Genomic DNA, 209,722 nt, shown 5'->3' with positions numbered 1-209,722 from the left:
TGGGAGAGAGGAGACAGCTGAGTGTGAAATGAAGGAGGAGGGTGTGGCTGAGCGCGGTCGGCCTCGGGAGTTGGCCTCTACAGCAAAAATGCGAGCGACCGCCTCACGGCCCCATATCCCAACCAGGCCACCTGGCCGCTTGCCGTGCCCTTCCTTCTCCTCCTTCATCATCCCCCTCCGTCCTCCCACTCCCTCACGTCCCCATCATGCCTACCTGCAGGCGCAAACGCGTGCTGCTCACAGAGCCCTCTCCGGAGCTCCTCTCCGCTCTCAAGACTGATCCAATCAAGGAGGTCTACTACCTAGCCCAGACTGGAGAAATATTCGAGACATACGAGTACATCCACTCTCCCTCTTCCCTGTGACCCTTGCCAAGGTCGACTGACCATCCCCCCTTAGGACATATGCTGCGCGGATGTCGTTCTATCGCCTCAAACAGTTCCAATGTGAAGTCACCGGCAAGAGCGGTTTGGACTACTTCCAGGCCCTTGAGAGTGAAAGACAAGAAGCTCGCACCATGCACTCGAGGTTCCCCGACCCTCTCAAAGCTGCCGTCCTGAAAGCCGTGCAGTGGCGTAAGTCGCGTTCATGTATCCGCCCTCTTCATTCACCGGATGATTGACATATCGTCATTGTGGTATGTGGCAACAGAGGTCATGGGCCGTTTAGACCATCTAGTAGAAGCTGTGTATGAGCGGTTCAAAGACCGCTACTTCCCACATGAGAGTGCGTTTAGTATCCTCCACGAGTGACTTGCACCTGTATTGACGATGTTCTGACAATGTCTAATTAGATGTGCTCATCGACATCAATGGTGAAAAGTATGTGCTGTTCCTCTGTGCCAAGTTGCTTCCGCATGTCTTCACGAATGTCCAGATTCTCCGCTCGCGTTCTCCAAGCTATCCCTCCCCCTGGTTCAGCATCCCGACCAAGGGCCAGCCCAGGCCCCTCTAGCTCTACTTCATCCTCACCGTTGTCTGATGATGAAGTGCCTATACATAAAGTTGCCGAGGATCTCAAAGTCTCGGTCAAGGATTCCATCGCGAAGGATGATCCAACCAAGTACGATTACACGGTCCAGATTCTGGATGAGGATCAGCAGCCTGGCTCGGGGAGAAGCCACGAGAGGAGCAAAGGGAAGGACGCAGCGAAGTGGAGCGGAACGTGCTTGCGGGTAGGATGTTCCATGATGAGGTACTTCTCACCTTTGTCAAACACTGTTCGCGACTGACTGCCCTGTCCTTGTCAAGTCGCGACCGTCTAACATTCTCGAAATCAATCCTACGGCGCTTCATTCGTGACTGCGTTGACCGGGCCCCAGCTGTGGCTTCGCCATGGACCGTTAAGCCAGCGATTGCCGAGCGGTACGGTGTCGACACGGTGATGCCAGAAGAAACGAGACGGGGAGTTGAAAGCATCAAGAAGGGTGAGATCGACAAACGGAAGAAGGTCTGGGAGGACAAGGAAGGTCCTGCGACGAAGAAACAAAAGAAGATGACCGCAGCTGCCGAGGAGAAGGGTATGTTTGACGTCTGCAATCGTCAGCGGTACAAGCTGAAAATATGTCACAGTGAAAGCCCTCGCTGCCGTTGCTGAGAAAAGGGAGCGCGACGCACGCGAGAAAGCGGAGAAACTACAGAAAGCTAAGGAAGAGAATGAACGACTCGCCGCTGAGAAAAAGAAAAAGAAGCCTATACGATACCCAACAGAGGACCTGGATGTTGTCATTGGGGATAGAGAAAAGAAGGCTGGCATGAAACTGAAACGACCTGTGCCAAGCTATGTCTCAATGCCCTTCGGTAACGATACAACCTCGAACGAGGCCTTCCTCATGACTTGGAACTTCCTTGTTGTATATGGGTGTGTATCACAAACCTCGTTATGTTATGTCATATTGACAATTCAACGTACGACAGGCAGCCTCTACATTTATCGCCGTTTACGATGGATGAGTTTGAGCAGGCTCTGCGGCACTCAATACCCGACGTGCCGTGTACTCTGCTGGCGGAGATACACGCGACGCTAATTTACAACTTGCGCACTGTTCCCTTCAATCGGCATAGCGCAGCGGTGTCCCTTATACGTGAGAGGGATGAAGGAGGTGAGAATGACGGAGTTCTTGGTGTGCCTATGGGCACGCTTGTCAGTGCAATGGCCGATGTGGGCAATAACTGGGAGCGAGCCCCGCTACGACATTCGGAAGGCCGCGAAGGTTGGGAAGAATCTCTCGTTGGATGTCTCAAAGATGTAAGCCTCATGTAGTTCTAAGCAGCATCGCATGGAGCTGACAGTCCTTGACAGCACGCGAACTTTGGAAACTTCCCGCGGATACGCGAGATCCTCACCCAACTTTTGTTCAGCCCAGAGTCCACGAACGAGCCGTCGACATCTTCTGTAGCCTCTCAACCATCTAGCCCTGTTCCCATGCCCTTGAAGACCCCGGCGGATCCCAGTCTGCGGTATTACGCGCTTCCACCAGCTGACCGAGTGGCCATACTGGCCTTCATGATTGACCTAGCAATCTCGAGCAAGGCCATTCATGCCCACATGGAGTGGTGCGAAGAGCAACTTACCGCCCTGCGAAAAGAGAAGATCGAGGTGAACAGAAGCAAGAAGCAATAGTGAGTGAGTCATAATTGATGGACGCATCCTCTTGCTCAATATAATGCAGCCTAGAGGAGATAGCTACTCTTAGCGGAGAGACCAAGGGCATCGAGAAGGCCATGGATGGTGATGTCGCCATGCGAGACTCTAGCGAACTCTCTGAGGTACCTGGGTCGGATGGAGAAGACGCTACTCCTGCCACACGTCCAAAGGAGACCCGCCGAACAGCGGCAAAGGAGCGGGAGCTCGCTCGTGCAAAATCTGCGTCCGCCAAGCAGGCCCTTGCAGAGCAGCGCCGCTTAGACGAAGAAGTGAACAAACTGGAGCGACGACTCGAGGGCATCGAGCGCGAATTCAGGAAGCTCCTTGGCTCCGTGCGAGTCAAACCCTTGGGTAAAGATCGGTTCTACAACCGTGTCTGGTGGTTTGACGGCATGGGCGCCGCATCGCTCGTCGGGAGTGGAGGAACGGTCCAGTATGGATCTGGACGCATTTTCGTGCAGGGTCCCAGCGAGTTTGATGTCGAGATCTTGCAAAGAAGGGATGAAGACGTTGGTATACGCCGGAGAGCGGAAGAAGGCGAGGAAGGCATGCTTGGTGTAGGCGAATGGGCGGTGTACAACGATCTGGAAGAGGTATGTCTTGACCTGACTGTTCGCAGAACTGTGGCTGACGATAGAGCAGGTCGACGCATTCATAGCTTGGTTAAATCCCAAAGGAGTTCGTGAGCTGGCCCTCAAGAACGCCTTTGCCAAATGGTGGCCGCACATAGCACCAGGCATCCGGCGACGTGCTGCAGTGGGTTTACAGCTCCTTTCAAGCGTTCTGTTCAGTAGCTAACTGATTCTCCACCAGGATCTGGCCGCCAGTGCCAGAATTGTCGAGGCCAGACGGAGTACACGCACGAAGAGTGCGACAACTGATATCTCTAGAGAACCATATATGCAGTGGACGAACCGCAAGGCGGTCAACTCCTCTTGAACGATTTGCTTGTATTACACTGTCTTAATTACCCCTGTCCTCTCCGTACCGTTTGCATTATGGTTTACATTGCATAGCATTATTCTACTGTTCATATTGTCTCTAATAGATGCGCTCGTCATGGTGGCTGTTGTCGTCGTGGCTCCCGCACTCAAACTGGCGCGATGATGTCCTACAGCTGGGGATTGCGTACATGTAACGCTCGGCTGCATGATCCTCTAGGACTCGGCCTAGTATTGCCTACCGGCTGTCAATGATACGGACGTCACAGTCTATTCACGAGCCTGCTACAACCCAAAGCGATGGTCTTCTTCCCGGATCTTCGACAATTTTCTGGGTTTAAAGGCGACGCTGCCAAGGAAATTTATGTGCTGTGCTATTCCCCCTGAGCCTCCAGCTACACCTGGCTAGCAGCCTCCATTGGCAGGTCTTGGTCGCCTTATACCCATTGTTCATACTGAGCAGGCGTATCTGGTCACTCCTGTATCACGCCGGGTTTCCTTTCGGACGAAATAAACGACAACGACCTTTCACGAGTTTTCATTGAGGAGTGTCATGTCCTCTCTCCCTCAAGACTTGAGCTTTCGTCCCCGTTCTTTGTCTGGAGTGAGAGATGTCATAGAATCTTGTGAGTGTCAGGCTCGTTCTCGATGCCATTGGAGGAACTGAAACTTTGCCCACAGACCGACGTGCGCAAGAGTACCTAACAGATTCTATCTCTGCGTCCGCTTCTAGCACGTCAGACGACGAGGCTTTTCAGGAGCCTGAGGAGCCAGTGTTTGAGGAGAACGAGCCCGAGATCACTTTCACTCGCGAAGACCAGCCTTATGATGGCGTAGTGAGCAACCTCCAGTGGGACGAAGACTTAACATCAGGTCCCTCGCAAGTAGGCCGCGTGCAAAGCCAACGGTTTCTCGTGCCAGGACCGCGTCGTCAACTCACTCGTGCTTCTACGACCTCGATCGCAATTCCTACTACACCTACTCCAACAGCGGAGGAACGCACGCCTTTGCTGAGCGCATCCCCTGTCGAGTCTTATGTTGTCAACGCAGTCGATCCCCCGGCTGCAGTGCAAACGACCTTAAATGTTCAAAGTGCTGTTTCTAGTCTAGTAGCGCGCAAGCCCTCCCAGCGGAGCATGCGAGCAGGGAACACGAAAGCACCCACGGGACACAGCACATTCGGTCAAACAGTAAATCAGTTACTTCATGACGCGTTTGCGCGAATTTCTCATGTGACAATCTACAGCTATTCAATGCCATTGCCATCTTGTTAGGCATAGGCATGCTATCCGAGCCATTGGCATTCGCCTTCGCCGGTTGGATTGGTGGTACAGCGATCATCATCTCCTACGGCTTGATCACCTGCTATACGTAAGGCTACTCTTTTGCATTAGTTTGCTGGATATTTATGTTCGGACATCGCAGTGCCAAGATCCTCGCCCGTATCATCTTGAGTGATCCCCGTTTGAAGTCTTACTCGGATATCGGTCGAAAAGCTTTCGGTCCTCAGTCTGGCCCGTGGATCAGCGCCATATTCTGTCTGGAACTGTTTACCGTCAGGTCAGCACAGGTCTTATGTGCTTGCGCTGAGACTGATCCCCTATTCTACAGTGTTGCTCTAGTCACATTATACGCAGACTCACTGCACGCTGTGATGCCTGCATACTCATCGAATACCTACAAGTTACTCGGTTTGGTGATGTGCGTCTCCATTTACCCGTCAAACAGCGTCGTCGATTTCTAACACTTCCGTGCAGTTTGATTCCGACGATGATCCTTCCCTTGTCTGTTCTATCATATACCTCCATCATTGGTATCATCTCGACACTACTTATCATTGCAGTCATCCTCATCGACGGGTTCTCCAAACCTGATAGCCCTGGTAGTCTATGGAGCCCTGCCGAAACAAGCCTTGGCATTCGTGGCGTAGGGGAATTAGGCCTGTCGTTCGGACTCTTCATGGCTGGTGTGAGTCGGTTATCATCCAATTTGACGTATACCTTGCTCATTTATTGGAGTGCAGTTCTCTGGACACGCCGTCATCCCGTCTCTGGTCCGAGACATGGTTGATCCTACTCAGTTTGATGATATGATCACACAAGCCTTCGCTGTTGCTACTGCCATCTATGCAGTCATTGGGATGGCTGGCTATATCATGTTTGGCAATGCTGTGAGCGAGGAGGTGTGCGCGTCCCCTCTACAATATGTGGTCAGTAATCTTACCGTGAACAGTTCAGCCAAGATCTCGCGAAGTACAGTGTATACCCTGGTCTTAATGCGATCGCTTTATGGGGCCTTGTGTTGGCTCCTCTGTGAGTCTCCTTTTGCGTCAAAGCTATGACTGCGTTCGCTGACGTGCTTCTAACTAGCTCGAAATTTGCTCTTTCTACGCGGCCTGTGAGTATTTTGGTAGCTTGCTGATTTGGAGGTATGACCAAAGGTTTTTTGTTTAGCTCAATCTCACGATTGAGATGATGCTCGGCATTGAGACCGGCCCCATTTTCGCCGATGACCATGGGGCGAAACCCACCTCTCAGGACATGGAATCAGCTGTCACCAACACCAAGGGCGGTCGAACATTGAACCACATCTTGACTGCCGTTGAACGTGCCTTATTCACGCTGTGCTCCGTCGTGGTGTCGATTTTTGTGCCGGAATTTTCTTCCATGATGGCTTTCCTCGGTGCATTCTCCTCATTCTTGCTGTGTGTCATTGGACCCATCTCCGCGAAGATTGCCCTTGCCCGACGTTGCGGTTTCTGGGACGGGTTCCTACTCGTGACTGGGGTCATCATGGCCGCATGGGGTACGATTGCGGCATTCTGGTCGATGCAGTAACTCTTCCTAGACTTACGATGCCCATTCACGATCTCATGATACATATAATGAGAAGCTGAAGACACATGTATACAGATGGCGCGGTGTTGTGACGATGTCGCTGTGTGTACAACATGACACGAACAATGGCATTTTGGTTTGTAGATTATACTGTTTGTGCAGCATGAGCAACAACCTTTGTGAGCTCTGCATAAGCCGTCAGCAGTAAACAAATGAAGTGAACCACGAGAAGGCATACGGGATAACTGAATGTTCTCTTGGACCACCGTAGACTCGATGTGGTTATCAGGATTGCGTGGGACGCTAACAATCCCAGTGGAAGGATCAATGCTCCAGCTGATTTTCTGGACATATGCGGCCAAATCGTCCTCTGCATCGCGGCCGTCAGAGCCCTGATATTCCTGGTACAGTTAGGGTAGACTGACCTGCAAGGTCAAGATATGTCCCCAGCCGTTCGCTGCTTATCCGGGTAAATGCAGCCTTCACTGCGCGGATGACTACGTCTCGCACGGAATTCTCGAAACCCACACACTCGACAGTGTAGTTGTCCCGCAACGACTCGACTTCGTCAGAACGGTACATCGCCCAGAAGGCCGGGAAGCGACATTGTTGTAGGAGGTTGTGAAGCGTTGTAAGGGTGGGAAGGAGGGAAGGAAGGGGATCGGGCTCGTCTGGGTTTGTGTTGACGGGGCGTTCGTCGAGGAGGGAGATGCAGAGGTTGAAGTCGGGGAAAGGCGCGGAGGTGAGGGCTTTGATGAGGATGTTGATCACAACATCGGCATTGTACAAGTCTGGGTTGAACTGATATCTGAAGTAGGTGCCCATGTCAATTGTCCGTAGTATGAAGTCAGTGCGATCACGCACAATTTCAGAATGGCAAGGTTGGCGAGACAGTCATATTCTTCGCTCCGGATCTGGTGGTAGAGATAGTCCTCTAGAATGCCTACATTGTTGGGGTTGTATCTGTCTGTACGTCGCAAGATAAGTATTGTATCAGAATCGGTAAAGAAGGCAAGATGCGCACCGACTCCCGATACCAAATTCTCGATTAGCGGCGTGCGTGTGGGCGGCGAGGCCCAGGTGGAGGCGACAGAAGGCATATTTTCGAGTTCTACTGCAGCTTTGCGGGCCGTCGGATTGAAATGGATGTCTTGTGAGATGCAGTCGCCAAAGGGAGAGTATGTAGAAGGTATTGGCAAGGTGGATGCAACTTTTTGCGGCAGTAGACGCGCATGAACGGGAGATCGAGTGATCGACGCGTCTGCCGGTGGCACACCCACCTTTTCCTTCCACTTCGTCCATGGAGGACACCAATGGTCTCGACGTCTTTATCTCTTCCGACGCACATCTACAGGTGCAGAACGCTGGACAGGCCGAGGTCGACTCAAACGTCAAGACGAACGGCAGCCCAGTAATCTCTCCCGCGTCCCCGGAGCCTTGCAAGCCATCCCCTCAAAGGGAAACAGCTTACAAACTTCGGCTCATAATGAGCGGGCATTCCAGATCAATCTCCTCTCTCAAATTTAGTCCCGACGGGTCTATGCTAGCTTCGTCTGGTGAGCACAATATCCCACCCAAACGCCTAGTCTCTCATTCGCGTCGTTCGGAAGCAAGCTGCCGATAAATTAATCAAGATATGGGACATTGAAGGAGGTGCTATCCTGCACACGCTCGACGGGCACACAGAGGGTATCTCTGACATTGCGTGGTCGCCCGATGGTGAATTCATTGCATCGGCCTCTGACGACAAGACCATCCGTCTTTGGAGTCTTGAGACAGTAAGGAATGATGCATCTGTATGCTGTTCGTCTCGTTGAAATTCAATTGGATATGTCTGGATAGATATCTACAGTCAAGGTACTGAAGGGGCATACAAACTTCGTGTTCTGCGTGAACTTCAATCAGAAGTCGAACCTGTTGGTGTCGGGAGGGTTTGACGAAACAGTGCGTGTATGGGACGTTGGGAGAGGTATGTCTCTCTGTGCAACTTGCTACATTACCTCATGTTCCATAAGGGAGGACATTGAAGACACTACCGGCCCATTCTGATCCTGTCACCGCTGTCGTATTCAATCATGACGGAACACTTATTGCGTCGTGTGCAATGGATGGCCTGATGTGAGCGAATTTCCTGCGCAGACAGATCGTATTACTGATTGTGGAGACAGTCGTATCTGGGATGCGGAGTCAGGACAATGTTTGAAGACCCTAGCCGACGATGATAATCCCATATGGTACAGTCAGATACGTAGAAGTCTTGTGGATGCCGCTAACCCGTTCGTCGTAGTTCTCATATCAAGTTCACTCCAAATTCACAATTCATCCTTGCTTCCACACAAGACTCAACCATACGCCTCTGGAACACGCAAACATCGCGATGTGTCAAGACATACACAGGTCATACCAACAGGACTTACTGTCTATCAGCAGATTTTGCTCCAGGAGCGAAACACATCTGCAGTGGAAGCGAAGATATGAAGGTGTACATTTGGAATCTGCAAACAAGGGAAGTGATTCAGGTCTTAGAAGGTCACAGAGGTACGTGTCTTGATTCGGACATGTTGAGAAATCTCACCAACTCCTATCTCATGCTATTAGATGTTGTAATCGCTGTTGCGGTATGTTAGGTTGTCGCTGTCCTAAGCTTTACGCTTGTGCTAACGATGTCCAGGTACATCCGAGAAAACCTATGATTGCTTCGGCATCCATGGAGAAGGATCTAACGATCCGGGTATGGATAGACGATTCGTTGTAGGCCTGAGAATTGTAGTCATCTATGTATCACTATATCCACAGACAGAACTCCACTGGATTCACTGCGCATTCTTAAGCCATTGTGGCAAGTATTGAGCAAGGCGGTACCGCGCACGTAACTTGAAGGCAATACATTAGTATCACGTGACCGTGTATCCATATAAACGCGACTCCGGATCGCGATCTTAGTAGCAGGCACCTCGCCCATGTTTCTTTTACATTCCATCTCTCTCGTTCATAATTAGTGTGTCAATGAGAGAAAAAGTCATCGAAGTCATCGACGTCGATGCGTACGGCTCTGACGTCGAATTTCGGGGCATGTATCGAAATAGGAAGCAGGCTCGAGATTTTGTAAGCAAGTCCTGTGAACATATTTCGGATGCAAAGCTCTACTTACATGGTAAAGGATGATATGAGGACCAGGCTCCAGTCTGGCCCTAAGGTCATTAGTCTAGTCTCAGACTCAGACGACTCAGACGAAAACCCGGAAACCACGGCATCTAGTTCTGCTACGCTCGAAGTGCGCGATCGACATGGGAAGCCTCAGGTGCCCTCAGCAGTACAGAATGTAAGAACGCTAGCACTCATATTGTTCCGGGTGTGCCTACCTATTCCCAGCGGCCAGCTCCTGCAAGAATGAGCATGCAACCAGGTTCATCACGGATTGCAGAGGTCAGTATGGTCATGAAGTGATGCCATAGCTATACTCGAACACGACTCTCTCTTCCATAAGATGCGTCCTCACAAACGGCCCGGGCCAGATCCTCCTGCTAATGCGATAACGCCACCTCCCAAACGTCTTCGACCGGATACCATCATGCGAGCTACACGAGAGACTCGCATTGCAGAAAAGCGGTCTCATGTTTCCACTGATCAGACGACGTCAAGCGGTGACTCGGTACTGGAACGCACCCGAAAGGTCTGTTAGATTACTCCAGAACCTGTGTTCACGCTCACATAGTGCATTGAGAGAGTCAAACAATCTCCGATAGCAGAAGACTACTACGAGATGAATCTCAGATCTCCATCACAAGCTCTGGAACAACAAATAATGGATAGAGATATGGATGATAAACTCAACTCCATAGCGCCCTCCCAGGACGACGGTGAACAAATTACTGATGATTACCAGTCATACCATAGTGCTCTTGACATAGATACGAACGCCAACGTAAGTCGTATCACAGAAGGGTTCCCTCCATTTTGCTAAGGCACTATCTCCAGTGGAAGTCGTTGCCCAAACGCAAGCCATTGCTTACGTTCGCGAACGGAGGCGAGGACTTAGAGCTTGCCTTGAGATTAGCAACGCTATCTGTCGCACCTTCATCCGCGCCCTACTCAGAAGCTAAGAAGAGGGTAAAGGGGCATGTCGCTATCAAAGACTTCGGCACCCCTTCGTATGCCTCCTCGGGACTTCGGGCAAAATCTCAACGAGAGCTTATGTGGGCGCGCGTAAGTTGCGTCTTCTCATTCCTAGCCGTCCTTATCGCAATGTCGCGACTCAGCTGCGCAGAGGATTTATTCATGCCGACAACCGTACACATCACCAGTTCTCCCTCTACCACGGTCTGAAAAGCAGTCGTACGCTAAGGGTTGCCCCCGATAGTGCGTCCGCAAACAACGTATCTCGATGTGATGAACACATAGGTATATAGCGATCAACAAGATTCATCAACACCACGGCCTTATTGCGATTGCGAGTTGCGTGGCAGGTGGCCGAGTCAACGACATTCTCGGTAGAGTGATTCCTCTGGATCACGGATATCCAATTGAACATCCGTAGACCATAGAACTGCTCCGTACAACCGCAAAGGAAACCTGGTATTGTGGCACGAAGGCACAGGCAAGTGTTATGACTTCGGTCAAGAATTCTGCAAAGCTCATGTGTTGTCAAGGCCATGTTTTAAAAGCTCATAGACGTAGTAATAGTGAGCTCTTTTATCAATCTCATTCGCATGTGTAACCACCATATCTGACTGATATGTACAGATACTCAGACGCACTATTACAATGTAAATGATATCCAGTGGCAGCCCGTGGCGTGAGTTGAAGCTGCTCTTTCGTTCTGCAAATCCCTGTCAATGGTTTCACAGCCCCTATCGACTGGTGTCTTCAGGGGCCGACGGCACCGTCCAAATTTGGGACTGCGAACAGCTGAAAGAACGACGTAAACCAAAATTAGTGCGGTCAAGTGAGTCGTTGTGCTTCTCTAAGATGCATGTCATTCACCATTTGAGCGAGTCAGCCAAGCTTGATTGTGAGCCATCTGGACTGTCCTTTAAGTCTCAGGACCCGGTTTTCGCTGTTGAAGGGTCGGATGGGTACGTCGCTACACCCTGAACTTACGAACACTTCATCACGGAAGCGGATCGTATAGGTATATCTACATTTTTAGGGACACTCCAGGTTCTTCTAATGCTCCGACGGGGTTACCTCTGGCACCCGATATTGGACATCAGACCATTAATTCGATATGGGGACAAGATGTCTCATCACACATCATTTTCGCTTCGTCAGCTGCTCATGATGGAGATGATTATACGGGCTACCATAAAGCATTTGATGTGAAGAGTGGTAAACAAGTATGTGAGTTTGATGCCAATGAAGCCGCACAGAAGTTGGCAGTTGACAAGACTGGTACGTGGCGTGACAAAGTACTGCATTTTCATATTGACTAAAGCTATACCCTTTTGATCAGGACATAGTCTAGTAATTGCCACAGAAGCATCGAAAAGTGACCATTTCCTCAGGCAATACGACGCACGGCGGCGTCTTAAGCGGACACAAACAAAAGTCGAGTTGCAACCGTTTGCAGGTGCAGGTCGTGCAGAGGTCAACCAGCTGTCATTTAGCCCAGACAGCGTCTACATTGCTGTCGCACGGTCAGACAATATGACGCACATATACGACAGTCGTTTTCTCAGTCACGGACCTTTACATGTCTTTGTACATGATGGAGAGCAGCAGACCGCTGAGGATTCGTACGGTATTGTTGAGGCACAGTGGGTTGAGGGAAAAACATGCGGATTAGGGCTAGTGACCGGTGGCAACGATGGTGAGATAACAGTATTGTTATTCATCTTTGTGCTTATGTGATTCTTAGGTATGGTGAGACTGTGGGATATTGGCCGAGCATCAGATGATCCATTGAACGGTACACCGCTAGTTTCGCTTCAGAACAGCATTGCACATTTCACCCTTGGTAATTTAGATGAAGATGAGGTGCCGTTGGTAGTGTGAGCTTTTGATGCATACTTCTTCGGATAAGCACATGCTGACGGACATGCACGACGCAGGGGCGACTCATCGGGATGTGTCACAATCCTAGATCGTCCGGGAGGGATATTGCCTGAATAGCCGTGATAAACCCTACGCTTCACCTACGCGATGCCACGTCGCTGTACCTATAATATGTTTGACAACAATTAGTAACTTAGAGCCAGTACTCAAGTACTCAAGGTCCATTCTTTCCGCGAGGTACCAAGCGAGTTGTCGGAGACATTTGTTATGCCATGGGCCGCGATAAATCAATATCATACAAGTAGCTGGTCATACAGTCAATGCTAGTATGCCTATTCGGACATACGACTGTCGCAGGGAAAGTTAGAGGCGATACTGCAAGCTTCGCGAACAATCTCAAGCGCGCCACCACCGCTGCTGCTTCCAAATGCGGTGTAACATAGGACCGCTACGCTGCGGCATCGCTGAGTCAACATTTCAAACTCCGCGTAGTCAGCCTATATAACCAGCCACGCGGTCGTATCATGTAACTACATCCTCTCTCTTCCTATCGCCACCTGCTCAACAACCACTCCCATCATGCAGATCTTCGTTAAGACCCTCACTGGCAAGACCATCACTCTTGAGGTTGAGTCGTCCGATACTATCGACAACGTCAAGGCCAAGATCCAAGATAAGGAGGGGTCAGTACCATTTCATTCCCTCTTGGTCCGTACAGGACTAACAATAGTTGTAGCATCCCCCCTGACCAACAGCGCTTGATCTTCGCTGGCAAGCAGCTCGAGGATGGGCGCACCTTGTCAGACTACAACATCCAGAAGGAGTCCACCCTTCATCTTGTCCTTCGCCTTCGTGGTGGTATGCAGATCTTCGTGAAGACATTGACTGGCAAGACGATCACCCTTGAGGTTGAGTCATCCGATACCATTGACAACGTCAAGGCGAAGATCCAGGACAAGGAGGGTATTCCTCCGGACCAGCAGCGATTGATCTTCGCCGGGAAGCAGCTTGAGGACGGCCGTACGTTGTCTGATTACAACATCCAGAAGGAGTCCACTCTTCATCTTGGTATGTTCATAGCGTCGCAGATGATTGGCGTGTTGCTAACATTTTACAGTTCTCCGCCTTCGAGGAGGAATGCAGATCTTCGTTAAGACCCTCACCGGCAAGACGATCACGTTGGAAGTCGAGTCATCAGACACAATTGATAACGTTAAAGCGAAGATCCAAGACAAGGAGGGCATTCCTCCTGATCAGCAGCGTTTGATCTTCGCCGGAAAGCAGCTTGAGGACGGCCGCACCCTCTCGGATTACAACATCCAGAAGGAGTCCACACTCCACCTCGTCTTGCGTCTGCGTGGAGGAATGCAGATATTTGTCAAGACCCTCACGGGCAAGACGATTACGTTGGAAGTCGAGTCGTCAGACACGATTGACAATGTGAAGGCGAAGATTCAGGATAAGGAAGGTATTCCTCCAGACCAGCAGCGCCTGATCTTTGCGGGCAAGCAGTTGGAGGATGGGCGTACTCTGTCCGACTACAACATCCAGAAGGAGTCTACTCTTCACCTTGGTATGTCGCATTCACTTACGTGGGTGTACAATGATGCTCACAGCTTGTCCTTGTAGTCCTTCGTCTTCGTGGCGGCCATTGATCTGTTTCGTTGTCATACATTCTATCGACTATATGTCCCGGACGGCCTCTTATCTTCTGCACATGGTATCTGTGTTGTACATTACCTCAATGAGTCGTATATGACTTTCATGACTGGAATCTGACGAGGGTTGAGCGATCCTGGATGAAACATTTCCAAATAGTAATGGTACAGGTGAGATCGTTAACCCTATGTAGAATGGTCTCCCGCATCGTCAGCGCCGCCACTACTTGCGTGAGCTTTTCGCCGCCGCTTTCTTTTGTGACCACTACTCTCTTCAGGCGAACGAGACTGCTCTGCGAGATCACCATCTGTTCGTTTGCGCTTTTCTCCTATTTGATTTTTATGTTGTTCGGACTTGCTCTCCTTCGGCGCAGACGGAGGCTTAGCCTTCTTTTTCTTAACGCTAAGTGGATTGGGACCCTTCGGGCCCTTCTTCTTTAGCGGCTCATCAGGGACCGTCGATGGCAGACTTGCTATCTCTGGTGCAGATGGATGTAACGCTTTCTCCTCGACCTGCATCGAAGTGAGAGACCTGTTTAACAGCAGAACGATAAAAGACGTACAGATTCCTTGGCTTCGAGAGTCGCTTTACTTGGCGGCTCAAGTATCATAACTGAACGGTTGATGTGAACGATAGGGACGGCCGGTATTGCGCGCAACTTAGTTCGCAGCTCCTGAGATTGCGTCGCAATCACGTAACGGTGCTTGTTGGTCTCCCCTACTCCTGCTGTTAATCGGGAGATAATGGCGGTGATCCATGAGTGCTTGCGTACCGACGACACTCGCGAGGCAGTCGTCCCCTGGAATGGCTTCACGATGGTTACATTTTCGCCTCTCGAACGTCTTTGCTAGGTCGACTGCAGGCTGTTGGTCTTTCCCCTGCAAGTAAAGCTCATGTATGCAACATTGCGTGACCACTGAGCAGCGGCTTCGCCGGGCAATCAACCACTGCTCGGTTGGCACTGTGCGGAAGCGCACTCACTGGGTTTCACGGAGCCCTGGAGGACGATACCCAGCTGCTTGTTCAGCTCTAGCTTCTGTGCTATGGAGGCCTTGCACATCTCTGAGTCGACTGGGTTGGTAGTGATATTCAATGAGAGCTCTATCGGCGGAGGATGATCTATTGTGCTCACCAAGGACTTGGTAAGGCTGCCTGAAGCCGAAGGACATAGAGTACAGAGACATGAGCTTGCGGTATGCTTTGGCGCGCTTCTGCCGCATCTTGGATTGATTCAGACAAGGAGTTGAGCAGTAGTAGTATTAGCAAGGTGGTTATGAGAATGAGATGAGCCCGAGAAAATGGAAGCGCCGAAGTGAAATCGATCGCCTGTGTGGTCGTGTTGTGCGAGAGCCTGTAACGCGGCACCGATCAACCACGTCTCACTTATTCCTTCTCCGCACACTGCAATGCGAATCCCTCTCGGTCTGCTGGCTCTGGCCAGGTAGGATTCTCGCAACGCTAGAGAGCTTGTTTGTGCTAAGTTTACTGCTCAGCTGCTGCTACCCTGTTCTCGCACTGGACCTCAAGGGCCGAATACGCTGGAATGAGGTGTGTCCGGGTACGTCACTCGGCGTCGCTCTCGGAGCTGACGCTAATGCATGGAGAGTGCAGGAATTGGCGATCTGGGGCAGGCCAAGGTCGTCCTTGACAACGGCAAGCTTCGCGGAGGCGTGACGAGAGATGGGAGCTTTGTGATGTACGTCACCTCCCTTCCCTTATTATGCCCGACGTTGCGCACTGAACGCCATCCTAGCCCTGATGTCCCTGCAGGGACCTATGTCCTTTCAGTTGCTGCGCACGATCATGTTTTTGATCAGGCACGTAGTTGCCGGATGATAATGCGCACTTTGCTGAATGTCTACTCCGTATACAGCTACGAGTCGATGTTTTCGAGACCGAGACATTGCCAGAAGTCCGGCCGTACATTCCAGGGACGCCTCTCTCCCCGGCCGCTGTGGTTACTCTACCATACCCCATCGTACTCGCGCCGCGACAAAGGAACGATTACTTCGTTCCTCGCCAATCATTCAATCTCCTAGCCATGTTTCAGAACCCCATGATGCTGCTCATGCTTGGCATGGGCGGACTGGTTGTCGCAATGCCATACCTTATGGTACGTTGGGGTACAGCCAATGTCACCGTTGAATTATTTCTAACAATCCGCCATCGACAGAAAAACATGGACCCAGCCATGCTACAGGACTTTCAGAAGCGACAAGCACGCATCGGGTCTCTCCAGAGCTCCCTTCAAAGCGGTGATCTTAGTGGAGGGTGAGTGATCATTACATGGGATCGCGCAACACTGACGAAATATCTGTATAGACTGTCCGCGCTCATGGACACTGGTGAGGAGGAAAAGCCAGCGCCCAAGCAGACGACGCCGGCGGGCATAAAGCATCGAAGCGGGAAGGGCAAGAAGCGCTAATGCTCGTTTTGCCTGTAACCTATCAACTGTCTCCTGTATCATACCCCTGATCTTCTTGAACCTGTGTGGACCTGACGATATATAGAGCTCTCGACGGTGGCGACCTCGTGATTCTTGTCCCGCATTCATAGCAGAGGGCCCGGAAGCGTCCCCGCATCTTGAGATGCTATACGCCTCGTACCGTGCCCGATGAGCTCGTATGCTAGTCCTCCGGTACAGACTATGGCTGTCCCTGTGGTCCTGGTGCCGTGAGCTTCTGTTGTATCGTATCATCCATGGCGGCCGTATCGCCATACTCCAATGCCAGTCTGAGGACAGCGTTCCTAGGGTAAAGTGAGTGGAACGATAGTGCACGGACGGTGGTACATGACATACCGCTGTCTGAACCGAGTGAGAACTGCGCTGGGCGACATGTATTCATCTTCATCCATGCTATTCACGCAATTGAGTAGCGATTCGTATGAGGGGGGTAGGGCCGCACTTCTCCTCGGGTAGCACAGTGGTCTCTAGGATGTACATCTTCTCGTTTCTCCCCATGTCATCCTCCGCGGCTCTCGCCCCAGGGGGGCTGGTGACTCTGAGGCCTGTCACTGCGAGGTCAGACGACAGACTCTTGACTGCTGGAGCTGCGCTGCTGTTTGGATCATAGTCTATGATTAGGATCTGTTCGCCAGGATACTGAGGCAACAGGGCGTCTGCAGGGTCGTCAGCGTAGTGGTATTGGATCACAGGATGGCTTAGAGTTGTCGACGGGACGCCCGGTGCGTTTGTTGGTGCAGCACTGTGTGAGACGAGGATGTAATACGGTGGGTCTTCAGCATGTATACTTCTCTGTGTAGATTCGGGCATGCTGAGCATGGGGTCTTGAACAAACCAAGCGGGAGTGCGACACTGAAGAGTACACGCGCGCACGTGACAAACGCGTATGTGATCGAGACGAGTCGAGAAGGCCATCTGGGCTGCAGTACTACTCGTTGTCCATCTCCACCATCGTTGAAGTGCCTCAGCCACATATGCCCGACATCTCTCTGCAGCGCGTAGGTCGACGCTCGCCCCCACGTCGGTTCGCTGCTAGGCTGCCAATGGCACGATCAATCGATCCCCCTGGCGACAACCAGCTTCTCGCCCGACCCGCCTGCATATTTAACGCATATGGCAGCAGACCGCGCCGGCAGCAAGCTTTCTTCCTCTATCCAACTTTATTCTCCTCTGAGTCCGGGCGGCCTTTCCTTGCTTTCTTTCCTTCACCAGCCTTTCTTTTCACTTACACTCCTTCCCGCTTTGCGCCCGTCCGTCCGTCATGAACCGACTGTTGGTGTTGCTTGCTTTCGCAGCCGTGATCCTCAGCACCATTCCTGGTGGGGAAGCTGGGCTTGCGTATGCTCATCGCTATTACAAGAAGCATCCCCGCTCTCTGAGCATTAAGCTCGAGGAAAACATCCTCAAACCTAGAGGGAAGATTACTCGCAGATCCTGCCGTGCTAGGCCTAGGTGCGTATAATACGCTGCAACGTCCTGAATAAAACGCTGACTTGTGTCGCTGGCATGGCTGGTAGCTCCTCAATCATCGCGTCGTCCACGCAAGAGCCATCCTCTGCCATAGTGACGCCATCAGTGAATCCGCTAGCGATTTCATTTTCGCCAGACACACCATCTGTCACCCCTGCGGCGCTCTCCACAACAACTTCGACAACCAACACACCCCTTAACACCAGTAGTTCTACCACTGTATTCGTGCAAACGCAAGCCCAGGCTGCCACTACCAGCATCGTTCCGACCACTACCCAGGCCGAGACCCCCTCGACCACTGCTGCAGCACCCACACAGAGCCAGGCCTCCTCCTCTAGTTCTTCCTCTTCCGGCACATCACAAAGTGACATTGATCAATATCTTAACGATCAAAATACGGTCCGCGCGCAGCATGGCGCCTCAGCCTTCACATGGAACAATACTCTCGCGGATGCGGCGCAGAAGTGGGCCAACGGCTGTGTCTTCCAACATTCCGGTGGCACTCTTGGTCCCTACGGAGGTAATTTCACCGTGTATGCCCGTTGAGCTTCCATGACACCGCTCGTAGAGAATCTTGCTGCCGGCACGGGCAGCAGTTATGGCATTTCTGCGGCCATTACTTCGTGGACAAGCGAAGTTTGTGCGTATATAATGATTGCACCTAGTGTTATATCTCACGGTGATATTCATCAGCTCAATATAATGCGAATGACCCCGTCGCGTCGCATTTCACTCAAGTGGGTTTATCTCTCACCGCTCTCACCGCCCACAGTCACACATGTGCGTACAGGTCGTGTGGAAGGCTAGCACAGAGGTCGGCTGTGCTGTTCAAGATTGCAGTGGCATCTTCCCGGCCAGTTTCGGCGTGAGTGCTCCATTCTGCATGGGCTTCCAAGACGTTGGTGTAATAACCTTCGAACGCAGCTGGCGCAATACTACGTATGCGAGTATTTCCCCCAGGGCAACGTCATCGGGGAGTTCGCGTGAGTAGCAATTTGGTTAGTACACATGCCTGAAGTGACTGAATGCGCTGTTGCAGACAAAACGTGCAAGTGTAGTTCTGTGTGGATTTTGGCGGCGATGGTCGACAAACTTCTAACTTCTCTTTTTGACGCATCTGGAATGTCCAAACCTTGCTTTTGTACATTACTACTGTGCTGCGTAGGAATTCGAATACATGAAGGAAAAGCAAAACGACCACACGAACCTGTGAGAGCTGGCTCGTGTTGGTGGGGGTGTCTGCATGTGATTGTGTACCCCGCGTAATGTGGAGGCGCCAAGAGGTAGCTGGCTTCGCCCACGACACAGCGGATGTTCTCCAGGCCGCAAGGGATCCGGACAATCTGCTGGTTCCTCTACATCTCACTCGTCCTCGTAACGACATTCTTCGCTGCAGTCTCCTGTGCATTCCTCCTTTCTCAGGCCGTCAGGACCGCTCCCCACCACACGTGGGAGAAGAACTTCAATGCAGTAGTTATCGGTGCCGCGTATGCCATTGTGGTCAGTCGGCTATTTACCACTACAGGTCTGGAACACATAGGATAACAACGCTGTCTCTTATCAAAGTGTGTCGTCTCGCTGGCCGTTTGCCTCAACCGAAGGATTGCGGTACACCGGCGGCTGCAGAGGATCTCGAAGACCTATCGCATACTTGGAAGGGCTGATCTCCCTGACGTTAGTCCCGACAGCATTTAAGCACTTCCCTTCTGCTTCTGACTGGAATGTGCAGTCTGTCCACCGCTACATCCAGCAGGAGTACACGCGAGCGTGTCTGATAACCTACGAGTCGCAACCTCGGGACGGCTCTCGGGAGGGCTGGGGCAAGCCCGGTACGTCATTCTAGTCTGTGCAAGTCCCCATGCATTCAACGCAATGCAGGCACGAGCTACGCGGGCGTACGATTTCGCCCAGCGTTGCTGGACACCGTCCGTACAATCGGTGCGTTTACGTCCTACGTCCTGCGCTGCCCGCGACTCATACTGACAGCGGCTGGCTGCATCTCAGATGGCCTTGCCCACCTGATCATTCCCCACCATCCCGTCTTGCGCCCGCACGTCCGTATGCTGCACCACTTCCGCTTCATCCTGCCCCTCTTGCCCAAGGACGTGGACGGTCTCACACCCCTCCATACGTATGACGCTGCGATCCAGCTCGTGCGCTGTGCCTCCCGCGAACCGACTGAGGCCGAATTCGAAGCGGGCATGACTGCTTACGTGGAGATAAAGCGGATGTAAGTGGATGCGCAGCTCGACGTAAAGGGCGTCACTGATCACCCTTATGGGCACAGGCTGGAGGAGTGCCGGATGGAGATGCTCGAGGGCTCTAGCTCGGACCTAGGAAGCACCATATCGGCGGAGTTCTGATACGAGGTACGTGTTTGTTTGACGGCGCATACATATACCCTGGGAGTCAGACCCGTGTTCAGAGTATGATACCCTTATTTCCGGCCTCCGTGGAAGATTTGTGCCTCATGCTGCAGCAATACATTGCCCGGTCCCGCGAATGTTGTTCACCAAGCGCTGAATGTTAGAAGACTACCTTCAGGGATTCTAGAGCAAGTCGCGGTCTGAACCTTGTTAGTGAATGCGGACATCAAGACGCTCAGCTGTGGAAAGGAATATACTACATCGCAAGGGAGAAACTAATAGGACACGGAAGGCTATGGAACATGTAGTGTACAAGAAGAGCATTCCACGACGAGGCTAGTACAATACCCAGACTAATACCGACTCAGAGAAATCAGTGCAGACCCTCGGCGTACACCTTCTGCCAGCTGGGCCTCTCGTTCCATGAAGCCCAATACGCGACAACCTTCTCAGGGATCGGCTGCTTTGTCTCCTTCTCAAGTGCATTGATGCCGTCTTTGCCAATCTTCCCGCCCGCGATGTGCACAAGACGTGCGAGCCAACCGCCGAGATGGAAATCGTCCTCTCCGGGGATAGCACCTCCAAGGAACGTGCTTTCGGGCAGCAGAGACGGGAGGTCGTTGACAATGAACGCGGAGATGGTTTCCCAGTGCTCCGTGGACTGTTTGAAGAACGCGGCCTTGGCGTCTTCGGGCGCCTCGCCCTTGTAGATGGCGAGGACACTGCCGTTTGACGCGATCTTCTCTTCGTAGAACTGCTTGAAGGCAGCTGCCTCCGGTGTCTTAGAGTACTTCTCCAGAGCGTCCTGACCTGATTGATATACATGTGCTCAGTCTTTCTCATTCCTCCTATTCGAGATTGTTGTGTACACTCACGATTCTGAACAAAAGTCAAGGGGAAGCCAGATGAGGCAGCCTTCAGCTCATCCTCATTGCGCTGAATATGCAGAACGTCACCAAACACGACAGATATCTGTAGTTGCATACCACATACCACCAGAAGTAGGGGGAAGTTCGGGTCATATTTGTCCTCGTGCAGCTTGGCAATGAATTGGGTGCCGGGGATCACCTTCTTCTGGCCATGCTTCACAATCCAGGCCGTCACCGTCGCGGTATCTGTCAAGACCTTGCCATCAACCTGCAGAGTAGGGAGGGTCGCCTTCGGGTTCTGCAGCAGAATTTGTTAGTACAGGCATACATGCGGCCCATATTGAGACACACGAGGTGCAGGAATTCGGGCGTGAAGTTGGCACCCTCGACGAGATTGACAACCTTCTTCTCGATGGCGCCGCTAGGGTATCCAACCTCCTCACTGTGATAGTCAGCAGGATCCAGGGGGTTGTGCTCGAATAAACTGACACGGCTAGTTCTGGAACCGCGGACCAGACAGACAGACCGAAGACATAGAGGACAGCGGGCTGCCGCTTGGTGAACAACCGGCGGACTGGGGAGCTGACTTTGGACAACACCTTGGACATCGTGGCTGGAGATAGCCTGTTGGGATTGAGTCGCGGTCTTTATATATGCGCGGGGCTCGGCAGCGGAGAGTGTGGGTGGTGGGATAGAAGCGTCCACTTCACCTCTAACGCGTGCTCTCCATATAAGAAAGACATCAGATAATCACATTAACGATGGCGTGCCCGCAAGTAACCGCCGATCATGGGCTCGTCAACTTCGCCATGCTTGAGGCGAACAAGTAAGCCTCAGCTGCCTGCACGCGACGTTCAGGGACCCTACACTGCACCCCTAGTCAGCGAGCACGGGACAAATAGTGCTGCGGAGTTCACCATTTATGGCCAGCCCCTTTTGGTCGCAATGATGACAGTGGACATTCGGTGGTTGGATGTAACGAGCCTCGGCCAGAGCGCGTAGATTGCAAGACAACAGCATGCCTGCTGAGTACAGCCCCGGTCCCGCTCGGATAGTCGACATCTTTCTGATGCACAGGCGGACAATGCAGGCGGACACGGCAGGGGGCTTTGGGGCGAACGCAATAGTATGTATTTTCACAGCTTGAGCACAGCAACCAACCAACCAAGCACTACTACAGCACCACTCTAAGCGCGTGTATTGAACAACTCTATGCCGAGATGTCCCCAGAGCCCAAATAGACCGCTCAGAAGAGGAATACCTGCATTGGGGTTAGTGGCGCACACGCTATATGAATTTACACGGTACGTGCCTGATCGTCCAACTTGCTCACTGTCCGCGGAGCCGGGTACTGCAGCTCCTGGAGATGTTTTCTGCAGAGGATCAGTCAGGGAGCCGTGTGAACTAAACTCATGGCTTACTTCATTGCCGTCATCATAGACGGAGGGCCTGCAAGATAAGATAAGCGGTTGTGCAGACACGCGATTTAGACGTCGCAACATACCACACAACAAAATCTTGATGTCATTATGCGGGTTGGCTGCGGGCATATAGTTCTCGACCTGCGCCTTCGACACGAAACCCACTCCGCCAGTCCAACCCTCGGGTGGGTTGTTGAGGACGTAGTAAACGCGGAAGCGCTCCTTGTGCTTCTCAGCGAGCTCGTCCAGTTCTTTCTTAAGCAAGATGTCCTCATAGTTGACGTTAGCATAGATGAGGTTGATGTTCGTGTGGTCGTTGGGATTTTTCAGCGCGGCACGGACGACCTGGAGCATAGGCGTGATGCCGGTACCGCCAGCAATCATACCAAGGACGCGCCATGTCGACGGCTTGTACGTGAACTGACCCTTGGGGCCTTTCACGCGGACCTTGTCGCCAATCTTGAGCAGCGAGACATACCGAGAGATGTTGCCCTTCTCATAGGACTGAAGATCGAAGTGTGAGATGTGAACAATTAGCTACTAACTGAACACGACACACCTTGATAAGGAGGTCAAAGTGGCCTCTGTCGTCGTCGCTACTCGTAGGAGTGTAACTCCTCATGATGTCCTTCCCATTAATCTCAGCAGACACCGAAATGTGCTGGCCGATCGGCAGGCCCAAGACGTCATCCTCATGGGGAAGCGCAAACCGGTAGCTGTACATGAGTTAGGACATAACGACCTCGACGTCCAGCCCAAGGTACACTCACATTGCCGTGTTGGGCGAGATAGAAATCTTCTCCTTCAGCGGGAACTCCTGCCATACCTGCGGGTCCAAGACCGGCTTGCGCTCTAGCACAGTATTTTTAGTTGACGCTCGTGACGTGAAACCGATTCCGGACAACTCACTGGGAGCTTTGCCAAACTTCAAGTAAATGAATGCGCTGGTGGCGACCGCGAGCGCGAATGCAATGAGCTGGCCTGAGCTGTTACCCAAGAAGCTCGCGGGGCTGGGCGACGTGGAGTTGGAGGAGTCCATGTAGTCTTTCCGCGGGAGACCGATCAAGATCAAGTCGGATACGTAGTACCCCGCCGCGTTGAGCTTCGAGTTCACAAAACGCGTGAACGCGAGGAGGGAGGAGAAGGTGACGACGAAGGAGGCTATATAAGCTACCTGGTACCGGTTGGGCATCCGTGACCACGAAATCGAACGATTGGGATGTTGGGCGGATCAAAGTGGCTAGGCGCTCTGGCCAGACCTCTCTACTCACTGCTCATCACTGTGTTTCTCAGGTCTTATTGTGTAACGAATATCTCGTGCGCAGAGGCCAGAAAGAGCTTGGCAATCCGTCGACATCACCACCCGTAAGTAGCTCGTGAATCGCCATGCCACTCCTGTACTTCAGTGGGTCTTACTCGAAGTGGCGATTTTCAATCATTTGCATAATTCAGGGTCTGTCCATACTCTATCGAACGCGGCAAAATGTCAAGTGACCACACCATGAAGAACACTGTGCTGCGGCCCAGTTCGTGACTGTCATGATTCGGAAGAGCTTGAGATTGAGGCGAAGCAAGATGATGTTTACTCGAGTCCACGCGAGCTGGTCATCCTTGACCTATGAATGTATGCTGTATATATTGTGCGGGTTCATTTAGCTCTGTTTCTGCAGACTGGAGCGGGCCGGAGTGAGAGGCATGACAAGTGCAGTCCGTCATTGCCCTGAGCGTCAAGGCAACCCATATGGAGTCGGATCACTCATGAGGGATGATGGTCGTTACATCCTGCCGCGGATGCTAGCGGTGACAGCGGATAGATGCACCGAGCGCAGTGTAAAAGCTGCAGATCCTTTAGTCGCACCTATGCCATCCTGGGAGCACAGCAAGTCCGCGCTAGTCATGCATCAGCGATGTGTCCCGCACCGTATGCGATGTCATAATGCGGAACGCTGCGGCGACGCGGACTCAGGTGCATGTATTGATCGCTGCAAATTGTCATTAGCGCGATACATCCTTATTTCGTTGGATCGTCTCGCCACGTCGGCGTCCAGAGCCGTTCCGAAAGCCGCGGACAGCTCAGTTGCGCGCGCATAGTAGTAGCGCGGGGCCATGTCACGCTGTACTGTACAGGATTAGCGAGACATTGCACGCAGGTGTGGTGCAGAGCAGCGATTCTTGCAGTTTGGAGTTAGACGAGCCATTGATATGAACAAATGCACAGGGCTGACGAGTGAGAGAGAGGACAAGGGCATGCCGAGGTCGAGGACGTTGTCTGCATTTGCACGCGGGGAGCAATTATGATTAATAGACACACGCGGAGCGAGTCCGATGTTTGTGCGTTGCGACAGCACGTGACCGGGGACAAATAGAAGGATCGCAGATTGGTTCATATTGCCCGTTGCGCCTGCCCATGCCGTGTACGACCGCCTCTCTCTTCCCCCCTCCGTCCGACTGACACAACTGCCGGGGGTCATTTCGCTTTCTTCCCCCTCCTTTCTTTTTATTTGCTTTTCGTATACCTCGGAGGTTTCGATCCTCCTCTTTTGGCTCTTCATTTGCATCCTTCCAGCGCTCTCGCACACGCCGGCGTGTCGACTCAACCCAAAAGCATGGACGCAGCAACCCCTCGTCCACACTCTGCCCTCCAGGCGGCCACGCACCGTCGGAGAGGCCCCCCTACTTCTCTTCGCATCGACACCCCTTCCCAGAACCACGACATAGCGCTTGTGCAAGGCGAAGGCTCTGGCCCGATTTCAGCCCGTTCCTCTGCCACTTCTGACACCGAATCATTTATTCTTCCTTCCCCCAGCAAGTCACGGTCATCCAAGAACATGAAGAAGCTGTCCCTAACACTCCCGTCCGCCCAATCCTCCACAAACTCCCTCGGGCTCCCAACCGAGCTACCAGAGCCAAGACGACGACTTTCTGTCGTCTCTCTCCCCGCTCCTACCACTTCTACACTTCTCCGCAGAAGGGGTGAAGAGGACCAAGGGGCGGATAGCGCATCGTACGCAGATGGCCCAGTGCAGGTCATTCCAGGCATTTGGCTTGGTTCAGAGGACAATGTCCGCGACTGGCGAGGACACATTCATCGTGGCATCAGGTCAATTCTCAATGTTGCCAAAGAGGTTTCTACTGTATTTGATCTGGCTCGGCCACTGCGTCCAGCCATGTCGACTTCAGATCTGAAGGCTGGAGCGAATGGTATGGACCCCACATATTACCCTGCCAATGTTTCTAGTGGGCGGCCAGCCATGCATTATCTCAAGCTGCCCTGGTCGCATGGCCAAGCGGATCTCGTACATGAGGGCTTTCCCGCTGCCATGGCGTTTGTGGACCAAGCCCTTGAGCGTGGAGATGGCGTGCTCATTCAGTCAGTTCTACATACTTGTTCCGTGAGAAGCTGATTCGATCTCACGGTCATTATAGCTGTCAATGTGGAGTTTCGCGCTCAGCGACACTAGTAATTGCCTTAGTCATGCGGGCTGCAGCCCAACGTTCGCCCAACGTGCCTTCAGAAGTGTGGAGTCTGAAGGGCATGCAAGGCGCTTATTCCTTCGTTAAGGAAAAAAGCAATGCAATCGGACCTAATATGTCGTGAGTCGCAGCACTATTACCCAATCGGGCATGAATTCACGTAGTATCGCAGCCTTATTTATCAGCTGTTAGACTATGAGAGGGCTCTCAAGCCTGATGACAGCTCCCCCAACTCGTCGGATCAATCACCGTCCGAGGAAGAATGGGGGAGACGGCGTATGGTCATGGAAGAGACGTCCCCTAACAATGATAGGGAAAGCGTGGAGATCATGCGTGAGGCCAGAGCACTTGATCAGGCCATGGAAGACCGTCTGGTCGCACGGATGTCTTCTGCGTCGTCCCTAAGCTCTTTCAGTGGAGCCTCTCGAAGATCTCGGTTGGGACGGAAACGGACCGGATCCATAGCCAGCGTCATGACGGGGACGAGTCTATTGAGCGAAGAGCTCGTCGAAGAGGACGAGGAGCAAGAGTTGCTTGGGGTGGGTGGCGGCTTCGACGGCACGAGCGTTGAAGCCAGCTGCTCAAGCGCAGAGCCAACAGAAGACGAGGCAAGCAGCACGTCACGCATCTCGCCGGATCCATCTTTCCGTGGGCAGCTGCCGTCTACTGCACGACAACGTCTGGACGTCCGCATGCCTCCTTCTGCCCCCCACGACAGGTCATCGTTCCCTCTACCTCCGCCGCCGGCGACGGCATTCAAGGCCTCGTTCGACATTCCCTCTCGGCTATCCAGATTGCGTCGCCGACCCCCACCCATTGGTATCCTCCCTCCTGTTCCGTCCTCACCTGTCGTCCCTATCAACGTTTCCGAGCCTGTCGACCCGGCGCCCGAGCCTGTATTTCAGCGTCGTCCCCGCACGGCCGCACGGAAGCCTGATCCTCCCTCTGCCAGCCTTCGCACACCAAGGAGGTCGCAGCCTAAGACGAGGCCTGTCTCCATGGTTTCAACGCCGTCGCAGACGCTCTTCGTGTTCCCACCTTCGCCAACGCTGACCGCTCGCACGCCATCTACGATGACTCTGACGTCCAATGCCTCAGTGCCTTTCCCATCGCTGGCTACTCCGCGCGTCTCGACGTTCAAAGCGGAGGGTCGACGGCGCTCCTTCATTGGCGTTCCGCCGCCCACAACGCCGACTGTCGCTTCTTCCCGTGTCGACGCTCGAGGCTGGTTCGGCACGGCACGTTGACATAGGTGACAGGCCCTATGTTGTATGTTCTCGCATGCTCGGTCCCGCACGGATCATCTCGTTCCTCGCACTTTATCGCCGCATTCTCGATCACGCTTCGGACTTGTCCACTGTTTATGTAGCCGCACACATGAATCCCGGAGTTTGGCGTTCATGCTTTGCAGTATCTTATTGCGCATCGCATAATTCTTCACGTACTTATGAAGCCTGGACTTCGCATTGCATCTTTCGCGCTGTATTATATCCGCACGTTTCCTCGTCTGGCTCGCTTGCATTCTCGCATCTTCGACTTTCGGTCCCCCGTGTCGTTAGTGTACGTACCGCATTTTGGCCGCTCCGCAGAGCGGACGATGAGCAAAACAAGTAAATAGAACAGATATGTCCAAAAGAGAACCTCCAACGTTCAGGGATGGGGAAATGCGTGACGATTATGAATACAGAAGCATAACGTATGATCACTTGAACACTCGACCAACACTGTTCTTCACTACGCCTGTCAATATGGAGCCGCCGATGCCACCCATGCCCATACCCCATCTTGACGAGATGGTATCGGCCGCCCACTTTTGCTTCGCATCGCGATCGCTGTGGAGTAGAATGCCTTTAATCAAGTGTGCAGTTATCAGCTGGCAAGGACACTCACGCGAATGTGAATGCAACAGCATTGGACACATTGAAGCCCAGTGCAACCAGCACAATTGGGATGAATCTGACAGCCATGTATTCTTGAGCTGATATATGAACGAGATCACCAATCACTTACGAGACGTTGAACTTCAGTATCGAGACGATGAAGAGCGCTAGCCATAATAGGGGGAATGCGTACAATGCAATCTGTATTGGAGATTGGCAATTACGCATCTACAATCAAGTGGTTTTGCCTACCCAAAACATTCTGCGGGAGTGCGATTAGCAGTGACAATGAACATGTGTGAAACAGCACTTACTTGGAATCGATAGGGTTCGCAGGTCGCGACGGCTGAAATAGAAGAAATGTCAAAACGCATCGGCCATACGGAAGACTAGGCACTTACATCTCGGCTCTCAAAGACCCAATGGCTTTCGCCGTCTTCATCGACCTATGGAGCTGTGCGTGAGGAGGGTGATGGACGTCGGATACTGATATTGGCGAACCTGGTTCCAGTATCTCAACCCAGCCAGAATCCGCCCGGCTACATTCTGGGTGTAGGTGGTATCGTCAGACCGCATATAAGCCTATCCACGCGTTGTAACCCACTCTGCAGTTCCAGAAGTCCATCGCGAGCAACACGACTACAAGCACTGTCTATGAACGTGTACAGGTCGGTCAGATTGTACCACACATGGGTTGTAGACTCACCGACAGGACAAAATTGCTTGTGAAGAATCCGCAGAACAAATACACAGCAATGGCAGCTATGCGGAAGAAGTATAGGCAGAAGAGTGCCAGCGGATGAGCTGACTATCGGCACATCGTAAGAACGCAGCCACTCGAGGAATCTCGCAGCATACTTGTCGGAATATACCCGCTATGCCTAAGACGCGACAGAGTATGAGATACGCTATGTACTGAGATATGGTACACAAGACGACGCACCAGACTCTGCATCGTTTTCGTTTGTTGCCAGTGGCTGCGACGCGGTCGGGCGAGCACCTGGGGTAAGGACGACTGCCGGGGACTTCGATGCAGCCTGAGCATTGATGTTGCCGGAAGGGGCCTCCTCGATGAGCTCATCAGGTTCTATAGTTTGCAGGAGCGGTGTCGACACGCTCATTGTCGTGGTCGAATACCCAGAGAACGAAGACAGGCAGGTATATAGGGGACTGCGTACACGGTACAGCCTGGTCGAACGCCGTGATCGGGTGGCACGTTCACGCCCTCTCTAGGCGCTCATTTCGCCGCGGTGACCATGGATGTCCCCAACATCATACCCGACGGCCAGCAGCCCACAGAGACGACCGCCTTGCTGCAGAATAGGAGAGAAAGTCGCAGCATTACTCGCACGATCCGCCCGTCGCCTCCGCTCCCGCTCGTACAACCTGTCCTCGTCCAGATCGAAACCAAAGGCATCACCTCTTGTCTCAGCAGCGATTTTTGTCCGTATGCTCTCCCTAGTCGTGCAGCAGAGACTGCCTTCGCTCTCACCACTGTATTCTATCTGCGCCAGCGCTTGTCTCATCTATTTACTTCGCGTTCTGATGTCTGGGAACAATGGTCGCGGGAGCAGCAGAGGGCCGAAACACTTGACTACCTAGATGTAAACATCTGTCGGCTTTGGTCTGACTTCCTCGTTGAAGACCGGTCTGCGGAGGATATTGAGGATGTGCTGTGGCAGTCATTTCCCTTCAACAACGACGGAAAGCAGTCGGATCGAGGTAGGAATGACAATGCTGTGACATTACCGTCGTCCTAATTGATAGATATTGATAGTGGTCGACTTCCTGCGCAAGGACGATGCGCCGCATGAGCTGCTCGCTCATCGACTCGTTCATTTGAGTCTGCTGAGGACGTGGACGCACGGCCGCGCCTCAAGGTGGGACGATGTATCACTTACTGCGCGGCTTCTCCGCAGAGTTGACGCAGCATGCACTCCAAGGTTGGTGCTCATTTATGGTCGATGTTTCCCATGTGCTGAATAGCATGTTTCAGAGTTCTCCACGCCATGGACTTGTCGTTCCTGCTCGCATATCTTGCTATCCTGGCGCATTATCTGATACTCCCGCCCTCAACAGTGTTTGCTCCGCCTCAGCTCCCGTCTCCAGATGTACGGGAGATTTTCATGCTCGTCTACTCGTTGACCAAACTCCTACGATCATCCTCGTTATCCGCCACCCCATACGCCTTGGTCGTGGCTGCATTCTTTACACACTTACCGTCCGTTCCCCTTCCGGACGACTTTGCATACGCCATATTACTCTTCGCGTTCTCATGGGTCATCGTTGAGTTGCACGTCCCTCATTATCCCACGCCGCTCTACTTCCTTCCATTCGACAAGGTCCTACCACTCATGATCCTCATCTGGCACGGGGTATCTCGCATATTTGTCCCCGTGCTCGTGTTCTTCCTCCCTGCGATAATCTTGTCGCTGTTTCTTCTGTCTACATCGCTATGGGATATGTTTCCACAAGGGCTCGCCTCGATTCAAGCAGTACCTGCACCCTTGGAGGCGAGGATGGGCTTCTTGTTGCTATGCTCCCTGCTGCTTTTGCTGTTACTCTTATCGCTTGGCATACTGGTCCTCACGTACCCGAGTCTCTCGTCCAAATCGTCCTCAAGCACTTGGGACCGGTACTCGGGTCATATTGGTATGGAGGCGCGACGAGCCTTCATCAATGTCGTCGTCGAATATTCGGCGCCATTTTACTTCCCACCTCCGCTCAACATCCTTCAATCACTCGTGCAGCTTCCCGCCAAGCTTGGAGCCCGTTCAAGGCACAAGGAGCGGATTGAGAAGGCAAAGATGGTTGAAAGAGGGGTTTGGCGGGTGAGCGTCTTGCCGTTGGCGTGGGCCGTAGGTGGACTATGGCTCTGGGGCCTAAGGCTCTCGTGACTCGGCGACATGCTGAAGTGTCTAGGTAGTTAGCACAGCCTTTCGAAAGACTTGTAGCCATGTCTAAGTAACGAAATCCAGTCGGGATAAAATATTAATCTAAAGGCCTGTTTGATTCAGTTGCTCTTTCGGGAATAGCTGGGCTAGCTATACCATCATATGGTTAGTGCATGACGGCGGACAACGTACGTATATCTACACGCATTGCAAACGTTACATAGAAGCTGTGGGTGGGTGCGAATCTGTAGATCGGTTCATGATGTCACCGATCATGTTGAGAATCACAGTTGGGTTTTGCCGAGTTGCTTACCATCAGGTACCTGACTGCGTACCCCTGGCTACCATCTCGCTTTTCAGTCTGAGCACTAGCATCGACAGACACAAATGTTCCCGTGTACAGCACATTGACGGTAGTTCTTGTCCCCAATATCAGCAACGGCCGTAATTTGTTCATTCGACCATGAGCTCCAAAAGCCGCGCCTCCACCAGTCGTCCCACGAAGCGGAGAAGAATCGAGTTCGGCGCTGCTCGCGAGGATGATATACCCACACCTCAAGCGCAGGCGAGCGCGCCGTCGGCTACCGCGCTGTCCACGAGAGCGCTGCCCATTGTTCAGATTACCAACCTCGCAACGTTATGCGTTCGAGTGTTTGCAGACAACTTACGGAACCTGTCGGCAGATGAACGCATATGGGAGTCCGTTCGCTCATACCTCAAAGCACTGCCGGACTCCCTCGCCTCGAGAGTGTTCAACGCACTCAAGTCAACGTGTCCGACGATCCTGAGCAATGGGTTCATACTTGCAGTAAGCTCTTCCCATGAGAACACTCACGGCGCAGGCTGATCTCGAGCACTCACAGTATTTCATCAGGGGCACCTCTATTGCCTTAGACAAGAGCTTGCTAGCAGGCGTCAACAAGCAGTCTATAGCGGCCGTCCGCGAATCTACATCGAGCAGAACTCTGCGGGAACTGCGTCTAAACGACTTCGAGAAGGAACCAGATAGCTTGTTTGCATCCGTGGTGTTAAATCTCCCGGCACTGCAGGTTCTCGTTTTGCGGTACTTCTTGTCTTCGGTCAGGAAGGAATATTCTTGTTTAACTGGTTCATAGCGGATGCACCAAAGTAGGCAACAAGACAACACAGGCGGTCGCCAAGACTTGTGAACGGCTGACGGCTCTCAACCTGAACTACACATCCGTGCTGCCCGCATACCTGGAAGAGGTGCTCCTTGCTTGTAAAGATCTTGAGGTCTTGAAGCTGGCAGGCATCCTCAAATGGGTCCGTCATATCGTGATGTGTACTACCGCGGAGAGTAACTTGTCCGCTCTAGTCCGATGCTGCGCTCGTCAAGCTATGCTCGACCCTGAGTAGTCAGAAAGACTTTGAACTTTCCTCACTACGCTCAATCAAACTGCGTCAATTACCTCTCAGCGACACCGCTTTGACGCCCTTGTTCGCATTGTGTCCAAACCTACGACGCGTCGACCTGTCATTCACGCTCGTCCGACATCCGTCCCAGTTATTAGCCGGCCGAAGTCTCGAAAAACTGTCACTAACCTCTACAAACATCACTGGCACAGAACTTCTTGCCACGGTTTCTGACAAACACGAACTGGCGACCTTGAACATCGCCGCCCTGGGAGGAGGACAGGGATCCTCTGCGGCCATCTCGAATTCGTCAGCCATGAGCATGACCGACCAGGTGCTCCGCGACCTAACCGATATCCTGGACGACTATCCTCGTCTAGAGCGCATCAATCTAGTCGGCAACACGAAATTAGGGATGGTTGGGAAGCGTGACGGTCCTCTCGAAGACTTCATATTTAGAGTGGGGAGGAGGTGTAAGGTCTGTTGTTCTGCCATTCCGCGTATGCAATCTGTGTAATTATTGTTGCTGACGAGGAGCGTAGATACTGAACCTAGCAAGACTTCCGTCCTTGAAATCAACAGACCTTGAGGGTCTGGTGTGGAACGGTCCGCCCGAGGAACCCTCGCAGCTTCGCGTCTTGATTTTGAACCAGACGGCCGTTGACGATCTAGCAGCAGCATGTATATCAGGTTGTCCGTCACTGGAAATGCTGGCGGTTGGCGGCACGCGATTTACCAGTAAGCACCCCATACGAGCTACATTGTCTCTTAGGGTGCAGACTGATGTATCCTGTTATCTCGGATGTACGCAGGTACAGGGCTGTTCCAGATTATCAATGCCTGTCCGAAGCTACAGGAACTCGATTTGACAAGTTGTCGCGGCGTGAGGGTCGGCGATCGCCGCAGATTTTTTGAGGTCAGAACGCACGGCTGGGTCAAACAAGTATGTAGCTGAAAAGACACCTTCATAGGTCTGGGAAGAAGAAGAGGAAAATAAGTGACGTAAATATTGCTCACCGATGTCACTCTGAAGAATGTGAAGAAGCGATATGGCACTGAACTGTCGCGTCTGTTGCTTTGCTATATGGGGTTCAAAGCCCGACTTCCCTTGAGTCCAAAGCTGCTGATAAGAAGGAATCTCGTAGCTGGATATGAGCGTCGACACGCCAGGAGACCTACGCTGCGATTACCGGTCAGCAAAAGTCTAGTATTGGCGGTTGAGCTGACACGGAACGTCAATAGGGCAAAGTGCAACAGAGGAATCATCCACCACACGGCAACAATTTATACGCATGCAGTTGCCACTGATGTTGCCTCTCCTTCGATTGTGTGCATACTCTCAGCGCACAATGATGAAGGCGCTAGTCAGGAGTGGCATCCGCCACAAACGCGTCAGTCACGTGGTAACATAGATATGCCTAAAAAGGCAAGTGTTATTCTCTTGTTGTCACCTCGGCCAAGTGAAGCCTCGCGCTTGTATTCCCGATGGATCCAAGTGATGGACAACGACGCGCCCGCACAAATAGTTCCATCCTTTTTCTTCACTCTCACCTTCACCACCACTATCCACCGCATCCTCTCCCGACACGATGGAAGACACAACTATGTCATCTATCCCTTTCCCTCAGCAACCCGCCGAGGACGACGCCACATCCAATGCTGTTGATGCGCCACCCAGGCTGCACCGAATGTGGACGATAGGATACTTGTATGGGAACTGGGGAGACGAGCCACATCGCCCGACAGTGTTCTACGAAACACTCACTGCGCCGTACGTCCCAGTTTCTCCAGAGCCCGAGCGTCCACGGGAGCGCAATACTGCGCGTGCGTCGCCACCTCCAGGCTACTACCCAGCAACTCCGCCGTCTGTGCAAATGGTCCAGTGGGACCACCTAGATCCTGCACAACTTCCAGACGACGAGTCTGACTCCGACAATGAGGCAACTGTGGAGGACTTGCGGGATGAAGACCTTGACTTCCGTAAGCTATATAGGCAAAGCAATCCATTTGAATGGGCCACTGGTCATGCGATGGTGAACTCGCAACTTCTATACCCAATCCGCCGTGAGTACTAATGTAATTCTATTTGTCCTGGCCTTGTACTCATATCCCTCTTTGCAGGCTGCGTTTCGTATACCCTTTCTGCCAATGTAGGCGTGCTCGGCGTCGCACCTATACCATACATCAAGAAATCGTATGTCATCTCCACTCCCTATCTCTAACTATTTACTGAACTTAACAATGTAGCTGGTCCTTAAAGCAGTCGTCTGCATACGACGACTTCTTGAGAGAGGTCTGTCCTTGCATTGTAGTTTTCTTCACATGGCTGACATTGTGGCTGTAGCTCGCTCTCTTCAAATCTTCAGAACACCTGAAGCCTCTACAAACTAATGTCGCGCCCGGTATGATCGGTGCGTACATGGACACACGGTCAATCTCTTTCGCCATGGAGGTCCCGCACGGCTCGTTCTGGATCGAGGCGTGCCCGGATATGCCATTAGCCCTTAAGCAGCAAGTCATGTCTGCTCTTGCCAAGCTTCACGAGCGCGGTGTTCTTCACGGCAATCTACAACTCTATAACATTTGGATCGGCGCAGACGCACGAGTACAATTCATCGACTTTTCATGCAGTCGCTCCTTGCGTCCTATTCCGGAATGTGACATCAGGCGGGCTACGAAAGCGGAGCTCGAGCAAGAGAGGATCGTGCTTGCTACCAAACTTGACATTAGATCCACCCGCCCGCCAAACCAGCACGAAATCCCACACCGTTTCATGATGCCCGGACAGTCACCGCAGCAGGTGCAGGACGCCATCGACCAATTCCGGATGACTGTGGAAGCGATGGAGGCTCTACGCGTCCGTAATCTCACTCCGCTCGACGATTACGATCCATACAAGCAAAATACACGCAAACACCGACATTCTGACGATCCGGAACAGCGCCACGTCAAGCGGCGTTACAGGGACGTGCCGCCAGAGGTCATGCCCCTCAATCCATACCCCACTTCTTCGTGGCATGTCTTCGAACTGTCATCCAGCGTCGGCGATCTACCTCCTGCGTGCCGGTCACGTAAGCGACAGAGAGATCCTATCGTCCGCGACTACGCCTTCAAGCCTTCTCCTTCTTCCAGCGTATTGAAGTCTTACGAACGCAACACGAAGTCCTTTTCAGAGGTTTCGTCTGCGCACGATGATCTTCTTCCCGCGGCTACCTCGTCGGTGGCTTCGACTCCTATCAAAATACATGATTACGCTCACCAGCGTTACCCAGGGATACGAGGATGGTATGTCCCGCACCCACCGACCGAGAACAGGATGTCCATAGACCGTGTCATCTACATTCGCGGAACGAATTCTGCCGAGTGCCTGCGGGCAGGTTTGCCGTACTTCGAAGGCGATATGGACAACTGTGTAGCCCCGTTCTTCAAGAGGAGTGGCATGGGCAGATCAGGGCGGTCCATCTCCTATGGCACACTGAAGCGACGGAGAGATGCAGAGGAAAACCCCGAGGGAGGCGTCGCGCCCCTCTTGAAGAAGAGACGTTTCAAGTTGTCTGAGGAAGACTACGATCTCGATTTGCTACAGTCAAACGAATACTTGGACATCAGAGATGGCCCTGTAGCACTGACACAAGAGCAGACTCGCTACCGGCCCGCAAATAAACGAGATCGGACATGGCGGCCTAAGCCTCGCGATCAATCTAGTCCACGCGGCATTCTGCGCAATAAAGTGCAGCCGAGGCCAATACTTGGGCATCGCGCACAATGGAGTGACCAAGCCGACTTGTGCTATTCGCCCAAGTTAGGTCCTATACCTCTTCCATTGCCTTATCAAACGGCCACGCCGATACTTGGCGCCTTTCTTGAAAACGATGAAGAGGATGGACCTGCGCAGCTTCCACCATCGGACGACGAACTCAGTGACGACGAATCCTCTGACACTCTCGATGGAACGAGTCCTACCCCGTCGGTCATCGAGCCGAAGGACGACGTCGCTTATGCTTTGGCTGCCGCTACTCTGGGGCTGCCCAAGCCGGTGCAAGAAGATCCAGCTCCCATTCGTCTTTTCCCTGAGCCTAGAGTGTTCCATGTGCCGGGCTCATTCCCGACCTCTTACGAGGAGTCAAACCCTCAACGAGGTCCCCTGTACGGATCTGAATTCAGTCTCGCGAGTGTGCTTCCGCCGAGGAGGAAAGTACCGGCGAAGCGACACTCGCGCCGGGATACTCATCTGCACGGGCGGGGTGCTGTCAATCGAGCGCAGATGTTGCTTGGCGTGAGGTCTTCGGAATCCGTCTTCAGCAGAGCATCCAAGACCTTGCAAACGCTATTCAGCTGGTGGCGGTGAAGTTCCGGCGCAGCGATTCGGTCTGGAAGGTGGTGTAATGAACGTCTTATCAAAAACCTGTCTAATATACTCAGGTTAGTTTCGTCATGCGACACCGGTTCCTGAAATTATTTGTTATTGGGATCTTTTGTGGACCCTTTTATTAGTCACGTTGTGATCTCCTGTGTGCTCTTCGCTCGTCGTGTTTTGACATATCGTGTGTAGCTTGATTTGCATTTGTACAATGACATTGCTCGCTCTGGCGCCAGGTCGCCCAGTTTCTGTTATCTGGCGCGTGACAAATGGGCCACTACTCAGCTTGGTCTGCGGGAAGCAGCCACCAAACCCGATCGATCGAAATGTTTTGGAGAGTATTTACCAGGAGAGGCCCACAGCCGTCTGTCTCCGCGAACAGTAAAATTTCTGGAGAGCACCTGCATGGAGTGGACGCCGTGATGTTCAGAATCCACACCACGCGTCTCGAGACCGCTTCGCTGTTGTTCGAGGCGCCCAAGCCGAGTACGGCTGTCACGGAGCTTCGAGCTTGTTCAGGCAATTTCAACATACTACATCACCATTCATATAGAGAAGTCTTGCTGGTGCGCCCCCATATCCCACCTCGCCAAGCTACGCGTTGACAGCCTTGGCCAGCCTTGGCTCGGAGTGCTGCGCAGATAAGGCAGGCACCGACACACATACGCTTCAGAAAAGCGAAGATACCACCGGCGCATCATTGATCAATCTCCCGAAGCAGAGCGAGCACCCCGATTCTGGCTAGTGCACTATCAGCAGATATAACTCACCCGCGCGCACTTCCCCGTCTTTCCCCTCCCCCGCTCCAACACTCTGTCCTAGCCATGTCTGATGAGTTCGACGAAAAGACGGGCGGTCTGGAAAAGGGCTCAGATGGCAGCGCCGTCGTCCAGGCTGTAGGCCAGGAAGACGCAAATAACATGGACAACCTTGTCCCCGCCGACGCGAGGTTGAAACGCCAGCTCAAGAATAGGCACATTGCTATGATTAGGTGGGTCATATAAGCTCGTGTGACGACTTCCAACCATGCTGATAGCCCCATTCAACCAGTATTGGCGGTACGAATGCTCACACGACACTGTATTCTTTCAGGTGTTCAACTTATCATATACAGGTGTGATTGGTACCGGCCTTTTCCTCGGAACGGCAAACTCGCTTGTCGCCGGTGGTCCTGTCGGGCTGCTTCTTGGCTATATAGTTGTGGGTACAATATGCTATAGCGTCATGGTATGTTTCTCGGATAGCTGCATTTGTCACGACTGTATCTGAGAAATATCTGCAGATCTCTCTTGGCGAAATGATTGCCTTCCTGCCTCTACCTGGAGGCCATATCAGACTTGCTGAACGTTTTGTTGATCCAGCGCTCTCGTTCACTATGGTTAGTCAATCCCTCTGTACGAATTTGAAATTTTGGGAGCTCAAGTCTCTTTCCTTAGGGTTGGAATTACTGTCGGTCGACATCCCGTTAACATATCTTCTCAACACTGACGGTCACTTGTAGGGTACAACTGGACAATTGTCCTGCCCGCAGAACTCAGCGCGGCCGCAGTCCTAATCAATTACTGGAACGAGACAGTCAACAATGCAGCTTGGATCAGCATTTTCCTCGTCGTCGTCATTGTAATCAACCTGTTTGGTGCTGGTAAGCCTCATTTCGCCGGAAGCCTGTTACCGATGCCGACTAAAGGCTTGCAGGGGCTTATGGCGAGGCTGAATTCATCTTCGCGTATGTCATGACATCACAATGCGTACTGTGCTTGACGTTTTCGTAGCTCCATCAAAGTTATCACAATCACCGGTCTCATCATCCTTGGCATTGTTCTGGACCTCGGCGGGGGCCCCAACCACGACCGTATTGGTTTCCGGTACTGGAAACACCCTGGGCCATTTACTCAGTACTATGGCATCGAGGGCAACACGGGTCGTTTCCTTGCGTGGTGGGCCGTCATGTCCCAGGCCGCCTTTTCGTTCATTGGCACTGAGATCGTAGCGGTGAGTAAACCCAAACCCAAACCCAAACTGCATGGATTGTGCCAGCGACTGATTCTCGTCACAGATCGCGGCTGGGGAAGCTAAGAACCCCCGGCGTAATCTACCCAAAGCTATTCGCCGGGTGTACATTCGTATTCTCCGGTTTTACATTGGGGGGGTCACCATCATTGGACTTCTCGTGCCCTCCAATAACCCCGATCTCAATCTCAAATCCTCCACTGCCGCAAAGTCTCCCTTCGTGATCGCAATCAAAACCGCAGGAATCAAAGGGCTTCCATCGGTGAGCAACGGCTTGTAAGGGGTGAATTGAGAATACCTAACACGGTTTTAAGGTGATTAATGCCGCGTTGTTGACTTCGGCGTGTTCTGCCGCATCTAGTGACCTCTATACCAGCTCCCGCGCTCTCTGTATGTTCATGGTTTTGTCAATGTAGAATACCGACTAACACTGTAGTCCAGACGGCCTTGCTATGGTGGGCAGTGCACCAAGCGTCTTCAGGCGGACGGCTCGCAATGGTCTTCCTTATGTGTCCCTCCTGACTTGTGCAGCATTCTCTACGCTTGCGTATATGGGTATTAATTCAGGTTCCGGGAACGTTTTCAATTGGTTCGCGAATAGTGAGTAACCTTGGCGAATCAGTTTTTCCCCCATTTAGCTGACGAATGGTTCGTTCTCCAGTGACGTGTAAGTAGTCTCCCTTTTCAACAGAACAGAACCGTTGTTTAGTCTTCGTACAGCGGTCGCGGGCTTGATGACATGGTTTGGCATCTGCGTAACGTACACCCGCTTCTACAGCGGATTCAAGCTCCAAGGCCTTGACCGCAGTCAACTCCCATACGCTTCCAAACTACAACCTTATGCAGCGTGGTACGGCCTCGTCTCATGCCTGGTAATCTGCTTCGTGCGTGTATTTCCGATCGTGTGTGCTGCGCCGGAAATTAAAAAGTCCGTACAGTTCAGCGGATTCGCCGTCTTCCTGAAGGGTAACTGGACGTCCGCCGACTTTGTTACATCTTATCTTCCTTTGGCGCTCTTCCCGATCCTGTACGTCGGCGCCAGACTGTGGTTCAAAACTCCTCCTGTCCCTCTGCACCAGATGGACTTCGTGAGCGGGCTGAAGGAGATCGAGGCAGACACGTACGTCCGGGTCCTGCCGCGCATGCTTGGCGGCTCACTAATACGCCTTTACCGTTTGATAGGTACGATGACCCTCCGCCGAGAAACAAGGTGGAAGCGTTCTGGGCGTGGCTGGTGAGTCGCCCACGTTGCCATCCGACCGGATCATGTCACTCACATGCTACTTTTCGTGTCAATGTCAAGATGTGAGCTTATTACAATTTTATACGGACATGATCGTAGTTACGTGTAATGTACATGGTGTAGTCGCATAATTTTGCGAAGGGCCTCAAGATTCCCTTATATCATGAGGATTTTTATGTACTGCTTGCCTATTTATGTACCTACGGCTTGCTCGGCTGGCGTCGTGTCCCCACTAATGTATTGTAGCTCAGCTACTACTTTGCATTCCTGTCAAATGCCCATCACGATCCTGTCGAGCTGTCAAGTAGATTGCACCTCTGGTGGGTTTGTGCGCAGGACACTGCGGCCGAGGAGCAATGCATCTGATCGTGTAAGCGCGGATAGCGAGGGCTGTCTGGGGTTCTAACTAGTTTTACCTTCCCGAAGGACAGGTCCACAGATGGTGGTTGTGTGATGATCAGTCTGCATTTGCGGGGCGCCAACACGGCCTTTCATTTCGGAGAGCCGACGAGCAACATCGGGGGTGTGGAATAGGGCGGCGGAATGGAACATCGTGGACATTGCATGTCATCAGGGGTGTGTTGCGCGTCGCTACGCCACAACGCAGAGAGTGCGGAAGAAAGATTCGCGAGGAGACTGCCAGGGACTGCCTGAGAGGGTGCCGACACACGTGAGGACTGATACGCGCTATGAATGCAACAGTCGGCGAAAATTACTTAGGCGCCGGTCTGGAGCTCACGACTCAATTTAACAACGGCCTTGGTGACCCCTGCGCCGGTAGACCGACTTGAGACCTACGATTCGTCCATCTTACTCGAAGCAAGATAACTTTAAGCCTCTGGTCACGCCGGCGGCACGAACACTGTCAAATGCAGGCACCGGCCGAGAATGGCGTCCTCATTAGTCCTGCTGCGGAGGACAGAAGCGACAGTCCGACCCTTGGCTTTTGGGGAGGAGGCTTGCGTTCTGGAGAGACAGAGTCCATGCACGGTGAGTAGACTGCCCTCTTGCAGGCCCCTGCGGTCCCGAGGAGTGATAGCGTGCAGCGTCGAAGCCGACGCTAGCCACGTTGTAGCAGCCTGTTTGTTTGTCTGCGTTGATGCGGTCCCATAGCACACCGTTTCGTTGATCCTCAGCCTGATCCTTGTGCTCCTGCCTCCCGCCTCTCGCTCCCTACACTCTCCTTCCTTCCTTTCGCTGTCGACCGCTGCTTGCGTTTATGCTGATTCTCCCCCTTGCTTCTCAGACCGGGATTCTTTCGACGCGCACCTCATGCCCTCCCCCTACTCGACTAGCGGGTTCGGCATGGCCGACAAGCCTCGCTCCATCATTCCTTCTACAACGGTCATAACTGCTGTTCACGACGACTGGTCGTCCGAAAATGATATCTTACATTCCCCTGGCGTGTCCCCCTCTAGTGCTTACATCGTTGACTCGCCATCGTCCATGCCGCATTCTTCGCCTCTTATGCCTCCCAACAGGCAAACTTTCTTGGAGCGCTCAGCATCTGAGGATGATTCTGTCCACTCCGACTCTGGCCTCTCACCGTCGCACACCCGCTCGCCTGGCGTGCCGTCATCTTTGCCAGATCCATCCCAGTTCCCTGATCCATACCCTAACCGTCCTCCGCGTTACGGCTCAGCTACGCCCGCACTCTCCACTGCAGACTCGGGCTCCGTGTCGACACGATCTTCTGCATATACCAATTCTGCACGTTCAGGGGACTACGGACACGTTCATGTCGTCTTAGGCGACGGAGACGTCAGGAACAGCGTGGGCATCTCGTCAGATGATGTAGCCCAACTGCTCGCTCGCGCAGCGAGCACTTCTTTCTCCCTGACATCTCAAGGCAGGACGTTGCAAGACCAGGGCCGCTGGTCGGACCTGTATGCGCAGAGTGTTCGCTCCCGTTCCTCTTCGGTTGGCAATGGCAGAGGCGACTCTACGTCAGAAACCGGTTTTCGTGCTCTGCGCGCAACGCCGAGTTTTGACATCAGCTGGCAGGCTGTTGATGAACGCGACGAAGCTGGATTGAGTGAGGATGAGACTACGGATGATGATGTCCTGGATATCGATGAGGAAGGCGATGAGGAAGTCGATGATGAGGAACAGCCTGCCAGTGCAGTAGTCATTGCTGAGGAGGGTCGCGGTGTCATCGTAACTGGAGATGACGTTCCCATCGTCCGGTTGCAGGTGAAGCCTGGTGAGTACATGTCTTTTTATAATATTAAGCACCGCTCATGTGTTCGCCCTAGGCACGACACATCTATTGATCGGGTCATCCCCTACGCCGAACGCGGTTCCATCGTTCCTAACTGGCACACTTCCCCAGATTGCTGATACCCTCCTCGCTCTTGATATCTCAGCGAATTTTCTTGTTGCGCTCCCGCCAGCTCTTGCTGCGTGTACCAACCTCGAGGAGTTGAACATCGCGTCGAATCCAGTCCGCGCACTCCCCGAATTCCTTGCTGGATTGACGGCATTGCGTCTCCTCATCGTGGACTCGACAGGTATCAACACACTCCCTGAATCACTGTGTGCTCTCGAGAAGTTGCACACGCTCAGCATCAGGCGAAACAAATTCAACTCCCTTCCTAGCTGGCTTTGCCTCTTGCCCTCACTTGAGACGCTACTCATTGACGGTAATCCGTTCCAGGGGCCGTGGAAGGCCCTAATGGAGCCACTGCTGGCAAAGACCCCGATGAGCCCTCTGTATCCTCCGTCGACGCCCATTTTCCCTTTGCCTTCTGCCAGCCTGGCAAGCACACACACCGAAACTGATACTGAAGACTTCGCTGACCCTTCATCGCAAGATGAGGAAGCTCAGCGACAGGCAGCGGCGGAGGAGGAAGACACCATTACTCCTGCGCGTGCTCCGCATATGGCGCGTTCCGTAACCGCTCCCATTCCTGTCCCGTCTGTAGAACCCATGTCACCCAAGCTTGCACGGACTCGCACGACGCCCAATCGAGCGCATTACGAGAGGAATAGAGCAGCCAGCCGCGCCGGTCAGGGTTCAGGTGGATCATCGCGGCCACCATCATCCAAAGGATCGCTAGTGGAGTCGCCCAGTGAGAAGGAGGTTAGGCGGATGAAGAGTGCGGGTGAACTGCGGAGGAACCACGCGAATGCATCGAACATCGCCTCGAAGTCAGCTGCCTCGTCGCCGCAGCGAGCTGCACTGTCGGAATACGTGACTTCCTCTTCGAGCTCGAACCTCCTGGAAGCAGTATCTGTGCGTGACAGCCAGGCCTTGCCAAAACGTTTTGCGAGTCTCGGTGTGTCGTCCGTCTCCGCGGTGTCGGGCCCTAGCAGACCGCGGTTGGCGACGATGGAAAGCAGCTTCTGGGACCATACGCCTGTTGAGGAAGATGGTGATGTCGAAGACGAGGGTAAAACTATACCTCGAAGAGCGACACTGTCCCGAGGTCATCCACAGGCTCCGCATGCGATGGTAGACACTCAAGCCCTTGCCCAGTTACCCTCTCCGCCTCCGAAGGATGAGACTCAGAAGAATAGCCGATGGGGCTTCCTCAAGAAAATGTCGATGGGAAAGATGCGGTCGGATTCCTCTCCTAGAGTGTCGATCGTTCAGAGCAGGGGTCATGGGCCACCATATGCTCGTCAACCACTCTCCAGAGCTCCTTCCACTCACCTCGCGTCCGGCATACCCCAGATCAATGTTCGCATATCAACCACTGGCACACTGCTGAACAACGCCAATCATGCACTTCCTCCTCCGCCTCCACCTCCATCAGAGAGAGTGCCCTCAATTGTGATGGCAGACTATGCGGATGTGCCTCCCCCGCTACCTCAGAAGCCGACTATCGACGCACTCAAAATTCCCGCAACCTTGCCGTCATCGAGTTTACTTGTGCCCTCGCCTACACCGCGAGCTACGAAACGCCGAAGTTTCCTACCCATCGACATGTCGCCCATCCCGATACCTGCTGCTTCCAGCTTCATACCTGGTATTACTGCATCGGGTAGCGCTGAAGACTTGCACGATGCCGGGGGAGAACCGTCGCCGCCGGCTCCAGTTCCGAAGGACACGATGGAGGAAATCCAGCGTCGCGAGGAAGAACGAGCACGAGATGCCCGCATGCGTGCTCTGCGCTCTGTAATGGCGTACCTTAAGGACATGCACGACCTGGGGCTGTCGCAGACCCTCCCGGTCACAGATTCCCCGGGTGGCCTTCGTTCCCGCAGACCGACAATGGTGGACAATCGATTACCATCCGACGCTTCTGTCAATTCCTTGGCATCCGTTCCACCTCTGCCATCTCGGCCGGAATCGTCTGTGAACCTGCGATCCACCGAGTCGCGAGTTGGTCTGCGCAGCGGCAGTGCTATCCAGACAAACAGCGTCGCCACCACGGATAGCTCGGGCTCGGGTGAAGAGCGGAAGTACAAGGACGACCGTACGAAGCGTGCCAGGATCATCCGGGAAATCGTAGAGTGCGTACAGTCGTACCTAGCAATCGACTCTGTATTGACGGCTGACGTCTATGCAGAACTGAACGGACGTATGTCAAGGGCCTTCAGGAACTCGTGGATATCTACATCACTCCGGCAGCCGCTTCTGTCAACGTTCTCAGTGGTGTCGGTCAACGACAAGAGACCGTCGTCCCTGCAGCAGAGCGCAAGGTTGTCTTCAACGGCGTCGAGGCTTTGTTTGTGCTTCACAAGGATAGTTTCTTGCCAGCACTGGAACGTGCCGCAGCACCGCTGTTGATACCTTCCGAGGATTTGGCCCTGCAGGACGCCGACGGCTATCTCTCGTTAGATGTCGCGATGAAAGTAGCCCAGATATTCCTCTCGCAAGCAGCGTTCCTGAAGATGTATTCGACGTACATCAAGTGAGTCTACCCATGATGTATGACATACGCGCGTTGTCTTATATTCTTGATGCAGCAACTTCGACAACTCTGTGCTGAGGATCAAGGCGTGGACGGCTGACAGGCCCCCGACATCATCAGGGCAGACGTTGTCGCCCTCATCAAGTAGTTCCCAGCTTGCTAGTATGAGCCTCTCGATGGCTATTAGCGCCCCTGGGGTGATGGCCGACAACAACACGGGGACTGTGACCGCTACGTTATCCTCGGGCCAGCGCAAGAGGATCAAGAATTACTTGAAGCGATGCCGCATGAACCCGAGACATTCACAGCTCAACTTGGAAGGTTACCTTCTGCTTCCAGTACAACGTATACCGCGATATCGTTTGCTGGTAAGGTTAATCCTTACTCAGTTTGGTGATGAGACACTAACTACTTTATGTAGCTGGAAGATCTGGTGAAGAGTAGTCCCCCCGTGTATGACTACATGGATGATCCCTTGGAGCGAGCGTTGACAGAGATCTCATCACTGGCAAACAACATGAACGAGGGCAAACGCGAATCGGAATCACGAAGGAGATTGGTGCAATGGCAAGCACGAATTCGTGGAAAGTTTCCCAGCCCTCTGGTGCAGCCTCATCGGTACGTTATCTTAACGTATGGATGCGAGGTCGCGCTAATTGGTCGACGCAGGCGTCTTATTATGGATGGACGTTTGAACCTAACGCGAGTCGTTCGGAAAGCTACTGTCCCTTACCAAGTCATTAATGCGCAAGGAGATGCGTCCGAGGTCCAAGTAGAGTGCTTGTCTCCCGAATCGAATCCGCGTGCTTTGATTGGTATTCTATGCAATGACCTATTGGTTCTATGCCGAGATCCGTCAGACGGCACGGATCCAACTGCCCAAGTTGACCTATGGGCTGTTTTGCGAATGCAGACGCTGCCGCAGCCAGCCAGCATTGTACATGGCAATGGTGCGGCTCGATCTCCTGTGAGAAGTGGAGGTTATCTGACCATTTGTTATAGCTTTGCGGCTAGTGGACAACAAGGCGATATTATATTTTGACGCGCCGTCGACAGCTGACGCACTGACGTGGTTCAGAGGTAATGTCTTCGAGTCCATTGGTCTTCAATGGCGCTGACTGGACGGTCTGTGACTAGCCATCAATCTACACATCCCGGCATCAAAAGCATAGCTGTCTTCTGTACTTCGGCCTCTTTGACCATGCTGACCGCCATTCGTTCATCTAACCGCGCTGCGCTGTCGTTTGACACATTTGTTGTCACATATCGTTTGTTATTCTCGCTCGTTGCATCCATCGCTCCTTCACTGTATTTCAGACAGCACTCCCGACTGTGTTTATACGCTACATAGATATACACCACATACTGCATTGACCTCTGGCATTATTACATTAGAACCCCGGGTGTATGAAGGGTAGGCCGTATACGTAATAAAGTTGTTATCTATCATTTACGAGGGGCGATCTGGTGTGAGTGAGTCAAAGTGCCTGACACACGTGATCATGTAGATGCGGTTTTTGAGTTATCAGATAAACGGCGACGGGTGACGCTGCCTGTACGGCACTCGCTCCTTGCGGCCGAACCATAAAGTCAAACTCCTCACCTCCGACCCGTCGCTAGCCTGGTCTTTCCCCTCCTCGACGGTCCATTTTCTTGCAGGTGCTCTCACTAAAGGGTCTACCTTTTCGCACCCATGAAGCAATTCAACGCCAAGTTGGCCGCGGCAGCGAGCGGCTCTACGCTCACTGCTCTGACAAGTATGTTCGTCCAGCTCGCGCGCCATGCCACTCCTCATTCCGTTTGTGCTCAGTGACGCCGTTCGATGTGGTGAAGACCAGGCTGCAGACACAACCCCCAATGCCACCACAGCCATTGTTTCCCAACCCTCCGTCAAACGTATGTTGTCAGCCATCAACGTCCATCCCATGTGTCCGCCGAATGTCCTCGCTCGCGCCATCACTCGAGGGCGACATCGTCTGCATATGGGACCATGGGGTGATGCGGACGGAACGAGTGAACGGCTTCTTCGATGCATTCCGACATGTTGTGAGGGCAGAGGGCATACCAGGCCTATGGAAGGGCGCAGGGACGACTCTGTGAGCACGTTGTCAGTCGTAGTCCAATTGGGAGTCTCTAATTACTCCCTCTGCAGTCTCATAGGTGTACCGTCCTCAACATGCTACATGCTGACATATGACCACCTCCTCAAGGTCACACTACCTCCTCTCCTCCCCGCACCTGTTGTCCCTCTCTTCTCCGGTATGCTCGCGCGTACCATGATGTCCTCCATCATGTCACCACTCGAGCTTGTCCGCACAAATCTCCAGTCGACACCACTATCACCGGATAACCCACATACCCTCCGCTCTGTTCTTGCTTCTGTGCGTGGTCTCACACGTGCTCATGGCCCGCGGTATCTATGGAGAGGGCTTGGGCCGACGCTCTGGCGTGATGTCCCGTTCAGCGGGCTCTACTGGCTAGGCTACGAGACCATCAAGGCCGCATTCGCGCGACAAGGTGCCGCAGGTCCACAGGTTGCGTTCGCGAGTGGAGCGATCAGCGGGACCACGGCGGCACTTCTGACGTCGCCGTTCGACGTCATGAAAACGCGGCGGCAAGCAGTATCAATGCAGGGAAGCACGGCGAAAAATGCGACGTTCCCGCTGATGATGCAAATCATCCAAAATGAGGGCGTTTCTGCACTGTACGCTGGTATCCTTCCCCGAATTGTGAAGATTGCTCCAGCGTGTGGGATCATGATTGCATGTTTCGAGGTGCGTTATCCAGCTTTTCGAGGCCTGGAATCCTTGATTGACATCAAACGCAGGGTGTCGGCAAGATGCTCACCACGGAAGAGTCATGACACCTGGGTCATTTAGGAGACATAGTCGTATTGTCCCATTAATATGACATTACTATCCCGCATGCATGAGTACCCCAGCTAGATTACAACATTTGTAAGAACAGCAACCTCTAGACAGCTCCACAGGGTATATGGTATCATCCTAATCTGTTTAGCTGCTTCTTCGCCGAAGTGAGTTTGTTCCCCACTCGATCGACGTCAGATGTCAGATCGTCAAGTAACTCATTCTGCTCCGCGATCTCGCTGCCTATTGCCAGTCCCAAGTGTTTCTGCCGCTGCAATATTGTTGAGAGCTGTGCTAGTTGCTGGTCCTGCTGCTCCATCTGTGTCTGCCCCAGCTGCATCAGACCATGATCGTCTAATGGACGGGTTTGCTCCGTCTCCTGCGGGCGTGCCGCCGCTCCGAAAACTCGTGTCGCAGGCTTGTTGAAGCCTGAAGACGATGTTGTCTCCAATAGTGCTGCACGATCCGATGGCGCTGCAGGATTTCGCTCTGCAGCAGAGCCAATCCCGCGCGAAGTCATCCGTGCAACCGTCACCATCTTCGCGAGCTTCTCACAGTCGTCTCGTAGCCGTGCAACCATGTCTGTCCGCCGCTGCAGCTCGCCCTCGCTCATCCCACTCAAGCCCAGCGACCGCAGCCCGTCCTCGAGTACGCCGACCCTCGTCAAAACCCCCGCGAGCTTCTTCTTCGCCTGCACGTTCGACTGATGCGAGGCGGAGATGTCGCCCCGATCTGAGAGCGCGTCGCGCTTGTTGATGTCCGCGCGGACGTCGCGCACGCGGGCGAGCAGGTCCTGGTGCTCGTCCAGCCACGACGAGGACGTGAACTGCGAGGGTGCGGCACCGTCTGCACCGTTCTGGCGGCCGACGGGCACGCCGAGGAAGTCGCGGAAGGCAAAGCTCTCGCGCCAGCGGTCGTCCCTCGCGCTGAGGATCGCGCGGAGGTATATCTCGAGGCCGGCGCGGCGCTCCTCGAGCATGGCGGTGTTGCGGGTCTTGAATAGTGAGAGGGCACGCTTGGGCGGGAGCTCGGCGGGTGGCGGGGCGCCGGTGGACTTGGTGAGCTCGACGTGGAGGTCGGCGAACTCGGAGTAGCGCCTCCACATCTGCCAGGAGCGGACGGAGGCCTGGATCTCGATGCGGTAGACGACGTGGGCCTTGGGGTTGGTGCGCTCCTCGTAGCCGCGGATGTGGATGGCCTGGATGGCGGACATGGCGACCTGGAGGAGAGTAGGGTGGCTTTCACAGCCTGAGTCGCAGGGCGATCGGCTGCTCGGCGCAAACAAGCATCCATAAGTATCCTGATCGAGATCGCATACAGACGCCCAAGGCTAAAACATCTCAAGTTGATGATTGCGTCTATATTGACCTGCATGGAGAACGCCACTGGCTACTGTACACTACATTCCCGTCCATGCATCCAAAACAATTGCGACAATTCACTCAAATATGGCTACACGTTGGCTAGATATCGCGACCATCCGCCCGCAGCGGTCAGCTTTCACCTGCTCCCCCTGCCTTCTCTGCGGCCTCCTCGCACGCCGGATGCTCGTCCACTGGCTCTAGGGCCTGTCCTTCCGTGGAAGAAGACCTCTTCTCTTCGGCTGCATGTGGGACCTCCTCTGGCTCTACTGGTGCGCTCTGCGCTGCTGGAAGTTCTGCCTGTGAGGCTTCTAGCGAGACTGACCGATCGACACTCCGTTCCGCGTCTCCAGATGGCCGCCTCTCTTCGCTGAGGGTCACTTGGCTAGAAAGCATGTTCTCGCCAAAAGCCGTCTCCCCAATGATGTACCGGAGAACATCGCTGAGGGTGATAATTCCAAGCAGTCGGCCCTTCTTGCCGCCTTTCCGCTCCTCCTCCTACATATTCCTTCAGCACAGTAGATAAGAAAGGAACGATGATTGACGGCTCACATCACCCTCTACAACGACGAGCCTGTGGACTCGCCGCTTCTTGATGAGTTGCATTAACGTAGCAAGCGAGTCCGACGCCGTACAAATGACAACGCCTGGGAAGTCCGGCGACCGCTGGTTCAACGCTTCGCCAACTGTGAGGTCGAGCGACTGGTAAGCACCCAGTCGAACAAGCGTCTATGAGATCGTTAGCCGATGCTCCTCCGCTACAGTAAGGGAGTGCGTACAATGACGTCGACGGTTTCGTACAGGTTGACCACAATGCCTTCTTCGTCGATGATCGGGACTGCCGAGATGCCTTCCTCTGAGAACATGTGTACGACGTCGAAGACTGGTGTAGACATGGTTGCCGTCGCAATGGGCCGAAAACGCTCCCTGTCAACAGGAGTGTCCTCTGGCGGCGGTGGATCATGCACGTATGTCCCAATATTCAGCTTCCGCAGCCCTATGTGGAGTTGTTGGATGTGATTCGGACACTAGAGTCCGAGGTCGTAAGCAACCAACACGAATGCACAGCAAAAAGAGGGACGTTTGAGACTGACATTGATAGAAATGAACTTCAGCAGGCGATACTGCGTCAGGATGGACACAATGACCTCATGCCCAGTATCTGAGTCGTTGTCTAGCAGGGGCACACGACGAGCATGAGTCTGAATCAAAAGTTTCGCCGCGTCGTACAAGGACGACGATGGATGGTCTCGTAGCAGAGGCGGTGTTGCTACCCCAAGGCTCTTCTCAATATCTGGTATTACCCACGCGTGAGGTTCCACAAAAGGAAGAAGACGTAAAAGAAGCCATGCCTCGCAGTGACTCCAGCCGGAACGTCTCCACGTCCTGAGAGGCATTGTCATAGGAAGAAAATTGCCAGTAGTATTGGATGAGGTGGATAATGTCTGAGACAGTGAACATGCCAGCGAAACATGACTGTTCGCTATTCCACAGCGGTGCGGAAACGACGCCTAAAGTTAAAGTGACATATGAAACAATGCTTAAGAATACCGCCCTAGCCATCGATATGAACACCCACCATTCGATAGGAGGCATGCTAGGGCTTTCCTCACCTCCAGCTTTGAATCTAGGACAATCAGGCGGAAGCTGACGGGGAAGGTGTCGTAGCAGTTGCGGCCTTTGAGGTAGTTGCGGATGGCATACAACGCAGCATCGTGGGCCTCTGGACTGTAAGGCGGGAGATGGGAGACAGTGCGAGCCCGTCTAGTTGAGCCCTTGCGTCTGACTTTGGGGGAAGCTGAAGGGGAAAGCACTGAGTTCATGATGGAGGGGCGTCCATGCAGGTCGGGGCGGTCAATCAAGCGAGAGCGAGTTAGCGTCCGTTAGCAGCCACTCGCCGGCCGCGTTGCGGGGCAGGTGTGCTCCCCCACGCTGACTAAGCTCGTCGGCCCCTGTCGGACCCCCGGACCTCCGGACCACGGAGGCGGACGCCGTCGCCGGCCTGCGCCCTAGTATGCTCACCGCCTGCCGAGTGTATCAGTTCAGTCCGTTGCTCCTTCCCACCACTCCATTTCCGTTCTTTCTTACTGACCCCCTCCTGCTCGCGTCTCTCCTAGGCCATGTCCAAGAAGGGTCGCTACCCCGTCTCCTTCGACAGGCATCAATGGGACCACTCCGCTGACCCTCTCGCAGTCGGCCAGGACCCGCTGCACGATGCGTTCAGCCTCAGAGGGCCCGCGTCCGCGTACCAGCTGCCCGACGACCAACTCCCGCCCAACTCAGGCTCGCGCGACGCCTTCTACATTCTCCTGCCCCTGCTCATCGTGCTCTCGACGTTCCTCTTCCTGCTCCTCATCTTCCTAGTATGCGTCATTCTCCTCCGCAGGCGACGCGGCATCATGCTGCGAGATAACGATGGCCCGATCGACATGAGCCGCGAGGACCTTGTCGAGGGCGAGGGCGGCTTCGAGGGCGTCGAGTCTCGCTGGCTGGAGACGGTCCCAGAGCCCGACCGTAGATCATACTTGCGCGCCAAAGGTGTGTTGATCGTCTCGTTGCACTGGTTAATCAACTCACTCGCTGTGTATCTATCCAAATAGAGTACCAAATGCAGTACCCGCCGAACTCCCTGCCGACAGACATCACCCTATCTCAGTTCCTGTCCATCCAAGAGAAGGGCGTGTCGGCATGGTCATTCGAGCCTGACTTTGAGGCGATGAACTCGATGCTTGTCCACGCTCGTACAGAGATCACGTTCCTCCCTGACCCGTCCTCGGCTACGTCCGTGCAGTCTAACTTGCCGCTGCCGAAACTCAACGAGGTCTATTACTGGGAGGTGAAGATGTTTGACCTGCCCGAGACGACCAATGTTGCCGTTGGTCTTGCGACAAAACCTTACCCATCTTTCCGGCTTCCGGGCTTGTGCCGTTTCTCTGTCGCATATCACTCGAGCGGTGACAAATCACACAATTACCCGTTCACGGCGACTCCCTGTGGTTCACAGCTTAAGGAGGGTGATGTGCTCGGTGTCGGCTACCGCCCTCGCACGGGGACCGTGTTCTTTACTAGGAACGGCCGGAAGATGGAGGACGCGTTCATCGGGCTCAATAATTGGAATCTCTTCCCCACCGTGGGCGCCGATGGTCCTTGCAGTGTGCATGTAAACCTCGGCCAGTCGGGCTTTGTTTTCATAGAGGCGAACGTGAAGAAGTGGGGACTGGCACCTAGCGTAGGGACTCTTGCGCCACCGCCTCCGTATGGCAGCGAGCGAGGTAGCCTACTACTTGCCGCGGGCGGTGACATCATGTCCGCGCCGAATGGCTTATCCTCTGCGCAGAGCCCGCCGCCGGGATCGTCTCGATCAAGACGTTCTCACCGCTCGCGGAGACCGAGGAATGCGCTTTCTACCATTACGCCTGTGGGGATCTCATCCCTACAAGGGAGCTCTCCCAGGTCGTCATCGATTCCCGACACTCCGCCTCCGCCAATTACGCCCATAGAAGAGGAAGCTGAGGGCAGCGTGGGTGGAGCGCCCTCGATATCACGGAGGTACATATCACCTACAGATTCGCCCTTCCATACACCTCCTAACGCTAATATACCTTCCTCGCCGCCACAAAGCGCCAACGCTCGCAACTCTGCCGTAGCCGAAGGCGACGGCGAGTTGTCGTCGGAAGCCGGCTCCTCGCAGACTTCCCGCTCACCTTCCCGCGACGTCACACGCGCAGGTGCGAACCAGTTCAACCTGCCTCGCCCGCAAGCATACACGATCACTCACCTACGCACGGGCTCGCGCTCATCGCATGTAGGTTCGGAGCTCGCGATACACGTTCATCCACCGCCCGACTCCCCTATGAGCCCCGAGCCGCCCACACCCGATCTACGCGACATTCATCTGCAGGCGTTAGCGTCTTCGAGTTCTGCTCTTGCCACGTCTGGTTCTCACGTTGCCCACAGTGGCCAGACAGCGTTGGGTGGCCTCGCTGCGCCGAATCATGATCCACCTGCGTACTCCCCTCTGGATGCGTACGCGTATTCGGAGGGAGTACACATTGACCTCCCAGCCGAGGTCATTGCTGCTGCACTGGAGCGGGGGACGATCCCGTCCAGCATGCTTGGCACGTCCAGCTCCTCACGGTCCGATCGGCATCGTAATCGCAGGGACAGGCGGTGAGAGTACGCATGGGGACTTTGCTCGTCTTCGTCGGTCAGTTCCTGTTTGCTTATTGTATCAATATTGGAAGGAGCTGAGTGTGCGGATACTGGGCAATCCAGACGAGATGACTACATAGTGTAATATCTGTTCTTTCACCATCTCGTGATGCATCTTTTTCTCTATCATATCTTCGTACTATCAGCATTCCACGGACTGCAAGCGTCTCAGTTACGAGGTCAAGCAAGCAATACATATAGACCCTATCCCAAGAATTGTGAGAGCACGAGAAAGGAGTTGCATTAGCCCCAATAAATCATGCGTTTGGGCTGCGTAAAGTGCAGAGCAGGTGCGTAGAACGAGCACAGGCCTGCCCTGAACTCAAATGGTCCGTGCGTGGATTAGGAGGGTTTATAATGAGCGCATGGACATAGAACAATCTTCATACTTACCTTGATGGCACATTCCTCTTCATCTACCTAGGAATGTGGGCCGTGGGGGCCTCTCATAGCACGGCGACCATGTCCTCAGGGGGGCCTTGCGGTTTGTATGGGCTTCGGCTCATGCACCGTCTCAATATTTCCCTGTTCCACTTCGGCCCTCGGGCTGGGTGGGCGGTCACTTTTTTTTTGGCCCCTTCGCTCTCCTAACCCTAACCTTATGGTACACCCACTATTACATCGTGGTTTGTATTCTGTTCTTACTGGTATTCAATGACATCACATGCGGGGCAATCAAATGTCTGTGTTCTCTCCCACCAAGCTTGGCGGCTGTGATGGAAGATGCCCCTCGTACTTGTCGTCTACCCTTGTCTCATCATCTCCTGCAATTTCCTCCATCTTCTGGTCACCATGCCTTGGCTCTGGCGCCCATTGCTTGTCCAACTTGGTTTGTCTCTGCTCCCTCCACTCCTTGAGTTTCTTGCGCGGTCCCTCCCCAAATATGGTGTAGATGCCAATGCCTATGAGGAGAAGAATGATTCCCAGGATAATCCCAATCAAGTTGCGCGTGGATCCAATAGGTACCAGAGGGTGTGGAAGTGTGGCTCGTGGATCGAATGCGGGAGGGTCCCCTGTAACACCTATGGTAGGCCCCGGTCCACATACAGGGTGTCCTGGAGGACAGAGGTTGTTGCGTCGGAGGCGCAGGGTGTTTGGTAGATACATGGAGGAATACTTCAAGCTTTAGGAAAGTCTGGACAGTAGAAACAGCGGAACTGTGCGTTCACACTATGCCAGGGAGGGGTTGGTTTGAGGCGAACATGCGGTGAAGGGCGGCTGACCAGCAAGCATTGGACATTAGCGGGAGGCTGACAGCAGCTATGCTACATTCTTTCTCGTATTCTTCAGATACACTGCTAGACAAAACTGTTACACTTATATTCCTCCGGGCACAGTTCACGGCTCTAGTCGCTTCGGGTCTCTCGGGAAGAGCGACGCCCGCCGAATGTTGTTCAGCTTCAAGAACAACATGAGCACCCGCTCCAGGCCAATACCGCCTCCACCGTGCGGAGGACATCCCATCCTAAATGCATCCAAGTAGAAGCTCATGGTCGCGGGATCGATCCCTTTAGCGCGCATATTCTCCGCGAGCATGGTTGCGTCGTGGACACGTTGTGCGCCCGAGAGGATCTCTTCTCCTCGCATGAAGAAGTCATACGAGTTCGAGAGTGTCTGTGGAGATTGGAACAATTTGTTAGGCTACAGCTTGGTTTGGCTACGCAGAAGACGCACCGGGTCTTCAGGGTCGGGCATTGTGTAGAAGGGCCGGAGCCCCATAGGGAACTTGTCGATGATGAAGTAGTCGGTCTCGTACTTCTCGCGGACAATCCGACCCAATCGCTTTTCGCTTGGAGTGCTAGAGATCGTAGCCCGTGTCAGTGAGTTCCTTGGCACAAGGATGTAGGTCTCACTCAATGTCATCGAGCGCCTCCCTCGGTACGCCGTCCTCTACCAGGAGATCCACCGCCTCCTTGAAGCTCAACTTCAGCGTGCCCTCAGGGCCCTCTCTCCACTTGAACTCGTCGGCCGGGAACTGTTTCCTGACCGTTTCGATCTCCTTCGAGTACTTCTGTCGGAGGCTGCGGAACATGTGGAGGAAGAGGCCGTCGAGCAACTCGAGAACCTCATGGTAGTGCTCCTCAATCGTCATCTCGAGATCGAGGCCAATGAACTCCGTCATATGCCGGTGGGTGTTCGAGTCCTCCGCACGGAAGACGGGGCCGATCTCGTAGACGCGCTCGAAGTCGGCTGCGATCGCCATCTGCTTCGCGAGCTGGGGGGATTGCGCGAGGTAGGCGTTGCCTGGTGCAAGGGCCGGGATGAAGCACCAGACCAAACTTCGAGACAGAGTACGTACCCTTGAAATAGCTGACCTTGAAAACAGATGCGCCAGACTCGGTTGCTGCACCTTGGAGTTTCGGACTGTGGATCTCAGTGAATCCCTGGCCATCAAGGTAGTCCCTGAAGAAGTTGCCAATGGCATGTTGTAGCTTGAAAACGGCTTGATTGGTTGTTGTCTGCATAACAACATATATATAAGTGAGCGGCCCTAAACGACTCAAGCATGCGATTTACCCGCAAGTCCACTACACGGTTGTTGAGACGGGTGTCAAGTAGCACACGTTTGAACTGCGCCTCCTCGCTTTCCTCAGCTTCAAGTTCCGGGCGCGAAGCATCTTCGACGCTAAAAGGCAGAATGCCTTCAATCCCTGAAATCAGGTGAATCTGATCGGTATTAGCGTGTTCTCGATCATGGAGGTGGTGTCGGCTGCTTACCTGCGAGATGTGGATCTCGACGTTGCCGACGGTTGCGCTCTTTATAATTTCAGGTGCCTTCTTGACGGTGCCCTCCACGAGCACAATGCTCTCCATCGCCAAGCCGCCCGCCCACTTTGCCATTTGTTTGCTCACTTTCCCCTCGGAGACGGTGAGAAGCGCCTGTACCGAGTCGATACGCTGACGCAGGACGAAGAAGACCATCTTGCTGCCCTGCATGCGCGACGTCTGTACTCGAGCACGGAGGAGGACCGGCTGACCATCGAGTTCAGGCGTGAGGGACGCGATCTGGATGCGGGAGCGGCGCGGACGGCTCTGGGACTGGTTCAGCGGGAGCTTGCCATAGAACTCGGTCGCAAAATCCTAAGTGAGCAGCATGTGAATATGACCTGCGAGTCGAGCAGAGGGATTTGCATACGACTTCTGCGGCAGCCTTTTGCGCCTCGAGCTCGGCTTGTTTTGCTGCCTTTTCAGCAGCCTTCTTCGCTTTCTCTGCCTCCTTTGTGCGTTTCTTCAGCTCGCTCTTGGAGGGTCCCTTAGAGGCCTCCGCTCCCTCTACTGCGCTATTCACAGGTGGTACGAGCCAGTCAACACTATGTCCTAGACATATCATTGTAGACACTCACGGGTTTGGTGGAGGGGTCTGTGTCGGTTCTGTGTCAGCCATGGGTGTTTAATCAATTGTACGATCACAGCCCTAGGAGCGAGGTTTTATGGTAGACGAAGGCTCTGACTTGTGTAGCGTCTCGGGCAACCCAGAGCTCGATCTCTACCGCAAAAGCCGATCGAGTCAGGACGATATCGATCCCAGGCCAAGGGTCTAGAACTGGATTAGGGTTAGGGCTTTCCCTAACCCTACCCCGCGTTAACCCCACAACACCGGCGCACCGGGCGCACCCGCTCTAGCTCCGTGCACTCGGCCTGGCTGCAGCAATACTTGAGCTGGCACTCTTGCTGTGCGACTGACGCCCATCTTCCGTTTCTTCGCCCCCCTCTCTTCGCTGGCACCTCAATTCAAAATGCAGGCCATCGCCCGCCCCCTCTCCCGAGTCGCGCCGAGGCAGGTACGCGCTGCCGCTCTGTCAACCTGGTCCACCGTCCCAGCGGGCCCTCCGGATCCCATTTTGGGTACGTCTTCTTGGCCGGGTTCAGTTGCCTGGGTTCTTGCCTCTGTCTTGGCTATGTGTGGAGGTCACTGGGTAGACTAGAATAGACCATCGGGAACATCGCCTATTCATTGAGGTCCATATCTAGGCATCCGTGCGAGTGTACATTGGCTGCTTATACAACCTTGATCTCGTGCATGCGTATTGGGATGCTTTCCGTGATAGTCCCCACGACGTCTTACCTTTCCCATAGGTGTGACCGAGGCGTTCAAGGCCGACAAAGACCCGCGCAAGATCAACCTCGGTGTCGGCGCGTACCGCGATGGCAACGGCAAGCCCTACGTCCTGAGTAGTGTCAAGAGCGCCGAGGACCTGATTGCGTTAGAGAACCCTGACAAGGAGTATCTCCCGATCAGCGGCTTGCCCGAGTTCACGAAGGCCGCGGCGAAGCTCGCGTATGGCGCAGACAGCCAGCCTCTGAAACAGAGCGCGGTACGTGGTGCTGCTCGATCTTCGTAAACCTCCATGGCTCACGAGCGCCCATCTCGTCTGCTTATGACGTACAGATCGCGGTCGTGCAGTCGATCTCGGGTACTGGTGCTCTCAGAATCGGCGGTGCGTTCCTGCAACGCTTCTTCCCCCACGCGAAGGCCATCTACATCCCTACGCCGTCATGGGGTAACCACACGTCTATTTTCCGCGACTCCGGTCTCGAGGTCAAGCAATACCGATACTTTGACAAGAAAACGGTCGGTCTCGACTTTGAGGGCATGAAGGCGGACTTGCAGGTCAGCTTCGCAAGCATGAGTCATGGAAAGTTTGTCTCACTTTGCGCTGTAGAGCATGCCTCCCAACTCCATTGTCCTGCTGCATGCCTGCGCGCACAACCCCACTGGTGTCGACCCGACACCTGAGCAGTGGGTCGAGCTCTCGTCACTCATTGCAGAGAAGTCGCTTTTCCCCTTCTTTGACATGGCGTACCAGGGTTTCGCGTCCGGGTCGACAACTCGTGATGCGTTTGCTCTCCGGCATTTCGTCAAGGAGGGTCACCAGGTTGCCCTCGCCCAGTCGTTCGCGAAGAACATGGGTCTCTATGGCGAACGTGTGGGCGCGTTCTCTCTGGTCGCGGCTGATGAGGAAGAGAAGAAGCGCTTGGAGAGCCAGTTGAAAATCGTTATCCGACCAATGTACTCGAACCCGCCATTGCACGGTGCACGAATTGCGAGCACGATCCTGACCAACTTTGAGCTGTACTCGGAGTGGGAAGCCGAGGTTAAGGGCATGGCAGAAAGGATCATCAGCATGCGTGCGCGGCTGTACGACAACCTGGTGTCGTTGAACACTCCTGGCGAGTGGAGTCACATCAAGAGCCAGATCGGCATGTTCAGGTGAGCACCCGCCGTGGAAGTCGCCGTTATACGCTCCACTCTTTGATGTGGGGTGCGCTGGTGCTGACATTGGGGATGTGCTAGTTTCACGGGCCTGACGACGCCGCAGACGCAGACGCTGGCGGAGAAGGCGCACATCTACATGACTGCTGACGGGCGTATCTCGATGGCCGGCTTGAACGCACACAACATCGACTACTTCTCGGAGAGCGTGAGCAAGGCCGTGAAAAGCGAGCTCTAAGCATCGCTGGACGCCTCTGGACGCCGTCTGGATTGCGAGGACGGGGATGCTATGGACAGGCTTGATGTAGATGCGGTCATAGACGGGCTAATCAATGGGTCTGTTGTGTAAGATCTATTCAACTGCGGTCTGGTTTTGTTCTGTCTTCATCATGATGTCGTGTTGAGGCTGTTCTGTGTTGACAGCGGATTGCTTATTGTGAGAACTCGGTGAGTTGGACGTGTGGAATGTCCCGACGCCAGTTCGCTGCCAGCGCCCGCCGTGAAGCCGCCTCGGCTAGCGACGTGAGGTAAAGTCGACCTGTTTCATCCATTCAACGCGATCGGCAACAGCGACGAATGAGGATCGCCGGACTCCTTTAATGGCAGGTGTTGTGCTTCACGTCAGATCCGGATGCGGACTTCTCTTTCCCTTGCGCATCTATGACGGCCGTCCCTGCCATCTCCCTGGCCAGCGCAGGCCTCTGCTCTCTCTTGTCTCCTGCCTCCATCTCCCTCGCCCCTCGACACCATGGCCCCCTCCTTGCTCTGGCGCCGCAAATCGTCTACGCCTCGCTTCCCAGGTGCTTGGCCGAACACTTCCGTGTCCAGTCATGCCTCTCACGTCCCGGTCCCGCAACATGATCCTCCACCGCAACTGCCCGAGCTGTTGCACATTCGTCCTCGCTCGCGCGGACGGGATGATCATGCGCAGGATGATCAGTACAGTCTAAACGAAAGAGGGCTCGGGTGGGGATTTCCGACTACATCGGAAAGCCATCCAGTTGGGGGCGATATCGCATCGGGTCCCCAGCGTTGGTGTAGAGAGAACCCAGACCCGGACGAGAACGCGGATAAGCCTCTCGCATTTCAGACCAGTCCCGCATCGGGTATGGCCCCTTTGAGCACCAGCTTCTCTCAAGATTCTACTTTTACCGAAGTCACGGCAAGCCTACATATATTGCCAATACATGGGGCATATGCTCATTCATAATTTACGTGTCCAGGACTCGGAAGGTGTACTTACGCCAGACTCTTTCAGTCGTACGCCGTGGGCGCCGTTACCTACAGATCATTCACAGCATTCTAAATCGCAATCCAACATTGTGGCTGAGACGCAAGACAACAACTTTTCCAACAGCATATCCTCCAGGCACGATACCATAATCAGCCCTATACCCGTACATCCCAGTATACCCCCAAGTGCAAGTGACTGTGCCAATTATACAACAAGCCGTGTCTCTACCACATATTCGCATTCCCCCATGCTCGACTTCGTTCCTCCCCTTACATTGTCTACTCTCAGCCTCAATTTGACCGGCATTTCCTACCATACCGCAGACGACGACAGCCTGCCTGCACCTCCCTCGCCGCATTCTCCCTCGGAATCGACCCCTTCGTCCTTCGCCATTCCGTCGCCCTATACGGGAGGCATAGCACTTCATGCATCGGTTGAGATGGCTTCGACCTTCTTCCCTGTCCCGAGCATACTCTCAGCTCACGGGATCAGGCAGACGCCAATGAATCACTCTGCAACCTCGCACTCAGTATCGTCGTCCCTTCCATCGACTTACAGCTTTGCAGACTCTCCTGTCCTTCCCACCGACGCGAACACTGGACTTAGTCCAAGTCCACACCCTCCGCTGACTGCACCTCTAGCTATCCCTGGGCCTTACTTGTCGCCAACCTCGACAGATCTGGATGCCTTTGCACGCGCAGCTGCGGCTGCAGCGTCTGCAACGAGTTCTTCTTTGTCCCTACCCTCCATCGGTCCCTCTAACGTTGGGCCTGATGAGTCCTGCGACGAGGTCCCTTTGCGTGGACGCGCATATACCGCTGGGTCAGGGGCGCCCAGCCCCGCTCTCGCTGTCACTGAATGTTCCAGTCCAGAACCCACACCGAGTGAGAGTGACGAACCTCCTGCGTTCTCGGCGCAAAGACGCGACCGCGACCCCACGTGTCTGCCCCGCATAATGGCCACGGACAGCATACAGGGGACCGCTAGAGCTCGTAGGCGGAGCGAACCTGCATTCAGTGCTCCTTACGACCCGGTCATCCCGGTCATATCAGATCGGACGATCAGCAGTCGCGTAGACGTTGGACACGACCAGGCATTACGTACCGGAGGATTTGATCGGGAGCGGCCCGTAAAACTCCTTGTCTTCGGGCGCATGAAAAGGATTGGTGGCAAAATATTGAGTCTGTTGTCAGGTGGCAAGGCTAGCGGAGGAAAAGCGACTGGCGGACGCCAAAAATCGGTCGAAAGCGACTTGGGTGGAGTGCGCAGGATGACCACGACCTCCGTTACGAAGGTAGAATACAAATCGGTGTGTATATGCGCCCGAAAATATCTCTTCATGAACTGCTCTCTGACACAACGATAATTGCACCTCGACAGGAACATCCTATACCTGTTCCAGAGACTCCCGCTCGCAACCCTCGCGTCTCGCGGCGCTCGCTCGCAATGCCAATCCCTGTTACTATCTCTCCTACCCATCCGCCACGGACGCCTCAGAGAAGCTCATTTCTTCCAATTGAGGACGAACATGCAAGTCGATCCTTATTGTCAAGGCCATTCCGCAGTCGAGCGGGCACCCAGGTACATCCGTCGGCGGAGGCCGACGTCGATGCTGGGATGAACATCATGCCCGTCATCGACACTACGCCATACCATCGTGTTATCCGGGCGCGCACGCAGACAGCCCCTGCAGTCACCATGAACGCACCATCTCCGTTCATGCGCGAGGATGCCCCAGACGCTATAAAGCGGCGTCGGTTCTCCCTGTCGTCTGCATTGTCCAAGTCGCGGATGGAAACACTGAAGGCGACGGTAGTACCGCACCCCCCAGTCCCCAACTTCCCTCGGTCGACTCTTGTAGATCCCATTGTGAGGAGTACCATCGACAGGCCAGTGCGGCCAGTGAGCATGATCTCCGGAGCCGGACTCGACGCGAGGCAAAGTGAGGGGAACATCCGCGCCGCCGCGCTCAAGGATGGTGCGAAGCAGGGAAGACGGAAGAGCAAGAGACCAGTCAGCATGGGGACTGGCGGTCGTTTTAGCAGACACGCCATCTCCGAATCCCTAACTCGTCGCACTGTTCCGACAGCAATGGGTAGTAGTGGCGCTTCACGCGAGGGCAGGACGAAAGGGTCATCGAAACCGACGACCATGTTACTGGGACAGGACCCCTCGGTGAGGCAGAATTGGGTCGAAGCATATGGGCCACGGATCAAAGTCTACCGGGCTCCAGAAAGCGAAAAGGAAAACGATGCAGTAGAAACCGATGCACCATCCATGACTCCGAGGACTCATGCTCTCCGCACGCTGGAACATGGTCGCTCTCCGCCTACATCAAGGAAATCAGAGCGAACATCTCCTAATCTCTCCAACGCCGTTAAGCTTCCTGATAACGCGACCGAATCGCCTGAATCATCCAAGGATGGCAAGACATCTCGCAGGTTTTCTCTTTCATCTGCAATCTCCAAACGCGCGTTGCGTGCGCGGAGCATGATTGTTTCCGTCAGCAAGCGGACCAGCGACATGGACTCTGCCATCGAACCCCAAATTCCAATCACGCCCCCTGGGCGTCGCGCACGCGGCGGGACATTCAGTACGATCGTCGATGCTGGCGTGCGGTTTGACATGCTGACGCCTGGTTTGGAAAATTCTCCGTCTCAAGCTGTCGGTCAAAATGGCGTGCCAGGCCTCTCGATGAACCCGGACGATGTTATGACAGAGTCCGAGGACGAATATGCCCCTGCCGAGTCGGAACTAGACAGTATGAGCTTTGCGCATACCGCGACAATGCAAGACAGCGATTTCGGCAGTTTGTTCGAGCGATATGCGGATGTGGAGTCTTCGCACGCTGGATCAGTACTCGCGGACTCCCAGAATGACCACGAGGTTGGTCTTGAAGAGAATGTACCGATCGCAAATCCTATCACGACCAGCGGGCTTGGAGAACCGTTTGGAGGCAGTCTTCCGGTGATGAAGCGGCTCGAGCTGAGCCCGGCCCTCAGCTCTGGCCAGGAGTCATCTGTAGGTTCGGATGCGGACGATCGAGCTGCGGAGGAAGAAGAGGAAGACCGGGGATTCATGCGCGCATTAGGGCTCGACTTTAATTGTGACCGTGAGCGAATGGCCGAGGTTGGATGTTAAGGTATGGTCAAGTGTGAAGCATATTAAAGATCGTTATAATCATGGACTGGATAATCATCATGCAGAACCTCCCCCTATGTCCGGAAGTGTTATGTTCATCGTGAGCTTGTATCGTTACTTTGCACGGGATACGCATAGAATACAATTCGCGGCACCGCAATAATGTGATTGCAGTGTAATAGCAACCATGTTACTCGCAGAACGCTATGCAAGGCATCGAAAACACTGATGATCATGGTGCAAGATTCGCCGGACGTCCGCGAGATGAGCGACACGCGAGTTTGCAACATGAAACCTTGACGAATGCTATAGGCTTATGACACACCGCATTATATGTCTAAATCCTCGTCAGGATCATCGTCATCAATATCATCCGCTGAATCCGGATCATATAGTATGGCCGCAGTGTCTTCTTTTATTGCGCTCGTTCCTGTAAAGCAGGTCATGTCAGGCGCGAATGCAGCCGACTCAATTATAGATCTACCTTCGTGGGCATAAGGCAGCGGGACTTGGGCTCGCAATTGCTGCTGTTGTGGTGTCAAATTGAGATTAAACGATAGATTTTGTGTAGGGTCGGGACCACTCTGAATAACGGAGAACCCTCAATCAGTCTTGTGTAGTTGTTGGAACATGCCACACACCTCTTCGACTACCTTTCGGAGCCATAGGCTTTTGAGGTCATCAAGCTCGCGCAGTTCGCAAGGCGAACCACCTTGATTATCGGCCGCCCAACCTTCGAGAACACGTTCAACTCCTCGTCTCCGTCCAGGTCCATCCGCGCCTCGGACGAGAACTTCTAAGACGAAGTCGCTACCACCCGAGCCTGCGCCGCCTGGTCCGAAGACCAGCTTCTCGGCTTCATAGTGTCGTTCCGCGATAGGTATGAAGACGCGCCAGAACTTCTCTGGAGGGGACAGTGGTGGGGGCGGCGTGAGGTACTCCGCCGCGACGTGTTTGATTAAGGCAGCGGGATGCGCTGTGATGTGGGCAATTGACGAGGAGAATCTAGTCTGTGTGACAGCAGTAATTACAGGTGACGGGGCGAGCGCGTGCAGGACGAGCCGAAAGGTAGCTGAGGATAGAGATCAGATGTCGGCTAACGCGTTGAACAAGGTCACTTACTTTCTCTGGTACGTATGAACTTGACCAATTCGGACAGAAAGCGCTCTGTCTTTGCAAGCGAGCCTATGTCTGAGTGCAAAGTATCGACAGAGTCGATGATGACCGTCAGAGGCCCTGAGGCTGCTGCCCGAGCCCCGTCAAAACCCTTCCAATAACCACAAGATACTTGGTAACCTACCGGAACGGACGTGCTGCAGAATGCTCTCAGGCACATCTAGCGACTCCTCTCCGTAACCCGGAACATGTCCTGTCCAGTCAAAAGCACGGACATGCTCAGTGTCCTGCTGACTCGCGTCCAGGAAAGATGCCGGTGGGTAGAGTAGGCAAAATAGCAGCGTGGTCCCCGAGGCACCTCCGCTCGCCTGACGCACAATATATTGGACAAGGGGAACACATGACTGTGCGGTCGAGGATTGCAGAAGCAGCAAGGGCTGCCGACTCCGAGAGGAGCTCGTGAGAGTGGATGAGAGAAGAGGTGACATTCCGTGGATAGACGTTAGCGGGAGGCCCGTGATCCCTCTCTGTCCCAATCGCTGCTGCACATCTTGTATAATCCTCACATAAAGTTGAGAGGCCATGGCAGGTTCACAGGTATGATTGTACCAGCGGATACTGAATAATTGTGAAGGCTGATACTTTGGCCACTGGCCAGATTCCCTTCCCGGTCCACCACTCTCTCGAAGCCCTTCCTGCAGACTCGAGGATCCGGAAGTTATATTCAGAGGACATATTCCCAAATGGTAGCGTGGCGCGCTGGCTATATGCGCGCAAGGCTCGTGTTAATTCAATGTGATTTGTTGCACAGGTAATTATGTTGAACTCCCGTACGGGCGCACCCGTTACTGGCTTCTGGGACCTGAGGACGGAATTAAGGTACAGAAGAGTGCTCGACGCTGTGCTCCGCATATATTCTGATTGCTCGTTGTACAGCTGGTCCTCATACATGGTCTATCCACTCCCAGTGTGACATGGACTCATATCGCCCCGTACCTGGCCGCTCGGGGCTTCAGAGTTCTGATCTACGGTATGGACGAAGGCCCTCACAGTTCCCGACATCCAATAATCGGGTCGTACAGATCTATATGGCAAAGGTTACTCGGAAGCGCCCAAGACACATTACTACACGAGTCTGTTCGTTACACAGCTCGCACTCTTGCTGCAGTACCTACGCTGGGAGAGTGCCCACATTGGTGGATTCTCTATGGTACAATTCACTCAGAATGCATACATTGTATGCGCACTGACTAATGCGCACGGCGCATAGGGCGGAGGGATAACTGCTGCCTTCGCTGCGACGCTCCCTCACCTCGTTGCCGGCAAGATCATTCTCATGGCCTCTGCAGGCGTTCACGATGTCAGCATCATCCACCTAGTTCTTCTAGAAACGAGACATGACGTGGCATGGTTATACAGAGACCATCTGAGAGCGCCAAGGAATCCAGACAGGCCGTGAGTCTAACAGGCTTCCTGCCTGATTGTCTCAGATGACGATAATGTACCTGTAGCCGACAAAGAGCCCGATCCCTCAATATGAGGAGGTACAGCAATTTTTGTGGCGCATATATTCCTCTGAACACTCACCTCCATCACCGCCTTAGTTGATCTCTCTTCAGCACGAAGTCCTCCCTGGCTATTCAGCCGGGGTAGCGTCATGCTTCAAGGATGGCCCTATACATGATCTTCTATGGGCGTTCGATCGTCTAGCCAGTGCCCGCGTCGACTCAGGAGCAGAGCTGCAAGTGCTCATCATACATGTACGTCCTTCGAGGACATCGGGTACATGGTGTCTATTCTGATTGCCTCCGGTGATGTAGGGTACTGATGACCCAATGGTCCGATACGCCGATGCTTTAGAGATTCAGCGACGGATACCGACGGCGCAGTTGGTGGCTGTTCAGGGCGGGGAGCACGACATGACGGTTAGGGAGGGACACTGGGAGCAAGTGGCAGAGAGTATTCGCGCATTCGTCGCTGACTAGGCGTTTGTATTGCGGTGTACAATTAACTATGTGGAAGATTCTGTAGTAATACTTAGAACGAGTAACGTCGGTTCATCACGACTTCCAGCCCTTCCTTCTTAGAATGTGCGTGCTGTTTTGCCACCGTAACATTCCAACCTTTTCCGTCTTTGCCTCCAGCTGAAAGCGTGCCTGACGCAACGCCTCGCTAACGTATGGCTTGAGCGGAGTATCCGACGCCCGAATAGTCTGTACCTTCGGGTCCCGACTGAACGCCATCCTGACAGCATGCGTAAGGAGGTCATGTTGTATGCCGGCCGGACGATACAGCTCCTCGACATAAAAGTGTCGGATTGTTGCGGTGCTGGATGTACCCTTTGTGTATTTCACCTTGCCATCCCTCGTCTTAACCGGGGGTGCGGACGTTGAGATGGTCTCGGTTGAAGTAGAGTCGGATGATGCGTCGAGCGCGATAAGACCTACAAACTTGTCACCGAGCTCGAGGATCCAGAGGCCAGAAGAGGGCGAGCGGGAGTAGTACGAGGGGATGTCGACGAGGTCTGGGCGGCGGAGGTCGTCCTGCGCCCTGTCTTCGAATGTCGGGCGATTGAGCCTACGGATGCAATTCGTGTCAGCCCACGTGAGGGGATAAACACTATGCATACGAACCAGTCGCAGAGGAACATTATTGGGACCGCCATAGACGCGAAGGCTGGAAGCGGACTCAAGTATCCCAGATATCCGTGTTCTGGTTTTGGCAGCCAGCCCACCACCTGAGCGAATATACAGGACAACCCGATCCATATGGCAAGGGTCAAGGGATGAAAGTACGCTATATAATCGTGAGTATGGCTGTTCACAAGACACAGACAAGCACATACCTCGTTTATTCGCGACGGCAAGAGCTTCCATGTCGTCCTTGCCGATAATAAATTGGACGAGTTTCTTGTCCTCGGGCTGGTACAAGCGAATTCTGGCGACAGGTTCAACCATGGTCGGACGAAATGGGGTCGAAGAGGATGAGGGAGAAATGCCGAGTAGCAGTTTCGAGCATTTTGAGGACGGCAGATGGTGTTCCTGGTGAACGCACGTTCGTGAAGGAGGCGCCGAGCAGTCGATCGAAAGAGGTACGCGAGATTCCATCGCTACTCGCCGCTCGGAGATCGCCGGACACTCCTGTCAGACTCCACCACCATGCTTATCCAGAAGACCTTCCACGACGTCCCCTCCAAGCTCGACCCCAATGGGCGCAAGCTTCGCATCTTCGTCATTTCGCCCAACGTTCCTAGCTACCCGCACGCCAAGTTTCCAGGTAGTCTCGGCTCATGTCGAACTTATTTCATTTTGGACTGATAAGGGATCAAGGCGTTGTATGTTTCAGGTATGTCGTCATACGTGCCGCCATACCAATGTTAACCCAACACCCTCGTTTCAGCGAAATCTATCAGGTCACTGGCCCTGTAGAACGCTTTGCGGGCCAGATCGCCAGTCATGGATACGTTGTGGGTCCGTGGGTCCACTCGTGCAGTCGTTGTCTTAAATTCAACAAACTGTACAGCGTGCCCGTCGAGCTACCACGAGTTTCAGGGTCCCGAGGCCATCCCGTACGATGCGGAAGGTATGCATAGTTTACGCTTAGTGACCGTCGACGCTACTTCTTCTCACGCTGCTATCACAGGAACTGACAGAGGAAATAGGTTCAAGGTGTGCTGCTATAAGGACGTATACATGCTTTGATCAGCTCTGATCCTTGCACAGATTGAGAAGGAGCTCGCCGCCTACGATGAGGTACAAAATCGAGCTATCATACATATCTATGGTGAAGTAAGCTAACATACTCGACAGGACGCGACAATCACGATCGACCTTCTGTGTTCCCTCACGAACTGCAATGGGAGGATTGCCGGTTTGTCGTGAACCGCACAAGGCGCATATATGCGCTCTAACCTGACCGCACACAGCGACTGGCATGTGTCTCGGGGGCCATCTGGTGCGTCTTACTGTCTCACGCTACCGACTGCTCATCTGATCCGTCATCAGGCGTTCCGCGTACGCATATGTGGTTGTGAGACTCACACGATGTTGACATCGCTACACAGGCCGCCTTTGACGCGCGTGTTTTATCTTCCGTGTGCTTTTTTGCCACGGACGTGCACAGCGCCACGCTCGGCAAGGGCAAGAACGACGACTCCCTGGTCCGCGTCCGACGAGGCGAACTCACAGGCAAAGGCGAACTCGTGGTACGTCTGAAGGCCCGTCCCGGCCCGTGATTGTACATGATTCAGCAGAGCTGACGACGTTGCTTCGAAGATGATATTTGGGAAACAAGTACGCGTTCATCCTTCATTTCAATACCTAGCCTCGTCTTAATGCCCGCCTCTCTGCTGCTCCAGGACACGCACGTTCCCCGAGCAGGCCGAGACTTGATCAGAAAGGAGCTCGAAGACGCGAACGTCACTACGACAGTATGTGTTTTCCAAGCTTTCGTGCTACTCGATATGACAACGCCTGCAGTTCCTAGAGGTGCAAGCACAACATGCCTTTATCCGTGACGAAGAGTCGAAAGGCCGATGGGACGCAGCGCTCACCAGGTCGATCTTCAGCTTCCTGTTGGAGGTGTTTGAGCGTAATGTAGGACGAGACCTGGGCCCTAGGAGCAACGATGCTGTTGCTGTTGAACACATCTGTTGAGGTGCAGAATGCGTGAAGGTGCCGAATACGTCTGTTAAGCTGCTGCATGTGCATGTACGTTCAGGATACATCAAATTTGATATCGCACACTGCAGCGACATATTTCGGTCTAACGCTAACGATACGTACTGCACCGGGTTTTAGCTATGACTCTCAAACGGCATGCTAGGGAGATTTGAGATGCTAGCGATACAGACGATGCCACTTCATTCGCGACAACCTTGCACATTACTGCACATTCGACGGGAGCGTCCCCGTCGGTGTTTTCGTCAACGTGAATACAACAATTGCTGGTAACACAGTAGAGGATCGGAGCACCATGCGAGATGAGGGAAAGAGAAGAGAAATAAACCGAAAGAAAGAGAGAGTAGTCTATACAGTTTACTTCTTCTTGCCCGCCTTCTCCGCAGACTTCGTCACTGCAGAAGGATCCTTATCAATAACGATGATAACATTTGCTAGAAGTAAAGACGTACCCTTGCCACCCGACTTGTCAGTCTTGTCAACGGACTTGATGATACCGACAGCGACTGTCTGTCTCATGTCGCGCACGGCGAAACGACCAAGAGGTGGGTACTCGTTGTAAGACTCCACACACATGGGCTTGCTTGGCACGAGCTTGGCAATGCAGGCATCGCCAGACTTGACGAACTTGGGAGCCGCTTCGAGCGACTTACCCGTTCGACGGTCAATCTTCTCGATGAGCTCGGCGAACTTGCAAGCAATGTGCGCGGTGTGGCAGTCGAGTACAGGCGCGTACCCAGCACCAATCTGACCGGGGTGGTTGAGGATGATGACCTGAGCGGTGAAGGACGCAGCCTCCTTGGCGGGGTCGTTCTTGGAGTCAGAGGCGACGTTACCACGGCGGATATCCTTGACCGAGACGTTCCTAAACCAGCCGTTAGTGAAGGGGCGCAAAAACGTCAAAGACTAGAAAACGCACTTGACGTTGAAACCAACGTTGTCACCGGGAACACCCTGCTCAAGCTGCTCGTGGTGCATCTCGACGGACTTCACTTCCGTGGTCACGTTTGTAGGAGCGAAAGTGACCACCATACCAGCCTTGATGACACCAGTCTCAACACGACCGACGGGCACCGTGCCGATACCACCGATTTTGTAGACATCCTGGAGGGGAAGACGGAGGGGCTTATCCGAGGGACGGACGGGAGGCTCAATGGCATCGATGGCGTCAAGCAGGGTCTTGCCCTTAACAACACCGGCCTTCGTCTCCTTGGTCCAGCCCTTGTACCAGGTCATGCTACGAGACGATGAGACGAGTATGGATGAGAGAAAAGCGGACCTAGACATACTTGGGGGACTCCTCCAACATGTTGTCACCGTGCCACCCGGAGATGGGCACGAAGGCGACAGCCTTCGGGTTGTAACCGACCTTCTTGATGAAGGTGGACGTCTCCTTGACGATTTCGTTGAAACGGTCCTCGCTCCACTGGAGAGACGGTCATTATAACTGAAGTAAAATGTCAACAGAAGACCAACCTTGGTCGTGTCCATCTTGTTGATGGCAACAATGAGCTGCCGCACACCAAGCGTGAAGGCAAGGAGGGCGTGCTCGCGAGTCTGACCGTCCTTGGAGATACCGGCCTCGAACTCACCGGTACCGGCGGCGATGATGAGGACGGCGCAGTCGGCCTGGGAGGTACCAGTGATCATGTTCTTGATGAAGTCACGGTGACCAGGGGCATCAATGACCTAGATATCGCCTTGGTTAAATCGTAAACCGGGCATTATGAGATTTGCGTCTTACGGTGACCATGAACTTGGGCGTCTCGAACTTCCAGAGGGCGATATCGATCGTGATACCACGCTCACGCTCAGCCTTGAGCTTGTCGAGCACCCAAGCTGCAGACGGCTGGTCAGATGGCTGGTATGAGATACAGCCAGAAATACACACCATACTTGAAGGAGCCCTTGCCGAGCTCAGCGGCTTCCTTCTCGAACTTCTCGATGGTACGCTTGTCGATACCACCGCACTTGTAGATCAAGTGCCCAGTCGTGGTCGACTTGCCGGAATCGACGTGGCCGATGACTAGAAAATGTCAGATATTACGACGATTGCCTCCGATCATGGTGATCGGACTTACCGACGACGTTAACGTGGGTCTTCTCCTTTCCCATTTTTTAGGCTGCAAAAGATTGTGATCATAAGCATCTGCTGCTCACGAAAGCGATGGACAGAAGCCCACCGCCTCCGCTGCATGGGAGTGGATCAGCGGAGGCAGGTCGCAAAATTTTCGTTTCACGTTATCGCGGTGCGCTCACACTAATCCGCCCCCAGGATAGCAGAGGAAAGCGAGAACTGGGACAGAGGAAAACACGACCGAAAGGAAAAACTCACCTTGAGCGTAATGAAGGTGTAGGAGCGAGAAGGACGGGCGAGGGGAAGATGAGGGTAAGAGGAAAGCTGTGGACGATCTGGTGTTTAGGCTTATGTAGCCGCACGGCCTCGGAAAATTTCCCGATCGATGTTTGATCAGATTGCACTGACTTCCAGCTCCGGCCGGCGCCCCGGTGCCGGCCCAGCCGCCGCTCTGATTGGCCGCAAGGGTTCTCATTCCGTGATATCCCTTCCCCTCCGCCTGTTCCAGCCCGCCGCGGCTCCAACTGCAAGAAATTTATTTTCAATCTGTTCTCTATCGTACATGCCGAGTAAACTGCTACATTTGAGGAAGCGACAGATAATGATTCGAGGAGCACAGCGTGCGAGATTATATGGAGACAGTGAGTTTGTATGTCGACGATAGCAAACGAGCAGTGTATGGCACAGAACGATCCATGAGTACAACCACACGATAAATTAGACGTAAGTATGAGAGGAACCGTGGGGTTGGTGTATGCACATCCTTCGAAACCTTCCGAAGCGGAAATGCTCTTGACAAGGTCATCAGATAACATGGCTGTAGGGTGAACGCTTGTTATAGATTTCCTCGCATCTGATGGCACAAGGCAGGTTGGCACGCACCTGAACCACGCGGTCTATCTCCCTCGACAATCTACTGGATCAGGGCTTCATTCCCCACCCCCCTCGCCCACTCAAGAATCGGCTTTGCAAAATTGTCTGGAAGGTGGGACGCGCGCCCACATCCACCTGCAGGCACGCTCGGACAAGCGCAGCAGCGTCTCCGAGAGCGCCGCCTCCATCAGATTCTTCGCCCTCTAGCTCTTTGTCATCGGCACAACGTTCGTCGAGCGCTATCGCGGCGTTTGAGAATGGTGACTCGAGACCTTCCTGAGCCTCAGCGGCAGTAGTAAACGGACACTCTCCGACAACCATGACATAAGCCACCACTCCAAAAGCCCAAACGTCCTGTTCTTTGCCAAAATAGCGCTCGCCTCGGAGGATCTCAGGTCCCGCATAATCCAGACTGGACCGGAAATAAGACACGATTCACACAGAAATTATGCGCACACTCACGTGCCACTGAACGTATCCCACCCACCCTTCTTCACGAGGCCGGAACTGCCAAAGTCGATCAAAACGCATTTGCCTGCAGGTCCAAGCACGACGTTTTCATCCTTGATATCGCGGTGCACTATCTACCCATCAGTAATGAATAGACAACGCAGGAAGAGTTCGATGCTCACCGATGCCTTTGGAATGCAGGAAGCTCATAGCATCCGCGATCTGACCCAGATAGGACCTGATTGAGCTGGGGGGCAGGCCGTGGGGGTAGCTCTCGACAAGGTCAAATAAATCAGATGGCGGAGGCGGCTCTCCATCCTTGGGTTCTGGTGTGGTAGAGGGAAGTACGAGGTAGTAGTAATGGTTGTCCTCGAAAAAGTCCAGAAGAGGGCAGATGTTCGGGTGTCCATTGACTACTTTACCCTCTTGCCAAAAGTCATCGACCTCAGGATTACTTCGTGAAGGATCCCAAGGTCGGCGAGAGGGGAGGACGTATTGCGTCGAGGAGATAGCAGACATGACGTATATTTCTATCGGTATTGTTCCATACTTCGGATGTCTCTTCCAGCAGTCCGCCAATATTCGAGACTTGATGATTTGCTTTATAACGAGAGGCGGCTACTTGCGTTTCTCAGCATGCAGAACTTGTACAGGAAGAATGTGGCCTACTCACCCCCAAAGTTCCATCGCTGTTCATCTCCCTAGCACGTTTTACAAGGCCGTAAGCGCCTCTTCCGATCTCTCGCTCGATCACAAACTCAGAGATGCTGCGCTCGTTCAGGGTCTCTACCTCCGGATTTGGAGTGGGAGGACCTGTGCTAGCAGCTACGCTTAGAAAGCTAGCCGCACTATTGGCACGTACAAGTGTCTGCGGTGCAGTCGGCGGCGGTGACGGAGGTTCAGCGGGTAGTATCGAGACGCGGCCTGCGATGAGAGAAACACGCTGCTGGGAAGACCGACGACGCGGGCGAGGTGCTCCATTGAGGCGTGGTGATGTAGGTGTACGAGACAAGGGAGGGCGGACTGACGACGAGGACGGAGACAGGGGACGCGGTGAAGTGGTACGTGCGGCAATATACGGAGAAGCGGGACGAGAGAGAGGTGGCGAGCGGGTCAGTGGCCCTGGGATGAAGCTCCCATAACCTGGGGACACCGAATGCAGGACAGGAGAGGTGACCAAGCCTGTGGATGGGCCGACTAGCAGGTTTTTGGTAGCAGCATGCGTATTGACTCGAGGTAGTCGAGGTTTCAAGGTGGCGGTAGCATCTCTGCTAGGAGCTGGAAGCTCGGGATGCAGCCGAAGATCCTGATCTGCGGGCGCAGCCTTGGTGTCTTCGTCCTGCTTGTGCCAGTCGAACCCTCGGCCTATTGATGTCACTCCCCAGCTGTTGCCTACAGAGGCCGCTCGGAATAGTTTCTGATCGGGTGGCGGTGCGATCCAGTCATCGTCGTCAAAAGCAAGGTCAATGGTAGCGGTGGTAGCAAGCATGTCGTGATGGTGGTGAGAAGCAGCGTTAGCGTCAACAGATCTCGCAGCCTTGGTGGCCGACGAGAAGGTTGGTGGGGCTGAGGATCGCCGGGATCGGGAAGGCGGCTTTGGGGGGATCGTCCACGTGCGCGCAGGCCCGCCGCGGAGCCTCCGCCCAATGGTCACCCAGAGAATGTCTTCGTCGCCGCTTGAGTCCTTCTCCTCGTCGCTCTCGGCCCCACGAGGGCTCTCGTACGTGTTCATGGTGTGCACGAGCCCCACTATCTATCTCCCTCTGGCGTTCGCTTGTTATCGCTCTTCATGTGATACGCATCGCCCTTCAAAGGGGCTGCCTGCTGCCGATTTGAGGCAGAGACCGTGGAAAGTGCAGCGCACGGCTATGCTGGTCTCGGATTTCCGCCTTATCCGAAACTGGATGTGCATCCGACACCAGTTGGATCAGATGCGAAGTCTTCAGCTGCCAAATGGCCACATGATAATTCGTTGCGGAAGCGACCGCGCTTTCCGTGGTCATTTTACTTGCAGTGCATGGTCCCATTTGTTGCTTGAAAAGTAGTATACCGACTAGTCACTCTGTCCTACTCTTCGCACACCGTTCAGCCATAAGTATGAATTCAGATTTTATATCGGTCTGAAGAGGCTGGAATATTAGAGATCGGTGTTGGAGATCAAATTCAGAGGACATCATATCACGTGATTGTCGGCATCGTGCGACCGATTCGCATTTGGTGTGCTCTGGTATTCGACACAGAATCCCGCCGCTACCCTCAAGACCCTAAAAGCTGTGAGTAGTGCATCCTTTATCGCCCAGCCCGACACGCAGGTTCTCTACGGGCAGAATGATACAAATATCATCTCGGGAAACGATCGGAGGATGATGGATTGGTCGGTCTGCCCACGGATGAAGCAGCATCTTGCACACTTCAGCTAGACGTCCTGTACTCCTCGAGAACCTGCACGCACTCTGCTTTTTCATAACGGTATTGAGGTTCCCTCTCGTTCTAGGCGAAGATGGTCAAGGTTCCCATTGTCAAGAAGCGCACGAAGCCCTTCAAGTACGTTCTTTCACTAATACTACTCCTCCTAACTAATACTTTCGTAGGCGCCACCAGTCTGATCGTTATAAGGGTGTGAAGGAGGCATGGCGGAAACCCAAGGGTATTGATAACCGAGTGCGGCGCCGATTCAAGGGCCAGCTTCCTATGCCCAAGGTATATCCGGTGCACTCTCTGTCAGAGTCGGGGGACTAATTTCTGCACGTAGATCGGCTACGGAAGCAACAAGAAGGTACGCTGGCGTTCTCATGGTGGTATTGCCGTATTAATCACCGTTCCTTCAGACCCGGCATCTTCTTCCTAACGGCTTGAAGAAGTTCCTCGTCAGCAACGTGCGGGAAGTTGACTTGCTCCTGATGCACAACAAAAGCTTTGCGGCAGAGATTGCGCACAACGTCAGCAGCCGTAACCGCACAGCAATCCTTGAGAGGTAGGTTCTCGTTTCCAGCCTTTCAAGTCAACATGGTGCGATGAACTTTTTGCAGGGCCAAGGTGTTGAGCGTCAAGGTTACGAACCCTGCGGCTCGCCTGCGGTCGGAGGAGTAATCGGTCATCATTCTCGCATCTGTCTCGTTACTACTCTGCATATCTTGCCATGTACTATTCCTTCTATGCCGGCATAAGCAACATGCGACCATGTTTAGGCCATATCATCTGCGTATGGGCGTTAAAGTTGCATTCTTGAGTGATCGTCAACCTACTCAACACCGGTATTCTGGATGCAAGCTAATGCTCCTGGTTTGCAGTGACTGATAGTTCAATGCCTTTATGATTTGCTATCCCTACGTCATCGCCGTTGTCGATAGCACGGATACGCGCCCCACTTTGACTTAGTGAAGGCGCACGTGCCGTGCTACGAGCGGATTCTGTTCGTATCGATCCTAGTATTACTAGTTCCTTTGCCCCATCTACTCACTAACTTCACTCTGAGCTAGAGATGTCTATCAGGTATGTCTGCAGTATTATATAGCAGCTGGTGGTCTAGGTCTAATGCATTCCAGGAAAGCAACACATGCCGATTCATGGTATGTCGGTGATCGTACGTGATTGAACATCGTATACGATCGAGCGTTTACTCCTGACCGAGTATTAGGACAGAAGCTCGATACAGAGCTGTCGGCATACTTAGCGACTGTGAAAGCGGATCCTGAGGAAGACTTCGTCCCTCCCATCAAGGGATGCAAGGCTATTATAGCACCGTACGATTTCAAGCGGATGTTCACTATTCGTCTCAGTTCACGCTCCCCAGCCATGCAGGATATTCTTACTCAGGACCCACGGCAGCATGGGCATACCGAAGCATAGATACCACAGGAATGTACGTCAAGCGTCCATCCGATACGCCATCCAGGCTCACGAACGGACTTATAGCAAGCGCGTCTTCATATTGGGTCCCTCACATCATGTCTATCTGGATGGCTGTGCGTTGTCGAGCTGTAAGGAGTATGAGACACCCTTAGGCGTCTTGCCGCTTGATCTAGACAGTGCGTATAGTCGCTTATTATTCAACATTGCACATTGGCTAAGTCGGTTAAGCCATCAACGAGTTGCGAGAAACGGGCAAGTTCGGCGACATGGACATCCAGACAGACGAAGACGAACATAGCATCGAGATGCATCTTCCGTACGTTCGGAAAGTTTTTGAAGGGTAAGAGTCGTTAGAATTTGGGTATGGTGATTTACTAAGATGATGCGCTAGACTTGAGATTTCTGTAGTTCCCATCCTCGTTGGGGCCATCAACTATGATAAAGAAGCAATGTTCGGTGCGATCCTAGCGCCTTACTTAGCTCGCGAGGATACCTTTTGCGTCGTCTCCAGCGATTTCTGTCACTGGTATGCCCTTGCGTTAAATTATTGCTCAGGGTTCTCTGTTAACCTCAAAAACAAGGGGTGCCCGTTTTCAGTATACCTTCTACTATCCAAAACCCCCTCCAACCTCGTTGCCTGCCGTCCGCCTGTCAAAAGCGGATCCTTCTCCACCCTCTTTGAAAACGCACCCGATACATGCGTCCATCTCTGCGCTTGATCACGAAGCAATGGAGATACTCACCATCCCGCCATTCACGGCTGCGCAGGCACATTATGACTTCGCCGAATATCTCGCGCGGACAAAGAATACTATTTGCGGAAGACATCCTATTGGTGTCTTACTGGGTGCGCTGACTGCGCTGCAGAAAGAAGGGAAGGTGCCGAAGTTGAATTGGGTCAAGTATGACCAAAGCAGCCAATGCTTCACGATCAAGGACTCCAGCGTTAGCTACTCGAGTGGTTATGTCAAATTCTAACGACACGGACGGTTGTAGTTCTGGGATCGTATACAGATCCAATGTTCAGGAATCAATGTAATATTAGCCTGTACAGTTCCGAATGTGATTCCACATGGAATTCTGAAAACTGTTTACATGCGCGATAGTTCTGGCAATTGTAGACCGACGGGTTCGTCCTCCTCCATCTCCTCTCCTCGAACTCCAACATCATCGACGACCTGTCCGTGCATACAGTTTGATCAATACACCCCTGGTCCAGGCAAGACTGAAACAGACCTTCCCATCGGCGATTTGAATATCCTCGAAGCCCCAGTCTCGAGAGGCTCCTTCCTTGAGGTGACTACCGTCTGCAACCCGCTTGGCATACCACTGACCGGTGACAGCCGTTTGCTTCTCATTTCGGCTCATTTCGGTAATAGAGCAGCATCCTACTCTGATGAGGAACGACCTATCGCCCAGGAGCTCCCTGGTTAGGGCGATGATCGTCGCAGCATGGCTCACGAGCAAAATCTTCTTATGCCTGTCGCCAAACCTTCGCTCAACCTCCGGGATGAGAGCTTTGAGCAGGCCACCGCAGCGGTCATGGCATTGCTCAACGTCCTCGCCCTTGCGCGAGGGGTACCAGATTGAGGCCCACGAGTCGTCGATTTCGGGGAAGAACTCCCGAAGGGCAGAGGCGGAAGCGGGGCGAGGGTGAAGCCCGGTCCCGGGGCTAGCAGGCGAGTACCATTCAGAGAGACCTTGCGTATATGCGTGAGATCCGCCTCCCCACGCGGTACTGGTCGTGCACATACCGTGTTCAACAAAGATCGGGACGTCCAACGCGACGGAAGTAGGGTTTGATGTCTGCAGGCAGCGATCTAGTACAGACGACTACGTTGATCCTCCGACGTTCAGCAATTTCATAATCCTCCAGCACTTACAATAAGGGGAGGAAAAGATGGCTGTCGGCCGCTCCTCAACAGGCAGGCCCTTGAAGTACTCTGCTAGCTCCTCAGCCTGGGTCAAACCGAAGGCGGCAAGAGGGGGATCGCGGGGCAAGCCTTGCCATCGTAGAATGATCCTCCCGCATCAATGTATGCTACATCGCGTTGTATCGACGACAACACACACACCTGTAACTGACTTCCTGAGTGGAAATGAGGTCGCTTTGCCTCTACATAAAGGGCATGCTTACCACTGAGTGGTCACCCAATTCAGCCGAAACCCTGGAATTCAGACAAGAAACGGTATCAGCACATTTGAATTACGCCAGCAGGCAGTGTCGTGAAAGGGTACCATGTCTGGCGATATAAATGGTCTCTATCGGCATTCGACACTGCTTCAAAGCTTCGAACTCAGCTCGATGAGGACTTGTTTGAGTTGTTACCTCGCGTTAGAGGCGCCGTGAAGATGTCGCATCAATACGCCTCCAAAACAAACGTGTCATCATACTCGTGTTGTATGTGACGGTGGCTAGCACCTCGAAAAGGGGAACTTCGGCGTTGCTCAGGGTCGCTCGCAGACACATCCGGTCGATCGGGACTGGTATGAAGCACATAACGATTCTCAGACGTGTTCAGACATACAGGGAAACTAGTTATGGTGGGCCACAGAACGTAGGATAATATCATGACATAGGCTTCATAACAGCGAAACATTTTGTGTCAGTGTACCAGAGCCTGTCGCAACGATAGATACAGAGACAGAGGGCAAAAAAAACCACATACAAATGAGGATGATGAGGTGCAGATATTTATGCAATCGCGAGATGAGGGAGGACAATGACTGAACCGTGGATGAGTGACCCAGTCACCAGGAACACTCATACGTTTGTGTTGTTGCATTTTGCTACGCCGCCTCGACATGTGTCACGCACATAAGTGGTTGATACGTGACTGTGTCATGTCGAGCTCAGGACAACGAGGGGAAGGCGGTCTGGTCGCCGACATCGACAATCGAGGTTGCGGCTCCATTGCCGTTGGCCCTGCCCCTGCCAGCACCGCGGCCACGGCCACGACCGCGACCCTCTCCACGGTCACCACCACGGTCACCACCACGGTCACCACCACGACCACCGCGGCCGCCACGCGAAGGACGTTCGAAACGAGCGTCGATCTCGAGATAGACCTTCTCCTCCTTCTTGGCGCGGGGCTTCGGGGCAGAAGCCTTATTCTGGAGAATGTGCAGGTCAGAACGAGGGATACCATGAAGTGGAGGCACGCTTACCTTTCCAACGAAGTAGGCAGCCTCGTCCTCGTCCTTCTTAGTGACAAGAACGGCATCCTTCCAGATGGAGTCGTCGCCTTCGTTGGCCTTCCTCGTCTCAAGCTTGGGGACAAGCTCAAGCTCCTTCTCCTTCTGCTGCTTGAGATATTCATCCAGGGTGAGGGTGTTGTCGTCCTCCTCGACCTCCCTGTCCCGGCCGCGTCTCTCGCGGTCTCCAGTGGGCGCCTCGGTCGGGGCGGCGGCGGCAGGAGCCTCATCGCCAGCGGGAGCAGAGCCCCAGGCATCGTTGTCGGCTGTTACGCCCCAGCCGCCATCGTCAGCAGATGGCGTGACTGGCTCAGCAGCGGCATCGTTGGCTGCAGCATCTTCGACCTTGCGTTCGGCTTCTCCTTCGTCGGCGCCCCAACCCTGGCTGACCTTTTTGTCGGAGTCGCTTTTAACATACAAGATGAACACCAACGCAAGCCTGGGTAAGGACAAAGACATACAATTTGCCGGTCTGGCTGTGCTTGTCGAAGGGGCGCCCTCGCCCGCCCCTTCCACGCTCACCGCCACGACCCCTTCCGCGACCACGGCCACGACCACGGCCTTCGCCTTCAACTGTTGACAATAGGGAATTTCACCAAAGGGACATGGGATAGTAACAGATATATCATCAGATCAACAAAGACTCGGCATAAAGGCCACTTACACTTCTTCTCTCCCTCGGCGGCAGGTTCCTCAGCTCCGTCCTGAGTCTGAGAAGCCTTCCCGCCTCTCTGGTAGTAGCGACCCCCGCGAGAGGCAGGGCCCGTTCGGCCCCTCTGACTGCCGCGGGAAGGAGCAGGGGTAGCAGCCGCGTCCTTTGTGGGCGGTGGCTTGGCGACGGGGGTGGACGGCCGCGAGGCGTCCTCGTCTATGTCCGTCAACATTGCAGTAGCAGGGCGACATCGAAGGTTCAGGATGCATGTATTCGGCGGCAGCGCAGTAGATAGACAGGTAGAAAGCACATGCGATCAACAAGTCTGAGTCTGAGCGACAGCCACCGGTACGGGACTGACCTTCCAGGAGGGCGAAAGAGTTTTTGCTGGCCACCGACATCGTTGGCGGGGCCTTTTGCAGTCAATCAGCAGGTAGTATTCCCTGGGCGGCGTGCAGACGGTCGAGCAGACTGGCGGGCGCTGAACAAAGGTAGGCTTGGGTACTCTCAGTGTACCAGACCCAGACCCCGGACGATCGTTTCGGGTCCCCCCATAAGCCACTGTACAGTTTATCGGGGCCATATAAACCGAGGCTTTTGCTCTCCTTCTGTTAACGCTTAAAACACAGGTGAGTTTGTTCGATGTCACTGGCGACGATAACATTGCTCATGAAGTTCTGTAGCCCTCAAAAGCATCTCGACGATGATTCGCCCGCCATTTTGGACTGGAGTGGGTCGAGGACCTCGAGACCGTCTAAACGGGCTGGAGATCAAGAAGACCGTGAGGTTGTGAACGATGAGACTTGGGTGCGGCATGCCTGTGCTTCATTGATGGGATTCATGTCCTAGCAGTTGGCTCTTCGTGGCTGCTGTATGGGTTATGTCGCAATGTCTCGTTGTACATTCCTTTTGTGCTGTTCAGTTGTTTGTGTATTCATTTAATCTCAATGGGTTCCCTGATCTCACGAACATCACTGGTTGTTAAGATTGATTAAATTTTTGCTGAGCGAGGGTTTGTGTGTTCACTGGTCGAGGAGATGCGGGCGGCAAGTGGGCAGCGATTACGGATCGAGGCAATGGTCGAGTCGATCTGGATGATGGCATTATTGGATCGGTGCCGGTGATGTGAACTCGGGCGAACCAGCAGGTCGTGACCACCGGGTGACTGCCCCGCGGGGCGCTGAGCCTGGCTCAGCCTGTCCTCCTCCACGGCGCGTCCGTCTCGCACCCCCTTATCCCGCAGCCGTCGCCCAGAGACATCTCTCCCTCTCCTCACCTTCCTATGGCTGGTAGACGGCTTGCCATTTCCTCCCTCTTGTGTGCCGACGACGACGCCCCCTCCGCGGCCTCCGGCGCATCTCACTCTTCGCCTCCATACTCGCCTCCTCGGCCAGGTTCTCTCCGACCTGTCGCTCTGCCTTCACCCCCGCGTCATAGCTTTCAGTCGGATAAAGAAATCTACCTAGCTATAGCTACAACAGACAACAGCGGTAGCTCCAGTCGTGATGTCTTGCCGCCGGCCCCCCAGTCCAGGTATCTGACCAGGCACACCCCTTCCCCTCACCCAGAGGAAGCAACGGTTCACCGACCGGACCTCCAACGCGACCACTACCCACGACAATCTGATTATTCAGGAGGCACAGCCAATTCCCCGGGGCCGTCCTATACATCGATCGACAACTATGAACACACCAGTTACCACGGCCGGCATCAACACCTGCAAGCAGATTCGTCGCACGATCAATTTTCTACACGAGGCCGTGACTCGTACGAACTTCCTTCACGCTCTCCGACGTCCTCGTATTCTGTAGTGAGACCGTCATCATCCTGGAGTACACAGCACGAGTCGTCGCCGACCTCCCAATCATACCTCCCCACGTACTCTTCCCACCCACAATCCCCTGTATGCTCCCCGGCTTCCGCATATAGCCTCTCACTGCAGAGGCACCCGTCACATTCGCCAGTCATGTCCACCCGTCCCAACGCCACGTCCCCTGTTCATTACATTCACCCCTTGACGTCGCCCCCGGGCGCGTACTTGCCATCTTCGTCATACTACCCTCCGGTCCACACGTCGGTCCGGCGTTCGTCCTTCACCGAATCAGTCAGCCCTCCTTTGTCTTCATCGTCCAGTCAGCAATTTGCCCCTGCACGAACCTCACAGACGCGTTCCACGTCTAACCCAGACATCCCACCAATGTCCGAGTCCCCTCCTATGTTCCGAAACTCTTCCGCGGCATCGCTACCGAACATTCTGAACGCGCCATCGCCATCTTCACGCTCGGGAGGAGGCTTAGCTGGGCTCGAAGCGTTGGCGCAAGCGGCCACTCAGGAGCGGAGAAGACTGAGTGGCGAGATAGCGGGGGTGGGCCAGGCCGGAGACGACGTTGGTGCGCGAATGAGCAGCAGTCCAATCACACAGCGCTCCGAGCTTCGTCTCGAGCATGTGCATGAAACGTATGTGAAGCCTTCTTCGCCTGTGGTTACACGCAGCCCAACACAACCTCGCCGCGACATCTCTACATTTGCCGAGAACGAGCCCGTAGCTGAAGGTGGATCGCGTCTCGAGTGTGAACCTCCCAGAAAGAGACGTAGAAGCTCTTCGCCGTCAAGCCACAGTGTCCCGACCGCTCATACGCTGCTTGCTGCTCCCCCTCCTGCCCTGCCGGCCCCTGCTTCAGACAAAGCCGAATCACCTGTTATTGCTTCACCGGCAGTCGAGTCCGGTGCAAGCCCTCTTTACCATCATCCTGGGGTGGTAACGAGAGCCCTCCAGGTCACAACTATCGACGTGACGCCAGATCATACGCGTCGTGTGCATGACAATGGTCCGGCTGAGCCGATGAAGAGAGCGCTCAGTGACAGCGTGAGTCAGGCCACTTCACCAAAAAGCAATGCTTCCCAGGTGGATATCGGTCCAGCGAAGCGGCCGCACAGCGATATCGTTGTCCCGGCTATCAGCCCTGGTGCGGAAGAGCAGCTTCTGGGCAGTGGCAAGGGGGCCGAGCGGCGACAACCGCAGGACAAGAAGGACAAGAAGAAGCGCGAGAAGCCTGCATCGAAGAAGGAAAAGGCGAAGGGTGCACCAGCAGAGCAGGTGCGGAATGACACTGGGCTCTCGAAGGACGACGCACGAGAGCAAGACCCTCATGAGTGGTTGCTCGAGCACTACTCCTCCCCCAGGGCGGCACACTTCCCCTCGCCTGCAGGTGCCAGCAAGCCCACCGCGTCACCGTACACTTTGAGACCCGCTTTCCCTGACCAGTTCAAAGCGGAAGTAAGCTTGGACTCTCCGCACCTCGATGCGGGCGCGACCGCCGACACAGTCGCAACCCCGAACACGGAGATGCGCACGCCCACTCCGCTTACTATCCTAGAAATGGAGCTGAAGGAAGCCGAGATCCCTAGGCAGACTGCCGCGCGGGCTGACGCGCACGACTCCGACATCACAATGGAGCTCGACATGGCTGTCAGTGCTACGCCGCCTCCAGCAGCAGGAGGCGGCGGAGACAACGACACCATGGAGTTGGACGTGGAGGACGAACTGTTGATGTTGCTGGACGACGAGCCTCGTAAGCCTCATTCACACTCCAAACACACATCTGTTATTCGGGATTCGTCCACGAAGCATGTGGTTTCGCCTTCGGCCGTTGGTGCTGCGTTGGATACTAGAGTCTCCCTCTTGTCCATGGCCAGGCAAACTAGTCATCCGCGGGACTCCATGCCCCCTCCAGCGTCCCCAGTTAAGGAGAGCTCAAGACCTGGCTCCGCGCAGCCGGCAGATCGGCAGGAGGCAACAGGTGGCACTGCCAACAAGAAGAAAGAAGCAGCAGAGAAGGTGAGGCGCACTCGTTTAGCATGTACCAACACACACTGATTTCATGCGTCTACAGTCTTCATCGAAGCCGAAAGCAGCTGCAAAGCCTAAGGCGAAATCTACGGCAAAGTCCAAACCTAAGGCGGCGAAAGATGGCTCAGTATCCGCAGCTAGTCCAGCGCCTGGCGCCCTGACCCCGTCTATGTCTACTTCGTCTGTGAAGGGCAAGAAGGCAACACCTCTTCTTGGCGTTAATGTCCCTGGGACGAAACGCGGTGCTTCTGCGGCTGCAGCATCATCGCGTTCGCGGTCTGCCTCGGTCATGCCGTCCGGATCAGTGGCGCCTGAAGCGGATGGGAAAGGGATCTTAGAAGCCGGGGCAGAAGGTGTTGAGAAGGATGTCATCATGGACGACAAGTTGTACTGCGTTTGCAAGACCAGCTACGATGAGGATCGTGTCATGATCGCTTGCGACAGGTAAGTTGTAGCCTGGCGCATATACTTCCTGATTGTGCCCTGACCATGTTCACTCATATGTTCAGATGCGATGAGTGGTATCATACACAGTGTGTGAACATGCCTGATCTGGAGGTTGACCTCGTGGACCAGTTTTTCTGTCCGCCATGCATAAACAGTTAGTTTGTGGTCGATCTCATGTTCCGGTGACGTGACCGCTCACTGTCTCACTTCTGAAGGTAACCCTCATCTACATCTCAAGACAACCTACAAACGACGTTGCTTCTCGGGCCTCCAACATCCACATCCATCGTCACCGAGTGCTTGTCACAAGCCTGCACGTGGTGCATTCTCCAAGTACTGCTCGGATGAGTGCGGTGTTCTCTACATGCAATCACGCCTCGATGTCTGGAAAGGCGCGAAAGGCAGTCTGTGGGGGAGCTTTAAGGATGCCCGCAAGAGAGAAGGCGTGGTCGTGCGCGTTAAGGACGAAGCTGATGCCGAGGTGAAGGTTAAGGACATGGTGGGCGAACGGACGACATCAGGTTTGCCTTCGGAAGTTGTGAAGTCACCGAAGACACAGCTTGATTGGTTTCTGGCACGACTCGACGCTCAATTGGCGAAGATCGCATCTAACCGCGACCACCTGAAGAAAGAGATGGAGATCATCCAATGGCGCGAGAAGGTGATCCAATTGGCAGCCACACGCGCGGATCAACTGGACGAATGCGGTTGGGATCAGCGTCTCTGTTTCGGGGATGAAGAGTATGCCGAGTTCGGGGTCAGCGTCCTGGAGAGCTATGAAGCAGCAGGACAACAGAAACAGGACGGCGATGCTATGCAAGTGGATGGCTCTCCCGTCGATGATGGTGAATGGTGGTGTAACGGCAAGAAGAAATGCGAGCGCCATGCGGGGTACGGACTATACTCGTTGATTGCTCCTTGTGTGTCTGACCCAAATTACGTCAGGTGGCAGAAGCTTCGTGCGACCGAGATTCAGTTCGAGAGGGACACAAGGTTCGGGGTGCTCCAGAGGCTCACCGTGGAAGAGCGGGAAATCCGTAAACAAATTGAGGACGTCATGGACCCTAAGGCTCGGGCTTCGGTGCTGAACACTGTCGGACCTCCGTTACAGCCTCTTAACGGCGATGCTACACCGAATGGTCCTGTCAAGTCTAAGGCGAGCAGTGACGCAAACAGGAAAGGGAAGAAGAAGACGTAAAGTCAAGTGTATTATTCGGACCTCTTATAGGGGACTCATCCTATCCTATCATACCTATAGTCTACTAGCATACCCCCACATCTTCCATTATTGTCGCGAGATGTTCCAGCCTCAGCGAACGCGTGTTTAATACGAGGTATTTGCGGTGCGAGAGCAAAACACAGATAGAACTGTACTATATGATACATGCGCGATGACTCGTGGCGTAATGAATCTGCCAGCTGTGAGTTCATCTGGGCACGCACAATGACGAGGACATGCCACAAAAGCGAGAAAGAATGGGAATATCAAGTCAGTATCCGTCGCCTTCTCCACCTTCCTTGCAGAATCCCTTCTGCTCGAACAACACTTGCGCTTTCGTTTCTTCACGTATTCTCTTCGCTGCAAGCTCCTGCTGGTAATATGGCTCCAGTTCATTCCATGCCACTTGCCGCAATGGAACATCGTCTTCTTGGTCGAGGTCCTAAGTCGGCCAAGAAGGTGAACGCTGTCCTTCGAGAACCCACATAAACAGACATACGACTTCACCAAGCAGCACTACGTTTTCGCCTCGAATGAGGAATAGCCCTCGCCATGTCTCCGCAAAGAGATCCCGAAAGTATATGCGTTCAACTGTATCCTCTAGGACCAGGTTGGCTTTACAAAATCGGTCAGATACCTAGGGTGCCGCTGCATGCTATGAGATGACTTACGCACCGAACTGATCATAAGACCGTAATACGCCCTGTAGTTTTCGACCATCTCTCAGGACGACCAGCATCTTTCCTATCCCGAACCGAAGGAAGAGACGAAATGGCAGATCACGGGCTCAGGATGCATAGAGAAGCCTTGAGCTGACTTGGGACAAACGTACTGTCGACGCAGTCTACAAGAGACCCCGAGGTGGTGAAAGGTATCAAAGAATCCATTGAGCCAGATGCTCGTTCAGGGGCTACGAAGACACGGCTGCGAAGGTTGTGCAGAACAGCTCTCAGACATATGCTGCCGTACTGCCGGAAAGTAACAGGACTTTATCAGGGTGTCACCCTTAAGACGGTATTCTTTTTGTGAAAGGTTTCTAATTATGGTTAACTCACACTTCGATAAGCTGATATGGCCGAGTCGTTAAGGCGAGTGATTTGAACTGCTCACTATCACTTGGGCATTGCCCGCGTAGGTTCAAATCCTGCTGTCAGCGTTTCTTTTGTTTTATCCATCTCCAGAATTTTGACAACAGCATCGAATCCCTGGACCCTGATGATCATTCGTTTCAGCCCCGGAGTGTGTACGAATTAGGCCAGAGTACAGCGCAACAATATGAGGTACATCTTTATCCGAGAAGGAGTTTTGGGATCCCACCAGCATCCCCAGTGACCTCTGATATACTTCCAACCACTCTCTGGACGCTGATTGCGGTCGGAAAGACAGCACACAGGTGGTATCAGCAAGGAATATATAAGTAGTACAGAGAGCACATTGCGCACCTGGTTCACTTTCGCGCACGCTATGCCATATCAACTATGCACTCTTATTACGCAGTGGTGGCTTTGCCAAAGTATTGCCACTGTCCGGGCTCTGGCTTCTCAGCCAATGGCTCCCATCTGCAGAAGACATGAGAGAGAATCCCGTGCTTAAGTATTGGGTATGCGTACGCCTTCCACTCAATCATCTTCGAGACTAGCTTCATTTCGTCCGTAGCGATATCTAAAGACTCCTCTATATGACCCTCGTCCAGCTGCTTCTCCACGTCTGCGATGCTTCCGTTTGCAGTTTGTAGAATTTGCAGCTTGCGCTGCGTGAGAGCCTCCACGCCTTGTCGGTACACTGATGTCTCAGGAATAGACGAGAGCATTGTGAGCGTCGACTGGTAGACGTTCGTTAGCTCGGGGATGGGGTCGTGGTGTACATTGAGGCCCGTGATGCCTGTTGTAGACTTGCGAAGCTGGTTGAGCAGAGGCCGAGTGAGACGAAACATGGTGGTACGCCGTTGATGAACGGTGGCACGTCGAAGCCGCGTCGGGACAGTCGTTGCTTGAATAGGAAACCGGCGTCGGCCGCACCTCTAGCTCTACTTTTACATTCAACAAGCTGCTCAGAGTCCGTCGACCATGGCAGCCTTAGCTTTACAGCAGACACGAACATCATTGCCTGCGCTTCGTCTGCCATTCTTCCGACCTTTCCTGGCCACCGTGACGTTTGTCCCATCAATAGGCCTTACCCCTTCACCGTTCAACTGGGCGCGGAATACATGGCAATCCCTTCTCGAGCTCTTCCCGCCGTTTCTCCTCGCAGTACCCAAGAAAAAGACGTCTCATTCGCGTAAAGCGATGCGTAGCGCAAACAAGGGTCTCAAGGACAAGCAAAGTATGTTCAATACCCGTACAACTTAGTGTCATCCTCACATCCCTCGACTACAGACCTCGTGCATTGTCCTGGTTGTGGGTCGCCCAAGCTGGCGCACCATCTGTGCCCGTCATGCTATTCGGATTTGAATCGGACTTGGAAATCAAAAGCGAAGCAGGGCGGAACCTCAGCCGGCGATATACCGTCTGTGTCTCTCGAATGAGTGCATACAGAACTCGTATGTCTTTTCAATCTCGCCTAGTGCTTGGTTTGCTTAGGCTAACTGACACAGTAGACTCTACCTTGTATATGGCTCGCCATAATTACATCAACCTCGGACGGAGCAGGCTATCTACTGTTGCAACTGAACAACGAGTCCGTAGACCGGGCCAATACTGAAACGTATTGGTGCAGTAATGTATAGATCCCTGACATTCGGGATGCGGCGGTAATCAGACCTTTAGAGTCTGGGGAATGTGAATGTTGCTGTCTCAGCTTCTATTTGTGACGATGTCCGGTAGACGGGAGTTGCGCATGGCTCGCTATCAATACAGTCGCTGGCGAGCGACCTTTTCCAAACTGTCAGTGCGTTGAGTTGAGTGAGAAGTGCTGGCGCCAACATTGTACGGCGGCCTGTAGAATGATCACCAGGACCCGCGCCCGAAACTTGCTACCTGATGACCATGACCTGTGGGGATTGCACCCCCAATTTCGGCCATGGCAAACATACAAATATGTTGCCCGAACATAGCCGACACGTCTCCCCTCGACTGCAATCCGCCTCTAGTGACACTCTACTATCATGTTCCCTAGACTCGTCAGGAGTGCTGTTCCCCGTGTGCGCTCATTGAGCACCCAAGTGGGCGGAGTGGCGGCCATTCTGGAAAGGAAGCCCGACGATGTTGTTATCACATTCGCCAAGCGGACTGCACTTGGACGTGCGAAGAAGGGCCAGCTGAAAGATGTACCGGTTGATGAACTCATGCAGGCTCTCATAAAGGCAGGTGCCAATGCACACCCAACCTCATTGGCATGATCACTTACAGAATGTTCTCACCAGGCGACTTTGGAAAAGACGAAGTTGGATCCTGCCAAGCTTGAGGACATTTGCGTGGGTATGTCCCACCAGCTTGTTCGCATCTTGTCAATGAATCTGAGCGTATTTATTCTAATAGGGACTTGTCATTCGCCATCTCCAACCTATGTCTCTCGTGCAGCAGCCATCGCTGCGGGTGTACCAGTCGAGGTTCCAGTCTCCGCTGTGAACAGGCTATGCGGCTCTGGCTTGCAAGCTATCAGGATCATCGCTAATGCCATCCAGGCGGGGCACATGTCCTTAGGGATGGCAATTGGCGTTGAGAACATGTCCTTGAAGTATGTACACGTGCTTAACGAGAAGCTTAGCTCATATCTTGTTGTAGTCCGCGCCCAACTCCCGAAATTGTAGAGGGTGTGGAGGCGATTCCGCAAGCTCATGACTGTGTACAGGTCGGTACCTTCGAGAAGATGACTTGGTCATTGTTGAACGTTGCTCTACAGCCCATGGGCTGGACATCAGAAATGGTCGCAGAGGCATATAAAATTTCTCGACAGAAACAAGACGAGTATGCATTGATTTCGCATACGAGGGCGGAAAAGGTGCACCAAACAAGAGATATAACGACTTAGTGGCTCACTTGTCCGCAGGCTTCAGAAGCCGGGATCTTCGGAGAGGAAATCATGCCCGTGGAGCTGCGAGGCACAATAATCTCCGTCGATGATACCATCCGAAAGGGCACAACCGCCGAAGGTCTCTCCAAGTTAAAGCCAGCTTTCCCGGCATGGGGCGAAGCCTCCAGTACAGGGGGAAATAGCAGCGGGCTGGGTGACGGTGCTGCTCTGTGCATCCTCACGACGCGGAAGCGTGCAGAGAAGGAGGGAATGGAGATAATCGGCAAGTACGTAGCTACCAGTTTCGTCGGTACGTCCCCTTACGCTCCTCTCACGGCACGGATATTGACGGGGAGTTGTAGGTGTGGAGCCAAGATACATGGGGATTGCTCCAGTAGCTGCGATACCGAAAGTCCTTGAACAAACAGGCCTCGCAAAGGAAGATGTTGACGTGTACGAGGTAGGAATGTAATGTCAACATACTGTGGACGGAATTAACCCCTCGGTCAGATTAACGAGGCGTTCGCGTCGCAGTTTGCATACTGCGTTGAACAGCTAGATGTCCCTATGTCGAAAGTCAACCCAAAGTACGTGATAAACATTGTACATTATTACACGTATGCTGAAAGCATTAACGGATCTAGTGGCGGCTCAATTGCCCTGTCACATCCCCTCGGAATGAGTACGTGTTCCAACAGTCTTCGAGACATTAGCTGACGCGAAATATGATCTCCAGCTGGTGTGCGCCAGGTCGTTACTGGTCTCGCTCAGCTTCGACGCCAAGGGGGAAATATACTGTGCACCAGCATGTGTATAGGCAGTGGGATGGGAGGTGCTGGTATATTCGTGAATGAGGCTCATGCTTAGTGGCGAGTGCTTGTCCCTTCGGAGCAGCCTTGAATTGCACATGCATTTTTATGTACAATTGGCGCAAACTGTCAAGCTGTATGTGATAATTGCGGGGTATTTACGAGGGTACTGCCGTCTGTCTTAAACCTTGAGGTTGTGACCTTGCGAATGTCACATCCTGTCACATTGTTGTCACGTCGCCGGATCGATCGAGCGCGCTCGGTGAGGACAAGCTGGTCAACAAGCCGTCGTCAAGTCTCTCGACGCCCAGACATCCCCTTTCTCCCTCAAGGTCTGTATATTCATGCTCTTGTGCTGCCTGGACGTCTGTCAGGGTGCGAGATGTGCTCAATCAGCGAGATATGGCTGGATGCGCACAACTTGAAACGGATGACAGTCCGGTAGAGTTCAAGCGCTGACCCTTGCTCCCATCCTGTAGCCCATCCCCGGCCCCAAAATGTCGGCTCAAATCAGCAAAAAGCGCAAGTTCGTGGCCGACGGTGTCTTCCGTGCCGAACTCAACGATTTCTTCACTCGCGAGCTGTCGGAGGAGGGCTACTCTGGTTGTGATGTCCGGGTCACCCACGCCCGAACTGAAGTGAGCTTGAATGTTTGGCTGCTTGGCTGGTTTTTGACCGTTGCCCGCCCGTAGATTATCATCCGTGCCACCCACACTCAGGAGGTCCTCGGTGAGAAGGGTCGCCGCATCCGCGAGCTTACTGCCCTCGTGCAGAAGCGTTTCAAGTTCCCTGAGAACTCCCTCGAGCTATACGCTGAGAAGGTCCAGTACCGTGGTCTCTCTGCTATTGCTCAGTGCGAGAGCTTGAGGTACAAGCTTCTCGGTGGCCTTGCCGTCAGGAGGTAGGTCGCTTTTCGAGATGTTTATTGTGCCACGCTAATACGCTTATCAGGGCTTGCTATGGTGTCCTCCGCTTCGTCATGGAGTCTGGTGCGAAGGGTTGCGAGGTCGTCGTCTCGGGCAAGCTTCGTGCAGCTCGTGCCAAGTCGATGAAGTTCACCGACGGCTTCATGATCCACTCTGGTCAACCCGCCTTGGATTTCGTTGACTACGCTGTCAGGCACGTCATGCTAAGGCAGGGTGTGCTCGGTATCAAAGTCAAGATGTAAGTACTTGTGAACTTCCTTGACCGAACAAGGCCTAATATTCGCGCCCGATAGCATGAAGGGCTGGGATCCCGAGGGCCAGGTTGGTCCCCGCAAGCCCCTCCCAGACTCTGTCCAGATCCTGGAGCCACCACTCGACAAGATCGTTGCGGAACCCACTTCCGAGCAGCGCGAGCCCGCCATCATCTCGGCACCTGCGCCGCCGGCCGAGGAACCCGCAGCGTACCAGGACAGCCCCGATGCTTTCGCACAGTCCTACGAGCAGCCGGCCGCTTTCTGATTTGTTTAGGTCGTATGTACTCCTGTATTCCATGCTACTAGTTGAGACTGGTCCGCTATCACGAGTGCGACAATCCTCACCCTCATCTTCTGCTCTGAGAAGGCTCTTTCTCACTTTTTCTCGAATATGAAACGTCGTTGAGTCTATCCCAATGATCAATGAAACTGAGCATTAACATTGAAGCACCTACACAGCAGTGACGTTGCAGACTAAGACATCGGCCATCTTTCAGGACAAATGACGATTAATTGTTGCCCTGAAGAAGTCATAGAAACATTTACAATTAGCCAATCCATTAGCTGTGGATATGATACATGAAGAGCTTGGGCTACAATCTAACTGGGAAGAGTTCATGAAAACGATACATCATGTCCATGGAAGTCGTGTTCTCGGGTCATAGACGGATTGACACCTCATGCCTTGCCACCTGCGACATGCAGTTTGGCAAGGGAGCTCACAAGTGGGACGGCGTAGAATGCGTATGCCACCCAGACCACTGGAAGGATATCAGCAATCGGTCGTTGCTTGCTTTGACATGAACTGCACTCACTGACGAATCCATTGCTAAGGGAAGCAATCAGCTCGGGAGCATCGCTACCAATCTTGGAAATGTCGTCGTTGAAGTCATCCACAGCCTTCCAAAACCACATAAAGAGGACGAGGAAAGATGTGATGCCTGCATCAGGAGTCAGACTCATTCAACTATTAATTAATGCGTTTTAGACGCACCGATCAAGAAGCCAAGCAAACCAATCCACGCGGTAGCCCTCTGGACACCAGGACGTTCGAAGTGTGCGCCGATCCGGCCCAGCGTGCCACGGTGGGCAGTGAAGGTGTACATGAACAGAAAGATCACTGTGAAGGCAAGCGAGACTGCAATGAAAGCAGGAGTCGTCGAGGTTGGTGCAGTCAAGAGATCCGGTGCATTGGATGGAAGCACGGAGAGATCTAAGAGACAGACTGTAAGAATTGAGTAGTGGCATGAGCGACATAAAGTACATACTGTATGTAGGCGATACTGTGGGCACAGTGCACGTCACACTCGCCTCCTTATTTGGACGCGAACATGAACCTTCGAGGTACGTGAGCAGCATTCAGCCGTATGGCGGTATGTGGACATACCGAGAGCTCCCAGGAATACGTTCGGACCATCCACAGACGCAGAGGAGGAGTTCGTCAAAGCCGTCGACGGAGAGACAACAAGTAGAGCCACTTGGGTGGACAGCATCAAAGTCGGAGAGAGGTATGAGAACAGTATGAGTAGAAATGCAGTGAGGGCGAGCAGGGGAGCGAGTAGAGTAGTGATAGCTCTGGAGAATCCGGCGATCATGGTGACTAATGTTGAGTGAATGAATGCTTCAGGAGAGTGTAGACCAGCTAGGCAAGGATCGACTAAAAGATGGACTATGCTTCCGGTTTCGTTACGGTACGTGTAGTGCTCCTGGCCAGTGCTCACAGAGCTGAAGAAACTGCGGACGTTAGTGGACACAGTCCGAGGGAAGGCTTATATAGTCCTGAGTCGTTGAAGGTGCGTCGTTCCATATTTGCTCGCGTGCACATTGACAATTACCAGAGAACAATAGGTGAAAAATACAAGCGTAGATTCCCAAGCGGACAAGTCGGTGAATACAGATGGTAACGAGGTGCGCGCCGCCGGACAAAGCCGTAAGCGCTCCCATTGTTCTGAGTTTGGTACCAAGCGCCTCGGGAGCGATTTGCTGAGGGCCTCTTCCATTTCGCAGAGATCTAGGCCCGCTAGAGTTCACGGTAGGCCTGGACTGAACTTCATTTTAGAGGGCCCGTGCGGTTCATCGCCGTTGTTGGAAAACCGGTCACACATATCAGGCACAGCATTAGCTCGCAACGATTTATCGTCGATTTCCCCATCGTAGAAGAAGTACATTAACGTTCAGACTTCACGTAATCTGTTGTGAATTTATCTTAGGAATAAGGGTGGTCCATCTCCACCTCTTTCTCCTGAGCTGCCACAATCTGCGAGTGAATCACCTTGTGTTTCTCAGATTATCGCTTCTTATTATAATCAAGTGATTCTAGAAACGTTGCGGTGAGGAGTGATGGTACGTGCCGAATGCTACTGTGTAGCATGCCTGCCACTGAGCCTTAATAAGCGCTGACGCAGAGCTCAACACATTCAGATTATCTGTGAGACTATATGTGCGATGCCCACTGGCAATACGGAAATATCAGTTGGCCACGCCTTTAGCTTTAAATCCAGAGAATCGGCAATCTTAGAACTGTGGATTAAGTGATGCAAGCAGCACCGAACGAGCGCCTAGCGGAAAGGGACCTCTGCGTGAGATCAGATCTGGCGTAGCGGGGAGAGCCACAACAAGGCCAAACACTGCTGCACCAATTCGGGAAGGAAATTTGGCTCGCCACAACGGTCCTACGCTCAGGTCCGGAAACCTGCTTGTGCTCTGTCCATACTCCTCTTGCAGCCATGACGGACGTGGAAGACATTCAGCTGCCACCTGAGCTTTCGAACCTGTCGACCATAGTCGACGCGTCGCCAGAAGTTTTGGCCACAGGGAGCAGCGACTTGCAATCGACTGCTCTGAATGCAACGAAGTTCATATACGACCTCGGTAAGTACACTATGCCTTTGGACGCGCGCTTTTTTAATCAGCCCTAGCTCTGAAGTCCGAGGATAATTCCCAATACTACATCAATGATCTCCTCATGTCAATTTCGCCCACTCTCGCGCCCGAGACCCGCTCGCAAAGCACGAAGCGGAAACGCAGCCCAACGTATGATCCTGCAGACTATTCTCCGAAGTTCTATGAAACCCCTGTTGATGAACTTCATGTCGATGGCATGAACGATGACCAGGTCTGGGCCCAACTGGAGCTCAGAGCGGCGCGTGTCTGCAGTCTCCTGGAATATGCCCTCGATGGCACAGGAGACGGTCTCGGTAATGAGGGCGACGAGGAGTCAGCTGGGTCACAAAAGAAGCGCAAGATGCTCTTGGATGACGACGGGGACCTTGATATGGATGACTTGGACGGTATGAAGGTGGATAGCGACGAGGACGAAGACGAGGACGGAGATGAAGACGAAGACGAAGGAGATGAGGATGAGGATGAAGAAGATGAAGATGAGGACGAAGAGGAGGACGAAGAGGAGGACTTAGGTGAGGGCGTTATGCGATTGCGGGATGCATCGGACGATGAAGAAAACGGGGACACTGTCCTCGATCTCGACAAGCCTTCAATTCTCACTGGCGGGAAGCGAAAACTCAAGCTCAAGCTCAAAAAAGGAGGGCACCCCGAACTGGACGATGGGTTTTTCGACCTGGCAACCTTCAACGCCGAGACTGAGGAGGCGGAAGCCAGAGCAGTGTCGAAGGGAAGATTAGGGAAGGTCGATAGTGATGAGGAAGGTGACGATGACGAGGGAGTGGACCTCTTTGCGCCAGTTGATGCCATGTCGGATACTCTTGACGGTAACGAAGAAGGGGCTGCAGGTATACCTTTCATTTGTTTATTGTTTATAATATGTTCCCTTACTGACGCCACTATTAGAGCCGTTCTACAAGGATTTCTTCGATCTCCCGCCGCGCCCCACCTCATCAAAAGGCGAAAGGAAGACCCCTGCTCACTTGACTGCGTCGTCCTCAACTGGAAGAGTCCGCTTCCATGAGGAAGTTCGGGTGAAGAATATAAAAGCTAGGGGGAAAAATATTCCAACCGCGGTGCTATACGACGATCCTGACGATGATGACTATGAACCGGAGGATGTTGACAGTGAGGAGGACGATGGCAGTGAGGAGGAAGGAGATGAAGAGGACGAAGAATACGGCGAGTTGATATCCGAAGATGGTAGCGAAGAGAACGACGAAGATGGCAGCAATGAGGATGAAGAGGAAAGCTCACAAACCAGTCGAGACGATGACGACGATCTTGAGACTATTGAGCGTTTCAAGGATGATTTATTTGCAGAGGAGGATGAGAAACATCAGACAGGTTTGCTACTACGCCATATGCCCTCCCTTATGTTTGTTGATTCATTTCCTTCAGACATGACAGCATTCGAGAAACGTATGGCTGCCCTCCGAGAAGAGATTGCCACAATGGAAGCAGAGAACGTGGCGAAGAAGAATTGGACCCTCATGGGCGAAGCTACATCGCGATCACGACCACAGAACTCACTCCTCGAGGAGGACCTTGAGTTCGAGCGGGTGATGAAATCTGTCCCCGTCATTACAGAGGAGACCGTTCAGAGCCTCGAAGAGCGTATCAAGGCACGGATCTTGGAAGGCCAATTCGACGACGTTGTGCGTAAACGACCTGTCGATGACAAGCCATTCCTTCCTTCCCGCTTCTTTGAGCTACAAGACACGAAGTCAAAGCAGTCCCTCGCTGAGATCTACGAGGACGAGTACACTGCTCAGACGGGCGGGGTCGCTGGCGAAGATAGGGATGGCAAGCTCAAGAAGGAGCATCAAGAGCTCGAGAAGCAATGGGAGCAGATCTGTGGAAAGCTCGACGCGCTGTGCAATGCGCATTTCACACCAAAAGCAGTGCGTATTCATGACCTATCTCTTACTCGTACCAGACTAACGACTGGTGTAGCCGAAAGCGTCAATATCCACGGTCGCAAATGTGGCCGCTGCGTCGATGGAATCAGCGCTTCCAACGACCATGTCCTCCTCCTCAATGCTTGCACCTGAAGAAGTGTTTGCACCGCCTTCTACCACGGATCTCCGTGTGCGCAGCGAGCTCACGCCGACGGAAAAACGAGCCTTGCACAATAAGCAGAAGAAGGCTAAGAAGAAGGCCCGCGATGTGCTCGAAAAGAGCGTGGACAAGTTCGCGCAGTCCAAGAGAGCCGGCGGTGTCAAGAAGCAGAAGGAGGCGGCACTGAAGAGCGTAGTCAAGAGCGGGAAGGGAGTGACCGTCATAGGCAAGAAGAGCAAAGACGTAGCTGGTCAGCGAAAGCGGACTGAAACATAGCGTACAATCACCGTCCTTTTTTGTTGGTGCTGGATACATCTGTCTACATAGTCTAAAAGCTATTATGAATACTAGGCTTGCCAAATTGCGCGGGATCAACATTGAATGATCATGATCATGATGGGGTTGAAACGATCGCTGCGACACGTGATGAATGCTATGTGAGGGTGCAAGGCAACAGCAGTACAGCTTCTTCGACACGCCGGCCATAAGTAGCCTCAGCCCGCCTTGTGCTTCCCACATTCTTTCTACACCAAACAACCATGTCGTTCTTCAAGCGTAACAATAAGCCAGCTATTCCTCCTGTCCCGTCAGAGCAGCCTGCTCGTGATATCAACAATCGCTCGCCGAACCCTTCTGCTCGCTCGTATGCCGCTACGTATGTGCCCAGCCGGGATGGCGATCCGTACAGTGCTCCATATACACCGTCATCGTCTGTAGCCAGCGGTGACAGATATGCCAAACGTGATGCTGTAGGCGATGTATACAGCCGTGGTCAGGGCAACGTCGATAACGACCGCGGTGAACTGTTCTCGGGATACAATCCAGAGAAGGCGGGATCGGGCAGGTTCTTCAACGATGGTCCCTCTTATGGCCAGGAGCCTGCTCCAGGAGAGGAGAACGAGGAGGATGTTGAGGGCATCAAGCAGCAGATCAAGACCACTAAGCAGGAGAGCTTGGCGTCAACTCGTAATGCCTTGCGGCTGGCCCGCGAGGCTGAGGAGACTGCCAGGGGTACGGTCGGACGTTTGGGAACCCAGTCTGGTGCGTTGCTTCTAATCGGGTCGTTGCCTAAGCCTCATCTTTTGGATCACAGAAAAACTGGCCAACACCGAACGCCACCTTGATGTGTCTAAGGGCTATTCTATGCGCGCTGAAGATAAGACCGACGAGCTCAAGCAGCTTAACCGCTCCATCTTCCGTCCCGTCATTACCTTCAATAAAGACTCCAAACGCGCTGCGCAGGAGGCCAAGATCCAGCAGCGCTACGAGGATGATCGTGAGCAGCGCGAGAAGGCTATGATGGACATCCGAGAGACGCAGGACCGTCTTGGTCGTGCCACGACGTATGGCCAGGGCCAGGGCCAGCCCCAGGCGGGCGGTGACCGCTTCAACCGCTCTGCTGTGCAGCTGAATGCACGCAAAGATCAGAGGAAGCGCTTCCAGTTTGATGCTACCGCTTCCGACGACGAGCTCGAGGACGAACTGGATGACAACCTTGACGAAATCTCTAGCATCACCAAGAATTTGAAGGCTCTTGGAACGGCGATGGGTCAGGAGCTCGACACCCAGAACGACAGGATCTCGAGGATCACGGATAAAGCGGATACATTGGACAATGCGCTGTTTAGGAACACACAGAAGGTATGTATTTTCCCATCATTTAACAGGGACTTCAGTGCTGATCTTTGCTACAGCTCAACAAAATCAAATGAGTTTTGGACACTGCTTTGGTCGTCCTCCTGGGTTCATGGTGCTATCTCGAGGTGTTTCTTGTATCATAAAGCAGGATGGATGGATGTTGGCTCTAAGTGGCTGAATGATTGTGACCTCAAACCAGCATCCTTGCTCGCGTGCGCATTGAGTTCCGGTTGTGAATTGACTAGGGTATTCAAAATATCGAGACACAATACAGCGTATATACATGAGCAGATAATAGTAAGTAAGGTACGATGCATGATAGCTAATAGATTCACAGTGAAAAATTGTAGGCGAAAGAGTAAGTGATGATTCCCATAGATCAGTCAGCACAGCTGCATTGCAACGGCCCGTTGTCAGTACTTTTCCAATTGTTGCACAGCAATGTGCAGGATAACTAGTTTGAAGTGGCCTGGGATGTATCTTCGGCATCTTCGTCGTTCTGTGAACTCGCCTCGCCAGTCCCCTCTAGAATTTCTGCGAGAGATAACTGGCCCGAGACCCGCTGCGAGGGAGCCACTTAAAACAAATGACAGTCTCGTAGTAAGGGACTACAGACCTTGAACGCAAACTTGCAGACTTTGAAACCGTGCGGATTCAGCCCCTTCTCCATCCATGCCTAATAACAGATCATGGTTCCATGTCAGCAGGCGCCATCGAACGGAGCACAGCGCACCTTCTCAACAGTGTACAATCCGTCATAACGGTAACCCTCAGCAGGCGCGTAGGGTGACTTCAATTTGTAGCCACGGATTACGCGGACGGGCTTCTTCGTCTCGCACGATATCTGTAACGATATTATGAGCTGCGAGGTTCTGGCTAGACGATTTATAACAGACCTGCAGTGCCTTGTTCAAGCGGTTTTCGAATGACTGGTCACAGCTTTGAGGAGCAGTACGGAGCTTCAAAGCGCAAGGTTAATCAAGAACCTATGACAATTAAGCGGGACCCTACATTCTTCGGGTTTGTCTTAGTACCCTTGAGGTCACGTCCGCCTACGCACTTTTATGACAGCCTGTTCGCAACATGGAAGGAGTTTCACACACCTGCGCCGGTATATGTGCTGCAATGCGACCTGGTCAATATGCTTTCACCCTGATTACGAAACACTACTTACAATGCTTCGCCGAGGTCAACGTCATCCTCATATCCACCTGACAGTGCGATAGAGTATGCACCGTCGGGACCACCAGATATGCCCGCAACCCACGGTCTAAGTCAGGGCAGGTTTACATATGCATTCACTGGACAGCTCATAAGTACTCACGCATGAATGGCATCCGCGCTACATTCCTCGCTAAAACATACGGAAGTCAGAAGGCTAATCACCAATGTGAGACAGCGCACTTACCGAGTAAGCCACCATGACCCGACAGGAACCCCTGGGATTGTGCCGAAGGTTTTCCTGGTAGAATGGCAATGTCATGAAGAACAGTGGAGAGTACACGGGACTTTGGGGGACTGACGGATCGTGCATCCTCTTGTTGAGGCTCCTAGGCTCTGTCACCATCTCCCTCAGGCCCGCTTGAACACTAGCTAGACGAGGCATTGCATGTCCAATATTGTCGCTGGCATAGTCTACCTTCTTGCCCTGATTCCTTCCACTTCTCCGTAGTCCCGTATTTGCGCTCCCATCTTCAGAGGATTCCACGCGTGCAACCTTGGATTTCCGTTGAGGTTCAGGGCTGTGCAGCGCAGACACCTTGCGCTTTCTGGGGGCGCGTGGCTTCTTGGCAACCTTGGGCACGAAAGCGGGGGCATCCAAGTTCAAAGACTCTAGAAATGTCTTGTTGCGCGCTCTAGTTAAGGAGCACTGCTCCTCATAGTCGGAGACCTCCTCAACTTCCGGAAGCTCGAATTCCATGTTCAACGAGACCCTAGGCAGAATGACGAAGGAAGGTACAATGCAACTACTTGGTGGGCGCGTTCCGTTCACGTTCAAGACGATCAGACACGTGATCGCGTAACGTCGTGTGGCCACTGATCACAGCGAATCCGTTGCTGCGTTGTCGCCTAAGGAACCAATTGCGATGTATTATGTTCTGCACATGCACCCGAGAGTGGAAAGGTAACGGTATGGTTGCTTGGTATTCGAACGAACAGACTTGGAGCACGTCATATATGTCATCCCATCGTTTGAAACACGGCAATCGGTCAGTATTGGTTAGCGTAATATTCGTTGTGCATAGATTGTGTCCAGTTGCTACCGTTGTAGAATATCTTTCGAGAGTGAGGAGCTAGAAATGGAGCGTTAAATTAGCGAATGATCAGCATAGAATTGGTATTCGCACCGAATGCCTGTGGTCCTACTGCCTCGGGGACATCTAAGAAGGCGCTTGCAGCCGACGGACTTGCAAGCGGCGATAAGTGCAACCCTGACGCCCCGGGGCTGGATGCCGTAGTTCTGGGAGACATGTTTGCATGCCCCATCCGGGGGTCTTGCCACGAGTGCGCGTTATCTGTAATCACAGCGGGGGTTGTGACGTGTGTTCCACCACCGAAGCGGTGCGGATACTTACTAGCTACGAATTTACATTTCCCTTGCTTCGCGAACGAGCAACGGGCACCTTTAGGGCATACATGGCCCATGACACAATCATCACCGAGGAAACAACGAGACCCTAAGCAAGATCGATATGTTAACGGGCAATATCAACCAATATTGCGAGGCTCACCTCTGTTGACGAATGGACAAGGCCAGTTTTTCGCAGCTTCGCGTAGGGAGTTTATTTGTTCAGGAGACAACACGTAATCATGTGCAAAACGGCAATTTTCCCCTTGCTTGCACTCCGCTAAGTAATAGAAATTGCACGGCAGGGGTTTCACTAGCGGATTGATCAGAGATGGCATTCGCGGGAAAAGAGACAGCGGACCAACATTTGGAGAGGAGCTGTTATGACAACATTAGGACACTTATTCAAAAAGAACACGTATTGGAACAGACCTGATCGGGTTCAACCTGCTTTGACTTCGTGACCGGACTTGCGCTGTTGCGACTTGGGGGAGTGGGTGCTTTGCCACGAGTTTTGTCAGTATCATGTTGTGGTGTTGGCGGGGCAGCCTGGTTAGGAACATTGTTCTTTTTGGACGAATGTGTCTGCAGCCTCTTTGTCATGAAGAGACCTTGGATATCGAGATGCGGTAGCTCTAGGCCTTTGATCTCGTACGCGAGATCTTTGTATCCTCGAAGGAGGATTATCTTGTCGAGGAGGCCCTCGTTCTGCAGGTAGGTCAAGGTAGATGTGTAACCGTTATCATGTGCACCTGAGACAATATCAGCAGTGTCCCCCGTCAACGAGGTGTAATCTACATACCCCCAAAGAATACTTTTGACGTCTGAGGAAAGCGTGTGAAGACCCGCAGGCATTCTAGGGTGCAGGTATGTGTCTGTGATGTAATAGGCAAATCATATGCATTCACACCTTTGATTTTCGCATCTGCCGCTTCCTTGCCATTACCGACGTCGACGATCGAGAACAAAGGTGATGCTTGATTGAAACCGGCACAGAACGCGTCGAACTGCTCTGCAGTGCAGACATTGTTGTGAGTCAATGTTTCCACAAGCCCGCTCTTATTGCAGTAGATGGTAAGCCATAACTGTCCGCGCCCTGGTAGCGCAGCATCCAGCGAGTCAGTACTCGCGAGGTGATCCGTGAGGCCCTTCGTGAGGAGCATGGCGGCCTGGCGGCCCCCGGCCTGACCCGTACTTAGAAGTTCAGAAGAGAAGATGTTGCCATCCCCGTCAATAAGGCAAAGGATGAGTGGGTTATCATCCTAAACGGACCTCTGGTCAACTCCACTGCACATGCACAGGACTGAAGCAGACACACTCGCAGCGATCCAATGCTCCGCTCGAGCTGCACAACAGTCTTGCTCAAGGTCTTCTTGTCCTCGTCCGCGGTCTTCAAGGCCGCCTTCCATACAGAAAGTTCTCTTTCAAGTTCTTCGACCCTAGTCTCAAGCTCGTTATTTCTCGCAACCGTCCTCTGAAAGAGCGCTGTTACAGCCACTGAGCACGGACCAGGCAGACGTAAATGACTGCTGGCTTACAGGTCTGATCGTTGAGGAGGCGTTCCCTTTCATCCAGAGACAAATGTCAAGCTCATACGGCGGTTCTTTGACCATCAAAGGTCAGCGGTGGCTCACCAAATCTCCAGTTCGGTGGAGGTTACTACATTTTCGTCGCCCATAGCCTCTCTCTCCACAACGGAGACGTCTCTCCAGACTCGAGTGAAAGAGCTCAGACGGAATGGAGAGAACCCCAGTACGACGAGCTGAGCCAACTAATTAAACCAATTCAATTATACCGATCGGGACAATTGAACGCTTTGTCCTCGAGGGCAAACCGTTGTTTCGTAAGCGCTATGACTGACACGGTGCCTTGAATTTACGAACCTCGTATATACATACACAAGCTGTCGTATCCTTGATAATTATACATCCGAGCAGATATGTAAAGCCACATCCGTATGGTCAAAGAATATCTTACGAAGATCCAATGATCTCCCGCACTGCTTCTACGAAGATATCTTTATCGTTGACTTCTGAGAAACCTGCAGAGCCAGGCCTGCTGGCCCTCCATAGCTTCCATATCCCCTGGATTCCCTCTTGTAGTGACACAATCGCCTCATGCATTCCTTCTTCGCCCCTGTCAGACAAATCCAGTTCTGATTCACGGAACGCCGCTTGCTGTAGTTGCTGGCCGTCAGCACGGGGGGCCGACGTTCCCTGGGGGCCCTGTAAACTGGCAGAGGCGGCGCTGCCTTCACTGCCACCTACAGTGGACGATGCGTTGTCAGAGCCGAGAGGCTCAACAACTGCATCTGGGGTACGAGCTCGGCTCGGCCACGGACTTGGCCTGGCCGAGACATTTGCTAGGCGCTGCGCGAGCGCCCTGGGAGAGGCGGGATCCCACTTGGAGTGTAGATCTGGCTGGCGAATAGCAGAGGGAAGGATCGGGAGGGCATCTTCAAGCCCATGGTACGAGCGAGTAGGAACTGGAAGGGGTCTCGGCGAGTGAGTTCCGTCGCCAGCAGGCGAATAGACGGAATGAAGCCTGCGCTTCGGTTGAGGAGGGGGTGAAGGCTGCGTGGAATCTGCGGTTCCTACGAATACGAGAGCAAATCAGTAATGAACCAAAACAAGCCATATGGCGCATGCCCGCTCAGTGAATAGACTATCTCATGTCCAGTAATCATTCATCACGAACTGACAGTGTATTCCTCACATGTGGCGCAAGACCGGCAAACATTATGATTGTACCAATGCTCGATTGACTTACCGTGTACGGAAGAATAGCGGGCCCAGTAGGCGTCTTCCGTCGCTCCATCCACGTCCTTCCCTGCTGTATGTCTTCCGTCGTCAAACGACGCGCGGTCATCCTGAGATCCGTATGCATTCCAGTAGTCGTCGTCGCTGTCCGCCTCGTCAAAGTTCTCCAGCTGCGCACTACCATGATTCAATGTCGGCAAGTGCTGCGAGTGTTTCCCCGACCCTTCAAGAGCCGGTTGCACATCTAGACAACTGCCGGAAGGGAAGGGCATCATAGCGGCGTTATGATATTTCCATCCATCGCTATCGTCCCATTCGAAGATGAGTCTCAGGCCTTCATGCTCGGAATGCACAGCTACGTGAGCATAGGCGTTCTCGTCATCTGATGTATAGCGTGTGGCATATGCCCCTGGTTCTGCATCGTCGATAGGGCGGGGAAGATTCTCGAGCAGATCCATGACTTCTCTCCGAGATTCAGGGGAAGCAGGCCAGCAAAGATACTCATGCGGATCATCGGGAGTGAGCTGGAGAAAATGGTGTCTTTGCAGAAGAGACTTGGATAGCAAGTGCGGGGGAAGTGGCTGTGTGATCTGGGAAGGCGGAGCGATATATTGCAGCGTGAGATGCACAAGCCCGGGGGAGAGCGGCGTAGGCAGCATGGTGGTTTGAAAGTACGCAGGTGGTAGAACGGGTCGTAGAGAGGGTATGGGCGAACGTCGACGACTGTATGCGAGAGACACGACTTATTACGGCTGCTCGCTTTAGCCCCATTGCCAGATCATCGTGAATATACCCCGCTTGTCCCCCGCATCGAGGAGAGGAACTCGGGCCAGGCAGAAGCCGAGGCCATGCGGGGAAAGCCACGTGATGGAATCCGGCCTGCCTTTCTCGGCCTTTCTCTCGAGCCCTCTCGCCGGCAACGACTCCCACACGGCCGACTTGCACGCATATCCTCTCCTCTCTTTGCCTCTCCCGTCGCTTCAGTCCACCATGCGCGCGAGCTGTCTCTTCTCGCTGCTCCTTCTGCCTCTTCTAGCGGCTGCACAATCAGTGCGTACCGACCTGATATGATGACCTTCCTAAATCTTAACCCCTTCTACTCTATCCAGTCGCAGCAGCAGTCGTCTCAGCAGCAGTCCCAGTCGCAACAACAGTCTTCGTCTCAAGGTTCTGCCTCTGGGTCGCAGTCTGGCTCACAGCAGCAATCGACGTCGGTGTCACTCCAGGTTACGGTAGTCACCACCGTCGTGCTGTCGACTTCATACCATAACGGCCCTTATTTTACCAATGGCGAGACCGTAACCACATCGTTTGGCCGTCCAACGAGTGTAACTGTCACCGAGACCCTCACCATCACACCTACTACCGCTAAGGCGAAGGCGACGACTTCAACCACGATGCCGCCCAAGTCAACCGCACCTACGAGTATAAACGGTGGCGGGAACGAAGCACCAAACGGTGCGCCTAGTCCAGGCGAGACCGGCTCGAATGGAATCTACGGGCCAAACAACTCGTACATCGCAGCAGCAGTGGTGCCGACCGCAAACGCTGCTATCATGGTCGTGGCTGGGTTGGTGGCAGGTGGTGCGATGGTGCTCGCTTGATGGCGGGTTCGTTCGGCGCTGAACTCGACGGGTTGGTTGGGACACTGCATCTCATGGACGCTCTTGCATGACATTTACGGACCCCCATTTTTCATACTTTACAGTAGAGTAGTACGTTTGAGGACTGAGGAGTGTGCAATTTCTGTCATTTCGTTTGGCCCGTATATCATACCTCGATTGCATTGCCTGCTCGTCGCAATCCATACGATACACTGTAATGACATTGACGTACGCTCCTTCCACTGTCCGATTGTGAGCACGTTACTTTTGCAACGAAGGCAGCCGATACTCCATTCAAATACCACCGTGTCTCTTCTCTCGGCATGCAGCGAAGTTGCCTCCGGCCAATCTCGCACCTGTCCTTTCACCTCAACGCTCTCAGGCTTGCTTCCGCTCGCAGCTTGTTACGCATACAAAACCCACTTCTCGAAAGCAGAAAAACCGTCTCCAGATTTCGCTACATGTCGGCATCATCATTGGAGGGTGCCCTTGACCCACCCGCGAAGAAACTCAAGCTGGAGGAAGAAGGCCGCAAGGCTCGTCTGTTCCCCTCAGAACCCCGATCCCACGCTGAAGTGCGCCCCTTGACAGGTCATAGGCACGCACAACGGAACTTTTCACTGCGATGAGGCCCTTGCGGTGTTTCTACTCAAGCGGACAGAGGCCTACGGAAATGCAGGTTAGCATGTCCGCTCTTTTTCCGCCTTGCCATACTAATCCTTTCCTTCCAGACCTGACCCGTACCCGGGACCCTGCTGTCTTGGACACCTGTTCCATCGTTGTAGATGTTGGCGGTGTCTACGACGAAGCGAAGCAGCGCTTCGACCACCATCAGCGCGGATTCGAGGAGGTCTTCGGGCATGGCTTCACCACCAAGCTCTCATCCGCTGGTTTGGTGTACAAGTAAGTCACTTAAACGTTCTGTAAGGCTCCATGCACAAAGATCAAACCCTCTGCAGGCACTTCGGAAAGGAGATCATCGCTAACAGGCTACGCTCCTCCCTGGATGATGCGAAGGTCGAGACGCTCTGGCTCAAGTTGTACAAGGAGTACATAGAAGGTATTGACGGGATCGACAACGGCGTCTCGCAGTACCCTACCGACATCAAGCCGAAGTACCGCGTCAGAACAGACGTTTCGAGCCGCGTTGGCTTCCTCAACCCAGCCTGGAACGAGCCCTTTGACTCGACGACTGTCGATGTATGTGTCAAACCCAACGCTCCGTTTTCAGCCCTTTGACGAGGCTTGGTAGGCGAAATTCCTGCAGGCATCATCGCTAGTCGGCGAGGAGTTCCTGTCGCGCCTCGACTATTATGGAAACGCCTGGCTTCCGGCTAGAAACCTCGTTGCAGAGGCACTCGGGCGGAGGCAGGAGGCGGATCCCTCTGGCAAAATTATTCTTTTCGAGCAGTTCCTCCCGTGGAAGGTATGTATTCATATATGACCATGCCTTAGCTTAGCTTATTGTGCGTTGAATTCCCAGGAACACCTATTCGATCTAGAGGCCAATCTTGCGATATCAGAGTCATCGCAGCCGATCTACGTGCTGTATCCCGATGAGACAGCCGGTAATTGGCGAGTCCAAGCAGTCCCTGCTGCATCCGACAGCTTCCAGAGCCGCAAGGCACTGCCGGAGGTGTGGAGGGGACTCCGAGACGATATCTTGTCAGAGAAGTCCGGCATCCAAGGCTGCATTTTCGTGCACGCTAGCGGATTCATTGGGGGTGAGCACTCTCGTTTACTACAGTCATTCCGGCCCTGACGAGTTGCCCAGGGAATAAGACGAAGGAGGGTGCTCTCGAGATGGCGAAGCAGGCATTGAGCATGTAGGTGAGGTCCTGGACATGTAAGAACAAATCTACAATATGTTGTATAGTACAACATTGTGCATAATTTGCACGATCAAAATAATGATCAGTAACCGGGTCGAAATTGATTGTGATCGGACGGAGTAGTCTCGATCGACAGTTTACACCCTACGTATAACGGTCTGCCATGTCCGACTCTGCACGACCTCCGAGAGTGCTGCTGACCGCAAGTACATACTCCCTCGTCCGAAAGTGCAACAAGCTCATTCTGCTACGTCCATGCTCTCACAAAGAACGACGATGGCCCCCCGGGCCCCGACTCGCCGTACATCTATGGACTCTACCGCCACTTGACTCGTGATTTAGGTAGGATGCAGCTACCCGCATGCACGGACTTATAGATACTCACTACATGGCTTGCAAGGCTGGGATGTCCGTGTTGTCATACCCAGCTCCCAGAAATCCTGGATAGGTGCGTAGTAGCTCAGCTCTTACGGGTCTTCCACACTGACCACACCGCCGAATTACAGGGAAAGCGTACCAAATCAAGGACGTCATAAACGGGAGATTTTACTATCCTCAAGACCCTGGTATGTATGTGACCCGCATCAAGAGCTATCTGAGAGACCTTGCATTACTGTTCAGACGGATCTGGAGAAACGTCTGAATTCTCGAGATCTTTAAAGGAAGGGGAACTTGCAGAGTGGATCTTACTGGACGGTGTGAGTGCCCAAATCACTAGCCACGAGATATACTCATGCTTCTTGTCTCACAGACCCCTGCGACGTGTGCAAATATCGCACTTCATAACCTTTACCACGGGGAAATCGATCTTTTGGTGAGCCACATCGCGTGTGCTCACCCAACTTGTGTCTCATGACCACAGATATCCGGACCTAATCTTGGACGTAATAGCTCAGGTGAGGGGCAGGCGTGGATGCACCGTGTGTGGAGAAGACCAAAATAACGTATCCTCAGCGGCGTTCGCCCTTTCATCTGGGACGATTGGTGCCGCACTGTCATCCGCACTGTCTCGTGTTCGCTCTATCGCCCTATCCTACGGAACGGTCCTTCACCCCACGCCAACGACATTGCATGAGCCCGCCCATCAACTCGGTGCCCGCATTATCCAGCACCTCTGGAAGAACTGGGGTGCCGATGAGGGCGGTATACGTGATGGCGAGATCGACCTGTACAACCTTAACATACCCATGATCGAAGGACTCCTCAGCGAAGAAGGCCTGAAGATATGCTGGACACACATCTGGCGCAACTCATACGGTCGCCTGTTCAAAGCGAACAGCCCGCGCGAGGCTGCCGTTGCCGCAGCCAATCTGTCCTCTGCGGGCCCTGACTCGCCCTCTGAAGACCCTGCTGGTTCGAAGACAAGCGCTGCCGACAAGCAGGTTACGCCCAGGGACGTAGCAAAGCTATCCTTCCGCTGGGGTCCTGACATGTCAGGAATCATCAACCCAATTACTTCTCCTATTGGGTCAGACGGCTGGGCAATAGCCCAGGGATGGGTCAGTGTGACGCCCATACGTGCGAGTTTTGCCGAGCCGTCTGCAGTGCAGCCTGCTCAATCGGCCGCAGACGTGGAAGCCAAACTGTGGAAAGTGAAGTTGTAGCAAAGATAGTGTCACGCATCAGGACTAGGCCGTAGGGTATGATGTCCGTATTTGCATTATGATCGTAGACGCGTCTAAATAGTTCGTAAATCCGGCCGTTAGTTGTTCGTACTGTTCATGTGCCCAAATATCCTGTCACGGGCGAAGAAGGCATTGTCCGCGCTGTCCTTCACAGAAGGCATTGTCCGCACTGTCCTTCACAGAAGGCATAGCACCAAAGCGAAGCCGAAGAAGAGCAGCGCGCGCGAGAAGTTCCTGCTGCATGAGGATGCCGAAGCCGACACTTCGCCAGCAAATATTTGTTGCCTATACACGGTCAGCGCGTTGATTCTCCAGGAGGCATTCTTGCATCGATTACATCAGGGAAAAATGCGTGCGGGTGCAGCGTTCTAGAACGTACCACGAAGTTGCTCGGGTCCATGAGACGTCCCGAGCATGTTCCTGGACAACCGGAGGTAGCGTAGGAATTACCCGCCCAGTCGCCTAGAATAGAACAAGGGCAAACGGCATGAGGTCATGAATAGACTCGCTGTCCAGAGACATACCACAGAAAGTGATATCTTTAGCAGCATTACGTTAGCTAATGCTGCAGGTGAACATGAGTTTGTTGGAGAACTCACCGAAAACAATCGAATGGTTGACGAAGTTGGTGATCGGGTTGCAGCCGCCAGGTTCTAGAAACGCAACAGGCTCTCCCCAGTTGGAAGGCGTTGGCTGGCCATCGATGACGTCCTGGGGGATTGCAGCGCGGTAGAAGGACCCTGAGTGAGGTATGAATTGAGGTCCCACAGAGCAGCGGAGACACGCACAAACACCAATGCCTGAGACGTCCCACTTCATGGCGAAGATTCCGCCACCTTGTGAATCAAAAATGGGGCCATACGAAGCCCGACTCCATTCTACGACCCCGCAACCAGAGTTATAGTTGAGTTCACCGTCACAGTCCAAATTCGGCACTCCATTGGTTTCCTGTATGTCCAAACGTTGAGCGTATACCAATGCTGATGACGAAACTGCGGCCCACCACAATTGTACCAGTAAAATTGGCATTCTGTGTTAGGTTGCAATCTATACGGGAAGAGCGGGTTAGTATGCAGTAATCCCTCGGAAATTATACTGACTTGGACCGGTGTGCCACGTCACTTGGTTGTGCTCATTGTCGTGCACACCCTCGATGATATCAATTTCCCCGGTCTATTCATGACGTCAGCAATCTGGAAGGTAGTGCAGCAGTGGGCGCCTACATAAGGCCATTGACCGCCACCCAAAGTCCACCACGCAGGCCAGACACCTAACAAAGTTCGATAACGAGATTATGCATTGCTTGGATGATCGAGTGACGTACCGCACCCCCACGGGGCCATATCGAGGTCGAGGATGAACAGTCCTGAGGGAAAGCCCGATCATCATCATAATCGAACCACCTTGTGATTGCGCCTACCCGTGTTGTATTGCTTGTAGCTGGATATTCGGACGCTAAGGTATGCTGTTGAGCACACGTGGCCCACTGCCTACAGGATGAGGATATACCTTTTGCGATACTCGCCTTCAGAAAGCCACGTCGTGTTGTCACCTTTCATGACAACAATGTTGTTCGAAGTAACATATGCAAGTCCCTCTGAGAAGGCGGTGGATTGATTGGTATAGCTGAACGTGTCCAGCACAGTTCAGCGGTACACTCTCGGGTGAGATCATGTAACATACTTGACCATGCCACTGCAAGGCCATGAGTCGATCGGGAAATCACAGCAGACGCAACGCAGCGGACTCACTTCGTTGGATCTGGTCCAGTGTAAAAAGCGAAAGAGCTACGACCAAGGTATCGGAACCTCAGAGGTAGACTGATCGATACAGCTCAGACTTACTCAAAGAAGTTTTGTCCCTTGTAGTCATCCTCGACTGTCCATACATAAGTACTCCCGTTGGGGAAACTTTGTAAGGTTGTCGAAGCTCTCTTGTCTAGTTGTGCAGCCACGAGTTGCGACAAAGGTAAGAGCCATAGCAGACCTCTCCTCGCGTGGGCGGCACGCAGAGTCGTTGAGGTAAAACTATGTGCAGAAGTTGTGAACAGCAGAATAAGTGTCAAGGGCAGCGCAGAAATCATCAGCCACAGCGCGGTTGAAGTTGAACACAACGCGTCTAGTGTTGGCGTGGCCCTTTCAGTGAGCACCACCAGTCTTTATAGTCCGAGTAAATGGAGAAACTCAGGGCACGAGAGTGCGGATCAGGGCATGCGTCCGAAGAGATATTTCAGCTAGGATCCGACTTGGATAGTTCGTAATACCTGACGCCGTGTACACGAGGCAAATGTCAAAGAGAGCCAGAGTAACCGCACGTTTAAGTCTCGCTCCCGGGAGGAAGGAGGGCGAGAACAGCCTCAGATGCTGTAAGCACTAACAAATGATTCGGGCAGACAACACGTTGCGTCCGATGACTCTCATCCGTCCCCGCTGACAAGACCTCAATTCAAACACTTGAGCGATCTAAAATTGATCATGAATCCGTCGGTTTGCTGTTTCATGTGGCGCATCGGAGGTGACAACCGAGAAAACAGCACATTTTGAGCGACGAACAGAAGCGAAAGCTTTGCTGGGTAACATGATCGGATGGCATCTCTTTTTGGCAAGCTGCACAAAGGCATACATCCATAACAAGCATGAAAGAACATGGGTGTGCGATACGTAGGATACAGACATGAAGCGAAAAGCACGACAGCAGTCTACCGGTAGCGGCGGAGACTGAGCGTGTTGTGCTTTTTCCAGGTAGACCAGCCCGGGCTGTGGTTGTAGCGGTGACCCTTGCCCAAACCACGGTTCTAGAAGACACAATCAGCCGTCTGCTCATGTGCAAAAGGGACGCTAAACGTACCTGCTTCCCAACGCTGGTAAGACCACGGGTCTCGCGGCGTTTGTGCACCGGCTTCGTGATCCAGTTGATTCTGGGGTCGCGACGGATCTACAGTCGCACGACAATGAGCAATAATACATTGAGCGCAACCGATGCGACGTACGGCCTTGTGGCTGGGGTCGACGAGGATGACCTCGTAATACTTGTACACACCATCCTGGTTAACCCAGTACGAGTTCAGGACTCGCAAGTTGCCGCAACGCCTGCCAACACGCTCCTCCGCAACGCTCCTCAACCCACGCTGGGGCTTGAGGTGGTTGACACCCTGGCGGACGGGCTTACCGTAGGTGGCACCTAAGCCAAAGTCAGATTTATGTGCGAGTAAGTGGAACCTGTGAGCTCACCCTTGGGGACGTGTTTCTTGCGGTTACCGCGGCGAACACGCACGCGGTAGATGACATAGCCCTGCTTAGCCTTGTAGCCCAATCGGCGGGCCTTGTCGGGACGGGAGGGACGGGAGGCGCGGTGGATGACGTTCAGCTGGCGGAACTCCCAGCACCTGAGATTTTGCGTCAATTAGACCGGGGCAAACGTCCTTCGTAAGGACGAACGTACCGCACACGGAGGAGGAAGCGAAGGACATCCGACTGCTTCTTTTTGTACAGCTCGCCAATGTACTTGTAGGCACCCATGTTTGCGGGCTAATGGAAACAGCAAGGCTGTCAGCGTTTCGCGTTCTACCGGAGTACCCCAGTGTCATCCAGTCGCCAATCCCGCCATCCATCGTTTCCCGGCCAAATTTCTCGCTCCAGCATTCCGAGAGTCCATTCATAGGGCATACCATGACACTGGTGAAGCAAGCAAGCAGACATACCTCTTGAGTCTTGAGGTTTGAGGGAGGGGTCGGGCCTGTTGATGGTCTCCGCGGAGGGGATGGCAAACCGATAACCTCCAGACCCACGTGGCACCCCAGATATAGGGTTAGGTCTTGCAATGAAATTCGAAATCAAATTCATCTTTCCAATCTTACTTTCAACACATGTATATGATTGCTACTAGATGTGCTCAGGCGTGGGCAACCTCCTGCTGCAGCGGCCCAGGATGTGCCTACATACTCGCGCGTTCAGTGCAAGGTCATGGGCTACTGCTTTGGGAGGCAAGTGTCCGACTTGTTCTCCATAAAATGTTATGACCAGTTCTATCCATGACCGGCTATTCGGTGCCAGAATCCCTACTGGTAAGTAGACGGTGCACGTATAATCTTTGGCATGTTTCGCTCAATACAACCACATGGCCAGGAAAGACCAGAAAACGTACTGCATGGAGACAGATGTGGAAGAACGCAAGGTCCGGAGACGTTCGTTCGCGACCCAGATGTCATGGCCCTCATCGATGGGATGCTCATCTACGCGCTGGACCTCATCCGCCATCCGGAGCATGCAAGCCGCCTCGCTGCCCCGCTACCGTCCCGCTCCGGCAAAGTGCTTATGGTATTCCAGATATTCAGGGTCGCCAGGATCGCGAATGAGGACGTGCCAGACCGGCTGGAACGAAGCGCCGCGGAACAAAAGAAGAGATACCGAGAGGGTGGATACCTCACGAGCAAGTCAAAGAGGCCGGGATATTATCTAGCTCGCACTACGTTCGTGTCGACGCGGCGAACGCTAGGAGCGATCTATTTTACATGACTGATCAATCAAGACATGCCGGACGTTGCGGCGCTGTGGAAGATCTATGGCAACAACTATGTACGAATTGAGCCTATGACTCCAACGGGGGAACTAGTGCGGTACGCTACAAGTCTCCCTTCCTTGTCCGATGTGCGAAACCAGTAATAAGGCATACATTATTCAACCCTCGTGCGGTGGAAGACCATCGTGAGTAATTCCATCCTTGTATCAGTCTTGGGGCATGATATCAAAATTTCCGAAAGATGGTCTCTTCTAGTGGCTACTGAGTCATCTCGGACGGACGCTGTCCTAAGAAGCACCGATAAGTCAGCACACATGCAGATCCCGCACCGTTGGATTTTAGGGCAATCGCACGATATACCACGACCGTGACCGTACACTTCTGCCGAATAGAATTTCAATTGGTATATTTTGATAATCTACAACATTGCTGTCTGTTTACAATCCAACTACAGATGAGTGAATGAGATCCAATTGCGAGTGAGAGCGATTAAGTAGCTAAAATGCGCGGTATATGGCTGTTGATACACATCTATAAATACCGTGAAAGGAATGATATCCTCCGTTCGTGTCGTTCTCATATGTACCGGTCGTTAGATAAAGATCGTCGACGAGACTCCCGCGCTGTCCCGCTCTTCTTTTGACCGCAGCTTGAAGTACGCCGTCACGAGGAACAGCACCCATGCAAACGCAATGAGCACCGCCGACAGCGCCGCAAACATCTCGCCCCGCCGCACAACCGACTTCGATCGTAGAAGCCGCACTGAGGAGCTAGAGCGAGAATGGCTTCTCGGAGCAAGTGGTGAGACGAGATAGCGCGTATCGCCGGTATAGGATGGTATGCGCGAAGGCTCGCGCAGTAGTGGCTGCTCTTCGGCATTCGATGTTGTCGCACGACAACATGATCGGCCGCGGCTGCAATCTCCTGCTGGATCGTTCTCATCAGTGGGCTGCCACGACTCTCCGTCCTTGGCCTCCTTCGTCTGTGGAGGCTCGCTTATACGCTGTTCCTCTTCCTCTATCGACTCGCTCTGCAGGTCTGCAAGCAGTGCGCTCGCGCGCTGTGATGCAGCTTCTCGCTGTTTGCGTTGCATGCGCCCGAGCCCAATTACACCGGCAAGTTGGAGCACATTCAGGAAGAGGAACGCATTCAGTAGGTACTGAATATCTCTCTTGTCGCCAGTTTGTGCGCCGTTCAGTTCTGTGGGCTTCTTCTTGGAGATGTCAAGAGCCACTCCCGCCAACGTCTGGAAGGCCGTCGAGCCCACTTGCTCAAGTGCCTTGTGGGCCCCGAGCGTCGTCGAGACATACTTGGCAGGAACCAACCGAGGGACAATGACCACAAGAAGCACTAGTGGGACACGTGTCAATGCCCGCCTCGGGGCGTCATTATAACGAGGGACTCACATGGCGAGAACCCGTGGCCGGCGGCGAAGGATACTATGGCAGGCATGGGAGTCCCAGTAAAGCGTGGGGGTAAAGAAAGCCAGAAATAGCACAAGAGTGTAAGGCATGATGATGCAGTGAATAATTGCATGACAAAGCCGCGGTTTTTGACGCGATCTACGACAAAGCCAACCTGCATGGATCATATGAGATGAAGATGTAGTTACGGTCATGACGGGATGACTTACAACCGGATACAACGCAACGCTACCGGCGAGCAGGTACGAGCCCTTGATGCTGGCGTCTCTCTCAGTCAGTCCGTAACGCCTCTCAATGACATTGCTAATCCCACAGTCAGCATCTTATGCGTCATCGCTGAGCAAGACCATCATTACTCACGCGGCAAGATGAGTGAATGGTGCCCAGATGGCCCCACAGAGAACATTCAGCCCAATGTAACTATGTGATCGTCAGCTCGGCGACGATTATCCTGATGTAGATACTACTCACGCCCAGAAGACGTCACCCAGCTTGGTGATGTCCCGGAGATACACCATCCGCTTCTTGGCCACTTTCTTCAGGGCTTCGGCCTCCGACAGACAAATTTCGGTATTATTATGGGCCTCGTCCTCCAAGTCCGTGGCTTCGAGGTCAGCACCGGCGCCTCGAACCAGCCACTTGGACACGCAAACGTAAATGATGTTCACGAAAAAGGAGATGGCCGTCAAGATGGTCGAGGCATAGAAGGGAGCGTGGGGGCCGAAGCGCTCCGACAATGGGTAAGACGTCCGAGCGGACACAAATGATGCGCCTTTCCCAGCGACCAGGCCGAGAGCGAGCGAGACCCCGAGACCGTGAGACCTGAAAAATCGGACGATGATGGTCTCTTGCACGACTGCGAGCGGGCTGACACCGAGGCCGTAGACCCACATGCCGAAGGTCATCAGGCGGACACTGTCGTTGAGGTTACCGAAGAGAAGCAATGCTTGGCCTGTCATCGCAGTAAGTATGCGGAGTTAGCGTGGATGCGTGGAGAGCGCCAGACCTAAGAAGATGATGCCTGTCGCAAGGATACTGGTCGTGGTGGTGCCAAGTCTGCTCGCGAGCAGACCTCCAACAAGTGGTGTCCAGGTGCTGTTGAGGGAGAAGGCGGAGATGAGGAGCGAGAACTCAGTGTTGTTTGTGCCCATCTCGCGGGACAGCCGCGACTTGAGGGGACCGAGGATGTATGATGCACTGGGTATGGCAGGTAAGGAGACGTGTGGAGTAATGGGATTGGCAGTGCGCTCACTAATGGCTGCCGATGCTCAATGAACATGCACATAGCAGTGCGAGAGCTCGGATGAGATGTGCACGGGTTGGGGATGAACGAGGACGCTCTGGCAGCATACGGACGGTCTCGCTCTCTTCGTCGGAGGCCAATAGGTCCTCGTCGTCCGGGGAGTCACGGGGAGGGGGATGGCAGCGGACGGAGGAGGGGGCGCGGGACATGGTGGGCACAGAGAAAAGAGGGGGCCCCGGCCGCTTTTAAATGAGAAACAGCGTGGGCGGGGTGGAATGAAGAGTGACGAGAGAGAGGGCTTCGGAGAAGATGGTGACGGAAGGGGGAGGGGACGAGCAGGGCCATGATGACAGATGGCGCTTTGCTTTTATCAGATAATTTCGCTGTCGGCAGGCTCGGCTTATCTGATAATTCCTCAGCCCATCTCTGATCATCAGTCGCACCTTATTTGCCTGCCTCTCCGGGCGTGCTGCCTCCACCATCTCTTCCCAATGCCCTTATGCACATTCGCCTACGGCTCTGATCATACAGGCTCTCTTTCTCGCCCTTACGTACACCCTGATCATGCACAATACACCCCGCAACCCAATTTCATTCACCTCGATCTGATCTCTGCGTTCCCTCGCATTTCTGCCACGCCCGCTCGACCTCATTAATCTTAGCCAGGTACGCATCCACCCAATCAGATGTCTGCTTTCCCTTGGATAGCTGCATCATCCAGTTTAGCCGTCGCACGATCTTCTCCGCGTCCTTGCCAATATAGTAGTTATGCCCTCCTTTCGGGTGCATAGCCGTCCGTGTCGGGTCAAACGCGTCCTGCGCAATTGTGAACGCACCGTGCTCGCACTCTGACTCCGGTATATGAAACAGGCGGCCGTGGTGCAGGTACAGCGGCTTCCGTGTCAGGTGTCTATAGCCCCAGCTGACGGGCGGAAGGGAGGGAACGCCTGTTCATCAAATGCATTCAATACGGTCCGAGTGCAGTCGCAATCTGAATTACCGTCGTTCAGAGTCTTCACTTGAAATTCCTTCACCGAATCTACTCCGTTTTCGGCCTGGTGCGTCCGGACAAGGTCCTGCCAGTACTCCGATAGCGCGGCGTCTCCGACTCTGGGACACCCAAACGTAGCCACCATCATGCCTACCCCAGATGGCAGTGGGAACTCTCCCGAGAGAGCATCTAGGGCAAACAGATAGGCTAGTGCACCCCCCAAACTGTGTCCCAGGCTCACGACCTCCTGCACGTCGTAATTCTCCAGCGCCTTCTTGACAACGTCGAAGACGTGTTTCTGACAGCCCTCGTACATCTTCCAGAAGCCGCAGTGCACCCCACACGTTCGTCTTCTTGGATACGCACACCTGACCGCGTACAGGTCATACCGGTTTGTTGTTCCCCCAAACGAAACCACGAGCTGCTTCGTGCTCTTGCGATATACAACCGCACCGGTCGTATTTGCCACGCTACCAGAGAGTTCGGACACGAGCTCGGCGTCCCGCAGCGCGTCAAAGCCTTCGAACGGGAAATCGGGCTGCATGAGCTGGTCCAGATTGGCGAAGATGAAGTCGGGCGGAGGTGTGCTGAACGAGACGAACACGAACTGGCCGATCTCAGCCAGGTTCGCGTAAAGCTCATCCTCTCCTTGTGCGAGGTCACTGAGGCCGAGCGTATACGGCGAGGGCGTCGCGCAGAGCCTGGCGATGAGCCGGAAGTTCATGAACGATTCGGTGGCATACATGTGCCTCTGCTCGGGCGTGAGATTCCATTCGCTCTCCTTGGAAAAAATCTTGGAGAGTGCAGACATGACGGCCGATTTGACCGATCCCCAACGAAGTGTAAAGTCAGACCACTTCTGCATAGTAATATCAGATTTATGACATCGATGATAAGCTCAGACGTCGCTCTTGCTTACTTCTGGTTACGTGAACGCTTGCTACGATGTGGGTTGTTGAAAGACCGTCATCACCTTCGCCTGGGACGCCGTTATCATCATTGTACTGCGGTACCAATTACACGAGCGTCTATCACAGCCCCTAATCTCGATCGACCATGGGCCAAGCGCACTGCTTCAATGTCAACCGCATCAATCATGTTGGGCATGTTGGTGAGTACATCCTCTGTCTGTCTATCCTTCTTGCAGAGTCATCGCGTTTGCTACAGCCCTGCGCGAATGCACCTATGTATCGCCTGACCCGGCTTTTCCTTAGTCAACGCTTTCTATGGTCCCGTGCTACGTTCTCAACTTCCCTGAGTACCACCTTCTCATCCTCGAGAACATTGCTTGGGAAATTTACCCGACCATCCGCCGGGATGCGCTCTCCGTGTATTGTCTATCTGTGTGTGAAAGGATACTGAAAGGAGATAGGCAGCGAGAACGCACCAGGTGGAGTCCAGCTGCGGCGCGCTTGATCTAACGGACATCTCTTAGGCGGATGCTACCCCGTTGTCAACTCCCAGAAGGGCCGAACACCGGTACTTCTTCCTCACAGGCCTGCCTGCTCGTGAGCGCGAACTGCTGCATTGCAGCTCCGGTGGACGCGTGAACGTCGCCTAGTACTGCGCCCGGGCGTATCGATGGGTACAGTCACTTCGTCGCGCACAATGTGCGCTGAAATTACGGGCGATATACATCGCTGTCACCTTACACGCACACCAGGCAGTGCGAGAGAGGATCGCTGTAAGTCAGGGTCCTGCTCTTTTCCCGCTCATATGTGTTCCGCCCGCGCAGGGCGTCTTCACCGCAGCTTCTGCCCGCACGAGCGTGGATCATGGGTCGCTGTCAACAGGAGCGGCCGCTTTCTGGCAGTGCGTTCGCGCGGACTCTGTCTCGAGTACGCGTGCCTATTCTGCGCGCGCGCAGCCCGAATGCGACAAATCTGCGCGCGCGCATTGGTTGCACGGCGGGCCTGAGATCCGACAGTGACGCTGTCCCCGCGGTGTCTGTGATTGACGTGCACGGTAGTGGGAAATGAAGGGGCTTGTTTCCCGGGGTGCGGAGTGTCGTATGTATGGGTCCGCGATGGATCTTGGGAAGATCGGCGCGCTGTGTCAATACGCGAGACACGATTGGGCGGTAGGTTCCTCAGGTGGGGATTGCTAGGGGCAGTTATATCGCGCCTCGGGCTCGGAGCTTGTTAGCTGGTCCACTGATATGGGGAGCTGGACCAGCGGGTGTGGTCGCTAGGCAGGCACGGGTGTGGAAAGAGCGCTACGCATGGGATAGCTGCACTCCATGATCTACATGGATAAATACTATCTACCGTACATGGTGAGTCTGGAGCTTATGGATCGAACCTGGGTTCACGGCAACAACAGTACATGCGGATCGATACATAAAGGGTCATACACGAGCTGTCCTCCACAGCTACGACATACAAGCAAGCGCTTCATTAGAGACGTGGCGGTCGTAACAAGTCATGGCGAGGTTGAACATATCTCTCTCGATCCTGCTCGGCTGCTCAGACATAGGTCCGTGAGTCGCGGATCGAATTCCTCTTCCTGAGCCCGGTACGCAGCCACAGGAGGGTAGCGCAAAGGGTCAAGCAACAGAGGCCGAATTCGGTCCAACCAAGCGCTTCGACGGTGATAGTCTGGCGACACCTGCTCGAAGGGAGTACGCTCAGTTCGTATGGCGGACGGAACGGAAGACGTTCTGGCACGAACCGCGAGAGGGGCGCGTACTCGGGACAGCGTGCGCTCACGCGGGAGCCATGCATGAGTCCGGCGCCGGCACCCTGGTTCCACGTTACGCCATCAGCATACGTTGTGCGACAAGTCCGGGCATTTGGCGTACCCAGAGGACAGAGGTGAGCAGGAGCCAGATGACGGAGCTGGCGACGCTCGCGAGGAGGTGCACCGCGCCGTCAAGAACCCAGAGTACGTATGCGCCTGCGAAGAGCACCGTCCACGCTGCCTCGAAGCACATGAGGACGAGGCTGCAGAAACGTCGTCAATGCACAGTTCTCATCGCTGGCGCAATGTATGATACCGACAGAGAGTAGTATCCGGGGCTGGCCCAGGTATACATGTCACTGCCCGCGCTAATGAGGAAGGCGGCGAGGCCGAGCTCGGCCATGGCGGTCAGCGTCATGAGCGTGAACAGGTACGGGTGAGAGGCTCCGCGGGGTGCGATACGACGGGCCCGCATCTTGGACGCGCTTGGCGGGGGATAGAGAGGGGGGATGGTCGGAGTCGTTAAGGAAGCCAGGAGGACGACTGTGCTGGGGGTGAATGGGAAAGAAAGGTGGTGGAGGGGTGGTTGGCGGGCGGATTCAATGTCGCTTCCGGCAGCGTGCCCGTAACGTGCGAGGCGGGCATGCGGAAAACATGTGTTGGTGAGGTGATGCCGGACTCTTCACTCACTTGGGCTGGCTGGATGAAAGTAGATTAAGTGCATGGCTGAGTTATGCCACAAGCTACATATGCTGCCGTGCAATGTTCGCGTCCGCGTTTGCCGAGATAATAATACTTCCATGGACTGCGATTTGATTCGTCGTCGGCTGTGATCAGAAACGTCGATGGCTACACAAAGTCATATAGGCTTTATGCGTATTCCAAATCAAACAGGTCGTTGTAATCTGTTGTATGTCCGATGGCCACTGTTCGGCGCCGGCGCGACCATGGCGGCATTCGCGGCGGACGCGGGTCGGGGGTCACATGATGTGGATGATACCGGTAACCCATGGGCAGGCCGGCGATTAGAGCGAACAGGTTGTCGAGGCTCGAGTGAAGGCCGTGCCAGTGCCAGCGCCGCCGTCGTTCTCGCCGCCGTGCTCGCCGTTCTCAGCGTCGCTGGCGACCCCTTCTAGGTCTCCCTCTCCCCACGCGCACCCTCATTACGTGATGCGCGTCGGCGCGTCGGATGATGGCTGCTAAAACCCACCAAATTGACCTGCCTAGGATCCCCTCCCTGCCGCCCATCGAGATGCCAGAGGCCTCCAACATCCCCGCAGCATCCTCCATGCCTCCTCGCCGCGCGAAAGCCCCCGTTCTCTCACACACACCATCCTCGTTCGCTTCGCAGGACACCTTCCAGACCGCCCGCAACTCTCCTTCACCTTCTGTCGATTCAAATGCCGCGCACATCCCGCTCGACGAGGACTTTCTCCTTCCCCCTTCGCCACACTCTTTGTCATCGAACGCCGCCCTCAGGAAGTCGATCTCTGTGGATTCGTTTATCAAGACCAGACCGCCGCCACCCCCGCCCATACAAACCGCCCGATCCACTCGCGTACATACCATGTCCTCCAACACTATGCCTCCGCCGGAGATGCGACACCGCATGTTAGACCTCCCTGTTCCAAGCGAGCAGGCATCAGGCTCGTCTCCACGGGAACGTGACAAACGTGCTATGCCTCCTCCGCCGCCGCCTCCGCCTACGCGAGGTTGTCGGACTAGCGTCAGTACGATACATGTTGCTGATGAACATGAGAACTTCTCATTCTTTGACGAGTCCGACTTTGAACGTGCGGACGAGCCACCCAGACGCGCGCGCAAAAGCAAGAGTACATCGCGCCACATTATCCCGCTTCCAGGCGAACTCGGTCTCCCGTCGCGACTGCAGCCAATAAACACATTCCCGACCACGAATTCGGCCCAAGTACCTCCGATTGTCCCAGCACGGAGTAGTAGCCTCAATCACAAAGCTAAGTCGAAGGCCCACATGTCTGTTGATACACATATACCTTCGGTAGGTGTCTCCTCTTGATATAGGTGCATATCTAACTAGAGCAATGCGTATATAGCCTACACTTTCACAAATCACTCTTGCGGTCATTGGTCCGACGGGATGCGGCAAGACCACATTTATCCGCAAGGGGCTGAAGATGTGTCGCTTGTCGGAGCCTGTGCAGGACAGCATTCCGATAGGCCTGTCAAGTCTGACTTGTAGGTTCCGGCCACCAGCGGTGTGAGATGATGATGCTTATACTTGTGTAGACTTGCGGCGGAGCGCCCTCGCTCCCGTCGACACGGAGCGCCCTGAGGGTATCATGCAAGTGTTGGAGGTCGACTGCTCCCCTCTTATTGGTTCGGGTACCCACGTCTGGGAGGGCCTCTTGCTGGACGGTGTCATATTTTGTTATGACGCTGCCAACGCTGACTCATTTGCTCATGTCCGTAATCGTGTCGGTATGTGCGCAGAAGCTCTCGTAAAACCATCTTGATATTGATGCAGGATTGAGCAGACGAGTTTACGCGATTGGGCCTACCGACGATCGTGGTAGCGTGCAAATCCGATCTTGACATTGCGGTAGACCCACGAGATGCGCTTGCCGTCGTGCACCCGTACGACACAGGCGTCATTGAGCTGAATGCAATAGATGCATCGGGGAGGGAGAAGATCCAGACGACAATCGAGTGGATAGTCAGAGCGATACGCAAGAAAAGTAAGTGACCGAAGCCGTCCATCTCGGGCATGGCCAGACAGTAAATGATGCGTCCATGCAGGGTTTCCCGGAGCAGTCCGCAGTGATCGCGACGGATTCCGGAATCCAGCGTCGCCCGCGGTACTGGTTGCTTCGACTCCGCCACCTTGGGAGATGTCTCGTGCTTCTTCCGCGACACCTACCGCCGCCTCCGCGACGTCTTCGCAGATGGCGCACGCACAGGTGATGCAAAGCTCTGTATCTATGCCGCATCCATACGCCCAAACCCCAGTGCCTGCGGCACAAACATTTCGCCTGCCGACACCGACATCCGCCACATCTTCGCGGACACCGACGACACCTACCTCCCCGTCGCGTGCACGATCCACCAGTGATCTCCTCTCAGAACATGAGAAGTCGCGGCGTGAGGAACGCGAGCAGCACTCAGCTGGTCGCAACGCCGGGGTAGCCTCTCCGAGTGTGCGCACGCGCTACTCTTTGAATGCTCTGTCGAATGCTGGAGGGCCAGTAGAGCAAACGAATTCTCAGGACGAGCCCCGTGAGGCGGCAAGAGAAGTCGTCCCAAATCAAACGTGAGCACTTCCCCTTGCAGTTTCATTGACTGTTCAAACCATCCGCATCAGGCGTGCCCCTGTTTGGATGACACTGGATGAACTGTTGGACAAGCTGTTGTTCCTGTCAGTGAGCGACGACGGTGGGTGGAAACGCTCTGGTCTTCTCATACCCGCTGATCCGATCGTATCATAGACCCTGTGTTCATCTCGCATTTCCTCCTCACCTATCGACGCTTTGCAAGTCCCCGGAGCGTGCTTTTGGCGATGCAGAAACGACTGCGATCCCTGGACCAGCCGAGCGGTGATCCAATGTTCGCATGTTATGCGCAGATGAGGTTAGAAAGCCGCAAGCCATGCTGTTATCGGCAACTGATGGTGGTTTGATCGCACACAGGATATGTCTTCTTCTGGACAACTGGCTTCATTGGTATCCAACGGATTTCGCCGTGCATGGCTCTGCCGGCGCCCTGACAGCGCTGATCAAATTCGCCCTGAGCAAGACATATCTTTTGCACTATGGCACCGTGTTCCTACCATTTATGGACCACCTGAACCACCTACGGGACCGGGACCATGCATGGGCGCTGAAGGTGGAATACGAGAGCGACGACTCATCCGTCCTGTCCGAAGAGGAAGGATATGCACCATTGGAGATCGAGTTCGGGTCTTCCAGAAAGATGCCGCAGTTGCAGCCGCTACCAACAAATGGGGGAGCTCCGTCCCAAAGCCATACCATGGCAACGCGTGATCGCAAGTCAAGCTTACCACTGCATGCCAAGGCTTTCGCTATCGGGAACTCCCTGTTGTCCCCCTTGCACGGGGGCGACTTGGCGGATCTCACGCCGAAGGCGAAGCTGAAGAGGCTGCAGTCAATCAGCGAGGACGTGCAGAAGGCGGACACGAAAGATCTGGCGTACGAAATTACGCGGATCGAGTGCGTGTTCTTCTTGCAAATAGAGGTATTACGGCCCAAACTTAAGATGGGATCGTGGTGCTGACGGCGTGTCTATCGACAGCCTCGACATTGGTTACAGCATGTCCTCGTACAAGGCAAAAAGGATCCCGAGACTGACTCCATTGCGAGATACAACCATGTCTCCAATCACATCGCCGACTGGTGCGTGGTGATTGTGTCGCAGATGAGATTATCTTAGTGAAACCGTTTGCAGGGTCGTTTCGCTCATTCTATGCCATGACAAGGCAAAGTCCCGCGCACGTCAGATGGAGAAGTTTATCGCCGTTGCGGACTCCCTTCGCACAGCTCATAATTACTCGGCGCTGCGTGCTATTGTCGCTGGCATCAACAGTGCTACGTTTGAAGGGGATGAAGCACTTCAGATCCTGCAGTCAAAATCGCCAGATCAGTTGAAGAAGTTCCAGTCGTATGACCAGCTTTTGCAGTCTGTGCGGTCGCACCAGAAATACCGCATGGCGCTCAGGAATACGAAGGGTCCTTGCATACCTGCACTGTGAGTACAGTATCGGAGTGATCATCCTGAGGCACCGTCTCATGTTGCGCAGGGAAATCCATCTCTCGGACCTCATTCGTGCACATGAGGGCAACACAGACTACCACGACGATGACCCGGCAAAAATCCACTGGGCCAAATTCAACATGATGGCAAAGTTCATCGACGTGGTCTCACAATGTCAAGAATGGTGCCGGAATGCTGACGACAACGCGTACCTTCGACCGCCACATTACAAGGCTCCTGAGTACCTACTTTTCGAGAAATCGGAAATCCTCATGGACCTTGATGTAAGATTTGTCGATGCCTCCAAGGAGGCGATTCACTAAGATGATTTTACAACAGATGCAACGATCGAGGATTGTTCCACCAGACTCACAAGGAGCCATCGATGGCTTTTTGCCTGCACCGTCTCAGACATCGAACCAGCAGAGGGATGCAGCTGTCTTGCGCAAGATCCTGTTTTGGTGATCGCCGTGGCTTCTGGTCGCACGAATCGCTATCTCGTCTGTCACATCCATTGCTTGCTCGCTCTGCTCACAGTATCTATTATACCTACTTGGATTTGTACTCACACCTGTCGAAGATGCTATGCTCGTTGTTAGTAGTATGAGGTCGGCGGAGTTCGTTCGGCGTTAATAGCAGTAAAAGAAATCAAATCCTGAACGAGGCACTACATAGGACTACATGGGACCCACTGTCGCTGGCCGCGCTCTTGCAAAAGAAAAAAGCTCAAGAATGGCTCATAAGCTGTGATCATGAGTCTCACGATGTTTGGGCCATCTCGGGGAGCTAATATGTATTGCACGCAATAGCTATGGCTTCTTGAATTTTCGGGCTTATGCTCAAGTGAACGGGAGACGTCGATACAGATTGTAATTGATGGTATTTGCTTATTGGCAGCTGGGCGACGCAGTGTTCGATCCGTCGATCGGTGATGCCGGATCTGAGATCTGATCTGTGAGTGAAAATACGGTGCACTACTAGCGCTGCTGCTACTGGCCTCTGTACTCCATATTCACCATGGCGGCCGATGACTTTGTAATGACTATCGACTCTGACACAGAGGATCCAACTCCCTTGCCCGCCAAGGGAGCCAAATCAAAACAAGCCCCCGTTGCAGAAGACGCACAGCTGAATCCAGACTTCACCTTCGATCTTTCTGGCGACCCATATGCCGACTTGCTTGACGAGCATCTAGACGTGCAGGATCTTGTAAAGAAAGGCTCAAAGCCGGTACGCACCTTCAGCCCATTGAGTGTCCCGCTTACTGAACGGAACAAGGAACCACTGTCAGTTGACGACATAATAGAAAGGCGAAGGCTGAAGTCACACGCCGCCAAACGGAGACGTGTGGAAGAGGACGAAGAGGAAGATACGGATGCGGAAAGCGAAGGAAATAGCGGGAGTGGCCAGAGTGACGATGACGGAGAGGTCGAGGATGACGAGTTCGCGGCCTTTGGCACTAGCGGAGACGAGGAAGACCCTCTAGCTACTTCCGATGAAGAAGACGGCGATGTCAAGGACTCTGAGGGATCATCAGGAGACGAGCTGGAAGACGAAAACATGGCCTCCTCGTCCGAGGACGAGTCTGATGAGGAGACACAAGCACAAAAAGAGCGGAAAGCCGCTTTCTTCGCGTCCGATGCCGGACCCTCAGAGGAGCACTCGTCCTTCCTCTCCATGAACCTATCTCGCCCAATCATCAAATCCGTCACAACCCTTGGCTTCCACAAACCCACTCCCATCCAGGCAGCTACCATCCCCGTCGCTCTCCTCGGGAAGGACGTAGTAGGTAACGCTGTGACGGGTTCCGGGAAGACTGCGGCGTTCATCATACCCATGCTCGAGCGCCTCATGTACCGCGATCGAGGGAAGAAAGCTGCGGCCACAAGATGTCTCATCCTCGTGCCCACGCGAGAGCTGGGTGTACAATGTTTCGAGGTCGGCACCAAGCTGGCGGCGCACACTGATATTCGGTTTTGTCTCATCGTCGGTAAGTGTGCGATATCAGAGTATCCCATACCACTCTGCTGACACATGGGCAGGTGGTTTATCCGTGAAGGCGCAAGAGGTGACTCTGCGCACTCGCCCAGATGTCATCATTGCCACCCCCGGTCGTCTCATTGACCACCTGCGCAACTCGCCAACGTTTTCCCTCGAGGCGCTTGATATCCTGGTACTCGACGAAGCGGACCGGATGTTGTCGGACGGATTTGCGGACGAACTGACAGAAATTATCAAGTCATGTCCCACATCACGGCAGACGATGCTGTTTTCGGCCACCATGACGGACTCTGTCGACGAGCTAGTGAGAATGTCACTCAACAAGCCTGTGCGACTGTTCGTTGATCCGAAGCGCAGCACTGCTCGCGGGCTAGTGCAAGAATTTGTTCGCGTGCGGTCTGGAAAGGAAAGTGAGAGGTCGGCGATACTCGTTGCGCTGTGCAAAAGGACGTTCAAGTCCGGCGTTCTCGTGTTCTTTCGGAGCAAGAAGCTTGCGCACCAGATGCGGGTAGTGTTCAGTCTCTTCAGCATGAAGTCCGACGAACTGCATGGCGACCTCAGCCAGGAACAGGTATGGCATTGGCTTGGTTCACTGATGGTTTATGCTCATGAATTATATTTTTTAATCAGCGATTGAGAGCGCTACAGCAATTTAGAGACGGTGCCGTGGACTTCTTGATGGCGACTGACCTTGCGTCGCGTGGGTTAGATATCAAGGGCATCGAGACCGTGATAAATTACGACATGCCTTCACAACTCGCACAGTATCTGCACAGAGTTGGGCGAACAGCGCGTGCCGGCAACAAGGGACGGTAGGTATTGGGCGCGTCGTTCATAACATCCGACTCATGGTAATATGTGCAGCTCCGTCACCCTCGTGGGTGAAGCAGATCGTAAGATGCTGAAAGCTGCCATCAAGCACGCTACCGCTGAGGACTCAGTACGACATCGTCAAGTGCCCGCGGAAACCATCACGAGATGGGCGAAAAAACTGGACAGTCTCAAGAAGGAAATTGCTGAAGTTCTTCAAGACGAGAAAGAAGAGAAGCATGTATGTGCATCACGGTTGACCCCGGCTCGAGTGGCTAATTCTCGCTTTCAGCTTCGTCAAGCAGAAATGGAACTTAGAAAAGGTCAAAATATGATCGAGCACGAAGCGGAGATCTATTCTCGACCTGCGAGGACGTGGTTCCAGACGGAAAAAGAGAAATCAAAAGCTGAATGTCAGCGCCTCTGTATCAATGATATCAAACATCTGTTGACATATGTCCTTAGCTTTGAGCAAGCAGCAGTATGAGACTGGAACCAGTGATGCCAAGAAGGGAAAAGAGAAGAAATTGGACGATAAGGTAGATAGCAGATCACTCCCCCTGCAGGATATTGAGACTGACGATATGCTAGCCCAAGAGAGATAAGTACGCAGGATTGACGCGGAAGGCGAAGCGGAGGAAGATGGCTATGGAGGAAGACGAGGAGGCCGGTGAGAACGGCGCAATCCGTGCGGCTGTTCGCTCCGCCAAGAAGGCGGCAAGACCGGTGAAGATTGGCGAGCCTGAGAGGCGGCCCGCAAACAAGAAACGAGAAAAAGCTAAGGAGCGAAAGCTGAGGGGTAAGGCCTCAATGCGCATTGGTGGACAGTTCGACAAGGACTTGGGGCAACGGAAGGTCAAGGAGGGTGTGCGGGCGAAGAAGAGCGATGCTGTCGGCCGGATGGGGAAGAAGAAAGGCGGTAAACGCAAGTAGACATTATTTGTTTACCGATATACTCTCTGGTGTCTCCTCTACCACTTAAAGGTATACTATACTGGGATGTTTCGCATGGTGGATAGTCTCTGGACTGTAGGTTGCGCCAACCCAACCTCGTAAACGTGAAGCCGCGTGACAGTGCGACCGTGGACGCGTCGCGTCGCGTCTGGGCGCTCTACTGGCCGCCACATCGCGACCGCCTATGCTCACCCTTGCCATATCTCCCCAACGCTCAACTGTCTTGCCACCTTGTACTCATAGCCTAAAATTGTCTGTACAGTAGGGCTCGACCACACGCCTGTTCTCTTTATATGCACTCTCGGCGACAGAAGTGATTGAAAGGCATTCACCGGTCTGCTCACCTTTAGCGTGGTCTTGTTCTGTGACGGTACCTAAATCGCAATACTCTGGGACATACAACATCCACTGGGATGGAAGAAAATGCTTTCTCGTCTCTGGCACTGGTCCATCTGCCCACGCCAGCCCGAGTACTACGTTCCTCCTGGTGTCCGGATAAGGACCTGCTAGTTGTCGTAACCCGACTCGGCGGCAAGGACAGAGTGAGCCTATGGAAGATGCATGGCGCAAAGAAATGGGAGGTTGGTTTTGACGCGAATTCCACCGCTAGCAGTGACGAGGTCGTTGATATTTGCTGGAGCCCTGACAGTGAGTCTCACATAATGTCCTCGATTTCGCCCATGCTGACAGCCGAGCCTCTAGCACAGACAATAGCTATAGCTCATAATCCTCCAAGAGTAACTTTACACTCTATCCAAGACGGTCATGAAGAACGAGTCCTACCGGTGTCTCTACCGCTGCATCTCAAACCATTGCGTCCCGTCCGCTTGAGCAACATCTGGTGGCTAGCACGGGAGAAGCAGGAGACTTATAGCAGTATACCTGACATATTCCAAAGGGGAAACGACATTGTGAGTCACTTATACCTCAATAGTCGATGGTGTATTGATGTTGATATTGAGATGTCAAGACAGGCTCCGCGCACTCAATCCTGAAGGGACAGCCCCTTTTGGACCCCTTGCAAGACGAATCTCAACCGCTGACGTGAGATTCAAACTAGTCAGGTGTCGTGAGCTTATTTGACCAAGGATTTCCAGTGCGACGGACCTCTTCGCATTTCAAGGATCACAGACTCGCGCGGTGCCACCTTCTGTTCCGCCGGTGATTTCGTCTTGGCCTGCGTTACCATCGGATAGTCTGGCTGCATCAATACAGCCGCAAAAACTTAGTGGCAACCAACTGCGACCTGGGGAAGAGCTAGACGAAGCGGACGATGCCAATGTCGACAGCATTCTTATGGTTTCTGACGACACTGGTCATCTACACTGTTTCTTGGATGGAAGCTATCCCCTGGGCTCTGCTTTCACCGGAATTGAGGCTCTGACAGTTTCCATATACAAGGAGAAGGATTGCTTTTTTGCTCATCCGCAATTCATTAGGGTTGGCAAGCCTAGCTTTACCAGCCTTAGACCGTGGGTCATCAGACTGCCCGAGATTCAAAGGCGTACTATGCGGGATGTGGCTAGGGTGTCCTCATCCACGCGCGAACTGAACTGGTATGCTATGCGTGTAGTCAAAGACATGCGAAATGCTTGGTTCGGGTCGGAAACTCAGAATGGTGCACGGGAACTCGGTCCTAAGTGGGTACGCGCACTGGAGGACAGGCAAAGGGACGAATTTGGCCGTGAGTTCATATTAATTGCACATGTTTGCAGCGCACTGAACCAGCCCCATCCCCTCCCTCCGACCGTGGTGACAGACGACGAGCCATACGCCATGGTCGACCTGACAAGTCTCCTTGCGACTGGTCGGCTAACCGAGTCATTCGCTGATTATTTGGGCAGCGGGGAGCAAATGAGCGACAGGGTGAGTCCCCTCGGTGCCTTGTGTTCTGTGGCCATTCAGCTTTGCCGCATGTAGGGTCTGCAGAAATGGGAGTCCACCATGGTGGAGTCCCTGATCAAGCTCCGTGATTACGCGGAAAAAAGGGTCGCCCCCGCTTGTCAACGCGTGCATCTGCTTCTGGAGGAGGTCGCCGGGTGGTCTCAACTGTGAGCCATCTGCTCATGACGACATGCATTCCATTGACGATTGTCTCGAGGTCGCAATACGAGAACTGCAAGCTGAACATTTCACAAATCAACGGGTGTTTAGATCTAGCGAGCCGTACAATCGTCCTTGCTTCGTGGCTAGCCGCGACGACTCGCAAAGAGCTCGTTCGCTTCAAAGAATTCATGAAATGGCTCAAGTACGGTAGGTCATCGTTTGATGCTCGGCCACGCCCGGTGTGACGTCCGACTACACAGAAACCACCCGTACAAATACACCCTCCGAATCTACGAGTCTGCCTGCCCCAAAACATGATATTCTGGAGGTGAACGACTACTTGATGGCGGGTCTGGTTGTCAGCCCAATCGATAAATGGTTCATGGGACCTGTGCCGCAATTTGCAACCCGCGATCTCGGCGTGCCGGGCGATCAGCATGATCTCAAGGCCGTCATGCAACGGGCCCGGGGCGTGCTCAGCAATCAGCAGCAGACAGCTTGGCAATCGGTTAGTTGCATTTTTGATGTAAAGTGGTTTTATCGGATGCCCCATACTGACGGCACGCAGAACATCAAGCAGAAGGACCTGTCGTATTTGGATCGGAATTTGGATTCGCTGATCCAGGAGCTAGCAACGCGCTGTCAGCGGATATTCGTCGAAGCGGCCGGCGCCACCGGGCGTTCAGCTGTCGTCGTTTCAAGTTCAACCCCTGCACAAGTACATGACACGACGTTGTTGCGTGCCGCGGAATCCAGGCCATCTCCACTAATTCGAGAGCGTACCATAGCAGACAGCACTCAGGCGAGTGGATGCGGAGACACTGGCCACCACAATGACTAACGAGTTTCACAGGCGGGCACGTTTACGCAGACACTCGCTATACAGATTCCCCGTGATGCCAACAAGTCCGACTGTGAGTGGCGTCTCTCAGCACTAGAACTGCGGCCTCATTGCTGTTCTGCAGTGTGTCTGGCGCGCTTGCGGTTCGCAAAGGACACCGCCTCCTCACCACTTTCAGCTGATATTGCCGTCATGGAGTGTTGCGCTCCGAACGGAGATGCAGAATATAATGCCGTACCTTTCACTCTCCTTGATGCCGACTTCTTCGACGATAGTGTGATCCTGCTGGTCTATCGGTTTCAGGAACGGCCCGGTGAGTGGACAGCCCTACAACGCGGAGACTGGGTGCTCAACATCATGTATTAGGACCAGCTTCCATCGCTACTGTCGGCTACTCTGATTTACACTACGAGACTGTCGAATTGCAGGCACACGTAAGCGACTTTGCCAGGGAAGCACTGATGCTGGAGGTGCTGCTGCGTCTGAGTGACGGACGGGTATGTGCGATGTCTGCTCAATTAAGCGAAGGTTGGCTGAACGGCGGAATTGTCTCTGCTTTCCTTTTTAGCTATCTTCAGTCCCTGCGCCAATCATCCAATCCCGCACCCTGAGTGGGTGCAAAGAAGGCAATGCGTTCCTGGCGGCCAACGGCAGAGCCGGCCGCAGGGTTGCTTGTGTTCTAGATGGCGCAGGACTTGCTTTAGAAATTCTGGATATGGAAGGGGAAGTGGAGGATTTGGAGGAGATGTCCACTGTGGAGGCGTGATAGCCGTATACAGTTGGTTTACGCGGCTCGGGGCGCCGGGCGCGTTGCCAGGGTCCTGCATATGCTCTCCTCCGATGGTAGACCACGACCAAGGAGCATGTACGGTAAGGGGAGCGAAGCCCAAAAAATGAAGAGAACATCCCCAACTGCCCAGCGGCGACAAGGAACATTACACGTGCGGCGGCGATTACGGCTAAGAAATACATATAAGACATGGTAGGCGCGTGTCAGTCACACGGCTGCATCTCCCAGTCTGCTGGACCACAACTTGCATTTCGAGCGTCGGAATGTCGGACCTGGCGCAGGAAAATGTGGTTTAGGCTCGCTGATGGGAACCAATTGCAGAAAACATGGACTAATGGGAATTGGCTTGTCGGCACGAGCGTGACCCCCGCGAAAAATAGAAAGGGTTTCTATTCTGCATCTCGGGGAACCGCTGGCCAGGACCCTCTCCTCGTGCCCTTCATTTGCGTCGTTTTCCATGCCGGCTTATATCCCGCTCTGATCCAATACTTGGTCGAACATTACTCTCCCCGATGCCCCAGAGTCCTTCTGCCCATTCCAAGGCCAGCTCTGACGACTGTTCGAATCGTTTGTCGGAGGCGGCGCTCAGGAAGAAGAAGAATGCCGATGCACAGGCCGCCTTTCGAGCTCGACGCGCGAACTACATTGCTACCCTGGAAGAGACAGGTTCGACCACCTCGGTTATCTCGAGACAAGGTCGTATATTTACGGGTCTTTGTTGACTTATAGTCACGAACCTCGAGTCTGTTGTCCTTCAACTCCAAGACACCTACAAGCAGACGAAGAATGAGAATGCTGAGTTGCGCTCGGAGAATGCTCAATTGCGGCATGCGATGAAGCAGCGCGACCGGGCGTTGAGGAGGATATACCAGGGCCGACCCGCGCCCAATACCGTATCTCCTACCGATGAATTCCCCCCTGCCCCTCCATATTCTGCTCATGCTCCATCGGCCATGGTCCAAGGCGCCATGCCCGCTGCCCATGTCGCTCAGTACGCGGACAATGTCATGCGCTACCAGACGGGTCCCGATTCGAACGTATCTATGGCTGGACCGTTCCACCCTGACTATCCACAGCGCTCGCCGGCAATGGCATTTGCTAGCGGCATCGACACATCCACTCCGCCTGACAGTCACGCCCAACCGATGGATCCGCACAGGATGCCAAGATACGACCAATATGGTTACCCCATGGATGACTGTAATCGCGAAGGGACGTGGGTTACCGATGACCAGGGCGGCCCCTCTCCCAGCGACGTGCTCGACAGCAGCAGCTCGTCGCACTCGCCCAACTTCGTTGAATCGCCTACGCTAACGACATCAGACCTTGCCTACCCCCAATACCCCCTCGACGACCAGAAGGTCAATCTTGCTTCGCTCAACTCTGCTCCTTATATGTATCCCTCCAGTCGATCAATATCGCCTACTATATCCACACCGACATCTACTTCATCTACATCTCTCGCTCCTTCTCCGTTTCCATTTACATTCCCTGAGGCATCCATGATTCAGGAGCGGCCCGAGTTTGGCTACCGCCGGCCGCAGCCTGCTCCCCAACTTACCTTACACGGAGGCACCGCTGACATCTCGATAGCGGCGTCGAGTCGTGGCGCCGCACGATACCGGACGACCCGATCCGACCCTCTCACGCAACCACCTATGGCCCAAGCTTTATCTACATATTCCCGCCTGGACAACAGTTCCGGCGGACGTGACAGCGACGACAGTGAAGCTGCCTCATACACATACTCCAACCGCTCCCGGCCCCGCAGCGACATCGCGTCAGCTCGCCCCTCACGCTCACCGTCACCAGGTCCTCCGCCCATATGCGGAACATTGGCCGTAATCAAAGCTCAAGCATTTGGTGCTCTGCGCCGGACAAGGGCAAGAAGTAGAAAGACATCTGAAGGTGCGGCGAAGGCAGCCGTGGAGGCGTTGGAGGCGAGAGGTATTGGTATGGGTATTGGTACGACCTCAAAGCGCCCTCGCTTGCTTGTTGACGACGATGAATTGCAGACATGAATACCACTCCTTAGACTTCCTTGCACTCTGTACTAACCACACGCTTTCTAGTATCTGGGACACCGCTACCGTAGACTACACCCATGCATCGCACTATTACTTATTCGCTATCGCTCTCCTCCAGTCTGTGTAGCTTGTGTATGATACCACTTGGCTGTAGTATACCGCAAACCCTTCGCCCCAATTTTGCTGAACTTCGTCGGCCTTATATGAAAGAGAAAGAATTCTGTTGGACTCCACGCCCCGGGCGACGAACTCAACGGAAGCGATCCTAAGCGTCAGCCCTGGGCGATCTCCGACGTGCGGCATCCGCCAGCTTTGTAACTATTAGAGATCGCATCGGACAATACATATGGGTGCAAAATTCCGGATGCTTCGCCTGATGCCAGTTGACACGAGGAGGGAAAGTGGAAGTCTCCATTATGCTTCAAAATTCAAACTGCGCCAGCGCTGGACGTTCTTGTGACAGGTGCGTGGGTGCATCAAGGATGGGTACACGCGATGGCACCAGACCAAGGTCATCCACTGTGTGAGCATGCCTCACCGGGGTGGCTGATACGATATCTAAGGCCATCCGACGCTGCCTCGCCGCTAGACAACAGCGAAATACACACACGTCCACGCCCTTACGAAATGTCATGACATGTAGGCAGATACTGATCATGAAAGGGTCCGAACATGACTGCTTTTCATTTGAATGGCCGATGAACGAACTGTCTGTCACTGTGACTCCAACACTGTTTAGATCCACCACGATAAAATGCACAGGGGACCCACCTGTTGTCCTACTCATGTGGCATCTCCGCTGAGTTGGATATCAGACAGCGGTATCGAACAACGTGCGCAGTTGAGTCAGCGGCCCTTTGACGGGTGTCCTGGGGCCCGAGGGGCCATCGTTCATCGACAGTGTCCCCATCACCGACATCGGGCAGCAAAACGGCCAGCATCCTGCGTTTTATTGCCGCCCAATCTCCGCCGGGGCAATGAAAGACAAGGCGGGTTCTCTCGAGTCATAGTCTTGGCCTTCGATGACCTACAGGGATGATCCAGCTGTGTAAACCTTGGGCACGGCCGGATCCCAGGTTCCCCTGATCTCACTACGCGAAGGATATTAATCGACTTCTCTACAAGCGGCCCAGATTTGTGGAAGCACTCACTTCTTGTACCTCTGCGCCCAGACCAGGACCCCGGGGGCGACGAATGTCACGAAGACAAAATTTCCGCATACTAGATAGGCAGCTAAACTTGAGACCGGCGCTGTGAATGAAACGCACGAGCCGCATAGAGCGATGGTCACAATGATGTGGACGCCCGTAGGTCCACTCTTCGAGGTATCAGCACTCGGCCCTTACATGGGGACACGATTGACCTACTTGCAGACGCCGACGAAGCAGGGGGAATAGGGCAAATGTCTGCACGGAGAACAAGGTCAAGGCGAAGACGCATACATCGCTCGGGAGCCGCGAAGCTAAGACGACACCAGATGATATGGCAGCGTTCATAGATAGAACTGATGTCAACCTATAAACATGAGTTGAATGATCGGCCATGCCTTGTGTGCGCAGTCACTGCTAACCTTTCACGATGTTGCGCCTCGGGTCTGAATCCAGTGTAATCCGCTAATAGCGCGTTAAGAATAAACAAGGAAGCCGAGAGTGCCCATATGGAATCGGAGGATGTTGCTGCCGTCAATGTCCTCAAGACCGGAGAGAGCGACATTAGAGCGAGAAAAACGAGTATTGACGACTTCACAGTCTTGGCTCCTAATACATGGTCTCAAGGCCAGTCGGCTGGATCGTAATGAAGGGCTCACTGTTGGTCATTGAAGCGGTATTATGGTTGCTTGAGCATTCGAGCAACTCCCACGTAGCATAGCCAGTCAAGAATCCGCCCACAGAAATCCAGACTAGGAGTCGCGGATCGAGCAATCCCTCATTGAGGCGTACGAAGACGGTCAGAAAGGTGAAGATGGTCGCTATATGCTGAGTCACAGCACAAGATGATACGACCAGTCCCCAATATGTATACGGAGTGAAATTAGCTGACCCAAGCTCATGTTAACGAGTACCATCAGAAACAACACAAGGTCCGCTCACGATTTTTGCTCAATGAAGAGAGGAACGAGCCGGGAACGAAGTTGTCCGGGAATGACGACTTCTTCCATAAGGCCCGTTTCCATTCTTCTTCCTGGGGTGAGTCTTCAAGCATCCATGCAACTAAGCTATGGATTGTTGGCGTAGTAAGGGGATTGCCAACAATAGGTCCCTGCGAAAAACAATGCACAAGATCCGCCCCCTGCCCGGCTCCCGGAGATGGATGTCACGGTCTGGGTTAATCATGTAGAGTATGTACTACCAGCTTAGGACGACGCTGACTCCACGATTCTGTGCTGAAACTTTGATTGACAATTCATTTCGGGGAGCTATCTATAGCTGAGAAACTATGGAAATTTTCACAACATTCCGTGGTACAAAAGTTGGTGCCACGGTGGTGTATGTCGTTGTTGAACCGGATGTCCTGTTCACCTGTTATCCACTCACGCTCAGGGTGCAATATGATTCGGACGGCCCAGCGCGCGGCGTTGTTCGCATCGTGTTGTGATAGCTGAGCCAAACGTTCCGGATTTCCCATGCGGCAAGATGAAATCCCATACATGCTCAAGCTCGAGTCATGGCCGTCTAGGAACGCCCTCCACGAACTACAAATCACGAATAGGTCTGCGTGCGTCTCCGCTGAGGCACTGTCATCCTGTCCACGCCCCATAGATAAGATAACGGTAGCTCGATGCGTTTGGACCACGCATCAATGTCGAAGGCCAATACAGGGTACCCGAGCGACATGAAAACAATGGAAGTGGGATGGCATATGCAATTACTGCCCAGTCGATGGAACCGGTGACGGCAGCCATGCCAGAACGTGTGGGGGCGGAATGCCACGAGCCTTTCCGGCTAGCGGCCTGCAGGCAATGCGTAACGCAAGCGGTTATGACGACCCTTGTAGATCAGTCCCACTGTGAATACAGATATGACTCGTTAGTATCGCACGGCTTAGCCAGACCGAGCACGATCAACAATGTGCTTACCACGAGTTGCTCTTCTTGTCGCGGCTCCGGAACCCTCGGGGCTGCTTTGGATGCCTCCAAGTTCGCAGCTAATTTGCCTTTGTTGGGATTAGAGGCCTGCGTGCCGCGGGATTGCTCCTGAAGATTCCGTTACACTAGTTCCTGGAAGCTGGTGTAAAGAACGTACCGCCTTTCGCCGTCTTTCTGCGGCTTCTGCAGCTGCGGCGCGAGGATCAGTCTGACGAGAACCATTTGGCGTATTGCCTTCATCTGGATCGTCATGGACTGTCCGCCCACCCAGGAGCGATGCAGATTTCGAGCACATGGAACCCATTGTCGTCCTACTAATACAGATGCTGGCCAGCAGACAAGAATGTAGAAGCGAGTCGACAAGGGTTGGCGTCTGTCCCGGCCCATCTGCCACAAGCACCGCCATCAAGTCCTAGTCTAGGGTCAGCATAGCTATCGATACGATATCCTCCGGTGCTGCCATGGATCCGACCAGGACTGTTCATTATAGATACATAGCTCGAAATCCTTGAGTTCTGTATATTGGAGCCAAAATATGGATAAATGTATTGCAGTAGACAAGGCAGGACGTCATGACGGCTCGTCAGACACCCGGGCGTAGTCACCTTCTCGCTCATTACCTCGTCCACTCCGATTCCAGAGGCCGCGCATGCGGTCTGTCAACTCTAGTCGGATATCCTCAGGGTGCATTTGAGGCATCCAGGCCTATGACGCCTTCAGATGCGGACAAAATGTAGACAGCTGAGAGCACATACATCCCACCACCTTCTGCCTGCGCCCCACGGTATGCTTGTGTCGAGGCCTGCCTTGACCATTCGACCCTTAATGCCGGCACCGAGCAAAAGGCCGAATACGGTCAAGAGGAACAGCGTCACTACGAGCTGGTCCCTGGGAGAATCGCGCTCTGTAATAGGAGGTGTAACGATCATGAAGGAAGAACGCAGGAGTAACGTCCCACTCACGGAAGCATCTCGCCTCTACATCACCCTCTTTGCCAGTGGCTGTATCTGGGTCAGCATCTCCGAGTTTCGCACCAGCGCAAATGGGCAAGTTCTGGTTGAGGCACCATTGCTTCGTGCATGACAGACAGGGTTGCTTGGGGTTGTCAGGAATCTGCATGCGCAGAATGGTATAGTTCGACCCAAAACAAATACCTACATATGTGTTATGGGCGATGAAAGGAAGCAGTTTGTCCCACTTACATTTGCAGAAGTCGGTGGCTTCCCACTTATGGCCTAGTATAGCATTGGCAGACAACTAGAGCCGAGGGGGGGGGGGGCAGATATTGAGCTGCAAGCCTAAAGCCGGACGGAATCATTGCTCACGCAGAATGAGAGGAACAGCAGGACATACACTCGGCACGAAGCAGTCATGATGGGAGAACGGAGGAACGTGAACGTGACGCGTCGACCGACCTGTGCGCACCTACGCGTCTGCTTCACTCCCGTCACCTCGGACTGGCACTCCCCTCTCATCTCGACCCTCCGACAAATACACGGGCAGAAAGCATACAAAAGACATCCGACCGTGTGATCCAAAGTCCCTCGCCATGTCTACTGAGTTTGAGGACGTTCTCACAAACCAACCCGTAGTCATTGATAACGTGAGCAGCCACTGGTATTTCTTGTCGCGTCGCGTCCACTCAAGCCCACGACCCGCGTACTCAGGGGTCGGGGACAATCAAGGCAGGGTTCGCTGGTCAAGATCACCCAAAATGTTTCTTCCCGTCTTTGTGCGTCTTCACGGTTAGAGCCTCCTACACAGGGCATAAGCCGACCGCTAATACGACGTCACCGGTCTTTACGCGAACAGTGTGGGCAGGCCCAAACACATACGTGTAATGGCAGGCGCGCTTGAAGGGGACGTGTTCATAGGTCGTAAAGCACAAGAGTTTCGAGGACTTCTAAAGATCAAATACCCCATGGAACATGGAATCGTTACCGACTGGGACGACATGGAGCGAATATGGAGCTGGGTCTATGCCGAGGAGCTTGGAACGCTCAGCGAGGAGGTATGTTGTACTTAGTACGCGTCGCATGTGCGAATTAGTTGCTCAAAGTGTTGTAGCATCCTGTCCTTCTAACGGAGGCGCCATTGAACCCGCGACACAATCGAGACGTCGCTGCCCAGATCTTCTTTGATACTTTCAATGTCCCCGCTCTTTTCATCTCTGTACAAGCTGTGCTATCATTGTAAGTGAATTAGCACCGCATGTCCTGTGGCGCACTAAACAGACGTCACGTTCAGGTATTCTTCAGGACGAACAACAGGTATCGTTCTGGACTCGGGAGACGGTGTTACGCATGCAGTACCTGTATTTGAGGGTTTCTCTATGCCGCATGCTATCCGACGGGTAGACGTTGCAGGACGGTGCGTGTATCGTACGTTGATCGATGTCTGACTAGCTTGCACTCATCACAGCTGTGCAGCGATGTGACAGACCATCTGCAACTTCTTCTGCGCAAGTCCGGGCATCATTTGCACACTACGGCAGAGCGAGAGGTGGTGCGGACGATAAAGGAGAAGTGCTGCTATGTTGCTCTGAATCCCGCGAAGGAAGAGAAGGATTCGCTCGGGCGAGGAGAGGAATTTCGTTTACCTGATGGTAACACTGTTCAGGTCTGTCCTGGAGAAGTACCGCTACTCCGCATGTGAGTTACTGACGCCCAAGTCGCAGTTGGGCCCCGAACGGTTCCGCGCACCAGAGATCTTGTTCAACCCAGAACTGATCGGTCAGGAATATGCTGGTGTTCACCAAGTTGTTGTCGACTCGATCAACCGGGTGGACTTAGACCTGCGGAAAAGCCTCTTCTCCAACATCGTCCTCAGTGGAGGCAGCACGCTTTGTCGCGGTACGTAGTTGCTCACGTCTATTACTGAAAGGTCACTCATTTTACGACAGGCTTCGGTGATCGACTGTTGAATGAGGTGAAGAAGCTTGCCTTGAAAGACGTGAAAATCAAGATATACGCGCCTCCCGAGCGCAAGTATTCCACATGGATTGGAGGGTCTATCCTTGCAGGTCTTAACACATTCAAGAAGGTATGACCTCCCAGTCGTTCATGATCCTTCTCCTACTCACCTTCACATCCCTTAGATGTGGGTTTCGGCAGAGGAATACCAAGAAGATCCAGATATCATCCATAGGAAGCTAGGTTTCTGATCCATTCGTTACAATGCATTTCTGGTCTGGCTGGGTCATATCCTACATATCATTTACGATACCCCTCTTGTAGACATTAATTCATCCGTATGATACACATCTTACTATGCTCGTGACAAACGATGCTCGCATGCGGCAGTCTACGATTGTCCCATTTATACCTCACACGCAGAGATTGGAGCTTTGAACAAAGATTGTATCAACCGAGTGCATGCGAGGCTCGCAAAAGACCGTGTACCATGGATTCCGCATGCGCATGATATTCATAGCGAGAGAAAAAGATGAGGTGGGCATACGCGGTAAGGTACAGGCATGTACAGCTTTTGCGTGGGTCGATAAGCAATGCAAGCGATGACGAAAGCCCAAATAAAATACAGCACGCCCAACCCCTACTTGCCCTTCTTGGGAGGTTCGGCGGCCTTGGACTTTTTGGTGCCACGGAGCTGTACTCGGCAATTAATATGCAGTTGCAACGGGCCCACAAGTCAGAACCCACCTTCTTCGCACGGTTCTTGCGCTCCTTCCGCAGCTTGCGGTTCGTCTTCGGTGGCGCAGTGGTAAGGCCAGCCTGCGAAGCCCACGAGTTGAGTGAGCGTGAAGGGGTGAATTTTGGACCAACAGACGTACCCGAATCAATCGGTACTTGGGCTCGAACTTCCTCTGCGACTCCTCGTCGTCGTAGATCAACGCAAAGCCCGTGCTGCGTCCACCACCGAATTGCGTCCGGAAGCCGAACGTAATCACGCGCGTCTTTTCGGTCTTGTAGACTTTGGCGAGCTGCTCAGAGAGCTCGGCCTTGGGGACGTTTGCCCGCGACGGGTGGAGGACATCCACGACGAACTGGCGGCGAGCAAGGAGACGGTTGGTGATGAATTTGCGCGTCCGGATGGTGATGGGTGCTGCTGAGTCGGCCTGTGGGTAGGGAGGGCGGTCAGTATGCATCCTTCCACAGTCGTGTGTATCTGGTCAACAAGACATCCATCCATCCTCTTCCCGCCGTTTTTGTCGCGAATCCACCTCATGGAGCACTCTGGCATAGCTCCAGCCGCAAAACGGAGCACAGACTCACCATGATTAGTATCCCGCCTCCTGTAGACCGTTACCTTTGGGCGTTGACTGGGCGTTGAGGTCGCTTACGTTCGAGCGAATGCGGATTGAGCCAAATACGCACACACAGACATTGTGGCTGACAAGCGCCCTTCCAGGCGATCCTGGCGCAGTCAGTGACGCGCTCGCAATCCGCCACAGACAGACGTCTCTATTTATTCCAGTCATATCTGCCACCCTGTTGACCTGCTTTGCATCTAAGTATCTCCTATGAGCCGCACCAACTTTGCTACCTCATTCGCCCCCTATGTAAGTTTCTAGCAGCTCGCAGAGAATAGGTTTATAACCCGCGTCGAATTCAGACCCCACCACCAGATGATCCCTCCTATGCGTCCTCTTCCAAGCCCGCTTCTCGGCCATGGCTCCCAAGACAGTCTGCGCAGCAGCCGGCCTCTTACCAGTCTGGAGGCATACCGACCTTCAATACATCACAAGCCGGCGGTCTCGGCGCCGTAGAGACTGAGGCTGAGAGTGGAAGCAGCATCTGGGAGACACGGTATGATATGAGAGTCGACGTGTTGGCTGCTTTCGCATATATCTTAGGTCCCATCTCTGGCAAGTAACGGTATCTGCTGTCGTGACATCCAACCTGACCCCCTGTGTAGCATTGCTATTACTGATTCTAGAGACTCATAATGACTATGTGCGGTTTCATGGTGAGTGTGGGCACAGAACAAACAGAAGCAGCTACTGGAATGCTGTTTTAGCATATCAATCTGCTCTGCTATCAACACCCCTCGTTCTCCTACGGGTATTAGCTACTGTCTTGCAATTCTCGTCCGTCATATGCACCTTCTTCACCCTCTTCATTGTGGTGTCCTTGCTTTACATGACGTGAGTGGGCCGCCTTTCAACGTTGTTCTAGTTTCAACGCATCTCACTGCTCTCGCAGGTGGCAAGCCTGCATTGATGCTGCACGGCATGGCCTCGTTCGCTTCCAGATACCAGTCATAGGCCCGATTGCGGACCGTTGGGTGTCAGAGGAATGAACTGTGTACACGTCCGACGTCGCTTGGTCTCGCTCTGCCGACTGACACGCTTGTACGTACCAAAGCGCGATCGTCTCTACGCCAGTGCCCGTGGTGGTAACTGTCAATGCGCCAGCACTGGTTCATACTCGCTCATACCACGGCGCATAGGTGATGACGAGAATAGATTGTTAGTCATGCGTGCAATACGAAGGCAAAATAAAAATCGTGATACAGAACGATGCAAGAAACTTCAATATAGTCAGGATCCAGCCTGTGATACATAGTTTGTGGATGGGACATCAAACCGTGACAAGACCCAGCGAGATTGTCCTTCGCAGAAGCGGCCTTCACATTGGTATGCACAAACCAAAAATCTCAATGCCATCATCGCATTCCTGAATGCCGAAGTCCTGGAGAAGAGGCATTACGTTGTTGGTGATGCCGTCCGTGAGGTTTTCGATAGCGTCCAAGAGCTCGTCTGTGATACATTTGAGTTGAATAACAACTAGAGAATTTTTGTCAGGACCATCGTCAAACGACAACATCAACGCGGACTCACTTGGGGCCAACCTCGGACCAAGAACAGGCAATGTTTTGATTATCTCAACCGTTGTCCTCAGACTGTACTTGACCATGTTGATGGTATTCTTCAGCGTAGTCTCCACAACGTTATTTGGGTCGTAATTGGCCAGTCCTTTGTCCGCTGCGATCTTAGCCATTGCATCCTGGAAGCCCCCTAATTGTGCTTGTAAATCCGAGAAGGCATCATAGTATTGCTGATTGAAATCCGGGCCACGCTGGGATGACGATAAGTCCAACAAGGTGTCTGGTAATGATGGCTGAGATACATTGGAGGGATAGCACACACATGCAACTCACTCATGGTGTTCGAGTCGTCGTTGAGCTTCTGGTAGTGAGACTGCAAGCGGTTCATGTTGTTCGAAAAGTCCGCATCCGCGTCACGTTTTTGAGTAGGGACAGGCATAGCGTTGTGTTCGGCTACAGTATGCTTGCCCATGGATAGAGAACTACTGGAACCTTGAGGATCTTTCACTGCGATGCCCGGCCCAAGGTCCGACCGACGGGACAGATCGACATAGGTCCTCCAGACAGGTAGAGCTACGGGTAGCGGAGACCCCAGAGCAGGTGTTACCGCCATTGGCATACCAACCAGGGTAGCGATAGCAGCGACTTGTACAGCCAGGAAGACCGAGCGAGCTATGGACGGCATCTTGAAGTCCAGCTTGAAGGCAGGCCTTGAGGGAGAAGTATGAAAGAGCGGCTAGCGCGTCTTGAAGCTTGAAGAAGACGAAGAGACAAGAAAGAAGCGAGAAGGGCGGACGTTCAGGACAAGACGCGACGAGCGAGTGTTGAACTTGGAACCCGTACTTATACCTCTCCGGCGGGACAGAACCTTATTTTGACGGGTGCGGGATCACCGCGTCCCCATTGGTCCCCACCACGACGCGACGCGATCACATGACCGATACTCGTCCTAGGCGCGCATATCACCTCGATCATCTCATAATGTGATGACAACGACACTGAATGGACCATAGAAGACAATAGATTAGAAGTACCACGCAGACAACAGACATGATCAGAAAGTACTGTCAGTATAGGGTACCCAAACTATGCCAGAACCCATTGTCAACGCAGAACGAGTCCAGAACAAGAGCGCGATCTGTACCAAGGAGCATACAGACCAACGCTGGGTATCTACGAAAACGACGGTGGTCGAAAACGAGTGTGGGAGTTAGATGAAGCTAAAGTTGTATAAGAGAGTAAATATTCTGGCACATCTATGTCGTTCCGATGCGTAGAGTTTAGAGCTTGATACACGATTGGCCGTCCGATGAACGCTTGTAATCTAGGCTGCATGTGTAGACTGGACAAGTCAACTGAGTCAGTCTTAGAGAGGATGAAGTCTACATCCAACAACTCACCTGCGCAGCTACCCATCTCGCAATCAACGTTTAGAGCTCAAAGGGCATGAGCGCGAGACTTGAGGTTGCGCTTGTGGTTGCCGGTAGGCGTGTTACTACGGCGGTTCGCAGAAGGCGTCGATTTGGGAGCCGATGACGATTTGGTCGGTTCGCAGCAGGTGGACGCATCGTGGTTCCATTCCCATCCACTACCGCATTGAGGAGGGGGGTTCTGCTCGGGAGGCTGCTGAGGCACACAGCATTGCTTGCCGTCGTGCCATTCCCAGCCACTCGAAGGGCACTGTTGGTTACCCTGAGGGGGCGTCGGAGGGTTCTGCTGGCCACCGTAGGGCAGGCAGCACGCTTTGTCGGGGTAGCTTGGGTAGAACACGTCACTGATGGTCGTCGACCTGATGCACCGTCAGACTCACAAGAACTCCATGTCAGAACATTGCTGCGTGCTCGAGGTGGCGAACGCGAAGGGGAGAGCGGCGGCGATGAGGAAGAGGGCAGCGAAGCGGGCCATGGCAAAAGATCGTGGGCTCTAAGGAAGGACAAGAACTGAGAAAGATGTGGGAAGTCAGAGTGATGCTCTTGAAAAAGGGCCAGAAAACCGGGACCGCGTCTATATATACTGGGTCTCGACGCCCGCCATGGCGCTATCCGGTTGGACGGCGGGGGCTCGCTTAGGGAAATCAGCCACCGTGAAGCCCTTGGCATCATGCTATCGCCGCTACTGGCAGTCGACCCGCCCTGTCATTGTCCATCTCCGTGGCTTGATAGTTTCAGTCCTGCAGTTTGCATATATCAACGTCAGTGATAATAAGGTCTCATGAGAAATGATTATAATGGTTTGAGCATTGTTGAAGACAGACGGATGAAGGTGATGATCCCTCGACGGTCGTCTTACCCCGATCGGCTGACTACCAGAAGCCGGGCGAGGCTGTCACAAGCGCTTGAGCTGTTATGGCTAGAACCGTGATATGGACGCGCGCATTCGCCGCTCTGCCTGTCCGTCGATTACGTTTCCATGATGGTCGCGTTGGGCCCACGCCGCCTGCCGCCGAAACCGGGCTGTCGGTGTGACCGTCCAATACTGTGTCTTCTCGTACGAATGGTCATATTTACAACAAGCCTGTTACATTACACTGATCGTTCTTCAGCCCTAACAAACTGCGAGATTCGAGATGTGGGCGTGGTGACCAAATTATGGTGGCCCAGAGGCGAATTGCAAACTGCTCTGTCACGCTGCCAGAGTAAAAATAAACGTGTTCAGCGGACAGCCTGCACAGCGTTCGGGTGACGTCCTCACCTCCAACTCCATGTGCGCTTTGCAGCGCACGCGTGGCAAAGAATCGCACATCGGCGTCTGTGTCATTCTTCAGTATCTCGAGGGCTGGGATAATCTTCTGCTGGACCAGCTGTCGGCCCTCAGGAGTGTTGCCAAACGTGGTCGCCAGGACCTCCAAGGCTTTCGCAACGTTAAAACGGATATTGGGAATGGGGTCATTCGACAAGTGAAGCAGCGTGTCAATGATGTCGCCTCGGACGATGTCGAGCGTCAGGGATGGTGAGATGACCTAAGACAGCGATCCTTATATGAGATCTCAACCACAGCTGCTCAGGTTCAGCACATACCGAAACAGCTTGGACAGTAGTCATCCTGTAAAGGTAGTTGGGATGCTGACCCATGCCAACCACTTTGGGGACGATCTGAATTTTTGCCCATTCGACACCGAAGACTTCGGTCAGCTTCTTTAAATTGACCGTCGCTGCTTCTCGAATACTGTAGACATTATCCCCGAGCCAGGACATGCAAAGGTTGCCCAGTTGCTCATCAAAGAAGGCCTTGCCCAGCTGGTTTGCGAGCAGAGGGATGTACTCTATGATGGCTTGTCGCACGCGCCACGACTTGTCCTCCGCCAGCTCCACAATAGCGGGGAGCAAGCTTTCCGACAGCAAGTCGATGCCAATCACTAGTGACCATCAGTTAGGACACACTGCACAATCTAAAGGCGTTGCGTACCATCGTTGACTTGTTCAAGCTTGCTGATTATGTTCAGTCGCACCTCCGGGAATTCATCCTTGAGAAGGTGCAGGAACAGGGGAAGTAGGTGTTCGATTGTGGAATCCTTGCCGAGCAACGGAGCAAGACCGCTAATCTGGTTTGCCAATGCCGCACGAACGTGCTGAGAGCTGTCCTGGCAAAGGTCCCGCACACAAGGGACAATGCGGGCCAAAATGACTTCCTTCTCGAGCAACTTGGCGAAACCTGCTCTATATTTTAGACACTCATGCGCAGGATCTGCAATGAGCATGACCGACCCGGGATCTGTCCTGCCGCCGCAGTACGGGCCTCAGCTTCGTTGTCTTTCAGAAGCTGTACGTAATGCCCGATGAGCTCCTCTCTAACCAAGTCCTGCCCTATGGTTTCTGCGAGCTAATGACGATCAGCCCGATCGTGGGGTGGAGACCCGCGAAACTAACTTGGTTGAAATTACTCGCAGCCATATATCGCACCCTCCAGCTCTTGTCCGAGACTGTTTGCCTGATTTGCTTGAGTAGCTGTTCCTTCACCTCCGCAGGGGAGAGTGCCTGCGCGATCGCGATGAGGTCATCTACAGTCAGAAGACGCACAGAGTCCTGATCATCGGCTTGCAGTCTACGGTATATGGCGAGTCCGTCGGTGAGAACGTGCTGCTTCGCGAATTTCTTCACAAGGGGCTGTTGCGCATCGGGAGAGACAAATGTCAAAAGCAACGCCACCGAAGAGCAAATCCCAACTCACCGCGAGCCATTTTGATGCTGCACGCCGCACCATCGGGGTATCATCAGTCCCAAGACCAGCGAAGCCTCTTCGCAACTCGTCCTGCATAGGGGGGGCGACTCGGTCGTATACGGGTGCATATAACGCGCAGGATGAGACACGCAATGTGAACCATTCTCCATGGGATAGCCGTTGCAGGAGAGGAATGTAGTATTGCTCGATCTGAGCCTGACTCAGGACGGCGGACACTTTAGTTATGGACTCGGCGGCCTGGGGATAGACGAGGAGGCATCAATGAGGTATCTTTGCCCGACCGGGAAGACTATTGTATAGCACAAAAACACACCTTGTCCCGCACAAGAGCCTCCTCCACAGCACACAGGTTCTCCAATGGCCCCAACAACACATGCGCGTTCTCGCCCCCGCCGATGTACTCCTCAAAGTTCATGCCAAGCTCCTCGGCCAGGGCAAGGAGAACTTCATCCTCGTCGTCCACGGACTCTTGCAAGAAGGGTATAAGCTCATCACGCGCACGTTCGGGTCCCAGAGCAAGCGCGATGGTCGAGATGCGATGGATGGCGTTTAGGCGAAGTTGCACGTCCTCCGACCGCAGCTCATCCATAAGGATAGCGATCGGTGCAATCTGTGGCATAGTAAGTTACTCGAGTGCAGGGCGACACTAGGTGTCGGAGGAGCTCACGTCGTCCACCGAAAACCCAGGGTCCATCACAGACGATACTGGAGCGGTCAGACACCTTTATTAACATCTTGGGGCCACATAAGCGACGGACGACAAACCAAGGAGACGTTATAATATGTTTTCGGGGAGTCTGGTGCAAGAACCAGTGGTACGTATCCGTAGATGGATCTGGTCGAGAATAGCGAGCGTTGATGACCGTGTTTGGACGCTCGAGTGCTGCTATCGCGTGCATGCACGCGTGATGTTTGCCAAATATAGCTGTTAGCCAGCCATATATTTAATCTTCCCATTATTCCAACCGTCCACAATTCACGCTCGCGTTCTGGGCACGTTCAGTTACGCGTGGATAACGGGACGGTTGATTTTTGCACACTACATCACATTCCACTAACAACGACTAAATACATCGATAAACAATCTCTTCGCGAAGAAGAGGGGGATTCCAAAAATTATGCGCATGGAAATAAGTCTATTTCCAGTGAGCAAAGCTGCGTGCACATCGAACTTGAGTGTGAATGCTGAATTACTGGCGCCGACGACTGAGTGAGACGACCTTGACATACTCTGGAACGAACCCGTTAGCAGAACGAAACTTCGATAAAATGAGCCACAACTCACCTTGAAACTTGATATGCCAAGTTGAGTTACATTAAGGTCCCGTAGACATGCACAGTGAAGTGCACGCCTCAGTGGCAGCCATGATAGGCGAAGTGGCCTTGACAGGCAATGGGCCTCAATGGGCAATGTGGCCTCCGACGGCAATGTAGCCCCGGTAAGCGGTGTGGCCTCGGAAGGCAATGTGACCTCGGAAGGCAATGTGGCCGCAGTGGGCACTGTAGGCGGTGTAGCCTGTGTGGGCTTCGTCGCTGGTGGCAACGCGCACAACATGTGTTCGTAGACACAGCTGGTGAGAAGGGGACTTCGCCCACATTCTCTTCGGTACAATCATACGCACTCTGTTCGTTAGGACACAACAGAGCCAGGAGCTGCTGGTTGTCAATGCGAGAGCGGTCGACTTACACGCTCTCTACATGCAGTAGAGACGCACCACGGGGGTCCAGGTGGTCAGCGGAATACGACCCAGCGAACGCGCTGGTCGGCAAATCGCGATATAGCGAACGCGCTGTTCGGCAACTCAACACAGTGAATGCACTGGTTGGCGGAAGTTCGAGGAGCGTCTCGGCTTCCTGAGCAGTTGGGAGCGCCGCAACATGCTCCCCAACCCTACCAGCTGAACCTGAGCTTCATTGCACACCATGGCAGCGCACATTGACACCGAAAGACTGTGAAGTCCTCGAATGCCAATTGCAGAAGAAGTCCAGGAGGAAGGGTGGCAACCCGCAAGCTTGAGCTCTGCAACGCGACGAGCGCATCAGGCTAACGATGGTCCTCCTAAGACAACCTCGCAAAGCCACTTCAGAGCTAGCCTGCAGGTTTTCGCATCGACAGTTCGTCTCGGCAGATCGACGTGTAATTTCGTCTCGGCAGTACGTGCGGTGACGGTTCAGCAAGTTGACAACATGTGCGTCGTGGCAGTCATCGGCAAGGTGCGGTAACATCCAATGTCCCTATGGCAGTGCGGATCAAGTATCCAGCAAGCTCGCAATGTGTGCATCGTATGGCAGCAGGTGCATTGTAAGATGGCTTATCCAATTCCATGGCTTCCGTCTCGCTGCACCATGAAGGTACAGAGGACGCCGATAACAGCAGGGCTGCCTCGTACGTCCGACTCGAGACGCCACAGCGATTTTGTCAAATTTGTGTGTAAACGGCATGGCCTCAGCTGGAAGTTTTGCTCGTTAGGTGCGACCGTCATGAGGCATCAGCAAGAGAGCATTTCTGGGCCTGCCTGGTATTCCCAGCCCTTGATCCTCGCCGCATTCCCAAAAACACGGAGACCCCGATAGTCTAGGTAAACCTGGACCTCGTAGACCTGGACGAGGAGAGTGAGGTTCCCATTCATCTTTGGTGTATACAGTGTAGCTGCGAAGGTCAGCACAATTCATGCAAATGAGAGACGAAGTGACTCACCATCTGTTCTGGTCGTAACAGAGAGGGGCGAGCGTAAGGGAGAGGTGAGAAGGGGAATGAGAGCAATTAAGGAGCATTGTGACCTCCCGGCAGTATATATTCACTGATCCCTGCTGTTCAGGGCAGGCTGCCGCAATGTGCGGAACCTTCCCCCATTTGGGTGTGCCGGTGTCCGAGCCCGACAGACCGGAGCACGTGCTCGACGGGGTGAATACGCGACGATACCAAATGACGTCCGCTCAGACGTACGGGCCGGTGGGTCACTCCGAAGTGCAGTGCCAGTTCCCCCCAGGGCAACTCCACTGCGTCACATATCTAAGTACTACAATTACTCATCGAGAAATCCCCCACCACATCCCCCACCAAAGTTCGCAATGCCAGTCCAACAGCAAGTAGACAAGATAGTCCTCACTCACCCTAAGGTCTGGTATTCACTTGCGGTATTCAAACCAGGTTGTAACTGTCGTTATGCAGGGCTCCTCTGCTGAGATTTTACTCTACGGCGCGACTGTCATCTCTTGGAAATCCGGCAGCGTCCCGAATCCCCAGCCAGTCGAGCGCCTCTTCGTTTCTTCAAAGGCAGCCCTTGATGGTAGTAAACCTGTGAGAGGCGGTATACCCGTCGTGTTCCCGTGCTTCGGCGCACCGACCCATCCCGAGCATTTGAAGCTTGGACAACATGGCTTCGCGCGCAGCGAGACGTGGACATTCAACAGCATCGTGATGGACAACGAAGCGGGCGTATCTGTCAAACTCAGTATGTGTGATTTCCATCATTTGAGGACTCATGGTCCCACCGACGATCCCCAGCCCTCGAGCCCAAGGCAAGCATCACGGAAAGATATGAACGCCCCTTCCACCTGGCCTACGTGGTGACGCTAGCTGAACATCAGATCTCCACCGATCTTCACGTGCAGAACACCGCGCTTTCAACAACGCCTCCCCTCGAGTTCCAGGCTCTCTTCCACAATTACATCCGAGCTCCCGCAAGTGAGGTCTCCATCACACCCCTTGAGGGCATCTCGTATTACGACAAGACGGAGACCTCCGAGGAGCTACGCAGCAAGCCGAAGACGGAGCAGAGAGCCACCGTTGATGTCAAGAAGTTCACAGATTCTGTGTACGAGGATGCGCCAGGAATATACGAGGTAGCCTCGCCAACGAACAAGGTCGAGATCAAGACGAAGAGCTTCAAGGATGTTGTAGTGTGGAACCCACAAGCCGAGGCTGGTTCAAAGATCGGTGACATGGAGGCTGGTGGATGGTAAGCGTTCACTTCATTTAACCGATAGGTTGTATGCCTAGTGACCATGCGCAACAGGGAGAAGTATGTTTGCGTCGAACCTGGTTACGTCCGCGGCTTCGTGAAGCTGGAAGCGGGTCAGACTTGGATCGGGCAACAAGTTCTGACAGCCAAACTTTGAAGAGCGACCTGAAGAAAGGCGGAGAAAGGTTGTAACATATCCATACGAGTTGTACGCCATGTGCTGTAGCCTTAAACAAGAGGAAAGACGGTCTAAAGTGCCTCTTCCATGTGTCTGTTAAAAACGAATATGAGAATGCAAGCGCCAGGCATGGCACGGTGTGACCGATCACATGCCACATCGCGTTGTTGACGCGTCTGACTTCTGCGCGTGTCTCTCAACGCGCACATGCGCCACGGCAAGGCCACCCGTGCTGCTGCGACGCAATGAGTACGCTGGAGCCTTCTCTCCGGGTTCGAGTAAATCAGATTGACCACACTCTCGCTGCTCCTGGCCCTCTGGACAACTCCACTCTGCCGCGAGTGCCCATCATCAGGATTTATGGAGAATCCTCTACCGGCAAGAAGGCATGCGTGCATGTACATCAAGTGTATCCCTACTTCTTTGTTGAATATCTGGGCAAGATGAATCCCGACAGTGGTAAGCCCCTCTCGCCTGGTCGAACTTGTAGGCGCTCTCATGTCTATGGCATACGCTAGTGAACCGTTATATTATACGATTACAATATTCCCTCAATCATGCAATTGCGATCTCTATGAAGCGCAACCCTCATTCGTCTAAATCCCAATTCGTTCGCGCAGTAACTCTTGTCAAGGGCGTCCACTTCTACGGCTTCCACGCGTCGTATTCTCCCTTCCTCAAAGTCCACATTGCCGATCCCGCTTTTGTCAACCGAGCAGTGACGATCCTTCAGTCTGGAACAGTGATGAAGACTCGGTTCAGAGCTTACGAAAGTCACCTCAGCTACATACTCCAGTTCATGTGTGATTATGGCCTCTATGGCTGTGGCTGGATAGATTTGGGGGAGGTATGGGAACGAGGTCAAGTTGAATCAACGGTGTATCTGGGCTCCGAAACCAACTCATCAGACACCGATGTTGTGTTTAATTTATCACCGTATTTTCGTCAATCCCGTATGCCTCTTGAGGTTGATGTCGCTGCCCACCAGATTTTCAACCGCCATCTTCTCACTGCGCGCAACATTCATCACAAAATCACGATCCCTGCACCTCCACTACCGCAAGAGCCTTTCGTGCTTAGCGTGCGCGAGCTGTGGGAAGACGAACGCAGGCGCCGATTGGCGAAGGGCCTGTCTCCTTCCCCTGAAATCCCTAAAGACCCCAGTGAGAACTCGAGGGGGCGCGGTGGAGAGTGGGTAGCAGAGGCACGGTGGTGGGAAGAGATTAGGAAGAAAATTGAAAAGGAGCGCGGTCAGGAGAAAGAGCTCAATAGCGGTAAGGGATGGGAGAAGTGGGTGATGACCACATTCGAAAGTGTCGAGGCCCTTTGGGAAGACGAATACAAGACTTGGAAGCCTGGCCGCTCAGGAGATGTGGTCTCTGTGGGCGAACGGACTACTGCAGAAGCCGGCGAGGAGAACCCGTACGCTCCGACAGTGGTAGGCGGAGCATCGAGTCAAGAGCGGAAGCCCACGTCGGAGAGAGTAGAGGTGGACATCGACGAGGCAATGCTCTCTAGTCAGGCAATGGAGCAACTCGTGGAACAAGAGGAAGAAGAGTGGGAGAAACTCGTTGACGGACACCGAGTAGACGACGAAGACTTTGACGAAGACGAACGGGCCGCTGAAGATGGCCCCTCGCCCGGTGAGCATCCCGCTGATGACCGTGCGGCGGCTTACAGGTGGGTTGTTGTTGGCATACCCCATGAACAGCGCGTGATATACCTTCTTGGCAGTCTGTCGGAGAATGCACCTGAGCAGAGATTTAATGCATTCCAGGATGCCTGGCGCAGGTTGGTCAGGTAAGTAGCATGCCGTAATGGGTTATTATTCAACATCAGGAAAACAATGACTAGGCCATCTGAGGAGCGGCCTACTTCGGTCACCTCCGAAGACATGCCCCAGACGCCGACAAAGAGGTGAGCGCAATCAAATATCGTTCCTCGAATCGTCTCACGCCCGGGGTTCGCAGGATCAGAACCACAGCAAGTCTGATCCGGACACCACGACAGACGCCGACCAAAAAGGCTCCCAATATCAGTGATCCGTCTGACGCTGTCGACATTTTCTCTCCCACAAGAGCAACCCGGATTGCCAATGATGCGAGTCTCGAATCAATCACAAGGTGAGGATAGCAAGACATTTACCGATCGCTGAATATGAAGACCTCATGACCATTGCCCAGCTTGTCAAGGATTTCTCACCGTGCTGACGGCGTCTTAGGCGAAAAAGGATCCATAGAAATCAATACGTAAGCCCTTGTTATTCACAGCCGTATTGCTTCTTTCTTATCCGCCTCATAGTATGCAATGTCCAGAGGTCGCGAAAGTCGCGTCGGGATCATTGTTAATGGATGATGATTCTAGTATCGACGTTGTCGCAGAAGATCCTGCCCTTGTGGTGCGCACGAAGACAAACCTCCCGGAGCCCACTGCGATCAACGATACACCCAAACGGCCAGCATCTCAAACGCAGAGCGGGTCGACTGACGGTAGTGAGAGACCTTCGAAACGTCGGAAACTCGATGAGCCCGTCGTAGAGATGAAAGTGAAACAGCTCATCACGTCTTCATCAGAGACATCATCCTCACGGTCATATGCATCTTCGCATGGGACAGAAGGCGCACCTCAGTCGAAGCCTGTTCTGTACTGTAAACCATTGTCTTTTGATCCGAACGGCAAGACTTTTGTCTTTTCAAGAATAGCCCCATCGACGTCCGAACTACTGTCCAGCGTTGATGAGTACGGTATACCCAGCAAGATATACACTAATCCCTACTACTCAAGGTCGGCCGATGCGCCCGACCGACCGAGGGAATACGCCGGCCTTGTTTTCACTCTCCAGGGTGGTACTGGCTTGAACGTTTTGGAAGATTGGAAGGATCACGAGAATCAATTACCAATTGTTGATAGTACGGTCAAGCAACGACCAAGATTGGATCCTACCGGTGTGACGGGGTGGGAGTATGCTGGTTCACCTCCAAGTTCGAAGCAAGTGCGTGAATGGTTGCGAAGCAATCAGCCACGAGGATCACAACTCAAACCCAAACAGACATCCCAGGCAAGATCTCTACGTTTCCTTCCAACGAATTGAAATTTATATCGGTTTATCAGATTGAGGGACCTACACAAGCAAATCCATATGGATTCAGACATACACCCGCGAAACCTTCGAAAGCAGCAATGCGTGAGCGACGAAACATGAGCGTTCTCTCACTGGAGATGTTCGGTGAGCCCGTTGCGAAGGCTGCTTTTATTCTTTGCTTAGATGTGGGTGTAATAAGCCCCGTCAACTGGAGACAGGCTCCCAGATCCTGATGCCGATGAAGTCGTCGCCATATTCTATGCATACCAAGATTCCGCCGGCCTCAACGGTGACGGTACCTTCTCCTGCGAGAACGGGACAATTGCGGTAGAGAACGATCGCTTTGACCCTCGTAGGCTGCGAAACATGGCATTCGAAGTCGTACCGTCTGAGCTAGATCTGTTAAACCGCCTCATTGATGTCATAGTAGAGATTGATCCCGACATTCTTGCAGGATGGGAGGTGCAAGCAGCATCTTGGGGCTACCTCAGCGCCCGAGCAAACATATATGGTACGTGGGCTATTTACACACTCGTCAGTTTTCTAGTATACTTAGCCTTGAGGTTGCAGGTCTAGACCTGGGAGAGCAAATATCCAGAGCTCCTGGTCGTCATATTGGTGGTAGCTCAGACCGGTGGGGCATGAGGACTACATCGACATTCAAGGTGACCGGCCGGCATGTGCTCAATTTATGGCGAGTTATGCGTGCCGAGCAAAGTTTCACCAGCCATGCGTTTGAGCATGTTGTCTTCCAGATCCTTCGCAGACGGTCAGTCAGATTCTGTGAGAACTAGCGCGTCGCTTTATACTGACGATAAACAGGACCCCTCGGTATTCTCCTCGGACCGTAACGGAATGGTACAATAGCAAGATACCCTACCATAATGCAAACGTCATGCGTTATTTCTCTGCACGCTCTGCAATGGTGTTGGAGATCCTTGATTCGGCGGAAGTGGTGACCAAAAATGCGTGCGTGACGTTCTGTCTAATTTGCTACCGTTGGCCAATCCACGTTATTTTCAGTGAATTTGCTCGTGTCTTTGGTGTAGATTTCTTTTCTGTACTCAGTCGTGGATCCCAGTTCAAGGTAGAATCCTTCATGTTTCGAATAGCTAAACCAGAAAGTTTTGTATTGTTATCTCCTAGCAAACTAGATGTGCGTAATGTCACCACATCTCGCGATTACCCACACGATTAACAAAATTCCACACAGGTCGGCAAGCAGAACGCTGCTGAATGTATGCCACTAATAATGGAACCACTATCTGCTTTCTACAGCAGCCCACTAGTTGTATTGGACTTTCAATCACTGTATCCATCCATCATGATCGCATATAATTATTGCTATTCTACGTGTCTTGGCCGCGTCACAGATTTCAAGGGTCAAAACAAGTTTGGTGTAACGGACCTGCAACAACCGGCGGGGCTGCTGGCAACCTTGCAAGAGCACATCAATGGTGAGTCTTCGTTCGAAGCGTCGGCAGATGACACAGTAACGATTATCCTCCGTCCAAAGTGGCTCCTAACGGGATCATATATGTAAAACAAGACGTTCGGAAGGGATTACTCGGGAGGATGTTGACCGAGCTGCTCGATACAAGAGTGATGGTCAAACAGGCAATGAAAGGGGTTAAAGACGACAAGGTGACGACGTTCTTTGCTTCCTGTACAGCGGCAAGTTAATCTTCCTACTGTAGGCGCTGCGAAGGGTCTTGGATGCTCGTCAGCTATGTTTGAAGTTCATTGCTAACGTTACCTACGGGTACACGAGCGCATCATATTCCGGTCGTATGCCGGCAGTCGAGATAGCCGACAGTATAGTCCAGAGCGGCCGCGAGACTCTGGAAAAGGTGAAGCTCCGAGCTACGCCAAGTCGGTCGAATTCCAGCTGAAGTCCAGCTACGGTAGGCCATACGTGTCATCGACTCGACCAAAAAGTGGGGCGCGAAGGTCGTCTATGGCGATACGGACTCTCTGTTCATATATCTTCGCGGCAAGACCAAAGAACAGGCGTTCCGCATCGGCTATGATATGGCGGAGACGATAACTGCCATAAATCCAGTACCTGTCAAACTCAAGTTCGAGAAAGTGAAGTCGAAATCACTTACGGAGAACGCATGTTCACACCATTTCAGGTCTACCTTCCCTGCGTATTGATGGCAAAGAAGAGATATGTCGGTTTCAAATTTGAAAACCCAGACGACAAGGACCCAGGGTTCGACGCCAAGGGCATCGAGACGGTTCGGCGAGACGGCGTGCCTGCGCAGCAGAAGATGACCGAGACCTGTCTCAAGTACGCGACATTAATTTGGCTACATGCTACAGCGCTAAATCCTCTGAAGGATCCTGTTCCGTACACAGGATCTCAGCAAAGTCAAAGACTATTGCTGTAGGACATGGGCAAAAATCCTTGAGAACAAGGCCTCCGTTCAGGACTTCATATTCGCGAAAGAGGTGAAGATGGGCACTTATAGGCGAGTCGCGCTTACGACACCCAATTTCCCATAAGCTCACTGTTACGACAGCGATAAGGTCCCTCCCCCACCAGGCGTGACTGTAGCGGCCCGGCGCATGGCCAATGACCCAAACGACGAAGCACAATACGGAGAGCGCATCCCCTACGTCATCGCCCGCGGGGACCCAGACTCTAGGCTGGTAGATAGAGCCGTCTCGCCCGAGCAGCTGCTCAACGATAGGTAAGCCTGCACATGCCTCTCTAAGGTCCCGGCTACTGACAGCCAGCAGCCAGAAGCACCTAGACGCCATCTATTATATCTCTCGCGTTCTCATCCCGCCCCTCGAGCGTATCTTTAACCTCGTGGGTGCAGACGTGCGGAGTTGGTACGACGAGATGCCGAAGGCTCTGCGCGTAGACCAGCCAGATACGATGCTGTCGCCAAAGAAGGCGCCCAAGGTCGAAGCCGCTGCCAACGCGTTCAAAATAGACGAGCACTTCTACAACTCCCGATGTTTGGCTTGCGGAGCCCACACGCTCGAGGGTGCGTGCAGGCCTCGGTCTCGCCTTCTACCTAATTATGCTGACGTCGATGATTCCAGGCATATGTGATGCCTGCCGTGCCAGTCCACAGCAGACCACGAGCGAGTTGCTGCTGCGCGTACGAAAGACTGAAGGCAAGCTGCGCAATGTGCAGCTCATTTGCAGCTCATGCTGCGGCACGGCGCCCGCGGAGCCAATCAAATGCGAGTCTTTAGACTGCCCGTGGTTCTTTGAACGCAAGAAGGTCGAAAACAAGGCAGAAGGGCTTGCCGCAATCGAGGATCTGATACAGGAACTAGAAGAGCAGGCTGATGTGGAAGATGGAACCCAAGAGGGGGACGACGAGGACGACGAGGAGGCACTATTCTGGGGTGGTGGTGAAGAGGTATCGGCCGAAGACATTTACTCATCAGACGATGCGCCATCCCCAGAAATAGACTGAAGTCATTGACACGTCCGCGTTTCGCGCTAGGTCCGCATTTGCATTGTGTTACCGTCGCGATACATTGTTACGTACACTACAGCATACCCGAAATGTTTCACGCGGCGGTCAGCTCCTTGCGTGTAAGCTCTTTGGTCTTTTGCTCCATCTCGTCGAAGATTTTCAGCGCGTCCGCCAGCTTGCGCGTAGCCTCCGCATCAGCCGCCAACGCTTTACGAAGCGCGTCCGCGTCATTGGCCAGGAAGTCGGTGTCGTGTACGGCAGGACCTGCATACATGTCTGTAAGCAATGAGTGAGCACCAGATTTGATATGGACTTCTCGCCTTTCGTATTGGACGCGTCGGTGTCAGCGGGCGGCGTCGTGAGAGCGACGCCCGATTGGTTTTCAGCAGCGGCGAGTTGATCCAATACCGCACCAGAGATGGTAAGATGGTCAGGACGAAGGGACGCCAGAGCCACAGCCTTGTATGGCATGTCAGACAAATGCTACTTCGCATTTTGATGGGCAGCATACCTCTGCAGACGTCACGATACTTTACGTCGGTCAGAGCATGGTTTGTAAACGGGGACAGAGCAGCTCACCTAGCGGGCATCACAAGGGTCTTGGAGCTGATCTGGTTGAACGTCTTGACGATCGCGTCGATGACGGACGCCATGGGGTGTTCCTTGGCGGTGTCCTTGTACTCCTTCCACACGCCAGCCTGGAAGTGTACGCGGAGCTCTGAAATTCCACTACGTCATGAGCTTTGCGGAATGGCGGTATAATGGGAAGTTCCGACCGTTGAAATATGGGGCTACGTAAAGACAGCCAGCCTGGGAAGCTGCCACAGCCTGTGGGACGGAGAACAGACAAGTTGCGAGCGTGCTGACACCATGGTTCTCAAGGTATTGACATGCCACTATAGACTCAGGAGTTGCAGGGATCTTAATGCACACTCTCGAACTGAGAACTATTGTGAGAAGATATCCTATCGGTGCGTGTGATGGCATGCGCACGCTGGTATGCCCTCGGCCTCGAATAAGGCGACCAGTTTCTTTGCGTGCGCGATGGTCGCTTGCGTATTGTACGCCGTCGACGGCGAGGTCTGGACATGGACACGGCCGGTCAAATACGGATATACCTCCTTGGCAAGCAGGACAGTCTGATGCGCCGGATAAGCACTCAACCCTGCAAACGACAAGCGCAGATCACTCAGACCAACACGTCCACCGCATCGATAATCTGCTCTTCGATGTCGGCACCAGTCGTCCTCACGCGCTGACATGCGTTCTTAAATAGTGCGGCGCGCTCTGAATTCGCTGCCTCTCCATAAACGATCGCCTGGTTGGATGTCATGTCGCAGAAATTCGCGGTCGGCGTGGTGTGACGTGCCGCCACGGTGGGGTCCATCGAGTCGACATCGACGGTGACTTGGGTGCGGACGTACGACAGAAGGTTGTTGGTGGGCATGCTGATGGCTGTTATGATGAGATCAGCAACGTTTGGAGTACAGTGAGACACAATCTATGCAGGGCCGGCAGACGGGCGAATTGGCAAATGGCCGCGTGAATATACGCCCGTGAACGACAACGCCTACCATAAGGGTGTACTTTGGGCAGGCAGGTGATCAGCATAGGCGGACGGTCCGCCGCGGGCCTGGTCAGTGGTTGCCTTTTCATTGCCCGGACTTTGGTCGTGGAGCAAGATTGGGTTCAGATGGAGCATGTGGGCACTTGAATGAATACATGCGAGCTTGTGAGGGGTACAATTCACTCCAGCGGCGCGGACATCCCTTATCGCTCGACGTCGAGTAAGTGCTGGCTAAAAGTACCGATAATGGGTCGCCTGGAAGTCAGCGCGTCGCGAGTTACTGCATGACAGCGTCTAAGCGCAAGAATAACCGAGACAGCGACATACGATCTTGTAAATTGGAATCGGCAGAGGAAAAGGCCACGATCGTAAGAAAGGACCGCTACATACTGCACCCTATGGGCGCGACCAGGCTTGGAGTAGCGCGACGGCCAGCCGGTACTCCGCGATGGCGACGTGGACCATGGATAGCCATCTGTGTACCGTTACTTAGGACATTGGCACTTATCTCGCTGGCATGAATGTATACGCGACGGTGCATTTGAGTTTGAATGGATCCTTCAAGAAGCACAGACGCCGGCGGCACAAATAGGTACCAGATCGGGACGCCGCTGAGTCTGAATATGGAAGCCTGCAAGCCAGCATACATATACGTCATCTGGAGGAGCAGAGAGCGCTGGAAATCTCGAGGCCGTCGGTTGGCCGTTGTGTTCTCCTTCGGCATCACATCGATACGCCAACATGCCCATAATATCATATAACCCCCGCTCGCCTTTTCTGGCCGTTTTCACTACGCTTTCTCCACCTTCCTTCTGCCCCTCACCCAGCCTCTCTTTCGCATCCGATCAGAATTTCTGGCAATATGGCCGCCTATCGTTACCCCATGAGCGAGGATGATCCGTCTCAGGGTTCCTATTCTCATCTTCAGCGCCAGGGCGGGGACCCCGACTCCGTTCCTACTCCTTCGCTCGACCCAGGCAATGCAGATGCATCCAGTAACACCACACTACCCCCGACGGCGAGGCCATTACTTTCGCCGTCGTACGCTAGCCAATGCGGATCTTTAGGTTGGTTCTATTTGTTGGCAGTTCTTATTTTAGCATATAGTCTAACTTCACTATTCGACCACACCTAGGCCCATCCACTGGCAGCGGTCAGGCCGCAGCGTCAAGCGGGCAATTGGCTCAGAGACAGACGCAGCCCATGTCTCTGATAGCCGCGCCTTCCTCTCGGGCTGCTCAGGTGCCTCCTCCTGGAGTCGCGGTTTCATTTGTGCCGCCTTCGCGTCATGACTCCAACCCGTTCGCGACAACCATGGCGCGCGATGCAGCCATGGCATATGCTTACCACCTCTACGAGTCGTCCCCCCCGCTGCCTCCCGTAGGACTCACTCACTCGCCGTTACTCTCTGCCATGACTTCGCCCAACCTGTCCACAGAGGATATTTATCGGTTCCAGCTCCTACCTCTCTTGACTACTCTGCGAAATCTGCACCCTACTCACCTGCCTATTGTGCTCCTCCTTGCTTGTACTCATTATTCCGTGGGCGATTACCAAGCTAGCCTCGCACTCAGCCATAATATCTTGGCCATCGACGCGAATTTCGTCGAGGCCATGTCTAACATCGGTACAACATACAAGGCTATGGGCCAGGAAGACCTCGCGTACGAGTGGTGGTGGAAGGCCCTGCAAATACGCCCGACCTACTGGGACGCAATGGTGGGACCTGACATGCAATATGCAGCTCCATCTAACCGTGCAATGCTAGGACAACGTGCTCGGCCGGTTATTCTCAATCGCTCAGTCAACGGATGACGACACCCGACGTTCGGCGTCCTACCTCCAGGCGTTCCGCATATGTCAACATGTCATCCGACAGGTAGTTGGATCAGACGGACGACTGCTCTTGCATGTCCCCGTTCACGAGATACATCGTCTTCAGCGCGTTTATCTTACCATCGCCACGCTTCACGCGATGACAGGCCCCAACGCCATACGCGAAGCCATTGGCTATCACTTCAGGACCATTGAACTCGGTATCCGCCCGCCCTCCCCGTATTCCAACACGGAGTGCTACACAATGCGAGACCTCCTCTTGTCCGTATGTGTAGCTGGATATATGCTGTCTTTCTCGTCGAGCGTGCCTATACCGGCCGAGATCATTGGAAGTCTGAGTATCGATGGGTACCCTCCTTTCCTAGACCGCATGATGCAGCCTCCGTTCGATCTATTCCGCACGGTACACGACTCGGCTGAACGCTTACTCAATGCTCTGCTCAGCCTAGGAGGAGGCGTCCTCCCCACTCTGCTCCTGCTCCCGGAACAGCTCGTGCGCTTGCCAATGGTGCTCTTTCCTTTCTCTGTGGGCGTGCTCCCCGCGATCTGCACTCGGAACTCCCAGACCGGTAGCTGGGAGATCCCACCTGAGTCGACGCGCCAGAATACAAATCTCATGATGAGCACGATTCTGCTTACAGTGGCAAAGCAGCTCCAGGACGAGTCGCTCGCGCATACGGTGCTCCCAGGCATTGAGGGCACCATGAAAGTCAGTACCTCGCTCATCACCTTGTTGTATTACCTCGCGCTATCTCTGTCGCCGAGTCCGTCGACGTACAATAACCTGGGGATTTTGCTGTGTACGCTTTCCTCTGCGCGACCTGTAAGGAATATACAAGGCCAGAAGCAGCTGCTCGACGGGCCGACTCTGGCGCGGTTGTACTATCAAGCCGGCCTGCAGTTGGAACCAACGCATCCTCATATTCTCACCAACTTGGGTTCACTGTTGAAAGATCAGGGGCATGTGGACGAGGCCATCGAGTGCGTGCCAATGGCATTTATTAGGCCGTCCATCGTTGACCCGACTCCCGTCATCGCGAAGGTTGTACATGAAGGCAGTCCAGCGCAAGCCAGACTTTGACATCGCTCTTACCAACTTGGGCAATGCAATCAAGGATGTCGTGCGTGCCTCGCTACTACCTGTGTTCCCGATGACTGATGTTGGTCCATGTTGGTCCAGGGCCGCTCATGGGACGCAATCCAATATTACCGCCGCGCCGTCGCGCTCAACCCTAACCTTTTCGAAGCGACGTGTGGTCTCCTCAACTCGCTGTGCTCCATCTGTGACTGGCGCGGGCGCGGTGCGGTACCGCACGAGCTCGGCGTAGACGATGACGGCGCACTCGTGCCACCAAGCGAGTCGGGAACGCCTGGGTGGATCACAAAGATGGTTGACATCTGTATGCAGCAGATCGCGCTGGGGTACACAATTGTCGGGATCATCAACAGGTCTTCGGACGTTGACGGGTGGCTGCAGGCCCTGCAGGCAGTGCAGGGCCGCCCACTGCGCGAGGACGAGAAGGCCCGGTGGCGCGCGAGTCTTGCACGATATCATAGCAACGAGGGCCGAGTGATGAGCGGTTTGAATGAAGTGGGGTTCATCATTCGTTTCATTGACTGGGTACAACCGCGGCTGCAGCGCCGATGGTATCTCAGGCTGTATGGAAAGACGCTACGCTCTGAACAGCCTGCAAGCCCGTTGGAGGACTTGAGCGCCCATTTCCTCCGACCCGTCTTGCCAGCGAATCTGACCATTCCACCTGTGCCCTCGGTGCTCCCCTTTCATACGGTAGGTATCGAGATGAAAACACAACGCATATAGCCGGCTCATGATATTTTTCACAGTTCACGTATCCGCTCTCGGCGCGTATAACGCGTTTGATCGCTCACCGCAATGCCCTCCGTATCTCGTACTTGGGCCTCTCGCAAGCGTGGCTTCCCAAACATGTATTCCGCCCGCCGTCGCCTCCCTTCAAGGGCAAGCTAAATATCGGCTATGTCTCGAACGATGTCAAGTACGTATCACATTGGATACCGTTGCTGAGTCACTCACATATGCGCAGTGACCATCCTCTCTCTCACCTCATGCAGTCAGTGTTTGGTCTACACGATCGCAACTTGTTCAATGTCTACTTGTACACCACCAGCCCCTGGGATGGTTCTGATTACCGCCCGAGGATCGCTAATAAGGTTGAGAACTTCGTGGACGTGTCTACGTGGTCGGCGCATGCGATTGCGGAGCATATTCTGGCGCAAAACATCCACATCCGTAGGCATCTCACTCCATCCGCTTTGATGGCTTGGTGACGGTAAGTGTGTAGTGATCAACCTCGGCGGCTATACAAAGGGCGCAAGGAACGATGTGTTTGCGGTGCGGACATGTCCCGTTCAAATTCAGCTCATGGGCTACGCAGGCACGTTATCAGCAGGTAAAAACCCATTGCTTCCCGTTTATATGACGTTATGCTCACTTTATCAGGATGGTGCGATTATCTCGTCGGCTGCGAAACATCTTGTCCTCCGTCCATGAGTGTAATGGACTTATGGCGTCGAGGTCGTCGCGGAGAACAAGACCAAGCGCGTGTCGCCTTTGACTTCGATGCCGACCCTGAGTCATCTTCCGAAGATTGGATATAGTCAGTGCAACTCTAGTTTTCCTCTCCTCTTCTCATCCCGAATGAATTCTCACACGTGCATTATCCAGTACGGAGAAGCTCATTTACATTCCTGTTCGCATTTTTGACCGCTGTCCAATCTATACGAGCTGACTCATGACAAAATTCACTTCAGCATTCGTTCATGGTCACCGATCATCGGCAGTCCTTCCGCAAGGACGAGAACTTGACATATGAAGAGCGACTGAAGATTCATCCTGATCAGCTATGGTACGAGGAAGAGCGGAGAAGATCACGGATGAGACGAGCTCTTTTCCCCGACATTCCCCAGTAAGTGTCGCTTCATGTGATTGAGATATCTCTATTCACTAATTCACAGGGATACTGTGATATTTGCCAATTTCAGTCAGGTGAGCCCGTGGCAGGCCTCATACAGCGTCCGTGCTCTAACGGGCACCACAGCTCTATAAGGTGAGTACGCCATTCCGTGCAGTCAACTTGCCAAGCTCATACAGACAATCACATTATAGGTCGACCCTGTAAGTCCTCGTGTTTGATAGTCCATTCTTGCGATGTGACTAAGATTCCATGTAGGCAATCTTTGCTGTCTGGCTTGACATTCTCACGAAGGTGCCGAGGAGTATCCTATGGCTTCTCCGATTTCCCTCCGCGGGAGAAGAACATCTCCTACGTACAGCAAGAGCATGGGCAGGAGAAGACGTTGCATCGCGCGTTCGCTTCACAAGTATTGCCAAAAAGGAAGACCACGTCTACCGCTCGAGAGTGGCTGATCTTTTCCTCGATACTATCGAGGTTCGTTACTCTTACATGAGATTTCTGATGGTTGACCGACGAATCGAACCTGAAGTGCAATGCACACACAATCGCGGCCGAGTGAGTATATTCACGATCACTCAAGCGCTCTTGGAACCTGACCTAGACCTCCGATCTATTAGTGTCCTATGGACTGGCACGCCCATCCTGACATGCCCGAAACATGCCCACAAGATGTGCTCTCGAGTGGCTGCCAGTATGGCGACCGCTACCACGTTTGGCGATCTGATGATAGTGCATTCCATGGAGGAATACAGGGAGCGTGCCATTGATCTCGCGCAAAGTGTGCGATACATGGCTGTTCATGACACCCCTGGCGAAGTCGTATACAGGGGGCAGGGCACGCTCATCAATCTGCGTCGGAACATTTTCCTCAATAGGGACAACCTACCTCTCTTCGACACCGAGAGATGGACGCGGAATCTGGAGAAAGGCCTTCAGGAGGCCTGGAGGCGTTGGGTTGAAGGCACGCAATACGAGATGTCTGACGAGTGGGAGGCCTGCGAAGGGCCCGAGAAAGAGAGCGGGTGCATCTGGGTCCACGACGATAAACCCGTCAGCGTGATAACTTACGCATAACCCCGGGGTCGCAGAACTGCGTCGGCGCAACAGTCTCGATTTTTGATATGCATGGTCCTTATTGGGATTGACAACGATGTAGCTCATAGCCTAGGCTGGATACAAAACAGCAACTGTAGCAATAGGACACCAATTATACATTGTGGTATGCGCCGGGTGCATTGGGTGGGTTATTCAAAGCCGGTGCTGCGGTGCCAAGTGGCTTCGGTGTTTGCACGTCGGTCGTCTCGTCTACTGTCTGGTACCCTTCTCTACCACCAGACGTGAACCCTCCTGGCATGGACCAGACTGCGAGGAGTTCGGCACTGATATCTTTAGAATGAGAATATAACGACTCACCAGTGGCGCCATTCAAGTCGCCGCCACGGAAGGAAAGACCAGAGAGTTGACCCCCGCGCTGTTGCATTGCCGCGAAGAAAGCCATTACTGTCGGCACCTGCAAGTAGGTTAGGATGTGGAGGGTGTCAGGATTGAGCAAGAGACTTGCCTTCAACGCTAGGGCCAAGATCGTGATCAGCTTGACAAGCCAATGCTGTTCATTCCTGAACATCCAGATGATGTCGTATACTATTGAGGCAGACAGAAGGTATGTGAACTGACGACAATCATGTCAGCTCACGCGTCAGAAAGACGGCGTGGTATTGCAACTCACCGTCTGAAGAGACTGCACTGCCTCGGCATTCTCTTGCGCATAGATTCCAAAGAGGAATATAGGCAGGTTGTATCTTGGTGCACTGAAGGCGCTGACAGCGAAGGAGAGGCCCTGTAGACATCACAGTAGACGTAAGGGATGCACTCTCAAGACATTGCGCCTGGACTGACTGCGCCGACCAAGACCAACTTGGAGGTATCCAGTCGCTGAAGGAACTCTGCCATTGTTGACGAAAGGGTGAGAGAGTGTGCAAAGTTGCAGCAGCCTACGTGTGGTGTGTGGGGAAAGAAGGCGGGGCTCCGCCGCAGCGCCTTCACGCATGCCTATTCGCGCCTCAGCGTGTCCAGCTCCTGAATGCATTCGCGTTCGGTCATATCAAAGATGTGTTAGACGAGTGGAGAGATGCCATTATTTGCCAATGAACACAAGATGCAACCGTATAATCTACACATGTAATGTAACGCCACCTATTCTAAGACGAGAGTAAGTACTAACATCTGCCTCTCACGGGTACCTTCCGGATAAGCGACTGGGAGTGCTAGGTCTCGAACTGTAGCCATGGAAGGGAGTCGAATAACCCGATCGAGTGCCACCAAGAGAAGGTAGCCGGCCGTATGGGTACGAGGGAGAGTCCATAGGTGTCGCTGGTCGAGAATTGTGCTGTGACTGCATTGCTACACGGTAGGTGCTGTAGCCATTCAGGATCCGCACAATATCGCGCGTCATCAAGTCTAGCTCCTTGATTTCAGTTTGCGATAAAGATCGGTCCTCAGGACCGTCATCCTCGTCCGCGGACTCGTCCTCTCGGGCATCGACTCGCGCGGGTACGCGTCGCCCTCTGCTGAGTTTTGCTTTCCCGGCGATTATTCCTTCGAAAACACGCAGCATGCATGCATCCATTTGTGTCTTGAGACGCTCCAGTTCGTCCAACGCGTCATGGTTGCTGCCATTGCCGACGATCGGAAGCCATCCGTCGCATTCAAGACCACGAGCGGTTACCTCAATCTCGTATGCACCGAAGAGGATGTAGGTCAGAGGATCTAGGCGTGATGTCGTGACAAGGTTCTTTTGGGCATTCGTAGAGCCGCCGGAAACATTCTGGCGTTTTTCAGCGTAGGAGATGATCAACCTATCTTCGACGACAGGGTTGCTGTCGTATACCGATTCCGCGAGCTCTCTTTTTCGATGATTCACGCTCGACGGGTGTATGAACACCATCTGAACAGAAATACATAAGCTGTCATCAAGGTAGTTGAGTAGACGTATTACTCGCCTTATCTGTTGCTGTCCGATAGCTTTTCTCTCCTGTTCGGATCGCAAATTTGGGCTGTGCTGCGATTGCAATGAGGGCAGCAAGTAGCGGTTTTGAGTCACTGTTTGTGTTAAGCTCTGGCGGCACTGTGAAGCCCTCTCCTCGCATAGGTCCTGTGGGAGTCGTGACTCCGCCACCTGCCGACACCTCGATCACACCGGCCTGGTATAAGGACTGCAGCAGATGCTCCTTGATTTTCTGGATCGTGAGCAGCGTCGGCTTGGCGAGGAAATTCTCGACACAGAATCTGTTCGCAGAGACGTACATGCCCTGCTTCTGCAGGTCCCACCAGGCATTGTAGGCATTCAGAATTGCCAACGCATCCGAGCGGAAGTCTTCCGGAGTGAAGGAGTTCTTCTTGGCGGCCGCTTCGACCTTCAGATGCATGGGCGCGACGAACGGATCACGGTTGGTGAGGATCGCTGCGAGCGTCAGCGCCTGGTCTAGGCAGCGGAAGAAACTACCGAAGAGTACTAGACGGCCCATCTGAACATCGACCGGAAGCTGCAAGAGAACGCGGCCTAACGAAGTGAGATTGTGCTGGTGATCGAGCGCACCGACCATCTGTAGCGAGCGTATCGCTGCCTCTACCCGATCAGGAGCAGGAGGCTCAATCGCCTCCGCTAGGACCTCCTCGACAGTCATGCCAGGGAAGTTGAGCGCTTTGACGTGCATCACAACGTTGCTCAAGTCTACGCGCTTCATCTCTACCGTCTGGTACGGGTGCAGGCTGTCCGCGAATTGCTGACCCAGGATACCATAGTACTCGCCAGGCCTGTGCCGTCCGGCACGTCCCGCGCGCTGGTTCAGGTTGGAGAGACCCACCCATGCACTCACGAGGGCGGAGATGTGACGTTCAGGGTCGTACCGCTGTTCCTTCACCCTGGCTGTGTCAACGACGTAGACGACATCCGGGATGGTAACAGAGGTTTCTGCGACGTTGGTTGCAAGGATAATACGTCGTACACCCTCGGGAGGTGGATCGAAGATGATTTGTTGCTCCTTGACTGGGATGCTCGAGTGAAGCAGGTGAATACTGTACTTGCGTTGATCATTGAAGTTGATACCAAGCAGTCGCCGCGGATCCATGGCTAGGCACTTCTGTACCGCAATGATGTCGTCCCAGCCAGGCAGGAATACCAGGACATGTCCGTCCTCGGAGCTGTTCAACACGTGTGCGATGGTGAGAGCAATCAGTGAGATGGGTAAGTCGACTTCCTCGTCCTTGGTGGAAACCATTGTCGCGGGTTCATCCTGCTGGCCTCGCATACTATTGTTGCGAAGCTGTGGTACGGGCGCCGCTGAACCCAGCTGGTGTCTCAGGTACTTCTTCACCGGCTCCTCTTGGAACACCCAGGACGCAGCCGGGGTATCCGCCAACCGGTGCACGAAATCCTCCAGGAAACGTTTTTGGACGGGGAACGCACGACCGGGGATGTCGATCACGCTCGCTGGGCGGCCTTTCTCGTCGGGGAAGTACTCCTGGAAGAGCGTCGGGTTGATCGTGGCGCTCATGAGTACCACCTTGACTGGTCTTCCGCGTGCTTTGCGGTCAGCGATCAACCGCTTGAGCACGACGAGCAGCAGATCCGTGTCCACATCTCGCTCGTGCACTTCGTCGACCACTATATGCGTCACGTCATCGAGACTCCGCCCCATTGACTCGCCCTGCAACGCGGACTGCATCCGTTTGAGGAAGATACCGGTAGTGCAGAAAGTGACAGAACCGTGGTCCTCGGGGAGATTGGATTCGAACCGCACCTGATAGCCAACGGATGAATTTCGCCCTGCCGACTCACCGCGCTCCTTCGCAACACGGTCTGCTACACTGATAGCGGCAATCCGACGCGGCTGTGTGCATACGATATTGCATTTAGCGCCCTCACCCCGCTCAATCGCATCGTCCAGGATGAGCTGAGGAATTTGTGTCGTCTTGCCAGACCCCGTCGCCGCCATGCATATAGTCACGTCGTGCTCCCGCACGTGGCTCAGCAGCTCATCGGCTTTGGTATACACGGGAAGCAGCGCGCGCAGTTCCCGCATCTTGGCCATATTGGGGTCGTTCAAATACGTCTCGCGACGCTGCTTGAGCTGCTGAGATTTTGTTTCTAGATACGCAGGGGCAACGGGTCGACGATATGGAGCACGTGGTGCTGTCGGTACACCCGCTCGTTGCTCGCCATTCGCCTGATAGCCCTGTGATCTTGGGCGATTCTGGTACAGGACACTCTTCTTGATGTCTGTGCATAGATCCTCCACACGGTCTTGTGTCGTGTCGTCAATCGCGAACCTAACCCTGGGTGCCATGCCTAAGTCACGACCTGTCTTCGCGTCTTTGAGAAACTCTTTCCAGACAGCAGGGTCGCATTGCTCCAGATACTGCGTGACGTCCACATAGCAGCTCATCATCGCATTCTTCTTGTTAGGCGCTTTGCCAAATCCGATCTTCCGGTCGTTGACAACCATGTCGGCTTGCCACGCCGTGTTGCCGGATCGTGCGTTGAGGCTCGTATACGAGATTTCAGCTTTCGCGAATCCGAACCGTCGACAGTAATAATCCATGAATTGACGACCACGCTCATAGTCCACGGGGCTCCCGTCCGAGAGCGTGATGTTCAACGGTGAGAAGTCGTCGCCGGACTCGCTCTTCTTTGCTTTCCTTGCTGAGCTGTCGAGCTACATGAACGGTAAGTCTGACTGGAAAAAAGAGAATGCAGAGAAGCTGACGGAAGAGCGGGTGCTCGCAACAGAAGGAGCGGACAATATTATGAGATCCTATGTCAAATAACAGTCTGAGGGTCTGGGGGCCAACAGAAAAAGAGTCATGTCCAGACCGTCACAAGCACAAGCTCTTCGAGAGCACCTCAAGCACAGAAAATGAAGCTTACTGCACCAACGCCATCGATTTGATATAATGCGGCCAATGCGGCTAATCTCTCGGACTCCCTCCTGTTTGCGTTGTCGCCGTACCCAGTCAGATTAAGATCGTCGCCTTGAACGCGTACAGTCGTTCTGTGCAAATGTCAGACCAACGTCCGGGATGACATCAACTCATTACGCACCTCCAAACTGTCTTGCCATTTCCTGCAATACCCTGTATGCTTTCATACGCAGGTTGCTTCTTTAAACGCTGATTCATGAAATTCGCTAGCGGCGACTTCGGATTCTCCTCCCATACGGATTTGAGATTCTTCTTGCGGTATATCTGCGCGATGTACGCCTCATCGTACATAGGATCAGGGAGCGTCTGCGTGGGTACTGCGGAACCAGAGCCTTTCTTCCCTTTGCGGTTCCTCCCTCCAGAAGACATTTGGCCATGTCCAGATGGAATACGTGACAATAGCGACGGGCCGGGGCCACGGCGTGATTGAGAGGACGGTGGAGGCATGGCGGACGAGGGGGAATACGCTCTGGATGACGGAGAGTACTTGCCTGCTAATTTTGGGATCTTTCCAGGGCGCTGAGACTCGGAATCAGATGCCGTCTGAGTAGACGGTTTGTATGATGTAGCTGTTGCGTGCGAGAGGGGACGTTTGAGAGGTGGGTTCGGGAGAGGAGAGGGGGTGCGTGGATGGTCCAATTGCATGAGGAGGCGGCGCCTGAGATTGAGCAAGGCAAGGCGCATAGATGTCGTTTGAAGGCTCTTCCGCGCGAATCAGTTGTGAGGTTTATTCAGGATTATGTTGGGGCTGTAACATACAGAACACCCTGCCACTCCCAAGAGATCTCGTCAATACGTCGCACAAGCTTCTCGCTGCACTAGACGGCGGATGATGCTGGAGCGGACGCAGGTTGTGTTGGGAAGAGAGCGACACGCGGCGGGACGGTGAGGAACGGTCGCGCTTGAGCATGACGGCAAATTGCTGTATTCGGCTGTCGGCATCGTCCGGCCGCCTCGATCTGACCGCCATCCATGATGTTGCGCCGTCTCCCCGCTGCACTCCCCAAGCTCGCAGGAGCTCTTCCACGCACATCTCTCGCGCACCGGGGTACCCGCAATCTGTTTCCCAATGTATCTTGCACACGTGCCGTTGGTACAAGACAGCAATTCAGCACGTCGTCCGTTGCACGCGCGACATGCCCCCAATGCTCTGCGCCGCTTCCGACGCCCCTGCCAGTTTGCTCCAAGTGTTCCTACATTACCAACATTCCTCCGGGGATGTCATACCATGAGATGCTAGGAACGCCCTATGAGCCCAATCCATTCGTAGTGGATAACCTCCAAATCAAGCGGAACTTCCGTGCTCTGCAGTCTGTTGTCCATCCCGATCGGTGGGTCGGCAAGAGCCGCGTACGTCTCAGCCGTTAGAATCATCGTCTTTGGAACTTGACAATAATTGTTCCTCATATGAACAGGAGCAACAGGAAGCTGCGTCTCTCTTGTCCACTCGCAGCAACGAAGCGCTACACCGCCTATCTAATCCGCTGCGGCGTGTGGAGTATATCCTCGAGCGTGAGGGGTTCGGCTTAGAGGAGTCTGACAGCATGGAAGATCCTTTGCTGCTGATGGAGACGATGGAAAGCCAGGAAGAGATACAAGGGGCCGAGTCGCGCGAGGAGGTTGAGCAGGTCAGAGCGGTGAACGCCGGTGCGTAGTTGTTCTACCATTCATGAAAGAATGCTCATGCATGAACACCAGAGAAGATTGAGCGGATACTTGAGGACATCGAAACGCTTGTCGGACAGAAGGACTGGCCTCAAGTAAAGAAAGCTTTCGTGAAGCTCAAATACTTGCAAGGTGTAGAGCAGGCAGCTGCAGCGTGGCCCAATTCCTTCAGCGACCACTAGGCTTAAGATATGCACATCCATATTTTCAGTCAGTATGTCGCATGTAGTATTTCATGTATTCTAGAGCTTGAGTATCGGTGACGCCCCACCACTCTTGTCCTCTTGATCGCACTCCTGAGCCATTCGTGCGCTGAAATTCGCCTCGACAGTGTCATATCCAATTATAGCGTTTCCATTGGATGCTGTCGTGTGTGACCAATCCAAGGTGGTCCATACGTCAACCTTGGCTCTGACTGAACTGTCTGCGCATACAATACCATTATTCATTTATCAATAATTCACCCATTGTGCTACCAGGATGTCAGTGGGTAACGGGGTCGCGCAGTGCACGTACTCGGAGTCGCGTTCCCGCACGCGTCATTGGATAATGACGTCATGTGATCGAGCTGCCGAACCCTAACTCAGACCCTAACCTCATTCTGTGTTTTCATTCAGTCCAAGCTCCAGCAGTATACTATTACACCTCTCGTTACGCCTTCATGTCTACCTCTGCTGGTCCGTCCAGAACTCCTTTGCGCGGCCCTCCTCCCCTGCTTGCGCAAGATGACCAGGAAGCAGCAGCGGAGGCTCGTCATCACCTTTCGCCCAAGATCGGACTCTTTCGTGTGCTGCCTTCTTTCCACCGAGCTCGGCCCAAATGGAAAGACGCGAAAGACGCGAAGAAGCAGGAGCACGGAGTGGATATACAGCAGGACTTCCTTCCCACAATGGGGTCTGCAGCATTTGACACTGGCCTAGTGCAATTGCATGACGATTTACTCGGAAAGTCCGACACAGGCGCGTCTGTATATAGGTGGGCAGTACTGTACGAGAACCAGAGAGGGTAGGTACGACAGTCAGACCTACACTTGAGCTATATAATGCAATGGACTAACATGTCCCATCAAGAGCAACATTTTTCTCTTCTGGATACTACTCACCTCAGACGCTACTCCCATTCGACCCTCCAGCATATACCCTTCCTACACCGAAGCCCTCTAAACGAGTCTGGAGAAAGCAGCCTACAGTCTCACTTTCCTCTTACCCCCTCCCTGACGGCACCTGGCACTGGATCTCACACACGTGGATGGTTGACATGCGCGGCGACGGCGAAGTCCAGCATGATGGCTTCGAGTATGCATGGTCGTTCCGCTCGCGCAATTGGCGCGCAGAGGTGGGCTTCTTGAGCGCAGGAGGGTTTGTGAGACGGCGGAGATGGGTGAGACTTATGGCGCGGGACGAAGGTAAGAAGATCGGCGAACGTGAGGGTGCAGGGATTTTGGCAGCGGATGCGGAGAGAGCAGGGAAGGAGGTAGAGGGCGAAAGGGAAGAAGCCGGAATGCAAGAGGCATCGCGAGAGGTGGCCTTCGGACCACAGATCCTACACAATAACGCGGGAGCGACAAGACCTCCATCTGTCGTGCCCAGTATCATGGACGAAGACGAGGAAGGGCGTATTCGCGTGTGGCGCGGCGATGACGGTGATTGGCAGCGCTGTCATGCCGCACTCCGGCGCCCCCGGAGAGACGGGAAGAAGCTGGAACTCTGGAAAAAGTGGTTCGGCTTCGCTTTCGAGGGAGAGGCTCCAGGATCGCAGCCTTTGCCTATTGCTGATGAATATGGAGACACGGAATCCGACGCCTACAGAGGCAAAGGGAAAGTGAAGGCACGACAGTACGAGGTATCGCCCTCGTCGTCCCAAGATAATTCGCTGGATTCCGAGACTGGCGAGGACGGAGCTGAGATTCCTAAAGAATATATCCGGCAGACGATTCGATTACATGTGCGTACGAAGGCACATTCACACTTACGTCTTGCTCACCGCGTGCTGAACGTGTGTAGGGCTCAGACATACTACACTTATTTGTCTATCCTGACTCTCGCGCACAATTCCTGGAGATCTTGGATGCGGCTGGAATGCTGGGTGACCTGAAGTCCAGCATGGGCATTTCGGATAGCACGGAAGTGCTTGACTTCTGGAGCTACGCCCATCATCTAGAACCACTGGACGGTGTAGGTGAGGAATTGCCGGAGGAACCTGATACCAAGAGTACGGAGTCTGGAGGGGACGAGTCGTAGACTTGCAGATATACGTATACCCAACATATACCATTGCTCGACATCGTGTTTTATCGCAAGTCATGCATCATGAGCGTCGATTCTTCAAGTTCGCTTCCTTCGGACGGTGAATACTACACTTTCCATATATAGCACACCATTGCATGTGATTTTACACACGTCCGATCACTTGACACTAATATACCGTGTTGACAACTAGATTCTCCTGTCATGTCCGTCTAACGCCCTCGCCCCAACGTGTTGGCTTATTCGGCCTTGGGTCTCTCACAACCCTCACCATGTCCTCCTCGGGGGACATACGGCAGCGCCTCAGCGCAATCCCGCACGTTCTCGCCGACTTTCTGCATTCCCTTCCAAATGACCATCCAGTACAAATCGCGCTGCGGACTTATGCGCTCTCGTTGTCACTCGCACTTGGGCCCGCGTTTCTACCGTTTGCAATTTCGGCAAAGGCACGTCGGAATGGCCTCGCAGGGCTGAAGACGATCCTCAAGAGGGAACTGGGCGTGTCGGGCTTTGCGTTCGCCATGACTGCGGGTGTTGGCGGAGGCACAGCAATCCGCATGCTATGGGACATGTTGGCCACATCTGCTGAACCTGATGTGGCATCAGAAAACAAGGATACAAACCACACTTGGACGAAGCTGTGGCACTGGCTATCTTCCTTGAAAGATTCACAGAAGACGTTCATCTCCAACATGCTCTCTGCATCTGTTGCCATTAGTCTCTTCCATTCCAGAAACGGTCGTTCTTCCTCATCGGCTTCCTCGACTACTATATTACCCTCGATTCCGCCAATCCCTGCTGACACTGCACAACGGCCGCGTTCCGGTGTCAAGTCCTCTATCACGCTGGACTTGACATTGTTGCTCCTCGTGAGAGCAATGGACTCCCTTATGCAGATGGGGCTACGTAGATATAGCGAGAGAGCTGAAAAGAGGAACAGTCCGTCTCCTACAGAGAGAGACATCGAGCGGCGGAAACGTCGGCTCCGGACAAGACTAGATGCGCTCGTATTTTGGGCGTGCAGTGCAAGGTCACTTCAACTAAATTAGCACAAGACACAGTCGTTTATACTCAGACTTGTACTTGTGCAGAATCATGTGGTGTTTCTTCTATGAGCCGGAAAGGTTTGACAATTCTTCACTCTTGTATTGCATTTAATTAAACATGGCGTTTCGGTAGACTTCCCCGGTCCTACAATAAATGGTGACTAACTTTTGCAACTTAATCTGTACTATATTCCTCTCATACCCAGTCTTTAGGATCATGACTCTCGCCAACATTGACGGTCGGATTCTGACTGCCCTCCGAGCCCTACGGTCTGGTGCTTGGTCGTACAAACGGCACCATTCCACGCAGCCCGACCTTCTCTCTTCCCACGCACGAGATTTGGGATATCCGTCAATGTGGGGTGACGTTGCGCAGCTCCCTGCGTATGGCGGGAAGGAGGCCAGTGCTGCGTGGAAGAGACTCGGTGTATCTGGGCGTGCCGGTGTGGGAGGTATCCCCTGTGAACTAGTTCACGGCAGTGTGACTGGCGGTAGCTGCACCGCGAACACTATGATCAGAGGCGCGGAAGCGTTCGCGGAGGCCTTTGCGATCTACCTCCCAGTAGGTGATTTTATCATAGGGCGCGCCTACTCGGATGCTGAACGGACCTCGCCACACGTACCAGGTCCACTTCCTCCCCATCCTCCTCACCCGCCCGCGTTCCCTCCTGCACGCACGAAGCCTCCTGCGCACGTTGCTCTCCGTCCTGCGCAGCGCGTCCTTCCTCAGCACGTTTGTCTCCTCCATCTGGGCCGCCGTCTGCCTCACGCGGACGCTCCTCCTCGCGCGCCTCTTTCCGGGCGTATCGCATGACGTATGGGACGGGCCGTTTGGGTGCACGTTCGCTGGGAGCCTCGTGTGTGGCGGCAGCATCTGGATCGAGCACGGGCAGCGGCGCGGAGAGATCGCGCTGTACGTGCTCCCGCGCGCTATTCGCGCCTGCCTGCCCGAACGGTGGATCAGGAGCGGGAGCAGAAGTGTAAAATATCTTGAGAGGCACGTTGTTTGAACCCTGCGGGTTGTGTGGGTATTGACGATCCACAGGCTGACCTTCATGTTGTCACTGTCGACCATCTTGACGGCCGCTATTCACCAGTCGGAGTCTCTTCGTGGACTGTCCCGCTGGACAGTCGCGTTCGTCATGAATGGTCCTAATGCAGGCTTTTGGAAGCGCAAGCGAGAGGAGACAAGCACTCCCCCGACGCCTGCGGAATCCACGCCTCCCTCCGATACGGCCCTGCCCGAGTCCTGAGAGACGCAATTGAAATCCACTAAAACTCTAGCATGTATTACAGTACGATACCCTGGCCTGTGTCTATCGCTACATTACGTGTATGTTTGTGACAACTTCCCTTCATCCCCGCCAGAGCTGCAATGCATGATCATAGAACGAACAGCTCGCAATGAGCGTGTCATCCTCTGCACCACCCTCCCCTGCATAGCTCCAGTCTACGCCGTATGCAAGCGACTCGTGCTCGTCGAAGCGCGCCGTTATCTCCCATTGTTGTGGGTGCGCCCCATTGTATGCTGCGAGATCCACATTGCCGGTACCGTTGAAGTTGAAGCGGACAACTTTGAACCCGTCGTGCATGCACGCAACAAGAAGGTCGTTCTGGCGCGTAGGCGAGGGGTGCCATTTGACACGCCAGGCACCACCGCCGACTTCCGCTTGGGTCAGCGGAGTAAGGGGCTTGCGGGCATCGAAGAGCCGGACGGTGTTGTCGTAGCTGTACAGCGGTCGTGTTCGATTCTGAGCATCGTAAGAAGGAGCAACGAGGTCTACCTGCCGACAGCAATAATATGCTCAATGTGAGGGTTGCTTTGAATGGTTGTCACCCCGGCATCGAAACTGCGAGGCCCCTGTCAGCATACCTCCTGCAGCAGATGGTTTAGAAAGTCCGCGCCGTTTATTTGTGAAGATAGGTTGTGAAGCATCTGAACGGATGTCCCAGGCTTTCATCTTGAGGTCGTCTCCTCCTGAACAACTGCTTCATATCACTATAGGATAGATTAAGTCGACAAGATGTACCGGAGTAGACGACGTTCGTGTCCCAGTAGTTCCAAGCAGCAATCCACGGCTCGTATTCATGCGCGGACCAAGAGTTGGTAACAGTCAAGCCAGTACCACCGTCGTCCTGCAGAAGGGCAAGGCGACCGTCGGAGAGAGAGACTATGAGGGATCCCAAAGAGCTATAAAGCTTGCTGAAGGCTTCTCCTTATGTCTCGGGTTTGTTGCAGACGTACGTGGTTTGGGAGCGACGGTTGGACCAGTCAAGGGACAGACATAGGACGTCTTTCGGGGCACAGGCGACGGAAGAAACACGCTCCAAGGTTAACTGTACAACTGGTTGGCTTTCATGCCTGGTACAACAAGGCTTCGCTGGCCCACCTCGTCATCTCGAAGGGAGTGCAATGTTATGCTCCCCTCTGAATCAGCTATGGCCAGTGTGGGGTCAATGGACGACGCTAGATGGCACCTGTATGTAAATGAGCTCCAGCAAGCGGTGTATGCATTCAGTGCGACACTGCCGTACCATTTCATATCGAGTATTGCCGGAAGCGAAGTCTTGTGCAATAGCGAACTGTACTGGCAGAGCGCTCGAAGGAGATGTACCAGGAACCGGACTGGGCACGCACAGTTGCTCTCCGTCGTCCGATGTCTGCGCGCGGAGAAGGAGACATTCGCCCTTGCGCTGCTGTTTCCGTGGCACTACGGGGTGCGCGACATCTTCATCCAATTCGTCTGGGGAAGGCGGTAGCGAGTCGGGCTGCTCTAGCTGATAGGTTCCGCAGGCAAAGATGTCGGCGAAGGAGGGATGGGGACAGAACTCGACAGAGTCAGCGGGGAAGACGGTGTCGAGGGGAGACATGGTGGGCAGAGAAAAGGAAAGCGGAGGGAGGGAGAGTGGCTGAAGTCGACATGCCGCGTTCCGGCTTTGGTCTCTACCGAATCTGGGTTAACGCGATCAATCGACGTGATCGACCCACGGCCTTGGGCGCTTCCCTGTCTCCCTCTCAGCTCATGCTCGCCGGGCAGCGACCATTCATTCTTCTGCTCGCAAGGCAGTAGTGCTCTCTATAACAAGCAGCCATTGTATATCCCTGCAGGTAGACGGGCAACGACGCGTTCAAGATGGCCACCAACATGCGTGGACTAACGCAAGTGCGCACGTCTGTCAACCCCAAGTCCGCCCCGCTGACCGTGGCTCGTCTTAGTTCATTGCGGATATACGAGGAGCTCGAGTGCGTGAACTGGAAGAGAAGAGAATCAACAAGGAAATGGCAAATATAAGGAAGAAATTCAAAGGTGCCGTGTCTCATTCATGCCAACCGTGTCGACCTGCTGAACCCGCTTTCTCAGATGGCAATCTCGATGGGTACCAGAAGAAGAAGCACGTACAAGTTTGGCGCGCTCTATGCCCCTGTACTAACGCGTCATGGTGTCTATAGATATGTCGCCAAGGTCATCTTCACCTACATACTCGGCTACAAGGTCGACGTCGGACATATGGAAGCTGTCAACCTGATATCTAGCCCCAAGTACAGCGAGAAGCAGATTGTCAGTATCAGGCGGCACGCGGTCCATGTGTATCTGCTGAAGCTCTTGCGTAGGGCTATCTCGCGGTAACACTGCTAATGCACGAGAACTCGGACTTCCTTCGTCTCGTCGTCAACTCAATCCGCAAGGACCTCAATGACAACAACGAGATCCACAACTGTCTAGCCCTCCACGCCATCGCTAATGTCGGTGGAACGGAGATGGCGGAGGCACTAGCGGAAGACGTCCATCGCCTGCTTATTTCTCCGTACGTTGCGTCATCCCGCATAGTTGCGCCGTCCTAACCTATATTGTGCAGAACATCACCAAACTTTGTGAGAAAGAAAGCTGCATTGACATTGCTGAGGCTATACCGAAAACACCCAGACGTCATACCCGCTGCTGAATGGGCCCTGCGTATAATATCGCTCATGGACGATCTGGATCTTGTGAGTGCTCTCCTTCCTTGTGGTCGAGCTGCAAGTCTCAGGCAGCTCGAAGGGTGTAGTCATCTGTGTGACGAGTCTTGTCATGGCTATGGCACAAGATCATCTTGATGCCTACGCCGTGTCGTATCAGAAAGCGGTGGATAGGCTACGTCGAGTGAGTGCACTATTGGCGTCCTAGCTTTATGAAACGTGACACTCGGCTCCAGCTTATTATCGAGCATGAATACGCCTCTACGTACTCATACTATAAGGTTCCGTCGCCTTGGCTACAAGTCAAGCTACTGAGGTTGCTACAGTACTATCCCCCAACAGGTTCGGAATGTTTGCTTGCTCGCTGATTCAGCATTGACCATGTTTCTGGTTCAGAGGACCCGACCTTGCGCGGCATCATGCACGAGGTTCTGCAGACCATCATGAACAACTGTGCCGAGCCCTCGAGGAACGTGCAACACAACAATGCCCAGCACGCGGTCCTCTTTGAGGCCATCAGTCTCGCCATCCACCTCGACACTAACTCGCCTCTCGTGACCACTGCTGCTGTCTTGCTTGCGCGCTTCATCAGCTCCAAGGAGACGAACGTGCGCTACCTCGGGCTTGACACAATGGCGCACCTCGCCGCACGCACAGAGAACCTCGACGCGATCAAGAAGCACCAGGGCACGATCATCCTCTCACTGCGCGACAAGGACATCTCCGTGCGCCGGCGCGCGCTCGACTTGCTCTACAGCATGTGCGACACAGACAACTCGGAGCTCATCGTTGGCGAGCTCCTGCGCTACCTCAAGATCGCGGACTATGGCTTGCGCGAGGAGATGGTGCTCAAGATCGCGATTTTGACGGAAAAGTACGCGGGCACGTACAAGTGGTACGTCGACACGATCCTCGAGCTGCTCAGCGCGGCGGGGGACCATGTCGGCGAAGAGGTTTGGTACCGTGTCGTGCAGATCGTTACGAACACGGAGGACTTGCAGGCGTATGCGGCCAAAGTCCTGTTTGAGTACCTCAAGTCGCCTGCATCTCACGAGAGCCTCGTCAAAGTCGGTGGTGCGTACGTCCGGATCCTGCCACTCGTAATACTCTGACAGGCGCTGCAGGTTACATTCTCGGAGAATACGGGCATATGATTGCAAACGACCCGGGCTACAGCCCGCTTGACCAGTTCTATGTTCTGCATTCGAAGTCTCAGTTTTGCATGGCGCCCACCCGTGCGCTACTCCTGTCGACGTACATCAAGTGGGTCAATGTCTTTCCCGAGATCAAACCGCAACTGCTCAATGTATTCGAGCGCTATCGCCACGTCCTCGACGTCGACCTGCAACAACGCGCTTGCGAGTTCTACGCCCTCGCGTCCCGGGCGGACGACGACGAACTGCTGCAGAATATCTGCGAGGAGATTCCGCCCTTCCCGCCGCGCGAGAGTGCCTTGATCGGGCGCTTGAAGACAAAGCATCCCGACAAGGACAAAGATGTCGTTCTCGAGCGCGACGGAACGAGGAAAACGACCAGGAGGCCGACGTTCGCGGAACCAAACGGCAACGCCGCCGCCGCGGCAAATGGCGGGAACGACATCACGAGCTCGCTGCTTGGGCTCGAGATCTCTTCGTCGCCCACAACGGCGCCGTCGTCCTCGTTCGCTGACCTTGCCTCGCTGCCGTCATCGGCGCTCGCTGCGAAGGGCATCCCGCGACTGACCGTGGGCCCGAACGTCGACCGGTGGTTCGACAAGCTGCTATACAGCACCGATGGTGTGCTGTACGAGGACGTGCAGATCCAGATCGGCATCAAGTCGCGGTACCACGGTCACCTGGGCCAGGTCGCGGTGTACATCGGCAACAAGGTCTCTGCGCCGCTCACGTCGTTCACCGCGACGCTGCACGTCGAGGAGCCGGACGCGCTCACGGCGACGTTTGCGAAGATCGCGCCGAGCATGATCGCCGCGCGCACGCAGACGCAGCAGCTGGTGCATGTCGAGTGCAAGAAGCCGTTCACGAAGCCGCCCATCCTGAGCGTGTCGTTCCTCGCGGGCGCGCACCAGGCGCTCGCGGTGAGGCTTCCCATCGTGCTGACCAAATTTGTTGAGCATGTCAAGCTGGGCCCTGCAGACTTCTTCGAGCGCTGGAAGCTCATCGGCGGTCCTCCGCGGGAAGCGCAGAGTATCTTCCCGATCGATCTGGACGATACGGGGCACATCGACCGCGATCGACAGCGGCAGGTCGTGTCCGGTTTCTCGATGAACATCCTGGACGGCATCGACCCTAACCCAGTCAATATCGTAGCCGCAGGCATTCTTCACATGTCGACTGACGGCAAGGTTGGATGTCTCATGAGGTTGGAGCCCAACCGAGAAGCAAAGGTGAGCGGAATACATCTACGGCACCTGAAGTGTACTAATGTCCTTACAGCTCAGCCGGATAACCGTACGAAGTACATCCGAGGACGTCGCTGCGGAGGTGGAGAGGTTGATACGAAGACCCCTCGGCGCGAACTCGCAATCATGACATTTCTACTAGTGGTACACTTTGCCTACGAACGATTCTCAGAGCTACATAGCGCGTGTATGATATGCTGGCAGCCAATAATTATATCGCAATAATAGTAAAAAAAGGAACGAATGACATGCGAGCAACGGGGAACGGTACTACCGCCGATTCAAGATTCCATGGAATAAGCTCTTCCGCTTCCTAGACCTGTCATCCGCCGAATCGCTGAGCACGTCGTGGGTGCTACTTCCTTCGAGGGTCGAGGTCTTCCTTGTGCTTTCGCTTGGGATGCTAGAATCGATGGACGACGACCGTGGCTGATGCGCGAATGGCACTCTCGGTCGACGCAGCGATCGTGTCCGCCCGCGAAGGTTATCCGCCGGTGCTGATTGTGAAATGGGGATCTGATTAAACTGTTCATTAGCAGGACTTGGGGATAGCGCTGCCTCCGAGACGGGCCCGCTAGACTGATCACCGTCTCCGCGCTCCCGGGGCACCGAACGCAACGACCTGTGATTCCTCCGCGACAGCGAGAGCCTGCGTTCCCGCTTGGGGATCTGCACCGGTGAAGAGGGAGACGGCGGGAGTGAGACGTTGGCAGCAAGGGGCGACGAGACACTTGGGTGGCTCGAGCTCTGGCGCCGCGGCCGGTTGGCCAGCTGGCTCACGCGTCGGACCGCCCTCTCCTCGACCTGCATGCACTTGGCGCAGAACTCGCCAAAAGGGCCTTCCTCCGGCATGGGATCTCGCGGGCGTGACGGGAGATAGTTACGTGCTCTCGATTGCCGCACGACCAGTGCGGTTATGACCGCGAGGTGTTTCGGGAGGTCTAGTAGATGTGGGAGGAGCGGGATCGCCTCGCGGTATAATACAGGGGCGTCCCCACCACGGCGGTGCAGGGCATTCACGATTCGTAGATTTTCGTGTTTGCCCGCCGACGAGCTCGACGCAGTTCGACTGGTCTCCTCTGAGTCAGGCGTAGACACAACGACGATGTAGTCTACCATGCCCTGTAGACTGTTAGTGAGGAAGTCCTTCACGCCACGCATGAACTCCTCCTTCTGGACAGTCTTTTGCACCCGCTGTTAGCTTCAGCAGTGGAACGGAGAACGGGGGCACCTACTGCATTCAGGTTTGCGAGATTCTGTATCACCTTCGCGATCAGTGTCAGGCTTCGTTGCACGCGTGCCTCGGGAAGACCTGTAGGCGATCAGCGTTGAGTGACACTATGTCAGGATTGAGTGCGTACCTGGCCAAAGCCCGAATAGATGTGGATGCAGGATCGCAGGGACGATAAACCGCAAGAAGCAGAACGCAGACACACTTTGCCACGGAAGCTGCCGGTTATGTTCGGCGCTAACTCGACACCGTTGCTCGACAAGTTTGCGGACGTGCTCAAATAGCCGTCGCATTTCACTGCAGATCGCAATGAGCTGTCGTTCTGTACGCAAAAGGCTACTAGGACGTACTGTGGACACTGCGTTCGCGCATCGTATATGCAGTTCCAGAACTCTTGGCACCAATACACAAGTTGCTCGACGTTCTTCTCTGTATTCCGTGCACTCTTTCCGCTGCGCACCGGGTCGACCTCGATGGCGATCTTGTCCATGCACAGGCGGCGCAATGGCGGGCCAACACTTGCCTCGAGGAACGACCCACCGTACTGCGCCATGAACAGCTCTATGGTCTTCGTGAGCACTGTATTGCCACGACTTCGTCCAATCAGTTCCCACTCAGGCGGTTCATTTCAGTGGTCTCAGCTCACAAAAGTGTATTGTGTGCTGTCAGACTGCCATCAGAACAATCACCCCAGGGTCAACAATCTAGATCTTACATGACAGCGTGTCGTCAACCTCGCGATCTATCAGCTCCATGATGTTGTCGATGAGGACGTTCTTGGCGATTGCCACCGAGATGATATGAGGCCCGACGGTTTTCAGCTTCAGCTTTGACTCCAGGTCGTGGATCAGGTCTAGACTGTTGCGTGAACTGAACGTCTGAAGCGCGTCCTGTCAGTCTGTCCTCTCTGACTAGCTCGGCCGGACACTCACCTGCACTACGCCCGCGTACTCCGAATACGGCAGGATAATCTCCCTGCAAATCATCTCAACAAACCGGCGCGCATACGTGCACACAGGCAGACACCACCCACTCGTCCACGAGCACTTTCAGCCGCAGCTCCCCAGCCTGCGTGCCCCCGCCCGTACCCCCAAGCACAGGAAACCAGCCTTCAACGACCTCGCTCCGGCGGAAGTTCGCAAGCACGATAGTGACGCTGCCCACGACAGCAGGTTTTGCCAGCCGCTTCTCGCGCCATACGACGAGCTCCATGTTCTCGAACGGCGGCAAGTCCGCGAGCACGAAGCGCTCCTGCCAGTCTGGCGCGCCGATCCCACGCTTCACCGTCGTGCGACCGCACAGGCAGCCGTTCACGAACACCTCGCAGTACACGTCAATATCCGCGAGGTCACCGCCGCCGGCATCCTCACTGCCGGGGGAAGGCGTGTCGTCGGACGTGGGCGAGAGAGGGCGCGTGGTGCCGAGGTTGCGCCCTTGTAGGCAGGTGAGCTCGACCTGCCGCCACATGCGGTAAAGCCCGCCATCGGACGCAGGCGACAGCCAGCGGCCGTAGACCTCGGGCTGCGCGTAGGAGCGGAGGAGTGCTAGCCAGAGATTGAAGCAGTCGGGGTTGGTGAAGTGCAGAAATACAGGCTCGACGACAGGAGCAGCACATTGCATCTGTCCGCTTGTTGCGAGGTCACACAGGGGTAGAAAGGAAGAAAGGAAGGAGAGACATACGCCACGCAGTAGATGCCGAGGCAGCTCTTGCGCTCGAAGAGGGAGTGGTGTACCGGGCGAATATCTGTATGATTCAGTAGAGATACGTGCACTGTCAAGTACAGCATGGTGTCCTGCTGTAGAATCATGCGCAATGTCAAGGACCGACAACAGAACATTCCGGGAAAACTTGCCTCTAGATAAATGTTCAATGTACACCCTTCGTCCTCTTCGAGTAATTTACAGGTTGCAGGCTTCCATTGCCCTGCCGATGTGGAGCTGCGCCCCAAGCTGAGCCAGCTGGATTTCTCTGCACCGCGATAGTTGAGCGATAGACTTCATAATGCCGAGTACGCTTATTAACCTTTTACCCTCTTGCGAGGAGTATCCATAGAGGGGCGTGCATTCCTTGATGCCTCGTTAGCTTTATCCAGTCTATCGTGACTTCTCTTGTACAGCGTATTTGGCTGGGCAGCATTATAAACGCGACAATCAGTTCTCAAGTGAACCATATCAATGGGAGTTTTGATATCAACACACCCTGCGGATCGATGCAGCAGCCTTGGACGAGAGATATATTTCTGCCGAAACATAGAATTCTCTATCTGCAGACGACGAGCCCTTCCGCCTGGCGTGTGGGCGCGATTCGTTGTGGGGAGAAGACATGGCCAGGAAGGTTGTCGTGCGGGTTGCGCACGACCCAGATGGTGAGAGAGGGGAACTAGGAGATGTTGTAGGGCGTTAAAGTACACCCATCAGTATGCATTTGGTATCCGTATCCGCGTGAGCGTCGCGCCGGGTAGTGATGGCTGAAGACAGGGGCAGATAGTGACAGAAAATCGGTCGTTAGGGGACGGCGAAGATATAGGTGCAAGCAGGACACAAACTCAAACTCAAAGCATTGCATATGGATGAAGGATGGCTGATGGTTCTTGGGCAGTCCTCGCTCGATCACGTCCTCGGAGGCAGATCAGATCTATTTCCTCGGATTCCCATCATCCTTCTCCCACTAACTCTTTCCCTCTCGACAATACCCTTTTGCCCCCACAGCCAAGTGTCAATATTATCCAAAACGCTCGAAACCCTTGCATGCTCATTGGTTGAGATCGTCCGCCAACACCGGGCCAGCTGATCTCTCTATCGCCATATGTCATGTCAGCAACCGGCCCTTAGTCTGCTCCTGCGCCACCGTGTTGTGAGCGGTGTTTCATCGCTGCGCTTGACAATCCGCTGTGATTAGATTGAGTACTTTAGCGCGAGTAGAGGGCAGTGTATACCCCAAAAAGATCATCGTGATTGACATCCGTCTCATCCGCCTGTCCGATGGTGGGTTTTAGTGCGCCGTATCGTAGTGGGACTCACAGTATTCGCAAGCTCCGTTAACCATCCTTCCTGTCATTGTAGAGGCGAGACATACAGAATGAAGCCGTCTTGACAAACCTTCTGTCAGCTGCATACGACACGGCGGATTGTTTCGTGCCCTTCATGACATTCATATCTTTCGTACCACTATTGAACATCCACACCCTGCCACCACGAAAACAACAAAAACGAAGCGTGACAGGTCCACGACGAAAGGGGGTTCCAGGCGCACCATTTGAACACTTCGTGAGAAACCCAATACAGAAATAAAGTAGATATACGGTAGAACGAGTGGATAATAGACAGGTGCAGTTGTTAACGTTCTTATATGGCGCCGGAGGGTATCTTGCAATGATGCGGGGGTCCGATGGCTCGTCGTCGCTATCGTCATCATCAGGTTTTATGTTGCTCGAGTGCGTGTGTACAACAAGCACCCGCTTATTCGAGTTTGTGGCTGGGAAGATGGGTCAGCAAGAGGACATAGTACCTGAAAAGCTAGAATCCCACCCATGACCGTTCGCAACGCCATTGCCATTTGTGATGGGTTTGCCGTTGACCTGGGGAACCTTGCCCTTGCCTTTGGCTGGTTTCTTATATGTTTGGATATAGAACTGGATGAATAGCCCCAGGTAGCTCGACAAGAGTAGACAACCAAGGACCGCAGCAGATTCCGTGCCGGCGCACGATCCCAGACTCGGAAGGCCCTTAAAGTAGTTGGCAGCATAGTACGAGTAAGCTTGTGAGTAGAAGGTCAATGTCGTGTCGCGTCGGCTTTCGAGGGCTCGTCACATACTTGCAAAGTACACAACGAACAGGTCTATGACAAACTGGGTGATCTGCATGGTCGTAAGATGTTTCTTCCACTACCCCCATGATGTCAGGAACGCAAGCACGGGACAGAGACAAATTTAGCCACAAACCCAAATCTTGGCACCACCGGCCGTCGCGTAGTAGTAATAGTCTGCGTCATTATCAATATAAGCTCGACTGACACCATTGGGGTAGCGCTTACACATTAGGATGTGGATAGACAGATTAATCGAGATGGGGATCCATTGCTGGCGACACCGAGTAAGTTTGGGAGCACGGGCGCTCTCACGGGATGCCACGTACCACGCTCGTCCTCCCGTTGAGCTGAGTATAGCATAACAGAGCAGTTGCAGAGTGATGGTACACATGCAAGAAAGCTATCGTGTATGATTCGAATGAGAAAACGCGTGCGAGCGCGCTGTACAGGACGCACCGAGAGGCTTCTTCTTGAGGGCCAAGAAGACCGTATCAATGAGCTCGAGGTACTTGAAGTAGTAGTTGATAAGGTAGAAGAACTCGAGCCTCTGCAGAACAAGCCGATCAAGACACCGCCGCAGAGACAACACAAGAGAGTAATACATCGCTCCACATGTCATCGCTACACATCGACCCGAAGACACCGTGTTTGACGGCCAGCGGAGCGATCTCCTCCAGCATGACGGTGAGCAAGAGCGTGCTGCCCGCGCTCAAGAAGATGTTGTGCAGCTGGAAGAGCCCTTGCAGCTTCAGTGGTGGGCGGTTTTTCATGTACGCGCGCAGGCCGAAGACAACGACGAGGTACGCGAGGAGGAACGGGTAGACCTCCTGCGGTGTCGACAAGGGCGTGCGCCCCGGCACATAGCTCTGCAGGTGCAGCGGGAGCTGCCAAGGGATGATGGAGGCGAGGAAGTCAGCGAGAGGAGCCATGGTGGACGGTGGACCGAGAGAAGGAGCTGGCGAACGAGAAGAGGGAATGATATATGGTGGGCGCTTCCGAGGGCCGACGCTGGCGAGTGCGCGTGCTTTTCAGCAAATTTCGATCCCCGAGCCCCGGCCGCTGTCCGCTTCCTCCGGCGCTCGAGGCCAGCGTCGACGTGTCAGGTCACGGTGAGCCCATCTCATCTGTGAGGTAAGTGCGACCCCCGCGCTCTCATGCACAGCTTCAATCCAGGCCTCTCAATTTCGACCATGTGTTATCTGCTGCGATGCGCACGGTGATATCCTCAAAGGCCTTCACGCCCAGGTGCTACAGACGCGTGCGCGTAAGCATGGCATGTCAGATCACCGACCAGCCATATGGCTGGATCCCTTTCGTAAGTCTGGTCTGCTCAGCGGCGTGTAGAGCAATTCAAATCGGACCTTATAGAAGAAAGATCCACGGAACCATGATATTAGCAAGTTATGACCAGATATGCAAGAAAACAGAACGCTGAACGTGATACACATACGTAAAGGAGATGAGTGAAATCCAGTGAGCCACAAACAATGACAGGGAATAGACAAGATATGAGGTTATGTAATGACCAGAGCAAGTCCATCTTTCAAGTCCGCGAGAAGCGCTTTCTCTCTAGATCTCCGTCAGCAGTTGTGCCACATACAAGCAAGATGGACGCACTTTGACTCGAAGTGCGCGTTCTGAACGGCTGCTACTGCAGCCGCTTTCACGTTCGTAGCGTCGAGGCCGAGGGGTAGAACACAGATAAGGCAGAGAGGACAGTTGGAAGGTTGCAGCCGATATGACGCTGGGATCTGAGGAGCATATGAGCGTCTAAGACCAGGAGATACAAATTCTTCGACGCACTCCAGACGCTTTCAGCAATTCCACCAATTTGTGCACGAATAGTAGTGATCTGGATCGTAGGTCATGAAGATCGTGGAGGTCGTAATCTATGAAGCTCCTATGAGTCGTGTGCAGCGACGTCGCATGAAACAAAAACGTACATGTTGGGTAAGAGGATGAACAGATGGTCGGGATTGTGCAGTGTAATCGCACAGATCGACCAGAGCGGCGGATCAGTCTAGAAGTACGTGAGTGTCAAAAGGCAATCGGTATCGACATGGAAGTTGGGCTGACTTTGCGAAAGGTTCCAAAGCGTCCTGTAGATCCCCGAGCTTCGAGCGCGTGAGCACGATATGTCTGCGCAACGCAGCCGCATTAACACCGCTCACCTCGTTGAGCTCCACGTCCTGCGGCTGGTGGCTCTCGACATGAAGAGGAAAGTGAGCGGGCTGGGGCGTAATGGAGAGCATCTTGAGGAGCTGGCGGGGGCTGAGGAGAGGGTCACACGACGAAGGCAAAGGAGGCCTCAGGGTGTGGTCTTCATGCCTGCATGGCTGTCATGTATAAGTAGGCCCTCTAAAACCTCGTTGCCTCGGTGGCGGATGATACCGGAGGAGAGGGGGGCCACACGGGACTGATCGGTGCAGACGCATCTCGGTTCCAGAACGACGGTTGCTGTCACCTGTTGGGGGCACTTCGCCAGCAAGTTGATGCCACAGGGCTGATCGGGAAGCTGCACCTGCCGGTCCGGAGCGCTCGCGACTCGACACATCCCATCCCAGAATGGTCTCGGACCGACATTCGACCATCGTCGACCATGAACTCATGATGTGCAATATGCAAATGAACGGGAAACAACGGAAAGTGCTCTTGCATTTGTCTACAACTCGACTTACGGTTCCGGGGGTGAGGGAGCGCAGTGTGGGGAATGGCGGGGAAGCATGAATTTCGGCATAAAAAGGCGCATGGTGCCGTTGCCAGTGATCTCTCCATAGGCGTATAAAACGCAAGTCAAATCCATGCCCCGGCCGGCACTTTGACATAAACATTCATATAGCGCAAACGGCGCAGCCTGTCGCGGGGGCTGAAGGGTCCTCGACCGCGAAGTACCCACCGTGGGCCTGCCAAAAAGATCCTGTGAGCTTCCCAAGTCTGAAAAGGGAACGGCACGGGAACTCTTGGGTGGAATTTTAACATACACCGCAAAGCTGTCCAGGTTGCTCTCGCCTCTACAGGGATAAATGCACAAACCTTCAAGCGCGCACCCGGACCTTCTGGCTGTCTTTCTGGTATGTTGCAAGGACACGCCGGCGTAATTCTGAAGCGCCTCCACAGCGGCGAGACCCCATCAGATCGGGGGGGTCGGGACGGTCACGTGTCTGAGCCCTATCAGGCAACATGACGTACCCCTGGAACGCGATTTCGCACGCAGCGGTGTCGAATCCTCATTCTTCTGACTGCCTGCAGACTGTATATTGTGCCAATTCTACGTAACTGGTCTACGCGGAATTAACAAACATGTGGTGGTCTGACCCCGCCAAGGAGGTCCTGAACATCGTGCGTGCCTTGATCAGGATGCACATCATACGGAACACTTATTCTTGGACGATCGAAGGTGTTCAATCGCGTCCTGGCACCTTATGTTGAGAACCTGGACATGGGCCAGGTAAACTATGGGATCGGACAAGGTATTTCCTGTGTTTCGCTCTCTCGTGCGGTGCCTCATGCGGCGTTAGGGCGTGTAACATTGAGTAACTTGCGCCTAAAGAAGGGCGCCTTGGACAAGTTCAGGCTGCCGGTCGATGTAATTGAAGGTGCGCTTGTCTGCAGGATCACTGCGTGCTTTGATTAGCATGCCTCACCTCTCATGCAGGCCACCTGGGGAAGTTCACCCTCTCGCTGCATTGGATGAACCTCGGCAATCAGCCCGTCGAAGTGATGATCGAGGACGTGTACCTGCTTGTGGTGCCGTCGTCGGAATCAACGTATGACCCGGAGGAAGAGGAGAGGCGTACGCAGGCCGCTAAGATGGAGCGAATTGAAAATGCCGAATTGCTGCATGTGGGCGGGCAGTCGGATGTATCGCAAGGGCAAGGTAGGACGAGACCTTGCTAGGCCACTGAGACGCTAACGATAGTCGATAGACTCGCCGCAATCTCAGGGGCTGATCTCATCTCTCATCACGAAGATTGTGAACAACCTTCAGGTCTCTGTGAAGAATATACATATCCGATATGAAGACAAATTGAGTGTCCCAGGAGTAAGCTTGTATTCCCTCATGTCACTTAATGGAATACAAACTCATGCCATTGATAGCACCCTTTTGCAGCCGGTGCCACATTGGCTGGATTCACTGCTTTTTCCGTGAACGAGAAATGGGAACCAGCATTCATTGATAGCAAGGCCGGCTCCATTCATAAAGCAAGTTATATTCTCTAACAATGGGCTTACTGACTCTAATGTTGAACCGGTGCAGCTGGCGAAGTTGGAATCTCTCGCCTTGTACTTTGACACCGATGCCAGTAGCATGGCCGGCTTGTCCCATACTGACTTCATCAAGAAGTTCACTGAACAGGTACGAGGAAATGTTATTTATACGAAGAACGCCGTTACAAACGGGTCAATAGATCTCAAAGGGACAACATCTCCCTGATCACCAATTCATTTTGAAGCCTGTCAGCGGAGAGGGCAGGGTACGCATTTCCGTTAAGCTAGCCGCCGGTATTTACTCACAGGTTCCCAGATTATCATCAACCATGAACTGAACAAAGAGACTCCGCAATTTGATGTACAATTGCTCTTCGACGAGATTGGTGTTTTGCTCGACGATAACCAATACCGAGACGCTATCTCCTTAGTGGATATGTATCACTTCTATGTTCGACAACACCAGGTAGGTCGCTCTTGTTTACTGTCGCATTCATTTTCTCATATTCGTGCAGTATCAGCGATACCGACCGTCTGCGGAAAGGCTGACGGAAGATCGCCCAAGAGCACTGCTGCAGTTCGCTGGAAAGGCCATCCTCGATGAGGTACACGAACGTAATCGCAAATGGACGTGGGGGTATTTCGCCGAACGACGCGACGATCGACACCGATATGTCGAGTTGTTCAAGAAAAAGCAGCTGAACACACTTGTAGAGCCAGTGAGTTAATTTTGCCTCCCATCGGCGATGCCCGCTCATTTAAACTGATACTGTCCAGGACTCATCCGCCCTTACGGCACTGGAGAAGAAGCTATCCTATGAAGACATTCGGTTCTATCGCTCTATCGCGCGTTCCCAGCTCCGGAAGGATATGGCGTCACGTAAGAAGCTCGAAGAAGAGAAGAAACAGCAGACGCAGGGAAGTGGTAGCTGGACAAGTTGGATCTGGGGCTCCTCGGATACCAGCGGCACGGGGAGTTCGACCTCCGACGATTCCGCGTTTTCCGGGGAAATGACGGACGAGCAGCGCAAGGAGCTTTACGAAGTGCTGGACTATGACGAGAAGGCCGCACTGGCCGAGTCATTCGAAACTCCCCGAGATGCGCTGAAGACGCGTGTGGTCGCGCAGCTAAATCGGGGTTCGCTGGCTCTGAAGACCGATCCCCACGGTAAAAATACTGAGGTTATCTCGGTCGTTTCCGATGTATTCCAGGCGACGTTCATTCAGCGGCCGGATAACTTCGAGACTTCTCTATCGTTGGGAGGATTCGCAGTATACGATGGGACGACAAAAAATACACTCTACCCTCAGATTGTCCATGTGCAGCAGCGACAGACCGGCGGTGATGTGGTAAAGACGCAGGTCATCGGGGACGAAGAGAAGATATCGGAGGTCGTCGACCCGTTCTTGTTTGTCCGCTTCGAGCAGAATCCGCTCGATGAGCGTGCGGACAGCGCACTGGAGGTGAAGATGCGCTATATGGAGATTGTTTATCACAGAGGCTACGTCGAGGCCATCTACAAATTCTTTAAGCCGCCAGCCAGTCAAATAGAGTCTGTAGAGGCGTTGCTGGTGCGGCGTCTTCTTTTATGGAGGCATAACGTTGATGTTGAGACGTGCGGCTACTATAGGATGCGGCAAGTCAAACACTGGAGGGTCTGCGCAAGGAAACTAGAGCCGGACTGGAGCATGCTCTCCAGACACACAAGACGATAGACGTCCACATGGACTTGAATGCACCTATCATCATCATTCCTGAAGAGTGAGACGCTATTCGATGCTCATTTGGCACGAGATTAACCCACGTACAGCATTACGACGAATAAGTGTAAGCACCTGATGATCGACGCCGGCCACATTGCCGTCCGAAGTGAGCTTGGAAACAAGCAGGCCATTAAGGAGATACGAGCGAAACGCAAGCAAGAGTATACGGACGAAGACTACAAGCGGCTGGAGTCTATGATGTACGACAGATTATCAGTCAACCTCAAGGACGCACAGGTATGCCTATCGTAATGCACAACAGATCGTTGAAGGCTGACTGAATACAAGTTCTTGATCGGTAATGATTTCCAAACGTGTATGGATGCACTCACCTCAGATCGCCACGACAACCTGCACTTGCTGGAGCGCATAACTCTAGACTTTCAGGTACAAAACTCCATCGTGCCAACCGTATATAGCTTGCCGCGTTTCAAGGTCTCAGGACGTCTGCCGAGTCTCCAGGCCAACTTGTCCGATAGCAAGTACAAGGCGCTCATGCGCCTCATCGACGTCGCGATACCGAATTTTGACGACGCGGAAGCGCCCACAATTCGGCCTACTATGGGCCCCCAGTTGCCGCATAATTTCAGATTGCCGTCGGGCCTTTTCGGCAACACTGAGACGGAGTATAACGTGGAAGACGGGGACGACGGTCAGCTCGAGACCGAGATTGGGTCACCTGAAGTACAAGCTGTCCAGAATACGGAACATGGCCCAGAGGACGAATTCTATGACGTTGTAGATGGAGTGCCCAACGTGAGGAATTTGTACTAACAGAAGAGTTTCACTGAACTGACCGGATGTATCATCGCAGCCTCCTGCTCTGCGTCAGCATATCGTGGAGTTCAACTTCCAGGTGGACATGCTACGTGCGTCTCTTCATAAATCCAATGCGGATGGATCAGAGAGAGCTATGGGGGAAGTCGCATTCGAGCGGTTCTCTCTGGACTTCACTATGATGAAATACGTGATGACAGTCGACGTCAACCTCAGGTACGCTCCGGACAGCATCTGACCTCGCAGCATGACTGATCTTGACTGCAGCTCAGTATCCATGGATGTTTTCCAGGCCAGCCAGGATCCTATTCGATGCGTCTCTTCTGCAGCTCCCAACTCAGACGGAGATCTTTTGAGTCTGCGTTATGTCCGAGTGCGGCCGGAATCCCCGGAGTATATTGCTGTCTACCAAAGCATCGAACAAAACGTTGACATCGCAATAACCACCTTCGTCTTTCGTGCTGCCCCTGAGCCTGTGTTGTCTTTGTACGAATTCATCATGACGACTTTCGTCCCTGAGAAGACCAATAAGATTGCAAGACCTTCTCCGAACGCGGATTCAGATGGTCCGCAACCATCGGATTCAGATCCACCAGCGACTGACGTCTCGCCGGGCAAGATCAAGGTCGCTCTCAGGTTGGCAAGTATTGAAGGTACTCACCTCACTGTATACCATCTGTACAGAGACTCATGACCTTCCAGTGATCCTGATCAACAACGATACTCGACTGGCCACGCTGTCGCTCTCAACGGCGGATGTCTCGATCTTCCTGCACGCGAACATGATGCACATTGGTGGCAAGCTAGGCAGTCTGGAACTCCGTGACGACTCGCAAGTCGAGACCTCTCGGCCGTCCTTCAAACAGATCCTTTCAATCGAGGGAGACGATTTCGCGAGCTTCCAATATCAGACCTTCGACCCTGACGACAAGGAGGCCTATCGTGGTGTCAAGTCGATGGTGCACCTGAGAGCTGGATCACTCAAGCTGCATTATCTGGAGGAACCTCTACGTGACATTTACCTCTTCGGCACTAAGTTAGCAAAACTCAAGGGGCTCTACGATGCCGCTGCAGAAGCTGCTGTACAACGAGCGCAGGAGATTGAACGAATGCAATTCGAGATATCGATCAAAACTCCTATCATTATCTTCCCGTCAGACCCTCAGCTGTCGTTGGACGTCCTGACTGTACGTCTCGGGGAACTCAGTGCTCGTAACAACTTTGAAGGCTCCGACCATCGTACAGTTGCTACCCTCCAAGGGATACGGGTGGCTTCCACTTCATACAACGGCTCGGAGCTATCGACGCTCAAACTTGTGGAAGACATCAACATTGATGCTAGGATAGTTCAGACGAGCAACATTGATCGCCTGGTAGACCTCAGCCGACCAGATACTCAGGTAAAGTACTACTCACTTTAAGTCGATATTGCAATGATGCCATCAGCGATGCTCAGGTGGAAGTGGACGTTTCCGATGTTAGGCTCAATCTTACTCAGATGCAATACGGCCTTCTCCTCGGACTATCTCAGTCCATTCCACGCGCATTCACAGGTGTGCTGGAGGAACCTGCTGATTTCACCCCGGAATACGAGCCAAGCCCTGTCGAATCCCTTTCTCCCGCCACCGACTCTACTGTGGATCTGCAGCCCGAATTGCGCTTAAATCAGCTGCCCGAGGGGCCCAAGATTTGGACCGCCGTGGATCTTGTCGTTACGATCGGATCAGTGAAGCTTCATCTCTACGACCATTCCGCGACTGCCGAACAGACTCTCCGAGAGCACGGCATTGCTCGATTTGCACTGAACGGGAACAGCCTGAGAATGAAGGTTCTCTGCAATGGATCATTTGAAGCACAGCTGATCTTGAAGTCTCTGACCATGAGCAACACACGACCTGGAAACTCTAGGTTCCGCGAAATTATGCCTGCGGCCCAGCATGAACGAAATCAAGTCATGTTGTTGTATTCAAAACGTGTTGATGGGTCTGCTCTGGCGGTAGTGACAGTGGATGCCCCTCATATCGTATTTGCTGTTGATCCAGTCATCGCCTTGCTCGAATTCTTCACGAGTACATCCTCGCTCGATATTGCCTCACAACCTGGACAGGATATTGGCAACGACCAAGACACTTTAGCACAACCCACACCCACACGTATTGACTTCCGGTTCGATGTACACGATGCCTCCGTTAGCGTTCTTCAGAATGATGCGGACCCGGAATCGCAAGCTATCCACTTATCGATCAAGCAGGTGTCGTTATCGCAACAGGTAAGTCACGTACAGTTTATGAAAATCAAAGACATAATCTCTTCTGTTAGGGAATTCTTGCGCTCGGGGTAGAGCGCCTCGGAATGTCTCTGATGCAAATGGGCACTGACGCTGCAGACAGCGTTCGATTCATGGATGACGTGGACTTGACAGTGTCCTTGGACAGCCGATCGAGCTCTTACCAAAGATCTACGAACCTGGCGGTTTCTTTCAAACCAGTAGTTTTCCGGGCATCATACCGAGATATCGACCTTATCATGAACATCGTGAACAGGGCTGTAGAGCTGTATGGCCAGTCCGTCCAACATCCACAGGAATCAGGAAAGCTCCAAGCCCCGACTGCTATGTCTACACCGGCGCAACGACCGGTGTCGTCACGAACTCAACCATCGAGAATCTCAAAGTCCAGGAATCGTCAAAGCGGCCGGGCGCAAGTATTGACATCCAAAGAGCTGGTAAGCTTTACTTTAAGCAGCTTTACATCAAGTTGATACAGGTGACTACTAGTTTCAAGGGTCATTTGATGGTCTTCGTCTAGTTCTGATTGGAGATCTGCATGAGCAACCGCTGTTGCATCTGAAAGTGAAACCGTTCATTGTAGGTGCAAAAGACTGGTCAGGAGAGGTATGTACTTCTGTTGCTAAGGGAACATGAACTCATCAAAGACACCAAGCTACGAGCTACATCGACGTTGGCGATACATACGAGTTACTGGAATATTTCGAACTCGCACTGGGAACCACGTGCGCTTTCACCGTAATCCAATCCAATCCAAACTGATCGGTCTCTTCAGTGATTGACCCATGGACGTTCACTACAGCAGTATGTGGGCATATTCGTGTCTATCGGGCCTACATATTGAAAATCGCCTCAGGTCTCAAAGAGTAATCAGACGAGTGGATTAACGGTGAATTTGACCGCAAAAGAACGGCTAGACGTCAATGTCACGACAACATTCGTTGAATTGGCTCTTGCTACGGTCAAGATGATTGGTCAGGAAGGTGAAACCGTTCTTCGGAGTGCAAGAGGGAGCTATGCCCCGTATCGCATTCAGAATCGCACGGGTTGTTCAATCTTTGTTTGGTCGGACCTCGATGGCAGCGATCAACTTAGGGACAACACCGGTAGACAGGTCGCCAGCGGGAAGACGATTGATTGGCGATTTGACGATTGGAAGACTATGCGTGAGGTAAGCAAGGCTGAATATTTTTGTGGGCACTAAAGCTCCAACTCGTCACAGCATACTACCTCCAGTGGACGCGCGAGCATAGGGCTCCAGTTCACGGGAAAATCCTGGGAGCATCTACGCAGTATCCCAGTTGATAGGGAGGGCGAGTTCACCTTTTCTCTGAGACCTAGAACAGAGAAGCTTGCCTATCGCTTGCTCGTGGAGGTCCAGGTCCAGGAAAACACCAAGGTTGTAACTTTACGCTCAGTATATCAAGTCATCAACGAGACATTGTATCCCCTGGAGTTGACGCTCGTGGACGATGCTGGCCAGCCAATGTATTCAGTGGAAAAAATAGGTATGATCCAACAATATGCACTGGAGGATGAAGCCATGATATGTTTTGAAAGCTCCGGGCCAAAGTTATGCCCTTCCTATCGAAGCGGTGAACAAGAGCAGAGTACGAGTGCAGCCAGACCGTGAGTGGACCTGTCTCAAACAGTCAAGTGTTAACAAACCCCCCAGAGGGCTTTGGATATAAATGGTCGTCGGCTATCCGCTGGGAGGATCTGACGTCAAAACGTCGGCTGGCCCTCAGGTGTCCACATGCTGACCCAGCCGAAGCCGCTTTCCGGTTCCAAGTATATGCAGACGTTGAAGTCAGCGATATATCCATACGGTCTGTGGCAGCAACTTGCAGTCAGCGAGTTGTCTCATTGCGATTTAGTAAAATACCTCGGATCAACTTGAAGCTGCGAGCACCAATTGAACTGGAGAACCTGCTGCCCTACAATCTGGAATATCGGATATACGATAAGGACACCGATCAGAACTGGCGTAGCTATCTGCGCAAAGGAGGCGTCATGCCAGTACACTCGGTTGAGCTCGGTCATCTTATTCTACTTAATGTCTGCGTTCAGGACACACGTGCGTCATCATCAGATGATCGCATCCCTTGGCCTAATGTTTTGTAGCATTCAAGCAGAGTGAATTCGCTATCATCAACACCGACGGAAGTTCTGACTTCGATGTCGAGAGCCGGTTGATCCTGCGAGACAATACGGATCGCAAGCTCGACCTCAGACTTAACTACGTGTGAGTTTGCTTGTGATCTTCGAGCGAGAAATTGCTGACCAACTGGCCGATTCTCAGGCGACAGCCGGACGGCGGCGGGTCCTTCAAGGTCCAGATATATTCTCCTTACCTGGTGATCAACAAGACCCAAATGCCCTTCGCCGTTCGACCTGGCCGTTCCACGCGTATTGGGGGATGGCAAGATATGGCAGGAGAGACCAGGCCCGGTGAGTTGACGTTTTTGTCGCATCTTTCGTTGCAGACATTTCTGATAACCAGCACAGACATACTGGCGGAGCCTCACCCTTTCCGTAGGTGTATCGTTGTCAAATGTGTTTATATCTAATTGATACCGGTCTCAAGTACTGTCCCACCCCAGCGAGCAAGGCAGAGATTTTAGCTTCAAGGTCGGCGATTCAACGTGGTCCCAGGTAAGATGATTTTAGGTTTTACAACCTGCTCATGATGACATGCTACTTGCAGGTGGTCAACTTGGAGGCGCCAGCAGCTGATACCCGTTTGATCATACTTGCACAAGGGAGACGAGCGGAAGAGGTTCACATAGGATTATCATGGGCAGAAGGTCTCGGGAAGTATAAATTGACAAAGGTCATCACATTGGCACCCAGATTCGTCATCAAGAACAACTTCCATGGAACTATTGCATTTCGCGAACACGGAGTTCCTCCGCGCGCCCGCTCTACCCTTGACTCGGGAGAGCGATGCCCGCTTCAATCTCTACGAGCTGGTGAAGAAAAGCTCTTAACAGTTGCATTCCCAGGTCTTGACGCGCAATGGTACATTTCCCGGCGAGCATAAACATATTTCGCTCACACTCATCAGGTCTGCTCCGATCAATATGGAGGACATTGGCTCAGTACATTTCCGTCTTCGGAAACCTGCCGCGGAATCACATGAGCAGTATCTGATGAGAGCTGATGTCAAGATGGAAGGCTCGACTATTTTTGTGTTCATCGCAGAGGCTACGGAAGGCTGGCCTTTCATTATTGAGAACGACAGTGATTACACGTTCACACTCTATCAAACGGTATGTGGTTGAGTTTGCGGCATTCACAGCCGTGTATGGCTTCTGATATTTTCCTGCAGGATCAAAATCGCAGCGAAAGCGAACCCTCCAAGAGATCCGTGCCCAATTATCCTGTGCCTAGGAAGTCCAGCCTTGATTATGCTTGGGACTATCCCGCTGCCAGGGAGAAACGATTGGTCCTCACTATCAACAAATCTCGTCGCGCCATCGACGTCATGGAGATCGGTGACCTTGTGCCTTTCAGATTCTCCGTAAGTTAGCTATCTCCTACATGGCAGCAACATTCTGATCGGACATGCTCAGGAGACACAAGGTGTTCGTGCCGTCTCTCTGGACGTCCGCGCGGATGCGCACAAGCAAGTGTTGCGCATTAGCAATTACAATCCAGAGCGAAGCCTTTATAGACCAAAGCGCAGTAATTCAGTCTCTTTGATGCGGCAAGACACCATGAGCAGCAGTCAGGACGCCTTTGAAGCTGTGCAAGAGGAGGTCCATCCCGAAATGGTCGTTTCGCTGGATGTTGAAGGCGTAGGCATATCCTTGATTAACAGGAAGATGACAGAAGTCGTCTACCTCTCAGCGAATGCGTTGAAATTCGAATTCGTTGACAGTGCGGTGTCGCAAAGTGTCAATGTATCGTGCGGTGTTCTGCAGATAGACAACCAGCTGCACGACGGTCTTTTCCCTGTCGTCCTACAACCTACTCCAATTTCGAAGGAATCGAGTGGAGTCGCCTCGCTTCCGACGATACAGGGGTCAATGATATGGTTGAAGGATCGAGGTAAAGCTACCTCGAAAATCTCTGACTCTTAACATTGATCTAATGTCTACGTAGAGCACGGTGTCTTCTTCGTCAAGTACTGCTCGATTCTCCTGCAAGCACTAACAATCGAAGCGGACGAAGACTTCTTGTATGCTCTCTATGACCTCACTCGCATCAAGGGTCTTTCTTGGGGAGAAGGCCAGGAAGAGTAGGTCATAAGTTGCATCTTATAACAGTTACTGACGGCCTGCGGTCGACAGCGTTTTGATACAGACACCTAACGATATTCCTGAGCCTCAAGCATTCTCAGCAGGTGAAGAGCTGTACTTCGAAGTCCTTGAGCTGCAGCCCATCAAGCTCTCGATCTCGTTCATGCGTACAGAGAGGCTGAATGGAGAGGATACGTAGGTCATTCTATGATTATGCCCTGCCTGACTTTTAAGCGGTCTGGTCCAGGCTTACCACACGGAATCCCCTTGCGGTCGTGATAAACGCCATCACGATGGCCGTCGGGAATATCAATGATGCACAACTCGAGATGAATGCGTTAGCGATCAAGGATATGCGCCTGACATTCCCGGATCTCCAAGACCGTATCATGCACCATTATCGCCAGGAAGTCCTTCGTCAATTGTACCGTGTCTTGGGATCGGCAGACTTCATCGGTAACCCCGTTGGATTGTTCAATAATGTTAGTTCCGGGGTGGCAGATATATTCTACGAGCCTTTCAACGGAGCAGTGATGCATGGTAACTCTGATCTCGGTGTTGGGATTGCGAAGGTATTCCTTCTTTCAAGGAGTAAGACATTTACTCATGCGTGGTCATAGGGAGCTGCCAGTTTTGTGAAGAAAACGGTCTTTGGCTTCTCCGACAGCATGACAAAGTTCACGAGCAGTGTAGGCAAAGGTATGCTTTTCCAAATTGATGTTCGTCTATGACTGCAAGTTGCCGATTAGGACTCTCTGCGACGACATTCGATCCCGAATATCAATTACGTCGGCGTATGAACCAGAGACGAAATCGTCCCCGTCATGCAATGTGAGTCGTAAGCGTCAAACCTTACAGGCCCCTAAGCGAAATCTTCACTGCAGATATGGCGTGACAGCGGGAGCCGAGGCCTTTGCTAGCAGCATTGCCAGTGGAATGGAAGGGGTCATAGTCAGTCAATATTGTCTGTGTGCTGAAAGACAGATGCTGAAGTAAGCGTAGATGAAGCCGTTGGAAGGGGCGGAGACGGAAGGAGCGAAAGGTTTCTTCAAGGGTGTTGGCAAGGGACTTATTGGGTATGAGTTAGTCTCCTTGGATTGTGGCTTGAGATGAACTAATGTCCGCGCAGGGCTGTCACCAAACCTGTTGTTGGCGTATTTGATCTCGCCGCTAATCTCAGTGAAGGTGCGTGCTCACAATTTGCAAGTACGGCGGCATTATATAGCTTCTCTTTAGGTATTCGGAACACCACTACCGTTTTTGACAACCCTGCCAGGGATCGCGTACGGCTAGTGAGTAATTTGCGACACTTTCACTATGACGCGAACTGAACGGAAATGGCGCCTGGTCATCCAGCCACGTCTCATACCAACTGATGGTGTCCTCGTTGTAAGTTGATGCTTTTGCGCCACGTTATAACACTTTGCTCATGTATCCTTAGTCCTATTCCGAGCGGGAATCCTTGGGACAGTACTGGATGAAGGATCTCAATAATGGTGCTTACCGCAACGAGTTGTATGTTGCACACATCAGTGAGTGTTCACGGCCGGTTACGAAGCCATCGTCTGACGTTGTTTAGACCTTCCTGGAAACGACAACGTGGTACTACTGACTGCATCCCGCGTCTTATCATTTTGGTCGAACAAGCTACGACTGGAATGGGAACTTCCGTTCACGCTGATTCAAGGCGTTACGATCGAGGACTCCGGGATTCGATTTGCACACAAGACTGGCAGAGATCATGACCAGTTCGTATCCATACCGGACAAAACGTCCCAGGCCTGGTTCTTCAGTCAAGTGGCGACTGTTGTAAAAGCATTCAATGCCCGTCGACGCATGGACTCATAATGTTGTTGTGGCCGCTGCACTCAGATTGATGTATTGATAGCTATTTTTGCATATGTATAGGATAAACCGATGTATCAGGGCACAATAGACCCTCATGATGTATTCGATGTATTAGACCCGAGTGACCACGAGCATCATATCTAAAGGATAGTGAAGGCGGAGTCGATGTATCGCAGCGAACAGAGACAGACATGAAAACCAAGACGAACGATATACTGAGTGGATAAATATACAAAAGACTGGAGACTGCACTAGGAACTTCCGAGTATGGTAGGACGAGCGGTGAGGACAGTGTCGACACTGGCGCCGGTATCGCGGCGGACCTTGGCTTCGGTCGCAGTGCTGGTGCTGGAGACCCGATCCCTATTTTGCCGGATTGAGTCATGGAGGCTATATACGTTCTTTGTCGGAGTCCCCTGCTCGCTATCGCTGCCGCGGTACAATTCAACAGTCACATTGTCTTGACTGTCATAGCTACCGCGCGGGCTGGTGGAGTATGCGCTCTGGAAGTCAGCCTCGTCATCGGTGGTAGCGGATGCCCCCAGAGAGAGCGAGGGTGTGGTCGGCGTGATCATGTTCGGCGACGCAGGGCGAGTCGCGCTCAATGATGCCGTCGAGGGAATCGTGCGCAGACCGGGCAGGTCAAGCGTCTGCTTGACAGGGCTCAAAGGCGACTCGGCCTCGGCTTGGACGATACTGATCTTGTCCTCCTCAGGCGACTCGGGTATAGCCTCAGTGTCCAAGACCTCGGGTATACTATGCTCAGTTGGCGGTGATCCTTTGCCCACGGGAGGCGGCGACGTCGCGAAGCTCCTGTTGTTGGCTCCTCTCGAATGCTTGCCAGAGCTCCTGCCGCCCTTGTGGCGGCGCGAGCGCATCCGCGTATCGGACATATCACTCTCGCTCAGCTGGCTCTCCATGGACCGCCGCTGGGCTTCTGCAGCCAGTGCGTTCTCAAGCTAACAAGGAGACTTGAGTCAATAATGCACGAGAAGCATGTCAAACCCCGGACATACCTTGCGCTGGATCGCGAGGACCTTCTGAGTGATCTTGTCGCTCTTCTGGCTGATGCCCTCGTCCATGGCTGTCATCCCGTCCTGAGGCAAGTCGCCGAAGCTCGCCGAGAAGCGCTTCTTCTTGGACTTGAGCTCCTCCTCCTCTTCCTCCTCTTCCGGCACAGTCCCGGTAGCCAAATGCTGGCGTGCCTCGCGGCCCTCGCCCTCGTACGACTCCGCCAACGTCGATTCCGTACTGAAAGACCGGAGTCCCCGGGAGCTGGGGCGGCGATACGTGGTCGGCGCGGAGCGGGAGGACATGCGGCTGCTGGGCCGCGAGCCATAGTCGGAGTCTTCCACGTCGACGGCCATGTTCGCGAGGGCGCGCTCGATCTGCACCTCGACCTCTGCGATCATGTCCGCCCGCTCTTCCTCCATCCGCTCCATTGTCTCCCGCATCTGCTCGAGCTCGGACAGGGCCGTCTTGTGCGCATCCTCCGTGTCCTTCAGCTCTAAAACCCAGGTCAGTCCAGCCGGAAAAATGAAAAGACGACAGCAGGAAACACGTACGGTTCTGCAGCTTAGCCTTCTCGGCGGCCGTCATGGTGATCATGCTCGACAGCCGCTTCGTCTCCTTCTGCTCCTTGTTGATCTTCGAGCGCAAGTCGCTCGCCTCCACGCTGAGCTTCTCGGCGTACTGCTCAAAGGTCACGAATTTGTCGCGCCATAAGTCCGACTCGGTCATCAAGAAGTTGAGGCGGCGAGACAGGCGACCGATCTTCGTCTCCAGATCGTCGCGCGCATCGACAAATGCAGTCGCACGCTTGCGGATAGACAGCTGGATGTGCTGTTCGGCCACAGTGAGCCTCGGGAGCGGGCGGACAGACCCGAAGGAGCTGATTCGCTTGAGCAACGAGGGCTTCTTCATCTGACCACGAACCTAACGTTGAGGACAACGCACAACGTCAAGATGGGACTCGAGCGTACCTTTTCCGCCAGAACACTGTCAAAGGCCTGGATGATGCGGGTGGAATGCCACCACTCCGGCGGCTTCACCATGTCCGCAACGGCAGTCGACGCCACGCCTCTCTTCGCCTGGATCTTGCACACGGGTCTGAAACGTCCAGCGGGGAACGCCTCCTTGAACTCACTGCAGCAGGTCAGCATACAGCTCGTATGTGCAAAAAACCACAGCTACAAACCTAGGGACGCAGTGGTCAGGATGATAGTGGGGCTCGAACGCCGTCAGCAGCTTCTGACGATATTTATCACGTTGCTGCTTGCTCGAGACGACGCCGGGAGGAGGAGCCGGGCAGCTCAGATAGTTGATGTCCCTAATATAGTTCATTCGCATCACCTCGAGGACACAAACCGAATTCCCGCACTCACAAGTCGACAATGCACACCTCAGGCGGCGGGCGGACGCAATACCTCGCCTCGGTGGCGAGACCCATGATCCACGGGCCAGGATCGTCAATGTAGATCTTGGCGTCCCGCGAATGGACCGTCGCGAGCGCGACGCCATTCCACCCGCGCAGTTCGACCAGGTACTTGATCGTGTGCACAGCGATGCCCAACATCGCCGGATGCCGCGAGAACAGGAGGATCCTCCCGGTCGGCGCGAGGGCGATCTGGGGCCAAAAGGAGTCACCCCACCGCTCTCGAAAAATCGCGACACACAAACCAACAACGCACCTCGCAAATGGTAAGAATGTTATCGATGTTCAGGCACTTGAACAGCGGCCACATCGTGAAGTTCACGTCGACCAGCCCGCGCCCAAAGTCGAGCCCGCCCGGGAAGCGCGCGACGACCTCCAGGCTCGTCTCGAGGCCGGCCCCGGCGTGCGACGGGGGCGCGGACGACGCGTCGAGGCGCACGAGCTCTCCCGGCCGCGGCGCGGGGTGCGAGAGGATCTTGCTGATCTGCAGCGTGTGGCTCTGCACGTCCTTGGAGAACCGCGCCCACGAGAGCGTCAGGTAGTCCCGCATCAGATCGTAGATCGGGTATCGCGATACGAGGGCTGTGGGGCAACACGCACACGCGCATCATCAGCACGCACCCCGCGGGGAAAGAAGCAACAGGCTCACTCAGCGCATACGGCAGCCAGAACACGGTGTCGCCCGGGAGGAACAGCGTGCTCTCGCCGGGGCCGTGCCCGATGGTGCTCGCGACGTCATAGTCGCTCTCGCTCACCGCGCCGCCCTCGCCGTCCGTCTCCGGGTCCGCGTCCGTCTCGACATCCGTGCCCGTGCCCGCGCCTGCGCCCCACGGCCCGCGCGCGCTCATCCGCGTGCGCCGGCGCGCCTGTGCGGCGGGATCTGTATTGTCGCTGGTGTGCGAGCGCCCGCGCATGCGCGCCGTGACGAGGCTGCTCTGCGCGCTCTCCTTGCGCGGGCGGCCCGCCTCGAGTGTGCGGCGGATCGCGCCCGTGCGCTCGGGGTCGGCGTGCGACCACACGGTGAGGCAGACGCCGTGGTACGTGATCTGGCTGTTGGAGCTTGTCTTGACGGAGCCCGCTAGGTCGGGGCCGCTGCTGCTGGAGGGCGGGGAGAGGACAGGCGCACCGAGGTACGCGGAAGACGGCCGCGCGCGGGCAAAGGGGTCCTCGTACGGGACGGACATGATGGACGACCGCTCGGTGTTGCCGGTGAGGACCGAGGCGCGGAGCACATCGGTAGAAGGAGAGGGCGCGAGTGGGGTAGCAGGCGCAGGGAGCGTGAACGTGAACGTGTGCACCGTCGACGCGGGTTGAAGGGTAGACGCGATGATCTCCACTTCGCGGGGAAAGGACAGCTACAACCGGCCGGGTATTATTAGTTCATGCCCGTCCGCAGCAGGACGGTCGAAGCGTATATACCTTGAGGGCCTTGGACAGCATCTTGCCCACGTCCTGCTTGCTCAGATGGCCCGAGCTGCTGAACACTGTGGAGCCTTCGTCTGCCTTGCCCTTCTTCTTGCGCTTACCGCCGCCGCCGGCACCTGGGCTTACGGTGCTACCTAGCACCTCGGGCCTCCACCATCTCCCTACCGCGCCGTCTGTGTGGTGCAGACCCATGACCGAATCGGGGTCCGCGAGAGTCCACGTGTGAGGACTCTTGGGAAGGCCCGACACCACGTAGAGGGATGCCAGCGGGAGCGTCGGGCCCGTCGCGGGTGGAGGCGCCGAGACGGTCGTCGGCGGCGCAGAACGCGCAGAACGCGCCGACGCGAGGGAGGTTCTGTTGGAGGCAGGGATGGGCTCCATCTCCTTGCGATGGCGGATGCCCAGGATGCGTGCCGCTTTATCCGGGCGGCGGATGACGGCCGTGGACTCTGGGCCGGGGTGCTCGACGTTGACGTACTCGAGATCGTTGTCGTCAACGAGACCGGTGGAGCTCTCGCCTGTGGTGGACGGGGCAGCGCGGTGGGCGGGGGAGGTGGGCGACAGGCGTGTGTGGTGGTCAAGGGAGTCGGCGTCGATGTTTGAGTTTGACGCGGCGGAAATAGTAATGATCGGATCAGGTGCAGGGATTGGGCGGGGTGTGCGGGCGGCGGCGGGACGTGTGGCAGGGACGTCTGCCCTGCTGGCAGCCGACCTGAGGCTGAGGTTGGACTTTTGGTTGGGTTTACGTGCGAGGGTGGAGGAGAGGATGGAGCGCTGGCCGTGGTTGCCATCTTCATCTGACCACCGAGAGGTGAGGATTTTCTCGCCGATCAGGGGGTGGGACGAGACGGGCGGGTGCTGGATGGGCGACTTTGCCCTTGTGCGCGCGTTCATGGTGGACGGCGCGGGGATAGAAATAGGGAAAGGGGAAGAGGGGAAGGGGAAAGGAGAGTGGGGGACACGGGGAGGTGCCTTGGAGGGAAGAAGAGGAAGAAGAGCAGCTACGCGACCTTCGCCGCTGCAAGAACCGCTGAAACTGATTATTTACTCGCATAACTCCACTGCTCATTAGCGGTGAGAATGTTCTCCCTTCCCCTTCATGATCAAGATTCCTCATTACGCCATTTCTCACGCCGTGCTCATTCCCGTTCTCTGCGCGCGCATGGCAACAGCACACGAGCTCTGCTTCTACTGCAGCCTGCCGCCGCCACTCTTCTGCAGCCCACGCTCTCAACTGCTGCCGTAGGGTCGCAATGGAATCCAACCTACTCTCGTCGCGATCACGTGGCACAACGCGAGAAGCCCCCTTTAGCGTCAAGACGTCGATCATTCCGTTCCCTCGGGGCCGGCTAACAAACACCCTGCCATTTTGGATCCACTCGTCCATCACGACACAGGCGCCCAGATCCCTCGCCAGATTCGGCGTCCTCGTTCTTCCCCTCGGCCCGCTCTGCTCGTCCTTCCTCCCGCTATCTCCCAGTGCCCGTCCACCACTACTCTGTATTCAAGCAGACCGCCAACTCTGCAGGTCTCTCTCTCCTCTGTGTCTACACGTCTTCCGTGCATTCTTGGGCGCCGTCCATCGCGGATCTGGCACAGCACGCTAGCACCCCGGCAAACCAAATACCTCAGACGGCCTCTGCGCGCCGACCGCATCTTGGCCGCCATTCGCCCCCGGCCTCTTCTCGAATCCACTGCGGTCAATGCACGATGCGCATCCCCTCCTGGCACCCCCTCGGCTGCCGTCTCGTTTCATGCGCTCTTCACTGTGACGTCGTTGCTGTCCGAAACGACCGCTCGTTCCTATGGCTCCAGCTCTCGCCCCCGACTTCCGCAGGCTCACTCTGCGTAGTCGAAAGCGATATCGCAACTCACATTCGTGGCATGTGCTGTCGCGGTCGCGGTACCTGGCCAGCGACGCCATCACACCGTCCCTGTCGAAGCTCTATCGCGTTCCTGGTTTCCGCCCGCGAGCCTCGACTTTTATCGCCCCGGGTCCCTGGCCACAGCGCTCGACGCGCCCTCCATTCATAGGAACATCCAAACGCTAGGCCCTGATGTCGCCGCCCCTGGACCGATTGTCTGCAGCATCGGCCCCGAGCAGTATTAGTACTAGTGCCTCCCTGGCTCGTATCTGATGTCTCCGAACTCACGTAGCTCTCCTCCAGCCGTGCTCATGCTCAAAGTTCCAATTCTTGATCTTGTAAGCCGCATATCGGGTTCATCCCGCGATGAGCAAGTTATCATCACCCACTCCTCATTTCATCACTGCTTCCATTCTGAGCGTCAAAGCTGACAGGATCCATGCATCATAACTCTTTGTCTGTTTACCCTGCACTTCCATGTCGACGTTGCTCCGATGGCATGTGCCCAGTTTCGGGGGTGGACGCTCCAGATCCAATGCGTTAACACCCTCACACCTACATGCACTGCTGAATGTACATAAATGCTGTATATGGGGTCATGTCAAATGCAAGAACAGAATCCTCCACAAAATCGAGACAGAGTCACGGAAGATGTAAGATAAAAATAGTGTCATGTGTCCATCGAGGCGTACGATGTGATCAAACGCAGTGCGACAGAAACGGCCCCAGCTTCAAGCTCCTCATCTATGCGTCGTCGCCGCAAACACATTCCGCACCCACTTCCACCGCCCCTTCGCACGCCGCCCTTGCGTCAGCGCACCCGGCAACAGCGCCTCCTGCTCCTCCTCCCGCCCCACCCTCCCGCGGGGCGGCTCGTCGCCCGGCACCGTCCCCTCGCTCACCACCCTCCGCATGCTCCGCCGCCCGCTCTCCTCGTCCCCCACGCTCCCCCGCCGCGCGGACACCCGCCGCCTTCGCTCCGGCACGAGCGCAAAGCCCGGGCTCACGGGGCTCAGCCCGATCGCGAACCCCCCGAGCGCGCTCCCGCTCGGCGCGAGCGGCCCCGCGAACGGCGGCGGGCTCAGCGGCGCAGCGAGCGTCGTCCGCCGCCGCCGCGTGCTCGGCGACCCGGTGCTGTCCGCCGCGTACGACGAGCGCGAGCGCCGCATGGCCTCTGCGGGCGCGAGCAGAGTGGACTGCCGCGGGCCCGGCGGCGCGGTTGCGTTCGAGGGGACGAGAGACAGACGCGGCGCGTCGGCGGGCGGGGGCGGCTGGCTGGCGGCGTGCGCGTCGGGCGCGACGGGGCCCATGCCGATGTCTTCGCTCGGGGGGCGGCTTGGCAGCGGGAGCGTCCGCGAGCGTCGGTGCGCATCCATGGGCAGAGGCTCATCGTCGAGGATCTCCTCGTCGTCCTCGCCGTCCTCGAGAGCAGAGTCGTATGAGTCTGCACTCGTGAACGAGTGTGCATCGGCCTCATCGTGCGTCCATGCACCGATGTCAATGCTGTACCCGCCGGTAGGTGGGAAGCTGACGATCCAGACACCTGCGAGGAGGATGGAGATACCCAGCAGGACAAGGAGAAGCTGCGTCTTGGAGAGGAGTGAGAACTGGTCAAAGTATACAAGACCGTTTATGATCGAGGATAGATTGTAAAGGCAAAATGCGACTGTCATTCAACGTCAGAAATGTGTGATGTAATCGTCTTAAACCTGTAAGCACTCACGGGGGCAGACGACGGTCGGATCAGCGAGGACCAAACTCTTGTGCATATACCACAGCTGCAGAAGAGCGCAGACACCCAGACTAAGCAGGAGGATCCAGGCCTGCCATCGCCAGAATTGGTTGTCTCCCGCGATGGTGAGCATGAGCAGTTCAACTCCACTCTTCGCGAAGAGTAAGCACATGCCAGAGATGATCCCTGAGAACGACGCATAAGACGCGGCAAGAAACAGGGGCGTCCGCGTGGATTGGGTAGTAAAGATAATCGCGCTGGACAGAATAGATTGGTTGGATGTTGTGCCCGAGGGAGAGGGAGACTTTGAGCGGCCGTGTGAATGTGAACGCGCACGAGGCTTGCGATCAAGAAGGGGTGTCCGCTCGCTAGGATCGGCGGTGTTCGATGCTGTTGTTGTCGTTGTCAAGATGGAGGGATGAGAATTAGGTACGATGAGGGGGGATAGCGGCGGCGACACTGCGGGCAACGCCATCTTGCGGGTATAGGAATATTCCGCTATGTGTGTCTGGCCACAGAGACTTCAGTTACATCCACGAGAATAGTGAGGACAGCTCGTACGATGGCAAGGCATACAACTGTGGCTATGCCCAAGAGTGAGAAGTACACCACGAAGACAGGCCGGTTGAAAAGCATGAGTAGGTCCTCCAGGGAATGCGTGGGTTCAGGTACGATGCCGAATACAGCGACGAGGACGGCACCGCCGGCGATGAGCAAGGTGCCTATTAGCATCCACATTGAGAATACATCGCCAAGGAGTATCCTTGCAAAGAACGCGTTCCATAGGAGAGACACGGCGCCAAGAGGCGCAAGGATGACGACGGGTAGCGAGGCGATCTGAAAGACGGAGCCAAACAGATTTGACGAGATGAATATCGCTTCACACGGCGGCTGAGGGTGAGCACACAGCGGCCCGCGATGCAAGTATCAACGTACCAAATCCAAACAGCCAGAGCCTGTGCAAGTGTGAATCGTGGATCGTGTTGCGGACATGAGGAGGCGTGCACTCACGGCCTGCGGTGTTCCACCCTCCTCTCGAATTCCGGCAGCGACTGGTTTATGACATGGCTCTTGCGCTGGATTGTCAAACCTAGAGACTGAATGAATGATGCTAGGAGCCCGACAGTTATGCCGAGGGGAATAGAAATGTGGGTGTCGCCGTCGGCCATGAAACTCATGAACACGATGTGTGAGCGCGACGCCCCAAACGCCCGACGTTTCCTTTCGGAGACTTACACGTGATTACGTTTAAGCGTCCGATCTCGATCATCATGATCCAATTCTCTCTTATCAATTATTGAGAGTCCTTACTTTATACTCCATCTCCATACCTGGCTGGGTTGGCAGCTCCACCCGCCAATCCCAAATAACCATTAAGCAAACCCATCAAATATGCTCTCTCATATAATGCAACATATACAAAGAAGCTGTCTAGTTATTCAGAAATACCACGTTCATGGACAACCTGCAATGCATCTACGACAATAACTGAATTCCATCCTTCTGTGCAAGGACATAAGTGATGGGAGACAG

At 53.8% G+C, this 209,722-nt stretch overlaps 84 protein-coding genes and 1 non-coding gene across 85 annotated transcripts; 44 read left to right on the top strand and 41 right to left on the bottom strand.

The window, feature by feature from the left end:
- Positions 1-206: 206 nt before the first annotated feature.
- POSPLADRAFT_1042848 (hypothetical protein) lies at positions 207-6,424 on the top strand (the record flags this gene model as incomplete). The annotated part of the gene is made up of 11 exons (XM_024478172.1): positions 207-337; positions 400-575; positions 1,005-1,194; positions 1,251-1,519; positions 1,572-1,860; positions 1,917-2,247; positions 2,302-2,452; positions 4,269-4,777; positions 4,834-4,958; positions 5,013-5,157; positions 6,041-6,424. 11 exons carry the CDS (start codon positions 207-209, stop codon positions 6,422-6,424), a joined length of 2,700 nt encoding a protein of 899 aa, XP_024344442.1.
- POSPLADRAFT_1064204 (hypothetical protein) lies at positions 6,422-7,524 on the bottom strand (the record flags this gene model as incomplete). Its single annotated transcript, XM_024481775.1, has 5 exons — positions 6,422-6,610; positions 6,663-6,794; positions 6,850-7,232; positions 7,289-7,391; positions 7,449-7,524. The coding sequence occupies 5 exons, from the start codon at positions 7,522-7,524 to the stop codon at positions 6,570-6,572; spliced, it is 735 nt and encodes a 244-aa protein (XP_024344441.1). The 3' UTR covers positions 6,422-6,569.
- Positions 7,525-7,724: 200 nt separating this feature from the next.
- Positions 7,725-9,179, top strand: POSPLADRAFT_1127688 (hypothetical protein; the record flags this gene model as incomplete). The annotated part of the gene is made up of 8 exons (XM_024483652.1): positions 7,725-7,980; positions 8,039-8,202; positions 8,267-8,397; positions 8,444-8,542; positions 8,593-8,658; positions 8,712-8,962; positions 9,023-9,042; positions 9,096-9,179. 8 exons carry the CDS (start codon positions 7,725-7,727, stop codon positions 9,177-9,179), a joined length of 1,071 nt encoding a protein of 356 aa, XP_024344440.1.
- A 3,818-nt stretch (positions 9,180-12,997) lies between these two features.
- Positions 12,998-14,073, top strand: POSPLADRAFT_1051771 (hypothetical protein; the record flags this gene model as incomplete). Its single annotated transcript, XM_024480203.1, has 4 exons — positions 12,998-13,101; positions 13,155-13,486; positions 13,536-13,991; positions 14,048-14,073. 4 exons carry the CDS (start codon positions 12,998-13,000, stop codon positions 14,071-14,073), a joined length of 918 nt encoding a protein of 305 aa, XP_024344439.1.
- A 189-nt stretch (positions 14,074-14,262) lies between these two features.
- Positions 14,263-15,297, bottom strand: POSPLADRAFT_1051770 (hypothetical protein; the record flags this gene model as incomplete). The annotated part of the gene is made up of 5 exons (XM_024480202.1): positions 14,263-14,589; positions 14,640-14,794; positions 14,850-14,993; positions 15,059-15,148; positions 15,210-15,297. 5 exons carry the CDS (start codon positions 15,295-15,297, stop codon positions 14,263-14,265), a joined length of 804 nt encoding a protein of 267 aa, XP_024344438.1.
- A 186-nt stretch (positions 15,298-15,483) lies between these two features.
- POSPLADRAFT_1042872 (hypothetical protein) lies at positions 15,484-16,502 on the top strand (the record flags this gene model as incomplete). The annotated part of the gene is made up of 7 exons (XM_024478180.1): positions 15,484-15,518; positions 15,559-15,635; positions 15,689-15,773; positions 15,831-15,894; positions 15,951-16,190; positions 16,251-16,348; positions 16,400-16,502. The coding sequence occupies 7 exons, from the start codon at positions 15,484-15,486 to the stop codon at positions 16,500-16,502; spliced, it is 702 nt and encodes a 233-aa protein (XP_024344437.1).
- POSPLADRAFT_1038105 (hypothetical protein) lies at positions 16,381-17,358 on the bottom strand. Its single transcript, XM_024477333.1, has 3 exons — positions 16,984-17,358; positions 16,878-16,934; positions 16,381-16,825 (listed from the first exon to the last, which is right to left on the bottom strand). The coding sequence occupies exons 1-3, from the start codon at positions 17,349-17,351 to the stop codon at positions 16,723-16,725; spliced, it is 528 nt and encodes a 175-aa protein (XP_024344436.1). The 5' UTR covers positions 17,352-17,358; the 3' UTR covers positions 16,381-16,722.
- Positions 17,359-18,047: 689 nt separating this feature from the next.
- POSPLADRAFT_1127431 (hypothetical protein) lies at positions 18,048-18,998 on the top strand (the record flags this gene model as incomplete). The annotated part of the gene is made up of 5 exons (XM_024483625.1): positions 18,048-18,531; positions 18,580-18,651; positions 18,705-18,748; positions 18,802-18,876; positions 18,936-18,998. The coding sequence occupies 5 exons, from the start codon at positions 18,048-18,050 to the stop codon at positions 18,996-18,998; spliced, it is 738 nt and encodes a 245-aa protein (XP_024344435.1).
- A 324-nt stretch (positions 18,999-19,322) lies between these two features.
- Positions 19,323-20,245, top strand: POSPLADRAFT_1042843 (hypothetical protein; the record flags this gene model as incomplete). Its single annotated transcript, XM_024478171.1, has 5 exons — positions 19,323-19,511; positions 19,578-19,685; positions 19,741-19,840; positions 19,890-19,949; positions 20,016-20,245. The coding sequence occupies 5 exons, from the start codon at positions 19,323-19,325 to the stop codon at positions 20,243-20,245; spliced, it is 687 nt and encodes a 228-aa protein (XP_024344434.1).
- A 326-nt stretch (positions 20,246-20,571) lies between these two features.
- POSPLADRAFT_1038102 (hypothetical protein) lies at positions 20,572-21,934 on the bottom strand. Its single transcript, XM_024477332.1, has 6 exons — positions 21,846-21,934; positions 21,736-21,794; positions 21,598-21,688; positions 21,371-21,544; positions 21,253-21,313; positions 20,572-21,187 (listed from the first exon to the last, which is right to left on the bottom strand). The coding sequence occupies exons 1-6, from the start codon at positions 21,852-21,854 to the stop codon at positions 20,751-20,753; spliced, it is 831 nt and encodes a 276-aa protein (XP_024344433.1). The 5' UTR covers positions 21,855-21,934; the 3' UTR covers positions 20,572-20,750.
- A 423-nt stretch (positions 21,935-22,357) lies between these two features.
- On the bottom strand, positions 22,358-23,886 carry POSPLADRAFT_1165072 (hypothetical protein). Its single transcript, XM_024487865.1, has 7 exons — positions 23,577-23,886; positions 23,438-23,519; positions 23,227-23,383; positions 22,751-23,171; positions 22,668-22,695; positions 22,559-22,619; positions 22,358-22,507 (listed from the first exon to the last, which is right to left on the bottom strand). Exons 1-7 carry the CDS (start codon positions 23,857-23,859, stop codon positions 22,493-22,495), a joined length of 1,047 nt encoding a protein of 348 aa, XP_024344432.1. The 5' UTR covers positions 23,860-23,886; the 3' UTR covers positions 22,358-22,492.
- A 1,470-nt stretch (positions 23,887-25,356) lies between these two features.
- Positions 25,357-27,770, top strand: POSPLADRAFT_1064198 (hypothetical protein). The gene is made up of 3 exons (XM_024481774.1): positions 25,357-26,037; positions 26,094-26,261; positions 26,314-27,770. Exons 1-3 carry the CDS (start codon positions 25,496-25,498, stop codon positions 27,386-27,388), a joined length of 1,785 nt encoding a protein of 594 aa, XP_024344431.1. The 5' UTR covers positions 25,357-25,495; the 3' UTR covers positions 27,389-27,770.
- A 257-nt stretch (positions 27,771-28,027) lies between these two features.
- POSPLADRAFT_1127933 (hypothetical protein) lies at positions 28,028-29,142 on the bottom strand (the record flags this gene model as incomplete). Its single annotated transcript, XM_024483682.1, has 10 exons — positions 28,028-28,097; positions 28,152-28,222; positions 28,274-28,283; positions 28,336-28,367; positions 28,423-28,467; positions 28,523-28,567; positions 28,626-28,673; positions 28,728-28,829; positions 28,880-28,902; positions 28,965-29,142. The coding sequence occupies 10 exons, from the start codon at positions 29,140-29,142 to the stop codon at positions 28,028-28,030; spliced, it is 624 nt and encodes a 207-aa protein (XP_024344430.1).
- An 888-nt stretch (positions 29,143-30,030) lies between these two features.
- Positions 30,031-36,882, top strand: POSPLADRAFT_1165067 (hypothetical protein; the record flags this gene model as incomplete). The annotated part of the gene is made up of 13 exons (XM_024487864.1): positions 30,031-30,852; positions 31,086-31,103; positions 31,481-31,723; positions 31,758-31,978; positions 32,031-32,199; positions 32,252-32,767; positions 32,832-33,027; positions 33,102-33,232; positions 33,918-34,353; positions 34,411-34,483; positions 34,537-34,582; positions 34,634-36,461; positions 36,554-36,882. 13 exons carry the CDS (start codon positions 30,031-30,033, stop codon positions 36,673-36,675), a joined length of 4,821 nt encoding a protein of 1,606 aa, XP_024344429.1. The 3' UTR covers positions 36,676-36,882.
- A 693-nt stretch (positions 36,883-37,575) lies between these two features.
- On the top strand, positions 37,576-40,170 carry POSPLADRAFT_1165065 (hypothetical protein). The gene is made up of 15 exons (XM_024487863.1): positions 37,576-37,644; positions 37,742-37,876; positions 37,932-38,027; positions 38,086-38,098; positions 38,151-38,291; positions 38,345-38,375; positions 38,422-38,641; positions 38,706-38,921; positions 38,974-39,049; positions 39,101-39,259; positions 39,321-39,326; positions 39,380-39,543; positions 39,598-39,779; positions 39,842-39,893; positions 39,963-40,170. The coding sequence occupies exons 1-15, from the start codon at positions 37,633-37,635 to the stop codon at positions 39,966-39,968; spliced, it is 1,509 nt and encodes a 502-aa protein (XP_024344428.1). The 5' UTR covers positions 37,576-37,632; the 3' UTR covers positions 39,969-40,170.
- Positions 40,171-41,894: 1,724 nt separating this feature from the next.
- POSPLADRAFT_1119778 (hypothetical protein) lies at positions 41,895-42,591 on the top strand (the record flags this gene model as incomplete). The annotated part of the gene is made up of 2 exons (XM_024483505.1): positions 41,895-42,105; positions 42,158-42,591. Coding segments are annotated over 2 exons (645 nt in total), but the record flags the coding sequence as incomplete, so codon positions are not given.
- A 240-nt stretch (positions 42,592-42,831) lies between these two features.
- POSPLADRAFT_1111309 (hypothetical protein) lies at positions 42,832-43,971 on the top strand (the record flags this gene model as incomplete). Its single annotated transcript, XM_024483374.1, has 1 exon — positions 42,832-43,971. A coding segment is annotated over one exon (1,140 nt), but the record flags the coding sequence as incomplete, so codon positions are not given.
- A 1,469-nt stretch (positions 43,972-45,440) lies between these two features.
- POSPLADRAFT_1128207 (hypothetical protein) lies at positions 45,441-45,933 on the top strand (the record flags this gene model as incomplete). The annotated part of the gene is made up of 3 exons (XM_024483717.1): positions 45,441-45,711; positions 45,764-45,841; positions 45,899-45,933. The coding sequence occupies 3 exons, from the start codon at positions 45,441-45,443 to the stop codon at positions 45,931-45,933; spliced, it is 384 nt and encodes a 127-aa protein (XP_024344425.1).
- A 480-nt stretch (positions 45,934-46,413) lies between these two features.
- Positions 46,414-47,786, top strand: POSPLADRAFT_1038098 (hypothetical protein). Its single transcript, XM_024477331.1, has 3 exons — positions 46,414-46,857; positions 46,914-47,535; positions 47,589-47,786. Exons 1-3 carry the CDS (start codon positions 46,700-46,702, stop codon positions 47,622-47,624), a joined length of 816 nt encoding a protein of 271 aa, XP_024344424.1. The 5' UTR covers positions 46,414-46,699; the 3' UTR covers positions 47,625-47,786.
- POSPLADRAFT_1129634 (hypothetical protein) lies at positions 47,762-48,841 on the bottom strand (the record flags this gene model as incomplete). Its single annotated transcript, XM_024483860.1, has 1 exon — positions 47,762-48,841. The coding sequence occupies one exon, from the start codon at positions 48,839-48,841 to the stop codon at positions 47,762-47,764; it is 1,080 nt and encodes a 359-aa protein (XP_024344423.1).
- Positions 48,842-48,968: 127 nt separating this feature from the next.
- On the bottom strand, positions 48,969-50,812 carry POSPLADRAFT_1176519 (hypothetical protein; the record flags this gene model as incomplete). Its single annotated transcript, XM_024488427.1, has 7 exons — positions 48,969-49,460; positions 49,542-49,718; positions 49,769-49,912; positions 49,958-50,017; positions 50,084-50,270; positions 50,326-50,500; positions 50,569-50,812. 7 exons carry the CDS (start codon positions 50,810-50,812, stop codon positions 49,122-49,124), a joined length of 1,326 nt encoding a protein of 441 aa, XP_024344422.1. The 3' UTR covers positions 48,969-49,121.
- Positions 50,813-51,127: 315 nt separating this feature from the next.
- POSPLADRAFT_1165060 (hypothetical protein) lies at positions 51,128-52,371 on the top strand (the record flags this gene model as incomplete). Its single annotated transcript, XM_024487862.1, has 2 exons — positions 51,128-51,527; positions 51,590-52,371. Coding segments are annotated over exons 1-2 (921 nt in total), but the record flags the coding sequence as incomplete, so codon positions are not given.
- A 1,214-nt stretch (positions 52,372-53,585) lies between these two features.
- On the top strand, positions 53,586-53,741 carry POSPLADRAFT_1083342 (hypothetical protein; the record flags this gene model as incomplete). The annotated part of the gene is made up of 1 exon (XM_024483014.1): positions 53,586-53,741. A coding segment is annotated over one exon (156 nt), but the record flags the coding sequence as incomplete, so codon positions are not given.
- A 135-nt stretch (positions 53,742-53,876) lies between these two features.
- Positions 53,877-54,308, bottom strand: POSPLADRAFT_1051754 (hypothetical protein; the record flags this gene model as incomplete). Its single annotated transcript, XM_024480201.1, has 1 exon — positions 53,877-54,308. The coding sequence occupies one exon, from the start codon at positions 54,306-54,308 to the stop codon at positions 53,877-53,879; it is 432 nt and encodes a 143-aa protein (XP_024344419.1).
- A 231-nt stretch (positions 54,309-54,539) lies between these two features.
- On the bottom strand, positions 54,540-56,586 carry POSPLADRAFT_1042830 (hypothetical protein; the record flags this gene model as incomplete). Its single annotated transcript, XM_024478170.1, has 8 exons — positions 54,540-54,815; positions 54,876-54,999; positions 55,055-55,445; positions 55,501-55,660; positions 55,719-55,868; positions 55,920-56,282; positions 56,338-56,482; positions 56,546-56,586. 8 exons carry the CDS (start codon positions 56,584-56,586, stop codon positions 54,540-54,542), a joined length of 1,650 nt encoding a protein of 549 aa, XP_024344418.1.
- A 308-nt stretch (positions 56,587-56,894) lies between these two features.
- Positions 56,895-58,802, top strand: POSPLADRAFT_1165052 (hypothetical protein). Its single transcript, XM_024487861.1, has 5 exons — positions 56,895-57,047; positions 57,279-57,517; positions 57,592-57,813; positions 57,866-58,413; positions 58,498-58,802. Exons 1-5 carry the CDS (start codon positions 56,939-56,941, stop codon positions 58,652-58,654), a joined length of 1,275 nt encoding a protein of 424 aa, XP_024344417.1. The 5' UTR covers positions 56,895-56,938; the 3' UTR covers positions 58,655-58,802.
- Positions 58,803-59,076: 274 nt separating this feature from the next.
- On the top strand, positions 59,077-62,791 carry POSPLADRAFT_1042828 (hypothetical protein; the record flags this gene model as incomplete). Its single annotated transcript, XM_024478169.1, has 4 exons — positions 59,077-59,216; positions 59,245-59,522; positions 59,974-60,959; positions 61,031-62,791. The coding sequence occupies 4 exons, from the start codon at positions 59,077-59,079 to the stop codon at positions 62,789-62,791; spliced, it is 3,165 nt and encodes a 1,054-aa protein (XP_024344416.1).
- Positions 62,792-63,120: 329 nt separating this feature from the next.
- POSPLADRAFT_1042827 (hypothetical protein) lies at positions 63,121-66,557 on the bottom strand (the record flags this gene model as incomplete). The annotated part of the gene is made up of 13 exons (XM_024478168.1): positions 63,121-63,221; positions 63,276-63,375; positions 63,433-63,863; positions 63,914-64,087; positions 64,149-64,275; positions 64,474-64,602; positions 64,904-64,991; positions 65,079-65,112; positions 65,159-65,219; positions 65,495-65,543; positions 65,694-65,803; positions 66,031-66,484; positions 66,541-66,557. The coding sequence occupies 13 exons, from the start codon at positions 66,555-66,557 to the stop codon at positions 63,121-63,123; spliced, it is 1,875 nt and encodes a 624-aa protein (XP_024344415.1).
- Positions 66,558-67,057: 500 nt separating this feature from the next.
- On the top strand, positions 67,058-68,675 carry POSPLADRAFT_1038094 (hypothetical protein). Its single transcript, XM_024477330.1, has 13 exons — positions 67,058-67,183; positions 67,237-67,246; positions 67,301-67,377; positions 67,430-67,489; positions 67,550-67,575; positions 67,630-67,659; positions 67,717-67,777; positions 67,833-67,861; positions 67,912-67,920; positions 67,971-68,111; positions 68,182-68,199; positions 68,265-68,336; positions 68,386-68,675. The coding sequence occupies exons 1-13, from the start codon at positions 67,066-67,068 to the stop codon at positions 68,560-68,562; spliced, it is 828 nt and encodes a 275-aa protein (XP_024344414.1). The 5' UTR covers positions 67,058-67,065; the 3' UTR covers positions 68,563-68,675.
- On the bottom strand, positions 68,624-70,987 carry POSPLADRAFT_1176505 (hypothetical protein). The gene is made up of 9 exons (XM_024488426.1): positions 70,922-70,987; positions 70,668-70,709; positions 70,478-70,612; positions 70,331-70,425; positions 70,063-70,275; positions 69,876-70,012; positions 69,506-69,823; positions 69,039-69,451; positions 68,624-68,981 (listed from the first exon to the last, which is right to left on the bottom strand). The coding sequence occupies exons 2-9, from the start codon at positions 70,699-70,701 to the stop codon at positions 68,944-68,946; spliced, it is 1,383 nt and encodes a 460-aa protein (XP_024344413.1). The 5' UTR covers positions 70,702-70,709; positions 70,922-70,987; the 3' UTR covers positions 68,624-68,943.
- A 597-nt stretch (positions 70,988-71,584) lies between these two features.
- POSPLADRAFT_1042823 (hypothetical protein) lies at positions 71,585-73,718 on the bottom strand (the record flags this gene model as incomplete). Its single annotated transcript, XM_024478167.1, has 5 exons — positions 71,585-71,948; positions 71,999-72,116; positions 72,169-72,586; positions 72,660-72,804; positions 73,015-73,718. The coding sequence occupies 5 exons, from the start codon at positions 73,716-73,718 to the stop codon at positions 71,585-71,587; spliced, it is 1,749 nt and encodes a 582-aa protein (XP_024344412.1).
- A 768-nt stretch (positions 73,719-74,486) lies between these two features.
- POSPLADRAFT_1129572 (hypothetical protein) lies at positions 74,487-75,076 on the top strand (the record flags this gene model as incomplete). The annotated part of the gene is made up of 5 exons (XM_024483852.1): positions 74,487-74,530; positions 74,578-74,686; positions 74,739-74,762; positions 74,815-74,960; positions 75,016-75,076. 5 exons carry the CDS (start codon positions 74,487-74,489, stop codon positions 75,074-75,076), a joined length of 384 nt encoding a protein of 127 aa, XP_024344411.1.
- Positions 75,077-75,435: 359 nt separating this feature from the next.
- Positions 75,436-76,930, top strand: POSPLADRAFT_1038090 (hypothetical protein). The gene is made up of 8 exons (XM_024477329.1): positions 75,436-75,478; positions 75,532-75,569; positions 75,624-75,729; positions 75,780-75,848; positions 75,902-76,014; positions 76,067-76,178; positions 76,230-76,364; positions 76,420-76,930. Exons 1-8 carry the CDS (start codon positions 75,468-75,470, stop codon positions 76,814-76,816), a joined length of 981 nt encoding a protein of 326 aa, XP_024344410.1. The 5' UTR covers positions 75,436-75,467; the 3' UTR covers positions 76,817-76,930.
- On the bottom strand, positions 76,893-78,162 carry POSPLADRAFT_1176496 (hypothetical protein). Its single transcript, XM_024488425.1, has 7 exons — positions 78,077-78,162; positions 77,976-78,006; positions 77,914-77,927; positions 77,722-77,841; positions 77,593-77,658; positions 77,075-77,538; positions 76,893-77,016 (listed from the first exon to the last, which is right to left on the bottom strand). The coding sequence occupies exons 1-7, from the start codon at positions 78,108-78,110 to the stop codon at positions 76,930-76,932; spliced, it is 816 nt and encodes a 271-aa protein (XP_024344409.1). The 5' UTR covers positions 78,111-78,162; the 3' UTR covers positions 76,893-76,929.
- Positions 78,163-78,402: 240 nt separating this feature from the next.
- Positions 78,403-80,150, bottom strand: POSPLADRAFT_1064187 (hypothetical protein). The gene is made up of 6 exons (XM_024481773.1): positions 80,047-80,150; positions 79,698-79,901; positions 79,495-79,606; positions 79,007-79,439; positions 78,835-78,952; positions 78,403-78,807 (listed from the first exon to the last, which is right to left on the bottom strand). Exons 1-6 carry the CDS (start codon positions 80,084-80,086, stop codon positions 78,692-78,694), a joined length of 1,023 nt encoding a protein of 340 aa, XP_024344408.1. The 5' UTR covers positions 80,087-80,150; the 3' UTR covers positions 78,403-78,691.
- Positions 80,151-81,651: 1,501 nt separating this feature from the next.
- On the top strand, positions 81,652-85,180 carry POSPLADRAFT_1030594 (hypothetical protein; the record flags this gene model as incomplete). The annotated part of the gene is made up of 4 exons (XM_024476738.1): positions 81,652-83,523; positions 83,579-83,979; positions 84,045-84,136; positions 84,198-85,180. 4 exons carry the CDS (start codon positions 81,652-81,654, stop codon positions 85,178-85,180), a joined length of 3,348 nt encoding a protein of 1,115 aa, XP_024344407.1.
- A 292-nt stretch (positions 85,181-85,472) lies between these two features.
- POSPLADRAFT_1042818 (hypothetical protein) lies at positions 85,473-86,088 on the bottom strand (the record flags this gene model as incomplete). The annotated part of the gene is made up of 4 exons (XM_024478166.1): positions 85,473-85,643; positions 85,701-85,816; positions 85,877-85,945; positions 86,034-86,088. 4 exons carry the CDS (start codon positions 86,086-86,088, stop codon positions 85,473-85,475), a joined length of 411 nt encoding a protein of 136 aa, XP_024344406.1.
- A 178-nt stretch (positions 86,089-86,266) lies between these two features.
- On the top strand, positions 86,267-86,357 carry POSPLADRAFT_t15. The gene has a single exon. It is a non-coding gene; the product is annotated as a tRNA-Ser (tRNA).
- Positions 86,358-86,405: 48 nt separating this feature from the next.
- POSPLADRAFT_1165033 (hypothetical protein) lies at positions 86,406-87,149 on the bottom strand. The gene is made up of 3 exons (XM_024487860.1): positions 86,812-87,149; positions 86,644-86,760; positions 86,406-86,565 (listed from the first exon to the last, which is right to left on the bottom strand). The coding sequence occupies exons 1-2, from the start codon at positions 87,132-87,134 to the stop codon at positions 86,691-86,693; spliced, it is 393 nt and encodes a 130-aa protein (XP_024344405.1). The 5' UTR covers positions 87,135-87,149; the 3' UTR covers positions 86,406-86,565; positions 86,644-86,690.
- Positions 87,150-87,267: 118 nt separating this feature from the next.
- POSPLADRAFT_1129705 (hypothetical protein) lies at positions 87,268-87,725 on the top strand (the record flags this gene model as incomplete). Its single annotated transcript, XM_024483870.1, has 2 exons — positions 87,268-87,523; positions 87,577-87,725. The coding sequence occupies 2 exons, from the start codon at positions 87,268-87,270 to the stop codon at positions 87,723-87,725; spliced, it is 405 nt and encodes a 134-aa protein (XP_024344404.1).
- Positions 87,726-88,304: 579 nt separating this feature from the next.
- Positions 88,305-90,019, top strand: POSPLADRAFT_1042816 (hypothetical protein; the record flags this gene model as incomplete). The annotated part of the gene is made up of 10 exons (XM_024478165.1): positions 88,305-88,502; positions 88,563-88,617; positions 88,678-88,876; positions 88,924-88,990; positions 89,042-89,140; positions 89,189-89,462; positions 89,515-89,612; positions 89,663-89,739; positions 89,797-89,834; positions 89,889-90,019. 10 exons carry the CDS (start codon positions 88,305-88,307, stop codon positions 90,017-90,019), a joined length of 1,236 nt encoding a protein of 411 aa, XP_024344403.1.
- Positions 90,020-90,231: 212 nt separating this feature from the next.
- On the top strand, positions 90,232-91,594 carry POSPLADRAFT_1165029 (hypothetical protein). The gene is made up of 5 exons (XM_024487859.1): positions 90,232-90,293; positions 90,441-90,599; positions 90,654-90,862; positions 90,913-91,125; positions 91,181-91,594. Exons 2-5 carry the CDS (start codon positions 90,459-90,461, stop codon positions 91,404-91,406), a joined length of 789 nt encoding a protein of 262 aa, XP_024344402.1. The 5' UTR covers positions 90,232-90,293; positions 90,441-90,458; the 3' UTR covers positions 91,407-91,594.
- Positions 91,595-91,638: 44 nt separating this feature from the next.
- On the bottom strand, positions 91,639-92,876 carry POSPLADRAFT_1038084 (hypothetical protein). Its single transcript, XM_024477328.1, has 5 exons — positions 92,529-92,876; positions 92,410-92,478; positions 92,136-92,354; positions 91,957-92,082; positions 91,639-91,902 (listed from the first exon to the last, which is right to left on the bottom strand). The coding sequence occupies exons 1-5, from the start codon at positions 92,734-92,736 to the stop codon at positions 91,820-91,822; spliced, it is 705 nt and encodes a 234-aa protein (XP_024344401.1). The 5' UTR covers positions 92,737-92,876; the 3' UTR covers positions 91,639-91,819.
- Positions 92,877-93,867: 991 nt separating this feature from the next.
- POSPLADRAFT_1042813 (hypothetical protein) lies at positions 93,868-96,379 on the top strand (the record flags this gene model as incomplete). Its single annotated transcript, XM_024478164.1, has 5 exons — positions 93,868-94,012; positions 94,054-94,890; positions 94,949-95,389; positions 95,444-95,946; positions 95,999-96,379. The coding sequence occupies 5 exons, from the start codon at positions 93,868-93,870 to the stop codon at positions 96,377-96,379; spliced, it is 2,307 nt and encodes a 768-aa protein (XP_024344400.1).
- A 263-nt stretch (positions 96,380-96,642) lies between these two features.
- POSPLADRAFT_1176481 (hypothetical protein) lies at positions 96,643-97,909 on the top strand (the record flags this gene model as incomplete). The annotated part of the gene is made up of 3 exons (XM_024488424.1): positions 96,643-97,144; positions 97,197-97,744; positions 97,798-97,909. The coding sequence occupies 3 exons, from the start codon at positions 96,643-96,645 to the stop codon at positions 97,813-97,815; spliced, it is 1,068 nt and encodes a 355-aa protein (XP_024344399.1). The 3' UTR covers positions 97,816-97,909.
- Positions 97,910-98,719: 810 nt separating this feature from the next.
- On the bottom strand, positions 98,720-103,527 carry POSPLADRAFT_1129922 (hypothetical protein; the record flags this gene model as incomplete). Its single annotated transcript, XM_024483899.1, has 13 exons — positions 98,720-98,793; positions 98,845-98,861; positions 98,916-99,011; positions 99,066-99,095; positions 99,150-99,203; positions 99,265-99,708; positions 100,484-100,509; positions 100,743-101,062; positions 101,113-101,166; positions 101,221-101,572; positions 101,629-101,784; positions 102,311-102,903; positions 103,080-103,527. The coding sequence occupies 13 exons, from the start codon at positions 103,525-103,527 to the stop codon at positions 98,720-98,722; spliced, it is 2,664 nt and encodes an 887-aa protein (XP_024344398.1).
- A 480-nt stretch (positions 103,528-104,007) lies between these two features.
- Positions 104,008-104,915, top strand: POSPLADRAFT_1038082 (hypothetical protein). The gene is made up of 2 exons (XM_024477327.1): positions 104,008-104,119; positions 104,179-104,915. Exons 1-2 carry the CDS (start codon positions 104,060-104,062, stop codon positions 104,671-104,673), a joined length of 555 nt encoding a protein of 184 aa, XP_024344397.1. The 5' UTR covers positions 104,008-104,059; the 3' UTR covers positions 104,674-104,915.
- A 94-nt stretch (positions 104,916-105,009) lies between these two features.
- POSPLADRAFT_1165018 (hypothetical protein) lies at positions 105,010-106,600 on the top strand. Its single transcript, XM_024487858.1, has 7 exons — positions 105,010-105,209; positions 105,265-105,352; positions 105,405-105,576; positions 105,633-105,873; positions 105,926-106,099; positions 106,157-106,397; positions 106,448-106,600. The coding sequence occupies exons 1-7, from the start codon at positions 105,135-105,137 to the stop codon at positions 106,501-106,503; spliced, it is 1,047 nt and encodes a 348-aa protein (XP_024344396.1). The 5' UTR covers positions 105,010-105,134; the 3' UTR covers positions 106,504-106,600.
- Positions 106,601-106,765: 165 nt separating this feature from the next.
- Positions 106,766-108,109, top strand: POSPLADRAFT_1130540 (hypothetical protein; the record flags this gene model as incomplete). The annotated part of the gene is made up of 6 exons (XM_024483965.1): positions 106,766-106,847; positions 106,906-106,953; positions 107,106-107,203; positions 107,257-107,319; positions 107,368-107,401; positions 107,460-108,109. Coding segments are annotated over 6 exons (975 nt in total), but the record flags the coding sequence as incomplete, so codon positions are not given.
- A 197-nt stretch (positions 108,110-108,306) lies between these two features.
- On the bottom strand, positions 108,307-110,213 carry POSPLADRAFT_1128162 (glycoside hydrolase family 16 protein; the record flags this gene model as incomplete). Its single annotated transcript, XM_024483712.1, has 13 exons — positions 108,307-108,453; positions 108,510-108,592; positions 108,655-108,669; positions 108,730-108,870; positions 108,919-109,078; positions 109,134-109,177; positions 109,231-109,303; positions 109,354-109,400; positions 109,455-109,496; positions 109,551-109,585; positions 109,640-109,756; positions 109,882-109,917; positions 109,975-110,213. 13 exons carry the CDS (start codon positions 110,211-110,213, stop codon positions 108,307-108,309), a joined length of 1,179 nt encoding a protein of 392 aa, XP_024344394.1.
- A 476-nt stretch (positions 110,214-110,689) lies between these two features.
- On the bottom strand, positions 110,690-111,852 carry POSPLADRAFT_1072446 (hypothetical protein). Its single transcript, XM_024482516.1, has 6 exons — positions 111,831-111,852; positions 111,572-111,657; positions 111,361-111,515; positions 111,120-111,310; positions 110,978-111,064; positions 110,690-110,924 (listed from the first exon to the last, which is right to left on the bottom strand). Exons 2-6 carry the CDS (start codon positions 111,646-111,648, stop codon positions 110,829-110,831), a joined length of 606 nt encoding a protein of 201 aa, XP_024344393.1. The 5' UTR covers positions 111,649-111,657; positions 111,831-111,852; the 3' UTR covers positions 110,690-110,828.
- Positions 111,853-112,144: 292 nt separating this feature from the next.
- Positions 112,145-112,644, top strand: POSPLADRAFT_1129548 (hypothetical protein; the record flags this gene model as incomplete). Its single annotated transcript, XM_024483850.1, has 2 exons — positions 112,145-112,197; positions 112,260-112,644. 2 exons carry the CDS (start codon positions 112,145-112,147, stop codon positions 112,642-112,644), a joined length of 438 nt encoding a protein of 145 aa, XP_024344392.1.
- A 393-nt stretch (positions 112,645-113,037) lies between these two features.
- On the bottom strand, positions 113,038-117,413 carry POSPLADRAFT_1165006 (hypothetical protein; the record flags this gene model as incomplete). Its single annotated transcript, XM_024487857.1, has 5 exons — positions 113,038-113,998; positions 114,055-114,226; positions 116,051-116,262; positions 116,316-117,165; positions 117,378-117,413. The coding sequence occupies 5 exons, from the start codon at positions 117,411-117,413 to the stop codon at positions 113,241-113,243; spliced, it is 2,028 nt and encodes a 675-aa protein (XP_024344391.1). The 3' UTR covers positions 113,038-113,240.
- A 1,562-nt stretch (positions 117,414-118,975) lies between these two features.
- POSPLADRAFT_1083392 (hypothetical protein) lies at positions 118,976-119,403 on the bottom strand (the record flags this gene model as incomplete). The annotated part of the gene is made up of 3 exons (XM_024483015.1): positions 118,976-119,047; positions 119,107-119,248; positions 119,306-119,403. Coding segments are annotated over 3 exons (312 nt in total), but the record flags the coding sequence as incomplete, so codon positions are not given.
- A 1,900-nt stretch (positions 119,404-121,303) lies between these two features.
- POSPLADRAFT_1176462 (hypothetical protein) lies at positions 121,304-124,360 on the top strand (the record flags this gene model as incomplete). Its single annotated transcript, XM_024488423.1, has 10 exons — positions 121,304-121,430; positions 121,499-121,699; positions 121,761-122,271; positions 122,323-122,393; positions 122,447-122,588; positions 122,648-123,212; positions 123,270-123,370; positions 123,423-123,722; positions 123,775-124,012; positions 124,068-124,360. The coding sequence occupies 10 exons, from the start codon at positions 121,304-121,306 to the stop codon at positions 124,191-124,193; spliced, it is 2,382 nt and encodes a 793-aa protein (XP_024344389.1). The 3' UTR covers positions 124,194-124,360.
- A 385-nt stretch (positions 124,361-124,745) lies between these two features.
- Positions 124,746-127,472, top strand: POSPLADRAFT_1129082 (hypothetical protein; the record flags this gene model as incomplete). The annotated part of the gene is made up of 8 exons (XM_024483807.1): positions 124,746-124,958; positions 125,007-125,718; positions 125,771-126,300; positions 126,360-126,541; positions 126,594-126,780; positions 126,832-126,952; positions 127,005-127,078; positions 127,131-127,472. 8 exons carry the CDS (start codon positions 124,746-124,748, stop codon positions 127,470-127,472), a joined length of 2,361 nt encoding a protein of 786 aa, XP_024344388.1.
- A 434-nt stretch (positions 127,473-127,906) lies between these two features.
- POSPLADRAFT_1176461 (hypothetical protein) lies at positions 127,907-131,146 on the top strand (the record flags this gene model as incomplete). Its single annotated transcript, XM_024488422.1, has 13 exons — positions 127,907-128,141; positions 128,196-128,404; positions 128,464-128,537; positions 128,591-129,177; positions 129,253-129,359; positions 129,414-129,544; positions 129,595-129,746; positions 129,800-130,047; positions 130,108-130,341; positions 130,393-130,453; positions 130,505-130,693; positions 130,747-130,877; positions 130,949-131,146. 13 exons carry the CDS (start codon positions 127,907-127,909, stop codon positions 131,144-131,146), a joined length of 2,556 nt encoding a protein of 851 aa, XP_024344387.1.
- A 536-nt stretch (positions 131,147-131,682) lies between these two features.
- POSPLADRAFT_1068546 (hypothetical protein) lies at positions 131,683-133,362 on the top strand (the record flags this gene model as incomplete). The annotated part of the gene is made up of 2 exons (XM_024482303.1): positions 131,683-131,836; positions 131,900-133,362. 2 exons carry the CDS (start codon positions 131,683-131,685, stop codon positions 133,189-133,191), a joined length of 1,446 nt encoding a protein of 481 aa, XP_024344386.1. The 3' UTR covers positions 133,192-133,362.
- Positions 133,363-134,224: 862 nt separating this feature from the next.
- Positions 134,225-135,399, bottom strand: POSPLADRAFT_1129664 (hypothetical protein; the record flags this gene model as incomplete). Its single annotated transcript, XM_024483864.1, has 6 exons — positions 134,225-134,288; positions 134,349-134,515; positions 134,565-134,712; positions 134,768-134,954; positions 135,005-135,232; positions 135,288-135,399. The coding sequence occupies 6 exons, from the start codon at positions 135,397-135,399 to the stop codon at positions 134,225-134,227; spliced, it is 906 nt and encodes a 301-aa protein (XP_024344385.1).
- Positions 135,400-135,785: 386 nt separating this feature from the next.
- On the bottom strand, positions 135,786-136,638 carry POSPLADRAFT_1038074 (hypothetical protein). Its single transcript, XM_024477326.1, has 3 exons — positions 136,440-136,638; positions 136,274-136,390; positions 135,786-136,201 (listed from the first exon to the last, which is right to left on the bottom strand). Exons 1-3 carry the CDS (start codon positions 136,584-136,586, stop codon positions 136,193-136,195), a joined length of 273 nt encoding a protein of 90 aa, XP_024344384.1. The 5' UTR covers positions 136,587-136,638; the 3' UTR covers positions 135,786-136,192.
- A 360-nt stretch (positions 136,639-136,998) lies between these two features.
- On the bottom strand, positions 136,999-137,515 carry POSPLADRAFT_1127330 (hypothetical protein; the record flags this gene model as incomplete). Its single annotated transcript, XM_024483610.1, has 3 exons — positions 136,999-137,186; positions 137,245-137,436; positions 137,485-137,515. Coding segments are annotated over 3 exons (411 nt in total), but the record flags the coding sequence as incomplete, so codon positions are not given.
- A 316-nt stretch (positions 137,516-137,831) lies between these two features.
- POSPLADRAFT_1127949 (hypothetical protein) lies at positions 137,832-139,445 on the top strand (the record flags this gene model as incomplete). Its single annotated transcript, XM_024483683.1, has 9 exons — positions 137,832-137,885; positions 137,950-138,014; positions 138,095-138,293; positions 138,350-138,474; positions 138,530-138,652; positions 138,712-138,901; positions 138,960-139,134; positions 139,185-139,324; positions 139,380-139,445. 9 exons carry the CDS (start codon positions 137,832-137,834, stop codon positions 139,443-139,445), a joined length of 1,137 nt encoding a protein of 378 aa, XP_024344382.1.
- Positions 139,446-139,577: 132 nt separating this feature from the next.
- POSPLADRAFT_1164993 (hypothetical protein) lies at positions 139,578-140,580 on the bottom strand. Its single transcript, XM_024487856.1, has 4 exons — positions 140,515-140,580; positions 140,073-140,357; positions 139,942-140,013; positions 139,578-139,888 (listed from the first exon to the last, which is right to left on the bottom strand). Exons 1-4 carry the CDS (start codon positions 140,515-140,517, stop codon positions 139,835-139,837), a joined length of 414 nt encoding a protein of 137 aa, XP_024344381.1. The 5' UTR covers positions 140,518-140,580; the 3' UTR covers positions 139,578-139,834.
- Positions 140,581-140,698: 118 nt separating this feature from the next.
- On the top strand, positions 140,699-141,800 carry POSPLADRAFT_1038070 (hypothetical protein). The gene is given in 7 exon segments (XM_024477325.1): positions 140,699-140,801; positions 140,855-141,107; positions 141,158-141,208; positions 141,260-141,386; positions 141,445-141,542; positions 141,554-141,634; positions 141,692-141,800. The coding sequence occupies 5 exon segments, from the start codon at positions 140,763-140,765 to the stop codon at positions 141,539-141,541; spliced, it is 567 nt and encodes a 188-aa protein (XP_024344380.1). The 5' UTR covers positions 140,699-140,762; the 3' UTR covers position 141,542; positions 141,554-141,634; positions 141,692-141,800.
- Positions 141,783-142,754, bottom strand: POSPLADRAFT_1030576 (hypothetical protein; the record flags this gene model as incomplete). Its single annotated transcript, XM_024476737.1, has 4 exons — positions 141,783-141,868; positions 141,891-142,028; positions 142,083-142,349; positions 142,403-142,754. 4 exons carry the CDS (start codon positions 142,752-142,754, stop codon positions 141,783-141,785), a joined length of 843 nt encoding a protein of 280 aa, XP_024344379.1.
- A 752-nt stretch (positions 142,755-143,506) lies between these two features.
- On the bottom strand, positions 143,507-143,974 carry POSPLADRAFT_1051716 (hypothetical protein; the record flags this gene model as incomplete). Its single annotated transcript, XM_024480200.1, has 2 exons — positions 143,507-143,825; positions 143,880-143,974. 2 exons carry the CDS (start codon positions 143,972-143,974, stop codon positions 143,507-143,509), a joined length of 414 nt encoding a protein of 137 aa, XP_024344378.1.
- A 512-nt stretch (positions 143,975-144,486) lies between these two features.
- On the bottom strand, positions 144,487-147,092 carry POSPLADRAFT_1164991 (hypothetical protein). The gene is made up of 10 exons (XM_024487855.1): positions 147,014-147,092; positions 146,916-146,953; positions 146,562-146,858; positions 146,237-146,485; positions 145,936-146,172; positions 145,774-145,888; positions 145,475-145,723; positions 145,087-145,424; positions 144,761-145,028; positions 144,487-144,696 (listed from the first exon to the last, which is right to left on the bottom strand). The coding sequence occupies exons 2-10, from the start codon at positions 146,940-146,942 to the stop codon at positions 144,692-144,694; spliced, it is 1,785 nt and encodes a 594-aa protein (XP_024344377.1). The 5' UTR covers positions 146,943-146,953; positions 147,014-147,092; the 3' UTR covers positions 144,487-144,691.
- A 556-nt stretch (positions 147,093-147,648) lies between these two features.
- On the bottom strand, positions 147,649-147,846 carry POSPLADRAFT_1042792 (hypothetical protein; the record flags this gene model as incomplete). Its single annotated transcript, XM_024478163.1, has 1 exon — positions 147,649-147,846. One exon carries the CDS (start codon positions 147,844-147,846, stop codon positions 147,649-147,651), a length of 198 nt encoding a protein of 65 aa, XP_024344376.1.
- Positions 147,847-149,316: 1,470 nt separating this feature from the next.
- POSPLADRAFT_1176447 (hypothetical protein) lies at positions 149,317-150,477 on the top strand. The gene is made up of 4 exons (XM_024488421.1): positions 149,317-149,368; positions 149,421-149,703; positions 149,757-150,210; positions 150,268-150,477. The coding sequence occupies exons 1-4, from the start codon at positions 149,321-149,323 to the stop codon at positions 150,368-150,370; spliced, it is 888 nt and encodes a 295-aa protein (XP_024344375.1). The 5' UTR covers positions 149,317-149,320; the 3' UTR covers positions 150,371-150,477.
- A 6,533-nt stretch (positions 150,478-157,010) lies between these two features.
- On the bottom strand, positions 157,011-158,363 carry POSPLADRAFT_1051712 (hypothetical protein; the record flags this gene model as incomplete). Its single annotated transcript, XM_024480199.1, has 7 exons — positions 157,011-157,192; positions 157,330-157,375; positions 157,428-157,446; positions 157,496-157,634; positions 157,693-157,856; positions 157,910-158,055; positions 158,112-158,363. The coding sequence occupies 7 exons, from the start codon at positions 158,361-158,363 to the stop codon at positions 157,011-157,013; spliced, it is 948 nt and encodes a 315-aa protein (XP_024344374.1).
- Positions 158,364-160,602: 2,239 nt separating this feature from the next.
- On the top strand, positions 160,603-164,347 carry POSPLADRAFT_1127887 (glycosyltransferase family 41 protein; the record flags this gene model as incomplete). Its single annotated transcript, XM_024483676.1, has 13 exons — positions 160,603-161,300; positions 161,362-161,440; positions 161,500-162,108; positions 162,165-162,334; positions 162,383-162,588; positions 162,799-162,955; positions 163,024-163,048; positions 163,110-163,264; positions 163,314-163,371; positions 163,529-163,747; positions 163,803-163,828; positions 163,891-164,259; positions 164,293-164,347. The coding sequence occupies 13 exons, from the start codon at positions 160,603-160,605 to the stop codon at positions 164,345-164,347; spliced, it is 2,826 nt and encodes a 941-aa protein (XP_024344373.1).
- A 133-nt stretch (positions 164,348-164,480) lies between these two features.
- On the bottom strand, positions 164,481-165,223 carry POSPLADRAFT_1127666 (hypothetical protein; the record flags this gene model as incomplete). The annotated part of the gene is made up of 4 exons (XM_024483648.1): positions 164,481-164,635; positions 164,687-164,942; positions 165,000-165,110; positions 165,170-165,223. The coding sequence occupies 4 exons, from the start codon at positions 165,221-165,223 to the stop codon at positions 164,481-164,483; spliced, it is 576 nt and encodes a 191-aa protein (XP_024344372.1).
- Positions 165,224-165,503: 280 nt separating this feature from the next.
- On the bottom strand, positions 165,504-169,543 carry POSPLADRAFT_1129691 (hypothetical protein; the record flags this gene model as incomplete). The annotated part of the gene is made up of 4 exons (XM_024483868.1): positions 165,504-166,236; positions 166,262-168,965; positions 169,184-169,323; positions 169,374-169,543. The coding sequence occupies 4 exons, from the start codon at positions 169,541-169,543 to the stop codon at positions 165,504-165,506; spliced, it is 3,747 nt and encodes a 1,248-aa protein (XP_024344371.1).
- A 684-nt stretch (positions 169,544-170,227) lies between these two features.
- Positions 170,228-171,099, top strand: POSPLADRAFT_1128338 (hypothetical protein; the record flags this gene model as incomplete). Its single annotated transcript, XM_024483729.1, has 3 exons — positions 170,228-170,602; positions 170,668-170,899; positions 170,951-171,099. The coding sequence occupies 3 exons, from the start codon at positions 170,228-170,230 to the stop codon at positions 171,097-171,099; spliced, it is 756 nt and encodes a 251-aa protein (XP_024344370.1).
- A 479-nt stretch (positions 171,100-171,578) lies between these two features.
- POSPLADRAFT_1051706 (hypothetical protein) lies at positions 171,579-173,157 on the top strand (the record flags this gene model as incomplete). The annotated part of the gene is made up of 3 exons (XM_024480198.1): positions 171,579-171,922; positions 171,988-172,861; positions 172,921-173,157. The coding sequence occupies 3 exons, from the start codon at positions 171,579-171,581 to the stop codon at positions 173,155-173,157; spliced, it is 1,455 nt and encodes a 484-aa protein (XP_024344369.1).
- A 278-nt stretch (positions 173,158-173,435) lies between these two features.
- On the top strand, positions 173,436-175,600 carry POSPLADRAFT_1064166 (hypothetical protein; the record flags this gene model as incomplete). The annotated part of the gene is made up of 7 exons (XM_024481772.1): positions 173,436-174,055; positions 174,080-174,193; positions 174,255-174,287; positions 174,343-174,366; positions 174,423-174,771; positions 174,836-175,206; positions 175,255-175,600. 7 exons carry the CDS (start codon positions 173,436-173,438, stop codon positions 175,460-175,462), a joined length of 1,719 nt encoding a protein of 572 aa, XP_024344368.1. The 3' UTR covers positions 175,463-175,600.
- POSPLADRAFT_1042785 (hypothetical protein) lies at positions 175,565-177,080 on the bottom strand (the record flags this gene model as incomplete). The annotated part of the gene is made up of 8 exons (XM_024478162.1): positions 175,565-175,937; positions 175,994-176,059; positions 176,115-176,187; positions 176,240-176,400; positions 176,455-176,546; positions 176,600-176,687; positions 176,745-176,792; positions 176,848-177,080. 8 exons carry the CDS (start codon positions 177,078-177,080, stop codon positions 175,565-175,567), a joined length of 1,134 nt encoding a protein of 377 aa, XP_024344367.1.
- A 263-nt stretch (positions 177,081-177,343) lies between these two features.
- POSPLADRAFT_1064165 (hypothetical protein) lies at positions 177,344-180,801 on the top strand (the record flags this gene model as incomplete). The annotated part of the gene is made up of 11 exons (XM_024481771.1): positions 177,344-177,373; positions 177,427-177,517; positions 177,572-177,602; positions 177,661-177,769; positions 177,823-178,016; positions 178,068-178,197; positions 178,250-178,351; positions 178,404-178,509; positions 178,564-179,241; positions 179,292-180,550; positions 180,600-180,801. The coding sequence occupies 11 exons, from the start codon at positions 177,344-177,346 to the stop codon at positions 180,693-180,695; spliced, it is 2,826 nt and encodes a 941-aa protein (XP_024344366.1). The 3' UTR covers positions 180,696-180,801.
- Positions 180,802-181,148: 347 nt separating this feature from the next.
- On the bottom strand, positions 181,149-183,583 carry POSPLADRAFT_1042783 (hypothetical protein; the record flags this gene model as incomplete). Its single annotated transcript, XM_024478161.1, has 9 exons — positions 181,149-181,234; positions 181,297-181,759; positions 181,801-181,877; positions 181,927-182,093; positions 182,147-182,375; positions 182,512-182,674; positions 182,729-182,771; positions 182,830-183,423; positions 183,477-183,583. 9 exons carry the CDS (start codon positions 183,581-183,583, stop codon positions 181,149-181,151), a joined length of 1,929 nt encoding a protein of 642 aa, XP_024344365.1.
- Positions 183,584-184,906: 1,323 nt separating this feature from the next.
- Positions 184,907-186,543, bottom strand: POSPLADRAFT_1038062 (hypothetical protein). Its single transcript, XM_024477324.1, has 8 exons — positions 186,207-186,543; positions 186,061-186,151; positions 185,931-186,004; positions 185,830-185,875; positions 185,738-185,778; positions 185,611-185,680; positions 185,325-185,553; positions 184,907-185,271 (listed from the first exon to the last, which is right to left on the bottom strand). The coding sequence occupies exons 1-8, from the start codon at positions 186,531-186,533 to the stop codon at positions 185,256-185,258; spliced, it is 894 nt and encodes a 297-aa protein (XP_024344364.1). The 5' UTR covers positions 186,534-186,543; the 3' UTR covers positions 184,907-185,255.
- Positions 186,544-186,945: 402 nt separating this feature from the next.
- POSPLADRAFT_1038059 (hypothetical protein) lies at positions 186,946-187,907 on the bottom strand. Its single transcript, XM_024477323.1, has 6 exons — positions 187,776-187,907; positions 187,681-187,718; positions 187,548-187,624; positions 187,408-187,493; positions 187,222-187,355; positions 186,946-187,173 (listed from the first exon to the last, which is right to left on the bottom strand). Exons 1-6 carry the CDS (start codon positions 187,854-187,856, stop codon positions 187,119-187,121), a joined length of 471 nt encoding a protein of 156 aa, XP_024344363.1. The 5' UTR covers positions 187,857-187,907; the 3' UTR covers positions 186,946-187,118.
- A 925-nt stretch (positions 187,908-188,832) lies between these two features.
- On the top strand, positions 188,833-200,733 carry POSPLADRAFT_1064162 (hypothetical protein; the record flags this gene model as incomplete). Its single annotated transcript, XM_024481770.1, has 46 exons — positions 188,833-188,943; positions 189,002-189,074; positions 189,123-189,200; positions 189,260-189,481; positions 189,531-189,646; positions 189,703-189,807; positions 189,863-189,961; positions 190,014-190,079; positions 190,130-190,279; positions 190,329-190,532; positions 190,591-191,385; positions 191,445-191,575; positions 191,625-191,814; positions 191,866-192,261; positions 192,298-192,333; positions 192,392-192,570; positions 192,622-193,007; positions 193,039-193,754; positions 193,811-194,623; positions 194,674-195,078; positions 195,131-195,247; positions 195,297-195,366; positions 195,417-195,463; positions 195,507-195,812; positions 195,864-196,191; positions 196,299-196,470; positions 196,519-196,718; positions 196,766-196,886; positions 196,944-197,092; positions 197,229-197,296; positions 197,349-197,662; positions 197,709-197,913; positions 197,973-198,164; positions 198,217-198,694; positions 198,749-198,884; positions 198,937-199,080; positions 199,133-199,457; positions 199,506-199,584; positions 199,635-199,716; positions 199,770-199,836; positions 199,888-199,961; positions 200,015-200,070; positions 200,122-200,177; positions 200,242-200,274; positions 200,327-200,417; positions 200,465-200,733. Exons 1-46 carry the CDS (start codon positions 188,905-188,907, stop codon positions 200,731-200,733), a joined length of 9,378 nt encoding a protein of 3,125 aa, XP_024344362.1. The 5' UTR covers positions 188,833-188,904.
- Positions 200,734-200,790: 57 nt separating this feature from the next.
- POSPLADRAFT_1038058 (hypothetical protein) lies at positions 200,791-201,318 on the bottom strand. The gene has a single exon (XM_024477322.1). It carries the CDS (start codon positions 201,306-201,308, stop codon positions 200,985-200,987), a length of 324 nt encoding a protein of 107 aa, XP_024344361.1. The 5' UTR covers positions 201,309-201,318; the 3' UTR covers positions 200,791-200,984.
- A 392-nt stretch (positions 201,319-201,710) lies between these two features.
- POSPLADRAFT_1127979 (hypothetical protein) lies at positions 201,711-205,486 on the bottom strand (the record flags this gene model as incomplete). Its single annotated transcript, XM_024483688.1, has 8 exons — positions 201,711-202,240; positions 202,299-202,656; positions 202,716-202,878; positions 202,931-203,062; positions 203,118-203,359; positions 203,424-203,749; positions 203,817-204,522; positions 204,587-205,486. 8 exons carry the CDS (start codon positions 205,484-205,486, stop codon positions 201,711-201,713), a joined length of 3,357 nt encoding a protein of 1,118 aa, XP_024344360.1.
- Positions 205,487-207,197: 1,711 nt separating this feature from the next.
- On the bottom strand, positions 207,198-209,358 carry POSPLADRAFT_1042778 (hypothetical protein; the record flags this gene model as incomplete). The annotated part of the gene is made up of 5 exons (XM_024478160.1): positions 207,198-208,123; positions 208,181-208,697; positions 208,751-209,067; positions 209,126-209,145; positions 209,201-209,358. The coding sequence occupies 5 exons, from the start codon at positions 209,356-209,358 to the stop codon at positions 207,198-207,200; spliced, it is 1,938 nt and encodes a 645-aa protein (XP_024344359.1).
- Between the last annotated feature and the right edge of the window lie 364 nt (positions 209,359-209,722).

This window comes from Postia placenta, assembly GCF_002117355.1.
Source record: "Postia placenta MAD-698-R-SB12 unplaced genomic scaffold POSPLAscaffold_1, whole genome shotgun sequence".
In the NCBI taxonomy this organism is placed as follows: Eukaryota; Fungi; Basidiomycota; class Agaricomycetes; order Polyporales; family Adustoporiaceae; genus Rhodonia; species Rhodonia placenta.
This window is presented reverse-complemented; position numbering and strand designations above follow the sequence as displayed.

Excerpts from the sequence above, each read along its gene's own strand:
- POSPLADRAFT_1176505 (XM_024488426.1), bottom strand. The coding sequence starts at position 70,701 with ATGGGAAAGGAGAAGACCCACGTTAACGTCGTCG. Across the intron at positions 70,276-70,330 it reads CGCCCAAGTTCATGGTCACC|GTCATTGATGCCCCTGGTCA; the intron begins GTAAGACGCAAA and ends GGCGATATCTAG. Across the intron at positions 69,824-69,875 it reads ATGTTGGAGGAGTCCCCCAA|CATGACCTGGTACAAGGGCT; the intron begins GTATGTCTAGGT and ends ATCGTCTCGTAG.
- POSPLADRAFT_1038090 (XM_024477329.1), top strand. Across the intron at positions 76,015-76,066 it reads CTTGCCGCTTGATCTAGACA|CCATCAACGAGTTGCGAGAA; the intron begins GTGCGTATAGTC and ends AAGTCGGTTAAG. Across the intron at positions 76,365-76,419 it reads TCCAGCGATTTCTGTCACTG|GGGTGCCCGTTTTCAGTATA; the intron begins GTATGCCCTTGC and ends CTCAAAAACAAG.
- POSPLADRAFT_1038082 (XM_024477327.1), top strand. The coding sequence starts at position 104,060 with ATGCGCGCGAGCTGTCTCTTCTCGCTGCTCCTTCTGCCTCTTCTAGCG. Across the intron at positions 104,120-104,178 it reads TTCTAGCGGCTGCACAATCA|TCGCAGCAGCAGTCGTCTCA; the intron begins GTGCGTACCGAC and ends TACTCTATCCAG.
- POSPLADRAFT_1038105 (XM_024477333.1), bottom strand. The coding sequence starts at position 17,351 with ATGCCCGAATCTACACAGAGAAGTATACATGCTGAAGACCCACCGTAT. Across the intron at positions 16,935-16,983 it reads ACTGTGCTACCCGAGGAGAA|CATGGATGAAGATGAATACA; the intron begins GTGCGGCCCTAC and ends TTGCGTGAATAG. Across the intron at positions 16,826-16,877 it reads CTCACTCGGTTCAGACAGCG|GAACGCTGTCCTCAGACTGG; the intron begins GTATGTCATGTA and ends ACTTTACCCTAG.
- POSPLADRAFT_1165072 (XM_024487865.1), bottom strand. The coding sequence starts at position 23,859 with ATGCCCAACCGGTACCAGGTAGCTTATATAGCCTCCTTCGTCGTCACC. Across the intron at positions 23,520-23,576 it reads GAAGTTTGGCAAAGCTCCCA|AGCGCAAGCCGGTCTTGGAC; the intron begins GTGAGTTGTCCG and ends ATACTGTGCTAG. Across the intron at positions 22,620-22,667 it reads TCTATGATGACGGCAATGAA|AAAACATCTCCAGGAGCTGC; the intron begins GTAAGCCATGAG and ends GATCCTCTGCAG.
- POSPLADRAFT_1038062 (XM_024477324.1), bottom strand. The coding sequence starts at position 186,533 with ATGGCTCCTCTCGCTGACTTCCTCGCCTCCATCATCCCTTGGCAGCTC. Across the intron at positions 186,005-186,060 it reads CCTCAAGAAGAAGCCTCTCG|CTTTCTTGCATGTGTACCAT; the intron begins GTGCGTCCTGTA and ends CATACACGATAG. Across the intron at positions 185,779-185,829 it reads GTCTATCCACATCCTAATGT|ACTATTACTACTACGCGACG; the intron begins GTAAGCGCTACC and ends ATAATGACGCAG.
- POSPLADRAFT_1038098 (XM_024477331.1), top strand. The coding sequence starts at position 46,700 with ATGTCCTCGCTCGCGCCATCACTCGAGGGCGACATCGTCTGCATATGG. Across the intron at positions 46,858-46,913 it reads AAGGGCGCAGGGACGACTCT|TCTCATAGGTGTACCGTCCT; the intron begins GTGAGCACGTTG and ends CTCCCTCTGCAG. Across the intron at positions 47,536-47,588 it reads TCATGATTGCATGTTTCGAG|GGTGTCGGCAAGATGCTCAC; the intron begins GTGCGTTATCCA and ends CATCAAACGCAG.
- POSPLADRAFT_1038102 (XM_024477332.1), bottom strand. Across the intron at positions 21,689-21,735 it reads GCGGTTCCAGAACTAGCCGT|TGAGGAGGTTGGATACCCTA; the intron begins GTCAGTTTATTC and ends TGACTATCACAG. Across the intron at positions 21,188-21,252 it reads CTTGACTTTTGTTCAGAATC|GTCAGGACGCTCTGGAGAAG; the intron begins GTGAGTGTACAC and ends TATATCAATCAG.
- POSPLADRAFT_1072446 (XM_024482516.1), bottom strand. The coding sequence starts at position 111,648 with ATGGGTGCCTACAAGTACATTGGCGAGCTGTACAAAAAGAAGCAGTCG. Across the intron at positions 111,311-111,360 it reads CAAGAAACACGTCCCCAAGG|GTGCCACCTACGGTAAGCCC; the intron begins GTGAGCTCACAG and ends ACTTTGGCTTAG. Across the intron at positions 111,065-111,119 it reads TCGACCCCAGCCACAAGGCC|ATCCGTCGCGACCCCAGAAT; the intron begins GTACGTCGCATC and ends GTGCGACTGTAG.
- POSPLADRAFT_1164991 (XM_024487855.1), bottom strand. The coding sequence starts at position 146,942 with ATGGACCCTGGGTTTTCGGTGGACGAC. Across the intron at positions 146,173-146,236 it reads CAGCATCAAAATGGCTCGCG|CCCCTTGTGAAGAAATTCGC; the intron begins GTGAGTTGGGAT and ends GATGCGCAACAG. Across the intron at positions 145,889-145,935 it reads CTGCGAGTAATTTCAACCAA|CTCGCAGAAACCATAGGGCA; the intron begins GTTAGTTTCGCG and ends GATCGTCATTAG.
- POSPLADRAFT_1176496 (XM_024488425.1), bottom strand. The coding sequence starts at position 78,110 with ATGCCGATAGAGACCATTTATATCGCCAGACATG. Across the intron at positions 77,659-77,721 it reads CATCTTTTCCTCCCCTTATT|ATCGCTGCCTGCAGACATCA; the intron begins GTAAGTGCTGGA and ends CGTCTGTACTAG. Across the intron at positions 77,539-77,592 it reads CCCGATCTTTGTTGAACACG|GTCTCTCTGAATGGTACTCG; the intron begins GTATGTGCACGA and ends CATATACGCAAG.
- POSPLADRAFT_1164993 (XM_024487856.1), bottom strand. Across the intron at positions 140,014-140,072 it reads CCAAGTACCGATTGATTCGG|GCTGGCCTTACCACTGCGCC; the intron begins GTACGTCTGTTG and ends TGGGCTTCGCAG. Across the intron at positions 139,889-139,941 it reads GCAAGAACCGTGCGAAGAAG|CTCCGTGGCACCAAAAAGTC; the intron begins GTGGGTTCTGAC and ends TGCCGAGTACAG.
- POSPLADRAFT_1064187 (XM_024481773.1), bottom strand. The coding sequence starts at position 80,086 with ATGTCGGTGGCCAGCAAAAACTCTTTCGCCCTCCTGGAAG. Across the intron at positions 79,902-80,046 it reads CTCTTTCGCCCTCCTGGAAG|ACGAGGACGCCTCGCGGCCG; the intron begins GTCAGTCCCGTA and ends TGACGGACATAG. Across the intron at positions 78,808-78,834 it reads TGGTCGTGGTGGTGACCGTG|AGGGTCGCGGTCGTGGCCGT; the intron begins GTGGTGACCGTG and ends GTGACCGTGGAG.
- POSPLADRAFT_1064198 (XM_024481774.1), top strand. The coding sequence starts at position 25,496 with ATGAAGAAGCTGTCCCTAACACTCCCGTCCGCCCAATCCTCCACAAAC. Across the intron at positions 26,038-26,093 it reads GGAGATGGCGTGCTCATTCA|CTGTCAATGTGGAGTTTCGC; the intron begins GTCAGTTCTACA and ends CGGTCATTATAG. Across the intron at positions 26,262-26,313 it reads GCAATCGGACCTAATATGTC|CCTTATTTATCAGCTGTTAG; the intron begins GTGAGTCGCAGC and ends GTAGTATCGCAG.
- POSPLADRAFT_1038058 (XM_024477322.1), bottom strand. The coding sequence starts at position 201,308 with ATGATCACGCCGACCACACCCTCGCTCTCTCTGGGGGCATCCGCTACC.
- POSPLADRAFT_1165052 (XM_024487861.1), top strand. The coding sequence starts at position 56,939 with ATGCAGGCCATCGCCCGCCCCCTCTCCCGAGTCGCGCCGAGGCAGGTA. Across the intron at positions 57,048-57,278 it reads CCCTCCGGATCCCATTTTGG|GTGTGACCGAGGCGTTCAAG; the intron begins GTACGTCTTCTT and ends CCTTTCCCATAG. Across the intron at positions 58,414-58,497 it reads AGCCAGATCGGCATGTTCAG|TTTCACGGGCCTGACGACGC; the intron begins GTGAGCACCCGC and ends GGGATGTGCTAG.
- POSPLADRAFT_1176447 (XM_024488421.1), top strand. The coding sequence starts at position 149,321 with ATGCCAGTCCAACAGCAAGTAGACAAGATAGTCCTCACTCACCCTAAG. Across the intron at positions 149,704-149,756 it reads GGGCGTATCTGTCAAACTCA|CCCTCGAGCCCAAGGCAAGC; the intron begins GTATGTGTGATT and ends GACGATCCCCAG. Across the intron at positions 150,211-150,267 it reads GACATGGAGGCTGGTGGATG|GGAGAAGTATGTTTGCGTCG; the intron begins GTAAGCGTTCAC and ends CATGCGCAACAG.
- POSPLADRAFT_1165065 (XM_024487863.1), top strand. Across the intron at positions 38,292-38,344 it reads AATCAACCTGTTTGGTGCTG|GGGCTTATGGCGAGGCTGAA; the intron begins GTAAGCCTCATT and ends AAAGGCTTGCAG. Across the intron at positions 39,780-39,841 it reads AAGGAGATCGAGGCAGACAC|GTACGATGACCCTCCGCCGA; the intron begins GTACGTCCGGGT and ends ACCGTTTGATAG.
- POSPLADRAFT_1165033 (XM_024487860.1), bottom strand. The coding sequence starts at position 87,134 with ATGTTTCGTCTCACTCGGCCTCTGCTCAACCAGCTTCGCAAGTCTACA. Across the intron at positions 86,761-86,811 it reads AAGATGATTGAGTGGAAGGC|ATGGGAGCCATTGGCTGAGA; the intron begins GTACGCATACCC and ends TGTCTTCTGCAG.
- POSPLADRAFT_1038074 (XM_024477326.1), bottom strand. The coding sequence starts at position 136,586 with ATGGGTTCCATGTGCTCGAAATCTGCATCGCTCCTGGGTGGGCGGACA. Across the intron at positions 136,391-136,439 it reads CAGAAAGACGGCGAAAGGCG|GAGCAATCCCGCGGCACGCA; the intron begins GTACGTTCTTTA and ends CGGAATCTTCAG.
- POSPLADRAFT_1165029 (XM_024487859.1), top strand. The coding sequence starts at position 90,459 with ATGTCGGCTCAAATCAGCAAAAAGCGCAAGTTCGTGGCCGACGGTGTC. Across the intron at positions 90,863-90,912 it reads GGTGGCCTTGCCGTCAGGAG|GGCTTGCTATGGTGTCCTCC; the intron begins GTAGGTCGCTTT and ends TACGCTTATCAG. Across the intron at positions 91,126-91,180 it reads CTCGGTATCAAAGTCAAGAT|CATGAAGGGCTGGGATCCCG; the intron begins GTAAGTACTTGT and ends CGCGCCCGATAG.
- POSPLADRAFT_1038094 (XM_024477330.1), top strand. The coding sequence starts at position 67,066 with ATGCTTATCCAGAAGACCTTCCACGACGTCCCCTCCAAGCTCGACCCC. Across the intron at positions 67,378-67,429 it reads CAGTCATGGATACGTTGTGG|CGTGCCCGTCGAGCTACCAC; the intron begins GTCCGTGGGTCC and ends CAAACTGTACAG. Across the intron at positions 67,778-67,832 it reads CTGCAATGGGAGGATTGCCG|CGACTGGCATGTGTCTCGGG; the intron begins GTTTGTCGTGAA and ends GACCGCACACAG.
- POSPLADRAFT_1038059 (XM_024477323.1), bottom strand. The coding sequence starts at position 187,856 with ATGCTCTCCATTACGCCCCAGCCCGCTCACTTTCCTCTTCATGTCGAG. Across the intron at positions 187,625-187,680 it reads GCTTTGGAACCTTTCGCAAA|ACTGATCCGCCGCTCTGGTC; the intron begins GTCAGCCCAACT and ends ACGTACTTCTAG. Across the intron at positions 187,174-187,221 it reads AACGCGCACTTCGAGTCAAA|AGAGAAAGCGCTTCTCGCGG; the intron begins GTGCGTCCATCT and ends ACGGAGATCTAG.
- POSPLADRAFT_1165018 (XM_024487858.1), top strand. The coding sequence starts at position 105,135 with ATGTCGGCATCATCATTGGAGGGTGCCCTTGACCCACCCGCGAAGAAA. Across the intron at positions 105,577-105,632 it reads TCCGCTGGTTTGGTGTACAA|GCACTTCGGAAAGGAGATCA; the intron begins GTAAGTCACTTA and ends AACCCTCTGCAG. Across the intron at positions 106,100-106,156 it reads AGCAGTTCCTCCCGTGGAAG|GAACACCTATTCGATCTAGA; the intron begins GTATGTATTCAT and ends TTGAATTCCCAG.
- POSPLADRAFT_1038070 (XM_024477325.1), top strand. The coding sequence starts at position 140,763 with ATGAGCCGCACCAACTTTGCTACCTCATTCGCCCCCTAT. Across the intron at positions 141,209-141,259 it reads TGACTATGTGCGGTTTCATG|CATATCAATCTGCTCTGCTA; the intron begins GTGAGTGTGGGC and ends ATGCTGTTTTAG. Across the intron at positions 141,387-141,444 it reads GTGTCCTTGCTTTACATGAC|GTGGCAAGCCTGCATTGATG; the intron begins GTGAGTGGGCCG and ends CTGCTCTCGCAG.
- POSPLADRAFT_1038084 (XM_024477328.1), bottom strand. The coding sequence starts at position 92,736 with ATGATCGCCGGATTCTCCAGAGCTATCACTACTCTACTCGCTCCCCTG. Across the intron at positions 92,355-92,409 it reads CACAGTATCGCCTACATACA|ATCTCTCCGTGCTTCCATCC; the intron begins GTATGTACTTTA and ends TCTGTCTCTTAG. Across the intron at positions 91,903-91,956 it reads CCTTAGCAATGGATTCGTCA|TGGTCTGGGTGGCATACGCA; the intron begins GTGAGTGCAGTT and ends ATATCCTTCCAG.